The 288,358-nt window shown below is 44.8% G+C and overlaps 1 protein-coding gene across 2 annotated transcripts; it reads right to left on the bottom strand.

Moving 5' to 3' along the window:
- Positions 1–66,667: 66,667 nt before the first annotated feature.
- MIB1 (MIB E3 ubiquitin protein ligase 1) lies at positions 66,668–249,754 on the bottom strand. 2 transcript variants are annotated; one of them, XM_069731178.1, is made up of 22 exons: positions 249,335–249,754; positions 238,135–238,306; positions 230,958–231,087; positions 214,513–214,617; positions 194,315–194,381; positions 193,628–193,832; positions 190,894–191,077; positions 177,873–178,017; positions 173,070–173,203; positions 172,701–172,808; positions 169,768–169,965; positions 153,805–153,956; positions 121,513–121,645; positions 114,785–114,871; positions 104,605–104,766; positions 104,195–104,376; positions 103,279–103,471; positions 102,005–102,083; positions 101,436–101,549; positions 100,543–100,643; positions 70,505–70,638; positions 66,668–70,022 (listed from the first exon to the last, which is right to left on the bottom strand). In XM_069731178.1, exons 1-22 carry the CDS (start codon positions 249,561–249,563, stop codon positions 70,004–70,006), a joined length of 3,033 nt encoding a protein of 1,010 aa, XP_069587279.1. In that variant the 5' UTR covers positions 249,564–249,754; the 3' UTR covers positions 66,668–70,003. The 2 variants fall into 2 exon arrangements, with proteins under 2 accessions (XP_069587279.1, XP_069587280.1); XM_069731179.1 differs by lacking the exon at positions 66,668–70,022 and having other exon boundaries at positions 70,366–70,638; positions 249,335–249,752.
- Between the last annotated feature and the right edge of the window lie 38,604 nt (positions 249,755–288,358).

Genomic DNA, 288,358 nt, shown 5'->3' with positions numbered 1-288,358 from the left:
TATGTTCTAGGCAAGCTGTGCCATGCTATTATAAATATCTGTTTGTGATACCTTTTACAGGTCATACATATGTGTGTATCTTCTTATCTATTACCATATATATTGTTGTTGTATCTTACATAGTGTGCATATTATTTGTATACTTTAGTATATGTTTATTACTCACCATGTCCAGGGGTGGTGGTTCCTTTTTTGGTACCCAGGACTCACTGTAGTTGAGGTTTTAAATGGTTTTATTTGTTGGTGTTTATGTGGTTTGTTGGTTGACTAATAAATTAAACTTTTATTATAAGTGGTGGTCCCCGCTCTATAACTTGACGCTGCTTCTCTTTTCTTCAATTGTACTTAGATTGTCAAGTTTGGGTTGACCCCCTTTTTCCTTGTATTTCTACAAATTATTCGTAAATGGATGGTGCCCTCCACCCCTTTTGTGCTCTGCCTGAACAGTCAGAGCGCAGACGCCGGGAAGATGGAGGCGCCGGCCGGGAAGATGGAGCGGCGCCCGGCGGCTGGAACGAGGACAGGTGAATATGCTATACTTACCTAGTCCTGGCGATCCTCGCGCTGTCCCTCTGCCTGGTCTTCGGTGCCGCAGCTCTTCCTGTCAGCGGTCACCGGCACCGCTGATTAGAGGAATGAATAGGTGGCTCCGCCCCTATGGGAGGTGGAGCCGCTTATTCATATCTCTAATGAGCGGTCCCACGTGACCGCTGAAGAGGGGAAGAAACTGCAGCACAGAAGCCCGTGGGACGGCAGGGACAGCGCGAGGATCGCTGGGACTAGGTAAGTATACCTCAGCGCCCTCACCCCCTCACCCGCCGACCCTGCCACCCACATTGACTCGAGTATAAGCCGAGAGGGGCACTTTCAGCCCAAAAATTTGGGCTGAAAATCTCGGCTTATACTCGAGTATATACGGTATTTGTTTTTTTTTAGGTGTGGAACAAATAACTGCATGACTTGTTAACATGCTGTTTCAAAAAGTTTTCATAATGTGGATGGAACAGTAAAATTTGACATCAAACAGTACATCAATTGTAATTCCACCAATATTGTGTATAAAATTGACTGTAAAAAATGTGACCTATCATATGTGGGACGTACGTCCAGAAAGTTAAAAACATGAATTAGAGAACACTTATATGATATAAAAAATAATCAGAATACAAATAGAAATGTATCAGCAGCGGCTAGGCACTTTATCATGCACCATGCCCGCAGCACAACGTATCTCCAAGTCTAGGGAATAGAACATGTTAATGCATCACCGTGGGGTGGAGACATCAGGCGGTGTCTCCTTACGAGAGAAGCATTTTGGATTTTTCACTTACATACTCGATTCCCCGCAGGACTAAATAAGCGCAACGAAGTAATGCTGCATTATTGCTAAATATGAGATGGATTTTCATGTATTGTCTATATGTTTGCATATATTTTATTGTAGGACCTTTCAATATGTCATGTGACAAGTAGATGGGATCTGATTGGATGATATTCTCTATAACAAAGGTAATTAATCAGATCACAGTATGGCTTTGACAAAGATCGTTTGATCGAAACGCGTCGCCGTGTCTCTGTTGTCTATCGGCATATACAAGAGGGAGAGTGTACACCTTGTACAATATGTTTTTATATGGCACTAATAAATTATCTATTTTAAGGAGCTGGAACTCAACCCCCTTTTTTTTCTTTGGAATACTACGTTTGTCTGCAGCAGAGTTCCGAGCGCCTGCGGTGAAGATTGGTGAGCTGGCTTATGTGTCGTTTTTGCTTCCACCATTACTCCCAAGCAACATGCCCACTGTCTTGGGGTCATACTTGATTCCGAGCTTTCATTCACCCCCCCACATCCAATCACTGGCTCGCTCTTGTTATCTGCACCTCAAAAACATTTCTAGAATTCGCCCTTTTCTTACATTCGACTCTGCAAAAACTCTTACTGTTTATCTTATTTATTCTTGTCTGGACTATTGTAACTCTCTACTAATCAGCCTCCCTCTTACCAAACTCTCCCCACTCCAATCTGTCTTGAATGCTGCAGCCAGGATCATATTCCTCACCAATCGTTATTCCGATGCCTCTACTTTGTGCCAGTCATTACACTGGTTACCCATCCACTCCAGAATCCAGTACAAACTTATTACCCTTATCCACAAAGCGCTTCATGGCTCAACATCACCCTACATCTCCTCCCTGGTCTCAGTCTACCACCCTACCCGTGCCATCCGCTCCGCTAATGACCTCAGGTTAGCATCCTCAATAATCAGAACCTCCCACTCCCGTCTCCAAGACTTTTCACGTGCTGCGCCAATTCTTTGGAATGTACTACCTAAGTTAATACGATTAATCCCCAATCCCCACAGTTTTAAGCGTGCCCTAAAAACGCATTTGTTCAGACTTGGCTACCGTCTCAACGCATTAACCTAACTATCCCTGTGTGGCCCTTTCAAAAAACTTAATCCATAATCAGGTTCCTCGCATCATGTTCTCATACGCTTTATGCATTCAATAGCCCTCTGTGTCTGTAATCTAATATATAATTGCCTAGAATACTACTTCCTGCAATTTGTGCCAACTTCCGTGGCTTTGTCCGGAGCTAATGTCCGGAGCTAATGTCCGGAGATAAGTGACGTCAACAGTGTCCAGTGTCTGATTGGTTGCCGCCTGCTGCGAGCGACCAATCAGAAACGTGCCGTACTGTGACACACTCCGCCCGCCATTTTGGTGTGATTTTTGAATTTTTACCTCACAGCAAGTTTCTACTGCGTGGAGGCGGGCCCAGTGACGTTGCTCTTCAAGCTCCTGTCGAATTTCGTCAAAAAAATGATAATACCATTTACCAAAACTATATATATTTAGTTGTGAAGTGGTTCAGTGACATTTTCACACCAATTTTGAACTTTTGTTTGGTGTTTTCTCCATATACTGCCTATTATTTTTGTTCTTTCTTACTATTATTTATTAATTGTATTATTCTTACATTTGAATAAATAAAGTATATATGGATTCCAGACTCCCGATTCTTTAGAATCGGGCTGCCATCTAGTGTTACATATTTAGGCTGTTAACTGGTTCATGCAGCTTTACATGAACACCCGATTCTTACACTATGGCTGGTCCGAACAACGAAAGCAATTGTTACCATCCACCTCTCGTGTCTCCCCTTTTTCCTCATAGTTTGTAAGCTTGCGAGCAGGGCCTTCATTCCTCTTGGTATCTGTTTTGATCTGTGTTTATTGTTATGCTGTAATGTCTATTGTCTGTACAAGTCCCCTCTATAATGTAAAGTGCTGCGGAATATGTTGGTGCTATATAAATGAAAAATTATTATTATTATGGCTGTGCATCACCAGAAGAAGCAGCACCCTCAACATGTATCTCCACCCTGGACATCGATTATCTCGCAGTGTTATGAGCGCCATCTATTTTCCCTTTTTCCATTTTCTCTAAAAATTATTTACTGTGATAAAAGTGCAAATAATAAAAAATGATTCAAATAAAAACACAAATGAAAAGCAACATCGGTTTCAATGCTGACTTTACTTTCTTTGCTATCATTATCAGAGAAAACAATCTGTTTTACTGTCATATGAAGCAAGGTCAAGAGACATTTATGGAATTATTAAATAAACAATAATGATAAGACAAGGCAGACGAAATATATACGTGAAAACTTGAAGCCATTAACCAGTGTGGGGTTTACGATAAGTAACACTGTAGTTACTTTTTTTCTCGAAAGCAACAGAATTAGAATATATTTTCTATAATGTTCAGCTACTTATTTCTCTGATACAGTATCAAATTGAAACCATGAAGAAGTCTAGTGACATTGTTATCATTCCTCATAAACCTTGATTGACCGCACCGTGATAAGCCCTGTTTAAACTCTCATCCACATTGATAAGGTACACAGTCCAGTCAGCGCTTGCCTGCACAGATGAAGCCTTAGAAGAGCAGGTCCCCACATTAGCAGCATATTGCATAAATAATGTTGACCACTTCCCATATTTACTTCAAAATAAATAACTATTTATAAGGAAAATCATGGAGAAACAATCAGTTTTTTACAAAATTATTGCCAAGTATCTGATGCACATTCCATCACTATTATCCTTGCTGGAAGTATGTTAGAGGGACAACTCTGATGTTCAAATAATACAAAAAAGCTTGGGAGGCTAAAGACCCTTTTACACGGACAAATGCAAACCATATGAGAACAAATGATTAGTGATGTGTGGACCCGCAGAAGTTTGGGTTCTGGTACCTGACCCGAACTTTATTCCAAAGTTCGGGTACCAGGACCCAAACGTTTGAGTCTCTCTTCTCTCCCTCTCTCTCCTCCTAGAACTCTGAACATTGCAAAGTACTTCCGATAGAAGTCTGTGTTTGGCGTTTAACACCAGACACTGTCTAGGATGAACTCGGAACTTGTAAGTTCGAGTTCGCTCATCTCCACAAATGATCATTAATACAATTTTCTCTCCATACAGTCACCATCACCTCCTCTTCTATTTGCAAAATAACCTGTCAATTGAGTTCAATACTAAGCAACATTCTCTGAGCACCACTGATTCTGATGCGCTTTTCCATTTTGTGCTGCATCACTCCATGACAGAGCTATTCACATTTGTTTCTTCTGGAGCACAGTATGTGAAATTTCTGCTTGCAGAGAAAAATGTGAAGAAACTGGAGGTTTCCTCAGTATTCTCTGGGGATCAAGCACTTTTACCCTTCCCTTCATAATGCTGCCACTTACAGCTCAGCTGATCTAGCAGTCTTAGAACTGTAATTTACAGCATGTGAGATGGAGGGGTGAAAGTGCATGACACCCAGAGAAGACTGTGAAGAGACGCTTATTTGGTTTATAAGCAGAGATTTCACATGGTACGTTCCGAAACAAAACCAGATGTGAACATCTCTGCAATGGAGCGAACCAATGCAAAATTGAAAATGGTGGCAGAACCAGATGAGCTTAGGGATTTTTACAAGATTTTTAACTTGCTTTTTTGAGCAAGTTATAGATCCTCTGTAAAGGTACCGTCACACTCAGCGAAGCTGCAGCGATATAGACAACGAGCCGACCTAAACTAGATCGCTGGAGCGTCGCTGTTTAGGTCGCTGTAGAGACGTCAAACACAGCAACTCCAGAACGATGCAGGAGCGATCCAGTGACGTAACAGCGACTCACTTCTCGTTCTCGCTGGTTGTTAGCTCCATGTCAAACAGCCGGAGTGTACCAATCCGACACACATCTAGGGGCCCTATGCTCTTTTCTGGTGTTGTTGCTTTTGATGTCAAACATGACGCTACACGCCGACCTGGCGACGAAATAAAGTTCTGGACTTCTAGCTCCGACCAGCGATGGCACAGCGGGATCCAGTTCGCTGCTGCGTGTCAAACACAACGAGATCGCTATCCAGGACGCTGCAACGTCACGGATTGTTGTCGTTCTCTTTGCAAAGTTGCTGAGTGTGACGGTACCTTAAGTCACACAAAAGATGCAGGTGTGTGGGCACCTGATTACTAGTTTGTTTACACAGGACAATGATTGAATACTTTTAGGCCCAAGGAAAAGGGCAACTAATGAAAAATGAATACAGTGGACTCATTCATAAGTATAGACTCTCCACCTTCATCTGATAGCTGATGCACATACAGTACATGATACCACTCACTCTTCTGCTTGCTTACAATGTAGTTTTCTGGGGTGCTCCACAATATCTAGCCAAACAGAGGATGGGAGCAACCAGGGCTAATTCCCTCTCTTTAAAGGAACCATTACTGTAGTGTGGTCTATCTCTATGATATGTACTGTATGTCTATGCTGCCATCCTGTTTAGGAAACAGACTAAACTAATAAAAGATATTGTGATGTATAAAGGGAAAGAAGTAGTAAATAATGGGCCAACTAGCAAGGAAGGGAGAAAAGACCTAAGAAGGAGAATATTAATTGCTTGAATGTGCTTGTTCATGAAGAGTAGAGTGGATTCTAGTCCAAGTCTTGATTCTTTGCTACGCCACAATTTATTTGGTGTTCCTATATATTTACTTAATGCAGCCATTGGGAACAACAAATGTGTAAAGTGTGCGATGTTTTTGAAGGAATGTTAAACATTAAATCATGCCATAGAACTGGCCTAGGTCTGTTAGGGTTTACTGTCAGTTTAGTTGCAACCTTGAGAAAGGTTTTATGTACAACAGTAACTGGCCTTGTAGAGAGAAGTTAAACTATACTTTACAATAGATTTTCAGGCCTCTGGATCCTCTTTTTGCTTTGTGTGTCTGACACAGCAGTAAAAGAAAACAGGTAAGTACACAAAAGTGTGTTTTGATATTCACACAACCAACACAAGGACAAATTCCAGGATTCTAAGCCAATAATAATAACTAAATAAATATCAGAAACTAAACTATTGGTCAAATCAGCTGTTAATTTTTTTTTCACATTTTTGGTGTTGTTTTCAATTTTTCATTCCACAGTCAGACACTTAGAAAAATCACGAACGTCTGAATAAGGTCTAATAGGTAAAAATACAGTTCATCATTGTTTTGGATCCAAGTTTTTTCAGTGTTTGGTCTGTGCGTCAGCTTTTACCATCTGTGTTTTACTAGTGATTTTCACTGATGAAAAAAAAATTACAACGCTTTTCCTATACATTACAGTGTCAACCATGGACAACACACAAATTGCGCACCAAAGCCATCCATGTTCAGTGCTTGATTTTCACAGACCTGTAGACTGGTAACTTTCATCTGTGACTCGGATCAAAACCAAAATGTCTTGGTGATTTTTTGCTGACCATTCAGTTCACAAAAAAGCACAGTCATGTGAACAGCTAAGTAGACTATAATGGGAGCATGTTTTATGCGATTAAAACATGGATAGAACAGAAAACTGACTGGCAGGTGTCATAATGAGGCCCCATTGTGTTCTATAGAGGTGACTTTTCAGCAGTTGTCTAACATCATCACAGGGTCCACCATTGAGAATGCTTGGTTGTGACAATTTGTGCCCGAAGTAAATTTGTGGAGGAGGCTCTTATTGGTAAATTAGACTGTTTGATACGTTTCACCTGTGTGAGAATGGTGTGTTGTATGGGTGCTAGAAGTGTCCAAATCCAAATAACACTGTGAGCAGAGGTATTGGATGAGCAGAGGTGACCGCCTGCACCCTAATGAACAAATTGGAAGATGCTCACAACTCAAGAACTGCAATTGTATCTCCAGGCAGACTAGACGTCAATAGCCACAGCAAGACCAAAAGAAAGGGGGATTCCAGACTCATCATGGTCACTGTGAGAGACCAAATGATCTCTTAAGGCCTCCATAAACATTAGAGTAATGTGTATGGGGCGCTGAACGACTGATGGTAGGGACAGATGTTGATTGCGCATGTCTGATTTTGGACTACCAATCACATTGTTCAATCTGTGTATAACCACCAGCTGAAGTGTCAGTCAGTGGGAGTGTCAGCTGAGATGGCTGTCAGCCGAACTATTGGCCAAAGCATCTAATGGGATCTAATGTGTATGGCCAGCCTTAGTGTAGTGCTGCTAACTAGTGAGGAGCCTCTTAGTTGTTGTTGAGACGCAGTTGGGGAGATGGTTTTCACAGAAGTTTTGTTAAGTTGCACAGTCTTTCTTTGGCTTGAGTAATATATGGTTTATCAACATAACTGACTTATTTACTACACATTTTAACATTATACATGGAGCAGACATATGGAGATAAATTTAAGAGATACATTTAATCTTAACTTATACTTCCTAGGCATCACCTTTGTCTCTCTGGTGAGGCCCCAATAAAAATCTTACTGTAGTAAGTGCCTGATGTATCAGTTACCATTTTGGCAGTAAAGCCCCCACATATGATAGCTGGTTGTCGGCTGAATGATGGTTTTGGCGAATTGTTCTCTCTCTTAACGCCTCCATATACAAGAGTGCAGTTCTCTGCCGAGCACTCCTGTATTCTCTATCAGAAAACTTCTGTCAAATTTCCATGGCAGTGGGGTATCTTTCTGAGAACAAAAAGATCAGTAATACGAATTCAGCCATGCCGAATGCTTATCAGACCAGATATACACAGACTGTCAGCCAAGTTCACCGATATTGGTGTTTTCAGACCACAGAAATCAATTGTGGCCTCCAATATTACTAAAGCCTGTGGCCATGATTCATTAAAGCTTTTACATTAAAAAACTGACATATCAAAACGTAGAAAAACCCCACTTTTGTGCAATGCGATGCAGTCCAAAATTGTTGTGGCTTTTGGCGTTTTACGCCATTTTAATAACGCTCTGACAAAGTGAGTGGAGCTAGGGCAGGACGGAGACATGACATGGGATGGTGTGACCTCTGCATGTTATCAATTTTATGACTAGTGTACCTCTGATGATCAGTTGGCCCCCGTCCCCATACACAGAGTGTCAGTCGAACTCCTCAATATTGGAAAGTTCGGACGACATAAGTCTTATGTGTATGGGGGTCTTTAGGATTCCAGTAGGACTAAGAGATGCACAATTATGGAAATTGTTACTCGGCTGTCTAGTATGTACAAAGCATGGAGTACCCTAAAACCTAAAAGCATATTTTTGCACTTACGAAACACATAGACTATAAGGTGCTGATGACGAAGATCTCACCCTTATCTTCAGAAATTGCCCATGGAAGAAAGCTCTGGAGGAAGAGGCAAGGAGATACAGTGTCCCTGTTGTGTCCGATGTGAAGGACTCCTGCTCCAAGGCTAGTTTCACACTAGTGTTTTGCTGATCTGCGAAGGGCTGCCTCCGTGAAGCTGTGCCCACAGCCGCACCTCCGCCGCTCAGCTCTGCCTACGTCCGCATGCGGCCTGTGTACCCATCTTTAACATTAGGTATGCAGGTTGTGTGGATGTATGCGGATGCCTCCGCATGCGTCGTTGCGGCGACCCGCGTCGAACGCAGCTGGTTGGAATTTCTTTTTTTCTTTGCATCGTCAAAATGACGCATGCGGAGGCATCCGCATACATCTACATGACCTGCGTACCTAATGTTAAAGATAGGTACGCAGGCCGCATGCAGACGTAGGCGGAGCTGAGCGGTGGAGGTGCGGCCATGGGCGGGGCTTCACAGAGGAAGTCCTCAGCCCACCGCAGATCAGCAAAATGCTAGTGTGAAACTATCCTAATAAGGTCAGTACCCAAATAAAGTCCTAATAATAATTTTGACCGCCAATCATTCCCTATGCGTTTCAACCTTATTCTATAAGCTTCAACTGTGGAATATTTAGCGACAAGTATATATGAGTAAGGAAATTAAATGAATCGTGCAGTGGCACTAGATTCTCATAAGGGCATAGGGTGTTTAGCCTAGAATGTGTCTAATAGCTTCTGAGCCCGTCACCTGTATAGGCATAAGCGCAGGGCAGCACGGTGGCTCAGTTGATAGCCTTGCAGCACTGGAGTCCTGGGTTCTAATCCCACCAAGGACAACATCTGCAAGGAATTTGTATGTTCTCCCCGTATTTGCGTGGGTTTCCTCCAGGTACTCCGGTTTCCTCCCACATTCCAAAGACATCCTGATAGGGAATTTAGATTGTGAGCCCCATCGGAGACAGCGATGATATTGTGTGAAAACTGTAAAGCGCTACAGAATATGTTAGCACTATATAAAAATAAAGATTATTATTATTCTCCTATGGCCGCCTTCCTTTGCTGTAGTCAATGCTAGTTTTCTTGTGTATCTGGCGAACTGCTCTTCTATCATTACCCTAGATGTTTAAAGGCTGTCTCAGGCAGAGGCCAGGTGATTGAGTATTAATTGGCATTGTTTGCTTCTACTTCACTCAGTTCAGCTCTAGCTAGGTGCCTGCTACTCCTGACTTACACCCTACTACACCGTTATTTCCAAGCTCAGTCCAGCATACTAGTTGTGCCCACATTTCCCAACACTCACATTGATACTTGTAGCCTATGCTATAAAGATAATGCATCTCTTTAAGCAAGTCTCTAATTTGCCTATACTTCATTTCTGACCTGTGGTTAACCATTTAATTGCTGCAAGTACCAGTTTGCATACATTGCTAATATTTACCAATTGCCATGCCTGGAAGATAATAGACTGCATTTACGCATTTGTCAATAATGTAATTAACAGCATCCGTGCTGAAAGATATCATGTTGCATACACATCTCTGTATTTCTGCAATTAACTGCATCTCTGATGGAAGACAGCAGCTGCTTATACAGTTACTTCTACCGTATATATATCCACACACCTGGCTAAGCTTTTTCTCATCCACCTTTGCTTCTATGTCTGTCCTCCTAAATCAGTGGTCCCCAACTCCAGGCCTCGAGGGCCGCCAACGGTGCAGGTTTTCAGGATTTCCTTAGTATTGCATCGGTGGTAATGTGATCATCTGCACAGGTGATGATTCCAACCTCTGTGCAATACTAAGGAAATCCTGAAAACCTGCACTGTTGGCGGCCCTCGAGGCCTGGAGTTGGGGACCACTGTCCTAAATACTCTACTGTCCTAGTCCTTGCTAATTTATGTGTTGACCTTTAAGACCCACACCACTGCACCAGCACTTTCTGTCAATGCTGTTTACCCTGACCAGTGTCTCGGAGAGTCCAAGTCACCAGTTGAAGCCCTTAACAGAAACATAACAATTGGAAACCAACCTTATATTGTTTTACTACTTTATTAAAATTAAGAACGATCTTCATATAGATGATGACAATGAGATACAAGTATGCTGTCTGCATCTTTATTCACCAGATGCTTTAAAATAAATGACAGTACCTTAACTCACAGTTGAACTTGGCCAATTCAGCCAAAATTATTCTACTGTGTATGGCAACTAACCAGTTAGCTTGTAAGAGGCAGGTGTGTTCCTGGCTACTGACAATTCCAGTATATTTAGATAGAGTAATTTAATAGTTTTTACATCACCTGCATACGTGTTATTTTTCCTTAGATTTTTATTTACTAGAATACTTCATGACCCATAAACATTTGTGTGACACCTGATCTTCCTTTATAGATCATTAAAATCACTTTTGTCTTCCAGCCTAACAGGTTTCGTAAACATAGCTAACAACTGTAGATATAATATTCTCATTTTCTGCAAGTATAGCATTTGTACAATTGCAAACGCGTTTTATACAATGTAGATTACATTATGTGAGCCATGTTTAACACAGTTGCAATTGCAAATTTCCAGAATGAAGTTATTTTATTTTATCTTTGTTTTCTCTGTGGTTGGTTTTATGTTTCATTCATACTTTTATATTTAAATACAAAGACAATAATGAAACAATATCAACATAATTTAGTGCCTGAGATTTGCCGGTGGTCCTGTGTATGGGCGAGTAGGCAGAGATGGCTGTCGGCTGACCAATTGGCCGAAGCATTGTTAGGCCCACAGCCATCTCATACGTACAGCTCATCGTTATTGGCACCCATGAAGTTTAAGTAATTAATGTGGAATATCTCCTTAAAAAATTAATCAAGTGAAACAGTTTTTTTAGTATAGAGCACTCATGTTAAATACAAAAGAGCAAATGACAAACAATAATTTAAAACAAAAAACAATGGGAGGGAAAAATAGAAAAACCTAAATCTTGCTGACACTGGTATTGGCCCCCTTTTCTTTAAAGTAGTATGGAAACACATTTTAACTCGCTGGGGGTCCTAAAAGAAGGATATTTTGTGGTAAGCTTTTTTTTTGTTTTTTTACAAAGGACACTTCCGTCTAAAGTTCAGCACCCTTGCAAAGGATTTTTCACCACAATCATTTCTGCCAAATTTAAGGGATTGGCTGCTAAATGTTTGATGTGCGGAGGCTTGCTTGCTGGCTCTTATGATGAGTCTCATCTCTTCTAACTAGATTATTCATGTTTGGAGACATAAATGGACATATATGGGCCATATATGCTGTTTGACCTTTAATAGAGCAATATAAACTCAGTAAAACTAATATAGTCATAAATCTGTACATCTAACAAAGGAAGCTTCAAGAACCCTTTACATATTCAATGCTCATATCACATTAATGATATGAGAAAGTCTAAATCAGCTAAGATAAACAGAAAATTAACCTCGATAAGATTAGGGTCAGAAACTAGCAATTCATGTAGTATTGCTGCCGTGTTCTAAGTATACACTAAATTTAGATTAGATTAACACAACAGCGCTTCTACAAGTTGGCAGATTTTGTTCTAATGGTTGGAACTTTGCCCTCATCAATACTTGTATGTTACAGTACTACTAGAGACATGGAGTGCATGGACAGCATTGTCAGCTATTTCTTGTTATAGTTACTGTTGTCGTAATGTAGAGCAATTACATTGGGGATTGGAGCAATTACTTGGGGATGTGAACAGCTCTTCTAGCAGAGGGTTCTAGCACTCCCTGCTGATACTTAAGAGACACAGAGATGCATTTTCAAGAATAGGAGAACTTTTTTTTACCTTTATATCATCTAAACACGACTTTTTCTTCAAAAAACAGTATCTACAGGAAAGCCCATCAATGGTCCATAATATGTTCTTGGTAAATATTGTTTAGTACCTACCAAGAGTAGCTCCAGGAAGGATAATCGTTGAACCCTTACCATGGTATGATGTCTCACAGTGCTGCTCACACAGTATGATACCCCCCTATTACATTCTTTCACACACATTATGATACCTGCAGTGGCACCTCACCCTCCACAGTATGATGCCTCCACACTGCCCTCACACACAATATGATGCTGTACACATAGTTACCCATATAGTATGATGTCTAAACCCCCATACTTACAGAAGTCCCCTCGGCTCTCCACTCGGTATAATAGAACATTTCCCTCCACACAGTATAAAGCACCCCATGTACACATTATGAAGTCCCTACACTGGCCTCAACACAGTATGGTAGCCCAACAGCCCCCCCAAAGAAACACACAATATGATGCCCCACAGTGCCTTCTACACACAGTATGATGACCCACAGTACATTTCCTCAGAGTGTGATCCCCCAGAGTATCTTTTCCAAAACCCATAGTATGAAATATCAGAGTGGCCCCCACACAGTATTAGGATTCCACACACAAGCCCCAATGCCCAATAATGCCCCAAGCCTCAGCACAGTATGATACACCCCACCAAATTTTAACCCCCAGCAGCCCTTCACACACACAATATAATGCCCCTACTGTATATTCCATTTACACATTATGATGCCCCTGAAAAATATAGTTCTTACCGATAACGGTATTTCTCTGAGCCCATGACGGCACCACGGAGAGAGGGGATCCGCCCACCAAGGACAGGAAACCTACGGATAAAAAGGCGGTACCACTCTCCTGCATCAGTTGTTTTACATAGAGAACGATGGGAGACTACTAAGACATTTGTAAATTTTAACTGTTTAGCATAATAAGATACCGCGTGACTTTAAACTATAAATAGACTATGGCACTATTTTAATGTGTGCACCCACAAGTGAAGGGAGGGAATGTACGGGTGCCGTCATGGGCTCAGAGAAATACCGTTATCGGTAAGAACTATATTTTTCTCTGATCGCCCATGATGGCACCACGGAGAGAATTGCATAGATAGTACATTCAGGGAGGGACCACCGCCTCCAGAACCCTTTTACCGAAAGTAAGGTCTGAAGAGGAGATTAGGTCCAATCTATAGTGCCTATAGAATGTGGTCCTTCTACCTGCAGCTCCAGGGCACTGCGATGGGCGCGGCTTGTGCGCCTTCCTATGCTAATTTGTTCCTGGGGCTGTGGGAGAGGGACCTGTTCTCGTCGGATCGGGGGTCGTCGATGGAGCGGGTCATTTTTTGGACCCGCTACATCGATGACATTTTCCTGATCTGGCGGGGTAATTCTTCTGATTTGCAGACATTTTTTTCTGAATTAAATTCTAATGATTTAAATATTCATTTGTCTTACAAATTTGATTTAAATTCAATTGATTTTTTGGATGTCACTGTGAGGAGAGGTGAAAATGGTGTTTTGATTGCCGATGCCTTCCGTAAGGAGACAGCGGTCAATTCTGTGCTGCATGCATCCTCTTCCCACCCTCCCCATGTGATTAATTCTGTTCCTGTTGGCCAGTTTCTCCGCATAAAGAGGATTTGCTCTTCCAATGAGGACTTTGAGGCACAGGCCAAAGAAATGACGAGTCGTTTTTTGGAAAGGGGCTACAGCAGGAGATGCCTTAAGAGAGCTTACAACTGAGCTAGAAATACTGAGAGGCATCAGCTACTATATTCTACGCATTCTAACAAAGAAAACTCTCAGGTAAGATTGGTCACACAATATCACTCCCAATGGGAGAGCATGTATGATATTGTCTCTAAACATTGGCCAATTTTATTGGCTGATCCAGTACTTAAGCAATACTTACCATCTAAACCATCAATTGCGGCTCGTAGGTCCCAAAATTTAGGTGACCACCTTGTCAGGAGTTATCTAGCACCCTGTCTGCCATCCCCAATAATTCCAATAGGCTCAACTCCTCGGACCAATACTTGGGGTTGTCGCCCCTGTGGGAAATGTGTGGCGTGCCCAAACATCGCCACGGCGCATGACTTTTTGTCCTCGGATGGCCGCACTTTTGTGATTACACAGGCTACCACTTGTACAACTACGATGGTGATTTATCATGCTTCATGTCCATGCAATAAAATTTACGTGGGCCTTACTACACGAACATTGAAAATACGTACACGGGAACACGTCCGTAACATCATAGCTGCAGCCAAAGAGGATAATGTTGAGGCATTAAAAACTATCCCGCGACATTTTAAAAAATTCCACTCCTGTGACCCATCTGGGTTTCAGGTTAAAGGTATAGACCGCATTGTTCCCAATCTTCGTGGTGGCAACCTAGGTCGCATGTTAGCGCAAAAGGAAGCGTATTGGTTTTGGAGGCTCCGTACAGTCCACCAGCATGGCCTTTATGAGGTCCTTAGTTTTGCCCCGTTTTTGTAATCCCCCTATGATCTATTCTGTTTGCTCTTTGATTTTATTTGGTATCCTTTTTTTTGTGTTTTTAACATTTCTTTTTTATTCTCTTTTAGTTTTTATCCTACTTTTTGCATCTGTCCACTCAGCCTGACGATATTACTGTATCCAGCCACCTTTTATGAATTCACCGTGGATTTCATCACTTCTCAACAGCACTCTATTTTAATTATATTTATTGGCTGTTTGCACTTATGGTATTTGTGTTTTGTGCCATTTAGTAATTGTCTCACCATATATGCAGCGGTTGTTCTTCCTCTTTTTTCACTTATATATGTATTATTGTACATTAATATGTTTCTATCATGGCTTATATTTGCCTTTTATATTGTAAAATGTGCGCTTGTCTCTGCCTTTTGTTACAGCGATTACTTATGCACTGCACCTATGCACCTTTATGGCAGCTCTGACACTTATTGTCTGTCTCCTTACTGTTGTGCGCATGTGCGCTGGCTCCCGGGGGCTGGCCGCGGGCGACGGCGTCTTCTCCTGGCTTTGGTCGGGTCCGTGCGCTTGTCTCCGCTCACATGATTTCATGTGGGCGGGGCCTTGCGTCCGGGCCGGCCTGCTTGGTGACGCCCTCGCCGGCCGCCGCTTCCGGTTGTGTCGGCGTTCACATGCGCCACACTTAGAACAGTAATCCCCACTGGCTGATTGGGCGGTTTGCTCTATTTAAGACCCCAGCTCTCTAAGGATGCCATCCCCCGGAAGAAGGATTTTAGCGCCGAAACGCACGTTGGGGACGGTGGCACCTCAGAGCTCCAGTGTGCATCCAGGTAATTTACTCATTCTATTAGGTCGTACCTCTGGACTTTCTCTTGCTCTATTTTTTAAGGGTGGCACTTTGCTTTCCTTACACATTTAGCACAACTGTGCCTCACTTGAGTACAATATGTGATAGACACTTAGAGCATTGGTTTTCTACTGTATTCATATACCTGGATGCACCTGTCTCTGTCTGCGGTGCCACTTTTGTCTGGCTTACCATGTCACATCCCTTTGTGTTTACGTTTCTGTTTACAACTTTTAATGTATTTAATAAAATTTGGTATTTTATATTGGGTGTTGATTAGTGCTTCTTTCTTTATATGAGTTCCTGTTGGTTTTGGCACTTACCCTTTATTTTCTGCACCAGCCTTTACTTTGGTATTAGGTGCGGGCCTTGCTTGCTTTGTCGAAAGTAAGGTCTGAAGAGGAGATTAGGTCCAATCTATAGTGCCTATAGAATGTGGATGGTGAGGACCAGGTAGCAGCTCTACATATCTGGTCAATGGAAGCACCGGTCTTCTCCGCCCAGGAAGTTGCTACTGCCCTTGTTGAGTGAGCCTTAACCTCCCCGGGAACGGACATCCCACTTGCCGAGTATGAGAGACTGATGGCGTCTGTGATCCATCTTGCTATGGTGGCTTTAGATGCTTTTTTCCCCTTCCGGGGACCCTGGAAACACACAAACAGAGAGGAATCCTCCCTACTCTCTCTAGTGACTTCTAGGTAATGTAAGAGACATCTTCTTACATCTAGTGTATGTAATGTTTGTTCCTCCTTGTTTTTAGGGTTGGGACAGAAGGAGGGGAGAGATATCTCTTGAGACCTGTGAAATTTTGAAGCCACTTTCGGGAGATAAGCTGGGTCTGTTTTTAAAATGACCCTATCCTCTAGAAATTGTGTGTAAGGAGGGTTGGCTGAGAGAGCCTGTAAGTCGCTAACCCTACGGGCAGAAGTGAGGGCGACTAGTAGAGCTGTTTTGAGAGATAGGGTTTTTATTGTAGATTCGTGTAATGGTTCGAATGGTGGACTAGTCAGGGCTTTAAGGACCAAGTTTAAGTCCCATTGAGGAACCACTTTTACTGGAAGAGGCCTCGATCTTCCTGCCGCCCTGATGAATCTAGAGACCCACCTATTTGAAGCTAAGTCAAAATTGAATAGGGCTCCCAATGCCGCCACGTGAACTTTTAGGGTACTAGTGGCTAAACCCATCTCCAACCCATTTTGTAGGAACTCTAATATGGAATTAAGGGGAATTTCTTTCCCTATTTTTGCACCTGAAGAAGACAGAAACTTTTTCCATATTTTGCCATACTGTTTTGTTGTAACCGGCTTCCTACTTTTTAACAGAGTTGAGATTAACCCCGGAGAGAACCCTCTGCTTTCTAATATTTTCCTCTCAAGAGCCAAGCTGTCAAGTGCAAGTTCTTGACCCGTGGATGACAGACTGGGCCCTGTGACAACAGATCCTGGAGGTCTGGTAATACCCAAGGGTCGGATATTGACATCTTCCTCATCCATGAGAACCAAGGTCTCTTTGGCGAGAACGGGGCAATTAAGATGACCAGCGCCCCGTCCTCCCGAATCTTCCTCAGCACTGCTGGAATCAGAATAAGAGGAGGGAAGGCATAGACCAGATGGTGACCCCAAGAAATCAGGAAAGCGTCCACAGCTACTGGGTTCCCCAGGGGAGATAGGGAGCAAAAGGAGGCTACTTTTTTGTTTAAATGGCTCGCAAAGAGATCTATTTTGGGAACACCCCATTTCTGTGTGATCTGGGTAAATATCACTTGATTTAGTTCCCATTCCCCCTGTTTTAGGCTGGACCGGCTGAGGAAGTCTGCCTTGTAATTGTCTACTCCCTTTATGTGCAGGCTTGTTAGGGATAAGAGGTTGCTCTCGGCTATTTGTAGGATTGAGTTGGTCACTTCCATTAGATTTTTGGAACGGGTACCCCCCTGGTGATTTAGGTAAGATACTACCACCCGATTGTCCGACATCACCCTTACATGGTGAGATTGAAGGACTCCCAAGAATTCCTGAAGGGCAAATTTTACCGCAAGGAGTTCCTTCAAATTGGAGGATTTGTTTGCCAGGGACAGAGACCAAATGCCCTGGGCTACTAGGTCGCCCAGATGAGCCCCCCACCCTGAGGGGCTTGCGTCCGTAGTTAGGACCTTCGAGATCGGGATTACCCATGGGACTCCCTGGGAAAGATTTTCCTGCAACGACCACCAAGTCAGAGAGTGATTGGTGCGAGGAGATAATGTTAACCGCCCGTCTAAATGCCCTCCTAGAAGGATTTGCTCTGACAGTAGCTGCCATTGGAGATCTCTTGAATGTAGTTGGGCCCACTGGACCGCAGGGATGCAAGAGGTCATAGAGCCTAACAGGGACATACCTTGACGGAGTGTTATGGAGGGGAGAGATTGTACTTTTAACACTAAACTTTTTAGCTTTTGTATTTTGCTCTCCGGGAGCCGACATTCCATTTTTTTGGAGTCTAGAGTGAGACCTAGGAACTCCTGAACCTGAGAAGGCACCAGTCTGGATTTTTCTAGGTTTATTAGCCAACCCAGTTCCTTTAGAGAATGAATCACTAAAGCTAGTTGATTCTCGCAATGTTGCGGGGAGGAGCCTATCACCAGGAAATCGTCCAGATATGGTACAATCAGGGTGTTTTCTTCCCTGAGGTGAGCCATTACCTCCACGACCAGCTTTGTAAAAACCCTCGGGGCTATTGCTAGGCCAAATGGTAGAGCTGAGAACTGGAAGTGACTTAGGACTCCCTTGATGTGGACCGCCATTCTGAGGAATCTTTGGTGATCCTTGTGTATTGGGACGTGATAATATGCGTCCTTCAGGTCCAGGACCACCATGAAGCATTGAGGAAACAGCATTTTGATAGATGACTTTATCGTTTCCATCTTGAATGCTTGAACCTCTAGGTGGTCGTTTAGGTTTTTCAAATTGATAATGGTCCTGAAGGAACCGTCTGGCTTCTTTCTCAGGAATAGAGGGGAATAGTACCCTTGCCCTCTTTCTCGAGGGGGAACCTCCAGGAGTACTCCTTTTTTTACTAACCCGACAACCTCGTTTTCTAGCGTCAACTGCTCTTCTGCCGAGGATCTTGTGGATGTTATCGTGAAAGAGGGACGAGGGCATCTCTTGAATGTTAACCTCAGTCCTGATTCTACGATGTTTAGTATCCATTGACTGGAGGTAATCTTTTCCCAGGCTGGAAGAAAGAGAGATAATCTCCCTTCCACCTGGGGCGAACCTTCATTGTGAAGGTTTTTTGTTGTCATTGAGGTTTATGTTGAAGATAAACCCCTTATTTTTGTTCTTCTTATCTTCCCATTTCCCCTGGCCTCTCCCTGGGTTCTTATGGAAAAACCTCTTGTTCCGAAAGGGCTTCCTATAAGAGGGGAGACCCAGAGAGGGGAAGGACTTTTTCTTGTCCCCTGCTTTTTCCAAGATGTCGTCTAAGGTAGAACCGAACAGAAATTCTCCTTCGCAGGGGATGGTACACAGTTTTGTTTTCGTTTGCAGGTTGCCTGGCCAGTTCTTAAGCCAGAGGGCGCGCCTGGCCGCATTAGCAAACACTGCTGCTCTGGCGGCTAGCCTGATGGAGTCGGCTGAGGCGTCAGCTAGGAAAGCCGCGGCCCCCCTCATTACTGGTAATGTATTCAGCATTGAGTCCCGGGAAGTTTTCCCCTTTCCTCCATTCTTTCTTAATTAAGGCTGCAATTGCTTCGTTAAGCGGAAAAGCTCTTCTCTTTTTTTGTTCCAGGCCCCCAAACATGATGTCTTGTACCGATTTTTTAGGGTGGGAGTCAACCAAACCCATGGTACTTCTCACTGCTTTTATGAGGCCATCGGTATCCTCTAGTGGGAAACAGTTATGTCCCCCCGAGGAAGAAGTGGATGATGAGGAGGAGGAGTTGGAGGACACTGAACTCTCACTATCGCTGTCGGATTTTGAGACTGGAGACGGGGACCTGTGTCTGGTCTTTCTCCTTTTTTTTCCACTTTTTAGTGATCTAAAGGTGTCTTCCACTTGCTCCTTAATTAGGTTTTTTAGATCTGTTGCAAACCCAGGAAGGCTTTCAGATACAGTCTGCTGAATGCAAGTATTGCATAGTCTCTTCTCCCAGGTAGGTGGAAGATCCTCTCTACAGATGGCACAAATTTTGTGCTTAGTTTTACCTACGCTTTTCCTCCCCCAAAAGAGACAAATAACAATCTTACTGTCTCTGACTTTCACGAAGATCCACTTACCACCTCCAGGACCCATAAATACCGATTGGGGATTTTCTGCCTCTGGCTTTTTCCCCGACGCCGTGCTGGACTCCTTACTGTGTTGTGACCTTTGGCGTTCTTTGCTGGTGTCCTGGTGCCCTTTCTGCTGTCGCCTTTTTTGCTGCTGCTGCGGCGACGCTACAGGTGGAGGCGATTCGGGCAAGGGTGATGCCGGGTCGCTCATACTGCTGCTGGTCTGCGGATGCTGCCTTGATACTCGAGCTGAGCTGGCGCTGCGGCGACTATTAGCTCTTGAGGCTCCTGCCTATTATTGCAGAGCCACTGGGAGGATGTGGATTCTCCTATTTAAACCCTCCCGCCGCTTTTTTTTTTTTTTTGTTGCGCTTGCGCAGTAGCGCCTGCCGACGGCGAGGAGCGCCGAACGCCGGCGCCTGCGCAATCAAGCCTTAACCGGCACCTGCGCAATCGCTACTGTGAGCGGCAACCCCGCCGGCACCTGCGCAGACCGCACCAAGCGCCCGAGCGGCAACCCCGCCGGCGCCTGCGCAGACCGCACCAAGCGCCCGAGCGGCAACCCCGCCAGCGCCTGCGCAGACCGCACCAAGTGCCCGAGCGGCAGCCCCGCCGGTGCCTGCGCAGACCGCACTAAGCGCCCGAGCGGCAATCCGCCGGTGCCTGCGCAGAAGCTCCGGCAGCCTCGCGAGACCAGCCTAGTTCCCGGGCATGCACCGAACTTTCAAGCTGGTGCCCAGAGAGCAGATATGGCGCTGCTGACCGGCACCCCCGGTCCTATGCAGTCCCTTTAGCGCGTTGCTCTGCACGCCCAATGGCAGTGCAGCATGCAGACTGATGCTTGTTTTAGGGAGGGTCGCGCTGCACCTCCCGCAACCAGAGGGACCCCCTGGATGTTGCCGCTGCTGCATCTTACCTGGGGAGGTGACCGCGAACTCCTTGTCACCTCCCCCGCACACCCTGTAGGCCCACTGGCTCCCAGTGGTGGCGCTTCGGGTCACCACCCTAGCCGAGGCAGAGGGACCCCAGCTGCCTGAGTCGGACTGGTTGGCCCCGGAATTCCAACGTCGATCTGGTAAGTCCGTAGGTCTCCCATCAAGGACAGGAAACCAACTGATGCAGGAGAGTGGTACCGCCTTTTTATCCGTAGGTTTCCTGTCCTTGGTGGGCGGATCCCCTCTCTCCGTGGTGCCGTCATGGGCGATCAGAGAAACACACAATATTATGCCACAACACAAACAACCCACTTTCCTGTGTGTCTGTCACGCTTTTGACAAAGTCGGGTTTCATGAAACCCGATCCGACCCCTGTGCGGGGTCGGCCATGCGGTACGCGACTTTCGCGCCAAAGTCGCGTTTCAATGACGTGAAAAGCGCCATTTCTCAGCCAATGAAGGTAAACGCAGAGTGTGGGCAGCGTGATGACATAGGTCCTGGTCCCCACCATCTTAGAGAAGGGCATTGCAGTGATTGGCTTGCTGTCCGCGGCGTCACAGGGGCTATAAAGGGGCGTTCCCGCCGACCGCCATGTTACTGCTGCTGATCTGAGCCTAGGGAGAGGTTGCTGCCGCTGTGCAAACCAACTGCTTTTTTCAAAGCACAAATCCTCTTGTTCCTTCCTTTCTGCACAGCTATCTTGTTTGTTTGTCCACACTTTTTATTTAATTTGTGCATCAGTCCACTCCTTATTGCTGCCTGCCATACCTGGCTGAGATTACTGCAGGGAGATAGTAATTGAAGGACAGTTCCTTTTTTTTTTTTTTTTTTTTGTGGGAGATTAAGATTGGCATTTCTGCTAGAGTGCCATCCCTGTCTGTGTCATCTCTCACTCAGTGGGCCATAGAAAGCCTATTTATTTTTTTGCTTGATTTGGGTTCTAAAATCTACCTGAAAAAATCACTACATCAATCAGTGGGAGATAAATATTGGCCTCAGGGCTTGTGTGCCACTCCTTACTCCTGTGTGTGCCATCTCTCAGTGGGCCATAGAAAGCCTATTTATTTTTTTGCTTGATTTGGGTTCCAAAATCTACCTGAAAAAATCAATAAATCAATCAGTGGGAGATTAATATTGGCCTTTGGGCTTGTGTGCCAGTCCTAAGCGTGCCATCTCTCTCTCTCAGATAGTGGGCCATAGAAAGCCTATTTATTATTTTTTTTATTGGGTTTATAAATTTTCCCTGGAAAAAAAAAAAAAAAGTGGGAGATTAATATTGGCCTCTGGGCTTGTGTGCCAGTCCTGAGCGTGCCATCTCTCTCACAAATAGTGGGCCATAGAAAGCCTATTTATTTTTTTGGTTGATTTGGGTTCTAAATTCTACCTGAAAAAATCAATAAATCAATCAGTGGGAGATAAATATTGGCCTCTGGGCTTGTGTGCCACTCCTGACTCCTGTGTGCGTCCTCTCTCACTCAGTGGGCCCTAGAAAGCCTATTTTTTGTTTTATTTGTTTTCTAAATTCTCCCTGAAAAAATCATTTTATTTTATTTGGTTTCTAAATTATTCCTGAAAAAAATCATTTTTTTTGTATTTTTTTTTTCTAAAGTCTCCCTGAAAAAAAAAAAAAAATCAAATCAGTGGGAGATTAACCCCTCTGTGACCTTAGACGTACTATCCCGTCGAGGTGCCCTGGGCTTATCTGACCCTGGACGGGATAGTACGTCATAGCCGATCGGCCGCGCTCACGGGGGGAGCGCGGCCGATCGCGGCCGGGTGTCAGCTGCTTATCGCAGCTGACATCCGGCACTATGTGCCAGGAGCGGTCACGGACCGCCCCTGGCACATTAACCCCTGGCACACCGCGATCAAAGATGATCGCGATGTGCCGGCGGTGCAGGGAAGCACCGCGCAGGGAGGGGGCTCCCTGCGGGCTTCCCTGAGACCCCCGGAGCAACGCGATGTGATCGCGTTGCTGCGAGGGTCTCACCTCCCTCCCTGCTCCCTCCAGCCCCGGATCCAAGATGGCCGCGGATCCGGGTCCTGCAGTGAGGGAGGTGGCTTCACAGAGCCTGCTCAGAGCAGGCACTGTGAAGCCTGCAGCGCTGCATATCAGATCAGTGATCTGACAGAGTGCTGTGCAAACTGTCAGATCACTGATCTGTGATGTCCCCCCCTGGGACAAAGTAAAAAAAAATTTTTCCAAATGTGTAAAAAAAATAAAAAAAAATATTCCAAAATAATGAAAAAAAAAAAAAATATTATTCCCATAAATACATTTCTTCATCTAAATAAAAAAAAAACCCAATAAAAGTACACATATTTAGTATCGCCGCATCCGTAACGACCCGACCTATAAAACTGTTCCACTAGTTAACCCCTTCAGTAAACACCGTAAGAAAAAAAAAAAAAACGAGGCAAAAAAACGCTTTATTATCATACCGCCGAACAAAAAGTGGAATAACACGCGATCAAAAGGACAGATATAAATAACCATGGTACCGCTGAAACCGTCATCTTGTCCCGCAAAAAAAGAGCCACCATACAGCATCATCAGCAAAAAAATAAAAAAGTTATAGTCCTGAGAATAAAGCGATGCAAAAATAATTATTTTTTCTGTAAAATAGTTTTTATCGTATAAAAGCGCCAAACCATAAAAAAATGATATAAATGAGGTATCGCTGTAATCGTACTGACCCGAAGAATAAAACTGATTTATCAATTTTACCAAACGCGGAACGGTATAAACGCCTCCCCCAATAGAAATTCATGAATAGCTGGTTTTTGGTCATTCTTCCTCACAAAAATCGGAATAAAAAGCGATCAAAAAATGTCACGTGCCCAAAAATGTTTTCAATAAAAACGTCAACTCGTCCCGCAAAAAACGAGACCTCACATGACTCTGTGGACCAAAATATGGAAAAATTATAGCTCTCAAAATGTGGTATTGCAAAAAATATTTTTTGCAATAAAAAGGGTCTTTCAGTGTGTGACGGCTGCCAATCATAAAAATCCGCTAAAAAACTCGCTATGAAAGTAAATCAAACCCCCCTTCATCACCCCCTTAGTTAGGGAAAAATAAAAAAAAATGTATTTATTTCCATTTTCCCATTAGGGCTAGGGTTAGGGCTAGGGTTAGGGCTAGGGCTAGGGTTAGGGCTAGGGTTAGGGCTAGGGTTAGGGTTAGGGCTAGGGTTAGGGCTAGGGTTAGGGTTAGGGTTAGGGCTAGGGCTAGGGTTAGGGTTAGGGTTAGGGCTAGGGTTAGGGCTAGGGTTAGGGCTAGGGTTAGGGCTAGGGTTAGGGTTAGGGTTGGGGCTACAGTTAGGGTTAGGGTTTAGATTACATTTACAGTTGGGAATAGGGTTGGGATTAGGGTTAGGGGTGTGTCAGGGTTAGAGGTGTGGTTAGGGTTACCGTTGGAATTAGGGTTAGGGGTGTGTTTAGATTAGGGTTTCAGTTATAATTGGGGGGTTTCCACTGTTTCGGCACATCAGGGGCTCTCCAAACACGACATGGCGTCCGATCTCAATTCCAGCCAATTCTGCGTTGAAAAAGTAAAACAGTGCTCCTTCCCTTCCGAGCTCTCCTGTGTGCCCAAACAGGGGTTTACCCCAACATATGGGGTATCAGCATACTCAGGACAAATTGGACAACAACTTTTGTGGACCAATTTCTCCTGTTACCCTTGGGAAAATACAAAACTGGGGGCTAAAAAATAATTTTTGTGGGAAAACAAAAAGATTTTTTATTTTCACGGCTCTGCGTTATAAACTGTAGTGAAACACTTGGGGGTTCAAAGTTCTCACAACACATCTAGATAAGTTCATTGAGGGGTCTAGTTTCCAATATGGGGTCACTTGTGGGGGGTTTCTACTGTTTAGGTACATTAGGGGCTCTGCAAACGCAATGTGACGCCTGCAGACCAATCCATCTAAGTCTGCATTCCAAATGATGCTCCTTCCCTTCCGAGCCCTCCCATGCGCCCAAACGGTGGTTCCCCCCCACATATCGGGTATCAGCGTACTCAGGACAAATTGGACAACAACATTTAGGGTCCAATTTCTCCTGCTAACCTTGGAAAAATACAAAACTGGGGGCTAAAATATAATTTTTGTGGAAAAAAAATATTTTTTATTTGCATGGCTCTGCGTTATAAACTGTAGTGAAATACTTGGGGGTTCAAAGCTTTCACAACACATCAAGATGAGTTCCTTAGGGGGTCTACTTTCCAAAATGGTGTCACTTGTGGGGGGTTTCTACTGTTTAGGTACATTAGCGGCTCTGCAAACGCAATGTGACGCCTGCAGACCATTCCATCTAAGTCTGCATTCCAAATGGCGCTCCTTCCCTTCCGAGCCCTCCCATGCGCCCAAACGGTGGTTCCCCCCCACATATGGGGTATCAGCGTACTCAGGACAAATTGGACAACAACTTTTGGGGTCCAATTTCTCCTGTTACCCTAGGGAAAATACAAAACTGGGGGCTAAAAAATAATTTTTGTGGGAAAAAAATTTTGTTTTATTTTTATGGTTCTGCATTATAAACTTCTGTGAAGCCCTTGGTGGGTCAAAGTGCTCACCACACATCCAGATAAGTTCCTTAGGGGGTCAACTTTCCAAAATGGTGTCACTTGTGGGGGGTTTCAATGTTTAGGCACATCAGTGGCTCTCCAAACGCAACATGGCGTCCCATCTCAATTCCTGTCAATTTTGCATTGAAAAGTCAAACGGCGCTCCTTCCCTTCCGAGCTCTCCCATGCACCCAAACAGTGGTTTACTGCCACATATGGGGTATCAGCGTACTCAGGACAAATTGGACAACAACTTTTGAGGTCCAATTTCTTCTCTTACCCTTGGAAAAATAAAAAATTGGGGGCAAAAATATAATTTTTGTGAAAAAATATGATTTTTTATTTTTACGGTTCTGCATTATAAACTTCTGTGAAGCACTTGGTGGGTCAAAGTGCTCACCACACCTCTAGATAAGTTCCTTAGGGGGTCTACTTTCCAAAATGGTGTCACTTGTGGGGGGTTTCAATGTTTAGGCACATCAGTGGCTCTCCAAACGCAACATGGCGTCCCATCTCAATTTCTGTCAATTTTGCATTGAAAAGTCAAACTGCGCTCCTTCCCTTCCGAGCTCTCCCATGCACCCAAACAGTGGTTTACTGCCACATATGGGGTATCAGCGTACTCAGGACAAATTGGACAACAACTTTTGAGGTCCAATGTCTTCTCTTACCCTTGGAAAAATAAAAAATTGGGGGCAAAAATATAATTTTTGTGAAAAAATATGATTTTTTATTTTTACGGTTCTGCATTATAAACTTCTGTGAAGCACTCGGTGGGTCAAAGTGCTCACCACACATCCAGATAAGTTCCTTAGGGGGTCTACTTTCCAAAATGGTGTCACTTGTGGGGGGTTTCAATGTTTAGGCACATCAGTGGCTCTCCAAACGCAACATGGCGTCCCATCTCAATTCCTGTCAATTTTGCATTGAAAAGTCAAATAGCGCTCCTTCCCTTCCGAGCTCTCCCATGCGCCCAAACAGTGGTTTACTGCCACATATGGGGTATCAGCGTACTCAGGACAAATTGGACAACAACTTTTTGGGTCTAATTTCTCCTGTTACCCTTGGTAAAATAAAACAAACTGGAGCTGAAGTAAATTTTGTGTGTAAAAAAGTTAAATGTTCATTTTTATTTAAACATTCCAAAAATTCCTATTAAACACCTGAAGGGTTAATAAACTTCTTGAATGTGGTTTTGAGCACCTTGAGGGGTGCAGTTTTTAGAATGGTGTCACACTTGGGAATTTTCTATCATATAGACCCCTCAAAATGACTTCAAATGAGACGTGGTCCCTAAAAAAAAATGGTGTTGTAAAAATGAGAAATTGCTGGTCAACTTTTAACCCTTATAACTCCCTAACAAAAAAAAAAATTGGTTCCAAAATTATGTTGATGTAAAGGAGACATGTGGGAAATGTTACTTATTAAGTATTTTGTGTGACATATCTCTGTGATTTAATTGCATAAAAATTCAAAGTTTGAAAATTGCGAAATTTTCAAAATTTTCGCCAAATTTCCGTTTTTTTCACAAATAAACGCAGGTACTATCAAAGAAATTTTACCACTATCATGAAGTACAATATGTCACGAGAAAACAATGTCAGAATCACCAGGATCCGTTGAAGCGTTTCGGAGTTATAACCTCATAAAGGGACAGTGGTCAGAATTGTAAAAATTGGCCCGGTCATTAACGTGCAAACCACCCTTGGGGGTAAAGGGGTTAATATTGCCCTTTCTGCTTGTGTGCCAGTCTTGACTCCTGGGTGTGCCATCTCTCTCTCTCCAATTGTGGGCCATAGAAAGCCTATTAATTTTTTTGCTTGATTTGGGTTCCAAAATCTACCTGACTCCTGTGTGCGTCCTCTCTCACTCAGTGGGCCCTAGAAAGCCTATTTTTTGTTTTATTTGTTTTCTAAATTCTCCCTGAAAAAATCATTTTATTTTATTTGGTTTCTAAATTATTCCTGAAAAAAATTTTTTTTTTTTGTATTTTTTTTTCTAAAGTCTCCCTGAAAGAAAAAAAAAAAAAAAAAACAAATCAGTGGGAGATTAATATTGCCCTTTCTGCTTGTGTGCCAGTCTTGACTCCTGGGTGTGCCATCTCTCTCTCTCCAATTGTGGGCCATAGAAAGCCTATTAATTTTTTTGCTTGATTTGGGTTCCAAAATCTACCTGAAAAAATCACTAAATCAATCAGTGGGAGATAAATATTGGCCTCTGGGCTTGTGTGCCACTCCTGACTCCTGTGTGCGTCCTCTCTCACTCACTGGGCCCTAGAAAGGCTATTTTATGTTTTATTTGTTTTCTAAACTCTCCCTGAAAAAATCATTTCATTTTATTTGGTTTATAAATTCTTCCTTAAAAAATCATTTTTTTTTTTTTTTCTAAAGTCTCCTTTTAAAAAAAAAAAACACAAATCAGTGGGAGATTAATATTTACATTTGCGCTTCAGTGACAGTCCTGCGTGTGTGGCATCTCTCTCATTTGTTGCCACCAACAACAGAGTGTGTAACATTGTGCCTGATTTTCGTTGTGGTCTCACCCACCTGTAAAGGGGTAGCTAAATCATACTGAAGTTATAGCTCACCGTGTAAGTTGTGTGACTGCAACAAATACCGTTAGTTTGGTAACGTTTTTAAAACAATGAGGAAGTCTGGTGGAAGAGGTCGTGGCCGGGGGCGTTCATTGTCAGCTGGTAATGAGGGTAGTGGTAGTGGTGGAGCATCAGGTGGTCGTGGGAAAAAAAATATTGCACCTAAGTCTGGAGCTGTGGAGCCAGGTTCATCGTCTGGCTACACAAGGCCTCGAACGCTCCCTTTTCTGGGAGTAGGAAAACCGCTTTTAAAGCCGGAGCAGCAAGAGCAAGTTTTGGCTTATCTTGCTGACTCAGCCTCTAGCTCTTTTGCCTCCTCTCGTGAAACTGGTAAAAGTAAAAGCAGCGCGTCGTTAGTGGATGTTCACGGTCAGGGACAAGTCGCTTCCTTGTCCTCTTCAGCAAAAACAACAACAGAGAAGAATGCAGCAGGCGACACAACGGGTTACTCCATGGAGCTCTTTACACATACCGTCCCTGGCTTAGAAAGTGAAGCAGTTAACAGTCCATGCCCATTACAAGTTGAATCTGACATGGAGTGCACTGATGCACAGCCACAGCCAGACTACTATGCTGGTCCTTTGACTCAGACCACAACATTGCCCTCGCAGGGTGCTGATCAAGAATCAGACCCTGATGAGACTATGTTGCCCCATCACGAACGCTATACCACTGACCGACAAGGTGACACAGACGAAGTTGCACACGAGCTACAAGAAGAGGTAATAGATGACCCAGTTCTTGACCCCGATTGGCAGCCATTGGGGGAACAGGGTGCAGGCGGCAGCAGTTCTGAAGCGGAGGAGGAGGGGCCGCAGCAGGCATCAACATCGCAACAGGTTCCATCTGCCGGGCCCGTATCTTGCCCAAAACACGTGGCAAAGTCAAAACCTGTTGGAGGACAGCGTGGCCATCCGGTTAAAGCTCAGTCTGCAATGCCTGAAAAGGTATCCGATGCTAGAAAGAGTGCAGTCTGGCATTTTTTTAAACAACATCCAATTGATCAGCGCAAAGTCATCTGTCAAAAATGTTCAACTACCTTAAGCAGAGGGCAGAATCTGAAAAGTCTCAATACAAGTTGCATGCATAGACATTTAACCACCATGCATTTGCAAGCTTGGACTAACTACCAAACGTCCCTTAAGGTTGTAGCACCCTCGGCCAATGAAGCTAGTCATCAACGCAACATCCCTTCCGGCAGTGTAGGGCCACCATTTTCTGCACCACCTGCAGTATCTGTGCAGGTTTCTTTGCCAGGCCAAAGAAGTCAGGGTCAGGGAATCACCAGTTTCGTAGTAGGAAACACTGCATCTAGGGCACCGGCGGCAACAATACCATCTCCCACCGTCTCTCAGTCTGCCATGTCCACCGGCACCCCCGCTAGTTCCACGATCTCCAGCTCTCCAGTCCAGCTCACCCTACATGAGACTATGGTTAGAAAAAGGAAGTACTTAGCCTCGCATCCGCGTACACAGGGTTTGAACGCCCACATAGCTAGACTAATCTCGTTAGAGATGATGCCCTACCGGTTAGTTGAAAGCGAAGCTTTCAAAGCCCTGATGGACTACGCTGTACCACGCTACGAGCTACCCAGTTGACACTTTTTTTCCAGAAAAGCCATCCCAGCCCTCCACCAGCATGTTAAAGAGCGCATCGTCCATGCACTCAGGCAATCTGTGAGCACAAAGGTGCACCTGACAACAGATGCATGGACCAGTAGGCATGGCCAGGGATGTTACGTGTCCATCACGGCACACTGGGTAAATGTGGTGGATGCAGGGTCCACAGGGGACAGCAAGTTTGGGACAGTTCTGCCTAGCCCACGGTCTAGGAAACAGTTGGCTGTAGCCATTCGCACCCCCTCCTCCTCCTCCTCGTCCTCCTGCAGAAGCGAGACCTCGTCCACAGACCGCAGTCGCACAACCACTCCATCCGCAGCTGCCACTGTTGCACACCAGGTCTCCCATTATGGGGCAGCTACTGGCAAACGTCAGCAGGCTGTATTGGCTATGAAGTGTTTGGGCGACAACAGACACACCGCTGAAGTTCTGTCCGAGTTCTTGCAGAAAGAAACGCAGTCGTGGCTGGGCACTGTAGATCTTGAGGCAGGCAAGGTAGTGAGTGATAACGGAAGGAATTTCATGGCTGCCATCTCCATTTCCCAACTGAAACACATTCCTTGCCTGGCTCACACCTTAAACCTGGTGGTGCAGTGCTTCCTGAAAAGTTATCCGGGGTTATCCGACCTGCTCCTCAAAGTGCGTGGACTTTGCTCACATATCCACAGTTCGCCCGTACACTACAGCCGTATGCAGACCTATCAGCCTAATCATAGACGTTGCAACAAGGTGGAACTCAACACTGCACATGCTTCAGAGACTGTGTGAACAGAGGCGGGCTGTTATGTTTTTGTGGGAGGATACACATACACGTGCAGGCAGTAGGATGGCAGACATGGAGTTGTCAGGTGTGCAGTGGTCGAAGATTCAAGACATGTGTCAAGTCCTTCAGTGTTTTGAGGAATGCACACGGCTGGTTAGTGCAGACAACGCCATAATAAGCATGAGCATCCCCCTAATGCGTCTGCTGATGCAAAGTTTGACGCACATAAAGGATCAGGCGTCTGCAGCTGAGGAAGAGGAAAGCCTTGATGATAGTCAGCCATTGTCTGGCCAGGGCAGTGTACAGGACGAGGTAGCGGGCGAAGAGGAGGACGAGGAGGATGATGGGGATGATTATATTTTTAATGAGGAAGCTTTTCCGGGGCCAGTGGAAATTGTTGGCGCGGCAAGGCCGGGTTCTGGTTTTTGGAGGGACACAAGTGACGTGGATTTGCCTGAAACTGCCCCTCAACCAAGCACAACCACAGATTTGAGAACTGGAACTTTGGCCCACATGGCGGATTATGCCTTACGTATCCTCAAAAGGGACACACGCATAACAAAAATGATGAACGATGACGATTACTGGTTGGCCTGCCTCCTTGATCCTCGCTATAAAGGCAAATTGCAAAATATAATGCCACATGAGAACTTGGAACTAATATTAGCAACCAAACAATCAACTCTTGTTGACCGTTTGCTTCCGGCATTCCCTGCACACAGCGCCCGTGATCGTTCTAACACGAGCTGCAGGGGCCAGCAGACCAGAGGTGTTAGAGGGGCAGAAATCAGAAGTGTCGTTGGCCAGAGGGGTTTTCTGACCAGGTTGTGGAGTGATTTTGCTATGACCGCAGACAGGACAGGTACTGCAGCATCAATTCAAAGTGACAGGAGACAACATTTGTCCAGTATGGTTACTAACTATTTTTCATCCCTTATCGACGTTCTCCCTCAACCGTCATTCCCATTTGATTACTGGGCATCAAAATTAGACACCTGGCCAGAATTGGCAGAATATGCATTGCAGGAGCTTGCTTGCCCGGCAGCTAGTGTCCTATCAGAAAGAGTATTCAGTGCTGCAGGTTCAATACTAACAGAAAAAAGGACTCGTCTGGCTACCCAAAATGTAGATGATCTAACCTTCATTAAAATGAACCACAACTGGATTTCGAAATCTTTTGCCCCACCTTGCCCGGCTGACACCTAGCTTTCCTATGTAAAGGTCTTGCCTGTGGACTATTCTGAACGACTTTTCCAATCTCGTAATTTGCAGCACCTGATAGTCCAGCATCCGACATGTTAACACCTCCCTAAATGGCCAAAGTCCCCACACGGGGCCGTGGTATCGCCACTTGGCGCCAGCACCCGTGAGAGTACTGTTTGTCTGAAGAGGTGGGTGTGCCCGCTTTTGGTCGACGGCACTGCCACTAGGTCCCTCATAGTACAATAAAGTGTCTGGCGGTGGTGGTGCGCACCCAACGTCAGACACACCGTTGTAATATGAGGGGCCCTGGGCTTGTACCGCCGGCCACAAGACAGTCCCCCCCCCCCCCCAGGTCAAACAGTGCTCTACCACTTGCAAAATTTTCTCTCACAGCTCCACCAATGTTTAGTCTATGCGCTGACATCCTTCAATGCCTGGCACTGTCAATACCATTGTATTGACATTTTTCTTATGTTAGGCCTTCGAAGCCTGTCTGCGGTCACTCCTTCCACTAGGCCTCCACTGACCTGTCTACTGCTGCCCGGGTTCCCCTGGAACCAATTTTAAATTGCCTACAGCCCGCCCAATTTATTATGTTAGGGCTTCGAAGCCTGTCTGCGGTCCCTCCTTCCACTAGGCCTCCACTGACCTGTCTACTGCTGCCCGGGTTCCCCTGGAACCAATTTTAAATTGCCTACAGCCCGCCCAATTTATTATGTTAGGGCTTCGAAGCCTGTCTGCGGTCCCTCCTTCCACTAGGCCTCCACTGACCTGTCTACTGCTGCCCGGGTTCCCCTGGAACCAATTTTAAATTGCCTACAGCCCGCCCCAATTTATTATGTTAGGGCTTCGAAGCCTGTCTGCGGTCCCTCCTTCCACTAGGCCTCCACTGACCTGTCTACTGCTGCCCGGGTTCCCCTGGAACCAATTTTAAATTGCCTACAGCCAGCCCAATTTATTATGTTAGGGCTTCGAAGCCTGTCTGCGGTCCCTCCTTCCACTAGGCCTCCACTGACCTGTCTACTGCTGCCCGGGTTCCCCTGGAACCAATTTTAAATTGCCTACAGCCCGCCCAATTTATTATGTTAGGGCTTCGAAGCCTGTCTGCGGTCCCTCCTTCCACTAGGCCTCCACTGACCTGTCTACTGCTGCCCGGGTTCCCCTGGAACCAATTTTAAATTGCCTACAGCCAGCCCAATTTATTATGTTAGGGCTTCGAAGCCTGTCTGCGGTCCCTCCTTCCACTAGGCCTCCACTGACCTGTCTACTGCTGCCCGTGTACCCCTTGAACCAACATCAGAAAATATAAAAATAAGTATTTTGCTTATAAAAAAGAAAATACTGGAGAGATATCAAATGCAGACATTTTAACATTAAAAACAAACACATACAACAAAAATCTGGTACAGTACTAAAAATGGCCACCAGCTACAATAACTTTCTCCTGCAAGTAGTTAACTGAAAGTTTTTTTCAATTTAAAACACAGATATGGCATCCACCGAGTGTTGTCCTGTCGCGTCTTCTTTATATTATTGCCAAGAAGATGCAAAACAATGAAAATAATAAAATCATTATTTACCAAAAAAATAGAGTAAGTCAAAACCACATTGCAAATAAACATTCATTACAAATAAAGAAGCAGGGCGCGTCCGAGGGTGAGTATATACCTAATAAGAATATAATCACCCTCGGACGCGCCCTGCTTCTTTCCGACAGCCTTCCTTCCTAAGAATCAGCCCTTCCGTGGTGTAGAGAGAGGGTGTGTTACACTCCAAGGTGTTCCCCAGGTTGCCTTTCCTGAGCTTCGATCTTCATGCTCTCGTTTAGTAGTTGTCGGAAAGTAGGCTGCATTAGGCCTACAAAATGGGTATGGGATGGAGAGAGATGGTGTGTTACACTCCAAGGTGTTCTCCAGGTTTCCTCGCCATTGCTTCGATCTTCCGACTCTCGTTTAGTAGTTGTAGAAAACTACACTGCATTAGGCCTACAAAATGGGTATCGGGTGGAGCGAGATGGTGTGTTACACTCCAAGGTGTTCCCCAGGTTGCCTTGCCATTGCTTCGGTCTTCCGACTCTCGTTTAGTAGTTGTAGAAAACTACACTGCATTAGGCCTACAAAATGGGTATCGGGTGGAGAGAGATGGTGTGTTACACTCCAAGGTGTTCCCCAGGTTGCCTTGCCATTGCTTCGGTCTTCCGACTCTCGTTTAGTAGTTGTAGAAAACTACACTGCATTAGGCCTACAAAATGGGTATCGGGTGGAGAGAGATGGTGTGTTACACTCCAAGGTGTTCCCCAGGTTGCCTTACCATTGCTTCGGTCTTCCGACTCTCGTTTAGTAGTTGTAGAAAACTACACAGCATTAGGCCTACAAAATGGGTATGGGGTGGAGAGAGATGGTGTGTTACACTCCAAGGTGTTCTCCAGGTTTCCTCGCCATTGCTTCGATCTTCCGACTCTCGTTTAGTAGTTGTAGAAAACTAGACTGCATTAGGCCTACAAAATGGGTATCGGGTGGAGAGAGATGGTGTGTTACACTCCAAGGTGTTCCCCAGGTTGCCTTGCCATTGCTTCGGTCTTCCGACTCTCGTTTAGTAGTTGTAGAAAACTACACTGCATTAGGCCTACAAAATGGGTATCGGGTGGAGAGAGATGGTGTGTTACACTCCAAGGTGTTCCCCAGGTTGCCTTGCCATTGCTTCGGTCTTCCGACTCTCGTTTAGTAGTTGTAGAAAACTACACAGCATTAGGCCTACAAAATGGGTATGGGGTGGAGAGAGATGGTGTGTTACACTCCAAGGTGTTCTCCAGGTTTCCTCGCCATTGCTTCGGTCTTCCGACTCTCGTTTAGTAGTTGTAGAAAACTACACTGCATTAGGCCTACAAAATGGGTATTGGGTGGAGAGAGATGGTGTGTTACACTCCAAGGTGTTCCCCAGGTTGCCTTGCCATTGCTTCGGTCTTCCGACTCTCATTTAGTAGTTGTAGAAAACTACACAGCATTAGGCCTACAAAATGGGTATGGGGTGGAGAGAGATGGTGTGTTACACTCCAAGGTGTTCTCCAGGTTGCCTTTCCTGAGCTTCTATCTTCAGGCTCTCGTTAAATTGTGGTTAAATGGAACAACTGCATTTGGCGTACTAGTTGGGTTGGGGCCTACTAACAGTGTCTGCCGCTCCTTGCTGTTCTCCTGGTTTCCTGTCCTGAATTTCCGTTTTCAGGCGCTCGTTAAGTAGTTGTTAATGTTAGACTGCATTTGGCCTACTAGTTGGGTTGGGGCCTACTATCGGTGTCTGCCACTCCTTGCTGTTCTCCTGGTTTCCGGTCCTGAAATTCCATTTTCAGGCTCTCGTTAAGTAGTTGTTAATGTTAGACTGCATTTGGCCTACTAGTTGGGTTGGGGCCTACTATCGGTGTCTGCCACTCCTTGCTGTTCTCCTCCACTGAACAAAGCTGTGCCGCCTGTTTACTACGGTTGCCAATTTTGAACTGCATTTCGACTACTTACTGATTTGGGCCTACTCTCTGTGTCAGCCTCTCATTCCAGTTGTCCTCCACTGCAATGCCCCCTGGTTATTCCTGTGTTACCAATTTTGAACTGCATTTAGCCCACTTTATTATTTGGGCCTATATCTGTGTTTCCTCCTCATCCTGCCCATTGCCCAGCCAGTGATAGATGAGTCTGCTGGTACATTGACCCATAATGCAACATTCCCCGTGCACGCTACACAACAACATTGTGACCCTGCTGAAAGTCAGGTTGCTCTTCCCGCATACCATACCACCTTACACGGAAGGTGCAGATGAAAGTGCAGGTTCCTTCATCAGGTGGGGGGAGGAATACTAGTTGGCGACGTCACTGGCACAGGGCCTCTCATAGTACGCAAAAGTGTTGCTGCCGGTGGGAGGCGCCCCCGCCGTGCAAACACACCGCTGTACTTTGAGGGGCCCTGTGCCAGTGCCAATGCCAACGAGTGGGCCCCCCCTGCTTGCTCAGGTTCACAGCACTTGCAAAGTTGAAATACTTACCTCTCCCTGCTCCACTGCCGTGACGTGGTCCAGATTTCCTGGGCCCACTAATTACTTGAACCAGCCCTACCCACCACAACTTTAGCCAAATGACCCCCAATTTCAAATGCCTTCCAATTATTATAAGGTAAATTACGCTTGACAAGCTTCATTAAGAAGAATGGATGGTTTTGACATTAAAATGGGCACTCTAGGTGTTTTCCTGGCCCCCACTCACTGCCGACTATGCTGCCCCATTGACTTGCATTGGGTTTCGTGTTTCGGTCGATCCCGACTTTACGTCATAATCGGCCGATTTCACTCGACCCGACTTTTGAGATAGTCGGGTTTCGCGAAACCCGGCTCGACTCTAAAAAGGTCAAGGTCGCTCAACTCTATACTGTAGTGTAGAAGGTAGCCACAAATGGCAGAACATAGGGCTGTTTATCGCAAAAGTAATAGAAGCATGGTGGCATCACAAACATTTTGCAGTAACTACAACAGTTCTTGTAAAAAAGAAAACCAACAAAATTGACACATCAACAGACATTTTTGTATTTATACTATCCAGCACTTGTACAATAACTTCAACCCCAAGGTTTTTTACCTTATCTTTGTTGGTTATTCCTTTGTAACAATGTGGCTAAGAGAGTGATCATATAAGAATTTGCTGTTGATTTTCCCTACGGATTTGGAGAAAGAAATTCAGTTGTGAATTTACAACAACAGTAAAGTGAATGAGATTTCAAAAACCTTATTCACATGCTGCAAACGTTGTCGTGTAGAAGTTGACCTGCGCTGAAGATTTGTAAATCCCAAACATGTCAATTATAATGACAGGATATCTAAAGAACACACTGGCAAGTCTTCTACATCCTTCGATGTAGCAGTCCAATGGGCTTGTCATCATGGCACAGGGGCATTGCTTGCAAAATCAAATATTGATTCTGCATTTTCTCTATCATTTTTGTGGATTTTCACTGTGGATTTCATACCTTGAAATATATATTGCGAAATCTGCAACAAATTGGCATATAATACTTACAGATTACAAGTAAGTGGGTCCACAACAAAATCGGCATTCATTTTTTATATCAAGAGTGTAAATATCCGAAGGCCCATGACATGACAGACAACTTGTATTCCCTTCTCTTTTAAATTGCTGTCTTTTTTTCTGGGGGTCTTTTTAACTATGAAGAATTGTGTAGCTAAAAAGGGCCTTCTAAAAAAAACAAAACCTTGCACTCCCCTTGTGATGCAATTCCAATGTGTATTTCCTACTCACACAACACTTTGCTCCTTTATCTTTGGTTAATTCATTTTTTTTCTTTAATTGGAATTAATGGCAGAAATAAGTTAATACATAGTTATATAGTTGTATATGTTTGGTGCATTTGTTGTGCACTGTTACAAAAGTCCTAATAGAAGTAATCTCTCAGCGTGGTGTGGATCTAACCTAAGCGGTTTGTATAGTTTGGGCAGCACGGTGGCTCAGTGGTTAGCACGGTTGCTTTGCACAACTGGGGTCAAATCTCACCAAGGACAACATCTGCAAGATGTTTTTATGTTCTCCCCATGTTTGTGTGGGTTTCCTCCCAAAGACATTCTGATATGGAATTTAGACTATAAGCCTCACTTGGGACAGTGTTGATGAGGTCTGTAAAACGCTGTAGCATATGAAGGTGCTTTGTAAGATAGTAAAATATTAGAGACTGTTCGTGCAGTACAAGTGCTTCTCACAAAATTAGAATAGCATCAAAAAGTTAATTTCAGTTCTTCAATACAGAAAGTGAAACTCATATTATATAGTCATTACAGAGTGATCTATTTCAAGTGCTTATTTCTGTAAATGTTGATTATGGCTTACAGCCAATGAAAACCCAAAAGTCATAGTCTCAGTAAATTAGAATAATTAACAAAAGACAAAGACTTCCTAAACGTTTAAAAAGGTCCCTTAGTCTGTTTCAGTAAACTCCACAATCATGGGGAAGACTGCCAACTTGACAGAAGGCAGTCACTGACACACTCCACAAGGAGGGTAAGCCACAAAAGGTCATTGCTAAAGAAGCTGGCTGTTCAGAGTGCTGTATCCAAGCATATTAATGGAAAGTTGAGTGGAAGGAAAAAGTGACCGTGTCTGCGAATTGAGATACTGATTTGGCTTTTATCCTTAAGGTACCGTCACACTAGACGATATCGCTAGCGATCCGTGACGTTGCAGCATCCTCGCTAGCGATATCGTCCAGTGTGACAGGCAGCAGCGATCAGGCCCCTGCTGTGCTGTCGCTGGTTGGGGAAGAAAGTGCAGAACTTTATTTTGTCGCTGGACTCCCCGTAGACATCGCTGAATCGGCGTGTGTGACACCGATTCAGCGATGTCTTCACTGGTAACCAGGGTAAACATCGGGTAACTAAGCGCAGGGCCGCGCTTAGTAACCCGATGTTTACCCTGGTTACCATCCTAAAAGTAAAAAAAAAACAAACACTACATACTTACCTACAGCCGTCTGTCCTCCAGCGCTGTGCTCTGCTCTCCTCCTGTACTGGCTGTGAGCGTCGGTCAGCCGGAAAGCAGAGCGGTGACGTCACCACTCTGCTTTCCGGCCGCTGTGCTCACACAGACAGTACAGGAGGAGTGCAGAGCACAGCGCTGGAGGACAGACGGCTGTAGGTAAGTATGTAGTGTTTGTTTTTTTTTACTTTTAGGATGGTAACCAGGGTAAACATCGGGTTACTAAGCGCGGCCCTGCGCTTAGTTACCCGATGTTTACCCTGGTTACCGGCATCGTTGGTCGCTGGAGAGCGGTCTGTGTGACAGCTCTCCAGCGACCAAACAGCGACGCTGCAGCGATCCAGATCGTTGTCGGTATCGCTGCAGCGTCGCTAAGTGTGACGGTACCTTAAGTCATATTGCACGACCTGTTAACCCCTTCCCGACCTGTGACACAGCGTATGCGTCATGAAAGTCGGTGCCAATCCGACCTGTGACGCATATGCTGTATCACAGAATGATCGCGTCCCTGCAGATCGGGTGAAAGGGTTAACTCCCATTTCACCCGATCTGCAGGGACAGGGGGAGTGGTAGTTTAGCCCAGGGGGGGGTGGCTTCACCCCCCCGTGGCTACGATCGCTCTGATTGGCACTTTCAACAGCCAATCAAAGAGATTTGTAATATTTCACCTAAAAAACTGGTGAAATATTACAATCCAGCCATGGCCGATGCTGCAATATCATCGGCCATGGCTGGAAACACTTATGTGCACCCACCCCACCGATCGCCCCCCCAGCCCCCCGATCTGTGGTCCGCTCCCCTCCGTCCTGTGCTCCGCTCCCCCGTCCTCCTGTCCGCTCCCCCGTGCTCCAATCACACCCCCCGTGCTCCAATCCAACCCCCCCGCACTCCGATCCCCCCCGCACAGCAATCCCCCCGTGCTCCGATCCAACCCCCTGCACAGCGATCCCCCACCCCGTGCTCCAATCCTCCCCGTGTTCCGATCCACCTCCCATGCTGCGATCCACCCCCCCGTGCTCCAACGCCCCCCCCCCCGTGCTCCAACGCCCCCCCGTGCCCTGATCTCCCCCCCCCTTATACTTACCCGGCCTCCCGGGATCCGTCCGTCTTCTTTCCTGGGCGCCGCCATCTTCCAAAATGGCGGGCGCATGTGCAGTGCGCCCGCCGTATCTGCCGGCCGGCAGATTCGTTCCAAAGTGAGTTTTGATCACTGAGATATAACCTATCTCAGTGATCAAAATAAAAAAAATAGTAAATGCCCCCCCCCCCTTTGTCACCCCCATAGGTAGGGACAATAAAAAAAAAAAAAAAAATTTCCACTAAGGTTGGGGTAAGAACTAGGGTTAGGGGTAGGGCTAGGGTTAGGGTTAGGGGTAGGGTTAGGGTATGTGCACACGTATTCTGTTCCTCTGCGGATTTTTCCGCTGCGGATTTGATAAATCCGCAGTGCTAAACCGCTGTGGATTTATCGCGGATTTACCGCGGTTTTTCTGCGCATTTCACTGCGGTTTTACAACTGTGATTTTCTATTGGAGCAGTTGTAAAACCGCTGCGGAATTCGCAGAAAAAAGTGACATGCTGCGGAATGTAAACCGCTGCGTTTCCGTGCAGTTTTTCCGCAGCATGTGTACAGCGATTTTTGTTTCCCATAGGTTTACATTGAACTGTAAACTCATGGGAAACTGCTGCGGATCCGCAGCGTTTTCCGCAGCATGTGCACATACCTTTAGAATTAGGCTATGTGCACACGGTGCGGATTTGGCTGCAGATCCGCAGCGGATTGGCCGCTGCGGATTCGCAGCAGTGTTCCATCAGGTTTACAGTTCCATGTAAACATATGGAAAACCAAATCCGCTGTGCCCATGGTGCGGAAACGCTGCGTTGTATTTTCCGCAGCATGTCAATTCTTTGTGCGGATTCCGCAGCGTTTTACACCTGTTCCTCAATAGGAATCCGCAGGTGAAATCCGCACAAAAAACACTGGAAATCCGCGGAAAATCCACAGGTAAAACGCAGTGCATTTTACCCGCGGATTTTTCAAAAATGATGCTGAAAAATCTCACACGAATCCGCAACGTGGGCACATAGCCTTAGGGTTAGGGTTGGAATTAGGGGTGTGTTGGGGTTATGGGTGTGATTAGGGTTATGGCTACAGTTGGGATTAGGGTTAGAGGTGTGGGGGGGTTAGTGTTGGAGGTAGAATTGAGGGGTTTCCACTGTTTAGGCACATCAGGGGTCTCCAAACGCAACATGGCGCCACCATTGATTCCAGCCAATCTTGTATTCATAAAGTCAAATGGTGCTCCCTCAATTCCGAGCCCCGACGTGTGCCCAAACAGTGGTTTACCCCCACATATGGGGTACCAGCATACTCAGGACAAACTGCGCAACAATTACTGGGGTCCAATTTCTCCTGTTACCCTTGTGAAAATAAAAAAATGCTTGCTAAAACATCATTTTTGAGGAAAGAAAAATTATTTTTTATTTTCACTGCTCTGCATTGTAAACGTCTGTGAAGCACTTGGGGGTTCAAAGTGCTCACCACATATCTAGATAAGTTCCTTGGGGGGTCTAGTTTCTAAAATGGGGTCACTTGTGGGGGGTTTCTACTGTTTAGGCACACCAGGGGCTCTGCAAACGCAACGTGACATCCGCAGACCATTCCATCAAAGTCTGCATTTCAAAAGTCGCTACTTCCCTTCTGAGCCCCGACGTGTGCCCAAACAGTGGTTTACCCCCACACATGGGGTATCAGCGTACTCAGGAGAAACTGGACAACAACTTTTGGGGTCCAATTTCTCCTGTAACCCTTGGGAAAATAAAAAATTCTGGGCTAAAAAATTATTTTTGAGGAAAGAAAACGTATTTATTATTTTCACGGCTCTGTGTTATAAACTTCTGTAAAGCACTTGGGGGTTGAAAGTGCTCACCACATATCTAGATAAGTTCCTTTGGGAGTCTAGTTTCCAAAATGGGGTCACTTGTGGGGGGTTTCTACTGTTTAGCCACATCAGGGGCTCTGCAAACGCAACGTTACGCCCGCAGAGCATTCCATCAAAGTCTGCATTTCAAAACGTCACTACTTCACTTCCGAGCCCCAGCATGTGCCTAAACAGTGGTTTACCCCCACATATGGGGTATCAGCATACTCAGGAGAAACTGGACAACAACTTTTGGGGTCAAATTTCTCCTGTTACCCTTGGGAAAATAAAAAATTGCGGGCTAAAAAATCATTTTTGAGAAAAGAAATTTTTTTTTAAATTTTCATGGCTCTGCGTTATAAACTTCTGTGAAGCACTTGAGGGTTCAAAGTGCTCACCACACATCTAGATTAGTTCCTTTGGGGGTCTAGTTTCCAAAATGGGGTCACTTGTGGGGGATCTCCAATGTTTAGGCACACAGGGGCTCTCTAAACGCGACATGGTGTCCGCTAATGATTGGAGCTAATTTTCCATTTAAAAAGCCAAATGGCGTGCCTTCCCTTCTGAGCCCTGCCATGCGCCCAAACAGTGGTTTACCCCCACATATGGGGTACCTGCGTACTCAGGACAAACTGGACAACAACATTTGTGGTCGAATTTCTCCTATTACCATTGGCAAAATAGGAAATTCCAGGCAAAAAAATCTTTTTTGAGAAAAGAAAAATTATTTTTTATTTTCATGGCTCTGCATTATAAACTTCTGTGAAGCACCTGGGGGTTTAAAGTGCTCAGTATGCATCTAGATAAGTTCCTTGGGGGGTCTAGTTTCCAAAATGGGGTCACTTGTGGGGGAGCTCCAATGCATAGGCACACAGGGGCTCTCCAAACGCGACATGGTGTCCGCTAACAATTGGAGCTAATTTTCCATTCAAAAAGTCAAAAGCCGCGCCTTCCCTTCCGAGCCCTGCCGTGTGCCCAAACAGTGGTTTACCCCCACATATGAGGTATCGGCGTATTCAGGAGAAATTGCTCAACAAATTTTAGGATCCATTTTATCCTATTGCCCATGTGAAAATGAAAAAATTGAGGCGAAAAGAAATTTTTTGTGAAAAAAAAACACTTTTTCATTTTTACGGATTAATTTGTGAAGTACCTGAGGGTTTAAAGTGCTCACTAGGCATCTAGATAAGTTCCTTGGGGGGTCCAGTTTCCAAAATGAGGTCACTTGTGGGGGAGCTCCAATGTTTAGGCACACAGGGTCTCTCCAAACGCGACATGGTGTTCGCTAACGATGGAGATAATTTTTCATTCAAAAAGTCAAATGGCGCTCCTTCCCTTCCGAGCCTTACCATGTGCCCAAACAGTGGTTTACCCCCACATGTGAGGTATCAGTGTACTCAGGAGAAATTGCCCAACAAATTTTAGGATCCATTTTATCCTGTTGTCCATGTGAAAATGAAAAAATTGAGGCTAAAAGATTTTTTTTGTGAAAAAAAAGTACTTTTTCATTTTTACGGATCAATTTGTGAAGCACCTGGGGGTTTAAAGGGCTCACTATGCATGTAGATAAGTTCCTTGGGGCGTCTAGTTTCCAAAATGGGGTCACTTGTGGGAGAGCTCCAATTTTTAGGCACACGGGGGCTCTCCAAACGTGACTTGGTGTCCGCTAAAGAGTGCAGCCAATTTTTCATTCAAAAAGTCAAATGGCGCTCCTTCCCTTCCAAGCCCTGCCGTGCGCCCAAACAGTGGTTTACCCCCACATATGAGTTATCAGCGTACTCAGGACAAATTGGACAACAACTCTCGTGGTTCAGTTTCTCCTTTTACCATTGGGAAAATAAAAAAATTGTTGCTGAAAAATCATTTTTGTGACTAAAAAGTTAAATGTTCATTTTTTCCTTCCATGTTGCTTCTGCTGCTGTGAAGCACCTGAAGGGTTAATAAACTTCTTGGATGTGGTTTTCTGCACCTTGAGGGGTGCAGTTTTTAGAATGGTGTCACTTTTGGGTATTTTCAGCCATATAGACCCCTCAAACTGACTTCAAATGTGAGGTGGTCCCTAAAAAAAATGGTTTTGTAAATTTCGTTGAGAAATCGCTGGTCAAATTTTAACCCTTATAACTTCCTAGCAAAAAAAAAATTTTGTTTCCAAAATTGTGCTGATGTAAAGTAGACATGTGGGTAATGTTATTTATTAACTATTTTGTGTCACATAACTCTCTGGTTTAACAGAATAAAAATTCAAAATGTGAAAATTGCGAAATTTTCAAAATTTTCGCCAAATTTCCGTTTTTATCACAAATAAACACAGAATTTATTAACCTAAATTTACCACTAACATGAAGCCCAATATGTCATGAAAAAACAATCTCAGAACCGCTAGGATCCATTGAAGCGTTCCTGAGTTATTACCTCATAAAGGGACACTGGTCAGAATTGCAAAAAACGGCAAGGTCTTTAAGGTCAAAATAGGCTGGGTCATGAAGGGGTTAAAGGGTGGATTGTGACTTGTAGGATCGCTACCTCCAACAGGTGGCGCTATAGAGTTTAAGTCCTCTTTTTCTCTGAAGAGGCAATTTTCATATTATATTTCCCAGAGGAGCATTGCACGGCGAATAAGCCTCCTTACCTTGACAAGCCAGTGGGTATGTCACTCTCCATAAGGAGAAACGATACCCCTTAACAGAAATAAAGCACTTGAAATAGATCACTCTGTTTGTAAAGACTCTACGAGTTTCACTTTTTGCATTGAAGAACTGGAATAAACTTTTTGATGATCTTCTAATTTTGTGGGCAGCACCTGTTACATCACAGGGGAGCAGAATAGGGCACAGGTTGCAGTGTATCAGGTGTTTAGCACTTCTGTAGGTTTGCAAGAGCGAATTAAATGCATGCAGTGGATGCTGCCATCTTGTGGCTGAAAGTGATATTACTATAAAGACTAAGAATGCATGAATTGTATCCAAATTAACATTTTAGGTTGTTTTTTTCCAGGATAGCTTATCCAAAAATTAGGTGAAGGGAACATTTTTTACATACACTTTGGAAAATCATAATAACTCATTAAGATTTGAAGAGATGACGGCATTCCACACTATATAGCCCATTAACCTCTTGATAATACGTCTGTTGCGAAACTTGTTAGGGTGGGGAAGAGAATATAGGTTTTAGTTCAGTCCTCATCATTTGATAATTGACTGTGGTGATGAACACTGCAGGCTCACCACCTTAATCCTCTGTATATTTGCTGTTTACTTTGTTAAAACAGTGAGCCGGCCTATAATTAATATATACTCAGGCGGAATCATTATAGACGGACCTATGCTGTTTTGTAAACATGTATTGGTTGCGCATTGAACAGCAGGTACAGTGAAAATTAATTTAGTTCATATGTAATATACAAGTATACATTCAAAAAAAATGTACTACTAGTGAGCAGCATATAGCAGCAATAATAAGAGTTTATATACTTGTGATTAATTGACATTATTTAAAGGGAGTTTGTCAGGTCACTTTAGCATACTATGCTAATAGCATCCTAAAATGGGTCTGTGGCAGTCCATTCAGGATATGTAACGCTTACTGCTGTGTTGCTGTAAGCCCCGGAAAATGTATAGTTGCATTCCAGCTAGTCAAGCGTATGTAAATACAAAATGAATATTCACCTCTTTCTCCGCCCATAATCTCGCTCACCCCTCTGCGCCGTTGTCAGTGATTCAGTCAGACGGGGCTGTATTACGCACTCAACGATCGCACCGCAGTCCTTGGACTGGCTATCTGCTCTTCTGATCTGAGCGTGACAGCATGTATTTCTATGCAAGTCAGAGGCATCTGCTGCCAGTTGAAGGATTGCCTTTTGTTACTGAATAATTTGGAAGTCTAATTTATTTTTATAATTTCCATATAGCATGGTCATTACTAAACTTAATTTTTAATTTATTAACATGAAGTTTTAAAAGTCATTGAGTAGTGAAATATTTCCAATTTTTGTTCCCTGGACATTTTGCATTTTAGCTTTAATGAATTGAACACATTTTTCAAGTATCGTGCATAATCACCAGAAATATATGCTTTTCATTTCTGTCATAATTTATGGCACTTAAGATATAATTAAAATTACATCTAAGTGCCATCCACTTCACAAAAAGTTGGTGCAATTGGCTGGGGCTAGCGTAAGAACGCCCAAATTCTCAACATTTTGCAAAACTTCCGTCACTATTATGCAAAACTTCTGGCAAAAAGTGCTGGATGAATCATCTCCTAAGTGCTTTTAGGCTATGTGCACACATTGCGGATTGGTGTGCGGATTTTTCTGCACTGTTTTTGCAGAATCCACAGGTAAACCGCACTGCGGATTAGCCACGGATTTACTGCGGTTTTTGTGCGGATTCCTATTGAGGAGCAGGTGTAAACCGCTGCGGAAAAAACACAGTTGCGTTTCCGCGCTTTTTTTTCGCAGCATGTGCACTGCGGATTTTGTTTCCCATACGTTTACATGGTACTGTACAATTCATGGAAAACAGCTGCAGATCCACAGCGTCAAATCCGCAGCAAAATCCGCAACGTGTGCACATAGCCTTAATATAATTAATACACCGAGGGGTTAAATTCAAAGAAGATCTGATTAGTTTGCCAAGGTGTTTGGAGCAACCTCCCTGCAGTATTATATCGTGTCCTTGCAGTGGTGGGGTCCTAGGTTCAAATCCCAGTAAGAACAACATATGTAACCACAAATATATACACACAATTACTTTACTATTCAAAAAATCTGGACACCTGCTTGCTTTATTTATTTATTAATTTTTTTTACAACGCCACAAATTTTTGCACAAAAGTTCTTGTTTTGCACAAATTTCATGAACCTACATGGGCCATTTTGAAAATTTGTCGCTAAAAATTACAAGACAAAAAAAAACAGCAAATGATAAATCAGGCTTTACTAATAACGATGCTTACCTTTATAGCACCAAAACATTTTGCAGTGCCTTAAACCTATATATTTTTTCTCATAATGAAGAAACATTTGAATATGGACATACTCAATACTTTCAGGTGCCATTGACTTGTGGAGAAACACACACGGTGCCTATGGCAGCCATGGAGAAACAAAGATGTAGGACTCCATTATAGCTGAATTGATTATCATCTCCATATTCTGCATTGTAAACTAATATGGATATATGGATCACAAAAATGCTTGTGTGGCATGCCTCAGGTGGAGAGTAAATGTGGGACAGCTGTTTTTTCCTTCCATGCTGCAAACGCCAATTTATGTTACACATCAATTTTATTGCAGATCTAATGGATCAGCAGCAGCATTCAGACATTGGTGATTTTTGTTGTACACAAAAGAAAATGTTATGGATCAGATTTTCAACAGTGTTTGGTCAGTGTGTCAGATTTTATCATCAGTGACTCATCAGATTTTCTCGCATGCTGCAAAAAACTGTTGCAGGTTTCCTAGTTTCTCCTATTATTTCCTATTTCCCTCTATGATGGAATCACTGACTGGGTGGATCAGGAAAATGTGGTATAGTACAGCTGTGCTCAAAAGATTACATACCCCGGCAGAATTTTTGCTTTCTTGGCCTTTTTCAGAGAATATAAATGATAACACCAAAACTTTTACTCCACTCATGGTTAGTGGTTGATTGAAGCCATTTATTGTCAAACTACTGTGTTTTCTCTTCTCTTAATCCCTTCAACATCAAGACTGTTTTCATTTTGACAAGGTAAATTTGGACCAGTGTTATTTTATAAGGTAATTACTCTGGAACACTTAAAAATATTCCAGTGATTTGGAGAATGCTTTTTCATGACGTGTTGTACCTCAAGTTAGTAGTAAATTTTGGTTTACATGATTTGGGTTTCACTATTTTCAAAAACACATTTTTAGCAATTTACAAACAAATGTTATACCACACAGAACAGTTATGCCTACTTTACATCAGCATCAATTATTTTTCGTTAGAAGGGTTAAAAGTTGATCAGCAATTTCTAATTTTTCCAACAAATTTTCCCAAAAATTTTTTAGTGGCCACTTCCCATTTGAAGTGACTTTGAGGGGCTTATGTAACAGAAAATATCCAAAAACGACAATTTTAAAAACTGTACCCTTTAAAGTGCTCAAAACCACATTTGAGAATGTTATTAAGCTTTTAGGGTCTTCAAAGGAATACAAGCAATGCAAAAGTATTGCTTTAGCCCCAAATTTAGAATTTTCAAAAGGGTACAGGAGAAAGTGGACCATACATTATTGTACAATTTCTCCTGAGTACATAGATAATTCCATATATGGTGGAAAACTACTGTTTGGCCGAAGGGCAGGGTTCATATTTGACTTTTAAAGCGCAACATTCGCTGGAATAGTGAATGACCTGTCACGTTTGAAGAACCCTTGATGTACCTAAACAGTGTTAACTCCTCTGATGTGACCCTATTTTGGCAACTACACTGAGCACTGTTTGACTCTTGGAGAACAAATTGTTGTAGAATAGTTTTCAAACTCCATATATACTGTAGATCCCCTAAGAGCCAGCAGAATGCTCCCTCCAGTGACCCCATTTTGGAAATTATACCCCTTTGGGAATGTATCTACAGATGTAGTGATGATTTTGACTCCATTGGCATTTTCCAGAAACAAGCAGCAGCGGATGTTGGGAATATTGCAAGATCTGTCATTGTAGTGCCCAGTACATTATACCCAAACATTGTGCCCAGTTCGTGTTTCTGGAGGCATGCACCCATAAATTAAGCGGGCTCTCGTCACTACAGAAATGCCAAGTATGTGGAAGCTAAATGTAGTTTAGGCACACTATGGCTCAGATGCTCTGCATTGCCTGTGTGAACAACGCCACATACAGACTATTATCGCTTATATTTTTGAGCACTAATGCCAAACAGCCAACACTGGATTGAAAGTGGATGTTTCATCGGTATTTTTTGCACCTGTGTGTTTGCCATTATTTATCGGGTCCCCTGCACCCTGCAGTGTATTTGGATGGAGGCTTCAGCAGGTAAACATCTCTGCATTTTTCTCTGTGACTTTTTCAATTTTTTGGAGGATTTTCAACTCCTCTTTTTGTGTCGGTGAGCTCTTAGTCTATGTTTAGCGTTAGGACTGGCAAAATGTAAGGACCCTGTTATGATCTGGTGGTTTAGGAGCAACATGGAACGAGCTCTAAAGGAAGTGGTATCTGTACTGGCCGCAGTCCCTAAGCTCAACACAACACTAGATGTAGCCGTGGGATGCTCCTAACTCTCCCTAGGCACCTCGTCACAGCCTAAGAGCTAACTACCCCTAAAGATAGAAACAGGAAAGCTATCTTGCCCTCAGAGAAAATCCCCAAAGGATAGATTAGCCCCCCACAAATAATGACTGTGAGAGGAGAGGGAAAAGACATACACAGAATGAAACCAGGATGAGCACAGGAGGCCAGTCTAGCTAGACAGAGAGGACAGGATAGAATACTGTGCGGTCAGTATTAAAACACTACAAAAATCCACGCAGAGATTACAAAAATCTCCACACCTGACTAAAGGTGTGGAGGGTAAATCTGCTTCCAAGAGCTTCCAGCAACAGAATTAAATCATACTGACAAGCTGGACAAACATAGCAAGCACAGAACGGATAAGTCCACAACCTGTGGACAGAAAAGAGCAAGCAAGGACTTAGCTTTGCTGAACTGGTCAGGATAACAGGGAAATCCAAAGAGATGTGAATCCAACCAGGAACCATTTTCAAGTGGCACTGGCTGAAGAAAGAGCCAGGCATAAATAGCCGAGCAGAAAAGACAATCAGTGGAAGCAGCTGAAGACAGCTAAATCCAAGGAGCAGCCATACCACTTGAAACCACAAGAGGGAGCCCAAGAACGGAATTCACAACAGACCCTTGACGCAGGTTGCCGGCTTATGTATTGAGGCCCCAATATAAACTACAGTCATGGCCAAAAGTATTGACACCCTTGCAATTCTGTCAGATAACACTCATTTTCTTCCTGAAAATGATTGCAAACACAAATTTGGTATTATCTTCATTTAATTTGTCGTAAATGAAAAAACACAAAAAGAATTGTCCTAAAGCCAAATTGGATATAATTCCACACCAAACATAAAAAAGGGGGTGGACAAATGTATTGGCACTGTTCAAAAAATCATGTGATGCTTCTCTAATTTGTGTAATTAACAGCACCTGTAACTCACCTGTGGCACCTAACAGGTATTGGCAATAACTAAATCACACTTGCAGCCAGTTGACATGGATTAAAGTTGACTCAACCTCTGTCCTGTGTCCTTGTGTGTACCACAATGAGCATGGAGAAAAGAAGACCAAATAACTGTCTGAGGACTTGAGAAACCAAATTGTGAGGAAGCATGAGCAATCTCAAGGCTACAAGTCCATCTCCAAAGACCTGAATGTTCCTGTGTCTACCGTGCGCAGTGTCATCAAGAAGTTTAAAGCTCATGGCACTGTGGCTAACCTCCCTAGATGTGGACGGAAAAGAAAAATTGACAAGAGATTTCAACGCAAGATTGTGCGGATGTTGGATAAAGAACCTCGACTAACATCCAAACAAGTTCAAGCTGCCCTGCAGTCCAAGGGTACAACAGTGTCAACCCGTACAATCCGTCGGCGTCTGAATGAAAAGGGACTGTATGGTAGGAGACCCAGGAAGACCACACTTATTACCCCGAGACATAAAAAAGCCAGGCTGGAGTTTGCCAAAACTTACCTGAAAAAGCCAAAAACGTTTTGGAAGAATGTTCTCTGGTCAGATGAGACAAAAGTAGAGCTTTTTGGGCAAAGGCATCAACATAGAGTTTACAGGAGAAAAAAAGAGGCATTCAAAGAAAAGGACACGGTCCCTACAGTCAAACATGGCGGAGGTTCCCTGATGTTTTGGGGTTGCTTTGCTGCCTATGGCACTGAACTGCTTGATTTTGCAGCATAATGTAGGGCCCAGTGTGAGAAAGCTGGGTCTCCCTCAGAGGTCATGGGTATTCCAGCAGGACAATGACCCAAAACACACTTCAAAAAGCACTAGAAAATGGTTTGAGAGAAAGCACTGGAGACTTCTAAGGTGGCCAGCAATGAGTCCAGACCTGAATCCCATAGAACACCTGTGGAGAGATCTAAAAATGGCAGTTTGGAGAAGGCACCATTCAAATATCAGGGACCTGGAGCAGTTTGCCAAAGAATGGTCTAAAATTCCAGCAGAGCATTGTAAGAAACTCATTGATGGTTACCGGAAGCGGTTGGTCGCAGTTATTTTGGCTAAAGGTTGTGCAACCAAGTATTAGGCTGAGGGTGCCAATACTTTTGTCTGGCCCATTTTTGGAGTTTTGTGTGAAATGATCAATGTTTTGTTTTTTGCCTCATTCGCTTTTGTGTTTTTTCATTTAAGACAAATTAAATGAAGATAATAATACCAAATAATTTGTGTTTGCAATCATTTTCAGGAAGAAACTGAGTATTATCTGACAAAATTGCAGGGGTGTCAATACTTTTGGCCATGACTAATACCTTACATACATTGATGTGTGGTTTTCTTTTCTTGCACTTTATCTTGCAGGGTGCAGTCAGACCAAGATGGCTCTGCAAACTGTTGGCCTCTGTTCGCACAGCATGCATTTTGTAACACTGGGCGGCCCGCATATATGTGCGTTAGTAATAGGCTGTAAACCAGATGCTCTGCATTGCCTGTGTGAACAATGCCACATACAGACTATTATCGCTTATCTTTTTGTGCACTAATGCCAAACAGCCAACATTGGATTGAAAGTGGTTGTTTCATCGGTATTTTTTGCACCTGTGTTTCTGCCATCATTAATCGGGTCCGCTGCACCCTGCAGTGCATTTGATTGGAGGCTTCAGCAGGTAAACATCTCTGCTTTTTTCTCTGTGCCTTTTTTCAATTTTTTGGACGCCTTTCAAGTCCTCTTTTTGTGTTGGAGAGCTCTGAGCCTTGGGAGGGACTGAGCACTATTTGACTCTTGGAGAACAAATTGTTGCAAACTTCATATATACATCCCCTAAGAGCCAGCAGAATGCTCCCTCCAGTGACCCCATTTTGGAAATTATACCCCTTTGGGAATGTATCTACAGATGTAGTGATGATTTGGACTCCATTGGCATTTTCCAGAAACAAGCAGCAGTGGATGTTGGGAAAATTGCAAAATCTGTCATTGTAGTGCCCAGTACATTGTACCCATACATTGTGCCCAGTTCGTGCTTCTGGAGGCATGCACTAATAAATTAAGCGGGCTCTCATCACTACAGAAATGCCAAGTATGTGGAAGCTAAATGTAGTTTAAGCACACTATGGCTCAGAAGGGAGGGGGGCTTTGGGAGTGCAGAATTCAATGCATTAATTTTGGGGTGCGAGGACACATGGCCTTTGTGTTACCAGTAACATGGAAGCCCCATATAGTTCCGTTAACAGATGACGGACCTGAGTGGGGACTTTTATTGGGAACATTTTACATAACATTTTGTATCACATTTATCATGTGCTCTATACTGAGCAATTAGATTGGGGCTTCCATCTAAATCTCTGAGTGACATGATTCTGTTGAAACCCCCAGGGATCCCATTGACTCTAATGCGGCAGCAGAGTTACTCTGGACTCCATCTGGCCTCTTAGGCTATATGCACACGTTGCGGATTTTGCTGCGGATTTGGCCCTGAGGATTTGCAGCAGTATTCTCTGAGTTTACAGTACCATGTAAACGTATGCAAAACGAAATCCGCAGTGCACATGCTGCAGGAAATACTGCGCGGAAACGCTGTGTTATATTTTCAGCAGCATGTCAATTCATTTTGCAGACTCCGCAGCGGTGTACACCTGCTCCTCAATAGGAATCTGCAGGTGTAAAACTGCAGGTGGATTCCGCACAAAAACCACAGGAAATCCGCAGTAAATCTGCAGTGCGTTTTACCTATGGATTTTGCAAAAACAGTGCGGAAAAATCCGCAAACCAATCCGTAACGTGTGCACATAGTCTTATGCTTGCCTAAAAAGACGGACACCACTGAATGATAGGCAAACTGAATCCAGTGTCTCCATCTGCCTCATTAAAGGAAATATTCCATCGGAAGTTCCATTTGAATCACGTATTTTAGAGATTTAGACAAACTCTGGACAGGATAAATGTGTGCCGAGCTTTATTGCAATCTTTGGGAGGCAGAATGAAATCAACAGCAGGTCAAGAACTTGCTCTATTTATGTTTTCTGTCGCCCCACGAGTGGTAGAAGTGATTAGACAATCATTCTTCCAGCTGGTGCGATTACCGCAATATCAGATATTTTTTTTTATGTTTGGCTATTGTCACACACTTAACGTTTTTTATTTTCTTGCATTGCCATACTTTGAGATTTATAATTTTTCTATATTTCTACCGACAGTCACATGAGGGCTTGTTTTTTGCGCATTTAGTGGATGTTTTTAGTGGTATTTTGGGCACATGACATTTTTTGATCGCTTTCTATTCCGATTTTTGTGAGTGAGAATGAACAAAAACCAGCAATTAAGTAATTTTTTTTCTTTATGCCATTCAACGTGTGGTAAAAATGATAAGGCAGCATTATTCTTCGACTCAGTACGATTACAGCGATATAGGGATTTTTGTGTACTCACCGTAAAATCCTTTTCTCCGAGCCATTCATTGGGGGACACAGACCATGGGGTGTATGCTGCTGCCACCAGGAGGCTGACACTAAGTAATACAAAGAAAAAGTTAGCTCCTCCCCTGCAGTATACACCCTCCTGCTGGCTCCCAGCTAACCAGTTCGGTGCAAAAGCAGTAGGAGATCAATAACGACATATAAGCGTAAAGCATGTCACATTATATATAAGAGTATAACATATCAAAAGATAAAAACAAAGCATAAGCTAATAACAGGGTGGGAGCTGTGTCCCCCAATGAATGGCTCGGAGAAAAGGATTTTACGGTGAGTACACAAAAATCCCTATTTCTCCTTCGCCTCATTGGGGGACACAGACCATGGGACGTCCCAAAGCAGTCCCTGGGTGGGGACAACATCACTTCAGGCCGTGTAGCCGCTACTTACAAGTGCGCCACCGCGGCCTGCAAAGTCCACCTGCCCAGACTCACATCTGTGGAAGTGAGTGAATTATAGTGCTTCAAGAATGCATGCGGCCTGGAGGAATTCGCAAGCCTGCTGTCGTGCTTGCCGACGTCTGGCGCCTAGAGCCCTCAGACAGGGAGATAGGCTGGCATCTAGCGCGAAAGGACTCCTGGATGGAGAAAAGAATCCACCAGGCTAACGTGGCCGAAGAAAAACGGCTAAACCCTTCCTGCGACCGTCAGGAAGCCTACTTACCATCGAAAAACCCGAGTAAAATGTCCAACCTTTGGAAGGACGTCGTCCTCGATACGTACCCACTCGGAGCACTCGCTTCTTCCAGATTATGGAGAACCCATTCTGCTTTGTGGACTAGAGCCGAAGGAGATGAGAGGACGATGCCCCTGCAACAGTGGAGATATAATACCCCTTGGCAACGAGGGAAGGGGATGGCTAGAGGGCAACCTTGCCTTGAAGGTAATAAGGAAAAAAGATAAAGAACAGAGCGTCGAGATCTGAAGACTCATCAGGAGGACAAGAACGCAGAGAAAGAAGGGGAGAGACCCTCTCTGATAGAAAAGTCTATCCGGATCAGAAAAGGAGTCCACTGTAAGATGCCCAGGACCATTAAGGTCCCACGGATTTAACGGTACGCGGTAGGGAAGAACTACAGGTTGAGGCCTGCAAGAAAGACCATATTTCCAGCTTGAGACAATAAGCCGGAAAAATACTAGCACCGCAAGCGAGAAAAAAACCTGACATGGTCAGTGCGGGTCTCCCGGGATCACTGGGGCCCTACCCGCTTCCGAAAAGGTTTCAGACGTAGTGGAAGAGGGGTTATGGAAATTGGTACCATGGAAGAATAGATCATGCACTGCAATGGTCTTGGATCGCGAGGCCAAACCATGAACTGGAGTACATTGGCGTTCAGCTTGGACGCCATCCGAACTATCTCTGGAGTACTCCAGTGAAGGCAGGTCCGATGGAAGATTTCCGAGTGAAGTTCCCACTCACTTGAGGAAAAACCCAGACGGCTGAATATGTCTGCCGCCCAGTGTTCTACTCCAGGGAATGTACTGTTGAGATCACCGAAGATAGAACTCGGCCCATCAGAGAGTGCGAGGTACCTTAGCCATGGCGCTTGACTGAGGGTACTTGCTAGATGGCTAACTTGGGGCACAGCCGAGGCATTATCCAACTGAAGACCCGCCAGAAGGCAGAGGGCCTGCTGAAGGAATAGCCGTACCGTTCGGATCTACAGAGAGATGATCGGGAGAAGAAAACTGGCAATGGTATCTCCCAATAGCCCTTGGGCCAGGAGAAGGCTCTGGAAGAGAAAGGAGCTCAGAGACTACCCTTTGAGAGCCTGATTGACTTGCAGAAAACGAGCGCAGCGAAGGAAACTGCTTCCGTAGACGACCTTTCCCTCAGAACCCTCCTAGCGAATTGAAAGAACCGAGGGAATGAGAGATCGAGTGCGCAAGCTCCCTGTAGAAGGGCCACGACCTAGACCCGAGAGAGAATAACCATCCTTCTTGGGCAGGATCATCCTCAAAGAGGATCTGCTGGGCTGAGAATGAGGGAAAAAAACTTGTCTAAGTTTAGCTGCTAGCCCAATAGAGAGGTAATTGCAAGTGATATGGACGACTCAGCGTAGTCCTAGGAGAGCGGCTACAAAGTCGACCAAATAGGGCAGGACGACCATGCTTCTAAGGTGCAAGAAGAACATGACAACCGTCATGACCCTTGCGACCAATCTGGTGTGGTAGCCAGGCAGAAGGGCCAGGTCGTGAAAATACTGTTCGCGAATGGAAAGGCGAAGAGATTATAGTAGAGAGGAGAAATAGGTATGTGAGGGTAAGAATCCCGAATGACGATGGATGCCAGAAAACAACCATGTTTCTCTGTTGAAGTAGTGGCTGAGCGGAGGAACTCCATCCGAAAAAAGAAAGGGCCCTGTCAAAGGTTGTTAGAAGTTTGGGGTCCAGGAATGGAGATACTTTTCATTCCCTCCATTTTGGAACCAAGATCCCTTAGATCTAGACTGTCCTGGCCAATGCTTCCACTGCTGGTTGAGCCTGAAGAAGAGATACGATCCCTTGCTAGTCTCCCGCTCAGAAGATTTGATTGGCCAGCTATACTGTGGAACGAAGTAGATAAGGTCTGGGACCCGGAGACTTTCATTCTCTCCCTTTGGTCAAGCAACCCATGTGGCGGCTAAGGAAGGGTAGAGCGCTGAACCCGAAACCACAAGACGGAACGAACTAGATTTGCTATCCTACCGTCTGTGGAATCTTAATTGATGATACACCGGCCAGGATACTGGTAGGAATACCGCAAGAAATTCTGCCCGGCGAGTCTGCCAAGTGACAGAATGCGGGACTGTAACCAGCAGGTCTCTGCCATCGTCGTGCAGAGAAGAAAATAAGGAAAAACCTCGATCCACCATCTTCTTAACAGGAAAGTGGAGAGGAATCGTCCACTTTCTTGCATCTGATACAAAGGGGGGAAAACCTCCTTGTTGGGACGCCACAAATGTGGACGCCACATCCCCAGAATTGAGGTTTCCGAGTGGACAGGGCAGGTTGTGGCGATAGACCTGGATGCAGAAGAAGATACATGGAGGCGACACTCCGTGTGCTCGTCTGTTGAAGGTGTGGGGGGAAATCGGAGCCCTTTAAGGGACCCGTCGCCCATAAAATTCCGACCAGGTATGGTATCCTACTTAGAGGTCTTCCAGTGCATCACCGTCAAATGTTGGTGAGATTTTCTAGAACCTGTACGTTTTTCTAGAATACTTGCGGCCCCTGCTAGCCGACGGCTCCCATTGTAGGAGAGGGAGCATGTGAGTGCTCCAGAGCTCAGTTAGGGTGACCAGCTTAGGATAGATGATGTGCCCTTAAGACCAGTAAATACTGGTCATGCGCCTTTAAGGCTAGGGGTTACTGGCCATGAGCCTTTAAGACCAGGGAATACTGGTCTTGTGCCTTTTGTAAGATGACATACTGTTCATGTGCCCTTAAAACCAGGGTATGCTGGTCATTTGCGTTTAAGACCAGGGCGTACTGGTCCTGAGCCTTTAAGTCCAGGGCATAATGGTCACGTGCCTTAAAGACCAGGGCATACTGGTCGTGTGCCTTTAAAAGCCAGGGCATACTGGACATGAGCCTTTAAGACCAGGGCATACTGGTCATGTGCCTTGAAAACCAGGACGTACTAGTCATGTGCCTTTAAGACCAGGGCATACTGGTTATTGCGTTTAAGACCAGGGGATACTGGCCACGTGCCTTTAAGACCAGGGCATACTGGTCATGTGCCTTGAAAACCAGGACGTACTAGTCATGTGCCTTTAAGACCAGGGCATACTGGTTATTGCGTTTAAGACCAGGGGATACTGGTCACGTGCCTTTAAGACCAGGGCATACTGGTCATGGCCTTGAAAAACCAGGACGTACTAGTCATGTGCCTTTAAGACCAGGGCATATTGGTTATAGCGTTTAAGACCAGGGCATACTGGTCATGTGCCTTTAAGACCAGGAAATACTGGTCACGTGCCTTTAAGACAAGGGCATACTGGTCATGTGCCTTTAAGACCAGGGTATACTGGACATGTGTCTTTAAGACCAGGGGATACTGGTCACGAGTCTATAAGACCAGGGCATGCTGGTCACGTGCCTTTAAGACCAGGAATACTGGTCATGAAAGGAATGTTGGAACAAGTGCCTTAACCCCTTCATGACCCAGCCTATTTTGACCTTAAAGACCTTGCCGTTTCTTGCAATTCTGACCAGTGTCCCTTCATGAGGTAATAACTCAGGAACGCTTCAATGGATCCTAGCGGTTCTGAGATTGTTTTTTCGTGACATATTGGGCTTCATGTTAGTGGTAAATTTAGGTCAATAAATTCTGTGTTTATTTGTGATAAAAACGGAAATTTGGCGAAAATTTTGAAAATTTCGCAATTTTCACATTTTGAATTTTTATTCTGTTAAACCAGAGAGTTATGTGACACAAAATAGTTAATAAATAACATTTCCCACACGTCTACTTTACATCAGCACAATTTTGGAAACAAAATTTTTTTTTGCTAGGAAGTTATAAGGGTTAAAATTTGACCAGCGATTTCTCATTTTTACAACGAAATTTACAAAACCATTTTTTTTAGGGACCACCTCACATTTGAAGTCAGTTTGAGGGGTCTATATGGCTGAAAATACCCAAAAGTGACACCATTCTAAAAACTGCACCCCTCAAGGTGCACAAAACCACATTCAAGAAGTTTATTAACCCTTCAGGTGCTTCACAGCAGCAGAAGCAACATGGAAGGAAAAAATGAACATTTAACTTTTTAGTCACAAAAATGATTTTTCAGCAACAATTTTTTTATTTTCCCAATGGTAAAAGGAGAAACTGAACCACGTACGTTGTTGTCCAATTTGTCCTGAGTACGCTGATACCTCATATGTGGGGGTAAACCACTGTTTGGGCGCACGGCAGGGCTTGGAAGGGAAGGAGCGCCATTTGACTTTTTGAATGAAAAATTGGCTGCACTCTTTAGCGGACACCATGTCACATTTGGAGAGCCCCCGTGTGCATAAAAATTGGAGCTCCCCCACAAGTGACCCCATTTTGGAAACTAGATGCCCCAAGGAACTTATCTAGATGCATAGTGAGCCCTTTAAACCCCCAGGTGCTTCACAAATTGATCCGTAAAAATGAAAAAGTACTTTTTTTTCACAAAAAAATTCTTTTAGCCTCAATTTTTTCATTTTCACATGGACAACAGGATAAAATGGATCCTAAAATTTGTTTGGCAATTTCTCCTGAGTACACCGATACTTCACATGTGGGGGTAAACCACTGTTTGGGCACATGGTAAGGCTCGGAAGGGAAGGAGCGCCATTTGACTTTTTGAATGAAAAATTATCTCCATCGTTAGCGGACACCATGTCGCGTTTGGAGAGACCCTGTGTGCTTAAACATTGGAGCTCCCCCACAAGTGACCCCATTTTGGAAACTGGACCCCCCAAGGAACTTATCTAGATGCCTAGTGAGCACTTTAAACCCTCAGGTGCTTCACAAATTGATCCGTAAAAATGAAAAAGTACTTTTTTTTCACAAAAAATTTATTTTCGCCTCAATTTTTTCATTTTCACATGGGCAATAGGATAAAATGGATCCTAAAATTTGTTGAGCAATTTCTCCCGAGTACGCCAATACCTCATATGTGGGGGTAAACCACTGTTTGGGCACACGGCAGGGCTCGGAAGGGAAGGCGCGCCTTTTAACTTTTTGAATGGAAAATTAGCTCCAATTGTTAGCGGACACCATGTCGCATTTGGAGAGCCCCTGTGTGCCTATGCAATGGAGCTCCCCCACAAGTGACCCCATTTTGGAAACTAGACCCCCCAAGGAACTTATCTAGATGCATACTGAGCACTTTAAACCCCCAGGTGCTTCACAGAAGTTTATAATGCAGAGCCATGAAAATAAAAAATAATTTTTCTTTTCTCAAAAATGATTTTTTAGCCTGGAATTTCCTATTTTGCCAATGGTAATAGGAGAAATTGGACCACAAATTTTGTTGTCCAGTTTGTCCTGAGTATGCAGATACCCCATATGTGGGGGTAAACCACTGTTTGGGCGCACGGCAGGGCTCAGAAGGGAAGGCACGCCATTTGGCTTTTTAAATGGAAAATTATCTCCAATCATTAGCGGACACCATGTCGCGTTTGGAGAGCCCCTGTGTGCCTAAACATTGGAGATCCCCCACAAATTACCCCATTTTGGAAACTAGACCCCCAAAGGAACTAATCTAGATGTGTAGTGAGCACTTTGAACCCTCAAGTGCTTCACAGAAGTTTATAACGCAGAGCCATGAAAAAAAAAAAAAAAAATTATTTTCTCAAAAATGAATTTTAGCCCGCAATTTTTTATTTTCCCAAGGGTAACAGGAGAAATTTGACCCCAAAAGTTGTTGTCCAGTTTCTCCTGAGTACGCTGATACCCCATATGTGGGGGTAAACCACTGTTTAGGCACATGCTGGGGCTCGGAAGTGAAGTAGTGACGTTTTGAAATGCAGACTTTGATGGAATGCTCTGTGGGTTCACGTTGCGTTTGCAGAGCCCCTGATGTGGCTAAACAGTAGAAACCCCCCACAAGTGACCCCATTTTGGAAACTAGACCCCGAAAGGAACTTAGCTAGATGTGAGGTGAGCACTTTGAACCCCCAAGTGCTTCACAGAAGTTCATAACACAGAGCAGTGAAAATAATAAATACGTTTTCTTTCCTCAAAAATAATTTTTTAGCCCAGAATTTTTTATTTTCCCAAGGGTTACAGGAGAAATTGAACCACAAAAGTTGTTGTCCAGTTTCTCCTGAGTACGCTGATACCCCATGTGTGGGGGTAAACCACTGTTTGGGCACACGTGGGGGCTCAGAAGGGAAGTAGTGACTTTTGAAATGCAGACTTTGATGGAATGGTCTGCGGGCGTCACATTGCGTTTGCAGAGCCCCTGGTGTGCCTAAACAGTAGAAACCCCCCACAAGTGACCCCATTTTGGAAACTAGACCCCCCAAGGAACTTATCTAGATATGTGGTGAGCACTTTGAACCCCCAAGTGCTTCACAGACGTTTACAACGCAGAGCCGTGAAAATAAAAAATCATTTTTCTTTCCTCAAAAATGATGTTTTAGCAAGCAATTTTTTATTTTCTCAAGGGTAACAGGAGAAATTGGACCCCAGTAATTGTTGCGCAGTTTGTCCTGAGTATGCTGGTACCCCATATGTGGGGGTAAACCACTGTTTGGGCACACGTCGGGGTTCGGAAGTGAGGGAGCACCATTTGAATTTTTGAATACAAGATTGGCTGGAATCAATGGTGGCGCCATGTTGCGTTTGGAGACCCCCTGAAGTGCCTAAACAGTGGAAACCCCTCAATTCTACCTCCAACACACCCCTAACCCTTATCCCAACTGTAGCCGTAACCCTAATCACAACCCTAACCCCAACACACCCCTAACCACAACCCTAACCCCAACACACCCCTAACCCTAACCACAACCCTAATTCCAACGCAACTCTAAGGCTATGTGCCAACGTTGCGGATTCGTATGAGATTTTTCAGCATCATTTTTGAAAAATCCGCGGGTAAAAGGCACTGCGTTTTACCTGTGGATTTACCGTGGATTTCCAGTGTTTTTTGTGCGGATTTCACCTGTGGATTCCTATTGAGGAACAGGTGTAAAACGCTGCGGAATCCGCACAAAGAATTGGCATGCTGCGGAAAATACAACGCAGCGTTCCCGCGCGGTATTTTCTGCACCATGGGCACAGCGGATTTGGTTTTCCATATGTTTACATGGTACTGTAAACCTGATGGAACACTGCTGCGGATCCGCAGCGGCCAATCCGCACCGTGTGCACATATACCTTTAGAATTAGGCTGTGCACACGCTGTGGAAAACGCTGCGGATCCGCAGCAGTTTCCCATGAGTTTACAGTTCAATGTGAACCTATGGGAACCAAAAATCGCTGTACACATGCTGCGGAAAAACTGCACGGAAACGCAGCGGTTTACATTCTGCAGCATGTCACTTCTTTCTGCGGATTCCGCAGCGGTTTTACAACTGCTCCAATAGAAAATCGCAGTTGTAAAACCGCAGTGAAATGCGCAGAAAAACCGCGGTAAATCCACGATAAATCGGCAGCGGTTTAGCACTGTGGATTTTTCAAATCCGCTGCGGAAAAATCCGCATAGGACCAGAATACGTGTGCACATACTGAAACCCTAACCCTAGCCCTAACCCTACCCCTAACCCTACCCCTAACCCTAGTTCTTACCCCAACCTTAGTGAAAAAAAAAAAAATTCTTTATTTTTTTATTGTCCCTATCTATGGGGGTGACAAAGGGAGGGGGGTCATTTACTATTTTTTTATTTTGATCACTGAGATATAACCTATCTCAGTGATCAAAATTCACTCTGGAACGAATCTGCCGGCCGGCAGATTCGGCGGGCGCACTGCACATGCGCCCGCCATTTTGGAAGATGGCGGCGCCCAGGAAAGAAGACGGACGGACCTCGGGCGGCCAGGTAAGTATAAGGGGGGGGGAGATCAGGGCACGGGGGGGGGCGTCGGAGCACGGGGGGGTGGATCGGATCATGGGGGGGGTGGATCGGATCATGGGGGGGGGGTGGATCGGAACACGGGAGGGAGGATTGGAGCACGGGGAAGGATTGGAGCACGGGGTGAGGGATCGCTGTGCGGGGGGGGGTGGATCGGAGCACGGGGGGGTCGCTGTGTGCGGGGGGGGGATCGGAGTGCGGGGGGGTTTGATTGGAGCGCGGGGGGTGTGATTGGTGCACGGGGAAGCGGACAGGAGGACGGGGGAGCGGACCACAGATCGGGGGGCTGGGGGGGCGATCGGAGGGGTGGGGTGGGTGCACATAAGTGTTTCCAGCCATGGCCGATGATATTGCAGCATCGGCCATGGCTGGATTGTAATATTTCACCAGTTTTTTAGGTGAAATATTACAAATCGCTCTGATTGGCAGTTTCACTTTCAACAGCCAATCAGAGCGATCGTAGCCACGAGGGGGTGAAGCCACCCCCCCTGGGCTAAACTACCACTCCCCCTGTCCCTGCAGATCGGGTGAAATGGGAGTTAACCCTTTCACCCGGCCTGCAGGGACGCGATCTTTCCATGACGCATATGCTGCGTCATGGGTCGGAATGGCACCGACTTTCATGACGCAGCGTATGCGTCAAAGGTCGGGAAGGGGTTAAAGACCAGCAAAGCTGGTAATGTGCCTTTAAGAACAAGAATGCTGGTCATGCTCCTTTAAGACCAGGGATGCTGGTCATGTGCCTTTAAGACGAGGGCATACTTGCCATGTGCCTTTAAGACCAGTGCCTACTGGCCCTGTGCCTTTAAGACCAGGGCATACTGGCCTGATTAAGTACTAAGGAAAAGGAGACCGGCTTCTGGCAGAGCAGAGAATGCTGGGGATGTGACCCTTTTAAAACTAGGGGACCCTTAAGACCAGGGAATGCTGGTCCTGGGTTTAATAAAAAGGCATGGAAAGCTGGGGATGCACCTATGGGCCCAGCTACTACCGGGCAGAGTATCAAATACCAGGGAATGAGTCACCAGGGAATGAGTCACCAGGGAATGAGTCAAGTCATGAGAGCTTTGTTGCTGGGAACTCACAGCTCTCTGTTTGCAAGCCTGCACACTGTACTATACATTCTGTAGTGTGCAGGAGCACCAGAGATTGCAGCCTTAAGTATATAAAAAAAAACAGGGAAAGCTAGTCCCTTAATGCTGCCGGGATGCGTGCCGGGGGCGGGGGGGGGGGGAGATATTGGGGCAATTCACCTTACTCAGGTTCTGAGTCCCCCGTCTGGAATAGCGCTGACTTCAGCGCTGAAAAACCGCCGGCCGCAGCCCCCTCCAGAAGAAATAGTGACCGCAATGGAGGAGGAAGAAGATGGCCGCCGAGATCTCGTCTGGAACGAGAAGCGCCTGAATAGGGGGGCGGAGCCGCTAGAAGGGAGCAAGCGGTGGGCGGGGCTTCCCGGGATGCGGCCTAAACAGGGCCGAAGCCAGGGACTAAATTTATGGCTTCGGCCGGCGCGCACCCGCAGACTGAGGGGAAAAGTGCCGCGAAGCTCTGTGGGGACCCAGTCGCTATGGAGCCCTCCTCTGACCGCCGGAAAACCCAAATCTCACGGAGCACTTACCCCAATATGGAGGGGGTGGCAGATGCTGCAGGTAGGAGCTGTGCCCGGGTAGATAGGACGGTGCAGGGTTGGGGAGCCTCCATCCACCATCCCTGCAGAAGGGGGGTGGAGAGGAACCGTCTGCCTCCTTCCATCATCCGCTTTTTCAGTGGTGATGCAGTGGGGGCTGCTCGGACGCCACGCTGGAAGGTGCCTCTGTATAGCCGAGGGTAAAACCTGGTGGACAGGGCTGAATGTCCGGCAATAGGCCTGGCTGCAGAAGAGGATACTGAAGGTGAAACTCCAGTGCTCGTCTGATAAGGGAGGGGGGAGATCGGTGCCCTTGAAGGGGCCCGTCGCCCCTAAAATCAGCTCAGGCAGTGGCTTCCCACGTCGCAGGAGAGGATACGGAGAGGTAAAACTCCCGTGCTCGCCTGTTGATGGTTCGAGGAGATCGGAACATGAAAGAATCCGTCGCCCCATTCGACCGTAGTAAAAAGTAAAAAACGGTAAAAAAGAGTTCTTTGGGTCTGAATAGCAGACCCGTCCGTGTGCCTCCTACGGACACTAAGCAAGAACTGGTTAGCTGGGAGCCAGCAGGAGGGTGTATACTGCAGGGGAGGAGCTGACTTTTTCTTTGTATTACTTAGTGTCAGCCTCCTGGTGGCAGCAGCATACACCCCATGGTCTGTGTCCCCCAATGAGGCGAAGGAGAAACTACATTTATATACTTTTACACAAAAACTTTTATAGAAAACAGAATTATTTCTGCATATCTTTATTCTGAGAGTTAAGAGGTTTTTTTTTTATTTCTTTGCTGATTGAACAGCTTGTTTTGGGGGTGACAAGAGCACATTTTCAGCTCTATTACTTTTATTTACATTCAACTTTTTGATAGAGTCTCATTACACCTTTTTTTTGGCGGTACAATGAAACCGATGTAACAGTTTTATAGATCAGGTCCTTCTGAACACAGCTATCCCAGATGTGTACTGTGACAGTGTGCACATCGCGTGGGTACAGCTCTTGTTCCATGTACGATTGCCACGACGTACCTATACATCATTGATCGGGAACCCCTTTCCGACCAATGACATAGTTATGTCAATTATCATGAAGGGATTAAAAACATCTCCCAAATCCAACCTATTCTCGCCTTTGGAACTGCAAAGAAAGGTTTACAGTGGCGTTTATTCATTCTCGTTGTAGCAACCCTGCTGGCATCACTGCATGGCCTCCCATCCCCCACCTGCATTACACTCAAACTCACTCACTTCTCTGGGCCTTGTGGTGACTTCTCTCTGCTGCCAGCTCCATGCTGTGTGCCTCATGTCTGCTGTTTGCTCTGTGCATGCTCTGTCTGTGTGCATAGTGGGGGCGGCGCCGGAAACTCCTGTTTCTTATAGAGACTGTGTGCACCTTGCAAAGTTGTCCCTGGCCCATCGCCATGAGGCTTCCTGTATTTAAGACATCCCCACCCATTGGTGGGGGCCTGTGCAATTTACTCCCTCAGTCAGTTCTTAGCTGCTGAGGTGCCAGGCTATGTCTCTGTGACTCTTGTGTTCTGCCACCCAGGGGGGCGATGTACCCTAGTCTGCTTCCTGTGTAGCCACCCAGTGGGGCTTAGTACCCAGGCCTATGTCCTTGTGTAGCCACCCAGAGGGGCATCGTACCCTGGCTTGTGTCCATGTTTCTGTGCCTTATCCCGTTCCTGACTCTGTCTTAGTCTAGTCCTGTTCCTGTGTTCGTTTATATCCCTGTCTTTATTTCCTTTCCCTCCTGTGTGTTCTCCGTTTCTTGCTTTGCTCCGCTCTCTGCGACCTTGCTTTGCTCCTTGCTCTGCATTCTGTTACCTTGCTCTCCACTCTGACTTTGCTCTGCTCTCAGCTCTGTGGCTTTGCTCTCAGCTCTGCACTCTGTGGCTTAGCTCTATCTCTGCTCTCAGTAACTTTGCTCTGCACTCTGACCTTGCTCTGCGGTTCTACCTGGCTCCGCGGTTCTACCTGGCTCCGCTCTTTGCGGTTCTACTTTTCCTGCTCTTGGCTCCGCCTCCTGCGTTTCTGCACTTGGCTCCAGCTCTTGGCTCCGCTTACTGCGTTTCTGCACTTGGGTCTGCCTCCGGCATCTCTGTTGTTGGCTCTAGCTCCTGTGCTTTTGCTCTGCATCCACTCTTGCGGTCTTCCTCTACCTTTTCTTAAGTCCTCCTGTCTGAACAGGTGTTTTACATACCTGTCTGCAAACCGGTCCCTACCGGTTCTTCCAGTGTACCAGCCTTGTCCGTGCTTGCCTACCAGAGATCCAGCTGTGCCCACCTGTGTCTCTGTTGTACCAGTCTGTCTGCCTGTGTCCCAGCCGTACCCGCCTGTCTGCCAGAGTGCCAGCCGTGCCCGCTTGCCAGTCTATGTTCCGTTCCCCGGTGGGATCAGTAGCCACAGCCAGACACCACCCTGGAGTGGTACCTGGTAGCTTCCTATTGCACAAGTCTGACCTCACCATCAGAGGCTCCAGCGAACACCTAGGAAGCTACTTAGTTACGCCCCTTCCAGGGAAGTTTGGTCTGTGGGTCCAGTGGGGCCACACGCCCGCGCCAACCAGTCTGGGCGCGAGCGTGACACTCGTCTTGACTACTGCAATAATCTACTGATTCATCTCACTCTAACCAAACTTTCTCCAATCCATACTGAACACGGCAGCCAGGGTCATATTTCTGTCCAGCCAATGCACAGATGCCTCCACCTTACACTAGTCAATACACTGGTTTCCCATTCGCTACAGAATACAATATAAACTTATCTCTCTCACCTAAAAAGCTCTCCACAGTTCTGCACCACCCCACATCTCTTCCCTAGTCTCTGTCCAACACCTTACCCATGCTCTCCATTCTGGAACTAATGTAAGACTAACTAATCCAAACCATGCACCTCTGTCTCCAAGAATTCTCTTGTGCTGCACCAGTTTTCTGGAATGCACTACCCCCTTACAATATGACTAATCCCTAGCCCTCACATTTTTAAGTGTGCTCCAAAAGCATCTCTTTAGACAAGCCCATCAACTCACTTGACTATTTTAACTCTTCCCTGTTCCATTTGTCTAAATTTGATATGAATCTGGTCCCTCCTATTCATCTGTCTGCACATCCTCCATGCAGTCAATAGCACTTGGCAAGCGTACTTACACTGGCTGATGACCAGATCATGCAGCTTATTTGAAATACTCTATTTCCATACATTATTATTACTATTATTATTATTTATTGTTATAGCGCCATTTATTCCATGGCGCTTTACATGTGAGGAGGGGTGTACATAATATACATGACTAGCACTTGTTACCTATTGATTCACCCCTTATTTCCTTATAGATTGTAAGCTTGCGAGCAGGGCCCTCACTCCTCCTGTATCTGGTGAACTGGGTTACTTTGTATTATTTTTATCTGTACATATCCCGTGCTTAATTGTTAAATGCTGCAGAATCTGTTGGCGCTATACAAATAAAATTATTAGAATTATTACTGTTCGCTTTCAGAAAACAATGAACTATTTATATAACTTTATTCTGCTTTCAAATAATTTCTATTATTGATAACTTATTTCTTACCGTCCAGAAGTAAATTCTCTTTTCTGACACAAAATAATTTTCACCCACCTATATTTCAACATGAACATTCAGACTCGATGCCACACCTTCCCCAGGTGTAAAATGTTAGTGTTTATTAAAGCTTAAGCCATACTGTAATACAACAAGCAATGAAGATTCTCCAGTAGTGTAGAAAAGGTTTTCAGGTCTTGACAGAAACACAGAATACATAAGCTTAACAGTCTACACTGAATATCTGACAAAGAATAATAAGCAGATTAAAAAAAAAAAATCATTACCGACCGCAGATGTTAAATTCGGTGTCCAGCTATACAGGCAGTTCTCACCAAGCTTTGCTGAAAATGTAACATGTGAATTTTCCAGGGGACTTCAAAGGGAAGTGTGGTCTTCTGCTACCATGTCATCAGGTGGTTAAGAAACATGGCCAGGTAGGTTATTGAGGAATAATCTCTGTAAGCCATAGCGATGGATGGATCTCAAAGGAAAATTATGAAGACCATATTCTTTTTTTCCTACATGCTGTGGTATTAACTGATGACCGTGAAACAAAAAAACAGCTTATGAACTGTTACCTTCATGGGCAAAGTATACACACAAATCTGATACAAACTATACAAAAAACTAATGCCTAGAAAGTTAAACCATTTATTACATACTATGCAATCTGAAAATCAGATGAGCCGCTGAATAGAGAATGCTTTTAAAGGCGCTCTGATAGGAAATAATGGAAACCTAGAGACTGGTCAGTATTAAACCAGAGTCTTGAATGATAAGATGCAACTATTACTCAATTAGAAATGTTTCAGGTTACGTTGAAGCTTTGATTATTATTTTATGATTTTAATTTTTTTGGTAGGTGTTCATTTAATTGAAAAGAATATTCAGAGAAGCATAAATATATATCATCCGTATTAATGGAAACGATCTGTCAGACATAAAGAGGACAGGTCAGTTCTCCTGACTGCTATATTTCTATTCCTTATCAAACAATTCTGGAGCACTTTTTTTTAAACTTAAGACGATGTTATGCTGTTTCTCAGTGATTCTTCCTAGCAATTTATAAAACGGATTGGTAACTTGAGGATAGCAGATGGGGGTACACTCCGACACTGTCCAATCTGTGAAGACCCAATCGGACTGGAGGGCAACACTATTAAAAAGTTATTAAAATGGTAACACAGGGGCAGGTATTTAAAGGGAATCAGTCAGCAGGTTTTTACTTTGTAATCTGAAAATAGAATGCGGAAGGGATTAAAACACAGAATTCCACGATGTGTCAGATGTCAGGCTATGTGCTGTTTGCTTACAACAAATGTTTTATCATCTGGCGATTATCATTGCCATGACTAGCTGGCATGCTGGCTCTCATCCAACTTTGCCCCCTCCTGTGATTAGCAGCTCACTGTCTATAGACAATGGCCAAAGAGCTTAGTGTGGGCGGGGGCAGCTTTCTCAGCTATGCTGCACTCCTAAATCTAAAAACACTGTGTGAGAACTGCTGTACCCAGTAAACTAAGTGATTCATCAACTTCATTGGATTCAGGGTCTCTGCCTACATCAGGCTGCTCTCAGACGAGGTAGCAAAAACCTTCTGACAGATTCCCTTTAATGTATTTATACATTTCTTGGAGGAATAACATAGGAACTGCACAATGAGAAGTGAAAAAAATAATGCTTCAGAACTGTTATTTTATAGGGGTATACAAATATATGCAAGGTCATGAGAGTTGACAAGTCTTTAGCAAATCGGATTTGTTATTTCCAAACTAAAGGGGAAAAAAACCAAGAAAAAATTATCAACTATGCATCACAAATTCCAAATAAATGTAATGTCATTGTGTTACTAGTCTTACATATTTCGAGGGTAATACTGTAAGCTTAAGGCACAAAGCAGAAAGGTATATCAACTGTTATTAATACTGAAGTAGAACCTTACATTATTCCCAATGCATATTTAGCAATTCATTCTTCATTTCCACCCATTATTTTAAGTATTTTTATGGTCTTTTTTGTGAGGTGACTTTTGTGTTGTTTCCAGTAGATTTCTTTTTTGGTGGGGGAAGAAGCATGGGTTTAATGATATGAAACTTCACAAAAATAGTCATTTAGGAAATACAAGTATATACTGAAAGAATGTTCTGATCTGAACAGTTTTGACAGTAATGATTACACCCAAATGCTGTCAATTTCGTGGTAGATAAACTCATAGATAAAATGAGCAAAAATGTAACGGTGCCATGAACTTCAGCAAATAGTGAGGCCTAAGTGTGAGATGTGCTTTCTATAGTGGCCAGAGGAGGGAAGAACGAAAAAAAACGAGCCCTTGAGACCTGATTCATTCCATGAGGGTAATAAGTTATAGGAAATAAGGTAGGGGCTAATGATGCTTCTTCTCTGTAGTTGTGAGGCAGAGGCCACCAACTATAAAGGACTCATACTTCCTTGCCAGACTTCTACAGGATTGCCAAGCCTCTTTATAAGCAGTGGACTGCCTTTTTGTTTTCCATTTGCATTGCTTTAAGTACAGTGTGCAATCTTTGGAGTGTGATCATTTTATGTGCAGGTGATAACTTTATAAACAAATTACTTTCACAACTTTAAATATGTAGGGGGTGAAATGTCTCAAATTCTAGCGAAGATCACTCTAAATTAGTAACAAGAGCACCACGGTGCAGGCTTCATGATGCCTTCACATACACAATTGTAGGCCCATCCAGATGCTTGCCCAGGTATACACCGAGAATGTTGCTGAAATAATAAGTTTTCTTTTCAACCAAATTATTAAAAACAAATGATTTAGTAAGGCTTCCTTTCCCACATCAAGGAAGGTCTCTCTACCACTAAACACAGATGAACGTGCACGAACCATACAATACATACAAAAAAAAAATGTTCATTTTTAAAAGGATTTCCAGATTTCAAAGACATTCGACAGTCCAGTGATTTCTTGTGATGACCAGTACGTAGCAAAGCGAATGCTCAGAGACAAAAGTATGCGGCACCACTAGAGATATGCTTGGCTCTTTGCATAAGGATGTCATCGCCTTTTAAAATCCTGAGAGCGACTGAAGGAATAATCATGAAATACATATAGAAAAATAAATATAAACACGTCGTGGAGGGACATCTCCTTGGTATAACTTTCTTGTCTTCCTGATTATGGAAACCTTAAAGGATCATTTACCATTCTAACATGTATATGAAAAAAGAAAAATCACAAATGGTGGGCAAGATTAAAAAAAAAAAAAAAGTGATAATTGTCCAGTGATCAGAATCCAGCAGACACACTGGTAGTGTAAGGATGGTCAGGGTAGTAAGAACAATGGGCATTGTAGTGTTGGGCACTTGTAAGGTCTACATTCATTATTCAGTATCAGAAAAGACATCAAGTTAGCTTCTTTGTTCTGCCTTTGCGACATTCTGTCTCCTAACATGACATACTGAATCTGTAAATGAATAAAAGAAATTCTATTACTTCTTTTAAAGAAAATAAAGCTCTAATGCAGTAAATACAATCTCCAGTCCAAGGACTACCAGCAGGCCTACTACTAAGCATTTCAGTTCTCGGGCACATGTGGAGCAATGTCCACTAAAATACTTGTGCACACGAGTGACAGTCCCAAAATAAAAACTAAAAAAAAAATAAATGTATAATTATGTATAATTGCTCCTGCCACTGCTTTATCAACCACAGTCTACTAGTGTGATTTATTGATTCTTTCCATTATTACCTGGCACAGAAAAATACAAGTGCTTGGCAGATACTACACAATACAAAGAAAATACTAACATAATGTGGCAAGATCAAGCATACACTTTTGTAGCAAACCAGTTAACAGAGAATGAAGTTTGCACTAATAAAACCGGAGCATTAAAAAATATGTACAGAAAGCAAAGACTACAAAACAAGCAATTGTGAGACTAGTACAATAAGATTCTTCGTTCAATGGCCTTCCGACAAATGGGACATTCACTCATCCGATCACCGCAGAGCTGACAGGTTCCGTGTCCACACATGAAGATCATATTTTTGAGCCGGTCCAGGCAAACAGGACACATGGTCTGTAGTAATGGAAATAAATGATGGGGTCACTCCAAGGTCAGAAATGTTCAAAGGCAATCGATTATGCTTCACATATATACAATATTTTCCGCACAACACAGAAGAAGAGAAACACCTGAACTAGATGATAAGCAAGAAGTATAGGTGTGGAAATTATTCTATATTTTCAAAGTCCTATATGAGGGCTCCAAGTTCACAGTCCTTTCTTGTTGTCTTTGAGACAGTTCAGCAGATGGTGTCTACTATACAGCAGATACAGTACTATGGCTGGGGCTAATAATACAGACGGTGTGTGCTTTACAGCAGATACTATGGCTGGGGCTAATAATACAGATGGTGTGTGCTTTACAGCAGACACTATGGCTGGGGCTAATAATACAGACGGTGTGTACTTTACAGCAGATACAGTACTATGGCTGGGGCTAATAATACAGACGGTGTGTGCTTTACAGCAGATACAGTACTATGGCTGGGGCTAATAATACAGACGGTGTGTGCTTTACAGCAGATACTATGGCTGGGGCTAATAATACAGACGGTGTGTGCTTTACAGCAGATACAGTACTATGGCTGGGGCTAATAATACAGACGGTGTGTGCTTTACAGCAGATACAGTACTATGGCTGGGGCTAATAATACAGACGGTGTGTGCTTTACAGCAGATACAGTACTATGGCTGGGGCTAATAATACAGACGGTGTGTACTTTACAGCAGATACAGTACTATGGCTGGGGCTAATAATACAGATGGTGTGTGCTTTACAGCAGATACAGTACTATGGCTGGGGCTAATAATACAGATGGTGTGTGCTTTACAGCAGATACAGTACTATGGCTGGGGCTAATAATACAGACGGTGTGTGCTTTACAGCAGATACAGTACTATGGCTGGGGCTAATAATACAGACGGTGTGTGCTTTACAGCAGATACTATGGCTGGGGCTAATAATACAGACGGTGTGTGCTTTACAGCAGATACTATGGCTGGGGGCTAATAATACAGATGGTGTGTGCTTTACAGCAGATACTATGGCTGGGGGCTAATAATACAGACGGTGTGTGCTTTACAGCAGATACAGTACTATGGCTGGGGCTAATAATACAGACGGTGTGTGCTTTACAGCAGATACTATGGCTGGGGCTAATAATACAGACGGTGTGTGCTTTACAGCAGATACAGTACTATGGCTGGGGCTAATAATACAGATGGTGTGTGCTTTACAGCAGATACTATGGCTGGGGCTAATAATACAGACGGTGTGTGCTTTACAGCAGATACAGTACTATGGCTGGGGCTAATAATACAGACGGTGTGTGCTTTACAGCAGATACTATGGCTGGGGCTAATAATACAGATGGTGTGTGCTTTACAGCAGATACTATGGCTGGGGCTAATAATACAGACGGTGTGTGCTTTACAGCAGATACAGTACTATGGCTGGGGCTAATAATACAGACGGTGTGTGCTTTACAGCAGATACAGTACTATGGCTGGGGCTAATAATACAGACGGTGTGTACTTTACAGCAGATACAGTACTATGGCTGGGGCTAATAATACAGACGGTGTGTGCTTTACAGCAGATACAGTACTATGGCTGGGGCTAATAATACAGACGGTGTGTACTTTACAGCAGATACAGTACTATGGCTGGGGCTAATAATACAGATGGTGTGTGCTTTACAGCAGATACTATGGCTGGGGCTAATAATACAGACGGTGTGTGCTTTACAGCAGATACAGTACTATGGCTGGGGCTAATAATACAGACGGTGTGTGCTTTACAGCAGATACAGTACTATGGCTGGGGCTAATAATACAGATGGTGTGTGCTTTACAGCAGATACTATGGCTGGGGCTAATAATACAGATGGTGTGTGCTTTACAGCAGATACAGTACTATGGCTGGGGCTAATAATACAGACGGTGTGTGCTTTACAGCAGATACTATGGCTGGGGCTAATAATACAGACGGTGTGTGCTTTACAGCAGATACAGTACTATGGCTGGGGCTAATAATACAGACGGTGTGTGCTTTACAGCAGATACTATGGCTGGGGCTAATAATACAGACGGTGTGTGCTTTACAGCAGATACTATGGCTGGGGCTAATAATACAGACGGTGTGTGCTTTACAGCAGATACAGTACTATGGCTGGGGCTAATAATACAGACGGTGTGTGCTTTACAGCAGATACAGTACTATGGCTGGGGCTAATAATACAGATGGTGTGTGCTTTACAGCAGATACAGTACTATGGCTGGGGCTAATAATACAGACGGTGTGTGCTTTACAGCAGATACAGTACTATGGCTGGGGCTAATAATACAGACGGTGTGTGCTTTACAGCAGATACTATGGCTGGGGCTAATAATACAGACGGTGTGTGCTTTACAGCAGATACTATGGCTGGGGGCTAATAATACAGATGGTGTGTGCTTTACAGCAGATACTATGGCTGGGGGCTAATAATACAGACGGTGTGTGCTTTACAGCAGATACAGTACTATGGCTGGGGCTAATAATACAGACGGTGTGTGCTTTACAGCAGATACTATGGCTGGGGCTAATAATACAGACGGTGTGTGCTTTACAGCAGATACAGTACTATGGCTGGGGCTAATAATACAGACGGTGTGTGCTTTACAGCAGATACTATGGCTGGGGCTAATAATACAGATGGTGTGTGCTTTACAGCAGATACTATGGCTGGGGCTAATAATACAGACGGTGTGTGCTTTACAGCAGATACAGTACTATGGCTGGGGCTAATAATACAGACGGTGTGTGCTTTACAGCAGATACTATGGCTGGGGCTAATAATACAGATGGTGTGTGCTTTACAGCAGATACTATGGCTGGGGCTAATAATACAGACGGTGTGTGCTTTACAGCAGATACAGTACTATGGCTGGGGCTAATAATACAGACGGTGTGTGCTTTACAGCAGATACAGTACTATGGCTGGGGCTAATAATACAGACGGTGTGTACTTTACAGCAGATACAGTACTATGGCTGGGGCTAATAATACAGACGGTGTGTGCTTTACAGCAGATACTATGGCTGGGGCTAATAATACAGACGGTGTGTGCTTTACAGCAGATACAGTACTATGGCTGGGGCTAATAATACAGACGGTGTGTGCTTTACAGCAGATACAGTACTATGGCTGGGGCTAATAATACAGATGGTGTGTGCTTTACAGCAGATACTATGGCTGGGGCTAATAATACAGATGGTGTGTGCTTTACAGCAGATACTATGGCTGGGGCTAATAATACAGACGGTGTGTGCTTTACAGCAGATACAGTACTATGGCTGGGGCTAATAATACAGACGGTGTGTGCTTTACAGCAGATACTATGGCTGGGGCTAATAATACAGACGGTGTGTGCTTTACAGCAGATACAGTACTATGGCTGGGGCTAATAATACAGACGGTGTGTGCTTTACAGCAGATACAGTACTATGGCTGGGGCTAATAATACAGACGGTGTGTGCTTTACAGCAGATACTATGGCTGGGGCTAATAATACAGACGGTGTGTGCTTTACAGCAGATACAGTACTATGGCTGGGGCTAATAATACAGACGGTGTGTGCTTTACAGCAGATACAGTACTATGGCTGGGGCTAATAATACAGACGGTGTGTGCTTTACAGCAGATACTATGGCTGGGGCTAATAATACAGATGGTGTGTGCTTTACAGCAGATACTATGGCTGGGGCTAATAATACAGACGGTGTGTGCTTTACAGCAGATACAGTACTATGGCTGGGGCTAATAATACAGACGGTGTGTGCTTTACAGCAGATACTATGGCTGGGGCTAATAATACAGACGGTGTGTGCTTTACAGCAGATACAGTACTATGGCTGGGGCTAATAATACAGACGGTGTGTGCTTTACAGCAGATACTATGGCTGGGGCTAATAATACAGACGGTGTGTGCTTTACAGCAGATACAGTACTATGGCTGGGGCTAATAATACAGATGGTGTGTGCTTTACAGCAGATACTATGGCTGGGGCTAATAATACAGATGGTGTGTGCTTTACAGCAGATACAGTACTATGGCTGGGGCTAATAATACAGACGGTGTGTGCTTTACAGCAGATACTATGGCTGGGGCTAATAATACAGACGGTGTGTGCTTTACAGCAGATACAGTACTATGGCTGGGGCTAATAATACAGACGGTGTGTGCTTTACAGCAGATACTATGGCTGGGGCTAATAATACAGATCGTGTGTGCTTTACAGCAGATACTATGGCTGGGGGCTAATAATACAGACGGTGTGTGCTTTACAGCAGATACTATGGCTGGGGCTAATAATACAGACGGTGTGTGCTTTACAGCAGATACTATGGCTGGGGCTAATAATACAGATGGTGTGTGCTTTACAGCAGATACTATGGCTGGGGCTAATAATACAGATGGTGTGTGCTTTACAGCAGATACAGTACTATGGCTGGGGCTAATAATACAGACGGTGTGTGCTTTACAGCAGATACAGTACTATGGCTGGGGCTAATAATACAGACGGTGTGTGCTTTACAGCAGATACTATGGCTGGGGCTTATAATACATATGGTGTGTGCTTTACAGCAGATACTATGGCTGGGGCTAATAATACATATGGTGTGTGCTTTACAGCAGATACTATGGCTGGGGCTAATAATACAGACGGTGTGTGCTTTACAGCAGATACTATGGCTGGGGCTAATAATACAGACGGTGTGTGCTTTACAGCAGATACTATGGCTGGGGCTAATAATACAGACGGTGTGTGCTTTACAGCAGATACTATGGCTGGGGCTAATAATACAGACGGTGTGTGCTTTACATCAGATACTATGGCTGGGGCTAATAATACAGATGGTGTGTGCTTTACAGCAGATACTATGGCTGGGGCTAATAATACAGATGGTGTGTGCTTTACAGCAGATACTATGGCTGGGGCTTATAATACAGATGGTGTGTGCTTTACAGCAGATACTATGGCTGGGGCTAATAATACAGACGGTGTGTGCTTTACAGCAGATACTATGGCTGGGGCTTATAATACAGATGGTGTGTGCTTTACAGCAGATACTATGGCTGGGGCTAATAATACAGACGGTGTGTACTTTACAGCAGATACTATGGCTGGGGCTTATAATACAGACGGTGTGTGCTTTACAGCAGATACAGTACTATGGCTGGGGCTAATAATACAGACGGTGTGTGCTTTACAGCAGATACAGTACTATGGCTGGGGCTAATAATACAGACGGTGTGTGCTTTACAGCAGATACTATGGCTGGGGCTTATAATACATATGGTGTGTGCTTTACAGCAGATACTATGGCTGGGGCTAATAATACATATGGTGTGTGCTTTACAGCAGATACTATGGCTGGGGCTAATAATACAGACGGTGTGTGCTTTACAGCAGATACTATGGCTGGGGCTAATAATACAGATGGTGTGTGCTTTACAGCAGATACTATGGCTGGGGCTAATAATACAGATGGTGTGTGCTTTACAGCAGATACTATGGCTGGGGCTTATAATACAGACGGTGTGTGCTTTACAGCAGATACAGTACTATGGCTGGGGCTAATAATACAGACGGTGTGTGCTTTACAGCAGATACTATGGCTGGGGCTAATAATACAGACGGTGTGTGCTTTACAGCAGATACTATGGCTGGGGCTAATAATACAGACGGTGTGTGCTTTACAGCAGATACAGTACTATGGCTGGGGCTAATAATACAGACGGTGTGTGCTTTACAGCAGATACAGTACTATGGCTGGGGCTAATAATACAGACGGTGTGTGCTTTACAGCAGATACTATGGCTGGGGCTAATAATACAGATGGTGTGTGCTTTACAGCAGATACTATGGCTGGGGCTTATAATACAGACGGTGTGTGCTTTACAGCAGATACAGTACTATGGCTGGGGCTAATAATACAGACGGTGTGTGCTTTACAGCAGATACAGTACTATGGCTGGGGCTAATAATACAGACGGTGTGTGCTTTACAGCAGATACTATGGCTGGGGCTTATAATACATATGGTGTGTGCTTTACAGCAGATACTATGGCTGGGGGCTAATAATACAGATGGTGTGTGCTTTACAGCATATACTATGGCTGGGGCTAATAATACATATGGTGTGTGCTTTACAGCAGATACTATGGCTGGGGCTAATAATACAGACGGTGTGTGCTTTACAGCAGATACTATGGCTGGGGCTAATAATACAGATGGTGTGTGCTTTACAGCAGATACTATGGCTGGGGCTAATAATACAGACGGTGTGTGCTTTACAGCAGATACTATGGCTGGGGATAATAATACAGACGGTGTGTGCTTTACAGCAGATACTATGGCTGGGGCTAATAATACAGACGGTGTGTGCTTTACAGCAGATACTATGGCTGGGGCTAATAATACAGACGGTGTGTGCTTTACAGCAGATACTATGGCTGGGGATAATAATACAGACGGTGTGTGCTTTACAGCAGATACTATGGCTGGGGCTAATAATACAGACGGTGTGTGCTTTACAGCAGATACTATGGCTGGGGCTAATAATACAGATGGTGTGTGCTTTACAGCAGATACTATGGCTGGGGCTAATAATACAGACGGTGTGTGCTTTACAGCAGATACTATGGCTGGGGCTAATAATACAGACGGTGTGTGCTTTACAGCAGATACTATGGCTGAGGCTTATAATACATATGGTGTGTGCTTTACAGCAGATACTATGGCTGGGGCTAATAATACAGATGGTGTGTGCTTTACAGCAGATACTATGGCTGGGGCTAATAATACAGACGGTGTGTGCTTTACAGCAGATACAGTACTATGGCTGGGGCTAATAATACAGATGGTGTGTGCTTTACAGCAGATACTATGGCTGGGGCTAATAATACAGATGGTGTGTGCTTTACAGCAGATACAGTACTATGGCTGGGGCTAATAATACAGATGGTGTGTGCTTTACAGCAGATACTATGGCTGGGGCTAATAATACAGACGGTGTGTGCTTTACAGCAGATACTATGGCTGGGGCTAATAATACAGACGGTGTGTGCTTTACAGCAGATACTATGGCTGGGGCTAATAATACAGACGGTGTGTGCTTTACAGCAGATACTATGGCTGGGGCTAATAATACAGACGGTGTGTGCTTTACAGCAGATACTATGGCTGGGGCTAATAATACAGATGGTGTGTGCTTTACAGCAGATACTATGGCTGGGGCTAATAATACAGACGGTGTGTGCTTTACAGCAGATACTATGGCTGGGGCTAATAATACAGACGGTGTGTGCTTTACAGCAGATACTATGGCTGGGGGCTAATAATACAGACGGTGTGTGCTTTACAGCAGATACTATGGCTGGGGGCTAATAATACAGACGGTGTGTGCTTTACAGCAGATACTATGGCTGGGGGCTAATAATACAGATGGTGTGTGCTTTACAGCAGATACTATGGCTGGGGGCTAATAATACAGATGGTGTGTGCTTTACAGCAGATACTATGGCTGGGGCTAATAATACAGACGGTGTGTGCTTTACAGCAGATACTATGGCTGGGGCTAATAATACAGATGGTGTGTGCTTTACAGCAGATACTATGGCTGGGGCTAATAATACAGACGGTGTGTGCTTTACAGCAGATACTATGGCTGGGTCTAATAATACAGACGGTGTGTGCTTTACAGCAGATACTATGGCTGGGGGCTAATAATACAGACGGTGTGTGCTTTACAGCAGATACAGTACTATGGCTGGGGCTAATAATACAGATGGTGTGTGCTTTACAGCAGATACTATGGCTGGGGCTAATAATACAGACAGTGTGTGCTTTACAGCAGATACAGTACTATGGCTGGGGCTAATAATACAGATGGTGTGTGCTTTACAGCAGATACTATGGCTGGGGCTAATAATACAGACGGTGTGTGCTTTACAGCAGATACTATGGCTGGGGCTAATAATACAGATGGTGTGTGCTTTACAGCAGATACTATGGCTGGGGCTAATAATACAGATGGTGTGTGCTTTACAGCAGATACTATGGCTGGGGCTAATAATACAGACGGTGTGTGCTTTACAGCAGATACTATGGCTGGGGCTAATAATACAGACGGTGTGTGCTTTACAGCAGATACTATGGCTGGGGCTAATAATACAGACGGCGTGTGCTTTACAGCAGATACTATGGCTGGGGCTAATAATACAGACGGTGTGTGCTTTACAGCAGATACTATGGCTGGGGCTAATAATACAGATGGTGTGTGCTTTACAGCAGATACTATGGCTGGGGCTAATAATACAGACGGTGTGTGCTTTACAGCAGATACAGTACTATGGCTGGGGCTAATAATACAGACGGTGTGTGCTTTACAGCAGATACTATGGCTGGGGCTTATAATACATATGGTGTGTGCTTTACAGCAGATACTATGGCTGGGGCTAATAATACAGATGGTGTGTGCTTTACAGCAGATACTATGGCTGGGGCTAATAATACAGACGGTGTGTGCTTTACAGCAGATACTATGGCTGGGGCTAATAATACAGACGGTGTGTGCTTTACAGCAGATACTATGGCTGGGGCTAATAATACAGACGGTGTGTGCTTTACAGCAGATACTATGGCTGGGGCTAATAATACAGACGGTGTGTGCTTTACAGCAGATACTATGGCTGGGGCTAATAATACAGACGGTGTGTGCTTTACAGCAGATACTATGGCTGGGGCTAATAATACAGACGGTGTGTGCTTTACAGCAGATACTATGGCTGGGGCTAATAATACAGACGGTGTGTGCTTTACAGCAGATACTATGGCTGGGGCTAATAATACAGACGGTGTGTGCTTTACAGCAGATACTATGGCTGGGGCTAATAATACAGACGGTGTGTGCTTTACAGCAGATACTATGGCTGGGGCTAATAATACAGACGGTGTGTGCTTTACAGCAGATACTATGGCTGGGGCTAATAATACAGACGGTGTGTGCTTTACAGCAGATACTATGGCTGGGGCTAATAATACAGACGGTGTGTGCTTTACAGCAGATACTATGGCTGGGGCTAATAATACAGACGGTGTGTGCTTTACAGCAGATACTATGGCTGGGGCTAATAATACAGACGGTGTGTGCTTTACAGCAGATACTATGGCTGGGGCTTATAATACAGATGGTGTGTGCTTTACAGCAGATACCATGGCTGGGGCTAATAATACAGATGGTGTGTGCTTTACAGCAGATACTATGGCTGGGGGCTAATAATACAGATGGTGTGTGCTTTACAGCAGATACTATGGCTGGGGCTAATAATACTATGGCTGGGGCTAATAATACAGATGGTGTGTGCTTTACAGCAGATACAGTACTATATCTGGGGCTAATAATACAGACGGTGTGTGCTTTACAGCAGATACTATGGCTGAGGGCTAATAATACAGATGGTGTGTGCTTTACAGCAGATACTATGGCTGGGGCTAATAATACAGACGGTGTGTGCTGTACAGCAGATACTATGGCTGGGGCTAATAATACAGACGGTGTGTGCTTTACAGCAGATACTATGGCTGGGGCTAATAATACAGATGGTGTGTGCTTTACAGCAGATACTATGGCTGGGGCTAATAATACAGACGGTGTGTGCTTTACAGCAGATACTATGGCTGGGGCTAATAATACTATGGCTGGGGGCTAATAATACAGATGGTGTGTGCTTTACAGCAGATACAGTACTATATCTGGGGCTAATAATACAGACGGTGTGTGCTTTACAGCAGATACTATGGCTGGGGCTAATAATACTATGGCTGGGGCTAATAATACAGATGGTGTGTGCTTTACAGCAGATACTATGGCTGGGGCTAATAATACAGATGGTGTGTGCTTTACAGCAGATACTATGGCTGGGGCTAATAATACAGACGGTGTGTGCTTTACAGCAGATACTATGGCTGGGGCTAATAATACAGACGGTGTGTGCTTTACAGCAGATACTATGGCTGGGGCTAATAATACAGACGGTGTGTGCTTTACAGCAGATACTATGGCTGGGGGCTAATAATACAGATGGTGTGTGCTTTACAGCAGATACTATGGCTGGGGGCTAATAATACAGACGGTGTGTGCTTTACAGCAGATACTATGGCTGGGGCTAATAATACAGATGGTGTGTGCTTTACAGCAGATACTATGGCTGGGGCTAATAATACAGATGGTGTGTGCTTTACAGCAGATACTATGGCTGGGGCTAATAATACAGACGGTGTGTGCTTTACAGCAGATACTATGGCTGGGGCTAATAATACAGACGGTGTGTGCTTTACAGCAGATACTATGGCTGGGGGCTAATAATACAGACGGTGTGTGCTTTACAGCAGATACTATGGGTGGGGCTAATAATACAGATGGTGTGTGCTATACAGCAGATACTATGGCTGGGGCTAATAATACAGACGGTGTGTGCTTTACAGCAGATACTATAGCTTGGGCTTATAATACAGATGGTGTGTGCTTTACAGCAGATACTACGGCTGGGGCTAATAATACAGACGGTGTGTGCTTTACAGCAGATACTATGGCTGGGGCTAATAATACAGATGGTGTGTGCTTTACAGCAGATACTATGGCTGGGGCTTATAATACAGACGGTGTGTGCTTTACAGCAGATACTATGGCTGGGGCTAATAATACAGATGGTGTGTGCTTTGAAGCAGATACTATGGCTGGGGCTAATAATACAGACGGTGTGTGCTTTACAGCAGATACTATGGCTGGGGCTAATAATACAGACGGTGTGTGCTTTACAGCAGATACTATAGCTTGGGCTTATAATACAGATGGTGTGTGCTTTACAGCAGATACTACGGCTGGGGCTAATAATACAGATGGTGTGTGCTTTACAGCAGATACTACGGCTGGGGCTAATAATACAGATGGTGTGTGCTTTACAGCAGATACTATGGCTGGGGCTAATAATACAGATGGTGTGTGCTTTACAGCAGATACTACGGCTGGGGCTAATAATACAGACGGTGTGTGCTTTACAGCAGATACTACGGCTGGGGCTAATAATACAGATGGTGTGTGCTTTAAAGCAGATACTATGGCTGAGGCTAATAATACAGACGGTGTGTGCTTTACAGCAGATACTATGGCTGGGGCTAATAATACAGATGGTGCGTGCTTTAACCCCTTAGCGACCGCCGATACGCCTTTTAACGGCGGCCGCTAAGGGTACTTAAACCACCGCGCCGTTAATTAACGGCGCTGTGGAAAAAGTCCATAGCGCCCCCCAGAGGCCGATTTTTTCCGGGGTCTCGGCTGCCGAGGGTAGCCGAGACCCCAGAGAACATGATTCGGGGGTTTTTTAACCCACCCCGCATTTGCGATCGCCGGTAATTAACCGTTTACCGGCGATCGCAAAAAAAAAAAAAAAAAAAAAGCGATCTCTTTTTAATTTCTCTGTCCTCCGATGTGATCGCACATCGGAGGACAGAGAAAAGGGGTCCCAGGTGGCCCCCCAATACTCACCTAGCTCCCCCGATGCTCCTCGTGTCTCCCGGTGGGCGCCGCCATCTTCAAAATGGCGGGCGCATGCGCAGTGCGCCCGTCGGCCGGCACCGGGAGAATCTTTGGGGTCTCGGCTGCCGGGGGTAGCCGAGACCCCAAAGAGCATGATCGGGGTCGGTATTACCGACCCCTGTTCTGCGATCGCCGGTAATTAACTGTTTACCGGCGACCGCAAAAAAAAAAAAAAAAGTAAAGTGTAATTCTCTGTCCTCTGATGTGATCGCACATCAGAGGACAGAGAAATAGGGGGATTCGGGGACCCTATCATACTCACCTAGGTCCCTGGATCCTCTTGCTGCTCCTCCTGGCCGCCGGCAGAAGAACATGGCGGACGCATGCCCAGTGCGCCCGCCATCTGTCTACATCTGCCGGCCGGCAGGAGAACAGCAGTTGGGGCTAAAATTAGGGATAGGGGTAGGGTTAGGGGTAGGGTTAGGGGTAGGGTTAGGGGTAGGGTTGGGGCTAGGGTTGGGGCTAAATTTAGGGTTAGGGTTGGGGCTAAATTTAGGGTTAGGGTTGGGGCTAAACTTAGGGTTAGGCTTCTTTCACACTTACGTCGGTACGGGGCCGTCGCAATGCGTCGGCCCGACATACCGACGCACCTTGTGAAAATTGTGCACAACGTGGGCAGCAGCTGTAGTTTTTCAACGCATCCGCTGCCCAATCTATGTCCTGGGGAGGAGGGGGCGGAGTTACGGCCACGCATGCGCGGTCAGAAATGGCGGATGTGACGTACAAAAAACGTTTCATTGAACGTTTTTTTGTGCCGACGCTCCGCCAAAACACAACTGATCCAGTGCACGACGGACGAGACGTGTGGCCATCCGTCACGATCCGTCGGCAATACAAGTCTATGGGCAAAAAACGCATCCTGCGGGCACATTTGCAGGATCCGTTTCTTGTCCAAAACGACGGATTGCGACGGAATGCCAAACGACGCAAGTGTGAAAGTAGCCTTAGGGCTAGGGTTAGGGTTGGGGCTAAAGTTAGGGCTAGGGTTGGGGCTAAAGTTAGGGTTAGAGCTGGGATTAGGGTTAGGGTTTGGATTAGGGTTGGTATTAGGGTTAGGGTTGGCATTAGGGTTACGCTTGGGATTAGGGTTAGGTTTGGGATTAGGGTTAAGGTTAGGGTTGTGATTAGGGGTGTATTGGGATTAGGGTTAGGTTTGAGGTTAGGGTTGAGATTAGGATTAGGGGTGTGTTGGGTTTAGGGTTTTGATTAGGGTTATGGTTAGGGTTGACATTAGGGTTGTTTTGGGGTAAGGGTTGTGATTATGGTTAGGGTTAGTGATTAGGATTATGGATCAGGTTGGGATTAGGGTTAGGGGTGTGTTGGGGTTAGGGTTGGAGCTAGAATTGGGGGGTTTCCACTGTTTAGGTACATCAGGGGGTCTCCAAACACGACAGCCAATTTTGCGCTCAAAAAGTCAAATGGTGCTCCCTCCCTTCTGAGCTCTGCCGTGCGCCCAAACAGTGGGTTACCCCCACATATGGGGCATCAGCGTACTCGGGATAAATTGGACAACAACTTCTGGGGTCCAATTTCTCTTGTTACCCTTGTGAAAATAAAAACTTGGGGGCTACAAAATCTTTTTTGTGAAAAAAAAAAATATTTTTTATTTTCACGACTCTGCATTCTAAACTTCTGTGAAGCACTTGGGCATTCAAAGTTCTCACCACACATCTAGATAAGTTCCTTGGGGGGTCTAGTTTCCAAAATGGGGTCACTTGTGGGGGGTTACTACAGTTTAGGTACATCAGGGGCTCTGCAATCGCAACATAATGCCCACAGACCATTCTATCAAAGTCTGCATTCCAAAAAGGCGCTCCTTCCCTTCCGAGCTCTGCCGTGCGCCCAAACAGTGGTTTACCCCCACATATGGCGCATCAGCGTACTCGGGATAAATTGGACAACAACTATTGCAGTCCAATTTCTCCTGTTACCCTTGTGAAAATAAAAACTTGGGGGCTACAATATCTTTTTTGTGGAAAAAAAAAATATTTTTTATTTTCACGGCTCTGCATTATAAACTTCTGTGAAGCACTTGGGCATTCAAGGTTCTCACCACACATCTAGATAAGTTCCATGGGGGGTCTAGTTTCCAAAATGGGGTCACTTGTGGGGGATTTCTACTGTTTAGGCACATCAGGGGCTCTCCAAACGCGACATGGCGTCCGATCTCAATTCCAGCCAATTCTACATTGAAAAGGTAAAACGGCACTCTTTCTCTTCCAAGCTCTGCGGTGCGCCCAAACAGTGGTTTACCCCCACATATTGGGTATCGACGTACTCAGGAGAAATTGCACAACAACTTTAGTGGTCTAATTTCTCCTGTTACCCTTGTGAAAATAAAAATTTGTGGGCAAAAAGATCATTTCTGTAGAAAAAATGCAATTTTTTTTTTTTCACGGCTCTACGTTATAAACTTCTGTGAAGCACATGGGGGTTCAAAGTGCTCACCACACATCTAGATAAGTTCCTTAAGGGGTCTAGTTTCCAAAATGGTGTCACTTGTGGGGGGTTTCCACTGTTTAGGCACATCAGGGGCTCTCCAAACGCGACATTGGGTCCAATCTCAATTCCAGCCAATTCTACATTGAAAAAGTAAAACGGCACTCCTTCTCTTCCAAGCTCTGCGGTGCGCCCTAACAGTTGTTTACCCCCACATATTGGGTATCAGCGTACTCAGGAGAAATTGCACAACAACTTTTGTGGTCTAATTTCTCCTGTTACCCTTGTGAAAATAAAAATTTGTGGGCAAAAAGATCATTTTTGTAGAAAAAATGCGATTTTTTTTTTTCACGGCTCTACCTTATAAACTTCTGTGAAGCACATGGGGGTTCAAAGTGCTCGCCACACATCTAGATAAGTTCCTTAAGGGGTCTAGTTTCCAAAATGGTGTCACTTGTGGGGGGTTTCCACTGTTTAGGCACATCAGGGGCTCTCCAAACGCGACATGGCGTCCAATCTCAATTCCAGCCAATTCAACATTGAAAAAGTAAAACGGCGCTCCTTCACTTCCAAACTCTGCGGTGCGCCCAAACAGTGGTTTACCCTCACATATGGGGTATCGACGTATTCAGGAGAAATCGCACAACAACTTTTGTGGTCTAATTTCTCCTGTTACCCTTGTGAAAATAAGAATTTTTGGGGGCGAAAAGATCATTTTTGTGTAAACAAAAGCGATTTTTTTTATTTTCACGGCTCTACGTTATAAACTTCTGTGAAGCACTTGGGGGTTCAAAGTGCTCACCACACATCTAGATAAGTTCCTTAAGGGGTCTAGTTTCCAAAATGGTGTCACTTGTGGGGAGTTTCCACTGTTTAGGCACATCAGGGGCTCTCTAAACGTGACATGGCGTCCGATCTCAATTCCAGCCAATTCTGCATTGAAAAAGTCAAACGGCGCTCCTTCACTTCTAAGTTCTGCGGTGCGCCCTAACAGTGGTTTACCCCCACATATGGGGTATTGGCGTATTCAGGAGAAATTGCATAACAAAATTTATGGTTACATTTCTGTTTTTACACTTGTGAAAATAAAAAAAATGGTTCTGAATTAAGATGTTTGCGAAAAAAAGGTAAATGTTCATTTTTTCCTTCCACATTGTTTCAGTTCCTGTGAAGCACGTAAAGGGTTAACCCCTTCCCGACGTTTGACGCCACGTAGGCATCATGAAAGTCGGTGCCAATCCGACCCATGACGCCTATGCGGCGTCATAGAAAGATCGCGTCCCTGCAGGCCGGGTGAAAGGGTTAACTCCCATTTCACCCGATCTGCAGGGACAGGGGGAGTGGTAGTTTAGCCCAGGGGGGGTGGCTTCACCCCCTCGTGGCTACGATCGCTCTGATTGGCTGTTGAAAGTGAAACTGCCAATCAGAGCGATTTGTAATATTTCACCCATTATAACGGGTGAAATATTACAATCCAGCCATGGCCGATGCTGCAATATCATCGGCCATGGCTGGAAATACCAGTGTGCCCCCACCCCACCCCTCCGATCGCCCCCCCCACCCCCCCGATCTGGCCGGTACACTGCTCCGGCTCCCCTCCGTCCAGTGCTCCGCTCCCCCCCGTGCTCCAATCACCCCCCCGTGCTCCAATCACCCCCCCTGCACTCCGATCCACCCCCCCCCCCCCCCCCCCGTGCTCCGTTCCACCCCCCGTGCTCCATTCCAGCCCCCCCGTGCTCCGTTCCACGCCCCCCGCGCTCCGTTCCACCCCTCCCGCGCTCCGATTCCCCCCCCCCCCCCCCCCCCCCGTGGTCCCCCCCCCACCCTATCATACTTACCGATCCAGCCGTGGTCCCGTCCGTCTTCTCCCGGGCGCCGCCATCTTCCAAAATGGCGGGCGCATGCGCAGTGCGCCCGCCGAATCTGCCGGCCGGCAGATTCGTTCCAAAGTGCATTTTGATCACTGAGATATAATCTATCTCAGTGATCAAAATAAAAAAAATAATAAATGACCCCCCCCCCCTTTGTCACCCCCATAGGTAGGGACAATAAAAAAATAAAGAAATTTTTTTTTTTCCACTAATGTTAGAATAGGGTTAGGGTTAGGGGTAGGGTTAGGGGTAGGGTTAGGGGTAGGGTTAGGGGTAGGGCTAGGGTTAGGGGTAGGGTTAGGGGTAGGGGTAGGGTTAGGGGTAGGGTTAGGGGTAGGGTTAGGGGTAGGGGTAGGGTTAGGGGTAGGGTTAGGGGTAGGGTTAGGGGTAGGGTTAGGGTTAGGGGTAGGGTTAGGAATGTGCACACGTATTCTGGTCCTCTGCGGATTTTTCCGCTGCGGATTTGATAAATCCGCAGTGCTAAACCGCTGCGGATTTATGGCGGATTTACCGCGTTTTTTTCTGCGCATTTCACTGCGGTTTTACAATTGCGATTTTCTATTGGAGCAGTTGTAAAACCGCTGCGGAATCCGCACAAAGAAGTGACATGCTGCGGAATATAAACCGCTGCGTTTCCGTGCAGTTTTTCCGCAGCATGTGTACAGCGATTTTTGTTTCCCATAGGTTTACATTGAACTGTACACTCATGGGAAACTGCTGCGGATCCGCAGCGTGTGCACATACCTTTAGAATTAGGCTATGTGCACACGGTGCGGATTTGGCTGCGGATTCGCAGCAGTGTTCCATCAGGTTTACAGTACCATGTAAACATATGAAAAACCAAATCCGCTGTGCCCATGGTGCGGAAAATACCGCGCGGGAACGCTGCGTTGTATTTTCCGCAGCATGTCAATTCTTTGTGCGGATTCCGCGGCGTTTTACACCTGTTCCTCAATAGGAATCCGCAGGTGAAATCCGCACAAAAAACACTGGAAATCCGCGGAAAATCTGCAGGTAAAACAGTGCCTTTTACCCGCAGATTTTTCAAAAATGGTGCGGAAATATCTCACACGAATCCGCAACGTGGGCACATAGCCTTAGGGTTAGGGTTAGGGTTAGGGTTGGAATTAGGGTTGTGGTTAGGGTTAGGGGTGTGTTGGGGTTAGTGTTGTGGTTAGGGGTGTGTTGGGGTTAGGGTTGTGATTAGGATTATGGCTACAGTTGGGATTAGGGTTAGGGGTGTGTTGGGGTTAGTGTTGGAGTTAGAATTGAGGGGTTACCACTGTTTAGGCACATCAGGGGTCTCCAAACGCAACATGGCGCCACCATTGATTCCAGCCAATCTCGTATTCAAAAAGTCAAATGGTGCTCCCTCACTTCCGAGCCCTGACGTGTGCCCAAACAGTGGTTTACCCCCACATATGGGGTACCAGCATACTCAGGACAAACTGCGCAACAATTACTGGGGTCCAATTTCTCCTGTTACCCTTGTGAATCTAAAAAAATGCTTGCTAAAACATAATTTTTGAGGAAAGAAAAATGATTTTTTATTTTCACGGCTCTGCGTTGTAAACGTCTGTGAAGCACTTGGGGGTTCAAAGTGCTCACCACATATCTAGATAAGTTCCTTGGGGGGTCTAGTTTCTAAAATGGGGTCACTTGTGGGGGGTTTCTACTGTTTAGGCACACCAGGGGCTCTGCAAACGCAACGTGACACCCGCAGACCATTCCATCAAAGTCTGCATTTCAAAAGTCACTACTTCCCTTCTGAACCCCGACGTGTGCCCAAACAGTGGTTTACCCCCACATATGGGGTATCAGCGTACTCAGGAGAAACTGGACAACAACTTTTGGGGTCCAATTTCTCCTGTAACCCTTGGGAAAATAAAAAATTCTGGGCTAAATAATTATTTTTGAGGAAAGAAAACGTATTTATTATTTTCACGGCTCTGCATTATAAACTTCTATGAAGCACTTGGGGGTTCAAAGTGCTCACCACACATCTAGATAAGTTCCTTTCAGGGTCTAGTTTCCAAAATGGGGTCACTTGTGGGGGGTTTCTACTGTTTAGGCACATCAGGGGCTCTGCAAACGCAACGTGACGCCCGCAGAGCATTCCATCAAAGTCTGCATTTCAAAACGTCACTACTTCAATTCCAAGCCCCGGCATGTGCCCAAACAGTAGTTTACCCCCACATATGGGGTATCACCGTACTCAGGAGAAACTGGACAACAAATATTGGGGTCAAATTTCTCCTGTTACCCTTGGGAAAATTAAAAAATTCTGGGCTAAATAATTATTTTTGAGGAAAGAAAACGTATTTATTATTTTCACGGCTCTGCATTATAAACTTCTATGAAGCACTTGGGGGTTCAAAGTGCTCACCACACATCTAGATAAGTTCCTTTGGGGGTCTAGTTTCCAAAATGGGGTCACTTGTGGGGGGTTTCTACTGTTAAGCCACATCAGGGGCTCTGCAAACGCAACGTGACGCCCACAGAGCATTCCATCAAAGTCTGCATTTCAAAACGTCACTACTTCACTTCCGAGCCCCGGCATGTGCCCAAACAGTGATTTACCCCCACATATGGGGTATCAGCGTACTCAGGAGAAACTGGACAACAACTTTTGGGGTCAAATTTCTCCTGTTACCCTTGGGAAAATAAAAAATTGCAGGCTAAAAGATCATTTTTGAGAAAATAATTTTTTTTTTTATTTTCATGGCTCTGCGTTATAAACTTCTGTGAAGCACTTGGGGGTTCAAAGTCCTCACCACACATCTAGATTAGTTCCTTTGGGGGTCTAGTTTCTAAAATGGTGTCATTTCTGGGGGATCTCCAATGTTTAGGCACACAGGGGCTCTCCAAACGTGACATGGTGTCCGCTAATGATTGGAGCTAATTTTCCATTTAAAAAGCCAAATGGCGTGCCATCCCTTCCGAGCCCTGCCGTGCGCCCAAACAGTGGTTTACCCCCACATATGGGGTATCAGCGTACTGAGGACAAACTGGACAACAATATTTGGGGTCCAATTTCTCCTATTATCCTTGGCAAAATAGGAAATTCCAGGCTAAAAAATCATTTTTGAGGAAAGAAAAATTATTTTTTATTTTCATGGCTCTGCGTTATAAACTTCTGTGAAGCACCTGGGGGTTTAAAGTGCTCAATATGCATCTAGATAAGTTCCCTGGGGGGTCTAGTTTCCAAAATGGGGTCACTTGTGCGGGAACTCCAATGTTTAGGCACACAGGGGCTCTCCAAACGCGACATGGTGTCCGCTAACAATTGGAGCTAATTTTCCATTCAAAAAGTCAAATGGCGCGCCTTCTCTTCCGAGCCCTGCCGAGTGCCCAAACAGTGGTTTACCCCCACATATGAGGTATCGGCGTACTCGGGAGAAATTGCCCAACAAATTTTATGATCCATTTTATCCTACTGCCCATGTGAAAATGAAAAAATTGAGGCGAAAAGAATTTTTTTGTGAAAAAAAATTACTTTTTCATTTTTACAGATCAATTTGTGAAGCACCTGAGGGTTTAAAGTGCTCACTAGGCATCTAAATTAGTTCCTTGGGGGGTCTAGTTTCCAAAATGGGGTCACTTGTGGGGGAGCGCCAATGTTTAGGCACACAGGAGCTATCCAAACGCGACATGGTGTCCGCTAACGATGGAAATAATTTTTCATTCAAAAAGTCAAATGGCGCTCCTTCCCTTCCGAGCCTTACCATGTGCCCAAACAGTGGTTTACCTCCACATGTGAGGTATTGGTGTACTCAGGAGAAATTGCCCAACACATTTTAGGATCCATTTTATCCTGTTGCCCATGAGAAAATGAAAAAATTGAGGCTAAAAGAATTTTTTTGTGAAAAAAAAGTACTTTTTCATTTTTACGGATCAATTTGTGAAGCACCTGGGGGTTCAAAGTGCTCACTATGCATCTAGATAAGTTCCTTGGGGCGTCTAGTTTCCAAAATGGGGTCACTTGTGGGGGAGCTCCAATTTTTAGGCACACGGGGGCTCTCCAAACGTGACATGGTGTCCGCTAAAGAGTGGAGCCAATTTTTGATTCAAAAAAGTCAAATGGCGCTCCTTCCCTTCCAAGCCCTGCCGTGCGCCAAAACAGTGGTTTACCCCCACATATGAGGTATCAGCGTACTCAGGACAAATTGGACAACAACTTTCGTGGTTCAGTTTCTCCTTTTACCTTTGGGAAAATAAAAAAATTGTTGCTAAAAGATAATTTTTGTGACTAAAAGGTTAAATGTTCATTTTTTCCTTCCATGTTGCTTCTGCTGCTGTGAAGCACCTGAAGGGTTAATAAACTTCTTGAATGTGGTTTTGAGTACCTTGAGGGGTGCAGTTTTTAGAATGGTGTCACTTTTGGGTATTTTCAGCCAAATAGACCCCTCAAACTGACTTCAAATGTGAGGTGGTCCCTAAAAAAAATGGTTTTGTAAATTTCGTTGTAAAAATGACAAATCGCTGGTCGAATTTTAACCCTTATAACTTCCTAACAAAAAAAAATTTTGTTTCCAAAATTGTGCTGATGTAAAGTAAACATGTGGGAAATGTTATTTATTAACTATTTTGTGTCACATATCTCTCTGGTTTAACAGAATAAAAATTCAAAATGTGAAAATTGCGAAATTTTCAAAATTTTCGCCAAATTTCCGTGTTTATCACAAATAAATGCAGAATTTATTGACCTAAATTTACCACTAACATGAAGCCCAATATGTCACGAAAAAACAATCTCAGAACCGCTAGGATCCGTTGAAGCGTTCCTGAGTTATTACCTCATAAAGGGACACTGGTCAGAATTGCAAAAAACGGCAAGGTCTTTAAGGTCAAAATAGGCTGGGTCTTGAAGGGGTTAATAAACTTCTTGAATGTGGTTTTGAGAACCTTGAGGGGTGTAGTTTTTAGAATGGTGTCACACTTCATTATTTTCTATCATATAGACCCCTCAAAATGACTTCAAATGTGATGTGGTCCCTAAAAAAAAATGGTGTTGTAAAAATGAGAAATTGCTGGTCAACTTTTAACCCTTATAACTCCCTAACAAAAAAAAATTTTGTTTCCAAAATTGTGCTGATGTAAAGTAGACATGTGGGAAATGTTATTTATTAACTATTTTTCGTGACATATCTCTCTGATTTAAGGGCATAAAAATACAAAGTTTGAAAATTGCAAAATTTTAAAAATTTTCGCCATATTTCCGTTTTTTTCATAAATAATCGCAAGTAATATCGAAGAAATGTTACCACTAACATGAAGTACAATATGTCATGAAAAAACAATCTCAGAATCAGCGGGATCCGTTGAAGCGTTCCAGAGTTATAACCTCATAAAGTGACAGTGGTCAGAATTGCAAAAATTGGCCTGGTCATTAAGTACCAAATTGGCTCTGTCACTAAGGGGTTAAAGCAGATACTATGGCTGGGGCTTATAATACAGACGGTGTGTGCTTTACAGCAGATACTATGGCTGGGGCTAATAATACAGACGGTGTGTGCTTTACAGCAGATACTATGGCTGGGGGCTAATAATACAGACGGTGTGTGCTTTACAGCAGATACTATGGCTGGGGCTAATAATACAGATGGTGTGTGCTTTACAGCAGATACTATGGCTGGGGCTAATAATACAGATGGTGTGTGCTTTACAGCAGATACTATGGCTGGGGCTAATAATACAGACGGTGTGTGCTTTACAGCAGATACTATGGCTGGGGATAATAATACAGATGGTGTGTGCTTTACAGCATATACTATGGCTGGGGCTAATAATACAGATGGTGTGTGCTTTACAGCATATACTATGGCTGGGGCTAATAATACAGATGGTGTGTGCTTTACAGCATATACTATGGCTGGGGCTAATAATACAGATGGTGTGTGCTTTACAGCATATACTATGGCTGGGGCTTATAATACATATGGTGTGTGCTTTACAGCATATACTATGGCTGGGGCTAATAATACAGATGGTGTGTGCTTTACAGCAAATACTATGGTTGGGGCTAATAATACAGATGGTGTGTGCTTTACAGCAGATACTATGGCTGGGGCTAATAATACAGACGGTGTGTGCTTTACAGCATATACTATGGCTGGGGCTAATAATACAGACGGTGTGTGCTTTACAGCATATACTATGGCTGGGGCTAATAATACAGATGGTGTGTGCTTTACAGCAAATACTATGGTTGGGGCTAATAATACAGATGGTGTGTGCTTTACAGCAGATACTATGGCTGGGGCTAATAATACAGACGGTGTGCGCTTTACAGCAGATACTATGGCTGGGGGCTAATAATACAGATGGTGTGTGCTTTACAGCAGATACTATGGCTGGGGCTAATAATACAGACGGTGTGTGCTTTACAGCAGATACTATGGCTGGGGGCTAATAATACAGATGGTGTGTGCTTTACAGCAGATACTATGGCTGGGGCTAATAATACAGACGGTGTGTGCTTTACAGCAGATACTATGGCTGGGGGCTAATAATACAGATGGTGTGTGCTTTACAGCAGATACTATGGCTGGGGCTAATAATACAGATGGTGTGTGCTTTACAGCAGATACAGTACTATGGCTGGGGCTAATAATACAGATGGTGTGTGCTTTACAGCAGATACTATGGCTGGGGCTAATAATACAGATGGTGTGTGCTTTACAGCAGATACTATGGCTGGGGCTAATAATACAGATGGTGTGTGCTTTACAGCAAATACTATGGTTGGGGCTAATAATACAGATGGTGTGTGCTTTACAGCATATACTATGGCTGGGGCTAATAATACAGATGGTGTGTGCTTTACAGCAAATACTATGGTTGGGGCTAATAATACAGATGGTGTGTGCTTTACAGCAAATACTATGGTTGGGGCTAATAATACAGACGGTGTGTGCTTTACAGCATATACTATGGCTGGGGCTAATAATACAGATGGTGTGTGCTTTACAGCAAATACTATGGTTGGGGCTAATAATACAGACGGTGTGTGCTTTACAGCAGATACTATGGCTGGGGCTAATAATACAGACGGTGTGTGCTTTACAGCAGATACTATGGCTGGGGCTAATAATACAGACGGTGTGTGCTTTACAGCAGATACTATGGCTGGGGCTAATAATACAGACGGTGTGTGCTTTACAGCAGATACTATGGCTGGGGGCTAATAATACAGATGGTGTGTGCTTTACAGCAGATACTATGGCTGGGGCTAATAATACAGACGGTGTGTGCTTTACAGCAGATACTATGGCTGGGGGCTAATAATACAGACGGTGTGTGCTTTACAGCAGATACTATGGCTGGGGGCTAATAATACAGATGGTGTGTGCTTTACAGCAGATACTATGGCTGGGGCTAATAATACAGACGGTGTGTGCTTTACAGCAGATACTATGGCTGGGGGCTAATAATACAGACGGTGTGTGCTTTACAGCAGATACTATGGCTGGGGCTAATAATACAGACGGTGTGTGCTTTACAGCAGATACTATGGCTGGGGGCTAATAATACAGACGGTGTGTGCTTTACAGCAGATACTATGGCTGGGGGCTAATAATACAGATGGTGTGTGCTTTACAGCAGATACTATGGCTGGGGCTAATAATACAGACGGTGTGTGCTTTACAGCAGATACTATGGCTGGGGGCTAATAATACAGATGGTGTGTGCTTTACAGCAGATACTATGGCTGGGGCTAATAATACAGACGGTGTGTGCTTTACAGCAGATACTATGGCTGGGGCTAATAATACAGACGGTGTGTGCTTTACAGCAGATACTATGGCTGGGGGCTAATAATACAGACGGTGTGTGCTTTACAGCAGATACTATGGCTGGGGGCTAATAATACAGATGGTGTGTGCTTTACAGCAGATACTATGGCTGGGGCTAATAATACAGATGGTGTGTGCTTTACAGCAGATACTATGGCTGGGGCTAATAATACAGATGGTGTGTGCTTTACAGCAGATACTATGGCTGGGGCTAATAATACAGACGGTGTGTGCTTTACAGCAGATACTATGGCTGGGGCTAATAATACAGATGGTGTGTGCATTACAGCAGATACTATGGCTGGGGCTAATAATACAGATGGTGTGTGCATTACAGCAGATACTATGGCTGGGGCTAATAATACAGACGGTGTGTGCTTTACAGCAGATACTATGGCTGGGGCTAATAATACAGATGGTGTGTGCTTTACAGCAGATACTATGGCTGGGGCTAATAATACAGACGGTGTGTGCTTTACAGCAGATACTATGGCTGGGGCTAATAATACAGACGGTGTGTGCTTTACAGCAGATACTATGGCTGGGGCTAATAATACAGACGGTGTGTGCTTTACAGCAGATACTATGGCTGGGGCTAATAATACAGACGGTGTGTGCTTTACAGCAGATACTATGGCTGGGGCTAATAATACAGATGGTGTGTGCTTTACAGCAGATACTATGGCTGGGGCTAATAATACAGATGGTGTGTGCTTTACAGCAGATACTATGGCTGGGGGCTAATAATACAGATTGTCTGCTACAGTGACTGGAGGATAATGGTACTAAAGGAGTTTAAGAGGATCGTTAACCCATTTTGTTACATGCTAAACAGCCCACAACATGATAAAGTGGCTGAAAATCTGTATAGAACATTGCTTTTATTTGCTATTTCTCATCGCCATCGTGGAGATGTTGTAAAGTTTACAAGTCAATGCCCTCTTTTCCCACAGGGGCGTTAACAGCAATTTTTCTCTGGAGGCGTTTACTTTTACTACTGCATGATGTTGCTTAGGCTGCTTTCACAATAGCGTCGGCACGGGGCCGACGCTATGCGTCGGACTGACACGCGTTGTGAAAATAATGCACGACTTGGGCAGCGGAAGCAGTCTTACTATGCTTCCGCTGCCCCATTGTAAGGTCCGGGGAGAAGAGGGCAGAGTTTCGGCGAGCGCATTCGCAGCTGAAAATGGCACGACGGTTCGATGTGTGGCGATACGTCGCAATGCGTCGCTAATGTTAGTCTATGGGGAAAAAACGCATCCTGCAGACAACTTTGCAGGATGCGTTTTTTCTCCTAAACGACGCATTGCGACGTGCAGCCAACAACGCTAGTGTGCAAGTAGCCTTAACCTTATGAAGGCAGCATAATACAGGGGGAAAAAAAAAGAAAGCTCCTCCAGTGAATGACAGAACCTGCTTTCTCAGTGATATTTAAGACTGATGTGTCTACCCAAGTCGCACAGACCTCACTGCCAGCACCTACTGGGATTACAAGTGCAGGGAAAGGAGAGCTGTGCATTATTACATACTCTGCACTTAATCTATGGCCACGTTCACATGTTCAGTATTTGTTTAGTATTTTACATAAATATTTGTAAGTCAAAACCTGGAGTGGGCAAAAAAGTGTTCAGAAGTGGTGTGCGTGTTTCTATTTTACTTTTCCCTAATTGTTCCTCTCTTTGTTTTGGCTAATAAATACTGAACAAATGCTGAACTCGTGAACGTGGCCTAACAAAGACACACAGCTCTGCTCTCCCCCCTCGCATTTGCCATCACAGGTAATGTAGAGTGGTGTATTAATGACACACAGCTCTGCTCTCCCCCCTCGCATTTGCCATCACAGGTAATGCATAGTGGTGTATTAATGACACACAGCTCTGCTCTCCCCCCTTGCATTTGTAATCACAGGTAATGTAGAGTGGTGTATTAATGACACACAGCTCTGCTCTTCCCCTTGTATTTGCTATCACAGGTAATGTAGAGTGGTGTATTAATGACACACAGCTCTGCTCTCCTCCTTGTATTTGTAATCACAGGTAATGTAGAGTGGTGTATTAATGACACACAGCTCTGCTCTCCTTGCATTTCTAATCACAGGTAATGCAGAGTGGTGTATTAATGACACACAGCTCTGCTCTCCTTGCATTTGCTATCACAGGTAATGTAGAGTGGTGTATTAATGACACACAGCTCTGCTCTCCCCCTTGCATTTGCTATCACAGGTAATGCAGAGTGGTGTATTAATGACACACAGCTCTGCTCTCCTCCTTGTATTTGTAATCACAGGTAATGTAGAGTGGTGTATTAATGAGACACAGCTCTGCTCTTCTCCTTGCATTTGCTATCACAGGTAATGTAGAGTGGTGTATTAATGACACACAGCTGTGCGCTCCTCCTTGTATTTGTAATCACAGGTAATGCAGAGTGGTGTATTAATGACACACAGCTCTGCTCTCCTTGCATTTGCTATCACAGGTAATGTAGAGTGGTGTATTAATGACACACAGCTCTGCTCTCCCCCTTGCATTTGCTATCACAGGTAATGCAGAGTGGTGTATTAATGACACACAGCTCTGCTCTCTTCCTTGTATTTGTAATCACAGGTAATGTAGAGTGGTGTATTAAGGACACAGCTCTGCTCTCCTCCTTGCATTTGTAATCACAGGTAATGCATAGTGGTGTATTAATGACACACAAATCTGCTCTCCTCCTTGCATTTGCTATCACATGTAATGTAGAGTGGTGTATTAATGACACACAGCTCTGCTCTCCCCCTTGTATTTGCTATCACAGGTAATGCAGAGTGGTGTATTAATGACACACAGCTCTGCTCTCCTCCTTGTATTTGTAATCACAGGTAATGTAGAGTGGTGTATTAATGACACACAGCTCTGCTCTCCTTGCATTTCTAATCACAGGTAATGCAGAGTGGTGTATTAATGACACACAGCTCTGCTCTCCTTGCATTTGTAATCACAGGTAATGCATAGTGATGTATTAATGACACACAAATCTGCTCTCCTCCTTGCATTTGCTATCACAGGTAATGTAGAGTGGTGTATTAATGACACACAGCTCTGCTCTCCCCCTTGTATTTGCTATCACAGGTAATGCAGAGTGGTGTATTAATGACACACAACAGCTCTGCTCTCCTCCTTGTATTTGTAATCACAGGTAATGTAGAGTGGTGTATTAATGACACACAGCTCTGCTCTCCTCCTTGCATTTGCTATCACAAGTAATGTAGAGTGGTGTATTAATGAAACACAGCTCTGCTCTCCTCCTTGTATTTGTAATCACAGGTAATGTAGAGTGGTGTATTAAGGACACACAGCTCTGCTCTCCTTGCATTTGTAATCACAGGTAATGCATAGTGGTGTATTAATGACACACAGCTCTGCTCTCCTCCTTGCATTTGCTATCACAGGTAATGCAGAGTGGTGTATTAATGACACACAACAGCTCTGCTCTCCTCCTTGTATTTGTAATCACAGGTAATGTAGAGTGGTGTATTAATGACACACAGCTCTGCTCTCCTCCTTGTATTTGTAATCACAGGTAATGTAGAGTGGTGTATTAATGACACACAGCTCTGCTCTCCTCCTTGCATTTGCTATCACAAGTAATGTAGAGTGGTGTATTAATGAAACACAGATCTGCTCTCCTCCTTGTATTTGTAATCACAGGTAATGTAGAGTGGTGTATTAAGGACACACAGCTCTGCTCTCCTTGCATTTGTAATCACAGGTAATGCATAGTGGTGTATTACTGACACACAGCTCTGCTCTCCTCCTTGCATTTGCTATCACAGGTAATGTAGAGTGGTGTATTAATGACACACAGCTCTGCTCTCCCCCTTGTATTTGCTATCACAGGTAATGCAGAGTGGTGTATTAATGACACACAACAGCTCTGCTCTCCTCCTTGTATTTGTAATCAGAGGTAATGTAGAGTGGTGTATTAATGACACACAGCTCTGCTCTCCTCCTTGTATTTGTAATCACAGGTAATGTAGAGTGGTGTATTAATGACACACAGCTCTGCTTTCTTCGCACTGAACTTTGAATCATAGTAGGTGCCAGAAGTGAGATTTGTGTTGCTTGGAGAAGAAAGGAGAACTGTGTGTCATTACATACATCACTCAGTGTGTCTGGGATAGATGCAGTGTGGTGTATGCAATGACACACAGCTCTGCTCTACTTCCCCTGCACTTGACTCACAGCAGGTGCTGGCAGTGAGATCTGTGCCACTTTTTTTTTTTAGATACACCAATCTTATTATATCACAAACAAAAAGCTATCTGTGACCTTCTGTGGCGGTAACATTTTTTTATAACTGCACAACACTGTCAGCTTATGATTGGACAACATCATGCAGGAAAAAACGTAAATGTTCCTAGTGGAGAATCTGTTAATGCCCCATTGGTTATAGTAGAAATCAGCATATAAACTTTACAGGCTTACATAGCCACAACAGAGATGAGAAACTAAAAATATAAATGTTTTGTTTTGATCTTCAGCCAGTTTATCACGATGTGGCCAGTTTTGCAGGTACAAAATGATGAGAGGTCCTTTTAAATTCCCCCCAGCAAATACAGGAGGACTGAAAAGTCGATACAAGGGCGTTAAAACGCAGCTTAATATGAGGCTATAAATTACCATTGTCAGCAGTGACGTCCTGCCTATCTAGCTTACAGTGGTTTGGTATAGCTGTTATTTTAACACTGTAACTTCACCCTCTAGTGACTTATAGATAATACTGCAGATAACAATAAGGCAGTTTCATAAAGTGTGCTATTTTGTACACTAGTGTCAATTAACAGAGCAAACGGAGTGCTGTGCGCCTCCACCAGAAATTTTTACTCTAGTCTTGGAACCAGCATACATTTCTTGTGCAACATGCCAAATTATGATGAATTTGTCAAGCACGCTTTGCCACATTATGTCCAACTTCAGTTATGTCCACTTTTTAAAATGTAGGCAGAGCTAGCCAAGACTTGCGTAAAAATGGCAAAAGTAGATAAAATAAGTATGCAATGTCAATTTACGCCTACATTTTGAAATATCACAAAGTTTAGGCCAGAATTCAGGTGTAAACTGCGAGATGAATCAGGTCCTAAGTCTAAACCACAGAAGATTCCTTAAGCAGAAATAGTCAGTTTATATAATTTTTGCATATCTAGTCACAAGAAAAAGGAGGGATCAATGATAAAGAAATGGAGGAATCAATGTATGCTATTTGTAGAAAACATAGTGTATCGATTTCCTGTACAGAAAAAGCTACAGTCACATGTCCGCTTGGCATTCATTGTAAGGGATCCAGTAGGAAAAAAGCAAGACATAAAAAAAACACACTAAGGGTAAGTTCACACAGGGCGTTTTTGCTGTTTTTTTTTTTTTTTCCAGCAAAACCTGATCATCTTCGCGGGAAAGAAGCTGCAGCAAAAACACAGGTTTTTTGTTTGCAGATTTGTAGCAGTTTTTTTCGTCTCTTTGTCCATGCTAATGTCCATTGAATTTCTGCAGTAAAAACGCTGCAAATAATGATACCTGCATTTTTGCAGCGTAGTTTCAACACCCATTCACGCCAGTGGGTGAAAAACGCTGCAAAAACGCTGAAAGAAGTGACATGCTCTATGTCCAAAAAAAGCAGCAAAGCACAAAATCCTGATAACACAAAAAAACAATGTGTGTGCATGAGATTTCTGAAATCTCATAGGCTTTGCCAGTACTGTAAAAAGCAGCTGAAAATTAGCATAAAAAGACGCAGCAAAAACACCCTGTGTGAACTTACCCTTAAACAAGGGTAAGTGAAACGGGAACTTTGGATTCTGTTTTGTATCCTTTCACATCCGTTTTTGCTCTAGTTTCAACATAGCTGTCTTTACTAGAGTTGTCTCTGAACATCTCTAGTGTTCTGGGTATGTACATTGCCAAAAAAAACTGATCCAGTAAATTATATTAATGGATAATATCGTCAACTGCTCTTTGACTGCAGCGGTCACATGACACAACAATGTCAATGTGACTGCCAGGAGGAATGGTGCCAGTTCGGAAATATTTTCTTCACTATAATTATTTTGGACAGTTTAGTTAAGAAGGGATTGTCCAGGAAAGGATGAATATGATTTACTGCATGTGAGTTGAATTTATTTATTTTCTTTACCTGCTCTTTGATGTCCTGTAATTGTTGTTGCAGCTTCTGCACATCGGCATTGACATTGGTATTGTCCTTATCCTTCTGTAAAGCTGGAATGTTCCCTGCGGCTGCAAAAGACAGAAAATAAGGAGCTGCATTCATAACCATCAAAAACATTATTACATGACAATTAGAAGCTAATCAATATTTTGATCGTAATATACAATACATTAATTTAAATTTTACGTTTCACAGCTAATTTTCTAAATACAGCTTACAAGCGCTTGTAAAGTAATTGCATAGCATGACATTAATACTATTGGTGATTTGCCTTGCTAGATGAGGGCCAGACATGGCATAAACACAACCTGTAGCACTCCACTACTACCGCAAAAATATAATTGTGGTCCCTCCTACCGTCCGTTAGATTACATTTAAAGGGAATGCAGTATACAGAGTGTTCAAAAGCAATGCAACAAGAAGCCCCATACAGGTTAGACAGCTGCCAGCCAACCACTCATCAAAGCACTGCTGTGTTCTGTATGAGAGCCCCACTGCCAGACCTCTCTAGTGGCAGCTTATCGCAGATAGAACAAAATGAATGTCAGCCTGAAATCGGGTACGCAGACATTATCTACCCCCGACACGTATCTGTTCTGGGCCCCCATACACATTTAAACACACTGATATTGGCAGGTTCGGCCGACGTTCGTATAAAGTATATGGGGGGGGACTTCACTCCTTTCTGAACTTGAAACTTTGTCTAATTTCACAAAGGGTTAACAACCTGCAGCATCTACGTTTTTCAGTCTGCACTGGCACAACAGCGCCGTTTGGTCACCATTTATCAAAGTTTGGTACTGATCAATTTTTGAATTTTAAAAAGTCGTGTTATTTTTGCATTTTTCAATCCTTCTTACCAATGTCATCTGTGACGTCTTCTGCACCCTTCCCACTACAACATACAACAAAAGGCACTCTTCGTTCCACCAGAGCCCGACACTGCACACACTTCTTCATAAGGCTCGCACAGTCTGGAAAGAAACATCATGTAGTTATCTCAGACAAGGCAAACAAACAAGCACTGAGAACACCACTATGAGAGGCTGCGGTGTGACCGGACGTATCTTTACTAGAGAAACAAAATGCACAATGTTCATGACTGGACAGGAGTTTCCCGGTCATTGGGAAAAGGCTTTATGTTATGCGGTGGGCAGGGTTTTAGTGAGACATTGCCAAGGTCACAGAGAACTTGAACAGTGTGAACACATGTCAGCAACCTAAAATTGGATATGCAACTACATCCACCGCTGGTATAAACATTAGCTTAATACACAGCCATCTTTCAGGAAGGCTGCTATTTATTACACCATATAGACAACTATGTAATGGGACATTTAATGGCAACTAAAATGCATAGGTGATCACATAGGAAGGGTAAGGACGCCGCCAGCATTACTGAGTAATGCTGCAGGGCCATAGCACTTACTTTCACAGGCACACATATGTCCACATGGCTGGAACAGCACAGCTGCTTTCTTGTCTGAGCACACAACACATTCTTCTATCTGCACAATAGAGACAAACCACAGATTATACCCGGCACACAACCACAGGAGCACATTTTATACCATGCTACATACAATAAAAGTAAAATCGGGGGAAATTTATAGCTGCCGAACATGACAGATGGCCAGGAAGAATATTCAGGAGAATTCATTACAATTCAATGACTGCACGTTTCAACATTGGTCAGATCACTTCCTCAGGCCGGGTGTGCATGTTCGCAGCTCACCTGATCATAGACAGATTAAAAAAAGCAGGAAAAGGGCTACTCGATGACATAATAGGGCCAAGGGTCAGTGCAAAAAAAATAGACATTCATAAAAAGTGCATAAATCTAATAAAAATAATATGATATAGATTTGAAATAAAAGCCTTCAACTTTAAAGAGAGAAACTAGAAGGTGGGACTTGTAGTATTTCATCTTAGCACTACATCAACAAACATGATGATTAGCATATTAATCATTAAAAAAACAATACTATAGTGTAAACCTAAAATTCCATTAGCAAAAAATAAATAAATTAAAGGGGCTTTAGAGTACTTTTACATTGATAGAATATCCTTAGGACAGATCATCAATATCAGATTGGTGAAGGTGCAACACCTGGCACTCCCAAGAAATCAGCTGTCCCCATAGAGGCCACGGCCAGGTACTAATGAATACAACGCTGCATGTTGCTCATAAGCATGCTACTATGGCCTGCAGAATCTACACACTTGTCCCTCATGGAGCACATCTGGGATGTTACTAGATGACAATTAAAAAGAGAGCTGCCAGCAGAGAATCTTGATGAATTCTGTGCCCAAGTGAATTCATAGTGGCAGAACATTCCTCAGACAACCATTATTTGTTTTTAATTGATGGCAGCCAAGACGTGTAATTGCATGTGGCACTTATATGGAATGAATCAAGATGTTTAGAAAAGCTTGTGTCCATTTTTCCATCATTGGCTTATCATTAACATGTTTAGCGATGCTGTGGTTTTCATAATTCTAAGAATTTCCGTTCTTGGTGTGGCAATTTCAAACTTGAGGAGTGTAAATAGATCAGTAGGAATATAGACAGATTACAAATAGATTTTCATATCTGAGGTCACCAATGCAATGACACCAGACATTATATGGTTTATATTATATGGGGATCTTGCTTTATAAAGTAAATTAAAGACATTTATAATTGCTTTGTTTTCGATTTACCTTCGTTCTAGACTGTACTTGCTCTTTACAAATCAGACATTTCTTTACGCGTGGAGAACACAATGAACAGGTTGCCACATGGCCGCACGGACCGAATAGTGTATCTCTCTTCAAATCTGAGCACACCATGCATTCTTCTAGAGTCTCAGAGTCATTATTTATCATAGATGGACTGTGAGATCCCACTTGACCACTAGACAAGAGTAAAATATAGGTTAGGAAATAAAAGGTTTCTGAGCAAAAATGCCATTTCTGTACAAGTTAATTAGATCTATCACAGCAAGGTGAAATATAGCACGCCAGACACCATCTGAAAATGCAGAGAAGACGGTGATGGCAGTCATTTGGAATAGTAGAGCTGCTTCTGGGGGAACGCAATAATTGAAGTATTTATCTGTTCGCTTCTGCCTGACCGGACAGTAATGACACAATGTTTCAATGGCGATGTCACTTCAAAAACATCAAAGTCATCATGACTGTATATATGGCTGTATGGTATAACTAAAATGGGGAACAATCACAAAACTTGTGAGAGCTTTAACACCACACATTATATGGTTTATATTATATGGGGATCTTGCATTATTATTATTATTTATTGTTATAGCGCCATTTATTCCATGGCGCTTTACATGTGAGGAGGGGTATACATAATAAAAACAAGTACAATAATCTTGAACAATACAAGTCACGACTGGTACAGGTACTGGAGGAGTGAAGACCCTGCCCGCGAGGGATCACAATCTACAAATTATATAAAGTAAATTAAAGAAACCCTAAACGAACAGTATAACTCCCTGCCACACACCACAGTATGGATGTGAACCCACATGAATATGTTTAGTTTCTATGGGCACTGCAGTTTTTTTTTTTTAATCCTCAATGTTTTTCGTCGCATTATGAAATTGAATTGTACCTTGATTTCTCCTTGTGGCACTTAGCCAGGGCCTTGCACAGGCTGGGGTCAGGACACAGATCCAGGGGAGACTGGCCTTTTTTATTGCGAATGGTGAGATCGGCTCCATTAGCAGCAAGGAAACAAGCTATGGATGCCGCACTCTTCTTCTCTCCACCTTGCGTTCCAAGCCCCATGATAAGCTGAAAGATTGTAAACCTCCTTCATATTAGGTCTTTAGAGGCCAAGAAATAATTAGTGACATACAGCATTTTTTTTCAACAAAGGCCCTGTTGCTATTCCACAACGGCTAGTTGTTCACAGATGCTCAGATAATTGCAGTAACACATTAGATAATATGCATTATCATACATCCATGATAACAAGAACATTGAATATAACTGAAACCTTCGCTTCCCAGAGACACTCACCGTGTTCTTCGATGGTTCCCATGTAGTGTCCACCTTGCCTACATCCTGCATATCTTGCAGCTGGCGCAGCTGAGACAAAGTGTGGTGCCTGAGGGCTTCATGTAGAGGGGTGTCACCGTCTTTGTCTTGTATATCCAGCTTCGCCTCTGCACGGACTAACAACTTAAAAACAGAAATGAAGGAGCAATTTGAAGAACAAATCTAGTCTAACTACATTGATTTTTGACAATAATGGAAGTTGGGTCTCAAGATCAATATAATGCAGAAATTTTAAAATGTGTCAAGCCAATTGTAATGAGGGTAAATAATCTGATATCTGCACATATATAGCAGTCTATGTAGCGTAAAGAGGCATTTATACTGCAAGATATTTGTGAAAGAGTGTAGTTAAAACCGCTCATGGAGACAGTGCCTCGAACAGTGACAGGCCTTTACAGATCGTTCAGTGTGCATCGTTTGCTTTGGTCTGTATGTGTAAATAGGCATTCAAATGACTATCGCCCAGTAAAAGTTTATCACTGGTCGTATCTTGCCGCCGGCCGTACAAAAAAACAAATATAAATGAATATATTATGCACACATACATATTATATGTGTGTGTGTGTGTCAGCCAGATACCTTCATTAATATAACGGTACAAAAGGAGTTAAAAAAAAAGACGCACAAAATTTGTGTGAAACACAAAATCTGTTTAAGAATTGCGTGGACTCCTGTGTAATTTTCAGAACCAGCAGAGGGAAAGCCAACGGCTGATGTTAATATTCTGGGAAGGAGCCAATAGCCATAATGGTTCCCAGACTATTAATATCAGCTCACAGATGTTTGCTTATCAAATCGAACCAGCAAAGGCTAGGCAGAGAGCTGCTGGCTGATATTAATAGCCTGGGAAGGGGCCATGGATATTGGCATCCCCAGGTTTAAAACATCAGCTCTCAGCTGCCCCAGAAATGGCACACCTTATAGATGTGCCAATTCAGGCACTTAGCCTCACTTTTCCCACTTACCCTGTAGTGGTGGCAAGTGGAGTAATATTTGTGGGGTTGATGTCTCCTTTGTACTTTCCAGTGACATCAAACCCACGGCTTAGTAATGGAGAAGCGTCAATAAGACAAATATCCATTACTAATCCTATAGTTATATGGTAAAAGACACAGCCAGAATAAAGACCCTTAATTGAAATAATCACACAGAGTCCTCTATTGAATGTTAATTTACCATACTTACTGCATCGCTTAATCCCCGAACCACTCGATCTCCTGAAACAAAAATAAAATAAACCAACATAAATACTCCCTGTCTGACGTAGTCCATTTACCGAATGCCCCACAACGATCTCAGTGTATCAATGAGCGTTCACTGGAGTTCATACTCTCACTTACGGCACCACTACGTGAGAATTTTCTCACGCAGCGGGGCTGCAAGTGAGAATCGGAGCTGATCAGCTGATGAACTCTGGTGATCTCTCACAGCGGCGCAGTGATACACTGCAGGAGGGATTACCTCCTGTCAGCGCATCACCGAAGGCCAGGTAGAGCGGTCACATCTCCCGATGTGACTGTTCTACATGTGAGATTGTCGTGGGACACTCCTTATAAAATGGACTATGGCGGAAAGGTGAGTATATGTTGGTTTATTATTTTATTTTTGTTGCAGGAGATGAGGGAGTCGGGGATTAGGCATTTGGTGAGTATGAATTTTTTTTGTTTTTTAAATTTTATAATTGAACATAGTCGCCGAATAATGGGACAACATATAATAGAAATAACAGTAGTATGGCATTGTCAGAGAACAGGTATTTGAGGACGACTATGCCTGTGATATCCGTTTGACCAAAGATCTTTTTTTATCTTTATTTTTTTTTTTATATAGAAAGATAAAACATAATACCAAAAAAAGTAACAAGGTGTGTAACAATGGTTGGATGAAGTTGGTTTCTTGTTTTAAAACAGTATGGATGAGAATAAAATGTTTACATCATTCACCACCTGGGAGTAGGAACGACCTATTACTATTTCCCACTGCATTATTATTATATAGTGCATCTGTCATCAGATTTCATGATAAAATCCGCACACATCATTACATAGATCTCTTAAACGTAATGAGGCTAGTGAACTTAAGGTACCGTCACATTTAGCGACGCTCCAGCGATATAGACAACGATCTGACCTAAACTAGATCGCTGGAGCGTCGCTGTTAGGTCGCTGTAGAGATGTCAAACACAGCAACTCCAGAACGATGCAGGAGCGATCCAGTGACGTACTTATCGTTCTCGCTGGTTGTTAGCTCCGTGAAAAAACATTGCAGGCATCGTTGCTTTTGCTGTCAAACATAAAAAATCACGCCGACCTGACGACCAAATAAAGTTCTGGACTTTCAGCTACGACCAGCGATGTCACAGCAGGATCCTGATCGCTGCTGCGTGTCAAACACAACGAGATCGCTATCCAGGACGCTGCAACGACACGGATCGTTGTCATTCTCGTTGAAAAGTTGCTCAGTGTGAAGGTACCTTTACTCTGAAGTGTGTCAGAATGGCTGAATAACCTTGATACTGTGAGTCACAGGCTTTAACTGTGCGCATATTTATTAAACTATTCCTATGGATAATATATTTTCTCTGGTGAGGACTGATGTGTATATTTGAGAACGGTTATCTATGGGGTTACTAATTTACACCCAACTCCGCACTCAGCAGTCCTCTATCTATGTAGAATGTTGACGATGTTGGATATTTCTGTACTTGCATTATTTCTTTCCCGCTAACATTTCTGTGGGCCTCTAAGGCTATGTGCGCACATTGCGGATTTGCTTGGGGAAAATTTCTATGCAGTTTTCTGCTTCTATTGGCAGAAAACGCAGTGGAAATTCGGTGCGTTTTTCATACGGATTTTATGCGGATTTTCATGAGTTTTTTGTAAATCCATATAGCTAAATTAAGAAATTATATACACACACACACACACACACACACACACACACACACACACACACACACACAGTGGGGCAAAAAAGTATTTAGTCAGTCAGCAATAGTGCAAGTTCCACCACTTAAAAAGATGAGAGGTGTCTGTAATTTACATCATAGGTAGACCTCAACTATGGGAGACAAACTGAGAAAAAAAAATCCAGAAAATCACATTGTCTGTTTTTTTAACATTTTATTTGCATATTATGGTGGAAAATAAGTATTTGGTCAGAAACAAACAATCAAGATTTCTGGCTCTCACAGACCTGTAACTTCTTCTTTAAGAGTCTCCTCTTTCCTCCACTCATTACCTGTAGTAATGGCACCTGTTTAAACTTGTTATCAGTATAAAAAGACACCTGTGCACACCCTCAAACAGTCTGACTCCAATCTCCACTATGGTGAAGACCAAAGAGCTGTCAAAGGACACCAGAAACAAAATTGTAGTCCTGCACCAGGCTGGGAAGACTGAATCTGCAATAGCCAACCAGCTTGGAGTGAAGAAATCAACAGTGGGAGCAATAATTAGAAAATGGAAGACATACAAGACCACTGATAATCTCCCTCGAACTGGGGCTCCACGCAAAATCCCACCCCGTGGGGTCAGAATGATCACAAGAACGGTGAGCAAAAATCCCAGAACCACGCGGGGGGACCTAGTGAATGAACTGCAGAGAGCTGGGACTAATGTAACAAGGCCTACCATAAGTAACACACTACGCCACCATGGACTCAGATCCTGCAGTGCCAGACGTGTCCCACTGCTTAAGCCAGTACATGTCCGGGCCCGTCTGAAGTTTGCTAGAGAGCATTTGGATGATCCAGAGGAGTTTTGGGAGAATGTCCTATGGTCTGATGAAACCAAACTGGAACTGTTTGGTAGAAACACAACTTGTCGTGTTTGGAGGAAAAAGAATACTGAGTTGCATCCATCAAACACCATACCTACTGTAAAGCATGGTGGTGGAAACATCATGCTTTGGGGCTGTTTCTCTGCAAAGGGGCCAGGACGACTGATCCGGGTACATGAAAGAATGAATGGGGCCATGTATCGTGAGATTTTGAGTGCAAACCTCCTTCCATCAATAAGGGCATTGAAGATGAAATGTGGCTGGGTCTTTCAACATGACAATGATCCAAAGCACACCGCCAGGGCAACGAAGGAGTGGCTTCGTAAGACGCATTTCAAGGTCCTGGAGTGGCCTAGCCAGTCTCCAGATCTCAACCCTATAGAAAACCTTTGGAGGGAGTTGAAAGTCCGTGTTGCCAAGCGAAAAGCCAAAAACATCACTGCTCTAGAGGAGATCTGCATGGAGGAATGGGCCAACATACCAACAACAGTGTGTGGCAACCTTGTGAAGACTTACAGAAAACGTTTGACCTCTGTCATTGCCAAAAAAGGATATATTACAAAGTATTGAGATGAAATTTTGTTTCTGACCAAATACTTATTTTCCACCATAATATGCAAATAAAATGTTAAAAAAACAGACAATGTGATTTTCTGGATCTTTTTTTTCTCAGTTTGTCTCCCATAGTTGAGGTCTACCTATGATGTAAATTACAGACGCCTCTCATCTTTTTAAGTGGTGGAACTTGCACTATTGCTGACTGACTAAATACTTTTTTGCCCCACTATGTGTGTGTGTGTGTGTGTCTATATATATATATATATATATTGGGATGCAATTTCCTTGTTCAACCTCTTCAGCCAGATGCCCTCAATAATATTAAATAAAGACACACACTCACCAGCCTATGTAGGAGCATTAACATAACTAACTTGTAACAAAAAAAGCAAGTGTCAGAAATCTGCGTGAAATGCAATATTTCTTTAAAAAAAATTTAAAAAAATTGTGTGGGTTCCCGCGTAATTTTAATAACCAACAGAGGGAAAGCCAAAGGCTGAGTGCTGATGTTAACCCCTTTACCCCCAAGGGTGGTTTGCACGTTAATGACCGGGCCAATTTTTATAATTCTGACCACTGTCCCTTTATGAGGTTATAACTCTGGAACGCTTCAACGGATCCTGGTGATTCTGACACTGTTTTCTCATGACATATTGTACTTCATGATAGTGGTAAAATTTCCTTGCTATTACCTGCATTTGTGAAAAAAATCGGAAATTTGGTGAAAATTTTGAAAATTTCGCAATTTTCCAACTTTGAATTTTTATGCAATTAAATCACAGAGATATGTCAAGTAAAGTGTGACATCATTCTAAAAACTGCACCCCTCAAGGTGCTCAAAACCACATTCAAGAAGTTTATTAACCCTTCAGGTGTTTCACAGGAATTTTTGGAATGTTTAAATAAAAATGAACATTTAACTTTTTTTCACAAAAAATTTACTCCAGCTCCAATTTGTTTTATTTTACCATGGGTAACAGGAGAAAGTGGACCCCAAAAGTTGTTGTACAATTTGTCCTGAATACGCCGATACCCCATATGTGGGGGTAAACCACTGTTTGGGCGCATGGCAGAGCTCGGAAACGAAGGAGCGCCATTTGACTTTTCAATGCAAAATTAACTGGAAATCAGATGGGACGTCATGTTGCGTTTGGAGAGCCCCTGATGTGCCTAAACATTGAAACCTCCCACAAGTGACACCATTTTGTTACGTAGACCCCCTAAGGAACTTATCTAGATGTGTGGTGAGCACTTTGACCAACCAAGTGCTTCACAGAAGTTTATAATACAGAGCCGTAAAAATAAAAAATCGTATTTTTTCACAAAAATGATCTTTTCGCCCCCAATTTTTTATTTTCCCAATGGTAAGAGAAGAATTTGGACCCCAAAAGTTGTACAATTTGTCCTGAGTACGCCGATACCCCATATGTGGGGGTAAACCACTGTTTGGGCGCATGGCACAGCTCAGAAGGGAACGAGCGTCATTTGACTTTTCAATGCAAAATTGACTGGAATTGAGATGGGACGCCATGTTGCGTTTGGAGAGCCACTGATGTGCCTAAACATTGAAACCCCCCACAAGTGACACCATTTTGGAAAGTAGACCCCCTAAAGGAACTCATCTAGATTTGTTGTGAGAGCTTTAAACCCCCAAGTGTTTCACTACAGTTTATAACGCAGAGCCGTGCAAATAAAATAACATTTCCCACAAAAATTATTTTTTAGCCCCCAGTTTTGTTTTTTTCCCAAGGGTAACAGTTGAAATTGAACCCCAAAAGTTGTTTTCCAATTTGTCCTGAGTACGCTGATACCCCATATGTGGGGAGGAAGCACTGTTTGGGTGCATGGCAGAGCTCGGAAGGGACGGAGCACCATTTGGAATGCAGACTTAGATGGATTGGTCTGCAGGCGCCACGTTGCATTTGCAGAGCCCCTGATGTAACTAAACAGTAGAAACACCCCACAAGTGACCCCATATTGGAAACTAGACCCCCCAAGGAACTTATCTAGATGTGTTGTGAGAACTTTGAACCCCCAAGTGTTTCACTACAGTTTATAACGCAGAGCCGTGAAAATAAAAAATCCTTTTTTTTCCCACAAAAATTATTTCTTAGCCCCCAGTTTTGTATTTTTCCAAGGGTAACAGGAGAGATTGGACCCCAAAAGTTGTTGTCCAATGTGTCCTGAGTACGCTGATACCCTATATGTTGGGGTAAACCCCTGTTTGGGCGCACGGGAGAGCTCGGAAGGGCTAGGAGCACTGTTTTACTTTTTCAACGCAGAATTGGCTGAAATTGAGATCGGACGCCATGTCTCGTTTGGAGAGCCCCTGATGTGCCTAAACAGTTTAAACCCCCCAATTATAACGGAAACCCTAATCCAAACACATTCCTAACCCTAATCTCAACGGTAACCCTAACCACACCCCTAACCTTGACACACCCCTAACCCTAACTTTAGCCCCAACCCTAACTGTACCCCAAACCCTAACCCTAGCCCTAACGGGAAAATGGAAATATTTTTTTTTTTCCCTAACTAAGGGGGTGATGATGGGGGGTTTGATTTACTATTTATAGTGGGGTTTTTTAACAGATTTTTATGATTTGGGGGGGGGGGGGGGGGGAGAGGGCAATTATACCGTTCCGCGTTTGGTAAAATGGATAAAGCTGTTTTATTCTTCGGGTCAGTAGATTACAGCGATAATTCATATCTTTTTTTTATGTTTGGGCGCTTTTATACGATAAAAACTGCTTTATGGAAAAAATAATTATTTTTGCATCGCTTTATTCTGAGGACTATAACTTTTATTTTTCAGCTGATGATGCTGTTTGGCAGCTCGTTTTTTACGGGACAAGATGACGTTTTCAGCGGTACCATGGATATTTATATCCGTCTTTTTGATCGCGTGTTATTCCACTTTTTGTTCAGCGGTATGATAATAAAGCGTTGTTTTCTGCCTTGTTTTTTTTTTTACGGTGTTCACTGAAGGGGTTAACTAGTGGGACAGTCTTATAGGTCGGGTCGTTACGGACGCAGCGATACTAAATGTGCACTTTTATAATTTTTTTTTAATTTAGATAAAGGAATGTATTTATTGGAACAATATTTTTTTTATTATTTATTTATTTAGTATTTTATTAATTAATTTATTTTTTTACACATGTAAAACAATTTTTTTTACTTTTTTACTTTGCCCCAGGGGGGAACATCACAGTAAAGTGACAGATCGCTGACCTGACACTTTGCTGTGCACTGTGTGAGATCAGCGATCTGACATGCACAGCAGGGAGGCTTCCCGGCGCCTGCTCTGAGCAGGCGCTGGTAAGCCACCTTCCTGCAGGACCCGGATGCAGCCCCGCGGCCATTTTGGATTCGGGCCTGCAGGGAGGAGGAGGTAAGAGACCCTCGGAGCAACGCGATCACATCGCGTTGCTCCGAGGGTTTCAGGGAAGCATGCAGGGTGCCCCCTCCTTGCGCTATGCTTCCCTATACCGCCGGAACACTGCGATCATGTTTGATCGCAATGTGCCAGGGGTTAATGTGGCGGGGGCGGTCCGTGACCGCTCCTGGCACATAGTGTTGGATGTCAGCTGCGATAGTCAGCTGACACCCGGCCGCGATCGGCCGTGCTCCCCCCGTGAGGGCGGCTGATCGCTCTGGACGTACTATTCAGTCCTTGGGAAGTAGGGCCCACCCCACATGGACGGAATAGTACGTCCAATGGTAGAAAGGGGTTAATATTCTGTTAAGGAGCCAATAGCCATAAAGGTTCCCAGCTATTAATATCAACTCACAGCTCTTAGATTAGCTTTTACTGGCTATTTTACAGGGGAACTTCAGAAAAAAATTGACATGGGGTCCCACTATAAAACTGAACCAGCAAAGGCTAGGCAGATAGCTGCCGGCTGATATTAATAGCCTGGGAAGGGGCCATGGATATTGGCACTCCCCAAGCTAAAAACATCAGCTCTCATCGGCCCCAGAAATGGCACATCTTATAGATGCGTCAATTCTGGTACTTTACCATACTTACTGAACGCCTAATCCCAGACACTTTCGTCTCCTGCAACAAAAATAAAATAATAAACCAACATATAATATTATCCTGTCTGACGTAGTCCATTTAATACTGTGTCTCCCACGGTGATCTCATGTGTAGAATAGTCACATCAAAAGATGTGACTGCTCTACCCAGCCAACGGCGATACACTGACAGGAGGTAATCGCTCCTGCAGTGTATCACTGCGCTGCCGTAAGAGTTTACCGAAGTTCATCAGCTCCGCTGCTCTCACTTATGGAACCGCTGTGTGAGAACTTTCCCACACAGCGGTGCCGTGAGAGCACCAGAGATGATCAGCTGATTAACTCAGCACAGCACAGCTGTGAACTTTCAGTGAACTCTTACGGCAGCGCAGTGATACACTGCGGGAGCGATCACATCCTATCAGTGTATTGCCGGCGGCCGGGTGAGATCAACGTGGGACATTCAGTATTAAATGGACTACGGCGGACAGGGAGTATATGTTGGTTTATTATTTTTTATTGTTTGCAGGAGACAAGGTCGTCGGGGATTAGTGTGTATGTATTGTGTATGTAATTATTTACATGTTTATATATCTTTTTTACAAGTGAACACAGGCCCGGATGATGAGACCATTCTCCCATCATCGGCTCATGCTGTCACAGTTATATGTGACAGCAGACATAGCCGGATGGGAGTTGTAGTCCTATCAGACAACGTCTGGGTACACACACACACACACACACACACAGACACCCGTAGACAGACCCACACCGACACTCGCAGACAGACCCACACAGATACCAGCAGACAGACCAACACATACAGACACCCACACACAGACACGCACACAGACACAGGCAGACAGACACGCACACAGACACTGGCAGACAGACACAAACAGAGACACCCGCAGACAGACACACACATTCTCCGCCCACGTGTGACACACACACACACATTCTCCACCCACACACTCTTCCACCTTCTGACATCATTTCCCTTTGACAATTCTGCAGCATTTTTGGCAGCAAATCCGCAAACCTTTTTACACCTGCGTTTATGCTGGGAATTTGACTGACTCAATGGAAGTCAATTGGTTCAGAAACGCTGAAGATCCGCATAAAGAATTGACATGCTGCAGAAAATAAAATGCTGCAAATAAAAACTGAAATTTCCGGATCATGTGCACAACACTTCGGGAATGTCATTGATTAACATTGCTTAAGTAATCCATTGTGTTTTTGGAGCATTTCCAAGTGGAAAAAACGCTGCGGAAAGGCAACAAATCCGCATCATGTCCATATAGCCTTATAGTCTTTTATGCTTTGTATTAATACTGTTGATATTTACCTGGTCTTTATTTTTCGCACATAATGTTTGTTTTAATATCTGGTGGTACATGTGACAATACCGTGTAACAATATAATGGCTGTGACCATATCTGGTGGCATGTGTGGTAATACTGCCTAACAATATAATGGCTGTGATAATATCTGGTGGCATATGTGGTAATACTGTGTGCAATAGGCACCTTGTACTTGTAACCAATAACCTGTACAGTTATGATGGAACCAAACTACTGTACAAATAATTTCTACTAGAGTTGTAGGTTTTTGGATTTTTTTTTTTGTTTCTTTGTTTTACCTTGAGTGGAAACCCAATCACTCAACATCAACTAATCCACAAATTGATTAGCTGTCGTTTACTATTTGAATACACAGAATTGTGTAGCGGTAAAAAAGGGATAATCAACAATTCACTGCAGCAGTATCATCTTACCCTGACAATCTGTGTATGCTGACGTTCCACGGCCAGATGCAGCGCTGTCTGCTGGTTTACATTTTGGATGTCCAAATTTGCACTGCCCTGAAAATAAAGAACAATTTCTTGCTAGAGATCAGTAGGATCTCAAAATTCATTTTCATACCACTGCTCGCAATTTTGTTAGACGACTCATTGCAGGATATTTTTTTTTATTTAAACCTCCTAGAATCAGTGGAGCAGCACCAATTGGAGAACAGTTTTTTTTCTGTGCCCCTACATTCCAAAGTAATGCTTCCATATAATAAAGAAGCAAATGTTTCCTTCAATGCTTCTGTGGTGTATACTACAGAACATCTGTCATATAGCAGAAAAAGCAAATACCCCAGTTCTGTGGTATGTAGCCTGTTGGTTGACTGGAAAGTTTGCTACTTCATTACTGTGGGGGGGGAATAGGTTTGTGGGACATTACTAAGGAACAGAGGGGGAACAGGAGAAAATAGAAAAACTGTTCCAGATTCAGTGGAGCAGCAGAAATAGGAGGACAGACTCAGTTTAATTAAACAAAAAAAATCCAGTGGAAGGTTCTCTTTTACCCCTTCACCCCAAAGCCTGTTTTCACCTAAGTGACAGGACCAATTTTTACAATTCTGACCACTGTCACTTTATGAGGTCATAACTCTGAAACGCTTCAACGGATCCTGGTGATTCTGACACTGTTTTCTCGTGACATTGTACTTCATGATAGTGGTAAAACTTCTTCGATATGACTTGCATTTATTTGTGAAAAAAACTAAAATTTGTCGGAAATTATGAAAATTTAGCAATTTTCATAACTCTTAGTTTTTATGCCCTTAAATTAGAGAGTTATATCACATAATATAGTTAATAAACAACATTTCCCACATGTCTGCTTTACATCAGCACAATTTTGGAAACATAATTTTTTTTTGTTAGGACGTTATAAGGGTTAAAAGTTGACCAGCGATTTCTCATTTTTGCAACAAAATTTGCAAAACCATTTTTTTACGGACCACCTCACACTTGAAGTGACTTTGAGGGGTCTATATGACAGAAAATGCCCAAAAGTGACACCATTCTAAAAACTGCACCCCTCAAGGTACTCAAAACCACATTCAAAAAGTTTATTAACCCTTCAGGTGCTTCACAGGAATTTTTTGAATGTTTAAAAAAATTGAACATTTAACTTTTTTTTCACAAAATTTTTACTTCAGGTCCAATTTGTTTCATTTTACCAAGGGTAACAGGAGAAATTGGACCACAAAAGTCGTTGTACAATTTGTCCTGAGTACGCCGATACCCCATATGTGGGGGTAAACCACTGTTTGGGCACATGGCAGAGCTCGGAAGGGAAGGAGCGCCATTTGAAATGCAGACTTAGATGGATTGGTCTGCAGGCGTCATGTTGCATTTGCAGAGCCCCTGATGTACCTAAACAGTAGAAACCCAACACAAGTGACCCCATATTGGAAACTAGACCTCCAAAGGAACTTATCTAGATGTGTTGTGAGAGCTTTGAACCAACAAGTGTTTCACTACAGTTTACAACGCAGAGCCGTGAAAAAAAAAAATATTTTTTTTCCACGAAAATGATATTTTATCCCCTATGTTTTTATTTTCCCAAGGGTAACAGGACAAATTGGACCCCAAAAGTTGTTGTCCAACTTGTCCTGAGAACGCTGATACCCCATATGTTGGGGGGAACCACTGTTTGGGCACACAGGAGAACTCGGAAGGGAAGGAGCCCTGTTTTACTTTTTCAAAGCAGAATTGGCTGGAATTGAGATCGGACGCCATGTCGCGTTTGGAGAGCCCCTGATGTGCCTAAACAGTGGAAACCCCCAATTAAAACTGAAACCCTAACCCCAACCCTAATGGGAAAATGGAAATAAATACATTTTTTTACATTTTATTATTTTTCCCTAACTAAGGGGGTGATGAAGGGGGGTTTGATTTACTTTTATAGCGTTTTTTTGGCGGATTTTTATGATTGGCAGCTGTCACACACTAAAAGACGCTTTTTATTGCAAAAAATAGTTTTTGCATCACCACATTTTGAGAGCTATAATTTATCCATATTTTGGCCCACAGAGTCATATGAGGCCTTGTTTTTTGCGGGACGAGTTGACGTTTTTATTGGTAACATTTTTGGGCAGATGACATTTTTTGATCGCTTTTTATTCTGATTTTTGGGAGGCGGAATGAACAAAAACCAGCAATTCCTGAATTTCTTTTAGGGGGGGCGTTTATACCGTTCCACGTGTGGTAAAATGGATAAAGCAGTTTTATTCTTCGGGTCAGTACGATTACAGCGATACCTCATTTATGTAATTTTTTTTATGTTTTGGCGCTTTTACACAATAAAAACTATTTTATATAAAAAAAATAATTGTTTTTGCATCGCATTATTCTGAGAGCTATAACTTTTTTATTTTTCTGCTGATGATGCTGTATGGCGGCTTTTTTTTTGCGGGACAAGATGACGTTTTCAGCGGTACCATGGTTATTTATATCCGTCGCTTTGATCGCGTGTTATTCCACTTTTTGTTCGCCTGTATGATGATAAAGCGTTGTTTTTTGCCTTTTTTTTCTCTTTTTTTTTTTTTTTTTTTTTTTGCGGTGTTCACTGAAGGGGTTAACTAGTGGGATAGTTTTATAGAGCGGGTCGTTACGGACGCGGCGATACCAAATATGTGTACATTTATTGTTTGTTTGTTTTTTACATAAATAAATGGATTTATTGGGAAATGTTTTTTTTTTTTTTTTATTTGGGGATTTTTTTTTTATTTTTTTTTTACACATTCTATTTTTTTTTTTTTTTACTTTCTAACATTGTCCCAGGGTGGGACATCTCTGTATTAGATCGATCTGACAGGCAGTTTAGCTGGCTTCCAGCGCCTGCTCTCAGCAGGCGCCGGCTAGCCAGGTCACTTCATGACCCGGAAGGAGTCCGGCGGCCATCTTGGATCCGGGGACTCCTTCCGGGTCACCGGAGCAACGCGATCTCATTGCGTTGCTCCAATGGGAGAGCGCAGGGAGCCCCCGTCCCTGCGCGATCCCCCTCTATGCCGCTTGTCACTACTGACAGCGGCATCAGAGGGGTTAAATGCCCACGATCGGCGATAGCGCCGATCGTGGGCATTGCTGCGGGGTGTCAGCTGTCATATACAGCTGACACCCGCACCCGATCACCGCGGCGCTCAGCGCGAGACCGCGGTGATCGGTGCACCGTACTAGTACTGCTGCTGGCACTAATGCAGTGCCGGCAGCGCAGTACTAGTACGGCGCATGTCACGAAGGGGTTAAGTGACACAGAAATAAGAAACATGAGTTCAGATGAAAAGTGGAAGTGACACAGACAAAAGCGCAACTAAAATAGCGGCGCAAAAACACATTCCCTACACAATTTCACTTCCTCAGCTTTTAGCCACTGCTTGATATCCCCCTTAACCAAACAAATAATAAACGGGGTTGTCTAGATGAATACAACTAGTTTGCATGATTTACAAGTAGAAAATTAATTACAACAATTGAATTTATTTTAACTGAATTTACTTTAGATATGTCACCTGCATAGATATTAACATTTTAGTACCGAGTCCTCACACTTATTTTGACACTGGCAAACCGTTTGCTCAGCTCCCTCTTTGTGTAGATAACTTGCTTGAAGGAGGCTAGCTGTCTAGCTTGGTTCATTAGTTAAACCATCCCCCTTCTCCAACATGGCTGATGTAGACATAATGGGAATTGCCACCTAAAGAAGCCCATATATCTTTAGATTAATGTTGACTGAAACCTCCTTCTGACAATAGCCAGCTCTCCCAAATCCATTAAGTATCAAAGCTTGGCGCAGCAAGATCTGGTCGGTACACTGCACCACTTTACAACGCCCAGACCAAGTGGTCTCCCACACCTCATAGTTAATAACATGAGCACCTGTCCAAAAACTGTTCCTCCAAGTAGGGGAATACGTTGACCATCTTCCACAAGGGGCCAGCCTTCTTTTTCCCCACTCTTAGTACAGTCCACATATATGTAACATGTTTAAGTTTACAATCAAAGGGTTGTTGTTGTTTTTTATACATTAGAAACATCCAAAAGTGGCTTGGGGCAATTTCATATCAGCTGTCTTGGTTTTATAAACATTGCCTTCAATAAAGATTCTTGTTGCCCAGGTTACCAGACAAATGTTTACACTGAAGGGGATTGCGCAGCCTGCAATGCATGAGAATACCTGCAGACTACAGGAAACAGTTAAAAAATAATTAATAAAAATCAATTAAAAACACTATAATGCAATTCAGTTATGTTAAAAAAAAAAAAAAAGGTGTTTCCAAACTAAAGCTAATCCTAGGCGAGAACCTCTCTTGCAGGATGTCATCTTCTGAAAGCCCCTATGAAGCCTCACTGGGAGAACTGATGGATCAGACATGAAGAGTTAAAACCTTTTGATTATCATCTCCCATGTCATCATCTATCAGGATATTTAGATTGTCGGCAGGCTTGCCATCTTTCATCTTATGCGTATTGGCGCACTTATGAACTGAGCCAGACACCTAGTCCCCTTCAAGAAAATCACCGACATAGAGGCAGGAGGATAACCCTCCATGTATCGTGTTGTAAGGGAAAATGGAGTTTCCTGGACCAAGGGACTGAGGCTGAAATCAGGACAACAGTGGAGATTTGATATTTAGCCACTTGAATCACCATCTATCTGCATTGTATTAGCTATTATTTTTTTCACTGATGAGGCTGTATAAGGCCGGATGCCCACAATCCGGGAGTAGCAGAGCTTTGGACACAGCATATGTTCGTGCTGCCTTCTATTGATCGCAGGTAATTCCACATGTGTTCACTGAACCGTGCGGATTTACCACATTCAATACATTGATGTTAATGAAAGTTCCGTTGCAGAGACTAGCGTCTACGCAAAAGAAATTGATATGCTGCGGTCTTTAAAGAAGCGCCACAAGTCAGTCTCAGCGGGTGATCCACAGGTGACTATGTACACATAGTGGACGTGGGTTTTCTAGAAAGAGATTAAGCATCCACCCCTGAGAGATCCTAGACCTCCTTAGATCTACTTGTAGCTGAACCAATAGGGGAGAGTGATCTGATAAAGACCTAAGAGAATATGCAATACTAACAAGCCCCAGGATCATAAAAGGATTGCATAGTACCAAATCAATTCTTGAGAAGGATTAATATGTTGATGAGGCACATAAGTAGAGCTAGGAAACCTCTCTCCCCAGATATCAGCCCGGCCCACCTCCTTAATTTGGTGGCCAAACAGACTGAGAATTTTATCCTGCATGAAATTTGTCTCTAAAAGGATTACATACATTGTTAAAGTCTCCCATAATTATTAAAGGGATATCAGGCCAATCTGCCAGATTCAACAGAGTGTTTTTAGATGAATAAGAGTAAGGAGGGGGAACATGCACTACAACAATGGCACATTCAAAATGAAAAATCAAGCTGCGGATGCCTACAAACTTCCCTTCATAATCTTGGAAGGTGCTTATGCATTTATGGGAATACTTTTATGCACTGTAAGCCTGTCTCCCCTAGAGTAGTTGGAATAGAAAGAGTGCAGGCCAGACCCCACCCAGGACCTGTGCATTAAATTAATAAGATATTTTGTCATGCGAGTCTCCTATAGCCTTATTTTTGCCAGATTGATCTTTTTTACATATTTAAATATTGCGTTTCATTTGGATTCAAACTCGGCCTCAGGAAAATGGCCGCCGCGATGTCCATCTGCGCACGCGCGGCATCCCGCGGCCATTTTCCTGAAGCCCCGGGAAGCAGGAGACTCCATCTGCGCACGCGCGGCCTCAGGAAGATGGCCGCGCCCACCGAGAATCCGCTGAATAGCGGCAAGCGCGCTCTTTTTCTACAGCTGCGCAGTGCATTCGGCACTTGCGCATGCGAGAAGCACTACGCCACCAACGGAAACATAAGCAAGATCTGGGGGAAGAAACAGCGCTGTGACCACGCCCATCCGACCTGACCAGCCTGATTGACAGGCGAAAAAGGACACTTTTGTAAGGTATTTCGGCAGCATAGGTAGGGAATCGGGGGACAAAAAATACCCTATTGTAATGCACAGCTCAGGCCCTATTTAACGGTATTTTTATCTCCTACTGAAAAAACGGGGTGACCGGTTCCCTTTAATTTCCCAGTGGAGCATTGCATACCCACTGTCCGGATTGACGGCACTTTGGACGTAGCGAAAAACCAGCTCCGCCCAAAGCGCCGCCCCCTTCTGTACGCGCGGTGAATCCGGATGTGTTCATTGCACACATCCGGAATCTCCGCACCCCAAACATAGGACCCTGTTATTTACCTTGCAGCGACGGAGCGTCGTCGCAAGGTAAATAGATATGCGGTGTTCTAAAAAGATGCGCCGCATGTCCGAAAACACAGGCCGGACGCGTGTTTGCACGCATAGTGGAGACGGGATTTCATAAAATCCCCTCCACTATGCTGTAACATCTGGACGCTGTGGGTTGAACGCTGCGGTTGTACGCATTGTTCAATCCGCAGCTAATCCGGATGTAATCCGACCTATGGACACCTACCCTAAGTCTTCTTACATTGACATATCTGGCATGTCACTCTGCACTAAATACTGAAAAAGAACTTAAGCAAAATATATCCTACCCGAAAAAAACAAGAGAGAGGTTAACAATAGAACTGATGCAATCATTTTGCGGCCATACCTGATGAACCAGAAGTTCGGCCACTTCGACGTGATTATTGAGTGCTGCCAGGTGCAATGCAGTGTAGCCATCATCCTTCTTCTCATCAACTATCCACGGCCGAGGTAATTTTGAAAGCAAAACACGCATAGCACTAGAAAGAAAACATACGTGTAAGCCTAAAATACACAACAATACTGACATCTCCTACTTCCAAAAAATATTTTATAATACAAGGCTTCTAGAGCCAGGTTACGGCTATAACACAGAGTGCTGCGGCACAAAGGCCAGTACTATCCACAATCCCAATCTACGTGTGAAATTTGGATTTTAAAATCGCTGTCGGATCATGAGAAGCTGTTCACCTGGAGGGGCACAGGACCCTTTAACTCACTGGCCTGAAATTCAGCTTACTTGGCACAGCACGATTTTAAAGTCTGCTATAGGGACCACTATTTTGGAGGTATACCCACAGCCGTCCCGATTTGTACGGTAGTGTGTACTCTGCTCAGTTCTAGAATTATAACCGTTCATGAAAACAGGAGGCGCCTAATGGTCATTCAGAGCTCTGTGGTCACCACCAACCGCAGTCCAGCCCTGATCATACATGTTTTATTATGTACAGCGATTTCCCATTAGATACTCCTGAGCAACAAACGGTAACTACAAAGACAACCATTTCCTTAGTGCCTGACCTGCTGCCCATTTCCTACAGTAATCGATCCTTCTGGGGAGTGAATGTTTCAAAACTATGCTATTTTTCATACACTTTTATAGAAAAAGATGACACAGCATGTGTTTTGCCCATCTTGTGTGGGTGACCTTTATTTTGCATTCATTATTTAATGGACATTAATCCACAAATACAAGATATTCACGTGCAGTTTGCAGCTATATACACACACATCTCTGTATGTAGACAGAAACTAAACGTACATTATAGAATATGACAGATGTTCGGAGTGACACAGGGACCTTGCTAACTAAAGCGCTCACATTACGGCTAGTGAAAAGAGGTGTTCCCTGAAACTTCTATTTATATCCCCCGGTCAGCTCCACCATGGGGGACACTAATGAGCCAGGGACAAATATACAAGTTATCTCACCCGTGTGCACATTAACTCCCTACTTACCAGGGTGCAGGACAGCCTGTTCAGGCAACGTTTGTAGCAAAGCATTATATAGTGAGAGGTTGTGAAGACAGAAAATAAGCCAGAATGTTTGGAAATGCAGCGTGTCAGACTTCATTCACAATATACCAGCCAAACCACAACACTGAACAGAAAGCCACAAAATCTTTATAAACAGATCCCAAACAATCCTGGGAGTTTTTTATGACAAGAAAAGTGGCACAGGCTGCACTATTCTTACTGTCAAAAACAGCAGAAGCCCAAGTAGACCAGCAAAAGAAATGCTGGAATGAAAATAACGGGAGGTTTTAAGCAGAGGCCTCTGACATTTCCTTTTATTTAAGGTTTACAAGAATGATACATTTGTTACATTTTCCTTACTTATGTAGCGCCATTAATTCCACTGCACTTTACATACATATTATCCCTGTCCCCATTGGGGCTCACAATCCAATTCTCAATCAGGATTTGTTTTGGAGTGTGGGAGGAAACTTGAGACCCGGAAGGAAACCCGTACAAACTCGTCGCAAATGTTGTCCTTGGTGGGATCTGAACGCAGGAGCCTAGCGCTGGAGGGCTGCAGAGATGCTTATATCAGTTTTGGTTATCCCGTGTACATTTCTTCCACCCGATACAGGCAGCGATAACATGTTTGTCATTTGAGAAATAAGAAAAGCTTTAGTCCATAAAATTAATTAAAACCCTCCACACTGTAAATGCACAATGGTCATTTGTGAATCATTCATCAAGATGATTAATTCATCTAATATAACGGACCTCACATTTTCATTGTCAGATTTGGTTATTTTCAGTCCTGTTACACAGCTGAAACCAGAAGTTTACATACACTATATAAAAAGACACATATGCATGTTTTTCTCATTATCTGACTGAAATCAGAATAAACCTTTCCCGTTTTAGGCCAATTAGGATTACCATAATTATTAATATTTGCCAAATGCCGGAATAATGAGAGACAGAGAATGTTTTAAGGCATTTTTATTACTTACTGCAAAGTCAAACGTTTCCATACATTTCATTAGTATTTGGTGATATTGCCTTTAACCTGAATGACTTGGGTCAAACGTTAGGGCTATCCTTCTACAAGCTTCTCACAATAGTTGGTCGGAATTTGGGCCCATTCCTCATGACAAAACTGGTGTAACTGATCCAGGTTTGTAGGCTGCCTTGCTCGCACCTGACTTTTCAGCTTTGCCCATAGATTTTCAATAGGATTGAGATCAGGGCTTTGTGATAGCCACTCCAAAACATTGAATTTGTTATCCTTAAGCCACTATGTAACCATTTTGGCAGTATGCTTCGGGTCATTGTCCATTTGGAAGACCAATTTCAGCCCAAGCTTTAACTTCCTGGCTGATGTCTTGAGATGTTGTTTCAGTATTGCCACATAATAATCTTTTCTCAGGATGTAATCTATTTTTTGAAGTGCACCAGTCCCTACTGCAGCAAAACAACCCCACAACATGATGCTGTCTCCCCCATGTTTCTCAGTTGGGATGGTGTTCTTAGGCTTCCAAGCGTCTCCCTTTTTCCTCCAAATGCAACGATGGTCATACCCAAAAAGTTCAATTTTACTTTCATCGGACCATAGGACATGTCTCCGAAAATTAAGGTCTTTGTTCCTATGTGCATTTGCACACATTAATCTGTCTTTTTTATGTTTCTTTTGGAGTAATGGCTTCTTCCTGGCAGAGTGGCCTTTCAGCCCATGTTGATACAGTACTCGTTTCACTGTAGATATGGACACAATCTTACCAGCTTCCACCATCATCTTCAAAAGGTATTTTTCTTTTGTCCTTGGGTTGTTATGCACAGGAACCAAAGCATGTTCATCTCTGGGACACAGAACTTATCTCCTTCCTGAGCGGTATCATGGCTGGACATTCCAATCTTGTTTGTACTCGTGTATAATGGTATGTACAGATGATAAAACGCCTGACTTTGCAGTAAGTAATACAAATACCTTATAACATTCTCTCTCTCCCATTATTCTGGCATGTGGCAAACATTAATATTTATGATAATCCTAATTGGCCTAAAATGGGAAAGGTTTATTCTGATTTCATGTCAGATATTGAGACAATCATGCAGTGTATGTAAACTTCTGATTTCAACTATATATAGTAATTAGCCATCAATGTCCATTAATAGTTATTCTGTCCACAATAAGATGATATATTTTCTTACACATAGAATTAAAGGGAACCTGTCACCCCCAAAATGGAAGTTGAGCTAAGCCCACAGCCATCAGGGGCTTACCTGCAGCATTCTGGAATGCTGTAGATAAGCCCCCGATGTATCCTGAAAGATGAGAAAACGAGGTTAGATTATACTCACCTGGGTGGGCGGTCCGATCCGATGGGCGTTGCGGTCCGGTCTGGGGCCTCCCATCTTCTTACGATGACGTCCAATTCTTGTATTCACGCTGCGGCTCCGGTGCAGGTGTACTTTGTCTGCCCTGTTGAGGGCAGAGCAAAGTACTGCAGTGCGCAGGTGCCGGGAAAGGTGAGAGAGGCCCCGGACAGGACCGCAGCGAGACCGCCCCTGGGTGAGTATAATATAACCTTTTTTTCTCATTTTTCAGGATACATCGGGGGCTTATCTACAGCATTCCAGAATGCTGTAGATAAGCCCCTGATGCCGGTGGCCTTAGCTCACCTTCGATTTTGGGGGTGACGGGTTCCTTTTAAAACTGTCCCAATACTAGAGTAGATAAATCGGAGTAACAATATTACTGTGTCTAAGTTCTTTGATGGACAGGTTCAGGCAATGGTAGTTAACTTGCCACTAAAACTGATAAACATTGTACATGAAGCCATATACAGCAGAGATTTTGAGAAATATGCCTGCACCATCCTCATAGGAACAAGGTTCATAGCAGAATTAGCTATGGGATATGGCGGCTTACCAAAATGGTCTGTTCTGCAGCATGGTGCTCAGTGGTTAGCACTTTAGCCTTGCAGTACTGGGGTCCTGGGTTCACATCCCAGAACCCCAGTACAACCCAGAACAACATCCCAGAACAACATCTGCAAGGAGCATGTATGTTCTCCCCGTATCTGCGTGGGTTTCCTCTGGGTTCTCCAGTTTCCTCCCACATTCCACAGACTGATAGGGAATCTAGATTGTGAGCTCCAAAGGAAACAATGTCGATAATGTCTGTAAAGCGCTATGGAACTAATGGCGCTATATAAGTGAGGAAAATAAATAAAATCTTTGATTCTTCGACCATAAAGAAAAAAAATCTTAATCCTAAGGAGGGGTCTTTTAAAGTGATGATGTGCATCCTGTGCCCCTGCTTAGTGCCAGCTTCCCTCACTTTCCTGCAGGCCTATGTCGCACTCAGAGATGCCAAGGCTGAGGGACACATCTACCCTTTTAGTGCTGTCTGTGCACCAAAAATAACTGAACCCCGGACAGCAGATTCGGAAGTCTGGATCTGTTCTCGGCAGTACATACTAGGGCTTCCTTTTTATCGCAGGCTAATTACATAACACATTCGGCATACATCCAGGCAGGATACAAATATAGTAAGGTTTTCGTTACGTCGGAGGATGCAGAATCAGATACTGAAATATGTTCAAACATTTTCTGATTTTTCACTAATGGGAATAATTACAATAGAAAAATAAATAATAATCACAATAAGTGAAATACTGTGCTGAATATGCTGGTAAACACATTCCATTTTGTGCTCAACTCTGGAAACATGACGGACGCTGAACTACTTTGGAGCCAAGGTAACAAAAAAAAGTGATTAAAGTCACTGTAAGCAGAAACGCATTTTCTTTGCTGCCGCTGACCCTTTAAGTGGTCTCTCCTCTGAAGTATGTAAGGGGACAGAGGAAAACTACCATAGGATTACAAGTTTGCCATCGGCCCTAGGCAGCAGCAAAGTATCAGTCAATGATTAACTAGAAGTTGTAGCGTGGGGGTGTACAGACCGAGCAAGAAAGGGGTTTTTAATACAAGAAATAAAAAAAGGCTCAGTAATATAGGAAAAAAATACAAGTGGTAACGAATCTTCATGTGGCCTAATATTACTGTAATAATAAAGTAATGGATGGATCGGACACGTGTCCCCGGAGGAGAGAAATACACCTGGCTACACAGTGCTATCGGTGACACAGCAGAGCAGACCTGGACTTTTCCCTACAGCACAGCCACAGAGGGTCCAGGAGCAGGAGCGCTCCTTCTGTGAAAATCCGGGTAATATAAGTGGAACATGAGAGACCGCTTTATTAGGCATTGCTATAAATAGCTGAACAAATGGCAGCGCAGTGTTGGGGCCCGCAGGATGAACAATCAATGAGCAGAAAGCATGATAGCAGCTCCCAGGGCTCTTGGATCGACAATCGACAGCTGAGAGACTATTTTTTGCTATGGTTGACTAAATATGGTCAGGGAAGAGAGAGGCACTAGAGGGACCGTTTGCCTGGGACTGCATGTTTCACATGCTTAGCTGCCTATAAAGCTCTTACACTGTAGCGTGTGCCCTTTGAGTGGGGAATATGGCTCGTCTCTCCATTTGCCAGGGGGAGTCCTGACCTGGGATGGGGCTTTATTGACCCTATGGAAGGAGCAGTAGCTTGCCACAGAAGTGTCTGCGGTCCAATCTGGGAACTTCACAAAGGAAAATCCTCAAGGACAGACAGACACATTGTTGCACAAGGAAAGATAGAACTCTTTTTTTTTTCTTTAATATTTCTACCTCCCAGGTATTTTATACATTTTTTTTTCCACGTGGGAAAAGTTGATTTTAAAAGCACACGCAGCTTACACCTGCTCTCATGTCTAATCTATATGTGGCACAGGTGAGTTATTGTGTGATCTGCCATTAACATGCTACTAAACAAGTGACTAATAGGAAGCTCCTGCTCACCGTGGTATAATATACACAATCCTATGGATAAAAACAGGCAAACGCATATATATATATATATAATGCAATAATAACCATACTAACACCATAACGCATGCTTGAATATTAACATTTAGACACTTGTCTATTCTGCTGCAGGTTTTACATGTAATTTGCAAGCCTTGCCATCTATCGCAGGGTTCTGTAGAAAGCTTTTCCACCGTTATGGGCAATTATCTTTTACAAAAAAAAAAATTCCCTTTTACACAATGTAAAGGCATGAGCTAAGTTATGGCAGGAAACGTGAGCGGTGCGGTGTCCGCAGAGCGTGCAGCCCGTGTACTTTGCTAACTATTTAAATCCTGACAGTGCCTGCTGTAATAGTAATGCTGCAATGCTGTTTTTCCTTGTATTACTGTGCTATATCACCAGCTACTCTCTGATTTGCTCTCTATCAGCTGCATGCACTAGCTTTGTCAGGCTCTGCAGGAATTTTACTTTGGCTCATCTTTCCTTTTCTCGGGACACCTAACCAATAGTGCTGCTAATTGCAAGAGTCTTCTGGAAATAGGAGCCAGTTCTCTGCATTGCAAATACACTAATTCTACCCAAGCCAGATGAAAGGAGAGCTCACCAGCAGTGTGACATCATTCCGGTCATTTCATTGCCTCGGAGACTACTGGATGCAAGTCGGGGTCTAGGTGAACCAACGGCAATTGCAGTCATCAATAAAGATGGCAAGGACTGCTGCCTGCTAGGAGGAGGCAGGTAAGTCACAAGGCTAATGAATAATCTAGGCTGGCATCAGCATGTGTGGACCTGACCCGAGCTGACAGTGTGCGGTGTGCTGGCACTAATACATACAAGTGTCCTTGTGGTGTAACACACTAGAGCTTCGAACAATTTTACTTCAATGCTTACTTATTTCAAGTTTTTATAGAATAGATTTTATATTCTTTATTATTTTAAAAGACTGTTTCAACCATTTAATACTTGTACTTGTGTGTAGGCCTTTTTTTTTTTCTTACACCTGATATTAAACAGTAATTAGGCCACATTTAACAGTATTTGCTCTGAATTTAAAGTTGTGCAAAGTTCTTTTTTCCTTTCAGCTTCTCCAGGTGACAGGCCTGTGTAGAGTACATACTTCTTTATGTACCCATATGGACATACAATGCTATGGAATGTAAAGAAGTATGTATTTTCACCAGGTGCAAACGCCTCCTGCAAGAAAGTGACCTCCGTACGCTGCAATATTTACTGCAATTACACCATGGCAGCCAGGTAAACCAGGGGAAGGGGGCTGGCAATGGCCCCTCAGCTGAGCCCCTAGCTGGATTTCCAGGATGGATTATTAATTAAGAAAAAAGTTTGTTATATCTGCAACAGTCTCTCTTACTAATCTGCTATGCATCCTATTGTTCTGTGTTATAATTACCAACTATATAATAATGCTAAATAATCGTATTGTGAGTGAGTAAAATATATATGTTGTTACCGACACAAAATGACACCCATCAGCTACTTCTACTACACAGACATATACACATATCTATCTATATACACACACACTATATACGCTGCATTGTATACACATACACAGATTACACAAGCATCCATATAAATATACTGTATATAGTGATATTATATGCACACAATATATATGTGTGTATATATATATATATATATATATATATATATATATATATATATATATATATATATATATATATACACACACATCTATCCATCTATATCTATCTATCTATCCATCCATCCATCTATATATAGTATACACATACATACATACATACATACACACACGCAGACACTAATCTATATATGAGTAGGCCTGCATGACACAATGTAGCAATCTGAGCTTTCTGCTCCGGAGTACAGAATGAAGCTCCACATTACAGTCCTTGTGCAGACACCAAGACACTGCTGCAGGCCTACACCAGCAGCCACAGAGTTAAACAGACCAAAACAATAGCATTCAGACAAGCAAAACTATAAATGGACATTATGTACCTTTGATGAGACGCAGATGGGCACATCTGACAAAGAATTATTTTGTTAAGCTTAGCGTAAAACAAATTAAACTCAAGTTTCCCTTAAAAGGGGCATAAAGCGTCTCAAAATTCCTTGTCGAGGTTTTTAAAGGAACATGCCCTAAAGTGTAGAGAATAGTGTTTCACCGATGCCTGCGCTTCCTGGAAGCTGGTCTTTACATACACTAGTGCAGCAGACATTTGCCCCAGCGGAGGCAATCCGCTAACACAGGCGGATGTACTGGGCAGTGAGGGGATGAACCAGAATGTCAGATCCATCCCTTAGATCAGCTGTTCCCCTACCCGGCACAGTCTGCACTGGGAGCATGTGCTGACATGGTCGTAACTCAAACATTTCCAACGCCTGACTGACACGGGGAACAGATGCTGACATTATCAAATGCTGCAGTGCTTTTTTTTTTCCATGGCCTTTTCTTGCCCTGATATGGCAAATGGATGAACGTGAATTGCCATCCAAGAGCGCACTGAGCAGCCGGATCTGCGGAAGAGTTCACATAGACCTGGTATAAATAGCCACCAGTTTTAGTGGTGACTTTACTGCTCCGTTCAGGGAGAGGCAGCACCTGCTACCTTCCTATTAGGACGGTGTAAGGAATAGATTTACATTATCATCACCATATGCTGCAGTGTGCAAGTATATTTAGCCCCAGCAGTCAGGACAGGACGGTTCCCTTCAATGTAATGGGCTGCATGAGGATTAAAGTGAGAGGCTGCTGCAAGGGCCACGCCATGTGCTGCAGTCTGCTAAAGTTACTAGTCACCATCTACTGCACTTACATACACTATACCGTATAATCACTACGCTGCGCTGCTAGAGAGGGAGGGGGCTGCTGGCAGCACATACATGTCATGTCTGCATATATACAAGCTGCTGCGACCATCACAGACTCGATGTGGCTGCACGTACCTTCCTGCGGGGGGCGCCCGCACTGCAATGCTTTGCTAAAGCTGGTAAAATGGAACCAAATCACCTCTTCAATGGATTTGGTCCCCTTCAACCAGCTGTAGGATTGCATTGAGGACTACAACTACCAACATTCGCTGGCAGCCAGGAAAATATTGCAGTTCAACGATTACTCATTTTTTTTCTTTTGTTACGAGCTAAAATATAATGTGTGAATTATAAATTGTCTGTGTGAATTATGCAATAAATCAATGTTATGCAGAAGCCACATTTCCAATTATTTATTAATAAATGCATGCTGCACACATGTGATATGTTCTACTCAGGCTCTGAATAAAACAAATAACAAAAAAATATATAAAATATCACATCAGTGTGAAATAGGTCAGAATCCAATGTACAGTGGACTCGTTTGGGGATATTTGACAATAACATTGGGCTATTTTATCTATTCCTACAGACATTACACAACATTTGCATTAACCCTTGATGATGTATATTCCTTTAAGGCTGGGTTGACACATTGCATTTTTTTTTTTTTGTGTTATGGCAAAAATGCACTATTTTGCTGCGATCTTCAAAAAAAAAAAAAAAATGTTGCAAAAAAACGCTGCAGTTTCACCATGATGTGACCGCAACATGTGACCACAGCCTCAAACTGATCACATATATAATGGTCATCATCAATCATATAGCTGTTCATGATCGCGGGGGATCTGGACACTAGTGACAATGGACCTTTTCTAGCTATAAAACGATTCTGGACATTCTCTCTGAACAGCACAGTACGGCGGCATCTATAAAGTGGTCACCGGAGAGATTACCCAAGAACCTGTACAAATGAATATTGCAGGTTAAATCAGTGTACAAAAAGACAAGGTCACTCAAAGACACCAGACATGGGGCTGTAATCCAATATTACTACACATTCTCTGCTCCAATCACAACACAAAATTGTGAAAAAATCCAGACAACAAACACACGGTTCAAGAAAATATAACGTATAATGTAAAAAAAAAAAAAAAACAACAACAACAACTGCAAACAGTACAAGAGCAATGAGTCAGTGATAAATGAGGATGAAAGAACTTCACAAGCACCTCAGTTTACCTCCCCAATTACTGGTGTATGGGCCTAAATCCTCAAAATGAAAGCTGGCAAATAAACACACATCCATGAAGCAGTAACCAAACTAATTACTGGCATAAGTTATTAGACGCTTACTTACAGACAGCAAGAAGGGAAAGTGGCTCCTGTAAGGCTGCCGTCACACTAGCAGTATTTGGTCAGTATTTTACATCAGTATTTGTAGCCAAAACCAGGAGTGGAACAATTAGAGGAAAGTATAATAGAAATATATGCACCACTTCTGTATTTATCACCCACTCCTGGTTTTGGCTGAGAAATACTGATGTAAAATACTGACCAAACACTGATAGTGTGACGGCAGCCTAAGAGCAGGAGACGGATGTGCTGAGAGTAGCACTATATAAATCATTACGAACATTACAGCCATTTCATTAAAAAATTCACATAAAATTTGCACACAAAAAAAGGTACATTGTTCGGGCTTTCCATATCTTTCATACTCAACAGAGGGCTTTCCTCAAAAATAGGGTTTTTCACTGAAATCAAGACAAGACCTACGTCCTGCACAGTGCTCGGCTCAGGAAGACCCCAAGGCTCCACTGGCACGTATGTAGGCCATGTTCACACACAGCTTAAAATACGGCGTTTTTTTCTGCAGATTTTTTATTCTACAGCATGAAACAGTTCAAAGAAGGTTGATCTGATTTTATGGAAACGCCTGCCAACTATGTGTTTAAAGACTAAGGCTTGATGTAAAAAAAACAGCTGTGTTTTTAAGTGCAGAATCACAATTTTTATACAATAAAAAAACAGATTTGTTTGAAATCTGCATAAAAATGCATCAAATAGAAAGAAACCTGCAGCAAAAAATACACACCCAGAAAACATTGTCACTTGCAGAATACATGACTAGTGTTGAGCATTCCGATACCGCAAGTATCGGGTATCGGCCGATATTTGCGGTATCGGAATTCCGATACCGAATTCCGATACTTCCCGCGTATCGGATACCGGAATCGGAAGTTCCCAGAATTCAAACTGAACGCAGCAGCCAATGAGGAATGATTGGAAGTGTGGGCACATCCTGTTTAGCATGGTGGGCATGTAAGTACTGGCAAGGCTTGGATTGGCTGCTGAAATGATGTCACTCTGCACTATAAAAAACGCTGCCGCCATTTTGCGCTCACTCTGCTGTGATTTCAGTTAGGGACAGGACGCTGTGTTCTAACTGAGGGCCAGTCGAGCTAGCTAATTGCTTTATTTTCCTTTCCAAAGGCTAATTTAGCAAAACGCTGTGTGTTCTTCACTGTTCACCTTGCTCTTGCCTTGCAGCGCTGTTTTAACAGCGTTCTGCAAGGTCTCTGTGTGTGTGTGTGTGTGCAGCTCACTCTGTAGTCTGTGTGCAGCCATATACCCGGTTGTATTCAGCTCAGGGGGGGTTCACACTGCCTCACACAGTTGTCCTTTTTTGCTCTTAGTGCAGCTTGCTGCACATTTTTTCTCAAATTTCCTATTAGTGTTTTTCCACCAGTCTCCAGCTCTATTGTGGAAAAACACTACATAGGATAACCTAGAGGGGAGTTTTTGGGCCTTGCAGCGCCGTTTACGGCTGTCTGCACGGTCTCCGTGTGAGCCCAGCTCGCCCTGTAGTCTGTGTGCAGCCATAGCCGGTTGGATTCAGCTCAGGGTTCGTTACTGGCTCATACCTTGAGAAAAATTTTACTTTTTTTCAAATAGTGCAGCCTGTTTAAAATTTGAAAAAAAAAAATTCCTATTAGTGTCTTTCCACTCGTATCCAGCTAAATAGTGGAAAAACACTATATAGGATAACCTAGAGGAGGGTTTTTTGGCCTTGCAGCGCCGTTTACGGCTGTCTGCACGGTCTCCGTGTGAGCCCAGCTCGCCCTGTAGTCTGTGTGCAGCCATAGCCGGTTGGATTCAGCTCAGGGTTCGTTACTGGCTCATACCTAGAGAAAAATTTTACTTTTTTTCAAATAGTGCAGCCTGTTTAAAATTTGAAAAACAAAAATTCCTATTAGTGTCTTTCCACTCGTATCCAGCTAAATAGTGGAAAAACACTATATAGGATAACCTAGAGGAGGGTTTTTTGGCCTTGCAGCGCCGTTTACGGCTGTCTGCACGGTCTCTGTGTGAGCGCAGCTCGCCCTGTAGTCTGTGTGCAGCCATAGCCGGTTGGATTCAGCTCAGGGTGCGTTACTGCCTCATACCTTGAAAAACAATTTCCTTTTTTTCAAATAGTGCAGCCAGTTTAAAATTTGAAAAAAAAAATTCCTATTAGTGTCTTTCCACTCGTATCCAGCTAAATAGTGGAAAAACACTATATAGGATAACCGAGAGGAGGGTTTTTTGGCCTTGCAGCGCCGTTTACGGCTGTCTACACGGTCTCCGTGTGATTTAAACTAGCTCTGTAGCCCGATCTGCACCAAAAAAAAAGTTAAGTTCACCAAACACAACTTAACACTTGTGTAGGCCACATTTGAAAAATAATAAAGTTTAGTCCACAATTTACAACATTAGTGTTTCTTACACCTGTTAGGAGGAGCATTTCAGGAATAAGCACACTAAGGCCTTAGTACTTTTCTGCTTATCTTTATCTGACAACCAAGATGAAGAGGGCAGGGAGTAAGGCACGTGGGCGTGGGCGCGGAGCACGGAGAAGAGCAGGGAGAGGACGTGGTGATTCTGTGCCTGCTGCGGGCGCCGGTGACTCGTCGTCACTCAGTTTCAGCAGGGAACAGTCCTTCATGCGCAGCTTTGTCGGAGAGCGCCGTGCACCGCTGCTACGTGAAGACCAAATTGAAGCCGTTGTCGGGTGGATGGCAGCTAACGCCTCGGCATCGACTTCAGTTAGTGCCACATCCTCTCAGGCACAGAGCACTGGAGAGCAGCCATCTGTCTCTTCACCACCTGCCAAATTGGCCAGGCAGTCAGAGAGCCCAGGACAGGAGCCGTCTCTACTTCTGTTCTCTGAATCTCTTGGCTTGGAAACAGGGGGCCAGCCAAGCAGCATTGGAGAAATGGAAGAAGAGGCAGTGTGCAGTGATGCCCAAAAGCTTTATCTCTCTGACTCTGAAGAGGCAGGTGGGCCAGTGCCTCCGGTGACCACAGCGCAGTACGCATCTGATGATGAAACTCAGGTGCCGCTTTCTGATGCGTACTGTGCTGCCGAGACTACCCAGGAGGAGCAGTTGGTGGCAGAGGGTAGTGGAGATGATGAGGTCCTTGACCCATCGTGGCGTGAGGAACAGGAAGGTGGTGGGAGCAGCTCTGAGGAAGAGCTTCCCCTTACGGGCCAAAGAGGGAGAGGGAGGGGGAAGACTGCGGAGCCTGTAGCCTCCACTTTGGCACCCGTTAGGAGCCTGTCTCTTTCCAAAGCCAAAAAGGGCGCTCCCAAGACTTGCAGTGCCTGGTCCTTTTTTGACACAGTTGCAGATGACATTTGTTTTGTCAAATGCAAGCTGTGTCATCAGAAAGTAAAAAGAGGTAAAAGTGTCAGCAACCTCAATACCACAAATATGTGGAAACATGTGCGGAACAGGCACGCGGTGGAGTTACAGAAACACAGTGAAGACGTAGGCCAACCAACAGCGGCAGCTACCACCTCTTCATCTCGTGTTGCCTCTTCCTCCACTGTTGTCCAGAGACCTAGTGTAATTCCACCCACAGCACCACCTTCCCAGTCATCCTCACACTCCCAGTCTACTCTACAGCCATCGGTAGTCCAGGCATGGGAGAAAAGGCGGGCATTCTCGGTCAACCACCCCCGAGCACAGGCTCTGAATGCAAGCATTGCCAAACTGTTGTCCCTGGAAATGCTCTCGTTCAGGCTGGTGGAGACTGACAGCTTCCGTGACTTGATGGCATTGGCAGTCCCACAGTACAAGGTGCCCAGCCGCTTTTACTTCAGCAGGCAGGCTGTCCCTGCCCTGCACAGGCATGTTGAGGCAAACATAAAACATGCGCTACTGAACGCCGTCAGTAGCAAGGTCCACCTCACCACCGATGCGTGGACCAGTCAGCATGGACAGGGGCGATATGTTTCCCTCACTGCCCATTGGGTTAATGTTGTTGAGCCAGGTACAGATCGTGCGAGTGGCGCAGGACGTGTCCTGCCCACTCCAAGGATTGCAGGAATCCAGTCTGTACGCGTCGACTCCTCCTCTTACACCAGTTCCTCTGATTCCTCTCTGCAGGATCCGTCACAGTCCACCTCCACATGGACCCGTGAACGTTTACCTATGACCGACATGAGCACAGCCGTGGCCAAACGTCAGCAGGCCGTCTTGAAACTAGTTTCATTGGGGCATCGAAGCCACACAGCGCAGGAGCTCTGGAATGCCATCAAGCAGGAGAGCGATGTGTGGTTACTGCCAGCGAATCTCCAGCCAGGCATGGTAGTGTGTGACAGTGGCCGAAATCTGGTGGCAGCTTTGGCCCTTGGCAACCTCACTCACATCCCATGTCTGGCACATGTGCTCAATTTGGTTGTGCAGAGTTTTCTGAGGGACTATCCGGATCTTGATGCCCTGCTGAACAAGGTCCGCCTAGAGTGTGCTCACTTGCGGCGTTCCAGCTTGGCCAGATCCCGCATTGCTGCTCTGCAGCGCCGATTCCGCCTTCCGGAACACCGCATCATATGTGACCTACCTACCCGGTGGAATTCCACGTTACATATGTTGGAGCGGTTGTGTGAGCAGCAGCAAGCAGTTATGGAGTACCAGCTGCATCAGGCGCAAAGAAGTCGCAGTCAGCGCCGATCAGACTTCACAACCACAGAGTGGGCCACTATGAAGGACGTCTGCCAGGTTTTGCGTCCTTTTGATTATTCCACGCGGATGGCAAGTGCAGATGATGCACTAGTCAGCATGACTGTCCCCCTTATCTGCCTGCTTCAGCAAACTTTGCAAGGGTTAAGGGATGATGTGGTGGAAGAGGTGGAGGATGAGGAGTCACCTTTTCCATCAGCTTCTGGAGAGTCAGCGCCACGTGGTTCCTCACAAAGGGGTACGCAGGGGCCAATTTGTGAGGAGGATGAGGAGGAGTCAATGGAGGAGGAAGAGCTCCGTCCAGAGGAGGGAGCGACACAATTGTCCAGTGGTCAGTGTGTACAGCGAGGGTGGGGTGATGACGAGCGGGCAGAGATCATGTCTCAAGCAGGGGACAGCGTTTCTGGGCCAGTTGGCACTCTGCAGCACATGGTGGATTTCATGCTGCAGTGCCTGAGAAACGACCGCCGCATCGACCACATTCTCAACATGCCTGATTATTGGGTGTTCACCCTCCTCGATCCTCGCTACCGGGACAACGTCCAAAACCTCATCCCTGCGTTGACCCGGGAGCGTAAATTGCGGGAGTACCACGACACACTGGTGAATTCCATCATCTTCTCCTGTCCAACTGAGAGGAGTGCTGCTAGTGCTTTACAAAGCAGCTCAGTGCGTCGAGGCAGTGGGGGAGGCTCTGCCCAAAGAGGGAGCAGAAGCAGTGCCCCTGCCCAAGGCAAGCCCAGTATGGCACAACTCTGGCACACTTTTGTGTGCCCGCCCCAAATGTCTACACCATCACCGGCGGCTCCAGTCAGCATGAGGCAACGGTTCCGTCAGATGGTGACAGACTACATGGCTTGCCCTCTTACTGTACTCCCAGACGGCTCTTCCCCGTTCAAGTTTTGGGTCTCTAAGCTGGATACATGGCCAGAGCTAAGCCAGTATGCATTGGAGGTGCTGGCTTGCCCTGCGGCTAGTGTCTTATCGGAACGTGTCTTTAGTGCCGCAGGTGGTGTACTAACAGACCGTCGCATGCGACTATCCTCCGATAACGTTGACCGGCTTACTTTCCTGAAAATGAACCAGGCCTGGATCTCGCAGGAATTTGCCACTCCTCTGCCTGATTAAGTAATTGGGTGTCATCCAGGTCTCCTGCTGTGTTCATCTTTCTACCACCTGAACTGCTATTCCTGGGCTCCAACACTGCCAGTTGCGGCTCAGAAGTGCAGGCTGCACAGTAAAAACATACGACCCAGTGTTATTGGGTTTCAGTAACGTCAGCTGATCCCCAGCTGTGTAGCCGGCAATGTGTCCTGCGACCGCCACGCTGGCACAACAACCTAAATGTAAGGGAACCTGTCCCATCCCCCCCCCCCCCCGTCGTTTGTTACTGAAAGAGCCATCTTGTGCAGCAGTAATGCTGCACAAGGAAAAGGTAGCTCTTTTTTTTTAGCTCTTTGCACACGCAGAACTTAACACTTATAAAATGTGTTCACTGATACCGTTATACCGTCCCGGAGCTGGGACTTTCCTTCGTAATGTGATGCAGCACAGCCGTCATTCCTACCCCCTTGGTGCCATGCGCTGCCTCCTCAGCGTTGTTTTAAGCTGTCACGGAGCCTGCGCTGTTCTGTTATCCCTTGGGCATGCCCTATTTGCGCTGCCTGTCTTCTGACATAATTTGGTGTCAGGCTGGCTGCGCCTGTGCGGCCGCGCTGCCCGAGATCCCGCCTCGCAGTGTCTTCTGATTGAGTCACACTGCGGGCCTGGGATCCATGGGCATGCGCAGTGCATATCTTCCCCTCGGGCTCTCGCTCATTTCCCTCCGCCTTCTTTAGACTGTGCGCCGTCAGCTGATCCCTAGCATGCCACGGCCGTGACACCGCACAGTCTGAAGAAGAGGGAAGGAGGGGAGTGAGAGTCGAGGTTATGCACTGTGCATGCCCATGGTTCCAAGGCCCGCAGTGGGATTACGTTAGACGAGACTGCGAGGTGGGATCTGGAGCAGCGTGGACGCACAGGCACTGACAGCCTGACACCAAATTATGTCAGAAGACAGGCAGCGCTAATTGGGCATGGCCAAGGGCTAACAGAACAGCGCAGGCTCCGTGACAGCTTAAAACAACGCTGAGGAGGCAGCGCACGGCATCAAGGGGATAGGAATGACAGCTGTGCTGTGTCCCATTACGAAGGAAATTCGCACCTCCGGAACGGTTTAACGGTATAAAGGGACACATTTTTAGTGTTTACTTCGGTGTTTGCAAGGAGCATAATTAAAAGAGCAACCTTTTCCTTTTGCATCCTTAGTGCTGCACAAGATGGCTCTTTCAGCTACAAACGTCTTGGGGGGGGGGGGTTAAAGGTTTCCTTTCAACTTGCTCCAATCAGGCTTCAGCCTACACTCTGTTCCTCTGCTCCTCCTGCTGTCCCTGGGCTCTAACACCGCCAGTTGGTGCCTGGAAGTGCTGTGTGCACAGTCAACAGTCGCTCCTCTGTTATTGGGGTTCAGTAACGTCAGCTGATCCCCAGCTGTGTGTGCGGCAATACCTCCAATCTGCTCCTCCTGCTGTCCCTGGGCTCTAACACCGCCAGTTGGTGCCTGGAAGTGCTGTGTGCACAGTCAACAGTCGCTCCTCTGTTATTGGGGTTCAGTAACGTCAGCTGATCCCCAGCTGTGTGTGCGGCAATACCTCCAATCTGCTCCTCCTGCTGTCCCTGGGCTCTAACACCGCCAGTTGGTGCCTGGAAGTGCTGTGTGCACAGTCAACAGTCGCTCCTCTGTTATTGGGGTTCAGTAACGTCAGCTGATCCCCAGCTGTGTATCCGGCAACGTGTCATGCGACCGCCACGCTGGCACAACTAAAATGTAAGGGGACCTGTCCCCCCCCCCCCCCCCCCCCCTAGGCGTTTGTTACTGAAAGAGCCACCATGTGCAGCACTAATACTGCACAAGGGAAAGGTCGCTCTTGAAATTATGCTCCTTGCAAACGCTGAACTACACACTCATGTAATGTGTCCCCTCACACCGTCCAACCGTCCCGGAGGTGGGACTTTCCTTTGTAATGTGACGCAGCACAGCCGTCATTGCTACTCCCTTGGCACCGTGCGCTGCCTCCTTAGCGTTGTTTGATTCCGTCATGGACCCTGCGCTGTTATGTTATCCCTTGGCCATGCACAGTTTGCGCTGCCCGTCCTCTGACATAATTTGTTGTCGTCCTGGCTGCGCCTGTGCGTCCACGCTGCCCGAAATCACACCTCGCAGTGTCGTCTAATGTGATCCCACAGTGGGCCTGGTATCCATGGCCAATGCGCAGTGCATATACTAGCCTCTCACTCCCCATCTTCACACTTCTTCAGACTAGGCGGCGTCAGCTGATCCCTAATAGCATGCCACGGCCGTGACGCCGCACAGTCTGAAGAAGCAGGAAGGAGGTGAGTGAGAGGCGATGATATGCACTGCGCATGCCCATGGATCCCTGGCCCGCAGTGGGACTACATTAGATGACACTGCAAGGTTGGATCTCGGGCAGCTTGGACGCACAGGCACTGCCAGCCTGACACCTACATGATGTCAGAAGACGGGCACCGCTAACTGTGCATGGCCAAGGGATAACATTACAGCGCGGGCTCCGTGACAGAACCAAACAACGTTGAGGAGGTGGCGCCCGGCACCAAGGGGGTTGGAATGACGGCTGTGCTGTGTCACATTACAAAGGAAAGTCCCACTTCCGGGATGGTTTGACGGTGTGAGGGGACACATTATATGAGTGTGTACTTCAGCGTTTGCAAGGAGCATAATTTTCGGAGCCACCATTTTCCATGTGCAGTATTACTGCTGTACAAGATGGCTCTTTCAGCAACAAATGCCTGGGGGGGGGGGGGGGGGGGTTAAAGGTTCCCTTTCAACTTGCTCCACTGCAGGCTTCGGCCTACGTTCTGCTCCTCTTTGATTCCCTGGGTTTCAACACTGTCAGTTGCCACCTGGAAGTGTTGTCTACACAGAAAAAACACTAGGTGATGTGTCAGTGGGGTTCAGCACCGCCAGCTGTTCCCCTGCTGTGTAGTCGGCAACGTGTCCAGCACAAGCCACGCTGGCACAACAGAACAAAAGCTGCCACCAGTGCAGGCTTCGGCCTACACTCTGCTCCTCTCCTCCTCCTGCTGACCCTGGGCTCAAACACCGCTAGTTTTTGCCCGGAAGTGCTAGCTGCACAGAGAAAAACACCAGCCAATGTGTTAGTGGGGTTCAGCAACGCCAGCTGTTCCCCTGCTGTGTAGCCGGCAACGTGACCTGCAAACGCCACGCAGGCACATGAACTGAAATTAAAGGGAACCTGGCCCCACCCCCCCAGGTGTTTCTATGTATAACAGCCACCTAGTACAGCAGTACTGCTGCATTTGTACAAGGTGGCTGACTTTTTCTCCTTGCCCACGTGGAACTCAACACGTACAAAATGTGTCTCATTGAGACCATTCCACTGTCCCTGAGGTGTGACTTTCCTTTCTAATGATACGCAGCACCCCCCTTGGTAGCGTTTCCCGTCTTTTGTCATCATGGTTAGCTGGCTGCGACTGTGCATCCGCCCTGCTAGAAACAACGCCCCTCGTTGTCATATTTATTTTGTCAGCGAGGGTGTGGTTTATGGGCACGAGCAGTGCATATGTTCGCCTGTCTTAACTCATCTCCTTCCGCCTTCTTCAGACTGTGCGGCCTCCTGGCCGTGGTAGGCGATAAGGGATCAGCTGAGGCCGCCCAGTCTGGAGCAGGTGTAAGCGGCAAACCTATTTACTGCACAAGGCCACGAATCCCAGCCACGCAGTGTGATTTTTTTGAAAACACACTGTGGGTCTGGGATTCATGTCCATCGCTAACCGCAACGGCCGAAATGAAATGAGGTCAGAAGACAGGAAGCGCTCACAGCGCATGGCCAAGGGATCACAATAGCGCAGACTCCTGTACAGCAAATAACAACGCTCAGGAATCTGCGCCCAGTACCTAGGTGCAAATTTTGACACCTGTGCTGCGTCTCCTTAAAAAGACAAGTCACGCCTCCACAACTGTTTGACAGTATAATGGGCTAAATAGTGTACGTGTTTTAGTCAGCGTGTGCAAGGAGCAAAACAAATAGAGCAACCTTTTACTTGTGCAGCATTAATGCTGAACAAGGTGTGGCTCTTGTACCTTGCAACACCTGAGGGGGGTTAAAGGTAACCTTTGAAATTGGTTCAACTAGGCTTCGGCCTACACTCTGCTCCTCTCCTGCTGACCCTGGCCTCAAACACCGCTAGTTTTTGCCCGGAACTGCTAGCTGCACAGAGAAAAACACCAGTCAATGTGTTAGTGAGGTTCAGCACCGCCAGCTGTTCCCCTGCTGTGTAGTCGGCATCGTGTCCAGCACAAGCCACGCTGGCACAACTGACCAAAAGCTGCCACCAGTGCAGGCTTCGGCCTACACTCTGCTCCTCTCCTCCTCCTGCTGACCCTGGGCTCAAACACCGCCAGTTTCTGCCCGGAAGTGCTAGCTGCACAGAGAAAAACACCAGCCAATGTGTTAGTGGGGTTCAGCACCGCCAGCTGTTCCCCTGCTGTGTAGTCGGCATCGTGTCCAGCACAAGACACGCTGGCACAACTGACCAAAAGCTGCCACCAGTGCAGGCTTCGGCCTACACTTTGCTCCTCTCCTCCTCCTGCTGACCCTGGGCTCAAACAACGCCAGTTTCTGCCCGGGCATGCTAGCTGCACAGAGAAAAACACCAGCCAATGTGTTAGTGGGGTTCAGCACCGCCAGCTGTTCCCCTGCTGTGTAGCTGGCAACGTGTCCTGCAAACGCCACGCAGGCACATGAACTGAAATTGAAGGGAGCCTGCCCCCCACCCCCCCAGGTGTTTCTATGTATAACAGCCACCTTGTACAGCAGTACTGCTGCATTTGTACAAGGTGGCTGACTTTTTCTCCTTGCACACGTGGAACTCAACAAGTACAAAATGTGTCTCATTGAGACCATTCCACTGTCCCTGAGGTGTGACTTTCCTTTCTAATGATACGCAGCACCACCCTTGTTAGCGCTGCCCGTCTTTTGACATCATTGGTTAGCTGGCTGCGCCTGTGCGTCTGCCCTGCTCGAAACAACGCCCCTCGGTGTCTTATTTTTTTGAACAGCGAGGGTGTGATTGATGGACATGTGCAGTGCATATGTTTGCCTGTGTTCACTCATCTCCTTCCGCCTTCTTCAGACTGGGTGTCCTCATGGCCGCGGCAGGCGATAAGGGATCAGATGAGGCCGCCCAGTCTGAAGCAGGTGTAAGGACATGTGTGAGCGTCAAACATATTTACTGAACAAGGCCACGAATCCCAGCCACGCAGTGTGATTTTTTGAAAACACACTGTGGGTCTGGGATTCATGTCCATCGCTAACCGTAACGGCCGACATTAAATGAGGTCAGAAGACAGGAAGCGCTCACAGCGCATGGCCAAGGGATCCCAATAGCGCAGACTCCTGTACAGCAAATAACAACGCTCAGGAATCTGCGCACAGCAGCTAGGTGTAAATTTTGACACCTGTGCTGCATCTCCTTAAAAAGACTAGTAGTCACGCCTCCACTACTGTTTGACAGTATAATGGGCTAAATAGTGTACGTGTTTTATTCAGCGTGTGCAAGGAGCAAAATTAAATAGAGCAACCTTTGACTTGTGCATCATTAATGCTGTTCAAGGTGTGGCTCTTGTACCTTGCAACACCTGAGGGGGGGTTAAAGGTAACCTTTGAAATTGGTTCAACTAGGCTTCGGCCTACACTCTGCTCCTCTACTCCTCCTGCTGACCCTGGGCTCAAACACCGCTAGTTTCTGCCCGGAACTGCTAGCTGCACAGAGAAAAACACCAGCCAATGTGTTAGTGGGGTTCAGCACCGCCAGCTGTTCCCCTGCTGTGTAGTCGGCATCGTGTCCAGCACAAGACACGCTGGCACAACTGACCAAAAGCTGCCACCAGTGCAGGCTTCGGCCTACACTTTGCTCCTCTCCTCCTCCTGCTGACCCTGGGCTCAAGCAACGCCAGTTTCTGCCCGGGCATGCTAGCTGCACAGAGAAAAACACCAGCCAATGTGTTAGTGGGGTTCAGCACCGCCAGCTGTTCCCCTGCTGTGTAGCTGGCAACGTGTCCTGCAAACACCACGCAGGCACATGAACTGAAATTGAAGGGAGCCTGCCCCCCACCCCCCCCAGGTGTTTCTATGTATAACAGCCACCTTGTACAGCAGTACTGCTGCATTTGTACAAGGTGGCTGACTTTTTCTCCTTGCACACGTGGAACTCAAAACGTACAAAATGTGTCTCATTACAGACCATTACAATGTCCCTGAGGTGTGACTTTCCTTTTTAATGACACGCAGCACCCCCATTGTTAGCGCTGCCCGTCTCCTGACATCATTGGTTGGCTGGCTGTGCCTGTGCGTCCCCCCTGCCCGACACAACGCCCCCCGTTGTCTCATATATTTTGACTGCGAGGGTGTGATTGATGGGCACGAGCAGTGCATATGTTCCCCTGTCTTCACTCCCCTCCTTCCGCCTTCTTTTGACTGTGCGGCCTCATGGCCGCGGCATGCGATAAGGGATCAGCTGAGGCCGCCCAGTCTGAAGCAGGTGTAAGGACATGTGTGAGCGGCGAACATATTTACTGCACAAGGCCACGAATCCCAGCACCGCAGTGTGACTTTAGGAAAAGCCACTGTGGGTCTGGGATTTATGGCCATCGTTAACCGCAACGGCCAACATGAAATGAGGTCATGAGACGGCCTGCACTAACAGGGTATTGCCAAGGGATAACACAAGAGCGCAGTTTCCTGTACTGCAAATAACAACGGTAAGGAATCTGCGCACAGCACCTAGGTGTAAATTTGTACACCTGTGCTGCGTCTCCTTAAAAAGACTAATAGTCACGCCTCCACTACTGTTTGACAGTATAATGGGCTAAATAGTGTACGTGTTTAATTCAGCGTGTGCAAGGAGCAAAATTAAATAGAGCAACCTTTGACTTGTGCATCATTAATGCTGTTCAAGGTGTGGCTCTTGTACCTTGCAACACCTGAGGGGGGGGGTTAAAGGTAACCTTTGAAATTGGTTCAACTAGGCTTCGGCCTACACTCTGCTCCTCTACTCCTCCTGCTGACCCTGGGCTCAAACACCGCTAGTTTCTGCCCGGAACTGCTAGCTGAACAGAGAAAAACACCAGTCAATGTGTTCGTGGGGTTCAGCACCGCCAGCTGTTCCCCTGCTGTGTAGTTGGCATCGTGTCCAGCACAAGCCACGCTGGCACAACCGACCAAAAGCTGCCACCAGTGCAGGCTTCGGCCTACACTCTGCTCCTCTCCTCCTCCTGCTGACCCTGGGCTCAAACACCGCCAGTTTCTGCCCGGACATGCTAGCTGCACAGAGAAAAACACCAGTCAATGTGTTAGTGGGGTTCAGCACCGCCAGCTGTTCCCCTGCTGTGTAGTCGGCATCATGTCCAGCACAAGCCACGCTGGCACAACTGACCAAAAGCTGCCACCAGTGCAGGCTTCGGCCTACACTTTGCTCCTCTCCTCCTCCTGCTGACCCTGGGCTCAAACAACGCCAGTTTCTGCCCGGACATGCTAGCTGCACAGAGAAAAACACCAGCCAATGTGTTAGTGGGGTTCAGCACCGCCAGCTGTTCCCCTGCTGTGTAGCTGGCAACGTGTCCTGCAAACGCCACGCAGGCACATGAACTGAAATTGAAGGGAGCCTGCCCCCCACCCCCAGGTGTTTCTATGTATAACAGCCACCTTGTACAGCAGTACTGCTGCATTTGTACAAGGTGGCTGACTTTTTGTCCTTGCCCACGTGGAACTCAAAACGTACAAAATGTGTCTCATTGAGACCATTCCACTGTCCCTGAGGTGTGACTTTCCTTTCTAATGATACGTAGCACCCCCCTTGGTAGCGCTTCCCGTCTTCTGACATCATTGGTTGGCTTGTTGCGCCTGTGCGTCCGCCCTGCCTGAAACAATGCTCCTCGTTGTCTTATTTTGACTGCGAGGGTGTGATTGATGGGCACGAGCAGTGCATATCTTCACCTGTCTTAACTCATCTCCTTCCGCCTTCTTCAGACTGTGCAGCCTCATGGCCGCGGCATGCGAGAAGGGATCAGCAGAGGCCGCCCAGTCTGAAGCAGGTGTAAGGACGTGTGTGAGCGGCCAAAATATTTACTGCTCAAGGCCACGAATCACAGCACCGCAGTGTGACTTTATGAAAAGGCACTGTGGGTCTGGGATTTATGGCCATCGTTAACCGCACCGGCCAACATGAAATGAGGTCATAAGACGGGCAGCTCTAACAGGGCATTGCCAAGGGATAACACAAGAGCGCAGACTCCTGTACAGCAAATAACAACGCTCAGGAAGCTGCGCTAAGCACCAAGGCGTTATTTGGGACACCTGTGCTGCCTCTCCTTAAAAAGCCAAGTCACACATCCACTACAGTTTGACTGTAGAATGGGCTAAATTGTGTACGTCTTTCATTCAGCGTGTGCAAGTAGACAAATTAATAGAGCAACCTTTCACTTGTGCAGCATTAATACTGCACAAGGTGTGTCTCTTGTACTTTGTAACACCTGAGGGGGGGTTAAAGGTTTCCTTTGAAATTGGTTCAAATAGGCTTCGGCCTACACTCTGCTCCTCTCCTCCTCCTCCTGCTTCAACACGGGCTCTAACATCGCTAGTTTTTGACCGCAAGTGCTAGCTGCACAGAGAAAAACACACGCCATTGTGTTAGTGGGGTTCAGCAACGCCAGCTGTTCCCCCACTGTGTAGCCGGCAAAGTGTTCTGCAAACGCAACGCAGACACAAAGCTGCCTCCAGTGCAGGCTTCGGCCTACACTCTGCTCCCCCTGCTTACCCTTAGCTCCAACACCGCTAGTTGGGGCTCTAGGAAGACAATCTTTAATAGGCAACGCATCTGGGTTCCAGCACCGCCAGCTGGTTCTCGGCAGTGTTCTTGTCACAGGTACTCCCTCGTGCCAAGCCTGGTTTCAGCACCGTCAGCTGTTTCCGGGTTGTGTCAAGCTCACTGAGACGCCTATGCTTGCCCCGTCGTGGTGCGGTCGGGTTAGCCAACTCCAGGGTGCCTCCAGTTTAGGAGCTTCCTATGTGGGCTGCGTGAACTGGTAGTCAAGGCTGGTTCTGTAGTGCCAGTAGGCCCAGCTCCCCCTGTAGGACTGTTGGGGTTCGGTAACTGCGGCTGCCTCGCGGCCAAGCTGTTCTCTCCTCTCCTGTGGGCCTTGGGGTCCACTACCTGGTTCCAGCACCGTCAGCTGGTTCCGGGCCGAGCCTTTGGCTTAGGTGCCTCCTCCTGGGTATCCGAGTTCTGCCAACGTCAGGCGGTCCTTGGTAGTGCTTTTAAGCGCGGGCACCTACAGCTTAGTAACCGGGTTCCAGCACCGCCAGCTGGTCCTCGGTCGTGCCATTGGCTCTTGCACACTGGGGCAACGCATCTGGGTTCCAGCACCGCCAGCTGGTTCTCGGCAGTGTTTTTGTCACAGGTACTCCCTCGTGCCAAGCCTGGTTTCAGCACCGTCAGCTGTTTCCGGGTTGTGTCAAGCTCGCTGAGACGCCTATGCTTGCCCCGTCGTGGTGCGGTCGGGTTAGCCAACTCCAGGGTGCCTCCAGTTTAGGAGCTTCCTATGTGGGCTGCGTGAACTGGTAGTCAAGGCTGGTTCTGTAGTGCCAGTAGGCCCAGCTCCCCCTGTAGGACTGTTGGGGTTCGGTAACTGCGGCTGCCTCGCGGCCTAGCTGTTCTCTCCTCTCCTGTGGGCCTTGGGGTCCACCACCTGGTTCCAGCACCGTCAGCTGGTTCCGGGCCGAGCCTTTGGCTTAGGTGCCTCCTCCTGGGTATCCGAGTTCCGCCAACGTCAGGCGGTCCTTGGTAGTGCTTTTAAGCGCGGGCACCTACAGCTTAGTAACCGTGTTCCAGCACCGCCAGCTGGTCCTCGGTCGTGCCATTGGCTTTTGCACACTGGGGCAACGCATCTGGGTTCCAGCACCGCCAGCTGGTTCTCGGCAGTGATTTTGTCACAGGTACTCCCTCGTGCCAAACCTGGTTTCAGCACCGTCAGCTGTTTCCGGGGTGTGTCAAACTCGCTGAGACGCCTATGTTTGCCCCGTCGTGTTGCAGTCGGGTTAGCCAACTCCAGGGTGCCTCCAGTTTAGGAGCTTCCTATGTGGGCTGCGTGAACTGGTAGTCAAGGCTGGTTCTGTAGTGCCAGTAGGCCCAGCTCCCCCTGTAGGACTGTTGGGGTTCGGTAACTGCGGCTGCCTCGCGGCCTAGCTGTTCTCTCCTCTCCTGTGGACCTTCAGGTCCACCACCTGGTTCCAGCACCGTCAGCTGGTTCTCGGCAGTGTCTTTTGCTCTTGTACCTTCTGCTCCCCATCCTGGTTCCAGTACCGTCAGCTGGTTCCGGGCAGAGCCTTTGGCTTAGGTGCCTCCTTCTGGGTATCCAAGTTCCACCAACGTCAGGTGGTCCTTGGTAGTGCTTTCGGGCACGGGTACCTCCTGCTTAGTAACCGGGTTCCAGTAACGTCAGCTGGTCCTCGGTAGTTCCATTGGCTATTGGACCTTCGGCTACCCATCCGGGTTCCAGTACCGTCAGCTCGTTCTCGGCAGTGTCTTTTGCTCTTGTACCTTCTGCTCCCCATCCTGGTTCCAGTACCGTCAGCTAGTTCCGGGCAGAGCCTTTGGCTTAGGTGCCTCCTTCTGGGTATCCGAGTTCCGCCAACGTCAGGCGGTCCTTGGTAGTGCTTTTTAGCACGGGTACCTCCTGCTTAGTAACCGGGTTCCAGTAACGTCAGCTGGTCCTCGGTAGTTCCATAGGCTCTTGAACCTTCGGGTAGCCATCCGAGTTCCAGTTCCATCAGCTGGTTCTTGGCATTTTCTCAGCCTTCTTGTACCTTCTGCTACATTTCCAAGTTGAAGACCCTAAAGTCGACGACCCGGAAGACCACCCCGATGACGACGACGGCGGAGACGACGACGGCTGAGACGACGACGGCGGAGATGACGACACTGGAGACGACGACATGGAAGACCGAGAAGCAGAAGAACAAGAGGCTGCAGAACAAAGAGCAGAAGAACATTAAGCATAAGACTTAATATCAGAGCAAAAGATATTATCTAAATTATATGCAGAAGAAGACTAAGCAGTGTATGGGGGTGAGTCCGTTCCTCCTCGTGGTGCCCCTGGATAAAGCCTGATGCTGCAGGCCAAACTGAACGCGGACAAATGTAACTTTTGTGACTGGCAGAACGGAAGGTGTAATCTTCCAACTTTTATAGATAACAACTACGGGAATGCCTGTCACAAATGAGAATATGATGAAGAAGTAGAATAGGAAGAATAATAACAGTGGAATAAAAAGAATATGTAGAATAGGAAGAATAATAATAGTTGAATAAAATGAATATGAAGAATGTAATAAAAAAAAAAAATAGGTAGAAGATGAAGAAGAAGATGAATAAGGTGAAGAAGAAGTTGATGTCAAAGATGCTGATGATGATGAAGATGAAAGTGTGGGAAAAGTAAAAAAAAAAAAAAAAGAAAAAAAAAAGAAGGGGAAGGGCGTGGAATAGTGAAACATCAATATCTGACAAAATAAAAAAAAAATTACATACTCAATATCTTTTTCACTCCGAACGTCTTAAAAAAAAAAAAAAACATGCTATTCTATTTGATTGGGCTAAACCTCATTGCCTTTAATGTCTCCGCCACCTCCCACAATACATCCTACATTATTCTTAGTTGTTTTCCTTCATGTAGAATGAACCTACAAGGCAAGAAAGGGTTTATTTTAATTCCGATATTTTGGTCCCATTGACTTGCATTGGGATCGGGTATCGGTATCGGCGATATCCGATATTTTTTGAATATCGGCCGATCCTATCCGATACCGATACTTTCCGATATCGGAAGGTATCGCTCAACACTATACATGACTCTAAAAAGCTGCATAAAAAAGCCATTTTTACACTACCGTGTGAACACAGCCCAATTGTTTTTTTCTAAAAGGTGCCTTGTAAAGGTCCATTCACATATGTTGTATCTGACACAAATTTAGCAGGGAATTCGGATCAAGCATCTACATCAAATCAGGTAAAACACAGGGACAAACAGTGCAATAGTCCATTTGTAGATAAATCATACAAAAGGTTATTCAAATATAAATATTTAGACAAAGAACATGTGCAAAAAGCGTGGGTTAAAAGCGACAACAGGAAACATGGAACAAATCAGGTGACAACCTATTTTCTCTGCATATAACTGGGGTTTCTGCGACCCTGGTCACATGGTGTGCGAAATTAGTGCACAGATTTCTGGCCTGCAGCGAAGATAATTAAGTCATGTAACACATGTAGCATTTCCACCCACAAAAGCTGGGATCAGACAGCTCACACAATTAAATGATGTATATGGCCACTACAAACATGGTGACCTATTCTTTCAAGGGAGAGTATCAGCCGAAAATGGACAACTGCGTAAAGCAAAATTTTTTATGTTAAGCAGTGTTTCATAGATTATGGAGATGGTTTTCTAGTTTTCCATGTTACTATTTATATTTTACAGTAATCCTGAAATCTTGCAGTTTTCACTGCAGTCACTGAGCCAGATACTAAGCTTCTGTTCTGCAGAAATCCTTTTTCAGTACCTGTATCATCATATGTAGAAGTCTCCATACAGACGACAGCACAGATATTAGGTGATAGTAGCAGCTTCCCACCCTCTCCGTACTGTGACCTCTGCACAGCTCAGAGCCATCTAATCAGAAATTCACTGTGGTGTATAGGTCTACAGTAAAGCAGATGTCTGAACTACCAGGCAGAAAACAAAAAGAAAAATCGGACCCCCCCAAAAGACAGAAAAAGTTTCAGTTTTTGACTCGAATTAGTAAATAAAAATCTAGGTGACAGATTACCTTTAAACCCAATGGTGTCTTCTCAAGATACACCATATGTAATGCCTAGAACAACAAGACCCTGGAAAATCGCTGTGGCCTAATCAGCTTGCTTTCCCTAAACCGCACGACTTCCAAGCAAGCTCCATTCACTTGAATAGTCTGCGTCACAGACTCATTAGCTGATCGGTGTCCGGGCTTTATATGAACGCTAAAGCCCCTTAATTAACCCCTTAATGAACAGAGGTATTTCACTTTTTGCCCCCCTTCTTCCCATAGCCATACCTTTTTTATTTTTCCATCAATATGGCCATGTGAGGGCTTGTTTTTTGCGGGATGAGATGTACTTTTGAAAGACATCATTGGTTTTACCATGACATGTAATAGAAAACGGGAAAAAAAATCCAAGTGCGTTGAAATTTAAAAAAAAAAAAAGTGCAATCCCACAACTGTTGTTTTTTGTTTGCCTTTTTTACTAGGTTCACTAAACTGACCTGCCATTATGATTCTCCAGGTCATTACGAGTTCACAGACTTCAAACATGTCTTTTTTATCTAAGTGGTGAAAAAGTCTGTAAAGAAAGAAAAAGTTGCCATTTTACGAGACCCGTAGCATCTCCATTTCTTGGGCTCTGGGGCTGGGTGAGGGCTTAATTTTTGAGCGCCGATCTGACGTTGTTATGGATACCATTTTGGTGCGTATACAATTTTTTGATCACCTGTTATTGCATTTTATTTCAATGTTGCAATGACCAAAAAAAACATAATTCTGGCATTTTGATTTTCTTTCTCGCTACGCAGTTTACCGTTAGGATTAATTCTTTTTTTATATTGATAGATCGGGTGATTCTGACCGAGACAATACCAAATATGTGTAAATTTGATTTTGGGGCAAAAGGGGGCGATTTGAACTTTTATATTTTTTTTTAAAAAAACATTTTTTTTTTACTTGGGAGACTAGCAGCTGCACTTGTCCGATTGCCTCTGCTACATAGAGCATGGCTGCAGTCCTGCTGAATGTAGCAGATATGCTCACTTGCTTTGAGAGTCAACCACCAGCTCTTTAACAGTAGATAAGAGCAGCGTGCTACCCTGCACCAATATGGGCTCACATCCTCCTGTGCTACCCTGCACCAATATGGGCTCACATCCTCCTGTGCTACCCTGCACCAATATGGGCTCACATCCTCCTGTGCTACCCTGCACCAATATGGGCTCACATCCTCCTGTGCTACCCTGCACCAATATGGGCTCACATCCTCCTGTGCTACCCTGCACCAATATGGGCTCACATCCTCCTGTGCTACCCTGCACCAATATGGGCTCACATCCTCCTGTGCTACCCTGCACCAATATGGGCTCACATCCTCCTGTGCTACCCTGCACCAATATGGGCTCACATCCTCCTATGCTACCCTGCACCAATATGGGCTCACATCCTCATGTGCTACCCTGCACCAATATGGGCTCACATCCTCCTGTGCTACCCTGCAGCAATATGGGCTCACATCCTCCTGTGCTACCCTGCACCAATATGGGCTCACATCCTCCTGTGCTACCCTGCACCAATATGGGCTCACATCCTCCTGTGCTACCCTGCACCAATATGGGCTCACATCCTCCTGTGCTACCCTGCAGCAATATGGGCTCACATCCTCCTGTGCTACCCTGCACCAATATGGGCTCACATCCTCCTGTGCTACCCTGCACCAATATGGGCTCACATCCTCATGTGCTACCCTGCACCAATATGGGCTCACATCCTCCTGTGCTACCCTGCACCAATATGGGCTCACATCCTCATGTGCTACCCTGCACCAATATGGGCTCACATCCTCCTGTGCTACCCTGCAGCAATATGGGCTCACATCCTCCTGTGCTACCCTGCACCAATATGGGCTCACATCCTCCTGTGCTACCCTGCACCAATATGGGCTCACATCCTCCTGTGCTACCCTGCACCAATATGGGCTCACATCCTCCTGTGCTACCCTGCAGCAATATGGGCTCACATCCTCCTGTGCTACCCTGCACCAATATGGGCTCACATCCTCCTGTGCTACCCTGCACCAATATGGGCTCACATCCTCATGTGCTACCCTGCACCAATATGGGCTCACATCCTCCTGTGCTACCCTGCAGCAATATGGGCTCACATCCTCCTGTGCCACCCTGCACCAATATGGGCTCACATCCTCCTGTGCTACCCTGCACCAATATGGGCTCACATCCTCCTGTGCTACCCTGCACCAATATGGGCTCACATCCTCCTGTGCTACCCTGCACCAATATGGGCTCACATCCTCATGTGCTACCCTGCACCAATATGGGCTCACATCCTCCTGTGCTACCCTGCAGCAATATGGGCTCACATCCTCCTGTGCTACCCTGCACCAATATGGGCTCACATCCTCCTGTGCTACCCTGCACCAATATGGGCTCACATCCTCCTGTGCTACCCTGCACCAATATGGGCTCACATCCTTCTGTGCTAACCTGCACCAATATGGGCTCACATCCTCCTGTGCTACCCTGCAGCAATATGGGCTCACATCCTCCTGTGCTACCCTGCAGCAATATGGGCTCACATCCTCCTGTGCTACCCTGCACCAATATGGGCTCACATCCTCCTGTGCTACCCTGCACCAATATGGGCTCACATCCTCCTGTGCTACCCTGCACCAATATGGGCTCACATCCTCCTGTGCTACCCTGCACCAATATGGGCTCACATCCTCCTGTGCTACCCTGCACCAATATGGGCTCACATCCTCCTGTGCTACCCTGCACCAATATGGGCTCACATCCTCCTGTGCTACCCTGCACAAATATGGGCTCACATCCTCCTGTGCTACCCTGCACCAATATGGGCTCACATCCTCCTGTGCTACCCTGCACCAATATGGGCTCACATCCTCCTGTGCTACCCTGCACAAATATGGGCTCACATCCTCCTGTGCTACGCTGCACCAATATGGGCTCACATCCTCCTGTGCTACCCTGCACCAATATGGGCTCACATCCTCCTGTGCTATCCTGCACCAATATGGGCTCACATCCTCCTGTGCTATCCTGCACCAATATGGGCTCAAATCCTCCTGTGCTATCCTGCACAATGAGACCAAAACAGGAAACGCCCTGCACTTCATGCCATGGAAATCAGTGACTGCATTTACAATAATACATGATACATGCTGTCTCTGAGAAGAGCAATTGAAATTTGACATTTTTGTTCTCATTTCTAAATTGGACTAAAAGTAATTCACACTCCTATTAGATCTTCTCTGTTAGATTTTACACTAAGCCACAAAAATAAAACAAATGACTATACAGTAGTTCAATTTAATTTTGCAACCAATGAAATAGGTTCATAAATCTATTGCTCTTCTGCTCAGGCCTTGAAACCACAGCCAGTGAGATCAGCACTACAGACATGACACAGGATCAGGTGCAGTAAATGCTATGAAAATAATAATGTCTGGACGTTACCTGGGATTTCCTCTCAGCGCGGCGTGATGAAGGGCATTAAATCCATTGTTATTGGTAATGGTGACATCGGCTGCGGCTTCTAACAACACAGCCAAAATATCGTCCCGCTTTTTGCTGATGGCGTCATGTAGGGGAGTATCACCTTCTGAATCCTATGAACCAAATAACACAATTTTATGAGCTGGACTACTACCTCAACTAGTACAAACTTCTGGTATCTAAAGCGTTTATTTGTGACATGGAAATACAGAACTGTCCAGTGACTAATGCAAAATGGAGGAGAAAAAAAAATAATACTATAACACTAGAACGTCTCTGTTCTGTATATTTTACAATACATGACAGCCATATTGTGCATATCGAGACATTTGTATGAGGGCGATACAAACCAAGAGTTCATGACTACTGGGGTACGCAGGTTTTATCCTACAGTTGCACTTCTAATCCTGAGCGGATCTGCCCACAGGGAAAAACAGCAGATTGTACAACCAAATATTCGGCTGCATTTACAGCAAACGCACAATGAATCAAACATTACAAATTCTCATGAACACAGAAAAAATCTGCAGCCTAAATTGACAAGTGCAGCAAATTTGAGATCCATGACAATTTATGTTGCGGTTGTTAGTGCAATGCTAAATGTATTTACACCATCAATTCTGAAGATTTCACTGCTGCACTTCTGCTGTGGAAATACCATTGTGAACGCACCCGTACCCCTTCATACACGTCGGATTAATGTCGTTGGACCCTGGTGACACTGAAGGGTTCTGCAGACAGCCTAATGTGTATGGCCGGCTTCAGACCTGACAGCATAACGATAGATCTATAGACAGTAAAATACTGACAAATAAAAAACAAAGACTAAATTCACACATCTGCTGCACTATTTCATGTGCTGTGTATTATAGCCCACTGACCCATAGAGTTTCATTGATCCACACACATCACATCAGCTTTAACCCCTTTACCCCCAAGGGTGGTTTGCACGTCAATGACCAGGCCAATTTTTACAATTCTGACCATTGTCCCTTTATGAGGTTATAACTCCGAAACGCTTCAACGGATCCTGGTGATTCTGACATTGTTTTCTCGTGACATATTGTACTTCATGATAGTGGTGAAATTTCTTTGATAGTACCTGCGTTTATTTGTGAAAAAAACGGAAATTTGGCGAAAATTTTGAAAATTTCGCAATTTTCAAACTTTGAATTTTTATGCAATTAAATCACAGAGATATGTCACACAAAATACTTAATAAGTAACATTTCCCACATGTCTCCTTTACATCAGCATAATTTTGGAACCAAATTTTTTTTTTGTTAGGGAGTTATAAGGGTTAAAAGTTGACCAGCAATTTCTCATTTTTACACCACCATTTTTTTTTTAGGGACCACGTCTCATTTGAAGTCATTTTGAGGGGTCTATATGATAGAAAATTCCCAAGTGTGACACCATTCTAAAAACTGCACCCCTCAAGGTGCTCAAAACCACATTCAAGAAGTTTATTAACCCTTCAGGTGTTTAATAGGAATTTTTGGAATGTTTAAATAAAAATGAACATTTAACTTTTTTACACAAAAAATTTACTTCAGCTCCAATTTGTTTTATTTTACCAAGGGTAAGAGGAGAAAATGGACCCCAAAAGTTGTTGTCCAATTTGTCCTGAGTACGCTGATACCCCATATGTGGCAGTAAACCACTGTTTGGGCGCATGGGAGAGCTCGGAAGGGAAGGAGCGCCGTTTGACTTTTCAATGCAAAATTGACAGGAATTGAGATGGGACGCCATGTTGCGTTTGGAGAGCCCCTGATGTGCCTAAACATTGAAACCCCCCACAAGTGACACCATTTTGGAAAGTAGACCCCCTAAGGAACTTATCTGGATGTGTGGTGAGCACTTTGACCCACCAAGTGCTTCACAGAAGTTTATAATGCAGAACCGTAAATATAAAAAATCATATTTTTTCACAAAAATTATATTTTTGCCCCCAATTTTTTATTTTTCCAAGGGTAAGAGAAGAAATTGGACCTCAAAAGTTGTTGTCCAATTTGTCCTGAGTATGCTGATACCCCATATGTGGCAGTAAACCACTGTTTGGGCGCATGGGAGAGCTCGGAAGGGAAGGAGCGCCGTTTGACTTTTCAATGCAAAATTGACAGGAATTGAGATGGGACGCCATGTTGCGTTTGGAGAGCCACTGATGTGCCTAAACATTGAAACCCCCCACAAGTGACACCATTTTGGAAAGTAGACCCCCTAAGGAACTTATCTGGATGTGTGGTGAGCACTTTGACCCACCAAGGGCTTCACAGAAGTTTATAATGCAGAGCCATAAAAATAAAACAAAATTTTTTTCCCACAAAAATTATTTTTTAGCCCCCAGTTTTGTATTTTCCCTAGGGTAACAGGAGAAATTGGACCCCAAAAGTTGTTGTCCAATTTGTCCTGAGTACGCTGATACCCCATATGTGGGGGCGAACCGCCGTTTGGGCGCATGGGAGGGCTCGGAAGGGAAGGAGCGCCATTTGGAATGCAGACTTAGATAGAATGGTCTGCAGGCGTCACATTGCGTTTGCAGAGCCCCTAATGTACCTAAACAGTAGAAACCCCCCACAAGTGACCCCATACTGGAAACTAGACCCCTCAATGAACTTATCTAGATGTGTTGTGAGAACTTTGAACCCCCAAGTGTTTCACTACAGTTTATAACGCAGAGCCGTGAAAATAAAAAATCTTTTTGTTTTCCCACAAAAATTATTTTTTAGCCCCCAGTTTTGTATTTTCCCAAGGGTAACAGGAGAAATTGGTTCACAAAAGTTGTTGTCCAATTTGACCTGAGTACGCTGATACCCCATATGTGAGGGTAAACCCCTGTTTGGGCACACAGGAGAGCTCGGAAGGGAAGGAGCACTGTTTTACTTTTTCAACGCAGAATTGGCTGGAATTGAGATCGGACGCCATGTCGTGTTTGGAGAGACCCTGATGTGCCGAAACAGTGGAAACCCCCCAATTATAACTGAAACCCTAATCTAAACACACCCCTAACCCTAATTCCAACGGTAACCCTAACCACACCTCTAACCCTGACACACCCCTAATCCTAATCCCAACTGTAAATGTAATCTAAACCCTAACCCTAACTTTAGCCCCAACCCTAACTGTAGCCCCAACCCTAACCCTAGCCCTAACCCTAGCCCTAATCCTAGCCCTAATGGGAAAATGGAAATAAATACATTTTTTTTTATTTTTCCCTAACTAAGGGGGTGATGAAGGGGGGTTTGATTTACTTTTATAGCGAGTTTTTTAGCGGATTTTTATGATTGGCAGCCGTCACACACTGAAAGACCCTTTTTATTGCAAAAAAATATTTTTTGCAATACCACATTTTGAGAGCTATAATTTTTCCATATTTTGGTCCACAGAGTCATGTGAGGTCTTGTTTTTTGCGGGACGAGTTGACGTTTTTATTGAAAACATTTTCGGGCACGTGACATTTTTTGATCGCTTTTTATTCCGATTTTTGTGAGGAAGAATGACCAAAAACCAGCTATTCATGAATTTCTATTGGGGGAGGCGTTTATACCGTTCCGCGTTTGGTAAAATTGATAAATCAGTTTTATTCTTCGGGTCAGTACGATTACAGCGATACCTCATTTATATCATTTTTTTATGGTTTGGCGCTTTTATACGATAAAAACTATTTTACAGAAAAAATAATTATTTTTGCATCGCTTTATTCTCAGGACTATAACTTTTTTATTTTTTTGCTAATGATGCTGTATGGCGGCTCGTTTTTTGCGGGACAATATGACGCTTTCAGCGGTACCATGGTTATTTATATCTGTCCTTTTGATCGCGTGTTATTCCACTTTTTGTTCGGCGGTATGATAATAAAGCGTTGTTTTTTGCCTCTTTTTTTTTTTTCTTACGGTGTTTACTGAAGGGGTTAACTAGTGGGACAGTTTTATAGGTCGGGTCGTTACGGACGCGGCGATACTAAATATGTGTACTTTTATTGTTTTTTTTTTTTATTTAGATGAAGAAATGTATTTATGGGAATAATATTTTTTTTTTTTTCATTATTTTGGAATATTTTTTTTTATTTTTTTTACACATTTGGAAAATTTTTTTTTAACTTTTTTACTTTGTCCCAGGGGGGGGGACATCACAGATCAGTGATCTGACAGTTTGCACAGCACTCTGTCAGATCACTGATCTGACATGCAGCGCTGCAGCCTTCACAGTGCCTGCTCGCAGGCTCTGTGAAGTCACCTCCCTCCCTGCAGGACCCGGATCCGCGGCCATCTTGGATCCGGGGCTGGAGGAAGCAGGGAGGGAGGTGAGACCCTCGCAGCAACGCGATCACATCACGTTGCTCCGGGGGTCTCAGGGAAGCCCGCAGGGAGCCCCCTCCCTGCGCGGTGCTTCCCTGCACCGCCGGCACATCGCGATCATCTTTGATCGCGGTGTGCCAGGGGTTAATGTGCCGGGGGCGGTCCGTGGCCGCTCATGGCACATAGTGCCGGATGTCAGCTGCGATAAGCAGCTGACACCCGGCCGCGATCGGCCGCGCTCCCCCCGTGAGCGCGGCCGATCGGCTATGACGTACTATCCCGTCCAGGGTCACATAAGCCCTGGGCACCTCGACGGGATAGTACGTCTAAGGTCACAGAGGGGTTAAAAACAGATCCATGAGTCCAGTCTGTGAGACTCAGGGCAGGTCCTATTCTCATCTATTCTGTGGACCAAACAGATCCATGAGTCTGGTCTGTGAGACTCAGGGCAGGTCCTATTCTCATCTATTCTGTGGACCAAACAGATCCATGAGTCCGGTCTGTGAGACTCAGGGCAGGTCCTCTTCTCATCTATTCTGTGGACCAAACAGATCCATGAGTCTGGTCTGTGAGACTAAGGGCAGGTCCTATTCTCATCTATTCTGTGGACCAAACAGATCCATGAGTCCGGTCTGTGAGACTCAGGGCAGGTCCTCTTCTCATCTATTCTGTGGACCAAACAGATCCATGAGTCCGGTCTGTGAGACTCAGGGCAGGTCCTATTCTCATCTATTCTGTGGACCAAACAGATCCATGAGTCCGGTCTGTGAGACTCAGGGCAGGTCCTCTTCTCATCTATTCTGTGGACCAAACAGATCCATGAGTCCGGTCTGTGAGACTCAGGGCAGGTCCTCTTCTCATCTATTCTGTGGACCAAACAGATCCATGAGTCCGGTCTGTGAGACTCAGGGCAGGTCCTCTTCTTATCTATTCTGTGGACCAAACAGATCCATGAGTCTGGTCTGTGAGACTCAGGGCAGGTCCTCTTCTCATCTATTCTGTGGACCAAACAGACCCATGAGTCTGGTCTGTGAGACTCAGGGCAGGTCCTCTTCTCATCTATTCTGTGGACCAAACAGACCCATGAGTCTGGTCTGTGAGACTCAGGGCAGGTCCTATTCTCATCTATTCTGTGGACCAAACAGATCCATGAGTCTGGTCTGTGAGACTCAGGGCAGGTTCTCTTCTCATCTATTCTGTGGACCAAACAGACCCATGAGTCTAGTCTGTGAGACTCAGGGCAGGTCCCATTCTCATCTATTCTGTGGACCAAACAGACCCATGAGTCTGGTCTGTGAGACTCAGGGCAGGTCCTATTCTCATCTATTCTGCGGACCAGACTCGGCCATTAAAGTCTATGGGGACCATATAAAATGTACGTTGTAGTCCAGTGTTCAATCCGTGTTTTGTCTGTTTTTCATGGATTCATTGTTACAGGGAACCACATGCTGATAAATGCTGCTCGTGGTTTGGGCAGTATCAGCCACTGGATGTAGTATTCCAGCCATGTATGTTTGTCTCAAACGCTGGGGTGTGTAAGAGAAAAGCATACTTTTAATAGCTGCAATTTGAGCGGCATGTACCAGCTGACAGAAAGAGTCAATGGATTAAAAAAAAAGTTTATTCTACTTCCATCAGGCTTTTCAAGACAGATGAGAGAAAAAAAACAGATGAAACAGATACAAAATGGATGACAGAAGAAAAGCTAGCGGTTTCCCCATGAATGTAAATCTAGACATGAATGTGTGAGTGCAGGCGAAGAAGGCGAGTTCAAGCAATAATTAGTACAATTAGTCTCTGCAATCAGTAAATGCTGTGTGCATCATACATGAATCCTATGAGATAAAGCTGCTCACTGCCACCTCCTGAAAGAACTGACAGGAATAAGCCTATCACAAGCAGGAGACAGGCTGAAGCTGCATCACATAGTATACACAGACCGTGTATATTTAGTTTGGTTTTTTTGCAGGCGAGACATGCTGCGAGGCACAGTTAGGCTATGTGCACACATTGCGGATTAGGCTTATGAATTTTTGGTGCGGATTCTGCATCTCTTGGCAGAAAACGCAGCTGCGGATTTGACATGTTTTTTGTGCGGATTTACTGTGGATTTTTCACAGATTAACTGCGTTTTTTACCCCTGCGGATTTCTATAATGGAATGGGTAAAAAAACGCTGCAGATCCGCAAAAAAGTAGTGACATGCTCCTTCTTTTAATCCGCAGCGGATTACTGTATACGCAGCATTTTACTGTAAATCACTTGCGGATCTGCAGCGTTTCCGCACCGCAAAAAACGCTGCGGATCCACAGGAAATCTGCAACGTGTGCACATACCCTTAGGGTATGTGCACATGTAGCAGATATCCTGAAGATCTGCAGCGTGTTTTTCCACGCAGAAATGCTGCAGATCTGCAGGTGATTTACAGTACAATTTAAATCAATGGCAAAAAAAAAATGCTGTGCTAATGGTGCAGAAAATTCTGCACAGAAAACGCAGCAGATTAAAAAAAGGACCATGTCAATTCTTTGTGCAGATCTGCTGCGTTTCTGCTCCGATTCCATAAGGCTATGTGCACACGTTGCGGATAAGGCTTAGAAATTTCTGGTGCGGATTCTGCCTCTCATGGCAGAAAACGCACCTACGGATTTGTCGCGTTTTTGGTGCGGTTCCGCAGCGCTTTTGGTGCGTTTTTCTTGCGGATTTGCTGCGTTTTTTACCCCTGCGGTTTTCTATAATGGAATGGGTACAAAAACTCTGCAGATTCACAAAAAAGTAGTGACATGCTACTTCTTTTAAACCGCAGCGTTTCTGCAGCGGATTTTCCGCAAAGTGTGCACAGCATTTTTTTTTTCTCATTGATTTACATTGTACTGTAAATCAATTGCGGATCTGCAGCGTTTCTGCACTGCAAAAAACGCTGCGGATCCGCAGAGAATCCGCAACGTGTGCACATACCCTAATAGAAATCCGCAGGGGTAAAAAAAGGAAGAAATCTGCACAAAAATCTGCAACGTGTGCACATACCAAAAAAAAGGCACAGATTCTGACCTGCGCTTTCTGCTAAGAAATGCAGAATCTGCACAGAAAATTCCACAGTCCTATCTGCAACGTGTGCACGTAGCCTAAGGGTATATGCACACATTGCAGATTTGACTGTGGAATTTTCTGTGTAGATTCTCCATTTCTTGGCAGAAAACGCAGGTCAGAATCTGCACCTCTTTTTGGTATGTGCACACGTTGCAGATTTTTGTGCAGATTTCTTCCTTTTTTTACCCCTGCAGATTTCTATTATGGAATGGGTGCAGAAACGCAGCAGATCTGCACAAAAGAAGTGACATGCTCCTTTTTTGAATCTGCTGCGTTTTCTGTGCAGATTTTTCTGCACCATTAGCACAGCATTTCTTTTTTGCCATTGATTTACATTGTACTATAAATCACTTGCAGATCTGCAGCGTTTCTGCGCAGAAAAAAAAGCTGCAGTTCTGCAGGAAATCTGCAACGTGTGCACATAGCCTTAAAGTTGTCATCGACTTTTATTTTTAAAACCGCCCAGCATAGTCAAAAAGTAATTGTAAAATAGGGATTTTTGTGTGTACTCACCGTAAAATCCTTTTCTCCGAGCCACTCATTGGGGGACACAGGACCATGGGTGTTATGCTGCTGTCACTAGGAGGCGGACACTAAGCTGAGACAAAAGAAGGTTAGCTCCTCCCCTGCAGTATACACCCTCATGCTGGCTTCCAGAGACCCAGTTCAGTGCAAAAGCAGTAGGATAATAACAAAATATCAAGTAACATTAGAGTATAACATGTCAACAAAACAGTCAAAAACTAAGAAAGGTAACGAGCCGTAAGGCTACCAGGGTGGGTGCTGTGTCCCCCAATGAGTGGCTCGGAGAAAAGGATTTTACAGTGAGTACACACAAAAATCCCTATTTCTCCTTCGCCACATTGGGGGCCACAGGACCATGGGACGTCCCAAAGCAGTCCCTGGGAGGGAAAGAATACAACCAAATAACTCCGTGTACCATCTGACTACAAATGCGCAACGGCCGCCTGCAGAATACGTCTGCCAAGGGCCGCGTCCGCAGAGGAGTGAATGTGGACATTGTAGTGCTTTGTGAAAGTATGCAGGCTGGACCACGTAGCAGCCTTGCACACCTGCTCCGCTGTAGCCTGGTGCCGGATGGCCCAGGAAGCACCCATCGACCGAGTGGAGTGTGCTCTAATCCCCGCCGGGATAGGGCTTCCCCTGACCCGATAGGATTCCTGGATAGCAGATCGAATCCATCTGGCTATCGTGGCTTTAGATGCAGCCAAACCCTTTCTGTGACCCTCCGGGAGCACGAAAAGGGCGTCCGATTTTCTGAAATGAGCCGTTCTGGAAATGTACCTCCTAAGAGCCCGTACCACGTCCAGGGTATGAAGGGCTTTTTCAACCCTGTGTTTTGGCTGCGGGCAAAAAGAGGGAAGAATGATGTCCTCGTTAAGGTGAAAAGATGATACCACCTTAGGGAGAAAGGCCGGAGAAGGACGTAGGACTACCTTGTCCTGATGGAAGGCAAGAAAAGGAGCCCGGCAGGATAAAGCGGCCAATTCTGAGACCCGTCTGATAGAGGTTACGGCTATGAGGAAGGAAACCTTCCAGGAGAGGACAGAAAGCGGAACGTCCTGAAGGGGTTCAAATGGAGGTTCCTGAAGAACCCCCAGGACCAAGTTGAGATCCCAGGTCTCTAACGGCATTCTGTAGGGGGGTACCACATGGGAGACCCCCTGAATGAAAGTCTTGACCTGAAGGTTGGTAGCGATCCTGCGTTGGAACAACACGGATAACGCTGAGATCTGACACTTGAGGGAACTCAGTGCCAAGCCGGAATCCAACCCGGACTGAAGGAAATCCAAGATGCAAGGGATTGAGAAGACTAGTGGAGGGTGACATCGGAGCCTGCACCATGAAAAGAAGGTCTTCCAGGCGCGGTGGTAAATGGAAGCGGAAGACGCCTTGCGAGCGCTTAGCATGGTGGGAATGACCTGCTGAGAGAAACCAGCTCGAGTTAAAATCCAGGTTTCAACAGCCACGCCGTTAAACGTAGGGCCCCTGAGCTCTGGTGGCAGATCGGTCCTTGGCGAAGCAGGTCTGGACGGTCTGGTAACCGCCAGGGAACGTCGGCTACGAGCTGAACGAGCTCCGCGTACCAAGCGCGACGTGGCCAATCTGGGGCGACCAGAATGACCGGAACTCCCTCCGTCTTGATCTTTCGGATCACCTTCGGCAGTAAGGGAAGAGGAGGAAACACATATGGGAGTTGAAACTGAATCCAAGGGAGTATCAGCGCGTCCACTCCGATGGCCTGAGGATCCCGAGAACGCGCATTGAAGTTGTGGACCTTGGCGTTCAATCTGGACGCCATCAGATCCACGTCCGGGGTCCCCCAGCGAAGGCAGATCTGTCGAAAAACCTCTGGATGGAGTTCCCACTCCCCCGAGGCCAGGCCCTGGCGGCTCAGAAAGTCCGCCGCCCAGTTTTCGACTCCCGGAATGTGCACCGCGGAAATGGTGGAATGGTTGGTTTCGGCCAAACGAAGAATGTGGGAGACCTCCTGCATCGCCGCCCTGCTGCGGGTACCCCCCTGGTGGTTGATGTAAGCCACCGCTGTGACGTTGTCCGATTGGACTCGAATCGGGTGACCCGCAAGCAGGGCGTGAAAGCGACTCAGAGCAAGCCTGATCGCACGAATCTCCAGAATGTTGATAGGGAGCCTCGACTCCCGAACAGTCCAACGGCCCTGGGCAGAGTGGTGAAGAAACACCGCACCCCAGCCGAGGAGACTGGCGTCGGTAGTTAGCACTAACCAGCGGATCGGGAGGAAGGACTTCCCCTGGAGAAGAGATGGACCCAGGGTCCACCATACAAGAGATTGTCTGACCCGCGGAGACAACGGGCAAGGACGGTCGAGAGATGAGAGAGTCCTGTCCCAATTGTCCAGCAGAGCCTGCTGCAAGGGACGGAGATGGAGTTGAGCGAAAGGCACCGCTTCGATTGCTGCGACCATTTTTCCCAGGATCTTCATAGCGAACCGAATGGGTCGCGGGCGAGGGTGGCAGAGAGTCCGGGCTCCTTGCTGAAGCGCTTGGGCCTTGGACCAAGGAAGCAAGACTAGACCCCTTGAAGTGTCCAGGATCATTCCCAGAAAAGAGATGCATCGGGCAGGAACGGGGGAGGACTTGCTCAAGTTGATCAACCAGCCCAGGCGTGAAAGTGAATCCAAGGTAATGTGGACGCTTGCCTCGCAGGCCTGAAAAGATGGACCCTTTATGAGGAGGTCGTCCAAGTAAGGTAAGACGACCACTCCTCGCGAATGAAGGATGGCCATGACCTTTGTGAATACCCTGGGTGCCGTGGCAAGACCGAAGGGTAAGGCCGTGAACTGGAAATGGTCCTCTAGAACGGCAAAGCGGAGGAACCTTTGATGTGGCGGGAATATTGGAATGTGAAGATAGGCATTCTTGATGTCTATCGATGCCAAGAATTCCCCTCTTTCCATAGAGGAGATGACCGACCTGAGCGATTCCATCCTGAAGTGTCGTACTTTTACGCACTTGTTCAGGAGCTTCAGATCCAAAATGGGGCGCGTCTTCCCGTCCTTCTTTGGCACGACGAAGAGGTTTGAGTAGAAACCTTTGAACCTCTCGTGTTCCGGAACCGGAACAATGACCCCGCTCTGGCAGAGGGAGTGAATGGCGCAAAGGAGGGCGCGAGACTGAGCTCCCGAACTGGGGAGACGAGAGGGAAAAAACCGAGTTGGAGGGGGAGCGGAGAACTCTATTTTGTAGCCAGACGACACCAGATCCCTGACCCATTCGTCGTGAAAGACGGAGAGCCAGGCTTGCTGAAAAAGAAGCAGGCGTCCGCCTACTCTGGTGGTGTCGACTGGCGCCGTTCCCGAGTCATTGAGAAGGAAATCTGGGAGGTCTAGAACCTCTGGTCCTGAGCTGCCTAGGCTTTCCTCTCCAGGACGGATTCGGCCTGAAAGAGGGACGAACGTCTCTGTCTGAGTGAGCGGATCGGTCCGATCTGGAGAAACCGGCAGGATTGGACCAAGCTGGGCTGGTACGAAAGGGCCGAAAACGAAAAAATGGCTGGCACTGGAAAGCTGCCTTGGGCCTCTGTTGTGGAAGGAACTTGCTCTTTCCCCCTGTAGCGTCGGAAATAAGCTGGTCTAGCTTTTCACCAAAAAGACGCCCGCTCTGAAAAGGGAGAGAAATCAGAGATTTTTTAGAGGAGGAATCTGCGCGCCACTCTCTGAGCCAAATAGCCCTTCGGATAGTGATGGCGTTTGAGGCCGCCGAGGCTGCGCAATTCGCTGCATCGAGAGATGCGTACATCACGTAATCACCAGCCATGGCAATCTGTTTAGCAAGGTCCGCCATTTCAGCCGGGAGATCCTGTTCATGAATGGATTTCGCTAGAGCATCCGCCCAGGAAACCATTGCCTTGGCCACCCAAGCCACGGCGAAGGAGGGAGATAGGGAAGAACCTGAGGCTTCGTACACTGAGCGGGCTAGGGAATCTAGCTGGCGTTCAGTGGGACTCTTAATCGTAGCGCCCTCCGGAACGGATAGGAGCATTTTGGAAGCAAGGCGCGAGACCTGAGGATCTACTAGTGGGGGCTCCGTCCAGTCTTTCACGAGATCTGCTGAAAAAGGATACTTCGAAACCAGATCCTTTTTTCCCGTGAAACGCTTATCCGGACGCTCCCTGTGTCGCCTGACTATCTCAAGAAAATCTGGGTGAGAGGCGAAAGTCTTATGAGAACGTTTGGTTCTGGTAAAAGAGACTGCGTGGTCCGGAGCAGCATTAGAGTCATCGTCCACTTTAAGTGCGTGATTTAAGTGCGTGATTGACTGCTAGAATGAGGGAGTCAACCGTAGATCTAAACTCCGGAGCCTCCGGGTCTAAGGATACATCAGACTCATGTTCAGAGTCGTGCACGCTGCGGGCCCCCAAAGAGGGTGAGCGAGAGGTGGAGCTGCCAGAAGCTGAGTGGCGAGGTGAGCGCTCAGGAGAGGTAGTGCGGATCCGTTTTCTGGATGACCGTGCCGCTGAAGGCCGGGATAAAAGGGGCCCGAAAAAAACGTGTGCCACCACTAAGAGAGAGCCCTCCGGACCGCAGGACCGGCGAAACCCCACCCCCCCCCCCCCCCCCCCACCCACCCCCCGAGACACTTACCCCGATGGAGCAGCTGCTGTGCAAGGGGCCGGAGGTGAGGAGTGCCTGGGGTGAAAGACAGGGACGGTACAGGGGTTGGGAAGCCTCCATCCACCAACCCCAGAAGGGGGGTGGAGAGGAACCGTCCACCACCTGTATCAGCCGCATAGACAGTGGTGATGCAGTGTGGGCTGCACGGACGCCACAGGTAATAGAGCCTCTGTACAGCCGAGGGTGAAACCTGGTGGACAGGGCAGATGTCCGGCAATAAAAAGGCCTGGCTGCAGGAGGAGGATACTGGAGGTAAAACACCAGTGCTCGTCTGTACTTAGAGGGGAGATCTGTGCCCGGGAAAAGGCCCGTCGCCCAAAAGGGTCAGCTCAGGCAGTGGCTCCCACGTCGCAGGAGAGGATACGGAGAGGTAAAACTCCCGTGCTCGCCTGTTGCTGGTTCGGGGGAGATCGGAACATGAAAGAATCCGTCGCCCCCTTCGTCCGGAATAGAAAGATTAAAAATCAGTGTGCCTCCTACGGACACCAAACTGGGTCTCTGGAAGCCAGCATGAGGGTGTATACTGCAGGGGAGGAGCTAACCTTTTTTTGTCTCAGCTTAGTGTCAGCCTCCTAGTGACAGCAGCATAACACCCATGGTCCTGTGTCCCCCAATGTGGCGAAGGAGAAATATATATTCCTTAGAGATTAACTAAAGGGTTTGATTTACCCAAGTCCATCGTGCAAGCTGATCTTCTGTGGCAGCAATTCTCTGCCCTGCATCTTAGGCACCTCAACTGTTCACAATGGCTTCACGTGATGTAAATGACAGAGGCGCACAAGATGCCGGGCAGAAGATTACTGGTGCAGAAGCAAACACTGCCCTGCTATGGCTACCACAGATCACAGAACTTTATGATGGACCAGGGTAGTTTAGCTCTTTTTGCTCATCTCTAATGCTCACTTCAACTAGCTAGATTCCCCACCCTGCTTCCACTTCTAGCAGTGACAGACATGGCCGCTTCCAATGCCTCTGGACCCAGTGATTGGCTGCAGCAGTCACATGTCCATATGACTGGAATACGACACCTAAATTCAGACATGTGAGAGAATATTATATATAACTACCTATATAGATATATATTTTTATATATATCTATATAGTTATATATCATGCTATCCTGTTTTTTTCTTTTTAAATAAAAAAAGTAGTCAGCAATCCCTTTAAGGATACATACACACTGGCAAATTTGTTGCAGAAATGACTGCAGCTGTCCTAAAAGAGACTTAAAAAAAAGTATAAAATTTCAGACATGCTGAACTAATTCTCGGTCACAAAAAAATTCTTCAATTAATATGCTGTTTGTGAACATATTTTAAGAATTTCTTAAAGGGAGTGTGACAATCTTTATTTCACCATTAACAATTTATAGATTGTAAGCTTGAGGGGGGCCCCCATCTCCTCCAGTTGAACTATGTGTTACTTTGTAATGTCTTTATTACCTGCACGTGTCCCCGCTTACTTGTAAAGTTCTGCAGAATATGTTGGTGCTATAAAAATAACATTATTATTGATTATGTAATTATTTTAAAAACAATTTAGAATGTCATGTTTCAAGATTTATTCATTCATTTTTTTCTGCAGCCGTTGGGTACTCTCATTTTTATTTGCTGGTGTATATAATAATCTTTATTTTTTATTTTTATATAGCACTAACATATTCCGCAGAGCTTTACAGTTTTGCACACATTATCATCGCTGTCCCTGTTGGGGCTCACAATCGAATCTAAATTCCCTATCAGTATTTCTTTGGAATGTGGGAGGAAACTGGAGTGCCCGGAGGAAACCCACGCAAACACGGAGAGAACATACAAACTCCTTGCAGATGTTGTCCTTAGTGGGGTTGGAACCCAGGACTCCAGCGCTGCAAGGCTGCAGTGCTATCCACTGCGCCACCGTGCTGCCCTGTGTCGGAGCAAATCTGGCGGCCCCTGGGCATAAGAGACTGTGCTTGGTGTCCTGGCACATCTCCTATACTGTGGCTGCCTTAGCTATACTGGGCATGTCACTTGGGCTGCCAGCTCACAGCGGTGGGGGAGCCAGGTGCAATTGTACCGTAGCACCGAGCTGAGCTCTGAGCGACAGTTTCCCCCTGTCACCGCTCACGCAGTGTTCAGGAGACTGGTGATACAAAGTCAGGGCAGCGGCTGAGCCCAGATCGCAGCCTGACATTGTATGACTAATTCCAGGCACCCAAGCTGTTCTCACCACTGCAAGAAATTACTGCTGCAGCCCTGCTCTCGCCGCTCGGAGCAGGAGTGCAGAGGTGACCTATTCCAGGGGTTAGAACAGCTCGGTAGCCTAGTAATATACTGCAATGCCAGGCTGCCCCAACCAGTCCTCACTACCGCCATCACCGCAGTGTTCCGAGCTCTGCAGTGTAATCATCACGCTAGTGGACTCTGAGCACTGACCGAGTCAGGGTAAAGCCTCATTCAGATGGCTGTGATGCATGGACGGCTAAATGAGGCTTCACTGCTGCATCTAAACCCATGTATGTAAACCCATCATGCGTGATGCAGTCTGCTAAGATGTGTATTTAGTCCACCTTGTATGATGCAGTCCACTGAGCCGTGTATCTAAGCTCACCATGCATGACAGTTTTCTGAGCTGTGAATTTAAGCCAACCATGAGTGATTCAGTCAGCTGAGCTGTGTATCCAAGCCAAATATGTTTGATACAGTCTGCTGAGCTATGTATCTAAGCGTAGTATGTGTGATACAGTCTGCTAAGCCATGTATCTAATCCCATCATGTTTTATACCTTCCATATCTCTAACCCTTATCCTGTGCTAAACAGTAAGCAGTGCAGCACCAACTAACAATCAGGCCAGCCTACCTCAATGACGAGATCCACATGTTGGTATCACTTTGCAGTGACCAGCAAAATGTCTCTGTCCTATGATCCCACTTCACCCTGTCTTATCCTTTAGCAGACCCCCAGAAGGGAGGAGCAATGTCACACACACGAGCAGACCCCGGCCACTTTTACTGAAGGCGTAATGTGAACCAGCTGTATGCTAGGTTTGTATGGCAAATTTCAGCATCTGCTCCCCCTAGTGTTTAAAAGTGGGAAATAACACTAATTACCGTATATTTCATATTGTATACCATTTAAAAAAATTTAAAAAAACAGTTTTTTTCCACAGAGCTTCCTGTTGCAATTTTCTTAAGCGTGGCAAAACCACAGGATTTGTAAAACTGTTTTGTAGCAGTTCTAAACGGCGCGTGGTAGATGAAATTGGTTCAGATGTTGGAATTGACAAATAAACAATTATTCGGGTAACAAAATCCTGAAATTCTGCAAATGTCACATAGTTGTTATTTGAAAAATTACTGGTATAATGTGCCAAGAAACAATTTACCTGTAGGCTTGGATGGCAACCAAAATCAAGAAGCGTTTTTACGACCTGTAAGTGGCCTTTATTCACAGCGATATGCAGTGGTGTCTGTCTGCGCTTATTCCGAGCGTTTAAATCTGCACCTCCTCTATGTAACACCTCGATCACAGCACCTTCATCACCAAAGGCTGCATGATGGACTGCCCGGTCGCCATCTTTATCCTTAAAAAAAAAAAAAACATCGATATCATGTCAATACACAGGTTCACGTCCAGGACACAGTTATATGAAAGAAGCTTCTCTGTGCTGGTTGCGGAATTTTATCATTTACCTCTTTGGCTTTGTAAGGAAAAAATCTAGATTACCCTGGCCAAAAAATTACTTGCCACCACCCTTGGTTTAAGGTTACAACTAATCTGAGGTCACTAGGAAATACCAGTTATTGTTATTTTTTTTACAGTACGCCTTTTCTCAATACAAGTGTCCTCTTGCCATAACATAGGGCTTCCATTGAGGCTTCCAAACTACACTGCTCAGCTGTCTTACTATCATAAAATAGACGGTAACTTGCCGATCGGTGGAGGTTTGACTGTTGGGATCCCAAGCAATCCCCAGGACAGGACTCTGCCGCGCCCTGTCTGAATGAAGTGGCAGTCGGACATGAGCACCACCACATCATTCATTCTCTGTGTGCGAAGATAGAATACAGCACTCAGCTTTTTACAGCACTCCCATAATGAATGGAGTGGGTCCGTTCTAAGCATTGACGGAGTCCCAACAGTTGGACCCCCATCAATCAAAAAGTTATTAACAGTCTTATAAATGGGTGATAACTAGAGACGAGCGAACGTGCTTGGATAAGGTGTTATCTGAGCATGCTCAGGTGTTATCAGAGTATCTTTGGCTTGGGCGAATAATATTTTCGGGTCCCCACGGCTGTTACACAGGCGCCACACATGCAGGGATTGCCTGTTTGTTAGCTGTAATACTTACTGGGATTGCCTAACAGCTGCAGGGCCTAGAACATATTATTCGAGCACGCCCAAGATACTTGAACAACACCCGAGCATGCTCAGATAGCACGTTAGCCGAGCACGTTCGCTCATCACTAGTGATAACATTTAAAGGTGGGAATAACCCTTTAGAGGGGTCGTCACCCCATAAAATTCATTATCCACAGGACTGACGGAGGCAGTCAAGTGCTGAAAGTGCATTCTAGTCTGCAGGCAGCATTATTAAAAACCATTGGGATGGGCGCAAATTGTTGTAATATCGTTTTAAACGTGAAGAATTAACCCCTTAATAATGAAGCCAATTTTCATTTTTGCTTTTTCCAAGAGTCGATAACATTTAGTTTCCTAAAAAACTAGGAAAGGATGAGTGTTCAGGTGAGCACAAATACAGCAATACCAAACATATGTCATTTCATTATTACTTTGACTTTACTAGCTTAAAAAAATTCTGAGCCTGCAAAAAAATAAGTAAAAATCATGTTATGTCACCATTCCCAAATCCGCAATTTTTTGTCTCTGTTGGTGGAGCTGTATGAGGGTCTGTTTTTGGCACACTGAAGCTGTCGTTTTTATTGGTACCATTGCTTTGTATTGCACTTCTGGAGAAGTGATGGCATCCAAATCATGGGAATTCTGTTGTTTAGATTCTTTTTTTCTTTATAGGTAAAGACATTTTAGATCTTGAGATGTTAGACTTTTACAGGTATAGCGATAACGAATATGCTTTATTTTTCAATCAGTAAAAGGTGATGCATACTTATGTTTTTTTATTTTTAATAACTTTTTAGAATCAGCTTTCCATTCATTTTTTGTTGCCCCTGGACCTGAACCTGGGATCGTTTTTCACTTTTTCTATATACAGCATTATGTCATTGCAAATAACGATCTCCTGCAGTAACCCATTGGGTGATTGTGGTCGGGAAGTTGGGACGATGGCTGTCGGTACAAATGTGCCACCAGCATTATGCCACCTACAGGCTTGTGCAGATGACAGTATGAGTGTGAGCCGACCAAACACCGGATTGCAATAGGACCAGTGTAATTCTATGGGGCCATGCACGTGTCTGATTTTTTTTCTCCCAGGACAGAATCGGTCAAAAGAAAAGCATGCCTGAGTTTAAACAGATTATTGTATCACACTTGGCCATGCAAGTCAATGTCCATGGAAAACACAGAACTGCACTTGGATGCCATCTGAATGCAGTCCAATTTTCATGGACTGACAGAATATAGAGAAGATGGAAACACCTTGATCAGCATAATCAGCCTGATTCTCTCAGATGTGAAAAAATACTATCATGTGACTCTAGCCTAAGGGTATGTGCACACGTTGCGGATTCCATTGCGGATTTTTCAGCCTGGATTCCATGCGGGTTTTCTGTGGATTTTGTGCTGATTTTGTGCGGAATTCGCCTGCGGTTTTACACCTGCGGATTCCTATTATGGAATAAGTGTAAAATGTTGCAGAATCTGCACAAAGAATTGACATGCTGCAGAAAATAAACTGCATTGTTTCGGCGTGGAATTTTCCTCAGCATGTGCACTGTGGATTTGGTTTTCCATAGGTTTACATGGTACTGTAGACCGCATGGAAAACTGCTGCGGATCCGCAGGGTCAAATCTGCTGTGGATCCACAGCCAAATCCGCAACGTGTGATCATACCCTACAAGTTGCCTTCATAGACTGACAGCAGCATTTCCAAACAGTGCTGATCAGAGCTAGCTTTAATGCCATCTGTATTACACAGTCAGCATCTGACCTGCAGGAACAGCCTCTGCTCCATACACACACACCTATTACATGCCGAGGAGGGAAGGTGTTATGCATAACTTGTCATTTATAACCATTGTATCACCAACCACCATCCTAAATAAGTCTGATTTTTACTTTTAGGAATTGTATTTCAAGATCAGATCAATAACAAAACTGTTCTGATGCATTACCTCAGCTTCCACATCTACACTGTGCTTCAGAAGTAGCTTCAAAATGTCCACATGTCCATTCTGACTGGCGGCTTGCATAGCTGTGTGTCCAGCACACTGTCCATTCACCTAAACATAAGAATTAAATCGTTACATTCTCATCACTGACAGAAATATCTAACCAAGATGTTGGCTACTGTTATGTACTACAATGTCAACATGAAGCATTCGACAGATACAAATCAGATCTATTATTTAACATAAATGGATGTGATTGCAATAAGCAGCAGCTCAGCCTCACCCAGGTTTCACTAGCATACAGTATTAAAAAAAACATACATATATGTAGGTCTGTTAGATCAATAGAACGTCCAGAATGAGCGCCCTTACATCAACATCTGGCCTCTTCAGCAAGTCTTCTACTTTAGCAACATCGCCATTTGCAGCCGCTTTCACCAGTTCCTCATTAAGATCTCCGGATTCTTGGGTTTCAAACAGTTTCTTTAAAAGTTGTGACAGTCTCTCTATGGAAACAAAGGATTGCCAGAAGTCATAGGTCATCATACTTCTAGGGAACCGGTCGCCAACGATATGCTGCCCCCTTTTACTAGGCACTGCTCCTAATAGCCAGATTCCTACTCCACACTGATAAGGGGCAAAAACCCCGAAACAGCTGTCTGTGGATGGATACCATGCTTGGCATAGGTGGCTTTCCTTCATAGGATGCTGCCCTTCCCGTGGTTGTTCCTTCCCGGGGAAAGGCCTGGCTATTCACTGCTTGCGTCGAGAAACACGTGATGGTGTCTCCGCAGCTTCTTTACATGCACCTTTCTGAAGAGAGCGGGAAGTAATGGCAGGCACCCATTTCAGTGGTATACAACTAATGGACTAAAGTTAAATAGTTTCAGCGACAATTACTCTTTAATCCTTAAAGGGGTATTCCCATCTCCAAGATCCTATCACGATACGTAGTAGGTATAATAATAATATTAATAAAATACCTCCAATTAGAGATGTAGCATAGTTTTTTTAATTCGCTTTCTCGCTCATGTGCAGGCATTGCAGGATCTTGGGTATCCATGGTTACGACCACTAGCTGTCACTATAACAGTGGTCATAACCATGGATACCTAAGGTCCTGCAATGACTGCACATGAGGAAAGACACATAGTGAATCAGAAAAACTACACATTTCTAATTGGAGGTATTTGTTAATATCATTATACCCACTACATATTGGGATAGGATCTTGGAGATGGGAATACCCCTTTAAGTCTTGACAAGTCCCGATGATCCACAAGCTGCTACTGACTGCTAACAACTGTCAATCTTGTCAATCTGCAGCAGGTGGGTGTGCAGCAGCAGCAGCTCATGTACATTTCTGACTCTTGTTGGGTAGTGGCTGCAGGGGTTCTCCAAAACTACTTAGTCTTTTTAACAATTTTTTTTTAAAATGTTGCATAAATCAGTAGTACAAGCATATATAATAAGCTTTGTCATATAAATTAGATAAATATGCCACTTTCTCTACTAATGAGCCACTTCTCATCAAAAATTTAACTTCATCAAAACAAGTCTGACCTCCAGCTTACTGAGTTGTAAGAGAGCAGCTACCTACTTAAGTTTATGTAGAAGGGATGGGAAGGAAGAGCGATGCAGAAACACAGGCAGGTCATGCTGCAGCTTTTTAGTAGTGTTTTACCTCTCCCCAAAGTGTTGGATGCACAGCTACAGTGTACAGTATGGCTATATGATGTCGTTCATGCCGACGCTTATGAACATGCGACACATAGATAGGACAGCAAGGATATCACGTCTGTGTGTGATGTGTATGGGAAACATTGTTGCAGCTAATCTGTACCCAATAGTTTACATACAGTTATATGAAAAAGTTTGGGCACCCCTATTAATCTAAAGCTTAATGTTTTATAAAAATTGTTGTTATTTTTTGCAACAGCTATTTCAGTTTCATATATCTAATAACTGTTGGACACAGTAATGTTTCTGCCTTGAAATGAGGCTTATTGTACTAACAGAAAATGTACAATCTGCATTCAAACAAAATTTGACAGGTGCATAAGTAAAGGCACCCTTATCATTTTCTTGTTTTAAGTACTCCCACCTACTTTTTACTGACTTACTAAAGCACTTTTTTTGGTTTTCTAACCTCATTGAGCTTTGAACTTCATAGCCAGGTGTATGCAATCATGAGAAAAGCTACTTAAAGTGGCCACTTGCACGTTGTTCTCCTGTGTGAAGAGTGGCATCATGGCCTCCTCAAAACAACTGTCTAATGATCTGAAAACAAAGATTATTCAACATAGTTGTTCAGGGGAAGGATACAAAAAGCTGTCTCAGAGATTTAACCTGTCAATTTCCACTGTGAGGAACATAGTAAGGAAATGGAAGAACACAGGTACAGTTCTTGTTAAGGCCAGAAGTGGCAGGCCAAGAAAAACATCAGAAAGGCAGAGAAGAAGAATGGTGAGATCAGTCAAGGACAATCCTCAGACCACCTCCAGAGAGCTGCAGCATCAACTTGCTGCAGATGGTGTCACTGTGCATCGGTCAACTATGCAACGCACTATGCACAAGGAGAAGCTGTATGGGAGAGTGATGCGAAAGAAGCTGTTTCTGCAAGCACGCCACAAACAGAGTCGGCTGAGGTATGCAAAAGCACATTTGGAGAAGCCAATATCTTTTTGGAAGAAGGTCCTGTGGACTGATGAAACCAAGATTGAGTTGTTTGGTCATACAAAAAGGCGTTATGCATGGCGGCCAAAAAAACACAGCATACCAAGAAAACACTTGCTACCCACAGTAAAATTTGGTGGAGGTTCCATCATGCTTTGGGGCTGTGTGGCCAATGCCGGCACCGGGAATCTTGTTAAAGTTGAGGGACGCATGGATTCCTCTCAGTATCAGCAGATTCTTGACAATAATGTTCATGAATCAGTGACAAAGTTGAAGTTACGCAGGGGATGGATCTTTCAGCAAGACAATGATCCAAAACACTGCTCCAAATCTACTCAGGCATTCATGCAGAGGAACAATTACACTGTTCTGGAATGGCCATCCCAGTCCCCAGACCTGAATATCATTGAACATCTGTGGGATCATTTGAAGAGGGCTGTCCATGCTCGGCGACCATCAAACTTAACTGAACTGGAATTGTTTTGTGAAGAGGAATGGTCAAAAATACCTTCATCCAGGATCCAGGAACTCATTAAAAGCTACAGGAAGCGATTAGAGGCTGTTATTTTTGCAAAAGGAGGATCTACTAAATATTAATGTCACTTATCTGGTGGGGTGCCCATACTTATGCACCTGTCAAATTTTGTTTGAATGCAGATTGCACATTTTCTGTTAGTACAATAAACCTCATTTCAAGGCAGAAACATTACTGTGTCCAACAGTTATTAGATATATGAAACTGAAATAGCTGTTGCAAAAAAAAACATTTTTTTATAAAACATTAAGCTTAAGATTAATAGGGGTGCCCAAACTTTTTCATATAACTGTATAACTGACAATTCGTAAAACTGACCAGACCTGGCAATATGATTCTACAGGTCAAAACCATTACAATGGTACCACACTTGTAAAGTTTTCTTAAATGGTAAAAAGAAAAATAAATTGTTTTATATTGCAATTTTCTGACACCTGTAACATTTTCATTCTTCTGTTACGAAAGCGGTGTAATGAATTACTTATTATATGGTGAGATTACATTTTTATTCATACCATTTTGGGGTACATATGATGTTTTGACTGCTTCTTAAAACGGTTGTCCACTACTTTATCACTAATGACCAGTTCTCAGAATAGGTCATCAATGTCTGGTTGGCTGGGGTCCGACAACTGGCACCCGAACAATCAGCTGTTTTCTGTGTCAGTGGCAATGGCTGCAAATGCTCAACTGTGGAGCTCCTCGGTTTTCTGATAGTGGCCGTGGCAAGGTACTAAACATCTAGCTCCTAATCAAATCAATGATTCAACCCATGCCAATGAAGCCCTAGTGCCTGCTATGGTGGAACACAAACTAGGTCCCCTGTGCCTGCCATGGCGGAACACCTATGGGACCTCAATGCATGCCATGGTAGAACACGTGTGAGGCCCCAGTACCTGTCATGGCGGAACACCTGTGGGGCCCCAGTCCCTGTCATGGCGGAACACCTGTGGGGCCCCAGTGCCTGTCATGGCGGAACACCTGTGGGGCCCCAGTGCCTGTCATGGCGGAACACCTGTGGGGCCCCAGTGCCTGTCATGGCGGAACACCTGTGGGGCCCCAGTGCCTGTCATGGCGGAACACCTGTGGGGCCCCAGTGCCTGTCATGGCGGAACACCTGTGGGGCCCCAGTGCCTGTCATGGCGGAACACCTGTGGGGCCCCAGTGCCTGTCATGGCGGAACACCTGTGGGGCCCCAGTGCCTGTCATGGCGGAACACCTGTGGGGCCCCAGTGCCTGTCATGGCAGAACACCTGTGGGGCCCCAGTGCCCATGAGTGGCTGAGCTTCACAGAAGACAGTGATTTTTCTCTATATACTGCAGCACTGTTGAATTGCAGTACATAGAGTAAGTAATCAGACAATTGTAGCTTTAAATACTTCAAGGGTACTAAAAAATAAAAATGAAGATTTTGAAAAACATAGTATGGCAACCTATTGGCAGAATGCAATCAAGCATGCATCAGCACGCTCCTCCGCCCTCACACCAGGACATTTAATGCACCAGATCATCCAATGTCAGAATAGGGATACATTTAGTAAAGATAAATAATAACGATCTGTGAATATTAGATACACTAGAGATTTCAGATAAGAACTAAAGTGTCTCTAATGCTAAACATGCATACAAGAAAATAGTGGAGAAATCTGACATTAGGTTTAGCTGTGTATGAGAGCAGCCTCATGGTCTCTTGGAGTCTACCTGCGGCAGACACAAACCAGGGAGTTAACATTTTAATAAGTCCAGTCCTTAGTTCCAGAATTGGATAAGCAGGTATCTGCAGACAGTTAACTCAGTAAATCAGAGCTGCATATTTATGGGACAGTCAGAAGCCAGCCAAACAAGCATTCAGAAGTTACAGCCACCTGAAGTATAAGGTTATTCTAGAAAATCATCTGATTTTGAAGAATTGGGACACAGTCACATACATGAGAAAAGAAAAACATGGTAAATGCTGGAACTACCTCCGGTTGCACTGCTTATTGCTGATCCTACAGATGCCACCTTGGAGACAGCGGTTGGGTTATATGTCCACGATGTTCCACAAACTTCCACTTTCAAGTCACTGTCTGAATAAATCTGCTGCACTCTTCCAACTTTACCCAAAGTCTTGAAAATGCAAAAGCATAAAATACAATTAAATATCAAGTAAAGAGGAAAAGTAAACTAATCATTCACACAGATTGTTTCACGTAAAAATGTAACTATCAGTTGAAGTGACTAACTCCAATTTCACATGATATCACCGAACTTGTCAGCAATTTTTTTTATTTTTGAAGTACAGGAGCACATAAGGGTATGTGTCCACTGTCCGGATTGACGGCGCTTTGGACGGAGCGGAAAACCCGCTCCACCCAAAGCTCCGCCCCCTTCTGTACGCGCGGTGATTCCGGATTTATTGCACACATCCGGAATCTCCGCACCCCATACATAGGACCCTGTTATTTACCTTGCGGCGATGGAGCGTCAACGCAAGGTAAACAGTCATGCGGCATTCTAAAAAGACGCGCCGCATGCCCGTAAACGCAGGGCTGCCGGATGCATTTTCGCACGAATAGTGGAGACGGGATTTCATAAAATCCCCTCCACTATCCTGTAACATCTGGACGCTGCGGGTTGAACGCTGCGGATGTACACAGCTTCCAATCCGCAGCTAATCCGGATGTAATCCGGCCCGTGGACACATACCCCAATGATAATATTTCAATGTAAGCAAGAAAAACAACCAAACTTCACACTGCTGTTTCTATGGCAACGGCTCAGTGTGCCATTATTTACACTAAATACATTTACACATCATACATGTATGAAAATAATACATGAAATACAGGACAATATTTACGGCACATATTTCATAGCTCGTTAGTCACAATTTGAAATAGCGACCACTTAAAAAGGTAAGCGACCGACCTTACACCACAACAACTTTACAGAGACCCCAGGAAGACCAGATAACTTGGTGAACTAAAGGCTTCTGTTTTGTTTTTATGTTTGTGGGGCTTTCTTTTTAAGCGTAGAAGCAGCCTTTAACCCCTACACGACATGCGCCATACCAGTATTGCACATAACATGTCTCCCCCTTTTATGTGGGCTCTGGCACTGTGCCCACATCTTTTCCAGCACATGTCAGCTATTTTGAACAGCCGCGAGTGGAACGCGAACCACCCGCGGCTGTTAACCCGTTAAATGCCGCTGTCAAACTCTGACAGCAGTATTTAACTCACGGTTCCTCCAATAACGCCTGAAATCCCGCCCATCGGTGACCGCGTCACATGATCACGGGTCACCAATGGGTCAGCCTGACACCCGGGTCACCGATGGGTCAGCCTGACACCCAGAGATCTCCTGGTTGTCACTGCTGGATTGCTATGAGCGCCGCCTCATGGTCGGCGCTCGTAGCAAGTCAATAATTCTGCTACATACAGGCGATCTGATCATCACCTGTATGTAGAAGAGCCGATCGGGTTCTGGCAGCTTCTAGTCTCCCATGGAGACTATTGAAGCATTCAAAAAGTTAAAAAAAAAAAAAACTTTTTAAAAATATTAACCCCATCCCGACACGTAGGCGTCATGAAAGTCGGTGCCAATCCGACCCATGACGCCTATGTGGCGTCATGGAAAGATCGCGTCCCTGCAGATCGGGTGAAAGGGTTAACTCCCATTGCACCCGATCTGCAGGGACAGGGGGAGTGGTAGTTTAGCCCAGGGGGGGTGGCTTCACCAACCCTCCCCCCCCCCCCCCCCCCCGTTGCTACGATCGCTCTGATTGGCTGTTGAAAGTGAAACTGCCAATCAGAGCGATTTGTAATATTTCACCTATTATAACTGGTGAAATATTACAATCCAGCCATGGCCGATGCTGCAATATCATCGGCCATGGCTGGAAACACTAATGTGCCCCCACCCCACCGATCGCCCCCCCAGCCCCCTGATCTGTCCGGTACACTGCTCCGGCTCCCCTCCGTCCTGTGCTCCGCTCCCCCCGTGCTCTTGTCCGCTCACCCCGTGCTCCAATCACCCTCCCCGTGCTCCAATCACCCCCCCTGCACTCCGATCCACTCCCCCCCCACCCCCACCCACCCCCTGTGCTCCCCCCCCCCCACCCCATCATACTTACCGATCCTGCCGGGGTCCGTCCGTCTTCTCCCTGGGCGACGCCATCTTCCAAAATGGCGGGCGCATGCGCAGTGCGCCCGCCGAATCTGCCGGCCAGATTCGTTCCAAAGTGCATTTTGATCACTGAGATATAATCTATCTCAGTGATCAAAATAAAAAAATAATAAATGACCCCCCCCCCTTTGTCACCCCCATAGGTAGGGACAATAAAAAAAATAAAGAATTTTTTTTTTCCACTAATGTTAGAATAGGGTTAGGGTTAGGGGTAGGGTTAGGGCTAGGGTTAGGGGTAGAGTTCGGGGTAGGGTTAGGGCTAGGGTTTCGGTATGTGCACACGTATTCTGGTCCTCTGCGGATTTTTCCGCTGCAGATTTGATAAATCCGCAGTGCTAAACCGCTGCGGATTTATGGCGGATTTACCGCGTTTTTCTGCGCATTTCACTGCGGTTTTACAACTGCGATTTTCTATTGGAGCAGCTGTAAAACCGCTGCGGAATCCGCACAAAGAAGTGACATGCTGCGGAATGTAAACCGCTGCGTTTCCGTGCAGTTTTTCCACAGCATGTGTACAGCGATTTTTGTTTCCCATAGGTTTACATTGAACTGTAAACTCATGGGAAACTGCTGCGGATCCGCAGCGTTTTCCGCAGCGTGTGCACATACCTTTAGAATTAGGCTATGTGCACATCGTGCGGATTTGGCTGCGGATCCGCAGCGGATTGGCCGCTGCGGATTCGCAGCAGTGTTCCATCAGGTTTACAGTACCATGTAAACCTATGGATAACCAAATCCGCTGTGCCCATGGTGCGGAAAATACCGCGCGGAAACGCTGCGTTGTATTTTCCGCAGCATGTCAATTCTTTGTGCGGATTCCGCAGCGTTATACACCTGTTCCTCAATAGGAATCCGCAGGTGAAATCCGCACAAAAAACACTGGAAATCCGCAGAAAATCCGCAGGTAAAACGCAGTGCCTTTTACCTGCGGATTTTTCAAAAATGATGCTGAAAAATCTCACACGAATCCGCAACGTGGGCACATAGCCTTAGGGTTAGGGTTGGAATTAGGGTTGTGGTTAGGGTTAGGGGTGTGTTGGGGTTAGGGTTGTGGTTACGGGTGTGTTGGGGTTAGGGTTGTGATTAGGGTTATGGCTACAGTTGGGATTAGGGTTAGGGGTGTGTTGGGGTTAGTGTTGGAGGTAGAATTGAGGGGTTTCCACTGTTTAGGCACATCAGGGGTCTCCAAACGCAACATGGCGCACCATTGATTCCAGCCAATCTCGTATTCAAAAAGTCAAATGGGGCTCCCTCAATTCCGAGCCCCGACGTGTGCCCAAACAGTGGTTTACCCCCACATATGGGGTACCAGCATACTCAGGATAAACTGCGCAACAATTACTGGGGTCCAATTTCTCCTGTTACCCTTGTGAAAATAAAAAAATGCTTGCTAAAACATCATTTTTGAGGAAAGAAAAATTATTTTTTATTTTCACGGCTCTGTGTTGTAAACGTCTGTGAAGCACTTGGGGGTTCAAAGTGCTCACCACACATCTAGATAAGTTACTTTCGGGGTCTAGTTTCCAAAATGGGGTCACTTGTGGGGGGTTTCTACTGTTAAGCCACATCAGGGGCTCTGCAAACGCAACGTGACGCCCGCAGAGCATTCCATCAAAGTCTGCATTTCAAAACGTCACTACTTCAATTCCGAGCCCTGGCATGTGCCCAAAACAGTAGTTTACCCCCACATATGGGGTATCACCGTACTCAGGAGAAACTGGACAACAAATATTGGGGTCAAATTTCTCCTGTTACCCTTGGGAAAATTAAAAAATTCTGGGCTAAATAATTATTTTTGAGGAAAGAAAACGTATTTATTATTTTCACGGCTCTGCATTATAAACTTCTGTGAAGCACTTGGGGGTTCAAAGTGCTCACCACACATCTAGATAAGTTACTTTCGGGGTCTAGTTTCCAAAATGGGGTCACTTGTGGGGGGTTTCTACTGTTAAGCCACATCAGGGTATCTGTAAACGCAACGTGACGCCCACAGAGCATTCCATTAAAGTCTGCATTTCAAAACGTCACTACTTCACTTCCGAGCCCCGGCATGTGCCCAAACAGTGGTTTACCCCCAGATATGGGGTATCAGCGTACTCAGGAGAAACTGGACAACAACTTTTGGGGTCAAATTTCTCCTGTTACCCTTGGGAAAATAAAAAATTGCAGGCTAAAAGATCATTTTTGAGAAAATAATTTATTTTTTTTATTTTCATGGCTCTGCATTATAAACTTCTGTGAAGCACTTGGGGGTTCAAAGTCCTCACCACACATCTAGATTAGTTCTTTTGGGGGTCTAGTTTCCAAAATGGGGTCATTTCCGGGGGATCTCCAATGTTTAGGCACACAGGGGCTCTCCAAACGTGACATGGTGTCCGCTAATGATTGGAGCTAATTTTCCATTTAAAAAGCCAAATGGCGTGCCTTCCCTTCCGAGCCCTGCCGTGCGCCCAAACAGTGGTTTACCCCCACATATGGGGTATCAGCGTACTCAGGACAAACTGGACAACAACATTTGGGGTCTAATTTCTCCTATTACCCTTGGCAAAATAGGAAATTCCAGGCTAAAAAATCATTTTTGAGGAAAGAAAAATTATTTTTTATTTTCATGGGTCTGCGTTATAAACTTCTGTGAAGCACCTGGGGGTTTAAAGTGCTCAATATGCATCTAGATAAGTTCCTTGGGGGTCTAGTTTCCAAAATGGGGTCACTTGTGGGGGAGCTCCAATGTTTAGGCACACAGGGGCTCTCCAAACGCGCCATGGTGTCCGCTAACAATTGGAGCTAATTTTCCATTCAAAAAGTCAAATGGCGCGCCTTCCCTTCCGAGCCCTGCCGAGTGCCCAAACAGTGGTTTACCCCCACATATGAGGTATCGGCGTACTCGGGAGAAATTGCCCAACAAATTTTAGGATCCATTTTATCCTATTGCCCATGTGAAAATGAAAAAATTGAGGCGAAAAGAATTTTTTTGTGAAAAAAAAGTACTTTTTCATTTTTACAAATCAATTTGTGAAGCACCTGAGGGTTTAAAGTGCTCACTAGGCATCTAGATAAGTTCCTTTGGGGGGGTCTAGTTTCCAAAATGGGGTCACTTGTGGGGGAGCGCCAATGTTTAGGCACACAGGGTCTCTCCAAACGCGACATGGTGACCGCTAACGATGGAGATTTTTCATTCAAAAAGTCAAATGGTGCTCCTTCCCTTCCGAGCCCTGCCGTGCGCCCAAACAGTGGTTTACCCCCACATGTGAGGTATTGGTGTACTCAGGAGAAATTGCCCAACAAATTTTAGGATCCATTTTATCCTGTTGCCCATGTGAAAATGAAAAAATTGAGGCTAAAAGAATTTTTTTGTGAAAAAAAAGTACTTTTTCATTTTTACGGATCAATTTGTGAAGCACCTGGGGGTTCAAAGTGCTCACTATGCATCTATATAAGTTCCCTGGGGCGTCTAGTTTCCAAAATGGGGTCACTTGTGGGGGAGCTCCAATTTTTAGGCACACGGGGGCTCTCCAAACGTGACATGGTGTCCGCTAAAGAGTGGAGCCAATTTTTCATTCAAAAAGTCAAATGGCGCTCCTTCCCTTCCAAGCCCTGCCGTGCGCCCAAACAGTGGTTTACCCCCACATATGAGGTATCAGCGTACTCAGGACAAATTGGACAACAACTTTCGTGGTTCAGTTTCTCCTTTTACCATTGGGAAAATAAAAAAATTGTTGCTAAAAGATAATTTTTGTGACTAAAAAGTTAAATGTTCATTTTTTCCTTCCATGTTCCTTCTGCTGCTGTGAAGCACCTGAAGGGTTAATAAACTTCTTGAATGTGGTTTTGAGTACCTTGAGGGGTGCAGTTTTTAGAATGGTGTCACTTTTGGGTATTTTCAGCCATATAGACCCCTCAAACTGACTTCAAATGTGAGGTGGTCCCTAAAAAAAATGGTTTTGTAAATTTCGTTGTAAAAATGAGAAATTGCTGGTCAAATTTTAACCCTTATAACTTCCTAGCAAAAAAAAATTTTGTTTCCAAAATTGTGCTGATGTAAAGTATACATGTGGGAAATGTTATTTATTAACTATTTTATGTCACATAACTCTCTGGTTTAACAGAATAAAAATTCAAAATGTGAAAATTGCAAAATTTTCAAAATTTTCGCCAAATTTCCGTTTTTATCACAAATAAACGCAGAATTTATTGACCTAAATTTACCACTAACATGAAGCCCAATATGTCACGAAAAAACAATCTCAGAACCGCTAGGATCCGTTGAAGCGTTCCTGAGTTATTACCTCATAAAGGGACACTGGTCAGAATTGCAAAAAACGGCAAGGTCTTTAAGGTCAAAATAGGCTGGGTCATGAAGGGGTTAAAAAGTAATAAAAATATAAAAGTTCAAATCACCCCCTTTCGCCCCATTCAAAATAAAGCAAACAAAAAAAATCAAACATGCACATATTTGGCATTGCCGAATTCAGAATCGCCCGATCTATCAATATAAAAAAAGAATTAACCCGTTCGCTAAACGGCGTAACGAGAAAAAGTCAAAATGCCAGAATTACATTTTTTGGTTGCCACAACATTGCAATAAAATGCAATAACGGGCGATCAAAAGATCATATCTACACCAAAATTTGTACTGCAAACAAAGAAGCCCTCACATGGCCATATTGATGGAAAAATAAAAAGCTATGGCTCTGGGAAGAAGGGGAGTTAAAAACAAAATCGAAAAAGGGCTCCGTCATGAAGAGGTTAGTATGCATGCTTAGATCGCGGCGGCCATTTTCCTGAAGCCGAGTATGCAAACTCGGCTTCAGGAAAATGGCCGCCGCTATCTCTTCTGCGCACGCGCAGCATCCCGCGGCCATTTTCCTGAAGCCCCGTGCAGCAGAGCACTCCATCTGCGCACGCGCGGCCCCAGGAAGATGGCCGCCCCCACCGAAGACAGTAATAGCGCAGATCGTGGCGCTGTTTCTTCACGTGCGCGCAAGTGGATTCGGCACTGGGACATGTGCACACCACTACGCCACCAACGTAAAGCTGGGGAAGAAACAGCGCTGTGACAACGCCCACCCGACCTGACCAGCCTGATTTGACCACGCCCACCCGACCTGACCAGCCTGATTGACAGGCGAAAACGGCGACTTTGGTAATGTATTTCGCAGCATAGGTGGGGAATCAGGATACACTACATACACTGTTGTAACGCACAGCGCAGGCCCTATTTAACCCCTTTACCCCCAAGGGTGGTTTGCACGTTAATGACCGGGCCAATTTTTACAATTCTGACCACTGTCCCTTTATGAGGTTATAACTCTGGAACGCTTCAATGGATCCTGGTGATTCTGACATTGTTTTCTCGTGACATATTGTACTTCATGACAATGGTAAAAATTCTTTGATAGTACCTGCGTTTATTTGTGAAAAAAATGGAAATTTGGCGAAAATTATGAAAATTTCGCAATTTTCCAACTTTGAATTTTTATGCAATTAAATCACAGAGATATGTCACACAAAATACTTAATAAGTAACATTTCCCACATGTCTACTTTACATCAGCACAATTTTGGAACCAACATTTTTTTTTGTTAGGGAGTTATAAGGGTTAAAAGTTGACCAGCAATTTCTCATTTCTACAACACCATTTTATTTTAGGGACCACATCTCATTTGAAGTCATTTTGAGGGGTCTATATGATAGAAAATACCCAAGTGTGACACCATTCTAAAAACTACACCCCTCAAGGTGCTCAAAACCATATTCAAGAAGTTTATTAACCCTTCTGGTGCTTCACAGGAATTTTTGGAATGTTTAAATAAAAATGAACATTTAACTTTTTTTCACAAAAAATTTAATTCAGCTCCAATTTGTTTTATTTTACCAAGGGTAACAGGGGAAAATGGACCCCAAACATTGTTGTACAATTTGTCCTGAGTATGCCAATACCCCACATGTGGGGGTAAACCACTGTTTGGGCGCATGACAGAGCTCGGAAGCGAAGGAGTGCCATTTGACTTTTCAATGCAAAATTGACTGGAATTGAGATGGGACGCCATGTTTCGTTTGGAGAGCCCCTGATGTGCCTAAACAGTGGAAACCCCCACAAGTGACACCATTTTGGAAAGTAGACCCCCTAAGGAACTTATCTAGAGGTGTGGTGAGCACTTTGACCCACCAAGTGCTTCACAGAAGTTTATAATGTAGAACCGTAAAAATAAAAAATCATATTTTTTCACAAAAAATTATCTTTTCGCCCCCAATTTTTTATTTTCCCACGGATAAGAGAAGAAATTGGACCCCAAAAGTTGTTGTACAAATTGTCCTGAGTACGCTGATACCCCATATGTGGGGGTAAACCACTGTTTGGGCGGATGGGAGAGCTCGGAAGGGAAGGAGCGCTGTTTGACTTTTCAATGCAAAATTGACAGGAATTGAGATAGAACGCCATGTTGCTTTTGAAGAGCCACTGATGTGCCTAAACATTGAAACCCCCCACAAATGACACCATTTTGGAAAGTAGACCCCCTAAGGAACTTATCTAGAGGTGTGGTGAGCACTTTGACTCACCAAGTGCTTCACAGAAGTTTATAATGCAGAGCCGTAAAAATAAAACAAATTTTTTTCCCACAAAAATTATTTTTTTAGCCCCCAGTTTTGTATTTTCCTGAGGGTAACAGGAGAAATTGGACCCCAAAATTTGTTGCCCAATTTGTCCTGAGTGCGATGATACACCATATGTGGGGGGAACCACTGTTTGGGCACATGGGAGGGCTCAGAAGGGAAGGAGTGCCATTTGAATGCAGACTTAGATGGAATGGTCTGCAGGTGTCACATTGCGTTTGCAGAGCCCCTAATGTACCTAAACAGTAGAAACCCCCCACAAGTGACACCATTTTGGAAAGTAGACCCCCTTAGGAACTTATCTAGATGTGTGCTGAGCACTTTGACCCACCAAGGGCTTCACAGAAGTTTATAATGGAGAGCCGTAAAAATAAAACAAAAATTTTTTCCCACAAAAATTATTTTTTAGCCCCCAGTTTTGTATTTTCCTGAGGGTAACAGGAGAAATTGGACCCCAAAATTTGTTGTCCAATTTGTCCTGAGTGTGCTGATACCCCATATGTGGGGGGGAACCACTGTTTGGGCGCATGGGAGGGCTCAGAAGGGAAGGAGCTCCATTTGGAATGCAGACTTAGATGGAATGGTCTGCAGACGTCACATTGCGTTTGCAGAACCCCTAATGTACCTAAACAGTAGAAACCCCCCACAAGTGACCGCATATTGGAAACTAGACCCCCCAGGGAACTAATCTAGATGTGTTGTGAGAACTTTGAACCCCCAAGTGTTTCACTACAGTTTATAACGCAGAGCCGTGAAAATAAAAAATCTTTTTTTTTCCCACAAAAAATATGTTTTAGCCCCGAGTTTTGTATTTTCCCAAGGGTAACAGGAGAAATTGGACCCCAAAAATTGTTGTCCTATTTGTCCTGAGTACGCTGATACCCCATATGTTGGGGTAACCCCCTGTTTGGGCACACGGGAGAGCTCGGAAGGGAAGAAGCACTGTTTTACTTTTTAACGCAGAATTGGCTGGAATTGAGATCGGACGCCATGTCGCGTTTGGAGAGCCCCTGATGTGCCTAAACAGTGGAAACCCCACAATTATAATTGAAACCCTAATCCAAACACACCCCTAACCCTAATCCCAACAGTAACCCTAACCACACCTCTAACCCAGACACACCCCTAACCCTAATCCCAACCCCATTCCCAACTGTAAATGTAATCTAAACCCTAACTGTAACTTTAGCCCCAACCCAAACTGTAGCCCTAGCCCTAACCCTAATCCTAACCCTAGCCCTAACCCTAACCCTAGCCCTAACCCTAACCCTAGCCCTAACCCTAGCCCTAACCCTAGCCCTAACCCTAACCCTAACCCTAACCTTAGCCCTAACCCTAGCCCTAGCCCTAACCCTAGCCCTAACCCTAACCCTAGCCCTAACCCTAGCCCTAACTCTAACCCTAGCCCTAATGGGAAAATGGAAATAAATACATTTTTTTAATTTTTCCCTAACTAAGGGGGTGATGAAGGGGGGTTTGATTTACTTTTATAGCGGGTTTTTTAGCGGATTTTTATGATTGGCAGCCGTCACACACTGAAAGACGCTTTTTATTGCAAAAAATATTTTTTGCGTTACCACATTTTGAGAGCTATAATTTTTCCATATTTTGGTCCACAGAGTCCACAGAGTCATGTGAGGTCTTGTTTTTTGCGGGACGAGTTGACGTTTTTATTGGTAACATTTTCGGGCACGTGACATTTTTTGATCGCTTTTTATTCCGATTTTTGTGAGGCAGAATGACCAAAAACCAGCTATTCATGAATTTCTTTTGGGGGAGGCGTTTATACCGTTCCGCGTTTACATAGTAACATAGTAACATAGTAACATAGTTAGTAAGGCCGAAAAAAGACATTTGTCCATCCAGTTCAGCCTATATTCCATCATAATAAATACCCAGATCTACGTCCTTCTACAGAACCTAATAATTGTATGATACAATATTGTTCTGCTCCAGGAAGACATCCATGCCTCTCTTGAACCCCTCGACTGAGTTCGCCATCACCACCTCCTCAGGCAAGCAATTCCAGATTCTCACTGCCCTAACAGTAAAGAATCCTCTTCTATGTTGGTGGAAAAACCTTCTCTCCTCCAGACGCAAAGAATGCCCCCTTGTGCCCGTCACCTTCCTTGGTATAAACAGATCCTCAGCGAGATATTTGTATTGTCCCCTTATATACTTATACATGGTTATTAGATCGCCCCTCAGTCGTCTTTTTTCTAGACTAAATAATCCTAATTTCGCTAATCTATCTGGGTATTGTAGTTCTCCCATCCCCTTTATTAATTTTGTTGCCCTCCTTTGTACTCTCTCTAGTTCCATTATATCCTTCCTGAGCACCGGTGCCCAAAACTGGACACAGTACTCCATGTGCGGTCTAACTAGGGATTTGTACAGAGGCAGTATAATGCTCTCATCATGTGTATCCAGACCTCTTTTAATGCACCCCATGATCCTGTTTGCCTTGGCAGCTGCTGCCTGGCACTGGCTGCTCCAGGTAAGTTTATCATTAACTAGGATCCCCAAGTCCTTCTCCCTGTCAGATTTACCCAGTGGTTTCCCGTTCAGTGTGTAATGGTGATATTGATTCCCTCTTCCCATGTGTATAACCTTACATTTATCATTGTTAAACCTCATCTGCCACCTTTCAGCCCAAGTTTCCAACTTATCCAGATCCATCTGTAGCAGATAAAATTGATAAAGCAGTTTTATTCTTCGGGTCAGTACGATTACAGCGACACCTCATTTATATCATTTTTTTATGTTTTGGCGCTTTTATACGATAAAAACTATTTTATAGAAAAAATAATTATTTTGGCATCGCTTTATTCTCAGGACTATAACTTTTTTATTTTTTTGCTGAGGATGCTGTATGGCGGCTCGTTTTTTGCAGGACAAGATGACGTTTTCAGCTGTACCATGGTTATTTATATCTGTCTTTTTGATCGCGTGTTATTCCACTTTTTGTTCGGCGGTATGATAATAAAGCGTTGTTTTTTGCCTCGTTTTTTTTTTTTTTTTTTCTTACGGTGTTTACTGAAGGGGTTAACTAGTGGGCCAGTTTTATAGGTCGGGTCGTTACGGACGCGGCGATACTAAATATGTGTACTTTTATTGTTTTTTTTTTTTATTTAGATAAAGAAATGTATTTATGGGAATAATATTTTTTTTTTTTTCATTATTTTGGAATATTTTTTTTTATTTTTTTTTACACATTTGAAAAATTTTTTTTACTTTTTTACTTTGTCCCGGGGGGGACATCACAGATCAGTGATCTGACAGTGTGCACAGCACTCTGTCAGATCACCGATCTGAGAGCAGTGCAGGCTGCTTCACAGTGCCTGCTCTGAGCAGGCTCTGTGAAGCCACCTCCCTCCCTGCAGGACCCGGATCCGCGGCCATCTTGGATCCGGGGCTCGAGCAGGGAGAAAGGAGGTAAGACCCTCGCAGCAACGCGATCACATCGCGTTGCTGCGGGGGGCTCAGGGAAGCCCGCAGGGAGCCCCCTCCCTGCGCGGTGCTTCCCTGCACCGCCGGCACATCGCGATCATCTTTGATCGCGGTGTGCCAGGGGTTAACGTGCCGGGGGCGGTCCGTGACCGCTCCTGGCACATAGTGTCGGCTGTCAGCTGCGATAGGCAGCTGACACCCGGCCGCGATCGGCGGTGCTCCCCCCGTGAGCGCCGCCGATCGCGCTGGACGTACTATCCCGTCCATGGTCATAGGGGCCCACCCCACATGGACGGGATAGTACGTCCGATGTCAGAAAGGGGTTAACAGTATTTTTATCTCAATCTGAAAAAACGGGGTGACAGGTTCCCTTTAATATTGAGCATATATGCCAAGGAAATCTCCAGTCATATGCCCTTAAACAATAAGGCATGCAAACGGTGACACGTAAATAAAAGCAACCACTGTGTATAAAAGGATATACTGATCCATACCTGGCAAACGGAATCTCTCAGTATATTTATTTTTTTTCTCATTTCTGATAACAGAAAAAAATATGACTTGAACTCTATCTGTAACTTTTGGAGGATGTCCCTATCAGGTGTCAAGCTTAAAAATAAGAAAACACCTTGGAGAGATGTCACTGTCCATTTGATTCTCAGCAAAAAAAAAAAAAACTAATGGTTTAGTAGACATTTAAAAATATTATTGAGAAAAGTGCAATAAAACAGTTAAATAAGCCAACTTACTGGAAGCATGGCCTCCGCCCATTCTCCATGCCCTCTTTGTAGTAGTTTTATTCTCTCTAGATCATAACATATCTGTACAAGATCGCCCACTTGGAATTGCGATGTTCCTCCTTCAGCCCCTTGTGCAGCATCTCCACTTCGGACGACATTGGCTTTGGTCAGAACAGCGGGATTAAAGGTCCATCTAGGAATGAATTAGAAATTGTACATTACAATTTTGTAACATACTGCTCTCTATTACATCAGGAACCTTACAATATACAATCATTATCAGAAGAGCATTTTTGCAGACAGTACATTGGCTTGTCTTGCATTTATAAAATCTACAGCGGGTGAAATAAGTATTGAACACGGAACCAATTTTCTAAGTAAATATATTTCTAAAGGTGCTACTGACATGAAATTCTCAGCAGAAGTCGGTAACAACTCATCCAATCCACACAGGCAAAGAAATCAAACCATAGATGATCAGAAATTAATTTGTGTGTAATAATGAGAAATGACATCGGGAAAAAGTATTGAACACATGGAGAGAGGTGTGCAAAAAGCCATGGAAAGTCATAACACCAGCTTTCAGTAAATAGAAAGCAATCTTGCCACTTAGTCAAAAATAATATCAGCTGGTTCAACTGATGTCCTACAAAAAGGTGTCTCATTACCAAGGTGCCACCCAAGAAACAGCTCAAGATGGGTAAAACCAGTGACCAGTCTCTCAAAAGCATCGCAACCTTGATGGCATTAATTACAGAAGAATTTCTTAACTGAAGGTTCCCATGAGCATTTTTGGGGCAATAATCCGGAAGTGGAAAGAATATCATTTCACCATAAACCATCCATGACACGTGCTCCCTGCAAGATTTCAGACAGAAGAGTGGGATCTAAGGGGTAAGGTTTCTCCTTTTGGAGAGTGACAAGCCAGGTCAGGCATGCCAGTATGAGGAGACAGAGGACTGAAAAGAATTATCAGAAGAGTGGTCCAAGAGCCAAGGACCACCTGCGGAGAGCTACAGAAAGACCTGGAACCAGCAGGTACATTTGTTTCAAATAAAACTATAAGTAATGCACTCAACCTCCATGGCCTGTATGCACGCTCACCACGTGAGACTTCAATGCGGAGCAAAAAGTACGGTCAAGCGAGTTTAAAGTTTGCTCAACAACATCTAGATAAGCCGGTGAAATACTGGGAGAATATAGTCTGGTCAGATGAGATCAACAGTGAACTCTTTGGATGCCATAATGCACATTACATGTTTGGAGGCCAAAAGGCACTGCATATCACCCCAAAAACACCATACCGACAATGAAGCTTGGAGGTGGGCACATCATGGTGAGGGGCAGTTTTCCAACAGACAGCACTTCATGTGACTGAAGGAAGGATGAATGGACAAATGTACAGAGACATTCTTGATATTAAAAAAAATCTTGCTAGCATCTACCAGGATGATGAAGATGAAATGTGGTTGGACATTTCAGCAAGACAATGATCTCAAAAACACAAACAAAGAAAACAAAAATGGCCCAGCCAATCACCTGACCTGAATCCTATAGGAAATTCAAAGGGAACCTGTTAGCAGGGTTGTGCATAGTAACCTTCAGTGTCAGGTTGGCGCCGTTAGGGTACGTGCACACGTTGTGGATTTGCCTGTGGAATTTTCTGTGCGGATTCTGCATCTCTTGGCAGAAAGCGCAGGTCAAAATCTGCACTTTTTTTACGCGGATTTTGTGCTAATTTCATGCGTTTTTACCCCTGCGGATTTCTATTATGGAATGGGTGCAGAAACGCTGCAGATCCGCACAAAGAATTGAAATGCTCCTTCTTTTAATCCGCTGCCTTTTCTGTGCGGAATTTTCCGCACCATTAGCACAGCATTTTTTTTTCCATTGATTTACATAGTACTGTAAATCACTTGCGGATCTGCAGCGTTTCTGCGTGGAAAAAAAACGCGGATCCGCAGGAAATCTGCAACGTGTGCACATACCCTTATACTGAATAAAATGTTACCTTGGTTGATGAAATCTGCCTTGTGCCTGTTTCTCAATCTTTATTTTCAGTTTTGTGTTAATGATATGCCTGTGCATTCTGTGTTCTGGGAATGGGGCAGCAAAGCCGCAGGTGGGTCAGAATGCTTTACTGACCCTTTCTATCACAGAAAGGACTCACAGTGGGCTTGTGAGCATCAGAACTGGACCAAAGAGCAGCGGGGCACCGTGGCTTGGTCTTATTCATAGTGTTATACATCATGTGTGGGACGGAGATAGCACCAGGATGCACTACAGGAAGATGGCCATCTGGCATAGGCAGTGTAATACTGCCGGCAATGTTCAACAAGGAAACCTTGTATCCTTTCATCTTCATATGGATGAGTACACATCACCAATCTGAGGCTGCCTTTTTCATTTGAGTAGGCAGCCCCACATTGGTGATTTTTCTAAATATCAAGTATAACAAAACCCCTCAGAAGGATTTCTAATGTTCCCCGAAAGGGACCGACTTGTGAAAGCCAGGCCTGAACTTCAGGGTTGTGGCATCCAAGCATGCAGAGCGGGATACAACAATCCTCCATGGCTGCTCTTGCCATGAAATGGTGCAGCGTTTTTCCTGCCAACACACTGTTTTTTGCTGCAGAAATATCTGCTGTGAGTATTCAACATAAATACCTTAAAGCAGCAGCTTTGCATTACAATCTCAGATGGCCGTTACAATTAAAGTAAGGAAGCTTTTCTATTTACTGACCTGTTCCCACTTGGATACTGCACCACAATATCATGATCTTCATCAATGCCGCAGACAGTGCCCGTGGTAGTTAATGTTTCAAACATGCCATCAGTCCATCCACCGTGGCCATGCTGCAACGACTGGACGATTTCCAACTCCAAATCAATATTTACAAGGTCTCCAATAAGCAGGCCTCCAGGGTTACGATTACCGTTTTGCTCACCTAAACATCACAAAAAATAATTACACAATCCTTAGGAGGACAGGATTTATTTCCTCAAGGGCAAAAAGTATTAATAATTCAGTGATGAAATCTGAAATTAAAGCTGTTGATACAAGTGCGGTTATTGAATGGAAATGAAGTGTAAATTGGCCAAGTGTAGCATGAAAACCCAAAGTGTTTGCCGATAATCCTTCCAAAATGGCAAAGATTATTATATCATATTGAATTGTAAGGTCAGAAGTAAATCACTGGCGATCCTTATTGGGCTCTGCATGTGAACAGCTTCTAACTATAGCAACAGTCTGTAATGGAGCCTGCAACTACATGTGGAGGTCCACAGACCAGGAGAAGGAGGTGGTGGGGACAGCCGGCTCTGCAGGCTAGCACATAACGCCGGGGGGAGGACAGCACGCTTATTAATATTTCCCTAACAATAACATTTCAGCAGAACGGACATGACAGCAAATGACCACAAAACTTACCCAGGACAGGACAATGGTCTCTGTAAAACGAACCTCCTTTGGCATCTTGCACACATTTCAGGTCAGACTGAAATAAATATTTCATCCAGTAAGTAAATACATAAACACATCGAAAACACTAATATATAATGGAAAACAGATGCTCTGCTGGAAACTTCTAGAATGCAATTCATACAAGCAATGTTCAAAATACACAACACACATAAAAATACTAATTAAGCCCAAGCAGACTTACAACTAATTCACACAGCAGTATTCTAGTCAGTATTCTGCACCTTGTCAGTTCTACTCCTGTGGTTTTGGCTTACAAATATTGATGTAAAATACTAACCAAATACTGCTGTGTGAATGAAGCCTTAGGTCAGGGGGCCCCAGCCTGTTTGTCTTGGGAGCCATGTGGCTCACAGGCCCTTGATGTGTACTTCTTGGCTATCTGCCAGCTCGGTGCATTAGGACCAGGCCTAGCAAACAGTTCAGAAAGGCAGATCTCCATATGGTGACTTTGCGTGGCCCCCCGCACAGAAAAACATATGGATGAGCCTATAGTGGCCTCAGGGGTGCAGAAAGAATTGGAGATAGGATGATATGGTCAGTCACGGGGTGGCTGACGCTGGGTGCAATAGTGTGTTTGATACAAGAATAGCGAATGGGAGTAAGATGGAGACCCCTGGGTGTAAGTATATGACCTCCGTGTGATTTCTGTGCGAACGCTTCGGCTGTCATTATACCGGTAATGGAGGCTCTGGGTGTCACTACTGTGAAGGACATGGAGAAGCAAGAGCTGGATGTCACTACTCAGGGGACTCGTCAAGTGGCCAGCGACCATCTAACAAAGCTGAATGTGGCCATCAAGGTAAGAAAGGTTTGAGGCAACTGCCTCAGACTGTGACACACCCATAGGCTACCATAGTCCAAAAGCATGCCAAATCAGTCCTGCAGTAAATGGGTTGTCCATTACTCTGAGAAGCCGCTCTCTAGCAATGTCGGCACTTGGCCAGTCAGTGTTCGCTTGGCATAACAAGGTTATGTGAATGACGGCAAAACTAGCACTAACAAACGAGAAACAAAGGATTTCAAGAGATTGTCCACAACCCTACCTCAGTTACTGTATTTGTGACAAATGCTTAACGATAATGCCCCTAAATATCCCCATATTCCTTTTCTGCCAGCTTCATGTTACTTTACACCTTTTTGCTTCACTTCCTGCTCCCTGGCATCAGTTCTGAGGTCACGGGGTTCACTTCCTTCTTGGAATCCTCTGCTCATTCTTACTACATTTCCCATCACTCCTTGTGCTCATACAGGGGAGAGCTGTGTCTGCAGCAGCATGCACAGGAGCAGTGTGAGCCCACTCCCACACATACACCAAGCTATGCCAACCCATCAGTCTCCAGAGCCAGGACTGTGACATCACAGGGAGACAGGGGATTATCATCCAGAGATCATGCTGACCAAGGGAGCAGCTCAGGTTACAAGCAAGGTATTTAGAGAAGCGCTTATCTATGCCAGTTAATTCACATGTAAGAAACTTGTAAAGTAGTGATTAACCCCTCTAAAGTAGTAGTGGTTCAAGTAAGAGACAGCCCCTTTAATTTCACAGATGTTTTTCCTTTTTTTTTTTTTTGCTGTACTGAAACATTTAAGTGTGTATGTTATTTAGTACAAAAGCTGTTACCCTGACTTTAGTATGCATCTATTTACACTGAAAACCAGAATGAAGATATAGTAAGTGTGGCATCTGATGGATATTTGTTAGCAGCACAGAGCCCATATGTCTGACAGGGAGAAGGAAGACATAAATCAACAGTATAAAAAAAAAAAGTGGTGTGAACACAACCTATCTGCGACTGACCTCAATAACTCAACTAGAGCAATCTTCAGTTCCGCTAACAAAAGATTGATTCGGTCTTCTCCACAGAACAAGGCTGTATTGTGGCTGAACAGTAACCACAGTAAGACAATCCACACAGCATGTGGATGACGGCAGAGTCCTGTCTGAAGAGTTCTGTGTGAACGCTGCATGCGAGGCAGAGTCCTGTCTGAAGAGTTCTGTTTGAACGCTGCATGCGAGGCAGAGTCCTGTCTGAAGAGTTCTGTGTGAACGCTGCATGCGAGGCAGAGTCCTGTCTGAAGAGTTCTGTGTGAACGCTACATGGGAGGCAGAATCCTGTCTGAAGAGTTCTGTGTGAACGCTGCATGCGAGGCAGAGTCCTGTCTGAAGAGTTCTGTGTGAACACTGCATGCGAGGCAGAGTCCTGTCTGAAGAGTTCTGTGTGAACGCTGCATGCGAGGCAGAGTCCTGTCTGAAGAGTTCTGTGTGAACGCTGCATGCGAAGCAGAGTCCTGTCTGAAGAGTTCTGTGTGAACGCTGCATGCGAGGCAGAGTCCTGTCTGAAGAGTTCTGTGTGAACGCTGCATGCGAGGCAGAGTCCTGTCTGAAGAGTTCTGTGTGAACGCTGCATGCGAAGCAGAGTCCTGTCTGAAGAGTTCTGTGTGAACGCTGCATGCGAGGCAGAGTCCTGTCTGAAGAGTTCTGTGTGAACGCTGCATGCGAGGCGCTGGTGATAATCTGCATGTGGAATCTAGCTAAGCAGGACACTGGTCTGTCAGTCTGTGGCGCCCGTCTTCCCATCCGTCATTTACAACAAATCGTCCTGTTACTGCATACACACTTTTCAATTAATCCAAAGATCATATTAAGAGGAATAACGCCATATTTATATATAGTAAAACCAGACTACACGTGTCCTGTTTGAAGTAGTAAATTTCACCTTTCAAGTGATTCTGTCAGGTCCCTAATGCTACCAGGAGACAAAACATCAAGAAATATACTAATGGATATTTTTTCCAGCCAGGCTATTCACAGAAATCAGAGTGAGGCTAGACAGAATAAAATGTAAGCTTTAGGGTATGTTTACTCTGGGCGTTTTTGCTGCTTTTTCTGGCTGTGTTGTTCTATGCTAAGCCTATGAGATTTCAGAAATCTCATGCACACACATTGGTTTTTTTGTCATCAGGATTTTGTGCTTTGCTGCTTTTTTTGGACGTAGGGCATGTCACTTTCAGTGTTTTTGCAGCGTTTTTCACCCAATGGGTGTTGAAAACACACTACAAAAAGGCAGCAAAAAAGCAGATATTATTTGCAGCGTTTTTGCTGCAGAAAAGTCATGGACATTAGCATGGACAAAGGACACAAGTTAGCCCAAAAAATGCACCAAAAACACACCTAAACCTTCGCTTTTGCAGCAGCTTCTTTCCTGCCAAGAAATCAAGTTTTGCTGCAGAAAAAAAAAGCAAAAATGCCCAGTGTGAACTTACCCTAACTCAGATCTTTGAAACACACACAATGCCTGTAAAGTCCATGCCTTTCCTTTCTCTCAAGGCAAACCCATGAGTGGCAAAACCAATATTATAATGCAACACTGCTGATCAGGCACTACTGGAATCAATCAGCCATAATCACAAATATTGGCAATCAAAAAAAGTTCACATGAAGGATCCACAATAAACCTGATTGGTCAATTCTGAAATTTAAAAAAGTTCATATTTCATGTCTTGATATCCCAGTTTTTGGGTGGGTCACCATAGAGAGTAGACATTTGTGCAATCCAAAGACCTAATGGTGATATCCAACAACACATCAAAAAGGAAACGGATTAGAAAATATTTCTTCTTTATTTCACATGGCTAAAAACATATTACAAATTAGACTAAAATCTCACCAATGAGTTTTGAACAAAGTTCTTACTCATAAGAAGAAATATTTTCTAATTGTTTTCCTTTTTCACATGCTGTTGGATATCACCATTTGTATTTTGCCGTTTTCAGCTGTTCCCCACAGATCGTGATCACTTTTGTTTGCACCGTCTTGAGATGTGAGGTAGGCGGCTTCTATCCGCTATGGCAGAGCTGGGATTAGATTAATCTTTTTTTATCTTATCCAGTGAATGGCTCATCTCCTCTAGGCCTCTAAGGCCTAGTGGGGGCTAATAGTCACAGGATAGCTCAACCTGTTAGGGTACCGTCACACAGTGGCATTTTGATCGCTACGACGGCACGATTTGCGACGTTCCAGCGATATATCCGTGACGTTCCAGCGATCTCGCTGTGTCTGACACGCTCCTGCGATCAGGGACCCCGCTGAGAATCGTACGTCGTAGCAGATCGTTTGAAACTTTCTTTCGTCGTCTAGTGTCCCGCTGTGGCGGCATGATCGCATGGTGTAACAAAGGTGTGCACGATATTGTATACGATGTGCGCATAGTAACCAACGGCTTCTACATCGCACATACGTCATGAAAGTATCGCTCCAGCGTCGTGCATTGTGAAGTGTGACCGCAGTCTACGACGCTGGAGCGATAATGGAGCGATGCTGGAGCGTCACGGATCGTGCCGTCGTAGCGACCAAAGTGCCACTGTGTGACGGTACCCCTACAGTCACAACTGAAACCTTCCCAGTAGGTGACACCACACCACACTGCAGAGTGATCAGATTTTTCCGTCCCAGACATTATTGGAGATCCCAGCGATCACTGAGCTAACATTATTTCCTATACAGCAAATAAGTGCTAGATATTAAAAGTGGGGAAATCTCTCATCTCCTTGCAAATTTGCCCATTGTCTAACAGTGAACCCATGCTGCCTTGCAGAAAACAAAATCTGGGTGTTCTAGGTCTGCAAAACGTTGAAGGAAGATTTCTTAACCCCTTAATGACCGCCAATACGCCTTTTAACTGACCTGAGATATAAGAGAATAGCCTCCCCATACAGGTGACAATCCAGCATCTGTCGGCTGTACACTATAGCTGACAACTTGCTGCATCAGCCACAATCAGTGTTTGCACCGTCCAAATCTGTTTAACCCCTTAGATGCTGCTGTAAATTGTGACTACATCATTATATATGGTTAACAGAATGTGGGGGCTTCTTCTTTATCCCAATTGGTGCCCTCAGATCATGATTTTGTGGTCCTGATGTTTGCCATGGCAATTCATGACCAAATAGCGGCCTTAGAGTCTGTCGGCTGTTGTAATCTGTTCAGAAGTTAGAGGCATTTAGGTGGTAAAAATACAATTTTTCATTTCTGTCATACCACATTGCATTAATTCCTGTAAAGCACCTGAAGGGTTAATAAACTACCTGACTGCAGTTTTTGATATGTCTGGGGGTGCTGTTTTTAAAATGGTATCACGTTTGGGGGTTTCCCAATATGTGAGACCCCTAAAGTCACTTCAAACCTGGATAGTCCCCTAAAAAAATAAATTTTGTAAATTTTCTTGAAAAAATGAAAAATTGCTGCTACAATTTTAAACCTCCTAAAATACTAACAAAATAAAATAACATTTTATAAATGATGCTGATGTAAAGCAGACATGTGGGAAATGTTATTTCTTAATGGTTTGCTGTGGTATGACCATCTGGATTAAAGGGATAATTATTCAAAGTTTGAAAATTGCTAATTTTTAACATTTTTCTCAAATTTGTGATTTTTTTTATAAATAAACACAAAACATATTGACCTAAATTTACCATTATCATAAAGTATAATGTGTCATGAAAAAACAATCTCAAAATCACTGGTATTTGTTGAAGCGTTGTAGAGTTATTACCACATAAAGTGACACTGGTCAGATTTCAAAAATTTGGCTCCGTCACTAAGGGGTTAAATGTACAAACTGGGGCAAATTTTTTGAAATTACTACATTTTTAGACAGTATAAGCTTAGAATAGATGGTCTTAAAATGCACCAAATTTATCACAGTGGCTAATGCTGTTTAATAAATGTGATGCACCTTCAAGTTGTCTAGTAAACTTCACATCAACTATTATTTGCGGTCTTTGCATCAGAAATATGCGCAATAACAGTGAATGCCAGCATCGCTATGCAAAAAAGAATATCTAACACACAAAGTAATTTAAATGGAATCTGTCAGTAGGATCAACCCTCCTAAACTGTCTGTATGGACATGTAGGTCATAGGAAGCTGAATAAAACATCCCTGTGACATCTGTGATCCGATATCTTATTCCAGAGAAATCAATGTTTTTCTTTTATGTGAATAACCTCTTCCTTCCCGAAAGATAGCTCTGCCTCCAGAGATTATTTTACATGAAGGGGGACTTACCAGTGTGAGACAAGTAACTAACACTGAACAGGAGAAGTGAACTTTGTCTCCTTACAAACACATTTTTTGCAGCTCTTCAAGCTCTGCTGCATTGTAACAATATTACACCTGTCTGCCTGTAAGATGGAAGCCGAGAGGAACCTGCAGAGGTGTCCGGTATAATCACACACAGCTCTGCAGTGAGATCGGGAGGCAGCGATGTCTTCCAGGCAACATCCTCGCCAGAGACTGGAAGAGTTCATTTATATAAAGTGATAAGATGATTTATCTTCAACAAGGCATCTGATATGAGGCATACAGGCATCACTCTCCTAAGAAGTCTATAACCTGTATGCCCATATTAACCCCTTACTGACATCGGACGTACTAATACGCCGATGTCAGTATCCCCAGCTTTGATGTGGGCTTTGAACAGCTGACATGTGCCCTCAATAGGCGCTGGTGGAATCGCGATCCACACGCGCCTATTAACTAGCTAAATGCTGCTGTCAAACTTTGACAGTGGCATTTAAATTGCGCTTCCGGCCATCGGGCAGGAAATACGTGCACCGCTGACCCCCGTCAAGTGATCAGGGGTCATAGGTTAGTCGGCATGACAACCAGAGGTCTACTCGAGACCTCTATGGTTGTCAGTGCCGGACTGCTGTGAGCGCCACCCAGTGGTCGGCGCTCATAGCAAGTCAGGAATTCTCCTACATAGAGCATGACCATCTGACCATCGCCTCTATGTAACAGAGCCAATTGAGTTGTGCCAGCTTCTAGTCTCCTATGGAGACTATTGAAGCATGGCAAAAAGTAAACATGCCATTGAAGCATGGCAGAAGAAAAAAAAAATGTGTTTAAAAATATAAAAATATTGTCACATTCAGAATCGCCAGATCAATTTAAAAAAAAAGCATTAACCTGATCACTAAACGGCGTTGCGAGGAAAAAAAAAAGTCATAACTCCAAAATTACATTTTTTTGGTCGCCGCAACATTGCATTAAAATGCAATAACAGGCAATCAAAAGATCGTATCTGCACCGAAATGGTATCATTAAAAAAATAAAAAAAGACAGCTCAGTGCGCAAAAAATAAGCCCTCACCCAACCCGAGAACACTAAAAATGGAGAAGCTACGGGTATCTGAAAAGTGCACAATTTTTTTAAAATTTTAGAAAAAATTTTAATTTTTTTGTACCACAAGATACAAAATAACCTAGACATGTTTGGTGTCACAGCCACTTAAAAGGTACAGTACTCACTTTTTTCTTTCAGCTTCACTGATTCCTGCATTTATAGAATCCCATATTCTTTTTCATGTCCAACTTTTGACATAATGCAAGCAGCACATGTTGTTAATAGGCTTCAGTTGAGGACTTTTTTCATAGCACTAGCACTTTAATTACACATAGGTGATTATTATTATGTTGTTTGATGATAGGATATATATAACAGTGTTGCTGATGAGCCTATCATGTTGACTACTATACTACATATGGTACACCTTTATTGGAGGTATTTACCCCACGACTTAGGTTTTTTGAACATGTGCTTTCTACCTTTTATTTGATAGTAGCTCTATCCTTATAGATGGGTATTTGCCCTCACTGTTCTGTATCATTTTTTGGTTGTTATTTGTATATTGTTGTCCCCTTGTCAATCATTTTTTTTTATTATTCCCTTTAAAAATGTTATAATATTGTACTAATAAAATTGTCACTATTTTATGGCATATGGCTTCCTGTTCTATATTTTAAATGAATTTTAATTCTGATGACATAGGTAAACAGATATTTTGAGTACCGATTTTTGGATATAGACTTGCAGGTTAATATTATCCTGTTGCATTTACGACCTTATTGTGACGTCCACCAGTGATAATAGGGTCCTTGACATTGACTAATCTGTCCTCAGATGACAGACAAGAAGCATGCTGATGCCTACAAATACTAGCAGCCCCTGTGCTTGCCAATCATTCTCCACCTCAGCTCAGCAATAAGGCCTGCACTGCTATACTGTATAAGCGATTAGACCTGTCAAAGTGAAAGTCCCATAGAGGGACAAAGTGAATAAAAAAAATTGACAAAATCTTTAAAAAAAAAAAAAAAGTCAAAATAAAAAAAAATACAAATATGTTGTACCAATAAATACTTTTATAAAGAAAAAAAAAACAACCAAACAAAAAGTACACATATTTGGTATCGACTCAACATATAAAACTGCCCCACTACTTAACCCATTCTGCGAACACAGTGCAAAAAAAAAAAAAAGATTCTTTATCATTATACTGTTGAACAAAAAGTAGAATTAAACGCGATCAAAACGACGAATGGAAATAGAAATGGTATCACTGAAAACGTCATCTTGTCTTACAAAAAAAAAACAGCTCAGTCAGAGGAAAAATAAAGTTATAGCTCTCAGAATAATATTATGAAAAAATAATCTTTTTTCTATAAAATAGTTTTTATTGTGTAAAAGCGCCAAAACATAAAAAATTATATAAATGTGTAGCGCTGTAATCGTACTGACCTGAAGAATAAAGCTGCCTTATCAATTTTACCACGAGCGGAACGGCATTGAAAGAAAAAAAACAATGCCTGACTTGCTGGTTTCTGTTCATTCTGCCACCCAAATATCAGAAATAGTGATCAAAAAAGGTCACGTGACCGAAAATGGTACCAATGAAAACGTCAGCTCGTTCCCAAAAAACAAGCCATAACATGACTCTGTGGGACAAAATGTTGAAAAATTATATCTCTCAAAATACGGAGATGCAAAAAAAACTAGATTCTGAAATAAGCCAAACTAGGAAAAAAGAAAAAAAAAAACAGTGGGGAAAAAAGTACCGTATTTAGTCAACCACCAATTGTGCAAGTTCTCCCTCTTAAAAAGATGAGAGAGGCCTGTAATTGACATCATAGGTAGACCACAACTATGAGAGTCAAAATGAGAAAAATCAAGAAAATCACCTTGTATGATTTGGCAAGATTTATTTTCAAAATTATGGTGGAAAATAACTATTTGGTCATTAACAAAAGTTCATCTCAATATTTTGTTATATGTCCTTTTTTGGGATGACAGAGGTCAAACGTTTTCTGTAAGTCTTCACAAGGTCGGCACACACTGTTGGTGGTAAGTTGGCCCATTCCTCCATGCAGATCTCCTCTAGAGCAGTGATGTTTTGGGCCTGTCACTGGGCAACACTGACTTAACTCCCTCCAAAGGGTTTCTATGGGGTTGAGATCTGGAGACTGGCTAGGCCACTCCAGGACCTTCATATGCTTCTTATGAAGCCACTCCTTCGTTGCCCTGTTGGTGTGCTTGGGATCATTATCATGCTGAAAAACCCATCCATGCTTCATTTTCAATACCCTTGATGATGGAAGGAGGTTTGCACTCAAAATCTCACAATACATGGCCCCATTTATTCTTTCATGTACACAGATCAGTCGTCCCGGTCCCTTTGCAGATAAACAGCCCCAAAGCATGATGTTGCCACCCCCATGCTTCACAGTAGGTTTAGCGTTCTTTGGATGCAACTCCGCATTCTGTCTCCTCCAAACACAACGAGTTTTGTTTCTACCAACAGTTCTACTTTGGTTTCATCAGACCATATGACATTCTCCCAATACTCTTCTGGATAATCCAAATGCTCTCTAGCAAACTTCAGACATGTACTGGCTTGAGCAGGGGGACAAGTCTGGTACTGCAGGATCTGAGTCCCAGGTGGTGTAGTGTGTTACTGATGGTAGCCTTTGTTACGGTCGTCCCAGCTCTATGTTTGTAATTCACTACAATCCCCCTTGTGGTTCTGGGATTTTTGCTCACCTTTCTTGTGATCATTTTGACTCCACGGGTTGAGATCTTGCGTGGAGCCCCAGATCGAGGGAGATTATCAGCACATTCTTGTATGTCTTCCATTTTCATATCATTGCTACCATAGTTGACTTCTTCACACCAAGCTGCTTGCTTATTGCAGATTCAGTCTTTCGAGCCTGGTGCAAGGCTACACTTATTTGTGGTGCCCTTCGGCAGCTTTTGGTCTTCACCATAGTGGAGCTTGAAGTGTGACTGTTTGTGGTTGTGGACATGTGTCTTTTATACTGATAAGTTCAAACAGGTACCATTACTACAGGTAATGAGTGGAGGACAGATGAGCCTCTTAACCCCTTTCTGACATTAGACATACTATCCCGTCGAGGTGGGGTGGGGCCCTATGACCACCGACGGGATAGTACGTCATATGCGATCGGCAGCGCTCACGGGGGGAGCGCCGCCGATCGCGGCCGGGTGTCAGCTGTTTATCGCAGCTGACATCCGGCACTATGTGCCAGGAGCGGTCACGGACCGCCCCCGGCACATTAACCCCTAGCACACCTGCGGGCTTCCCTGAGCCCCCCGCAGCAACGCGATGAGGTCTTACCTCCCTCCCTGCCTGCTCCAGCCCCGGATCCAAGATGGCCGCGGATCCGGGTCCTGCAGGGAGGGAGGTGGCTTCACAGAGCCTGCTCAGAGCAGGCACTGTGAAGCCTGCAGCACTGTAAGTCAGATCAGTGATCTGACAGAGTGCTGTGCAAACTGTCTTATCATTGATCTGTGATGTCCCCCCCTGGGACAAAATAAAAAAGTTAAAAAAAAAAATTTCCAAATGTGTAAAAAAAAATAAAAAAAATTATTCCTAAATAATGAAAAAAAAAATATTATTCCCATAAATACATTTCTTCATCTAAATAAAAAAAACAAAACAATAAAGGTACACATATTTAGTATTGCCGCGTCCGTAATGACCCAACCCATAAAACTGGCCCACTAGTTAACCCCTTCAGTAAACACCGTAAGAAAAAAAAAAAAAAAAGAGGCAAAAAACAACGCTTTATTATCATACCGCCGAACAAAAAGTGGCATAACACGCGATCAAAAAGACAGATATAAATAACCATGGTACCGCTGAAAACGTCATCTTGTCCCGCAAAAAACGAGCCGCCGCCATACAGCATCATCAGCAAAAAAATAAAAAAGTTATAGTCCTGAGAATAAAACGATGCAAAAATAATTATTTTTTCTGTAAAATAGTTTTTATTGTATAAAAGCGCCAAAACATAAAAAAATGATATAAATGAGGTGACGCTGTAATCGTACTGACCCGACGAATAAAACTGCTTTATCAATTTTACCAAACGGGGAACGGTATAAACGCCTCCCCCAAAAGAATAAAAAGCGATCAAAAAATGTCACGTGCCCGAAAATGTTACCAATAAAAACGTCAACTCGTCTCGCAAAAAACAAGACCTCACATGACTCTGTGGACCAAAATATGGAAAAATTATAGCTCTCAAAATGTGGTAATGCAAAAAATATTTTTTGCACTAAAAAGCGTCTTTCAGTGTGTGACGGCTGCCAATCATAAAAATCCGCTAAAAAACTCGCTATAAAAGTAAATCAAACCACCCTTCATCACCCCCTTAGTTAGGGAAAAATTAAAAAAATGTATTTATTTCCATTTTCCCATTAGGGCTAGGGTTAGGGTTAGGGCTAGGGTTAGGGTTAGGGCTAGGGTTAGGGCTAGGGTTAGGGCTAGGGTTAGGGCTAGGGTTAGGGCTAGGGTTAGGGCTAGGGTTAGGGCTAGGGTTAGGGCTAGGGTTAGGGCTAGGGTTAGGGCTAGGGCTAGGGCTAGGGCTAGGGTTAGGGTTAGGGCTAGGGTTGGGGCTAGGGTTAGGGCTAGGGTTGGGGCTAGGGTTAGGGCTAGGGTTGGGGCTAGGGTTGGGGCTACAGTTAGGGTTGGGGCTAAAGTTAGGGTTAGGGTTTAGATTACATTTACAGCTGGGAATAGGGTTGGGATTAGGGTTAGGGGTGTGTCAGGGTTAGAGGTGTGGTTAGGGTTACTGTTGGAATTAGGGTTAGGGGTGTGTTTGGATTAGGGTTTCAGTTATAATTGGGGGGTTTCCACTGTTTAGGCACATCAGGGGCTCTCCAAACACGACATGGCGTCCGATCTCAATTCCAGCCAATTCTGTATTGAAAAAGTAAAACAGTGCTCCTTCCCTTCTGAGCTCTCCCGTGTGCCCAAACAGGGGTTTACCCCAACATATGGGGTATCAGCGTACTCAGGACAAATAGGACAACAACTTTTGGGGTCCAATTTCTCCTGTTACCTTTGGGAAAATACAAAACTGGGGGCTAAAAAATAATTTTCGTGGGGGAAAAAAAGATTTTTTATTTTCACGGCTCTGCGTTACAAACTGTAGTGAAACACTTGGGGGTTCAAAGCTCTAACAACACATCTAGATGAGTTCCTTAGGGTGTCTAGTTTCCAAAATGGTGTCACTTGTGGGGGGTTTCTACTGTTTAGGTACATTAGGGGCTCTGCAAACGCAATGTGACACCTGCAGACCATTCCATCTAAGTCTGCATTCCAAATGGAGCTCCTTCCCTTCCAAGCCCTCCATCGCCCAAACAGTGGTTCCCCCCCACTTATGGGGTATCAGCGCACTCAGGACAAATTGGACAACAAATTTTGGGGTCCAATTTCTCCTGTTACCCTCGGGAAAATACTAAACTGGGGGCTAAAAAATAATTTTTCTGGGAAAAAATGTTTGTTTTATTTTTCAGGGGCTCTCCAAACGCAACATGGTGTCCATCTCGATTCCAGTCAATTTTGCATTGAAAAGTCAAATGGTGCTCCTTCGCTTCCGAGCTCTGTCATGCGCCCAAACAGTGGTTTACCCCCACATATGGGGTATCTGTGTACTCAGGACAAATTGTACAACAACTTTTGGGGTCCATTTTCTCCTGTTACCCTTGTTAAAATAAAACAAATTGGAGCTGAAGTAAATTTTTTGTGAAAAAAAGTTAAATGTTCATTTTTATTTAAACATTCCAAAAATTCCTGTGAAGCACCAGAAGGGTTAATAAACTTCTTGAATATGGTTTTGAGCACCATGAGGGGTGCAGTTTTTAGAATGGTGTCACACTTGGGTATTTTCTATCATATAGACCCCTCAAAATGACTTCAAATGAGATGTGGTCCCTAAAAAAAAAATGGTGTAAAAATGAGAAATTGCTGGTCAACTTTTAACCCTTATAACTCCCTAACAAAAAAAAATTTTGGTTCTAAAATTGTGCTGATGTAAAGTAGACATGTGGGAAATATTACTTATTAAGTATTTTGTGTGACATATCTCTGTGATTTAATTGCATAAAAATTCAAAGTTGGAAAATTGCGAAATTTTCATAATTTTCGCCAAATTTCCGTTTTTTTCACAAATAAACGCAGTTACTATCAAAGAATTTTTACCACTATCATGAAGTACAATATGTCACTAGAAAACAATGTCAGAATCACTGGGATCCGTTGAAGCGTTCCAGAGTTATAACCTCAAAGGGACAGTGGTCAGAATTGTTAAAATTGGCCCGGTCCATAACGTGCAAACCACCCTTGGGGGTAAAGGGGTTAAAGAAGAAGTTACAGGTCTGTGAGAGCCAGAAATCTTGCATGTTTTTAGGTGACCAAATACTTATTTTTCACCATAATTTGGAAAATTAATCTTGCCAAATCAGACAAGGTGATTTTCTGGATTTGTTTTCTCATTTTGACTCTCATAGTTGTGGTCTACCTATGATGTCAAATTACTGGCCTCTCATCTTTTGAAGTGGGAAAACTTGCACTATTGGTGGCTGACTAAATACTTTTTTTCCCATTGTATATAAATCTGGTATCGCTGTAATTGCACCGACTCGAAGAATAAAGTTGTCTAATCCCTTATACCACATGAAGAACTGCGCAAAAAAATAAATAAAACCAATTCTTAACCTGCTACTGATTTGTTCAATCTGCCTCTTAAAGATCACAGTAAGGCTTGGCTCACATTTATCCTGAGCACTTACACCGTGGTTTCTGGGTAAATCTCTGAAATACGTGATTCAGACGGAACCCCCGGTGGAAGATTCCCTATAAGTAGGCAGATGGCGGCACTGTGGACACTGACAGACCTGTGATCTGGTAGTGTCCATCTCTTTAGGCGTGCATAAAAGCGAGGTCGGCCACAGTTTTGTGTACCTCTGAAAAGAACACCGCTGAACAGAGGCCAGACAGAGTACAATGTACCTCTACTGCCTCATAATAGTGAATGGATTTCTTGGGGTTTCATCTGAATCATGTCAATAAGAGATTTAGATAGAAACCCCAAAAGTAAATTTTCAGTGTAGAGCCCAGGATAAAAGTGATCCAAAACGTTATATAAAATGCTTCCAATACAGGCTTCAAATCAATCCAAAAAAATAATCAAGTCCCCACTAAGGTCCGTCATCTGTTAAAAGAAATATAGGGGGCTTCCACATAAAAAGGCTCTGGAAAAGCTAAATGGCTGCTCGCACCCAAAAGATATTCAGCAATTTCTGTGCTTGCAAATCCAAATTATCCCTCCCTTCTGAGCCCCAGCGTGTCTAAACCAGATTTAGCATCCAAATGTTTGGAATTTCTGTAGTGATGTGAGCCCGCCTAATTTACGGGTGCATGTCTCCAGAGGCATGAGTTGGGCACTACAACGTACTGGGCACTACAACGGCAGTCATTCACTGCTGCTTATTTCTGGAAAAGACCCATGGACTTAATCACTATACCTATAGATATACCCGCATGTGGATTTAATTTCCAAAAAGGGTCACTTGAGGGAGATTCTGCTCTTCTAGAAGTTAGGGGCTCTGTATATGGAGTCTGCAAACTATTATAGGAAAATCTGTGCTCCAGGAGGCAAATAGTGCTGCGTCCCTCCCGAGTCTTGCCATATATCTAAGCAATATTGTACCGCCACATATGGGGTATTTCTACATTCAGCAGAAAACGTGGGACACATTTTGGTGCCATTTCTACCTACGGTATTTCCCAGTGAGAAAACGTTACATCTGGGGCTAAAACAAAATTTTGGTGGTAAAAATGCAAGTATTTTTTCTTCATTGCCTAAGGGTATATACAATTCTGTGACAAACCAGTGGTGTCAATATGATCACTGCACCCCTACGTGAGTTCATTGAAAGGTCTAGTTTGTTCAATCTGGTCACTTATGGTGTTATTCTGGCCTCTCAGTGGCTCTGCCAATGGGACATGGCACCCTCAAACCAGTTCAGCAAAATCTCCAATATGGTGCTCCTTCCCTTCTGAGCTTTGTCCTGTGCCTCAAAAGTAGTTTACGATCATATATGGGATATCGGTGCAATCGGGAGAAATTGCCCAACAAATTCTGGGGCCCACTTTCTCCGGCTATCCTTGTGAAAATGAAAAAAGTTGGGGCTAAAACATTTTTGTGGGAAAAAAAATGTTTATCATTTTCACAGATCAACGTTGTGAAATGTGGGTTCAAGGTGCTCACCACACATCTAGATAAATTCCTTAAGGGGTCTAGTTTCCAAAATGGGGTCACTTATGGGGGCTTCCACTGTTTAGGCACATCAGGAGAACTCCAAACACAACATGACACATGCAGACAGTTCCATCAAAGTCTGCGTTCCAAAACATTACTCGTTCCTTTCAGAGCACTGCCATGAGTCCAAACAGTAGTTTTTCCCCACATATGGGGTATCGGCGTACTCAGGAGAAATTGCACAACAGATTTTAAGGTCCATTTTCTCCTGTTACCCTTGTGAAAAAAAAAAAAAATTGGAGCTAAAAACATTTCTGTAGGAAAAATGTCATCTTCTGTGAAGCATCTGGGGGGTTCAAGATGCTCACCACACATCTAGATAAGTTCCTTGAAGGGTCTAGTTTCCAAAATGGGATCACTTGTGGGGTGTATACACTGTTAAGACACATGGGGCACTCCAAATGGTACATGACGTCTGCTAATGATTCTAGCCAATTTTGACCTCCGAAAGTCAAATGGCGCTCCTTCCCTTCCAAGCCCTGCAGTGCGCACAAACAGTAATTTTGCCTCACAGTTGGGTTTTCAGCGTACTTAAGATAAATTGCACATCAAATTGTATGGTGCAATTTCTCCTTTTACCCTTGAGAAAATGCTAAATTTGGGGCTAAATGAACATTTTGTGGGAAAATTTTGATTTATTTTCACCGTTCCACATTATAAACTTCTGTGAAGCACCTGGGGGTTCAAGGTGTTCACCACCACACATCTAGACAAGTTCCTTGAGGACTCTAGTTTCCAACATAGGGTCACTTGAGGGGGGTTTACATTGTTTAGGCACATCAGAGGCTCTCCAAATGCAACATGGTGTACGCTAATTAAACCAGCAAATTTTGCATTCAAAAATGTCAAATGGGGCTCCATCCTTTCCGAGCTCTGCCGTGCACTCAAACAGTAGTTTCCACCAACATTTGGGGTATTCGCATACTCAGGGCAAATTTCAAAACAAATTTTGGTGTCCATTTTCTCCTGTTACCCTTAAATGTTGATTTTTTCCTTCCACATTCCATTACTTCCTGTGTAGCACCAGAAGAGTTAATAAACTTATCGAATGTGGTTTTGAGTATCTTGAGGGGTGCAGATTTTAGAATGGTGTCACTGTTGGGTATATTCTGTCAAATAGACCCAATAAAATCACTTCAAACGGAATGTGGGTCCCTAAAAAATGGTTAGGTAAATTTTGTTGTAAAAATTAGAAATCGATGGTCAACTTTTAACCCTTCTAACTTCCTAAAAAAAAAATTATGTTTCAAAAATTGTGCTCAAGTAAAATAGAAAAGTGTGAAATGTTATTAACTATTTTGTGTGACATTATTCTCTGATTTAAGGGCATACAAATTTAAAAAGTTTGAAAAGTGTGAAATTTTCACAAAATTTTAATTTTTTTCACAAATAACGCATATTGAACAAATTTTACCAATATCATGAAGTACAATATGTCACGAAGAATCAGTGGGATACGTTGAAGTGTTCCAGAGTTATTACCACACTAGCTGAAGAGCCCGGCGTTGCCTGGGCATAGTAAATATCTGTGGTTAGTTATAGCACGTCACTTCTCTTATTTTCCCATCACGCATCTCATTTTCCCAATCACATCTCTCATTTTCTCCCTCACACCTCTCATTTTCTCCCTCACTCCTCTCATTCCCCCCTAACACTTGTCATTTTGACCTCACATCTGTCATTTTCCGATCACTCCACTATTTTCCCTCACTCCTCTCATTTTGCACTCACACCTTTTCATTTTCACCTCACACCTCTCATTTTCACCTCAGTATATACATGTTTGTCATCTCCCTTATATATAGTATACACCTGTATGTCATCTCCTGTATATAGTATATACCTGTATGTCATCTTCCATGTATATAGTATATACCTGCTGTGTGTCATCTCCCCTGTATATAGTATATACCTGTATGTCATCTCCTCCTATATATAGTATATACCTGTATGTCATCTCCTCCTATATATAGTATATACCTGTATGTCATCTCCTTCTATATATAGTATATACCTGTGTGTCATCTCCCCTGTATATAGTATATATCTGTGTGTCATCTCCTCCTGTATATAGTATATACCTGTATGTCATCTTCTATATATAGCATATACCTGTATGTCATCTCCTCCTGTATATAGTATATACCTGTAGGTAATCTGCTCCTGTATATAGTATATACCTGTGTGTCATCTCCCCTGTATATAGTATATACCTGTGTATCATCTCCTCCTGTATTAGACCTCGTTCACACGTTATTTGCTCAGTATTTTTACCTCAGTATTTGTAAGCTAAATTGGCAGCCTGATAAATCCCCAGCCAACAGGAAGCCCTCTGCCCTGGCAGTATATATTAGCTCACACATACACATAATAGACAGGTCTTGTGACTGACAGCTGCCGTATTTCCTATATGGTACATTTGTTGCTCTTGTAGTTTGTCTGCTTATTAATCAGATTTTTATTTTTGAAGGATAATACCAGACTTGTGTGTGTTTTAGGGCGAGTTTCCTTTGTCAAGTTGTGTGTGTTGAGTTGCGTGTGGCGACATGCATGTAGCGACTTTTGTAAGATGAGTTTTGTGTGGCAACATGCGTGTAGCAACTTTTTGTGTGTCGAGTTGCATGTGACAGGTTAGTGTAGCAAGTTGTGTGCAGCAAGTTTTGCGCATGGCGAGTTTTGCACGTGGCGAGTTTTATGTGTGGTGCCTTTTGAGTATGTGCAAGTTTTGTGTGAGGCAACTTTTGCATGTGTTGCAACTTTTGTGCATGTGGCAACTTTTCCGCGTGTGCAAGTTTTGCGTGTGGCGAGTTTTCCATGAGGTGAGTTTTGCGTGAGCCTAGTTTTTGCACGTGGCGAGTTTTGCGCGTGGCGAGTTTTGAGTGGCGACTTTTGTGTTTCGACTTTTATGTGGCGAGGTTGGTGTATGTGTGATGAAATGTGTGCTGAGGGTGGTATATGTGTTCAAGCATGTGGTAGTGTGTGGCGCATTTTGTGTGTGTGTTCATATCCCCGTGTGTGGTGAGTATCCCATGTCGTGGCCCCAACTTAGCAATTGTACGGTATATACCTCTTTGGCGCCATCGCTCTCATTCTTTAAGTCTCCCTTGTTCACATCTAGCAGCTGTCAATTTGCCTCCAACACTTTTCCTTTCACTTTTCCCCATTATGTAGATAGGGGCAAAATTGTTTGGTGAATTGGATAGCGCAGGGTTAAAATTTCACCTCACAACATAGCCTATGATGCTCTCAGGGTCCAGACGTGTGACTGTGCAAAATTTTGTGGCTGTAGGTGCGACGCCTCCAACACTTTTCCTTTCACTTTTTTCCCCATTATGTAGATAGGGGCAAAATTGTTTGGTGAATTGGAATGCGCGGGGTTAAAATTTCGCCTCACAACATAGCCTATGACGCTCTCGGGGTCCAGACGTGTGACTGTGCAAAATTTTGTGGCTGTAGCTGCGACGGTGCAGATGCCAATCCCGGACATACACACACACATACACACACACACACATACACACATTCAGCTTTATATATTAGATAAAGTGACACTGGTCAGAATTGTAAAATTTGGCCTCGTCATGAAGGTGAAAACAGGCTCGGGGGTTAGCCCCGCCCATCGGCGCCACTGTCACATGATCGTAGGCGTGAGCAATGGATTGTAATGGCAGCCGTGGGTCTGTGGAAGAGTTTTTAAAATATATTAAGAAAAAAAAATACTAAAGTTCAAATCACCTCCCCTTCACCCCATTGAAAATTAAAGAAATTAAAAAAAAGAACACACGCTGGGACCGCTGCATTCAAAAATGTCCAAAACGTCAGCTAAGGGCGCAAAAAATAAGCCATTATCCAGCCCCAAGGCCTGAAAAATGGAAAGCTTGGAAAATGGTGACAAAAGCAACTTAAAAAATAAACTATACATGTTTGGTATCTGTGTACTCGTACTGACATGGGCAATCATACTGCCAGGTCAGTTTTACCATATAATGACCACTGTAAATGCAAAAAACAAATCCAAATTCAACACTTGTTTTTATTATTCCTGTTTTCCAGTACACTGATGACATTCAAAAGTACAATTCGTCCAGCTAAAAACAAGCTCTCACACAGCCATATTGACGAAAATATATATAAAATAAAGTTATGGCTCTTGGAAGAAGGGGAAGAAAAAACAAAAGCAAGTAAAATGAAAATGGCCAGGCGATGAATGGGTTAAATCTTGACATATTTCACCAATGATTGGTAGGGTGTGGGGAGACTTGTCATGAAGCAATTTTGCAACAATATAAAAAAATAGAAGGAAGCAAAGGAACCAGAGTCACAGACAGGCGACAAACTCAAGAGAAAAAAAAACTTATAACAATGACAGAACGGATGGTCAAAGAGTCTAATGTCTGACTGCATTAAAAGGAAGCATGCTTTTTCTCCAAGCAGTAACAATACAGGGCTGTAAATAGATTAAACGTAACACTGGAACAGCTGGAAGGGTCAAAACACAACAATGTGCAGCAATGCCACCCCTATTGCCAATTCATCTCAGTCAAAGATGTATCACAAAGGAGATTCACTACATCACCCAGGCCAGGATGTGCTTTGCAACAAAAGAGTTAAAAAGATACTCTCTGCCCTTGCAACTGCTGAATACTTGCAGGAATTGTCCTTTCTTAATTACTTACCATGCCTTCAAATCCAACTCTGTAAAGGTTTTTAGCTCCATTGTCCCAAAGGACATAAGCAGCACTGTGTGGGCTTGATGCACTCCAGTCCTGGATCTCAGTTACCTAAAATGAGATTAAACAAAATGATGTCAATTGATTAGATGAAATAGTGACAGAAAAGTATCCAGGAGGCTAGGTTACGTAAATATGGAGAGTAATGTTTCCAAGTATTTTCCTGATTTTAAAAGCTTCATAACCAGAGTGGTGGCACCATGCCCTGACCTCATCTGTGTGACCAGCGGCCGAGACACAATATAAAAGAACACCATCTATTATTATGCAAATGTATTAACAATCTATCCAGATGGACACTTTGTGTGGATTTTTAGACTATCGGATGTGAAGGTTGCGAGATCAGGAGGACAATCTACCACCTTCTCACGTAGTTCCTAGATCTTATTAGCACTGGTCAGGGATAAGAAGGAAGATACGAACAGGTCCATGGAGTCCAGCACCCCTCATAAAGTACCTATCACCAATCTTGGGCAACTCATTTTATTTAATAAAATAGTGGGAAGCCCCAGGTTGGTTATATTTCTAAAAAAGTTCTAGTGGCAAAGGTTTTTGGAAGTAGCCCTAATGTTCCCTTAAAAGGAACAACTCTGGCAAAATTGGGACCAGATTTACTGAATCTTCTCCCACAAACCTATATATCACTATTCTCAGTTTCTTCTCTTTACCAGGCTGTCCACAGATCGGACTGACTGTACAACATGACAGCTTCCCTTTAGAGTAAGTTCACACAAGGGATTTTTTTCTCAGCATTTTTTTCCTGCAGCAAACCTTTTTTTTTTTGCGTGCTAGATTTAACTCTATTGCATGCTGATAAAGTTTAGTGTTGAAAAAAAAAAGTCCTATTCTAGGGCTAGCGTTGTGTTATCTCTCACTTCACAATATGGGCACAACCGGGTGAACAGTCAGTAATTGGCAGCGCTTTGGACGTAGCACATGTTTGCTGCATCCATAGCGCTGTTGGCTTTTGAAGGTCGGCGATTCTGCATGTGATCACTGAACTGTGCAGAATCACCGCACCCAATACATTGTGTGGGTGAAATTTATCTTGCGGAGTCTTACGTTTCCGCAAGAAAATTTAACATGCTGCGGTCTGGAAAGATGCGCCGCATGTCCATCTCCGCAGGTGATCCACAGGCATCTGTGCACACATAGTGGACATGGGATTTCTTGAAATCTCATCCACTATGCTGTAACATCTGGACGCTGCGGGTTGGCCTCTGCACACAGTGTCCAATCCGCAGCACCGTGGGAACGTACCCTAAGAACCTGGGGGGGAATGGTGGGGTTTAAATATATCGGCCTTGATCTGATTTCAAGCACAGGTCTACTACATAATACTTATATCTTCTCCACTATTTTCTATTGTCTCTGAGGTTTACATAAGCTCTATGCACTTTATTACCATGGTTAAAATGCCCATGTGATATAATGTGATTGTACATGCTGCCCTCTACCTGATCCTCTCTCTGTATTGTCTCTATTACTGATCCATAAATATGTTTTTGGTACTATGTACTAATACGCTTTTTGTAATCATGTACCGCAATTATTATTATTATTAATTTATATAGCACCATTGATTCCATGGTGCTGTACATGAAAAGGGGTTACATACAAATTACAGATATATCACTTACACTAAGCAAACGAACAATTACAGACTGATACAGAGGGACGAGGACCCTGCCCTTGCGGGCTTACATTCTACAGGATTGTGGGGAAGGAGACAATAGGTTGAGGGTTGCAGGAGCTCCGATGTTGGTGAGGCGGTAGCTCCTGTAGTGATGAGGAGGCAGCGGGGTCAGTGCAGGCTGTAAGCTTTCCTGAAGAGGTGGGTTTTCAGGTGCTGTCTGAAGGATCCGAATGTGGTTGATAGTTGGACGTGTTGGGGCAAAGAATTCCAGAGGATGGGGGATATTCGGGAGAAGTCTTGGAGGCGGTTGGGTGAGGAGCAAATAAGTGTGGAGGAGAGAAGGTGGTCTTGGGAGGACCGGAGATTACGTGAGGGAGGATATCGGGAGATTAGTTCAGAGATATATGGAGGAGACAGGTTATGGATGGCTTTGTAGATCAGTATTAGTAATTTGAACTGGATACGCTGAGGGAATGGGAGCCAGTAAAAAGATTTGCAGGGGAGAGAAACTGAGGAGTAGTGAGGAAAGAGATGAATTAGTCGGGCAGCAGAGTTAAGGATGGACTGGAGAGGTGCAAGGGTGTTAGCAGGGAGGCCACAGAAAAGGATGTTGCAGTAGTCAAGGCGGGAGATGATGAGGGCATGCACAAACATTTTAGTAGATTGGCGGTTTAGGAAAGGACGGATTCTGGAGATATTTTTGAGCTGGAGGTGACAGGATGTGCGGTTTGAAGGACAGGGTAGAGTCAAGAGTTAATCCAAGGCAGCGGACTTCCATTACGGAGGAAAGCGTGATGTTGTTAATTGCGATAGAAAGGTCAGGTATGGAAAATCTATGAGATGGAGGAAAGATGATGAGTTCAGATTTGTCCACATTGAGTTTGCGGAAGCAAGAGGAGAAGAAGGAGGATTTGACTGATAGACACTACGGGATTCTGGACAGCAGAGAGGCGACGTCTGGGCCACAAAGGTAGATCTGAGTTTCATCAGCATAAAGGTGGTACTGGAATTCATGGGACTTTATGAGTTGTCCCAGGCCAAATGTATAGATTGAGAAGAGTAGGGGTCCTAGAACAAAGCCTTAGGGAACAACAGAGAGAGGGTGGAATGAGAAGGTAGTGTGGGAGGGGAGACGCTGAATGCACAGTTGGAAAGGTATGAGGAGATCCAGGATAGGGTGAGGGTGAGGTCTTTGATGCCAAAGGAGGAGAGGATCTGTAGTAGGAGGCAGTGGTCAACTGTGTCGAAAGAAGAGGACAGGTCTAGAAGGAGGAGTACAGAGTATTGTCTGTTAGCTTTGGCTGTACATAGGTCGTTAGTAATTTTGGTCAGGGCTGTCTCAGTTGAGTGATGGGGGCAGAAACCAGATTGTAGATTGTCAAAGAGCAAGTTAGATGAGAAGTGGGAGGAAAGTTCAGCGTGGATGTGCTGCTCCAGGAGCTTGGAAGCGAATTGGTGCAGCGATATTGGGCGATAGCTGGACATAGCAGTTGGATCGAGGGTTGGCTTTCTAAGGACAGGCGTGATTGTGGCATGTTTGAAAACAGAAGGGAAGGTGCCAGAAGTTAGTGATAGGTTGAAGAGGTGGGTTAGGGTGGTGGTGAGGTTGGGGAGGAGGTGAGGTGGGATGGGGTCGAGCGCACAGGTGGGGAGGTGCAATTTGGAGAGGAGACAATTATGCCCCCCTTCAGTGATGTTGGATAGGGAGGTATGAGGTTTGGGCATTGGTCAGGTATACAAAGGGGTTGTGGTGGTTGAATAATAAATAAATCTTTATTTTTATATAGCGCTAACATATTCCGCAGCGCTTTACAGTTTGTTGAACAATGAAGACTCGCCTTGTTTGGTCGATCTTATTTTTAAAGTGTGTGGCAAAGTCCTCAGCAGAGATGAGGGAGCTTGGAGGGGGCAGTGGTGGGCGGAGGAAGGAGTTAAAGGTTTTGAATAACTGTTTGGGGTTGTAGGATAGGGAAGATACAAGGGTTGTGAAGTAGGCCTGTTTAGCAGAGGTGAGAGCAGATTTAAAAGCCAGTGTTGCCTGTTTGAATGCAGTGAAGTCGTCTTGCGAATGTGTTTTCTTCCAATGCCGCTCTGCCACCCTGGACACTTGCGGGAGTTTTTTAGTGGTATTATTGTGCCAGGGTTGTCTATTGATACGTCGGACTCTACCATGAACGAGAGGGGCAACCGTGTCAATTGTAGAAAGCAGTGGCACTGTGTGTCGTGGAGTGAGGATATGGATGTCAGTGGTAGGATAGAGTCAGAGAGTGTGTGGGTGTCTAGGTGTGCAAAGTTTCTGCGGGGGTGCGCATGTTGCTGGACATGGGTGACCGGTGAGAAGGACAGGGAGAAAGTGAGCAGATGGTGGTCGGGAGAGGGGAGGTGGTGAAGTTAGATAGAGAGAAGATACGGGTGAAGACCAGGTCTAGTGTATGTCCGTCTGTGCGGGTGGCTGCGGAGGACCACTGAGTAAGTCCAAAAGATGAAGTAAGGGACAGAAGTTTGGAGGCTGGTGACTGAAGGGTATCAGTGGGGATGTTGAAGTCACCCATGATGATGGTGGGAATGTCAGCAGAGAGAAAGTGAAGAAGCCAGTTGGAGAATTAGTCAATAATGGCAGTGGCCGGGCCCGGAAGTCGGTATATGACGGCCACTTGGAGGGAGAGTAGATGCGGACAGAGTGGACTTCAAAAGAGGGGAGGGATAAGGGAGGGTATAGGTGGGATTGGGTTAAAGGTGCAGTTTGAAGAAAGGAGAAGACCCACTCCTCCACCATGTCTGTTGCCGGGGCGAGGGGTGTGGGTGAAGTGGAGGCCGCCGTAACACAGCGCAGAAGGGGAGGCGGTGTCAGAGGGTGTTAGCCATGTTTCTGTGAGGCTGAGGAAGGCAAGATTGCGAGAGAGAAAAGGGTCATAAATCACATGAAACTTATTGCAATAATAAATAATTGCAATGTAATAAACTTATACCTTTTATATTTACATGTTTGAACGCATTGCTCCATTTGTTTCTCTGTATTGCTCTATAGAATCCGGCTTTGGCGCAAAATAAAAAGGCAAAACCTGATAACTGCGTTTTTGGTGAGTTTTTTCTCCACTCATTCACTCCAATGGGTGAGATCCAAGGGGTAACGGTTTTCCTTCCGGAGAGTGACATGTTAAGCATGCTGAGATGAGGAGACTTAAGTCGCAATGCTCCTTTGGGAAATGCTCAAATTGTCAACACGTCACTCTCCGGATCCCGGTCAGACGCCTCTCACACAGCCAAACCAGATCTCACACTTTGCTTGATAGGGGCAGTACCCCAAAACACAGTGTCTGCAAATTGAGATTCTGGTTTGGGCTTTTATCCTAAGTCATGTGGCAAGGCTCGTTAAATGGTCAACATTGACATGCAAGGCACAAAATCCTGATGACCAAAAACCAATGTGTGTGCATGAGATTTCTGAAATCTCAAGGCTTTGCTGGTACTGGAAAACGCAACTGAAAATTTGCTTAACCCCTTTCTGACCTCGGACGGGATAGTAAGTCCGAGGTCAGAAGCCCCTCTTTGATGCGGGCTCCGGCGGTGAGCCCACATCAAAGCCGGGACATGTCAGCTGTTTTGAACAGCTGACATGTGCCCGTAATAGGCGCGGGCAGAATCGCGATCTGCCCGCACCTATTAACTAGTTAAATGCCGCTGTCAAACGCAGACAGCGGCATTTAACTACCGCATCCGGCCGGGCGGCCGGAAATGACGGCATCGCCGACCCCGTCACATGATCGGAGGTCGGCGATGCTTCTCCATTGTAACCATAGAGTTCCTTGAGACCTCTATGGTTACTGATCGCCGGTAGCTGTGAGCGCCACCCTGTGGTCGGTGCTCACAGCACACCTGATTTTCTGCTACACAGCAGCGAACAGCAGATCGCTGCTATGTAGCAGAGGCGATCGTGCTGTGCCTGCTTCTAGCCTCCCATGGAGGCTATTGAAGCATGGCAAAAGTAAAAAGAAATAGTTAAAAAAAAAATGTGAAAAAAAATAAAAAATATATAAAAGTTTAAATCACCCCCCTTTCGCCCCAATCAAAATAAATCAATTAAAAAAAAAATCAAATCTACACATATTTGGTATCACCGCGTTCAGAATTGCCCGATCAATTAAAAAAAGCATTAACCTGATCGCTAAACGGCGTAGCGAGAAAAAAAATCGAAACGCCAGAATTACGTTTTTTTGGTCGCCGCGACATTGCTTTAAAATGCAATAACGGGCGATCAAAATGATCAAAATGCTATCATTAAAAACGTCATCTCGGCACGCAAAAAATAAGCCCTCAACCGACCCCAGATCATGAAAAATGGAGACGCTACGAGTATCGGAAAATGGCGCAATTTTTTTTTTTTAGCAAAGTTTGGAATTTTTTTTCACTACTTAGGTAAAAAATAACCTAGTCATGTTAGGTGTCTATGAACTCGTAATGACCTGGAGAATCATAATGTCAGGTCAGTTTTTGCATTTAGTGAACCTAGCAAAAAAGCCAAACAAAAAAACAAGTGTGGGACTGCACTTTTTTTGCAATTTCACCGCACTTGGAATTTTTTTCCCGTTTTCTAGTACACGACATGCTAAAACCAATGATGTCATTCAAAAGTACAACTTGTCCCACACATGGCCAAATTGACGGAAAAATAAAAAAGTTATGGCTCTGGGAAGGAGGGGAGTGAAAAACGAACACAGAAAAACGAAAAATCCCAAGGTCATGAAGAGGTTAAAAAAAAGGTAAATGATGTAATGATGTTACCATTCGATAATAGCCTAATGGGAAGCCATCATCAGATGGCTACTACTATTACTACTACTATTATTACTACTATTTAAATCAGGTTTTTGTGTTACATGTATTTCTATTTCATATTACAATATTTATTGGGAAAAATGGTTTTAATACAGATTAGAAGTAAAAAGAAAACAAAGCTTCCAAGTTTTAAGAAAGATTTAACATGAAAACCTTATTTATACAATAAGTCATTTTCTGAGGACATATTTTAAGAAAGTACATGGTAGTGCTGGATTAGTGGAAAGTGCCAAAGCAGCCGTGGAGCTTCGGGCCTGACTTTGCTAAAATGTTGTGCCTTTTCAGGGGACATTAGTGCTGTCAGATAGGGGCTCTTTAGTTAATTGGTAGTCCCCAAAACCATCTTTAGATATATACACACACATACAGATTTCTTTACCCTTGAGACTAGATTGAGCCCTTGTGGATATTGAGTATTCCGCTAGACTATTTTTAGAAGATTGTCTTGTGAGTAATGTACTTTTAAGTGAATGAATTAGGCTATGTGCACACATTGCGTATTTTTTGTGTTTTTTTGGTGTTTTTCCACTGCAAAAACGCTTAAAAACCGCTTACATTAAGCATCCTATCATTTTTAATGCATTCCGCAATTTTTGTGCACATGTTGCCTTTTTTTGAAAGATAAAAATGCATTGCAGAAATAAACGCAGCATGTTCATTAATTTTGTGGATTTTTCGTGGATTTCCATCTATATAGATGCATTGGGAAGCTCTGGGAAAAAAACGCAAAAAAAAACGCACAAAAACATGTGCGGATTTCCTGCGAAAGTAGTCTGGATTTGCTCAGGAAAATTCTGCACACTTTCCTGAACGTGGACACATAGCCTAAAAACAGGATTTTTGGTTGCTTACCGTAAAATCTTTCTCGGAGCCTTCATTGGGGGACACAGGAACCATGGGTGTATGCTGCTGCCACTAGGAGGCTGACACTATGCACAAAAAAGTTAGCTCCTGCTCTGCAGTGTACACCCCACCGACAGGCATTATGCACCTCAGTTAGTGAGAAAGCAGTAGGAGAAAAACAATAAGGTTGAAACAACATAACCACGAACATGAGAACTGTAAACACAAGAACAGTCATAGAACACCGAACAACAGAGACTGAATAACCAGGGAGGGGGCTGTGTCCCCCAATGAAGGCTCCGAGAAACAGATTTTACGGTAAGCAACCAAAAATCCTGCTTTCTCCATCGCCTCTCACTGGGGGACACAGGAACCATGGGACGTCCCAAAGCAGTCCCTGGGGTGGGAAAAAACAGACTTCCACCAGGTCAGAGGACTCGCCACTGCCGCCTGCATCCTTCTACCTAGGCTGGTGTCCGCTGAAGCGTAGGTATGGACCTTGTAAAATTTGGCGAACGTGTGGATGGAAGACCAGGTTGCCGCTTTGCAAAGCTGTAGGGCGGAAGCCCTGTGGTGCACTGCCCAGGAGGCGCCAACTGCCCGGGTAGAGTGAGCCTTAATCCCAGGAGGGGTACTCTGTTCTTGACCCGGTAAGCCTCCAAAATTGCCGCTCTGATCCAGCGAGCAATAGTCGCCTTGGAAGCCGACAGGCCTCTACGCGCGCCATCTGGAATGACGAAAATAGAATCCGTCTTCCGAAAAGCGGCCGTTCTAGCCAGGTAGATCCTCACTGCCCTGACGAGGTCCAGCTTGTTCAATGATCGCTCCAGAGGAGGAGTCGGAGCTGGACAAAAGGAAGGTAGAACAATGTCCTCGTTGAGGTGGAAGGTGGAAACCACCTTAGGGAGGAAGGAAGGCGGAGGCCTGAGGACGACCTTGTCCTGGTGGATAACCAAGAAAAGGGGTCGGCAAGAAAGGGCCGCCAACTCTGAAACGCGGCGGATAGAAGTGATGGCCACAAGAACGGCCACCTTCCAGGAAAGAGCTTACAGGAAAACCTCCCTGAGGGGCTCAAAGGGGGAACCCCTCAGAACGTCCAGCACAAGATTCAAATCCCATGGATCCACAGGGGCCCTGTACGGAGGGGCAGCATGGGCTACTCCTTGAAGGAAGGTCTTAACCTGTGGCCGAGAAGATAACGTCTTCTGAAAAAGGATGGAGAGCGCAGAAACCTGGCCCTTTAGGGAACTAAGAGCAAGGCCCGAATCCAGTCCTGCCTGAAGGAAACCCAGAATGGAAGGCAGGGAAAAGGACATAGGTGAAACGCGGTTGGACTAGCACCAACGGAATTAAGCCTTCCAGGTACGATAGTAGATCCTAGAAGACGAAGGCTTCCTAGCCTGGATCATAGTTCGAATCACTTGATCCGAAAGGCCAGACGCTCTTAGAATCGCGGTCTCAACAGCCACACCGTCAAACTGAGACCGAGAATTCGGGTGGCAGATCGGATCCTGGGACAGTAAATCGGGTCTGTCTGGAAGCCGCCAGGGGGCGTCCGCGAAAAGGTTGACGATCTCAGCAAACCAAGACCTCCTGGGCCAATCCGGACCGATCAGAATGACCGGCACCCATTCCGCCTTGATCTTTTTCAAGAGCTTGGGAAGCAAGGGCAGGGGTGGAAACAGATAGGGAAGCACGAACTGCGACCAAGGAAAGGCCAGAGCGTCGAAGCCCACTGCGAGTGGATCGCAGGACCTGGAGACGAACCGAGGTACCTTCCTGTTCATTCGGGACGCCGTGAGGTCCACATCCGGAGTCGCCCATCGAAGACAAATCTGATGGAAGACCTCCTGATGCAAGGACCATTCCCCTGCCACAAGACCCTCGCGGCTGAGGAAGTCGGCGGCCCAATTGTCAACGCCGGGGGTATGTACCGCGGATATCACGGGAACCGTTGCCTCTGCCCAGAGGACGATCTTGGATACCTCGGCCAAGGAGCTCCGAGTCCCCCTTGATGGTTGACATATGCCATCGCCGTGGCATTTTCCATCTGGATTCGGATAGGTAGACCCCTGAGAATCCCTTCCCAGTGACGAAGGGAGAGAAAAATGGCCCAAATCTCGAGTATGTTGATCGGCCGAGAAGACTCCTGCGCTGACCAACGACCCTGAACAGTCAGGTGGCGAAACACCGCACCCCAGCCGAGCAGGCTGGCGTCTGTTGTCACCACCTGCCAGTGAACTGGAAGGACCTGCCCTGGGAGATGAGAGGTGACGTCAGCCACCAGTTGAGTGACCGTTTGACCCGGGGAGAGAGGCGGATCGGACGATCCAGGGAGAAGACATACCTGTCCCACTGAGACAGGATGGCCTGCTGAAGAGGACGCGAGTGAAATTGGGCGAAGGGAATCGCTTCCAATGTTGCTACCATCCTCCCCAGAACCTTTATGGCCGATCGGAAGGAAGGAAGACGAGGACCCTGAAGCGAGCGTACATCCCGACGAAGGGTGGATTTCTTGTCCTCAGGAAGGAAGACTTTGTTCTGACGAGTGTCGAAGAGCATGCCCAGAAAAACGATGCACTGAGAAGGAATAAGGCAGGACTTCTTCCGGTTGACCAGCCACCCGAAGCGGGCTAGGGTGTCGAGGACGATGGACAGACTTTCGTGAGCCTGAGAAAAGGACGGAGCCTTGATGAGGATGTCGTCGAGGTACGGAAACAGAACCAGGCCTCTGACCCTCAAGATGGCTATCAGAGCCGCCATGATCTTCGTGAAAACCCTGGGAGCGGTTGCAAGACCGAACGGCAGGGCGACGAACTGAAAATGGTCCTGGATCACCGCAAAGCGCAGGAATCGGTGATGTCCGGGGAATATCGGGACATGGAGGTAGGCGTCCTGAATATCTATGGAACACAGAAATTCCGGAGCCTCCATGGAAGCAATTACTGAACGAAGGGATTCCATCCTGAAGTGCTTCAGACGAACTCTCCTGTTCAGCAATTTGAGATCCAGAATGGGACGAACCTTGCCGTCTTTTTTCGGTACCACAAAAAGGTTTGAATAGAAACCTGTGAACCGTTCTTTTCCTGGGACAGGAACGATTACCCCAGGTTGGAGGAGAGAAGCGATGGGCTGCGAAGAAACCGGTAACTAGAACGGGGTCTCTTGGAGGTCTAGCCTGGGGAAGAAGAGAACTTGCGCCCCCGGTGGCGTCCTTAATGATTTGGTCGAGCTTGGAACCAAAGAGACGTGAACCCTGAAAAGGCAGGCTGGTAAGGGACTTCTTACAAGACAAGTCCGCCTGCCAGGCCTTGAGCCAAACGGTCCGACGGATGGCAACAGCGTTGCTGGACGCCTGGGCCGCACAAGACGCGGCATCCAGGGAAGCAGAGACCAGGTATTCGCCCGCATGAGAAATCTGGTTGGCAAGCTCCGCCAGCTGTCCGGGTGGAGCCCCGTCCAGGATGCCCTGACGGAGTTGTTTGGCCCATTTGGATATGGATTTGGAAACCCAAGTGGAAGCAAAGGCCGGCATAGAGAGGCAGCCGCCTCGAAGGCTGCCTTCGCAAAGAACTCTATAACTCTATCATTAGAGTCTTTCAGAGATGCCACGCCGGATAGCGGGAGGACCGTGTTGGTGGACAGCCTGGAAACTGGAGGATCCACCGAGGGAGAAGCCGTCCGATTAGCAGTGAGCTCTCTGAAAGCATCTGGTCAGATTCTCTCTTTCTCTTGTCATGATCTCCTCAAATTCAGGATGAGGAGCGAAAAACTTGGAAGGTGGTTTAGACCGTCTAAACTAAACCGCCTGGTCTGTGGGTTCCGTAGAGGAATCTTTGATGCCACAGGTGTGATTTATCGCTCCAATGAGGTTCTGAACCATAACCTTGATGTTGGAGATTTGGTTCAAATCCAGAGAACGCCTCGCCTGACTCAGGGGAGGAGGACCGGGGGGAAGCCAACCGCAGAGAAGGACCGTGGGGCGAGATGGAACGGGAAGAGGACTCAGACCGGCGTTCCTGTATGGACCTTTTGCGGCCTATGACGGAAGGCTCGGGCGGGGCCTCCTGCGACCAGCTGGCTACCGCGGGGATCTGAAGGGGCAACCTATCAAGCACGGACACAAGAGTTTGAGAAACCCGTGTTAGATCCTCTACGGATTGTGACAGAGAGGAAGCCCAGGCTGGGGTGGAGGCTTCGTTCTCGGGCGGAACAGCAGGGGGGTCCTGGGCGGTGGGCATAATGGGGTTACTGCAGGCCAGAGGGGAGAGGACTGACCTGACGGAAGTTTGCAGTTACAAGTCGAACACGCAAAGTGTTTGACTAAGACAGAGGAAGTAGAGGAAGAAGTAGGAGGACGAGAGCGACCTCCCTTGGAATTAGACATGGCGAACGAACCCCTGAGAAATGCCAGAAGGATAGGGGACGGAAGGGCAGAGGAGAGTGTCAGTCTGCAGAGCAGAGCTACTCATGGCAGGCGATGCGATTTTCGGATGGAAGGCTGCACGGCTTTGAAGATGTGCTTCAGTGTTGATCCCTGAAGCAGGAGTGCAGGCAGATGGAGAAGACCTCTGAAACTCTCCTGTCTGGGACCAGCTGTGGGGCTGAGGCGACCGCAAGTGGGGAGGATGCCAGGATTCGCGCTCTTGGAGGGGGAGGCGTAACAAGGAGTACCTGGGGTGGGCAGAACTAATTGTCTGGCCCGGAGCACCAAGAAGGTGCCGGGGGTGGAGCTCGCAGACAGTCGGGCGGGAGAAAAGCCCGCCCAAGAACGCAGGAAGTGGGCGGAGTTGCGGCCGGAAGTAGGCTCCGGGAGAAGCCGGGACCTAAATTAGAAACTGGCGGCCGCTGGAGAGGGCCGCGGGACCGGAAACGGTATGGCCGCCGGAGGCAAAAGCGCGGCTGTATGTAGGGGGCCGTGCCGCACGGACCCAAGATACGGCCGCAGACCGTGTGGCTGCCTGTAAAAGTGCGGCCGCTGGGCGAACGGATCGGACAGGCGCCGGGAAAGGAGAAAAGTGCGACCGCAGTAACAGCAGCGCGGCTGCCATAGGGCGCCGCGCCGCACCAAGCAAAGATGTAGCCGCAGGCGCACCCTGTAACAGGGAATCCGCAGGGACCCCCCATGAGCTGAGAAAACCGAAGGTTAGGGGACAGAAGGGCAGGTGGGAAGGAAAAAGGGATACTCACCTAAACATCTCACGCCGTCCGTTACTAACCTCAAACCATGGAAGGTATTAGACGTCCGTGGAGCTGTGATGGACGTCCTCGTCTCCTCCAGCCGACAGGCTCTGGTGGGCGGGTGGGTGGGGGACGGAGGCAGGACCGGTCTTCTGAGCACACTTGTGTGCCAGGCTTTCCCATTGAGGAGGTCTTTGGTCCTGCAGTCAGATTTATGAGGATACAGGGTGGCAGTACACGCCATACTCATAGTCCGTATTGTGGGACTACAGACGTGACTGTTCACCCTGTATCCCTCCGGAAACCTGAAAAGAAAACGACGCACATTGAGGTAGATAAGGGTGTAATAAAAGACCCGTGTCCACCTCCTACTGACACTAAGCTAAACTGAGGTGCATAATGCCAGTCGGTGGAGTGTACACTGCAGAGGAGGAGCTAACTTTTTTTGTGCTTAGTGTCAGCCTCCTAGTGGCAGCAGAATACACCCATGGTTCCTGTGTCCCCCAATGAGAGGCGATAGAGAAAGTTATATTTTAGGGGTCTATTCTTTTTGGTTTTCATGTGATTGAGTCTCTGTAGTCCATTTCCTTTTTGGTGCTTTTTGACATTAGGGCTATTTCTGAAGGACTTTGTCACTGGAGTATATTTATAAAAAAAAAAAAAATCAGTAGTCTGGGGTTCCTCACTTATGAAATCCAAAGGGCCACCCCAGATTGGTGGTAGGCATTCATTAACCCCTTATCCCCCGCAGCTTTTTTTTTAGCTTTTTGCTCCCCTTCTTTCCAGAGACATAAGTTTTTTTATTTTTCCGTCAATATGGCCATGTGAGCGCTTATTTTTGGCGGGACGAGTTGTACTAACAATACCATTGGTTTTACCATGTCGTGTAACAGAAAACAGGAAAAAAAATTCAAAGTGCGATGAAATTGCTAAAAAAGTGCAATATCACACTTGTTTTTTGTTTGTTTTTTTGCTAGGTTCACTAAATGCTAAAACTGGCCTGCCATTAGGATTCTCCAGGTCATTACGAGTTCATAATCAACAAAGAACGTGTGCACAGCTCTATATGAACGTGCCCAGGTAGGTTCCAAAACCGTAGTGATACATATAAGAAAAACCTGGCACTCAACTTTATATAGGTGATATTTTATTATTCCAAGCGGAGGTGCAGTAACAGCAAGTAACTGCTGTTACCGCACCTCCGCTTGGAATAATAAAATATCACCTATATAAAGTTGAGTGCCAGGTTTTTCTTATATGTATCATTACGAGTTCATAGACTCTAAACATGTCTAAGTTCTCTTATCTAAATGATAAAAAAAAATTCCAAAATTTGCTTAAAAAAAAAAATGCACAATTTTCAGATACCCGCAGCGTCTCCATTTTTCGTGATCTCGGGTTGGGTGAGGGCTTATTTTTTGCGTGCCGAGCTGATGTTTTTAAATATACCACTTGTCGCGGCGACCAAAAAAAAAAATGTAATTTTGGTGTTTTGACTTTTTTCACATAATGTACAAAACACGGCACTTTGCTGGATGGTGAGATATGGTGCTCAAGTAGGTTCTCCAACCCGTCAATCAATGTATACAATAAACTTGGCACTCAAATTGGTTGTAAGGTGAAGTTAATTGACTTTATTGCACGTCCCAGATACAGTTTCAACAGTTAAACGTTTTCGGTCCCACTGGACCTTCTTCAGAACAATTTCCAATTTATCTGGTTAAGCTGGTTACAACATGTGGAAGGAAAAATCACCTTCAACGAGAAACTGTGGAGCAATGCAATAAATGAGAAAACGAAGGGGCTCTTGGTGAACTAAGCCGCTAATGGAGTCTGTGGCCCATAATCAGGATGAGGAGCTCAGATCTGCGTGGCGCTGGATCGCCAGAGAGGGACGCAGGGCAAATTACTTGATAGTTTTACAGTTTAGGATGTTATTGTCGTGTAGCTTCTTTTTTTTTTAGCTATAAAAATATATTACTGTGAGTTTTTTTCTTTACCTTTACATTGATGGCCTATACTTAGGAAAGCTGATCAATGTCTCATCAGCCTGGGTCTAGCACCCCCGCCGATCAGCTGTTATCGGTGGTGGAACTACTTGCTTGTGGAGCTGGCCATCTACTTATAGTGGCTGCAGCAGGGTACTGCACATCTGCCTCCTATACAAAACAATAGGAGGCGGATGTGCAGGAACAAGCCCCGGCCACTACACGTACAAGACCAGCTCCACAAGTACCGGTCCGGCCTCCACTGACAACAGCTGATTAGCGGGGGTGGAGGGATCCAGGCCAATCACACATTAATGACCTATCCCAATGATAGGCCATCAATGTAAAAAAATAGCGAACAACCTCTTTTTTTGTCCCACTTAGGGACTTTACCATGGGATTGTTTGATCACTTGCATAAGACACCTTTAGGGTACGTTTCCACTGTCAGTAAACACTGAAGGTTGGACGCGGTGTACATCCGCAGTCTCAAACCCAGTGTCCAGATGTTACAGCATAGTGGATGAGATTTCAAGAAATCCCATGCCCACTATGCGTGCACCGACACCAGCAGCTTGCCTGCAGAGACGGACATGCGGCACGTCTTTACAGATCGCAGAATGTCAATTTATCTTGCGGAGCTCCACAAGATAAATCTCACCCATACAATGTATTGGATGTGGAGATTCCGCATGGTTCAATGAACACATAAGGAATCACCTGCGCCCAAAGGGCTACCAATTACTGACTGTGTGCACATACCCCAATACTTCTGTATTGCAGTATATTATTCCTGTCGGTTATATGGCATACCAAAAAATGTTATTGGCGAAAATAAACACCTAAACAATTGGGAAATTGTTACATTTTCTGTGAAGGCCTCTTGAATCTGATTACAAGGTCTTTGCTTCCTGTACTTAAAATGTGTAGAACAATAAAAAGACCTTTATTTTTGGTTCAGACTTAACACCCCTATTTCAGTTATGTGGATACAAAGCAAAAACAGAGATGGTTTCTCCAAGAGCTATTTTGTCACTTAACTGACACATAGCATGCCAGAGAGAAAATGTATACAAGAAAGTATAAGCCTCTGGTTATCAAAAGTGTTACAGCCAGGAGAGGTATGCAATACATATAAAATGTTTAAACAATCAGACAGGCAGATTAATATCTATTAAGATGAAGGCAAAACTGCAAGGTTCATGTGCTGGTTTATCTCAGGGGCAAAAATACCAATCTCTTAGGCTGATTATTTCTAAAGCTAGCCATATAAATTACATAGCTGGTGCAGACACCAACTCTCCCGACTCTTAAAGGGGCTGACCACTATTCAAAAAAGTGATTTAATCCCCAGAAAAGGTTCAAAAGGTCCACAAACACAATTGTCAGCCAGTAGCCATCCCCACGTATACAGGAATTCTGAGCCGAGATCTTGTGTCCTACATCTGGTGCTCGCAGATTACATAGCAAAAACCTGCTGACAGTAGGTTTTGCTGTGTGTAATCTGAGAACAGCATAATGTAGCAGCTGAGACTCAGATTTCATGGATGTGTCACTTATTAGGCGGTGTCCTGTTTCCATAAAATGAAGGTTGCATCACCAGGAGATGATCACTGCTCGGACCACAGAGCACAGGAGCTCTGGTCCGACCACACTCCCTCCTCTGATAATCAGATCACTGTCAGTAGACAATGTACACAGAAAGCTGTGGTTTAGACAGGGGCAGCGTTCTGAGCTCTGCTACATCTAAGAACTCGATTGTCTCACAACTGCTGCACCCACTAAACTAAGTCATACACTGCTGGAATCAGGGTCTATTTTCCTACATTATGCTGCTCTCAGGTGAGGCAGCAAAATCCTGGAGACAAATTCCCTTTAACAGAGCTTTAGAGCATTGTTGTGACTTACCTTGCCCCTCCTGCCATTGCCACCATCTTGGTCCTCCCACTGCCAATCAACTCCTCGCACCACCCGGGCACCAGAAAATATTCCTCTTGCTGTTATTTTCTTCGATTTACGTCGTGACTCCAAAAGGACACTAGGATTTAAAGAACAAGGTGTACTGAAAACTTTACATGAGTCAGGAGCGCTGGACGAGTGTGTGTACCGTGCCACAAATCCTACTCCAGTCCCGGCTAGAGTGAGACTGTCCCGCCCCAATTTCGTCCACTTTGTCAGAACTAGGACAAAATGGAGTGAGAACGACAAAAGTCAGAGTTTTAGAGCAGCCTCTAGTTGTGATAAAATGTGATAAAATAATGCAACTCTTCAAAGCTTTTTACATGTAAAAGTTTTGCTGAAATCAGGCGCGCAGTATCATAACACACATTTGCTTAAGAGAGTTTTCATTAACCTGAATATTGATGGCCCGTCCTTAGGATAAGAAATCAAAATTTAAATTGGAGGCTTCTGACCACCAACAAAGCGCAGGAGCATAATGATGGAACCAGTCAATCCTTAGGGTAATAAGCTACAGGAAGAACCCTCAAAAGGTTTGTGCATACAGCAGGGTTTTTCCTGAAGTATCTCCTGTGCTAGTTTTGGGCAGCTTTGCCTCGGGCGTCTTTTTCGTTTACATATAATAAAGTAGAAGTGAAAGTGGAAGAATTGTCAAGTCACTTTTAGCCAAACCACAGCTTTCAAACACTGAAGCAATAAAAATGTTTAGGCTGTGTGCCCACTATCAGGCAATAGCACCACAAGTAAATCCGCATGTGTTCAGTGACCGTGCGGATTTACCGCATGTAATGAATGACTATGGGTGTAGGTACGTAGCAGATACTGTAATTGATATGCTGCGGCTCGTAAACCCGCACCACGGGGTCAGTTTACGCAGCGTCAAGTAAAAGTACAGTGGGCAGGAGATTCCTATAAATCCCATCCACCGTGCTTCTAACGTAGAACGCAGCGCTTTGGACACAGTGCAGGTGAAATGTTACTCCGGATCGTGAGCACATAGCCTTAAAGACTGAACATATCCACAGCAAACTGCATTACCATTACAGTGCATATGTTAATTCTTTTCAGGGTGGATAAAAATCAATGGTTTTTTTTTTAAAAAAAAATAAAAAAAAATCAGATTTTTTTTATTTAAATCGGATTTTTTTCAAAAAACTGCTTTTTGAGGAAAATATTTTACCATCCAAAGGTTCTTCCATCATGAGCTAAAGCGGAGTTGTTTAACTCAGTAGAATAAAGGCTGTATATGTGTAACATTCACAATGCCATGCTCTTCCAGAGGTTTCTCTAGGATTAGTGGGCAGTTTCTCTCCTATGCTATCACAGACGCTCGCTTTACTTACGCAGTTCTCAAAACTGAATTTGACTCCGCAGAGGTCCCAGCCTCTTCTTCACGTGCAAAATGCAAACGATGCAACAAAGATGAGTCATCTTCATCACCGCACTTCTCATGATGTTGCCTCATTCGCGCCACCAGGCCTTGCATCTCTTTGTTGCATCGTTTGCATTTTGCACGCATGCCTGCCTTACCGATAGGCGAAGGAGCTTCATTAAAATATTCCCAAACTGGGTCTCTTTTACGGCCTGCTGCCATTATAAGGAAAGAATGTAATAAACCTCAGATCGTACACACAAACAGATCCAGACTTGTCTGTCTGTGGTTATGCTGCAGTATTGTGCTCAAAGTTTCACTTTCATTTTCTTGTCTGCTTGCACTTCCTCCTCCTCACACTTAGATTCACATTCTTCTTGTGTTGTGCAGATCTATTCCACTCCAAACAATCAGAAACATATTGTCTAACTTCTTGGACTTGGCACTGAAGGGGTTGATTCTGTATTCATAGGTTTGTAGAACAATAGGATTAAGGTCTTTTTCTCAACTCTGTTCATGTTGTAACATTTTTGCCGTGAAGAAGAGGCTGGGACCTCTGCGGAGTCAAATTCAGTTAGGTAGAAACTTTGATTTAAATCACTGACTTAAATCAAGCCTTACTGATTAGTGATTTAAATCGTGATTTAAATCAGTTAGATTTAAATCAAATCCACCCTGATTCTTTTTATTTTTTTTTTTATAATCGGTTTTTCATGCAGGGTCCAAGAGGAATCCGACTGAAGAAGATGCAGTGTGCACATACCCAAAGTTAAAACCACTAATCTTTATCAGACAGCAATTAAACTCTATAGCCAAAAGTACGGTTTGGAAAAAAAAAAGAGCTTCTGCATTTAAATGTTTCATAGTAACATAGTAAGGCCGAAAAGACATTTGTCCATTCAGTTCAGCCTATATTCCATCATAATAAATCCCCAGATCTATGTCCTTCTACAGAACCTAATAATTGTATGATACAATATTGTTCTGCTCCAGGAAGACATCCAGGCCTCTCTTGAACCCCTCGACTGAGTTTGCCATCACCACCTCCTCAGGCAAGCAATTCCAGATTCTCACCGCCCTAAGGGTATGTTCACACGTTCAGGATTTCCATCCTTTTTTTTTCCTGACTGTTTTTTAAAAAACTGCAGCTCTTGGCAGAAAACGCAGGTCCTTTTTTTGGTCCTTTTTTGGTCCGTTTTTGATGCGTTTTTTGATGCGTTTTTTGATGCGTTTTTTTGATGCAGTTTTCTAGCCAGAGTCTGTGTGTTTTCTAGGAATTTTTTTAGGGTTAAAATGGCTGAAAATACCCTAACCCTACCCCTAACCCTAACCCTACCCCTAACCCTACCCCTAACCCTAACCCTAACCCTAACCCTACCCCTAACCCTACCCCTACCCCTAACCCTACCCCTAACCCTACCCCTAACCCTAACCCTACCCCTAACCCTAACCCTACCCCTAACCCTACCCCTAACCCTACCCCTAACCCTAACCCTACCCCTAACCCTACCCCTAACCCTACCCCTAACCCTAACCCTAACCCTACCCCTACCCCTATTCTAACCTTAGTGAAAAAAAAAAAAAAAAAATCTTTATTTTTTTTATTGTCCCTACCTATGGGGGTGACAAAGGGGGGGGGGTGTCATTTACTATTTTTTTATTTTGATCACTGAGATATAACCTATCTCAGTGATCAAAATGCACTTTGGAACGAATCTGCCGGCCGGCAGATTCGGCGGGCGCACTGCGCATGCGCCCGCCATTTTGCAAGATGGCGGCGCCCAGGGAGAAGACGGCCGGACGGACACCGGGACGCCGGGTGAGTATAAGGGGGGGAGATTAGGGCACGGGGGGGGCATCAGAGCACTGGGGGGGGGCATCGGAGCACTGGGGGGTGGCATCGGAGCACGGGGGGGCGGGATCGGAACACGGGGGGGGCAGCCACACTCCGCCCACGCACTTCCGCCCGCTCCCCCGCACTTCCTGCTGCAGCGGTTCTGCACATCAAACCGCAGTAAAACCCGCAGATATATTTTTGATCTGCGGGTTTTACTGCGGTTTGGACCTCACAATGGAGGTCTATGGGTGCAGAACCGCTGCGGCTCCGGAAAAAGAATTGACATGCTCCTTCTTTTTTCCGGGAGCTATTCAGCGCGTCTTTTTTTTTACAATTTCCGGACCATGTGCACAGTGTGTCCTGTTTTCCATAGGGTACAGTGTACTGTACCCTGCATGGAAAACAGCTGCGGAACCGCAGCGGCAAAACCGCCGCGGTTCCGCGGTAAAAAAACGCACTGTGTGAACATGGCCTTACAGTAAAGAATCCTCTTCTGTGTTGGTGGAAAAACCTTCTCTCCTCCAGACGCAAAGAATGCCCCCTTGTGCCTGTCACCTTACTTGGTATAAACAGATCCTCAGCGAGATATTTGTATTGTCCCCTTATATACTTATACATGGTTATTAGATCGCCCCTCAGTCGTCTTTTTTCTAGACTAAATAATCCTATTTATTGTATTGTACTGTAGTTCTCCCATCCCCTTTATATTTCTTTTGTAGGGTTTGTCTAGTACTTTTATATTTTAATGACCTTTCAACATCACAGTTCCCAGAAGTAACAGTGACTGGATGTGACACACATAGGTCTGTCAATTGTATGGTGGCTGCAGTGGGATAGTGCGTGGGGGCTACAGCGGGATACTGCTCATCCACTCCCATTCATTCAAATAAATGGCGGTTGTGCAAGACCCCGCTATAGAGATGAAGAAGCTCTGCTGTTCTGCCTCACATCCAATCTCATATTCAACCGCCGGCGGCACCAGGAAGAGCTGATCAGTGGTGGTACCAGATGTCAGATCCCCACCAATCTGATATTTATGACCTATCCTGATATTTATGACCTATCCTCTATAAATCCCCTGGTTGGCCCTAGTTTCCTACAGTACAAGTATGAGAAACATTAAAATACCATATTATGCTGTGCGGACTATCACAGATCTAAAAGGCCCCTCAAAAGCATCCAAAATATTAGCACAGATCCTTACTAACATTAATCTCCATCCACTTTATTTTAAAAAAAATATGATACATGGAAAATACTTCTACTGCCCTAAGGCGATGTTCACACATTACGTTTTCTCTGTGTTTTTTTAATGCAAATTTTCACTTCATTTTACCGTACCAGCAAAGTGTATGACATTTCAGAAACCTCATGCACACAGCTTGTTTTTTTTGTCCTCAGTATTTTGTGCAAAACCTTGGTTTTTGCAGAATTTCACTTCTTTCATCATTTTTTAGTCATTGGAAGCAATGGGTGGTGCAAAAAATGCAGGTATCAGATTTTGCTGCATTTCTGTTGCCAAAGGCCGACGAAGTAGAACCAGATTATTTTTTTTATGCACTAAACTTTGTCAGCATGCATAAGAGACAAACGTAGCATAACAAAAACACAGCAAAAAAAAAAAATGCATCAAAAACATAATGTGTGAACATAGCCTAAGGGACACATCCAAAATATCCTTCCATCACTTGTCCTGACTAATGTTCCCCTGATATTTCACGTTTTCTTCAGACGACTATGAGTCAGAGGCCAGTACCGATGTCAATCTGGAATTGCTCAGAAGTGGAGATACAGCTTTATGTGAAAAGGGATGACTTTAAAAAATTCACTTACTTTAAACCAGCATTTCCCAAACCCCACCGTCACGGCTGCCCAACACATCTTATTTTCTGGATTTCCTCAGTACTGCACAGGTGAGAACATGTGGAAGTCTGATGCCTTAATAATAATTTAATCAACTGTGCAATACTGAGGAAATACTGAAAACACGACATGTTGGTGGCCGTGACAGGTTTCTTTAATGCGAACCTCTCTACAGTCGGTGGTATTTGCTATCTACCTGGGTTGCGCTCTATGTGCCAGGCTACTGCTCATCTTGCTTCAGTGCCTGTACAGAACCAGGGAATACGCTTCATAGTTGGTGGATGTGATACTATGATACTACGCAAACTTTCGGTAACGCCTCGTTACAACGTGATCCCTGGGTAGCCCTACTATGTTACAACGTGCCAAACTTCATTCAAGCACTATTCTGACTACTTATGTCTTGTTGCCAAACAGACTATTGCACATTCATGGAATAAATAATCTTCCTCTAAAAGAAGTCGAAACTAGAAGGAAAAGATTTATTACAAAGAAAACAAATTTCAACATTTCAATCTCAGAACACTATATAAATATGCTTACGCACATCCACATACTGTATCTTCCAGGTTGCCCTGGCATGGCATCCATTCACGTATTTGCATCTTATTTGCTGCTCACTGTGAAGCCTCTATCTTTCTTTTATACCTTATTTATTATTATTAATGCACCATTGAGGGCGGCACGGTGGCTCTGTGCAGCCTTGCAGCGCTGGGGTCCTGGGTTCAAATCCCACCAAGGACAATATCTGCAAGGAGTTTATATGTTCTCCACGTGTTTGCGTGGGTTTCCTCCAGGTACTCCGGTTTCCTCCCACAATCCAAAGACATATGGATAGGGAATTTAGATTGTGAGCCCCAACGGGGACAGCAATAATAATATGTGCAAACTGTAAAGCGCTGCGGAATATGTTAGTGCTATATAAAAATAAATATTATTATTGATGCCTTGATAAAAAAGGGTAACATACATAATACATATAAAAATTATATTAAACAAACTGCTACTTTCACACTAGCGTTAACTGCAATCCGTCACAATGCGTCGTTTTGCAGAAAAAACGCATCCTGCAAAAGTGCTTGCAGGATGCGTTTTTTCCCCATAGACTTGAATTGACGACGGATTGCCACACGTCGCATCCGTCGTGCTTTGGCGGACCGTCGGGAGCAAAAAACGCTACATGTAACGTTTTTTGCTCCTGACGGACCGCTTTTTCCGACCGCGCATGTGCGGCCGGAACTCCGCCCCCACCTCCCCACACCTCACAATGGGGCAGCGGATGCGCCGGAGAAATGCATCCGCTGCCTCCGTTGTGCAGTGCGTTAAACGCTAGCGTCGGAATCTCTGCCCGACGCACTGCGACGGGGAGATTCCGACGCTAGTGTGAAAGAAGCTTAACAGTGACAGACTGGGACAGAGGGGAGATGGCCCTGCCCAAGACGATAATAGGTTGGGGTGTTGCAGCAGCTTCGGTGGTGGTGAGGTGGCAGTGCGGACATTGCAGGCTGTAGGCAGAGATGGGTTTTCATGTTCCCTCTGGAGGTTCTGTATGTTGTAGACAATTGGATGTGATGGGGCACAGAACTCCAGAGGATGCGGGGAGCTCAAGAGAAGTCTTGAAGGCAATTGGAGCCTTTTCTACCTCCCATTACAATTTGTTTTAACTAACCAAACTCCTGTACAAAGACCCTCCATGAGCGCAACTTCAGCCCGTTTTGGCTGTATAATGTATAAAGTTATACTCTTGTCATTCCATTTTCTGTTTCTACTGTTGCTTGAGTTACATCAGATAATCTATAAAGGCTGTTATGTTTTTCGCCTATCATCGATGTTATACTACTGTTTACATGTACCATTTATAAAATTAATAAGTTTCTAATAAGGAGTGTAGATGTGCGTGTTATCCAGGGATTTTACAGTTTTCCAGTAGTTTAAAGCATTTAGTAACCCTATGTATCTCCTTATCCTGTATCTGTAGGTTATTCAGACTCTATAAACCACATGCAATGTTTTATTGCTCTCCAAGTTTCAGTAACAATTACCAGACATCTTACCGCTCGCTTCCTGGAGTTGTAATTCTGTAAAACCGATGCCTTAAGTGATGTTTGTCGCCATGATAGCAAACCGTGCACAGGTCGTAGTTTGTGCACTCGGCACACTTCCACCGGATTCCAATAATAGGCTGTTGTCGGCAGGTATCGCACATCGTCCCATCATGTTTGACACCTTAAACAGAAAAAAGGATCCTGTCAACGGGACTAATCAACACATGCATTTGTTGTGACAGTTCTATGAGAAATAAAAAACATACCAGTGGATACAAAATAGAAGTACCCATGTCTCCACTTCTTTCTTTGCCACCTAAAGCAGTCACAAAAATTACATCCATGTAATCTGACAATATTTCCTACTCTGCAAAACCCATCTGCAGAAGAATGGACCTGCAAATAGCAAGCCACATCTGTATATGGACTGCCTGAAGGGCCACGCATAGATGTTAATAAGCGCTGCAACAGGCTTTTCCACAGACCTGAGGGTCTTATATCAGAGCTCAGACTGGTAAATGTAATATTTGTGATTGAAGTTATCCAATATCCTAATATGTCAATGAGTGAGTTTTTGTTTTTACTAATATGTAATTTTTTTCTTTCCATAAAAAGAAAGGGTTTCACTCTGTTAGTCTTCATTTATTTTTTAAATATTTTTTCTATATTCTAAATTCTATAACTCCGCACCTATTTCCCTCGCTTTAGGAGCCACCTTTCCCAAACCGTGCCATGCCAGACAACAGCCGACATGTTTGCTGGAGTCCCTGGCTGCTCACAGATGATTGGTCATTACAATTCAAATTACAGCCATTGTTCGCTATAAAGCAGAGGACAGCTGCTAATATCCACAGCACGGGGAGGGGGGAGAGAGGATAAAGCCAGCAGACTGCAACCCTAAGCAGAGCACATCCATCCTGTAATCCCAAGGATCTATGCAGTGAATCAGAACCATCAGCCTGTACTGTTATAACCCCATCAATGTTTTCTATTATTGACAGCTGTACATTATTACACTAAAAACCACGGCTGTTTAGTCGGGAGTCCATTTTGGTGGAGTTGGTATGAAATGGACCGACTCAGACTCCTAAAATAGATAATAAATTGTGCACAGTAGTACAATGTAATATGTGCTCAATATTTCTTCATAATAATTTGGGAGTTATGAAATGTCTTGTAAATGTCTGTTCTATTCCTGATCTGAGGATCTCGGCTTTTTCGTTGAGATGAATCTGTGCTGCACTTAATGTACATGCTCAGTAGTGAGGTAGGGCTGAGGATACTATATACCACATGCGACCACTGTATATAACGTAAGTATATATCACACACGTATGTATATATCACACACACCGATATATATATACCACATGCGACCACTGTATATAACATACACCGATATATACCACATGCGACCACTGTATATAACACACACACCGATATATACCACATGCGACCACTGTATATAACATACACCGATATATACCACATGCGACCACTGTATATAACATACACCGATATATACCACATGCGACCACTGTATATAACATACACCGATATATACCACATGCGACCACTGTATATAACATACACCGATATATACCACATGCGACCACTGTATATAACATACACCAATATATACCACATGCGACCACTGTATATAACATACACCGATATATACCACATGCGACCACTGTATATAACATACACCGATATATACCACATGCGACCACTGTATATAACATACACCAATATATACCACATGCGACCGCTGTATATAACATACACCGATATATACCACATGCGACCACTGTATATCACACACACCGATATATACCACATGCGACCACTGTATATAACGTAAGTATATATCACACACGTATGTATATATCACACACACCGATATATATATACCACATGCGACCACTGTATATAACATACACCGATATATACCACATGCGACCACTGTATATAACACACACACCGATATATACCACATGCGACCACTGTATATAACATACACCGATATATACCACATGCGACCACTGTATATAACATACACCGATATATACCACATGTGACCACTGTATATAACATACACCGATATATACCACATGCGACAACTGTATATAACATACACCGATATATACCACATGCGACCACTGTATATAACATACACCAATATATACCACATGCGACCGCTGTATATAACATACACCGATATATACCACATGCGACCACTGTATATCACACACACCGATATATACCACATGCGACCACTGTATATAACGTAAGTATATATCACACACGTATGTATATATCACACACACCGATATATATACCACATGCGACCACTGTATATAACATACACCGATATATACCACATGCGACCACTGTATATAACACACACACCGATATATACCACATGCGACCACTGTATATAACATACATCGATATATACCACATGCGACCACTGTATATAACATACACCAATATATACCACATGCGACCGCTGTATATAACATACACCGATATATACCACATGCGACCACTGTATATCACACACACCGATATATACCACATGCGACCGCTGTATATAACATACACCGATATATACCACATGCGACCACTGTATATAACATACACCGATATATACCACATGCGACCGCTGTATATAACGTATGTATATATCACACACGTATGTATATATCACACACACCGATATATATACCACATGCGACCACTGTATATAACATACACCGATATATACCACATGCGACCACTGTATATAACATACACCGATATATACCACATGCGACCACTGTATATAACATACACCGATATATACCACATGCGACCACTGTATATAACATACACCGATATATACCACATGCGACCACTGTATATAACATACACCGATATATACCACATGCGACCACTGTATATAACATACACCGATATATACCACATGCGACCGCTGTATATAACATACACCGATATATACCACATGCGACCACTGTATATAACGTATGTATATATCACACACGTATGTATATATCACACACACCGATATATATACCACATGCGACCACTGTATATAACATACACCGATATATACCACATGCGACCACTGTATATAACATACACCGATATATACCACATGCGACCGCTGTATATAACGTATGTATATATCACACGTATGTATATATCACACACACCGATATATATACCACATGCGACCACTGTATATAACATACACCGATATATACCACATGCGACCACTGTATATAACATACACCGATATATACCACATGTGACCACTGTATATAACATACGCCGATATATACCACATGTGACCACTGTATATAACATACACCGATATATACCACATGCGACCACTGAATATAACATACCCCGATATATACCACATGCGACCACTGTATATAACATACACCGATATATACCACATGTGACCACTGTATATAACACACACCAATATATACCACATGCGACCACTGTATATAACGTATGTATATATCACACACGTATGTATATATCACACACACCGATATATATACCACATGCGACCACTGTATATAACATACAACGATACATACCACATGAAACCGCTGTATATAACGTATGTATATATCACACACGTATGTATATATCACACACACCGATATATATACACCACATGCGACCACTGTACATAACATACACCGATATATACCACATGCGACCACTGTATATAACATACACCGATATATACCACATGTGACCACTGTATATAACATACACCGATATATACCACATGCGACCACTGTATATAACATACACCGATATATACCACATGCGACCACTGTATATAACGTATGTATATATCACACACGTATGTATATATCACACACACCGATATATATACCACATGCGACCACTGTATATAACATACACCGATATATACCACATGTGACCACTGTATATAACATACACCGATATATACCACATGCGACCACTGTATATAACATACACCGATATATACCACATGCGACCACTGTATATAACGTATGTATATATCACACACGTATGTATATATCACACACACCGATATATATACCACATGCGACCACTGTATATAACATACACCGATATATACCACATGCGACCACTGTATATAACATACAACGATACATACCACATGAAACCGCTGTATATAACGTATGTATATATCACACACGTATGTATATATCACACACACCGATATATATACACCACATGCGACCACTGTATATAACATACACCGATATATACCACATGCGACCACTGTATATAACATACACCGATATATACCACATGTGACCACTGTATATAACATACACCGATATATACCACATGCGACCACTGTATATAACGTATGTATATATCACACACGTATGTATATATCACACACACCGATATATATACCACATGCGACCACTGTATATAACATACACCGATATATACCACATGCGACCACTGTATATAACGTATGTATATATCACACACACCAATATATACCACATGCGACCACTGTATATAACATACACCGATATATACCACATGCGACTGCTGTATATAACATACACCGATATATACCACATGCGACCACTGTATATATCACACACACCGATATATACCACATGTGACCACTGTATATAACATACACCAATATATACCACATGTGACCACTGTATATATCACACACACCAATATATACCACATGTGACCACTGTATATAACATACACCAATATATACCATATGCGACCGCTGTATATAACGTATGTATATATCACACACACCGATATATACCACATGTGACCACTGAAGACACAAAAGAGAATAGTAAAACCAAAAACACTCAGTTTGAAAAAATGTTGCAGTAATCCGCAAGTGCTAGTAAAAGATGTAAAAAACAGGGTATTTGGTTGATACGTTTTTTGCAAAAAATGTATACTAAGCTGCTCTACCAATCTTCACGGTATACCCTTATCAGAGCAGTCCTAACTAATGTATGCAATCCCTATCTGATGTATTTAAAAACCTGATCATCTCTATATAACCTGTGTGAACAGGGTTCAGAGAGGAAAAATCCATGTGTGCATACAGGGTAGAACAGCTTTTGTGCAGATAGCCCAAGAGGAGTGGGTGAACATGATCATACAGACTTGTTCACTGTGCAAGTAGCCCATGTGTTCCTGTTTCCACATGTGACCACTGTATATAACATACACCAATATATACCACATGCGACCACTGTATATAACATACACCAATATATACCACATGCGACCGCTGTATATAACATACACCGATATATACCACATGTGACCACTGTATATAACATACACCGATATATACCACATGCGACCACTGTATATAACATACACCAATATATACCACATGCGACCGCTGTATATAACATACACCGATATATACCACATGCGACCACTGTATATAATGTATGTATATATCACACACACCAATATATACCACATGTGACCACTGTATATAACATACACCAATATATACCACATGCGACCGCTGTATATAACACACACACCGATATATACCACATGCGACCGCTGTATATAACATACACCAATATATACCACATGCGACCACTGTATATAACATACACCAATATATACCACATGCGACCACTGTATATAACATACACCGATATATACCACATGCGACCACTGTATATAACATACACCGATATATACCACATGCGACCACTGTATATAACATACACCGATATATACCACATGCGACCGCTGTATATAACATACACCGATATATACCACATGCGACCGCTGTATATAACATACACCAATATATACCACATGCGACCACTGTATATAACATACACCAATATATACCACATGCGACCACTGTATATAACATACACCGATATATACCACATGCGACCACTGTATATAACATACACCGATATATACCACATGCGACCACTGTATATAACATACACCGATATATACCACATGCGACCGCTGTATATAACATACACCGATATATACCACATGCGACCGCTGTATATAACATACACCAATATATACCACATGCGACCACTGTATATAACATACACCAATATATACCACATGCGACCACTGTATATAGCATACACCAATATATACCACATGCGACCACTGTATATAACATACACCGATATATACCACATGCGACCACTGTATATAACATACACCGATATATACCACATGCGACCACTGTATATAACACACACACCGATATATACCACATGCGACCACTGTATATAACATACACCAATATATACCACATGCGACCGCTGTATATAACATACACCAATATATACCACATGCGACCACTGTATATAACATACACCGATATATACCACATGCGACCACTGTATATAACATACACCGATATATACCACATGCGACCACTGTATATAACATACACCAATATATACCACATGCGACCACTGTATATAACATACACCGATATATACCACATGCGACCGCTGTATATAACACACACACCGATATATACCACATGCGACCGCTGTATATAACATACACCGATATATACCACATGCGACCACTGTATATAACATACACCGATATATACCACATGCGACCACTGTATATAACATACACCAATATATACCACATGCGACCGCTGTATATAACATACACCAATATATACCACATGCGACCCCTGTATATAACATACAGCAATATATACCACATGCGACCACTGTATATAACATACACCTATACCACATGCGACCGCTGTATATAACATACACCGATATATACCACATGCGACCACTGTATATAACATACACCAATATATACCACATGCGACCACTGTATATAACATACACCAATATATACCACATGCGACCACTGTATATAACATACACCTATACCACATGCGACCGCTGTATATAACATACACCGATATATACCACATGCGACCACTGTATATAACATACACCAATATATACCACATGCGACCGCTGTATATAACATACACCAATATATACCACATGCGACCCCTGTATATAACATACAGCAATATATACCACATGCGACCACTGAATATAACATACACCGATATATACCTCATGCGACCACTGTATATAACATACACCAATATATACCACATGCGACCACTGTATATAACATACACCAATATATACCACATGCGACCACTGTATATAACATACACCTATACCACATGTGACCACTGTATATAACATACACCAATATATACCACATGCGACCACTGTATATAACATACACCTATACCACATGTGACCACTGTATATAACATACACCAATATATACCACATGCGACCGCTGTATATAACATACACCGATATATACCACATGCGACCACTGTATATAACATACACCAATATATACCAAATGCGACCACTGTATATAACATACACCAATATATACCACATGTGACCACTGTATATAACATACACCAATATATACCACATGTGACCACTGTATATAACATACACCAATATATACCACATAAGACCACTGTATATAACATACACCAATATATACCACATGTGACCACTGTATATAACATACACCAATATATACCACATAAGACCACTGTATATAACACACACACACATCTATATATATATAATTGTCTAAGGGTTTTTCCGTCTGTCTGTCTGTCTGTCTGTCCTGGAAATCCCGGCTCTCTGAGATCGGCACAGCATCGACGTAGAAATCCCGCGTCTCTGATTGGTCGAGGCCGCCAGGCCTCGACCAATCAGCAACGGGCTCAGCGACGATGATGTCATAAAGGACGTAGACATCTCACGTTTCTGATTCAGCGATGGGCACAGTATCGACGTAGATGTCATAATGGTTGCCATGGCGACGATGATGTCATAAAGGTTGCCTCGACCAATCAGCGACGGGCACAGTGTGCCGCGAATTCTGGAATCATCATTGTCCATATACTACGGGGACATGCATATTCTAGAATACCCGATGCGTTAGAATCGGGCCACAATCTAGTCTATATATATAATTGTCTTAAGGGTTTTTCCGTCTGTCTGTCTGTCTGTCCTGGAAATCCCACGTCTCTGATTGGTCGAGGCCACCAGGCCTCGACCAATCAGCGGCGGGCACAGTATCGACGTAGAAATCCCGCGTCTCTGATTGGTCGAGGCCTGGCAGCCTCGACCAATCAGAGACAGGCACAGCGACGATGATGTCATAAAGGATGTAGACATCCCGCGTCTATGATTGGTCGAGGCAGCCAGGCCTCGACCAATCAGCAACGAGCACAGTATCGACGTAGATGTCATAATGGTTGCCATGGCGACGATGATGTCATAAAGGTTGCCTCGACCAATCAGCGACGGGCACAGTCTGCCGCGAATTCTGGAATCATCATTGTCCATATACTATGGGGACATGCATATTCTAGACTACCCGATGCATTAGAATCGGGCCACAATCTAGTCTACTATATAATTGTCTAAGGGCCACTTCCGTCTTTCTGTCTGTCTGTCACGGATATTCATTGGTCGCGGCCTCTGTCTGTCATGGAATCCAAGTCGCTGATTGGTCTCGCCAGCTGCCTGTCATGGCTGCCACGACCAATCAGCGGCGGCCACAGTCCGATTAGTCCCTCCCCTGCAGTCAGCGCCCGACGCCAGCTCCACAGTCACCGCTCACCTAGGGTTAATGCCAGCGGTAACGGACCGCGTTATGCCGCGGGTAACTTACTCCGTTACCGCCGCTATTAACCCTGTGTAACCAAGTTTTTACTATTGATGCTGCCTATGCAGCGTCAATAGTAAAAACATCTAATGTTAAAAATAAAAAATCATTATATACTCACCTTTCGCGACGTTCCGGTGACCGCTCCATGCAAGCGGCAGGTTCCGGTGCCAAGGATGGTATGGGAGAAGGACCTGCCATGACGTCACGGTCATGTGACCGCGATGTCATCACAGGCCCTACGCGAGAAGGACCTGCAATGACGTCACTGACATGTGACCACGACGTCATAACAGGTCCTGCGCGCCTGCGTGAGAAGGACCTGCCATGACGTCACGATCATGTGACCGAACTACAAGGGGCCCTCGGAAGGTGAGTATATGTTTATTTTTTAACCTGTGACATATGTGGCTGGGCAATATACTACGTGACTGTCCAATATACTACGTGGCTGGGCAATATACTACGTGGCTGGGCAATATACTACGTGGCTGGGCAATATACTACGTGACTGTCCAATATACTACGTGGCTGGGCAATATACTACGTGGCTGGGCAATATACTACGTGGCTGGGCAATATACTACGTGGCTGGGCAATATACTACGTGGCTGGGCAATATACTACGTGGCTGGGCAATATACTACGTGGCTGGGCAATATACTACGTGGCTGGGCAATATACTACGTGGCTGGGCAATATACTACGTGGCTGGGCAATATACTACGTGGCTGGGCAATATACTACGTGGCTGGGCAATATACTACGTGGCTGGGCAATATACTACGTGGCTGGGCAATATACTACGTGGCTGGGCAATATACTACGTGACTGGGCAATATACTACGTGACTGGGCAATATACTACGTGACTGGGCAATATACTACGTGACTGGGCAATATACTACGTGACTGGGCAATATACTACGTGGCTGGGCAATATACTACGTGGCTGGGCAATATACTACGTGGCTGGGCAATATACTACGTGGACACACATATTCTAGAATACCCGATGTGTTAGAATCGGGCCACCATCTAGTATATGTATAAACAGCTCTGGCAAAAATTAAGAGACCACTGCAAAATTGTCCGTTTGTCTGATTTCTCTCTTTATAGGTATATTTTTGAGTAAAATGTAAATGGTTCTTTTAGTCTATAAACTTCTTACAACACGTCTCCGAAGTTCCAAGCAATAAATTTTGTATTTATTTTCTGAAAATAAGAAATAGTCAAAATAACAAAAAAAAAAAATGCAGTGCTTGCAGACCTCAAATAATACAAAAAAAAAAACAAGTTCATTATCATTTAGAAACAACAAGACTGTTTTAACTCAGGAAGTATAACACACACACAATGACAGCTTACATGATACAAACATCGTTATTACCAGACATCACACTTTCCTGCAATTACATTGGGCACAGTGTATGATTGCACAGCCCCGGGCACACTGACCGCACAGCCCCGGGCACACTGACTGCACATCAGGGCACAGCCCCGGGCACACTGACCGCACAGTCCTGGGCACACTGACCGCACAGTCCTGGGCACACTGACTGCACAGTCCCGGGCACACTGACCGCACAGTCCCGGGCACAGCCCCTGGCACACTGACCGCACAGCAGGGCACAGCCCCTGGCACACTGACCGCACAGCAGGGCACAGCCCCTGGCACACTGACCGCACAGCAGGGCACAGTCCCGGGCACACTGACCGCACAGCAGGGCACAGCCCCGGGCACACTGACCGCACAGCAGGGCACAGCCCCGGGCACACTGACCGCACAGCAGGGCACAGTCCCGGGCACACTGACCGCACAGCAGGGCACAGTCCCGGGCACACTGACCGCACAGCAGGGCACAGTCCCGGGCACACTGACCGCACAGCAGGGCACAGCCCCGGGCACACTGACCGCACAGCAGGGCACAGCCCCGGGCACACTGACCGCACAGCAGGGCACAGTCCCGGGCACACTGACCGCACAGTCCCGGGCACACTGACCGCACAGTCCCGGGCACACTGACCGCACAGTCCCGGGCACACTGACCGCACAGTCCCGGGCACACTGACCGCACAGTCCCGGGCACACTGACCGCACAGTCCCGGGCACACTGACCGCACAGTCCCGGGCACACTGACCGCACAGTCCCGGGCACACTGACCGCACAGTCCCGGGCACACTGACCGCACAGTCCCGGGCACACTGACCGCACAGTCCCGGGCACACTGACCGCACAGTCCCGGGCACACTGACCGCACAGTCCCGGGCACACTGACCGCACAGTCCCGGGCACACTGACCGCACAGCAGGGCACAGTCCCGGGCACACTGACCGCACAGCAGGGCGCAGTCCCGGGCACACTGGCCGCACAGCAGGGCACAATGACGGCCGCCAGTCTCACCCGTGGGCGCACTGTCCAGGATCCTCAGGTCGTAGGCCCCGGAGCAGCGGTAGTTGGCCGCCGTCCCGTTGTCCCACACCACCACCACCTCTTCAGGGCTCTCGAAGCTGCGCACGGTGCCCACATGCCCCTCTCCGCCGTCCTGCTTTCCCCATTTCCAGTCCGGGCCTCTGGACACACGGGCCCCGACTCCCTCCACCATAACCCGGTTATTGCGAGCGCCACTCATCCCCCGGGAGGGATTCAGACACTCCGGGCCCGGCTGCCTCACTTTCCGTCTGGTCTCTGGCCGAGCCGGCACCGAAGCAGCGAGGGGACAGCGCGTAATCCCGGCAGCGGGGAGTGCGGAGGAAAGTTTCCCTCAGACAGAGTATTGAGATAAGGCCACAGCTCCGACAGCCGCTACACCGACACTACTGCGCCTGCGCGGAGAGGGAGAGGCGAGCAGCAGGGGCGCGGGGAGGGACCGGGGGCGAGCAGCGGGGACGGCGCGGGGAGAGACCGGGGACGAGCTGCGGGTACGGCACGGGGAGGGGCGACTGCCGGAGGCGGGGAGAGGACGGGAGCGCGCCTCACTACAAAGGAGGACCGGTTTGCTAGACTCCTCGCTGCCGGCTTCCCACTTTTATTTTTAGAAACTTTATTAGTTCATAAAAATAAGGCTACTTTCACACTAGCGTTGTTTTCAATACGTCGCAATGCGTCGTTTAGGGGAAAAAACGCATCCTGCAAAGTTGACTGCAGGATGCGTTTTTGCCCCGTAGACTAACATTACCGACGCATTGACACACGTCGCAAACGTCGTGTGACGGTTGTGCCGTGTTGTGGCGGACCGCCGGGAGCATTTTGCTTCCGATGGTCCGCTATTTCCGACCGCGTATGCGCGGCTGGAACTCCTCCCCCACCTCCCCGCACCTCACAATGGGGCAGCGGATGCGCTGGAAGAATGCATCCGCTGCCACCGTTGTGCGGCGCATTCACTGCTAGCGTCGGTACGTCAGCCCGACGCACTGCGACGGGCCAAGTACGATGCTAGTGTGAAAGTAGCCTAATAGGTAGGTAGCTACAAGGTGTGTTCGCAGCCCGGGGTCCACCGTGCAGAGATATCTGCTGCTAAGTAATGGCGGATGGACTCTGAGCTCACACATGGGTTAAGCTTCACCCCGTGTGAACTGGTAGCGAACTCTGTTGCCGCACAGAGTCGCGCTGTACACAAAACTAATACCCTAACTAGGGTTGTGCTTGCTCTGGAACTCTTCTGTGCTAACCGCACACATGAAGGAACCAGATGCTAAGCCAACGGCTAATTGCCCCCACTGACGCTAGCTGCCTGCCTGAGTGTACAGTCCCAATGCTACAGCTTCACACCACATAAGAACGGAGTGGTATTATAGTATCCACTGGCATAAGCCAAAACACATTTGATAGCTGCAGCAAGTAAGGGTATGTTTCCACGGTCAGGAAACGCTGCGTGTCTGACGCTGCATAGAGCCGCAGCGTCAGACACGCAGCGTCCAGATGTTACAGCATAGTGGAGGGGATTTAATGAAATCCCGTCTCCACTATGCGTGGTAACACGCACGCGGCGGCCCTGCGACTCCGGACATGCTGCGCGTCTTTTCAGATCGCAGCATGTCCGTATATCTTGCGGCGACGCTCCGTCGCCGCAAGATATAGCACAGGGCCCTATGGTGGGGAGCGATGATCCCGGATGTGTGCTGTGAACACATCCGGCATCATCGCGTCCCAGAAAGGGGGCGGGGCTTACCGCAGCGCGGCTAAGCCGCTCCGACGATACCGCCGGCCATCCTGAACGTGGACACGCAGCCTACAAGACCTTCCTAGAAGGACCAATGAGAGACTGCCATACCTGAGCATGTGACCCTGTCGGGGTCGTCACGACAATACCCTTCATCCACCAGTCATTCCAAATCAGATTAAAAGCAGTGGTACCGGAGTGAAGAATGAGTCAGACAAAAGCTGGTTCAAACTCAGTGTCTGCTTATGCTTCCACACGTAGTGGTAACCTCACAGTAACTGAACTCTTTATTTCATATACACAACATTATATGGTCCTTTGGGGGAAGGTGTGCAGAGGGCAGGGTTAGGTGGGGTTTAAGCAATGTATCTAGTATTCAGTCCCTCTGGTTGGCCTGACATCATCTGATGAATCTTCCTTTGTCCACATCTTGTTAAGTTTCGATTTCCAGAGAAATGATACTTTAGCTTCAGAAACGAAAGTAGATTCTTGGCAAGAACAAAAAGTAGGGCAAAGGTGAATACTGGCAGCCATCTTAAATACAGTTAAATTTGCATTTGGCAAGCAAAGGGAAAAACTTATTGTTTCACAGCATAAGAATATATAAAAGTACAAAAGTGTGTAAATATATTTTTACCTTGACAATCCCCCCTAAACACTAAGTTTTTCCCTAAAAAGAAAGATCCTTCGAGACTGTCCATGTGATGGGGAAAGGGGAGGTGGATTTCTTCATCCAGACACCTCAGAAGCTCTCCCCTTGCGAGAGGCCACCAGGCAGCTGAACCCTTCACTAGCTTCACATGGAGTTCTCCTACTGTCCCTAAACTAAATCTCTTAGCATCATCTGAGAATTGGGGGTTTTGTCTAACATCTTGAGGGGGACGTACTTAGGGATCTCCCCTGGATCAGTGCCATCGTACTCTGATGGGTCTACTTCTTGGTTGAGGAAGGTGCCAGTCGGAGTTGCCTCAGTGATAACCTTTTTATACAGGGGAATAACACAACAGAGGATTATCGATCCAACTACAAGAAGGGCAATCAGTACTAGACAAGCTTGTTGAAGGAATCCTTTGAGCCCACCCAACCAACCGGAAAAGAAAGATATATCTACTCCAGCATTGGTTTTTAATTCTGCTGCTAATCCATTTAACTTTTTTTTAAGGGCTATCATGGTCTTTCCATTTACCCCAGAGTTTTGAGGGATATAGGTACATCACTCCTCTCCCACCATCCCACAGACTCCTCCTTTCTCAGCTAAGATCATATCAAGGGCTAGTCGGTTTTGGAGGGTCATTCTAGTGTTAGGGCCTAATTCTTCAACTATACCCTGGAAAGCATCACAGGTAAAATTGACAAACCTTTGTTCACTGTAATATATATAATTGATCCAATCAACATTTTTATTAATCTGCACCTGTGGGATTATGGAAGCAAAGCCAGCATAGATCTAGTTCTGGGCTTAAAATTGGTCAGGCACCCCCCTTGGCACTCCAATGTCATCGACATAAACCAATGGATCTTCTTCATAACTCATATGGAGCTGATCGAGACTTCTCTTCTTTCTGGTATGTTCATCAGGTATCTCTGGATCCCAAGGTAAAATCTTGAACTGCACAGCTAGTTTAACAAGGGTGCATTGACCTGTCCAGGCATTAGGCAACCTAGGACGGAGCTTACCATCTCCACATAACCAATAAATGTCGTACATGTACTGTGTATGATTAGCTAGCAAGTCAGTATCTAGGGAACTGTTCCCTTTGCAGAAACCTGTCTCGAAGACCCCTACTGGTGTACCTGTAGTGTCATGGGAATTAAAGCAGGTATAATTATCAGCTAATACGGTTATCCCTCCTGGGACCTTTAGTTTAGGTGCTTCATGAATTAGTGGGACATAATCTGAGCAATCAGTGGGCTTTAGACCCTTCAACAGATTCATAACACAGGCAGTAGTATTGTCATCAGGAAAAAACAATGCATGTGTGTATAGATATATATTCGCTGCAGCACAAGCAATACATCCTACAGAGATACTCTGGACTCTTACATTGTATCTTACCCATTCTAACCATAAATTTTTTCCTTGGGGCTGTTTGTGTTTCTATGGAGAAGACTTCTTGCCAACTAAGACCTGGAATAGGGATTACTTTGTTAACTGCATTTTGCAAACGTTCACCTGGGCCTGTTTTAGGTGTACTGGTAACGGGGGCCTTGGTTGGTCTGAAGCTAATATCCTGGAGCTTTATATGGCCTAAATTCCCATAGTATCCACCATTAAACACATGAAAATATCTTCCCAGTACAATTGTTATCTCTGGTAACACATATATAAAACTGGATAATTCCCTCTACCACCCGCTGAGTCTCGGGGCACTTGACTACATCGCAGAAATCAAATCACCAGATATTTACCGGGGCCGTTAGATTTACCCAGAGAATAGTGGCACCGGAATTCTTATTTACAATAGGGGCCGAGGAGGTAGGGATGAGGATGGCCCCCAGCCTCAGGACTAAAAACAACAGCAACATTTTCCTTCGATCACCACTGTGACTAAGCGCTGGTTCAGTCTCTTTTGCAGTGTGAAGCGTAGATCCAGGTGCTCTTTCCTTCAAGTTTTACTGACATAGCTTTTCACGACCATAAGACCACCAGACTTCAAGTTGTGACAAATATCGGTTTATGCTGAATCTGGAAAGGGAAGAAGAAACTAAAACATGGGTGTTAGCAACATTTTTTACTAAGCTGAATAACATATTGAACAGCACGGTCAATTTCTTCTGACAACTACTGAGACTGAAAATTTGCAACTGAGAACCTAGCACCAAACAATATCTCATATGGGGACAGGCCATATTTTACAATAGGGGTAGTACGAATATGTAAGAGCCCTGGCCATGGAGCCGTAGTCTCCTGCATCAATTTGGTCAATTGTCCCTTCAGTGTGCCGTTCAGCCTCTTAACTTTCCCACTGGATTGTGGAGAGTACGGAGTATGGAAGGCTACAGTGGATCCAAGCATTGTCAGAACCTCCTGATACACATGAGAAGAAAAGTCCGGGCCTTGGTCACTTTCATCGACTTCTGGAACACCATATCTGCATATAACTTCCATCACCAGTTTCTTTGCTGTGGTCTTTGCAGTCACGTTGGTAACGGGGAATGCTTCTGGCCAACTGGAGAACATATCGACAACCACCAGACAATATTCATACCTTAGGTAATATAGATAATAATATATCCGCGCTAGGAACAATACCCTTTCATTAAACAATGGACCAATGAATAGCCTGTCAAGTCTTAATTACCTATCAGCCCCACTTTTATCTATGGTTGTACCTTTCAAGCACCATATAGACCTTCAGTCTTTTTCATTCAGTTTTACCCACTGGGTGTTTTTTAATGTAAATTGCCGTCCCAATATGGATACTATAATATAAAGAATATTTCAATATTATAAGGGCGCACTTGCTAAACGAATCCTACCAAGAGGATATATGAAATCTATATAAAAGAAAAACGCAAGGAACTGTATGTGGAACAATAAAGTTACACCGAAGAAACTAACCCGAACAACGTTACCTCCTGTGATCCGGTTACTTTCTCTCTATTGCGTTGCTTAATGAAGTCCTCCTCCTATGGTCGGACCTTCAAGTGAGTTCGGGAGCTTCGGCGGGCGGTGAACGCTGCTCCGGCCGGAAGCAGCGCTCTAACACGGCCGCTATTTGTGTTTAGGCAGCGTGAAATAGCTGCGCGCTGTGAAAGTTAGCCGCTAGGTATCCCGACAGTGCAGGACCTAGCGTGACGTCACAGTCACGTGAGCACACACGTGACCGGCTACAGATAGCACAATAGACCAAAAGCCGACGCGTTTCGGAATAAACGTATTCCTTCTTCTTCTTAAATACGTTTATTCCGAAACGCGTCGGCTTTTGGTCTATTGTGCTATCCGTAGCCGGTCACGTGTGTGCTCACGTGACTGTGACGTCACGCTAGGTCCTGCACTGTCGGGATACCTAGCGGCTAACTTTCACAGCGCGCAGCTATTTCACGCTGCCTAAACACAAATAGCGGCCGTGTTAGAGCGCTGCTTCCGGCCGGAGCAGCGTTCACCGCCCGCCGAAGCTCCCGAACTCACTTGAAGGTCCGACCATAGGAGGAGGACTTCATTAAGCAACGCAATAGAGAGAAAGTAACCGGATCACAGGAGGTAACGTTGTTCGGGTTAGTTTCTTCGGTGTAACTTTATTGTTCCATATACAGTTCCTTGCGTTTTTCTTTTATATAGATTTCATATATCCTCTTGGTAGGATTCGTTTAGCAAGTGCGCCCTTATAATATTGAAATATTCTTTATATTATAGTATCCATATTGGGACGGCAATTTACATTAAAAAAACACCCAGTGGGTAAAACTGAATGAAAAAGACTGAAGGTCTATATGGTGCTTGAAAGGTACAACCATAGATAAAAGTGGGGCTGATAGGTAATTAAGACTTGACAGGCTATTCATTGGTCCATTGTTTAATGAAAGGGTATTGTTCCTAGCGCGGATATATTATTATCTATATTACCTTTAGTACACGACGCAGTAAAGTGGTACTGTGACAATATCTGCTGCAAGGAAATAGTGTAGCAAGCGCCACCAATTTTCTTTATACTAAATATTCATACCTTCCAGACTTAGGCAACGTGATGAGGTCCACCTGGAGCCTTTGGAAAGGATAGTCGGGCTTAGCAAGGTGCTTCGGGGTTACACGTTGAAGTTGACCGGGATTGCAGGTCTGACAGATACCTCGATGTGTGGGCCCATGCGCCCACGTGGCAATAGCAGGGTACATCCGCTTAGGGAGACACACAAGTTGGTCCTTTTTCCAGCGACCATTGTCCATACATGCTCCATCAGCTTTCCACTGCTTCACTTCTTCCTTTGGAGATATTCTCTGCATCGTCCTTAAGCGGTCTTGCGGGGTCCGACAGAAAACCTCAGTCTGGCATAGATCATCAGGTTCCTGTAGAGTCAATGTTTCTTGTAACTGTTTACGCTGAGAGCGTGTGGTCACCATAGCTGATATGGTCTGTTCAACGGGTAGGAGAGCAGCGGCTTTTGCTTGCATATCCGCAAAGGCGTTACCACCAGTCTGTGGTCTGTTCCATGGTACCGTGCTCCTTAACTTTGATAATGGCCACCTGAGTAGGTAATTTGATTGAGTCCATGAGGGTTTTAACAGCTTCAGCATTCTTCACTGAGTCCCGGCAGTAGTAACAAACCCTCGATTGGCCCATAGGGCTCCGAAATCATGAGCAATACCAAATGCATACTGTGAGTCCGTGTATATATTAGCCCGCCTGTCTTTGTCCAGAACACATGCAATTGACAGATCCTGACGTTCTGCTTCTTGTCCTGACAGGGAGGGAGGGAGTGCAGCTGCGTGCACTACAGTATCTTCCGTAGTAACAGCGTATCCAGTGTGGAGTCTGCCAAAATCATCAGCATATCTTGAACAGTCTTTCAGGGCTTTGTAGAGAGGTAGCATTATGCGGGGTGCGTCCGGTATTCACTGACAACAATAAGTACATAATCCAAGAAAACGCTGGAGCTCAGTCTCATCCTTTGTAGCTGACGGCTATTTTCCTTTCTTCTGTGAGGTGTCTGGCACCCTGAAGGAGACAGTGACCCAAAAATATCACTTGACCAAGGCAGAACCGAAGTTTCGAGGCCGAAACCTGACAGTTCAGATCTGCCAGATACTTGCGAAAACTAACAGTGGCAACAATGGCTTCCTGCTCTGTCTGTGCACACAACAAAAAAAACAAAAAAATTACCCACATACTGAAGCAGCGTGACATAGGAATATTCTAACTGACAGGGTTAAACACACTATCCCCCCTATTTTTTTTTTTTTAACTGATTGGGAAACGGCGTGTAAGATACACATCTCATTATACTCATCTGCATAGGGGTTATATAACGTAAATACCATCTGACCATCATCTTGGCTCACCAACTCTCTAGGTCTGCTCAGGTGCACTTATACGTCCATCATATTATCTTTGTCTGTAAAATGGGAAAGGTTTGTTCTCAGGGTCAGCCAATTATTTTAGCGTAGCTAGCTAGTCAGAGGGCTTCCAGGGATAATACTCCTGTATCTGTCCTACACCACCTGATGTGGTTGGTTCTCTGGTGGTGGGGGTGACTAGATGACCGGTTGGGGGTGACATGACATGCTGGTCTACAGCTCCTTCCCAAAAGGATTACTGTCAGCCTACTCCCAAAATTAATGTCCCCACTACCCACTATCCTGTGTCAGCTTCTTATATCACTACATGTGATCTTATCTGGACAGGAATCAGTGTAATTCACTTAGGTTGGGTTGCAACACAGCTTATTTCTCCAGTCTGGGTTTGTCTGACCGCAATATTTACAAGTCCATCTGTCTTGTCTTGGTCTGAGAATTAACATGGCGAGAGAGATTTCCGGACACAGGGTTAAAATAAATATTGGAGTGTGAGACTGGTTTTGTGTAGGGGAGGGGGCTGGAGCTGGAATCTTCTGCTTGGGCCACTGATAAGGAAGCGAGCTGCGAGTTGTGTCCTTGAAGCTGCGGGGGGAGGGGGACTAGAGAGCGAGTAAAGATCGCTGCAGCTGCTGATACAGACTGGGTTAAGTTCTTCTGAAAACTTTGGCCCCCCTTTCTCTGGCCCGCAGCACAAAGAGAAGAAGTCACAAACAATTCGCGCAGGGGTTCACCCCTCCCATCAGCTACGAACACAGAAGTAAAAATTTACAGCATTCCTCAACACAAAAGAAAACAATAATGCAGCTATTTGACTCCCCCCTCCCATGGGGTGTTTTGGAAAACCACAGTAACGGAATACAGCAATTCTCAGACTCAATTAATTTCTACAAAACCTTCACACAATTCATATACCAAAACACCTTAGAAAAACCAATGATTGAGGTATTTTATAACCAAACACGGGCTCTGCATCCTTTCATCTTTCCTCTCCATCAACCTTTTTCCATTCCTCGTTCTTTAAACCTTGCGCAACTCGCAGATGAGCTTGCGCTTGTTCTAACAGTCCTTTATCTTTCAATATTCTTGACTGCCTTCTTGCCCTCCCGTGACTCTACTATTGTCTTGACTTCCACAGCATCCTCATCTAACTCGTGGGGCACGGACTTCTGCTTTAAGAGACGTAACATGACTCACAGAATACTACGCCCTTCTGCAGTAGGCCGCTGACAGCGACAGCAACACTTGTGTCCTAACACGGAGCCTCGCGCTCCACGTGTTATGAATAAAGAGCCTCGCGCTCAATATTTTTCCCTAACCTGAACACCAGTGATTACAGTCTGCCCTGTCACGATATTCTAAACGTTGGGAGGCTGTCTCCTAGTGAGACCCCTCCACTGTGTTTCTGGTGGTCCCCCTCTTGGGACGTCTTAATTACCGATATGTGCAAGTGTGTGCAAGTGTTTCTGGTGGTCCCCCTCTTGGGACGTCTTAATTACCGATATGTGCAAGTGTGTGCAAGTGTTTCTGGTGGTCCCCCTCTTGGGACGTCTTAATTACCGATGTATGTGCGTGCAATATCACAGAGGCTACGTCTCCTATCCCTTCCTCTAAGCCGCCCCCAATCCACAAACTTCTCAATCTTTCACTCTATCACTACTAGGCAACAGTCACGGGTAGGGTGGTTGAATGGAGTACAGTGACCGGTGGAGGAGGTGTGGTGTACACGAGGACGCGCAGAGTGCGACGTCTCTCAGTTGCTGGTTCGAAGCGTGGCACGGGATCGCGCTCGGTCTCACCACTCGACCGGTCACTCCCCAGACCCAAGGAGACCACAGACTAACCAATAACGGCTGAAACACTGGCAAGCGTGACACATACATAGTATGCGATCTCCACTTACCGTGTTTGGAGGGTGATCAGTCCTCGAGGTCAGCCACTACAGGTGTCGTCCACGGACGTCCAGGCATGGGTCCAGGGGGTCTCGGATCGCGGGCCACGCCCCACGTTGGTTGCGCCAAATTGTCGGGGTCATCACGACAATACCCTTCATCCACCAGTCATTCCAAATCAGATTAAAAGCAGTGGTACCGGAGTGAAGAATGAGTCAGACAAAAGCTGGTTCAAACTCAGTGTCTGCTTATGCTTCCACACGTAGTGGTAACCTCACAGCAACTGAACTCTTTATTTCATATACACAACATTATATGGTCCATTGGGGGAAGGTGTGCAGAGGGCGGGGTTAGGCGGGGTTTAAGCAATGTATCTAGTATTCAGTCCCTCTGGTTGGCCTGACATCATCTGATGAATCTTCCTTTGTCCACATCTTGTTAAGTTTCGATTTCCAGAGAAATGATACTTTAGCTTCAGAAACGAAAGTAGATTCTTGGCAAGAACAAAAAGTAGGGCAAAGGTGAATACTGGCAGCCATCTTAAATACAGTTAAATTTGCATTTGGCAAGCAAAGGGAAAAACTTATTGTTTCACAGCATAAGAATATATAAAAGTACAAAAGTGTGTAAAAATATATTTTTACCTTGACAAACCTAAATCTCCACTGAGAGATATTGCCCTGGGCATGCTCAGTGTGTGCAAAGCAGGACTTAGTCCTAGCACTTAAAGGACCTTTCTGAAAGGACCAATGGACTTAGCTGCAGTATCTGACCATGTGACCCTCGATCTCCACTGAGAGATCTTACTCAGGGCATGCTCAGAACGAGAAAAGCAGGACTTAGTCCCAGAAGCATCTGCTCGCCGCTGCCCAGCACTGACTTCAATGGCAGAAGCAGGAAAAGCAGCAGTAACTCTTTGTACAGAGTGGGACTGAGCAAGACACTGGGACCGACGTCTCCGCTGAGCAGACTCCACTGCGGCAGGAGAAGAATGGGAGACCGCAGCGGAGATGGCCCGAGATTCCCCCTGTGCAGAGGCGGAAACTCGACCCCTAACATTACCCCCACCCCTTGGGCCTCGCTACGCTCGAAGGCGGCAATGAGCTGTGGAGCCCGAATGTGCTCAACAGGCTCCCAGGACCTATCCTCAGGACCGTAACCCTTCCACTCCACCAAATAAATTTTTTTGCCACGTACCACCTTGCACCCCAAAATAGCGTTCACCTCGAAATCGTCCGTAGACGAACCCGATGTCCCGGCAGCTGGCTCAGAAAACCGGGACATGTATACGGGCTTAAGGAGGGACACATGAAAGGTGTCGGTGATACCTAGGCGTGGAGGAAGGGCTAGACAGTAGACCACAGGATTAACCTGTTCGAGGACCTTGAAGGGACCCAAGTAGCGAGGTGCAAACTTAGTGGACTCTACACGCAGCCTGATGTTACAGGCGGAGAGCCACACCAAATCGCCAGGAGCAAAGGTCGGGGCAGGGCGCCGATGTGCATCGGTGGAGGACCTCATTCTCTCCTTGGAGGCACGGATGGCATCCTGAGTGCGGTCCCAAATGTCCCGAGCCTCCACTGCCCAGTCTGCCACCCTGGAGTCAGCAGAGGACACGGGCATAAACACAGAAACCCGCGGATGCTGGCCGTAATTAAGGAGGAAAGGAGTCTGACCGGTGGAGTCGGCTACAGCGTTGTTAAGGGCAAACTCTGCCCACGGTAACAAGGATGCCCAGTCATCCTGCCTGGCAGAAACAAAACGTCGTAAGTATGTGACCAGAGTCTGATTGGCCCTCTCTACCAACCCATTCGTCTCGGGATGATATGCGGAAGAGAGATTTAACTCAATGCTTAGAAGACGACACAGCTCTCTCCAGAACCGAGATGCAAACTGGGGACCCCGGTCACTGACAATTTTGTCCGGTATGCCGTGTAGGCGGGAGATGTGTTTTATGAACAACGCTGCCAAGGCCCGTGCAGAAGGTAACCGTGGAAGCGGCACCAAATTAACCATTTTCGAGAAATGATCGGTAATAACCCAAATGATAGTACAGACACGAGACTTGGGCAAACCTACTATAAAGTCAATCCCGGCCATCTCCCAGGGCCTGTCTGTCACCAGCAAGGGATGGAGCAAGCCAGCTGGCCGTTGTCGAGGAGACTGATTTTTGGCGCAGGAGACACACGCCAGAACATAATCTCTGACATCTTGGAGCATATGCGGCCACCAGTATGTCCTCGCCAACAGCTCAGATGTCCTGTTCGTCCCTAAGTGTCCACCCACCCTGGACGAATGAGCCCAAGAGAGCACCTCCGGTCGCAAATTAGATGGGCACAAAAGTCTTGCCCGGAGGCACAGACTCTAGCGACACCGGAGCTACGGTTCTCAGGCTCTCAGAAGGGACAATAAGCCGAGGCTCTCCTTCCTCCTCCTCAGATGAGACAACAGAGCGAGAAAGGGTTATCAGCACGAATGTTCTTCTCCCCAGCGAGATAATGGAGGGTGAAATGGAACCGAGAGAAGAACAAGGACCATCTGGCCTGGCGAGAATTTAGCCGCTGGGCTGTTTGCAAGTATAGCAAATTTTTGTGATCAGTGAAGACTTGAAAGGGAAAACGAGCCCCCTCCAAGAGATGTCTCCACTCCGAAAAGGCCAACTTCATCGCTAGCAACTCCCTGTCCCCGATGGAATAATTCCTCTCCGCTGGTGTGAAGGTCTTGGAGAAGAAGAAGCACGGATGCTTCCGACCTTGAGCATCCTTTTGGAAGAGGACTGCTCCTGCACCAATGGAAGAGGCATCCACCTCCATTATAAACGGCTTATCCACTTCGGGACGATGTAGAATGGGAGCGCTAGCAAAATGAGACTTAATAGAAGAAAAGGCCCTGGAGACCTCTTCAGACCAGAATTTGGGATTTGCTCCCTTCTTGGTGAGGGCTACCAAGGGAGCTACCAAAGTTGAGAAGTGGGGAATGAACTGGCGGTGATAATTAATGAACCCCATAAAGCGCTGCACCGCCTTGAGAGAATGGGGCTCTTGCCAGTCCATCACAGCCTGTAGTTTGGCAGGATCCATAGCCAATCCCTGGGCGGAGATGATATAGCCCAGGAAAGGTAAAGACTCCTGCTCAAACATACACTTCTCAACCTTTGCATAAAAAGAGTTTGCCCGTAGGAGGTCGAAGACTCTGCCAACATCTCTCCGGTGGGAGTCAATATCTGGAGAAAAGATGAGAATATCATCCAGATAGACTACGACCGAGGTGGAAACCATATCCTGGAAGATGTCGTTGACAAAGTCTTGGAAAACGGCTGGGGCATTACAGAGCCCGAAGGGCATCACCAGATACTCATAGTGCCCATCTCTGGTGTTAAACGCCGTCTTCCATTCGTCCCCCTCACGGATGCGAATCAGGTTATAAGCACCCCGCAGATCTAATTTGGTAAATACCTTTGCTCCCCGTAGCCTATCAAAAAGCTCAGAAATCAGGAGCAGCGATTACTTATTCTTAACGGTGATGGCGTTAAGACCCCTGTAATCTATGCAAGGACGTAATTCTCCATTCTTTTTCTGCACGAAGAAGAACCCTGCCCCTGCTGGTGACACTAACTTCCTAATGAACCCTCTTGCCAAATTCTCCTGGATGTATTGGGACATGGCCTCCGTTTCCGGGAGAGAGAGGGGATAGACACGTCCCCGAGGAGGTTCTGCTCAAGGCAAGAGATCTATAGGACAGTCATAGGGACGGTGAGGCGGAAGGGTCTCCGCAGCCCTTTTGGAGAAGACGTCTGCATAGGACCAATAGTATTTGGGTAGAGAAGAGAGATCTGCGGGTATCTCGGTGGTGGAAACCTGAATGCACTCTTTCACACATCTGCCCTTACAGGATTCACTCCAACCCAATATCCTCCCAGAGGTTCACTCAATATGTGGGGAGTGGAAACGGAGCCAGGGTATTCCCAGCAGAATCTCATCCATTCCCTCGGGAAGGACAAGAAGGGAAATTATCTCCTGGTGGGATGGGGACATGGCTAACGTGAAAGGGACAGTCTGATGTGTGATTTGTAATGGAAGTGTCAACCCATTCACCACTCTAACAGTTACTGGTTTGGCAAGCATTACCGGAGGTATTGCGTGGCGCAGAGCAAAAGCAGAAGACATGGAATTTCCCTCTGCTCCTGAATCCACACAAAGCTCAACTGTAAGAGTGGATGAGCCTAACAGGATTGTCCCCTTAAAGGACAACTTGGAGGAAAATGCCGCTGTGTCCAGTGAATCTCCTCCAATGGTCACTAGACGCGATCGTTTCCCGACCGCCGTGGACATTTATTAGCATAATGTCCCAGTTGTTGGCAATTTTTACACACCACAGGTACTCGAGCGGTCTGAGACCTAGAGCCCGCTCGAGAGACCTCCATGGCCTCATGGCAGTCGGACGCCAGAACAGGAGATTCTAGAGGATTGGCAAAGGTGGGAGCCAACCGAAACCTCTGCCCACAGTCATGGACAAAAATTTTGAGAATGAGACAAATATTAATTTTTCCAAAGTCTACTGCTTCATTTTTTCTAATGGCAATTTCCATATACTCCTGAATGTCAGAGTGATCAGCTTAACAGCAATTACTGTACTTGCAAAGTCAATATTTTCCCAGAAAATGAACTTTAACCCTCAAAACACATTTCAACATCATTGCAGTCCTGCCTTAAAAGGAGCAGCTAACATCGTTTTAGTGATTGATCCATTAACACAGGTGTGGGTGTTGATGAGGGCAGGGCTGGCGATCAATCAGTCATGATTAAGTAAGAATGACATCACTGGACACTTTAAAAGGAGGCTGGTGCTTGGTATCATTGTTTCTCTTCAGTTAACCATGGTTATCTCTAAAGAAACACCTGCAGCCATCATTGCACTGCACAAAAATGGCCTAACAGGGAAGAGTATCGCAGCTACAAAGATTGCACCTCAGTCAACAATCTATCGCATCATCAAGAACTTCAAGGAGAGAGCTTCCATTGTTGTCAAAAAGGCTCCAGGGCGCTCAAGAAAGACCAGCAAGCGCCAGGACCGTATCTTAAAACTGTTTCAGCTGCGGGATCGGACTACCAGCAGTGCTGACCTTGCTCAGAAATGGCAGCAGGCTGGTGTGAGTGCTTCTGCACGCACTGTGAGGCGGAGACTCTTTGAGCAAGGCCTGGTTTCAAGGAGGGCAGTAAAGAAGCCACTTCTCTCCAGAAAAAACATCAGGGACCGACTGATATTCTGCAAAAGGTACAGGGAGTGGACTGCTGAGGACTGGGGCAAAGTCATTTTCTCTGATGAATCCCCTTTTCGATTGTTTGGGACATCTGGAAAACAGCTTATTCGGAGAAGAAGAGGTGAGCGCTACCACCAGTCTTGTCTCATGCCAACTGTAAAGCATCCTGAAACCATTCATGTGTGGGGTTGCTTCTCAGCCAAGGGAATCGGCTCACTCACAGTCTTGCCTAAAAACATAACCATGAATAAAGAATGGTACCAGAATGTCCTCCAAGAGCAACTTCTCCCAGCCGTCCAAGAGCAGTTTGGCGCCCAACAATGCCTTTTCCAGCATGATGGAGCACTTTGCCATAAAGCAAAGGTGATAACTAAATGGCTCATGGAACAAAACATAGAGATTTTGGGTCCATGGCCTGGAAACTCCCCACATCTTAATCCCATTGAGAACTTGTGGTCAATCATCAAAAGACGGGTGGACAAACAAAAACCAACAAATTCTGGCAAAATGCAAGCATTGATTATGCAAGAATGGACTGCTATCAGTCAGGATTTGGTCCAGAAGTTGATTGAGAGCATGCCAGGGAGAATTGCAGAGGTCTTGAAGAACTCATTCTAACTGTCAATATAACCTATTGGTACTCTTAATATGATTGCAATTATATTTCTGTATGTGATATAAACATCAGACAAACACTAACAAAAACCAGAGGGCAGCAGATCATGTGAAAATATAATTTTGGTGTCATTCTCAAAAATTTTGGCCATGACTGTACACTGGGTCCGCTCCAATCTCCGCTCGCTAAAACGGAGATCGATGCGGGTAGATATAGTAATGAGCTCCTCCAGTGTGGCAGGAATCTCCCTGGTGGCCAAGGCGTCCTTTACATAGTAACATAGTAACATAGTTAGTAAGGCCGAAAAAAGACATTTGTCCATCCAGTCCAGGCCTCTCTTGAACCCCTCGACTGAGTTCGCCATCACCACCTCCTCAGGCAAGCAATTCCAGATTCTCACTGCCCTAACAGTAAAGAATCCTCTTCTATGTTGGTGGAAAAACCTTCTCTCCTCCAGACGCAAAGAATGCCCCCTTGTGCCCGTCACCTTCCTTGGTATAAACAGATCCTCAGCGAGATATTTGTATTGTCCCCTTATATACTTATACATGGTTATTAGATCGCCCCTCAGTCGTCTTTTTTCTAGAATAAATAATCCTAATTTCGCTAATCTATCTGGGTATTGTAGTTCTCCCATCCCCTTTATTAATTTTGTTGCCCTCCTTTGTACTCTCTCTAGTTCCATTATATCCTTCCTGAGCACCGGTGCCCAAAACTGGACACAGGACTCCATGTGCGGTCTAACTAGGGATTTGTACAGAGGCAGTATAATGCTCTCATCATGTGTATCCAGACCTCTTTTAATGCACCCCATGATCCTGTTTGCCTTGGCAGCTGCTGCCTGGCACTGGCTGCTCCAGGTAAGTTTATCATTAACTAGGATCCCCAAGTCCTTCTCCCTGTCAGATTTACCCAGTGGTTTCCCATTCAGTGTGTAATGGTGATATTGATTCCTTCTTCCCATGTGTATAACCCTTACATTTATCATTGTTAAACCTCATCTGCCACCTTTCAGCCCAAGTTTCCAACTTATCCAGATCCATCTGTAGCAGAATACTATCTTCTCTTGTATTAACTGCTTTACATAGTTTTGTATCATCTGCAAATATCGATATTTTACTGTGTAAACCTTCTACCAGATCATTAATGAATATGTTGAAGAGAACAGGTCCCAATACTGACCCCTGCGGTACCCCACTGGTCACAGCGACCCAGTTAGAGACTATACCATTTATAGCCACCCTCTGCTTTCTATCACTAAGCCAGTTACTAACCCATTTACACACATTTTCCCCCAGACCATGCATTCTCATTTTGTGTACCAACCTCTTGTGCGGCACGGTATCAAACGCTTTGGAAAAATCGAGATATACCACGTCCAATGACTCACCGTGGTCCAGCCTATAGCTTACCTCTTCATACCTCTTCATGATCAGCCAGTCCTTTCCAGAACACCGGAATAAGGACTTTATCCGGCCATTCTAGCTCAGAGGCTAGAGTCCGGAATTGGATGGCGAACTGGCTGACCATGGACGAACCCTGAGTAATTGCCAACAATTGGAGAGCGGTATCGTGGGTGACACGTGGTCCCAAAAAGACCTGCCTCAGAGCGTCCAAGAAGAGAGGAGCACTCTGTACCACACGATCATCACGCTCCCAAAGCGGCGTTGCCCACTCCAACGCCCTGCCCGACAAAAGAGATAAAATGAATCCCACTTTCGCCCGTTCCGTAGGAAAACGTGCAGCCAGCAGCTCAAGATGTATGGAGCACTGGCTCACGAATCCCCGACATAGCTTACTGTCACCAGCAAACTTGTCTGGAAGTGGGAGACGGGATAAAGTTGGAACAGGAGTGGCAGCGGACAAACTGGCTGCAGCTACACTTGCAGCCTGAACAGCGACAGCAGTGACGTCCACAGCTGAGGTGGCATGCTCTAGAGCCGCCAACCTACCCTCCAGCTGCTGGATGTACCGCTGTAGACGCTGATTGTCCGCCATTTACTAGCCAGACCCTGGCGCTTGTATTATGTTAGGGCTAGCGGAACGCACCAAGTAATAGGTAGGTAGCTACAAGGTGCGTTCGCAGCCCGGGGTCCACCGTGCAGAGATATCTGCTGCTAAGTAATGGCGGATGGACTCTGAGCTCACACGTGGGTTAAGCTTCACCCCGTGTGAACTGGTAGCGAACTCTGTTGCCTCACAGAGTCGCGCTGTACACAAAACTATCACCCTAACTAAGGGTTGTGCTTGCTCTGGAACTCTTCTGTGCTAACCGCACACATGAAGGAACCAGATGCTAAGCCAACGGCTAATTGCCCCCACTGATACTAGCTGCCTGCCTGAGTGTACAGTCCCAATGCTACAGCTTCACACCACATAAGAACGGAGTGGTATAGTATCCACTGGCATAAGCCAAAACACATTTGATACTAGCGCATGGCCATGCGGCCATGCGAGCCTTATATAGCTGCAGCAAGTAAAAGACCTTCCTAGAAGGACCAATGAGAGACTGCCATACCTGAGCATGTGACCCTAAATCTCCACTGAGAGATCTTGCCCTGGGCATGCTCAGTGTGTGCAAAGCAGGACTTAGTCCTAGCACTTAAAGGACCTTCCTGAAAGGACCAATGGACTTAGCTGCAGTATCTGACCATGTGACCCTCGATCTCCACTGAGAGATCTTACTCAGGGCATGCTCAGAACGAGAAAAGCAGGACTTAGTCCCAGAAGCATCTGCTCGCTGCTGCCCAGCACTGACTTCAATGGCAGAAGCAGGAAAAGCAGCAGTAACTTTTTGTACAGAGTGGGACTGAGCAAGACGCTGGGACCGATGTCTCCGCTAAGCAGACTCCACTGCGGCAGGAGAAGAATGGGAGACTGCAGTGGAGATGGCCCGAGATTCCCCCTGGCGTATCGGCAGGGGTTAAGTATTTCTGGTTCAAGTAATAAAAGTCTATGTGTTTAGAACCAGAATTATCTTCTCACATATCTTACCTTACAAACGTAGACCCCCAATAAGATGCTGAAAAATTAAGTAATTCTTCTGTATATCACTCAACGCTGCTGATATGAAGGGGGGTATAATCTGGCATAAGGGGGTATAAATTAGCCCAGGTCATAATATACCCAGGGTAATCAAGCCTAGGCTACTTTAAACCTTGACATAGTGTGGACTTGGGGTATATTATGGCCTGTTACACTGACACTGCACCTTTCTAATCTCAGTTATAAATCTACCCAATACACTGAGGGCTACAGAGAAAATCATGCCGAAAAGGCAGTTACCAAAGTTTTTAGCAAACTATTCTTTGCTAGTGATTTCCAGCTTACCTGGGTTTCTTACACCAGACCAAGTTTTCCTGAATGAGTTACTTCCCGGAGCCTAGTATTCATGAGAAAGAAATCTTGGGGAAAAGTAACAATCCTCAAACACTTATTCTGTCAATACCTCATAGAGAAAACTTCAGGAGAGTCTTGTGCGACAACGTGGAGCAGTCAGGTGACTTCTGTTTCTAGAATTATAATCTTGATAAATAACTTTGGACTTCAGTTCCTGACGCCCGACTGTCAGTTGTTCCAGGTTCTGGTTGATATATGACAGATAGTTGAATGCTGGCTGATTGTGGTGGGATCTGAAATCTATTTTATCTTCTGACCAATATAATATGAGGACAACCTTAGTTCTCCCAAAAGATGACCCTTGTTGGAGCATCTTTCTGGCTGTTTCTTATATTCTTCTCCCCATAGAAACAAACATGTCTGCTAACATGTTTAAAATATGTATGTTTCTGGAAGAGAACAGCATTTTGGTAGAGACCTAAGCAATAGTTCCCCAGCACTAGTGTATTTCTGACTAGTGGTCAGTAGGTGGCACCAATGTATATATATATAAAAAATTATAATTGCATAAGACACATTTTCATGAATAATAAAATTAGGCTGTGGTAACATTAATATTTCTGATAACAAGCTATGAGTATTTAAAGGAGTTGTCCACTACTTTGATAACCCCTTCTTAAATACTTTATTCTCCCTTATGAAATAAAAGCACTATATACTCACCTCCTGTATCAGTGCTGGCATTGCCAAATTTTCACGTGACATGTTATTCCACGTGAGGCCTCCAGCCAATCAATGGCCACTAATGGACTGCAGTTCTCACACCTTCCCCAGACTTCCAAGGTTTGTCCAAAGGAAGTGAGAGCAAAGCAGCTTAATAGCAGCCGCTGATTGGGTGCAGGGTTCACATGGCATAACAATATCACACAAACCCCAGAAGACCCTGAGCCTACATCTCTGAAGAAGTGCTCTTATGGAGGTGAGTTTATTGTGTTGTTATTTTATTCGGAGCGTGGAAGGTTGGCTCACTTAGCTGCGCCTCAAGGTAGACCCAGGCACACATGTGGTTAAAGTCTCAGGGTGGTTTATTGCATCATAAACCAAAACCCAAACTGGTAACAGAAAAACAGCCTGTCCAGCTCAACTGAAAATGAAAAGTTCATATGAAGTCCTGCCCAGTTCCTCTGGGACAACACGTATGGCAGCTCTCGCAGGAGCCAGCAGTCAGCAGGCTTCCTTTCCTCCATATACACACACAAAGAAAAAAAAACTAGCTGGGCGTTTAACTCCCTCCAGCCACACCCTGGAGGTGGAGATATGGTGGGTAGGCGTCCCGTCATCTCTGACCTACCCACCATAAAAGCCATGCCCATATAGCGGCTGGATTGTTCTCAGCACATATCATGCTGGAGAAAACACTTATGGCTTTCACATCACGCAGGAATGCAACCTTTGCAACACACATCTCCCCTCATATAAGGCACCAGTGACCCTGTTACAGGGGTAATAACGTATTTAAAGAAGCCCCCTCCCATGACGTTTTAATTACATCTTTGTATGTGTGCATGTAATAGAACCCAAAAGAAATAAACCAAAGTAAAAACCAAATATGAATGTTATGAATAAACGGATCTGACCTTTATTAACCAAATGATTGTTGTGCAGGAGTAATACAACAAGATCAAAGCCGGCACACATGAAAAATAAAAACAATATGAATGATCTAAAAACCATGAAAATGTATGTCATAAGTAGCTGCTGAATACACAAATTCACTGATACACTGAGCAAAGTTCAAATATGATATCACCAATCCATATGCAAATGTGAAAGTGTAATAGACTTGATTCAAATGAAAAAGTATAAAAGGTAGTGCTAAATGATGTGGGAATGTCCATTGAGAAATTGATATTCATATAGCACTACTGTAATACTGACCCAAGTGAAGTGACCAGCGCACATGCTAATGTATTTTAGAACGACAAAGTGCTGAAGTGCATGCATACATGTGGAATAAATCTCATCGTGCAGGTAGGTATTGCATACAACAGAGTTATATGTAGGTTTTCTGCACACATGCAATTTGCACACTTACGTGCTCACTCATGTGCTGCTCTCTCTAATTCTCTCAATGTTCAGTGAAAAAATGAGAGAAGTAGGAAGAGAAAGTTTTTGTCACGTAACCATAAGATTGAAAATCGCACGAGTGAAGTGGCCATGTCATGTCTGCAAGCAGAGCTGAATCCTGACAGTGAGTATATTACACACTGTTAGGATTGGACCGTGTAAGGAAGGAGGGCACCACCAAACAATGAAACAATGAAAAAGAGGAATCACCTAAAGCATGCTTACTAGTGATGAGCGAGTGTGCTCGTTACTCGAGATTTCCGAGCATGCTCGGGTGTTCTCCAAGTATTTTGGGTGTGCTCGTAGATTATATTTTTGTCTCCACAGCTGAATGACTTTTTGAATGCCCTCTCTTGTTATGTACAGTACCGTCCCATATTGGATTATATAGAGCCGTTTTTTATTACATACCGTCCTGTCTTGTTAGCTGTATAATTCAATGATGGCTGATGGAGCATGGGACAGCTTCTTTTCTAATGAAGGAGCTGATGGACTGCTCATCTGGTCACCAGCTCCTCCACCAGCAGTCATTTTATATCTAAAAAGAGAGGGGACTATGTATTAAAAGAGAGCGCTGTGAATAACAAAATTAACAAGAATAAGCCATGTAAGAGAGAGTACTGTACATAACAGCAGAGGAAGCTATATAATAAGGGATAGCACCATATACAGTGGGGCAAAAAAGTATTTAGTCAGTCAGCAATAGTGCAAGTTCCACCACTTAAAAAGATGAGAGGCGTCTGTAATTTACATCATAGGTAGACCTCAACTATGGGAGACAAACTGAGAAAAAAAATCCAGAAAATCACATTGCCTGTTTTGTTAACAATTTATTTGCATATTATGGTGGAAAATAAGTATTTGGTCAGAAACAAACAATCAAGATTTCTGGCTCTCACAGACCTGTAACTTCTTCTTTAAGAGTCTCCTCTTTCCTCCACTCATTACCTGTAGTAATGGCACCTGTTTAAACTTGTTATCAGTATAAAAAGACACCTGTGCACACCCTCAAACAGTCTGACTCCAAACTCCACTATGGTGAAGACCAAAGAGCTGTCAAAGGACACCAGAAACAAAATTGTAGCCCTGCACCAGGCTGGGAAGACTGAATCTGCAATTGCCAACCAGCTTGGAGTGAAGAAATCAACAGTGGGAGCAATAATTAGAAAATGGAAGACATACAAGACCACTGATAATCTCCCTCGATCTGGGGCTCCACGCAAAATCCCACCCCGTGGGGTCAGAATGATCACAAGAACGGTGAGCAAAAATCCCAGAACCACGCGGGGGGACCTAGTGAATGAACTGCAGAGAGCTGGGACCAATGTAACAAGGCCTACCATAAGTAACACACTACGCCACCATGGACTCAGATCCTGCAGTGCCAGATGTGTCCCACTGCTTAAGCCAGTACATGTCCGGGCCCGTCTGAAGTTTGCTAGAGAGCATTTGGATGATCCAGAGGAGTTTTGGGAGAATGTCCTATGGTCTGATGAAACCAAACTGGAACTGTTTGGTAGAAACACAACTTGTCGTGTTTGGAGGAAAAAGAATACTGAGTTGCATCTATCAAACACCATACCTACTGTAAAGCATGGTGGTGGAAACATCATGCTTTGGGGCTGTTTCTCTGCAAAGGGGCCAGGACGACTGATCCGGGTACATGAAAGAATGAATGGGGCCATGTATCGTGAGATTTTGAGTGCAAACCTCCTTCCATCAGCAAGGGCATTGAAGATGAAACGTGGCTGGGTCTTTCAACATGACAATGATCCAAAGCACACCGCCAGGGCAACGAAGGAGTGGCTTCGTAAGAAGCATTTCAAGGTCCTGGAGTGGCCTAGCCAGTCTCCAGATCTCAACCCTATAGAAAACCTTTGGAGGGAGTTGAAAGTCCGTGTTGCCAAGCGAAAAGCCAAAAACATCACTGCTCTAGAGGAGATCTGCATGGAGGAATGGGCCAACATAACATCAACAGTGTGTGGCAACCTTGTGAAGACTTACAGAAAACGTTTGACCTCTGTCATTGCCAACAAAGGATATATTACAAAGTATTGAGATGAAATTTTGTTTCTGACCAAATACTTATTTTCCACCATAATATGCAAATAAAATGTTAAAAAAAACAGACAATGTGATTTTCTGGATTTTTTTTTCTCAGTTTGTCTCCCATAGTTGAGGTCTACCTATGATGTAAATTACAGACGCCTCTCATCTTTTTAAGTGGTGGAACGTGCACTATTGCTGACTGACTAAATACTTTTTTGCCCCACTGTATAACTAGAGAGGATGGTCCGTAATAAGGGATAATGTTATACATAATAAAAGAGGAAACTATGTAACTAAGGCTCATGTTATATTGAATTAGTGAGTACACTATATACTAAAGGACTGTGTTATACATAATAAGTACGTACACTCTATACTAAGAAACTGTGTTAGACATAATAAGAGATAATAATATCTTCCTCCACCTCCCCCTGTTGCTAAGTCCATTATAAGTACCCATTCCTCCCATCCCAATCCCCCACACCCCTCATTGTCCTCCTCCCCCGCATCCCATTATTATCCTCTCCCTTACCCCATCATTACCCTCTTCACCACCTCCATCATTGCCTTCTCCACCACCACTATCATTGCTTTCTCACCCCACCATCCCATATCATTGCCCATTCCACCACCTCCATCATTTCCTCCTACCCCCACCCCCATCATTGTCTTTTCCCCCACCACTCCCATCATTGCCCATTCCACCACTTCCATCATTTCCTACTCCCCTACCACCCCCATTATTGCCCTTTCCATCCCATCATTTTTCTTTCCACCACCTCCAACATTGCTTTTTCCCCCACCACCCCATCATTGCCCTTTCTACCACGTCAATCATTTCCTGCTTCCCCACCACCCCCATTATTGCCCTTTCCACCACCACCATCATTGCCCTTACCACCACCTCCATCAGTGCCTTCTCCCCACCACCACCATTCCCCATTCCACCACCCCCATAATTTCCTCCTCCCCCACCACCCCCATCATTGCCCATTCCACCACCTCCATCATTTCCTCCTCCCTCACCACCCCATCATTGCCCTTTCCACCACATCTATCATTTCCTCCATCCCCACCATCCCATCCTTGCCCACTCCACCACTTCCATCATTTCCTCCTCCCCCACCATCCCCATCATTGCCCTCTCCATCACCCCACCATTGCCTTCTCCCTATCATTGCCCTCTCCTCCCCCTACACACACAGTCACACACAGCACCATTCACCTATCTGCATATTCCCCCACAGCGCTACACATGGACGCGCACACACACACGCACACACACAGCAACTCTCACCTCTCTGCACGCTCTGCCGCAGCATCACCGTCGCCTTCCTCTCTCTTAGTAAAGGACAAAACGTGCACTCTCGCTAATAGTGGTGCAGACTGAACATGGAGAGATACTCCAGAATATAGTCATGTACAGCAACAGTCGCACTCAAAAAAGAAGTTTTCAGATTTTTTGTTTCAACAAAAAACGTGGTTTTCTTTATTATAGTGAACAAACACCAAAGTAAAGGTATCACCGCAGTGTTTCAAGGTAACGTTTCGAACCACAGGGTCTTTCTCAAACCTTCTAATAGTAGAAACCGAGCGGAGGGCACAAATCCATGGAGGGGTGCAGGAGTCCCGTTAGGGGCTATAATTGGAGAGTCACAGGTGTCTGCGGTGGTGGTGTGTCTTCCTCTCTCTGGCACAGCTGGCCACTGAACGATGACATCAGCCAGCAGCCGGACTCCTGGGGTGCCACAATGGCATTGCCTTCCTCACGGGAAGGGGGGGTGATGTCATGCCTGGAGGTAAGGAGGAATTCCCTTGGCAGGTCACACAAACACGCAACACATTCCTGACTCCAGACCAGATGGTGGAGCTGTAAACCCGGTTTCAGGGAAACTTCCCTATAAGTTCTGGTCTGGATTCGGGGTTAGTGAGTTTAGTGTGATACAGTGAAGGGAAAGGAAGCGTGTGAGGAGAGACTGGGAGTAGAGCTATAACTGAGCTCTTCCCAGGATTAAGCGTACAAGAAACCGCACACTGTAGTCCGTGGTTGGACGGGTACTAAAGGCCCAGCAACTAGAACTGGAGGGCAGGAGATTGCAGGTCTCCTGGCCCATCTAACACCTGGAGACACCACAGCAAGTTAGGAGCCTGGGGCTGCCAGTGAGAAGACAGTGCCCATGAAAGGCTCATACTGTCAACCATACGGGTTAGGAGAAACAGACAATAAGAGGAACTTGTGTAAACCTTCAGGCAGCAAGGGACAGAGAGCACAGCGCAAAAGGAAGGCTAGGTGGATCCCAAGATGCTCCCAGGCTGCCCGGACCCCATCAACACCTGTAACCTGTGCCCCGGACTGCACCTGCAATTTCACCAGTAAAAGGTAAAGGAAACTGCAAAACCTGTGTCCTCCAATTATTTCCCTGCACCTTCAGTCCTGAATGCCACCGTCTATCATCCTTTACCAACTGCACTGGGGACTAAGCTCTACCTGTGGGGAGCTATACTAACTCTGCTGCAACACCATCAGCCCCAATGGTTCCCTGTAAGCAGCGTCGGTCATCCCTGGCCGAGTACCATAGGTGGCATCACGAACATTTCTCCATAGAGTTTAATTGCCACTACACTTCATCCCCTTTAATTGGATGTCCAGGGCCACGGACCGGGTGACCGCTGCCGTAACCTTCCCCTTTAAGTACCGCCAGACCCGGCCCGAGTACCCCACGGTCCTAGCGGGCGCTCCAGAAGTGCGGGCAGGAAGCAGGACAGATTGCTACAGCTCCGCTGCTATTTTCTCTTGTAGGCAGTGGAGCTGCAGGGATCTCTCCCTGCCCGCCGCACATGGGCCAGATTGCCCTCATTATTGGGCACCCTGCAGGGGCCCCCTTCTACCTCCGGGCCCCTGTGCAGCAGCACAGACTGCACATGCGGTATGTCCGCCCATGAGTACTTATGTTCTTGTACATAGGTGACCATTTTATAGTAGTTACAGTGGGGGAAATAAGTATGTCATCCCTTGCTCATTTTGTAAGTTTGCCCAGTGACAAAGACATGGACAGCCTATAATTTTAAGGGTAGATTAATTTTAATATTGAGAGATAGAATATCAAAAATAAAATCCAGAAAATCACATTGTATAAATTATATAAATTTATTTGCATTTTGCAGTGAGAAATAAGTATTTGATCCCCTACCAACCATTAAGAGTTCTGGCTCCTACAGACCAGTTAGATGCTCCTAATCAACTCTTTACCTGCATTAAAGGCAGCTGTCTTACATACTCACCTTTATAAAAGACTCCTGTCCACAGACTCAATTAATCAGTCAGACTCTAACCTTTACAACATGGGCAAGACCAACGAGCTTTAAAAGGATGTCAGGAACAAGTCATAGACCTGCACAAAGCGGAATGTGCTACAAAACCATAAGTAAGACGCTGGGTGAGAATGAGACAACTGTTGGTGCAATAGTAAGAAATTGGAAGAAATACAAAATGACTGTCAATCGACATCGATGTGGGGTGCCATGCAAAATCTCACCTCGTGAGGTATATTTGATCATGAGGAAGGTGAGAGATCAGCCTAAAACTTCACGGGGGAAATTGTTAATGATCTCAAGGCAGCTGGGACCACAGTCACCAAGAAAACCATTGGTAACACATTACACCATAATGGTTTAAAATCCTGCAGTGTCCGCAAGGATCTCCTTCTCAAGAAGCCACATGTGCAGGCTCATTTGAAGTTTGCCAGTGAACACCTGGATGATTCTGTGAGTGATTGGGAGAAGGTGCTGTGGTCAGATGAGACAAAAATTTAGGTCTTTGGCATTAACTCGACTCGCCATGTTTGGAGGAAGAGAAATGCTGCCAATGATCCAAAGAACATCATCCCCACTGTCAAGCATAGAGGTGGAAACATTATGTTTTGGGGGTGTTTCTCTGCTAAGGGCACAGGACTACTTCATCATGTACCGTAAAATCCTGAGTGACAACCTCCTTACCTCCTCCTGATATTAAAAATGGGTCGGGCTGGGTCTTCCAGCAAGTTAATGACCCAAAACATACAGCCAAGGCAACAAAGGAGTGGCTCAAAAAGAAGCACATTAAGGTCATTGAGTGCCCTAGCCAGTCTCCAGACCTTAATCCCATAGAAAAGTTATGGAGGGAGTTGCCAAGCGAAAGCCTCAAAATCCTAATGATTTAGAGATAATCTGCAAAGAGGAGTGGACCAAAATTCCTCCTGACATGTGCACAAACATCATCAACTACAAAAAAACATCTGACTGGGTTTTGCCACCAAGTCTTGTTTGCCAGAGGGATCAAATACTTATTTCTCTGAATATACATCCCAAAACCCGGGGTGGGACTCCAATTATTACAGCCCTACACACACAAAAAATGATAATACCCCTATAGTAGTGTGTCAAATGATAAAGCACAGTCAGAGATACAAAGGGGTACAGTAGGTTATAGAAAAATAAAGGGCACTTATCCGTCTGTCAGATGTACATGATGCCGCATTGTCTCGCCTCAACGCATTTCGCCTGCCAGCTCGTCAGGAGGCCCGATGTAGCAGATGGGTATGATGCTGTAGAAGGGGCTTTGGGATGTATATTTAGAGGCCATATTCTTGGTCTAAAGGGCTAATCAAGCCAGTGATCATTCCCTTATTAGCACACCAAGGACTGTTCTGCTACCTATTGGTCCCGTCTGGTGTATTTTTGTATATTAGATTTTCCTATTGCTACCCATTTGTTTACTTTGCTGTTCCTTCATGGTTGGTAAGATATCTTGCTGCATGTGGGATGCATTGTCATCATTAATTAAGGCCATGTTCACACGTTCCTGATTTCCCTGCTGTTTTTTCTGCACTAAAAACCGCAGCTCTTGGCAGAAAACGCAGGTGCGTTTTTTTGGTGCGTTTTTTGGTGCGTTTTTTGATGCGGTTTTTAGTGCGGTTTTTTATGCAGTTTTCTCTGCAGAGTCTGTGTGTTTTCTAGGAAGTTTTTTTAGGGTTAAAATGGCTGAAAATACCCTAACCCTACCCCTAACCCTACCCCTAACCCTAACCCTACCCCTAACCCTACCCCTAACCCAACCCCAAACCCTACCCCTAACCCTACCCCTAACCCTACCCCTAACCCTAACCCTACTTCTAACTGTAGTGGGGGAAAAAAAAATAAATTCTTTATTTTATTATTGTTACTACCTATGGGGGTGATAAAGGGGGGGTCATTTACTTTTTTTTTATTTTGATCACTGTGAGGTTACCACAGTGATTAAAATGTGCCTGGAACGAATCTGCCGGCCGGTGCGCCCGCCATTTTGGAAGATGGCGGCGCCCAGGGAGAAGACGGACGGACGGACACCTGGAGGCCCGGTAAGTATAAGGGGGGGAGATGAGGGCACGGGGGGGGGGGGCGTCGGAGCACGGGGGGGTGGCATCGGAGCATGGGGGGGTGGGATTGGAGCACGGGGGGGCAGCCACACTCCGCCCACGCACTTCCTGCTGCAGCGGTTCTGCACCACAAACCGCAGAAAACCCGCAGATATTTTTTTCGTCTGTGGGTTTTACTGCGGGTTTGACCCTCACAATGGAGGTCAATGGGTGCAGAACCGCTGCAGTTCCGCACAAAGAAGTGACATGGTCCTTCTTTTTTACCGCAGCTATTCAGCGCGGCTTTTTTAGTTAATTTCCGCATCATGTGCACAGTGGTTCCTGTTTTCCATAGGGTACATTGTACTGTACCCTGCATGGAAAACAACTGCGGACCCGCAGCGGCAAAATCGCGGCGGTTCCGCAGTAAAAAACGCATTGTGTGAACATGGCCTAATATTCCACAAACATTTTTTCATTAATTAATATTTACTAAACATATTTTTTTGCCACCTACTGACCAGACATTACAGTACAGAGTCCTGAAGCTATTAGATAGGGCCTGTTCCAGGACACTAGGGGCAGCAACCGAGGAGCGGGGACGCCACTGACACCTAGGATAGGGTGGCAACCTCCGCTGGTAGGCAGGGTTACATCTTAGGTTGCATGTAGTATTATACTAGCCAGGAACTGCATAAGAGGTATACCTACCTCTTCATATGCTTATTATTAATAGATTACCCTTTATTCAATTACTGCCCCAAAACATTTTCTACCAGGGGTTAATTATTTGATCATTATATCCGTACCTGGTATAGACACAGAAGCTACTTATACGAGGTATACGTGGCCTAGGCTACTATATTTTCACTTCCCTCCCCCATTATTCCCTAAATAGGGTCATAAGGGTTCTAGGGAGAGCCACCGAGAAGCAGGGTCCCCTATCGTGTCCCCTAGGGCAGTGATTTTCAACCTTTTTTGAGCCGCGGCACACTTTTTATACTTAAAAAATCCCGGGGCACACCACCAACCAAAATGGCACAAAATGACACTAAAACAGTACATATTATACATATAGTTAATAATATAGATTCTAAATGTATTTATACTCACTCAGTGTGAAACCTGGGCCTGTTTCGATAAACACAAAAGGGATATCCTAGCAGGAATGGTGGAAAGACACACACGAAGCTCTTCCTCAACAGTTCTCAGTCTCTCCCTGTTTTTAGTTTTTATCGCAGTCAAGCTTGAGAAGCCCAGCTCACAGATATGTGGTCGAAAATGGGAGCAATGTCAAAATAGCTTTGTTGGCCAGAATGGGGAACTCCTTGGCAACAGATAACCAAAAACTGTCCAAAGGAAGATCAGCAAACTTTAGCTTTAAACCGCGATCTTGCTTCAGTTCAATGAGTTCCTCTTGCTCCTTTAAAGTCATGTCCTTTCCAGCAACGGATAATGAGCTGTATGGGTCCCGAACGTTCCCCGCGGCACACCCGACCATGTGTCACGGCACACTAGTGTGCCGCGGAACACTGGTTGAAAATCACTGCCCTAGGGTGCCAATCTCTGCTGGCAGGTAGGCGTAAGTACAGGGCCTAGTGTAGGGTGTCGGTAGCAATATCCTATTTTGTCTATCACTTTTTTCTATTTTTAGTGTGTATGTTGACTGTTTTTATGGAGGACCTTTGTGTCCTTTTAATGCAATAATCTAATAAAAATATTTTGTAGGTCTTTTTTCTATGATACTGGTGATTGCCGACATGTTAATCTCTCGTCTGCACTGCCAGGGATTATAAATGTGGATGTTACATATACACATAGAATATGACACAAACACTGTGTGTTTACACATATGCTGTATATACAAACTGCATGTTACACACATATGTGTATACATATAGCACACACATACGTATAAACCGGGCACATACAATTGTATGCACAGAGCACTTACATACACACATATACAGCGCATGAAATAAGTATAGAAAATGTCATCAATTTTCTAAGTACCGTATATACTCGAGTATAAGCCGACCCGAGTATAAGCCGACCCCTCTAATTTTGCCACAAAAAACTGGGAAAACTTATTGACTCGAGTATAAGCCTAGGGTGGAAATGCAGCATTTACCGGTGAATTTCAAAAATAAAAATAGATCATTATTTCCCCATAGCTGTGCCATACAGTGCTCTGCACCGTTCATATTTCCCCATAGCTGTGCCATATACGGTGCTCTGCACCGTTCATTGTGCCCCATAGATGTGCCATATACGGTGCTCTGCACCGTTCACTGTGCCCCATAGATGTGCCATATACGGTGCTCTGCACCGTTCACTGTGCCCCATAGATGTGCCATATACGGTGCTCCGCACCGTTCACTGTGCCCCATAGATGTGCCATATACGGTGCTCCGCACCGTTCACTGTGCCCCATAGATGTGCCATATACGGTGCTCTGCACCGTTCACTGTGCCCCATAGATGTGCCATATACGGTGCTCTGCACCGTTCACTGTGCCCCATAGATGTGCCATATACGGTGCCCTGCACCGTTCACTGTGCCCCATAGATGTGCCATATACGGTGCTCTGCACCGTTCACTGTGCCCCATAGATGCTCCACATAAATCTCTGCCGCCGCCGCCGCTGCTGCTGCAATAAAAAAAAAAAAAACACATACTCACCTCCCTTGATTGCAGCTCCCGGCGTCTCGTTCCGGCGCCTCCATCTTCCCGGCGTCTCTGCTCTGACTGATCAGGCAGAGGGCGCCGCGCACACTATATGCGTCATCGCGCCCTCTGCCTGAACAGTCAGAGCGCAGACGCCGGGAAGATGGAGGCGCCGGCCGGGAAGATGGAGCGACGCTCGGCGGCTGGAACGAGGACAGGTGAATATGCTATACTTACCTAGTCCTGGCGATCCTCGCGCTGTCCCTCTGCCTGGTCTTCGGTGCCGCAGCTTCTTTCTCTATCAGCGGTCACCGGCACCGCTGATTAGAGGAATGAATAGGCGGCTCCACCCCTATGGGAGGTGGAGCCGCTTATTCATTTCTGTAATGAGCGGTCCCACGTGACTGCTGAAGAGGGGAAGAAGCTGCAGCACAGAAGACCGTGGGACGGCAGGGACAGCGCGAGGATCGCTGGGACTAGGTAAGTATGCCTCAGCGCCCTCTCCCCCTCACCCGCCGACCCTGCCACCCACCTTGACTCGAGTATAAGCCGAGAGGGGCACTTTCAGCCCAAAATTTTGGGCTGAAAATCTCAGCTTATACTCGAGTATATACACTAAATATATTTCTAAAGGTGCTATTGACATGAAATTCTCACCAGATAACAACTCATCCAATCCACACGGGCAAATAAATCAAACCATAGATATCCATAAATTAAGTTATGTGTAATAATCAGAAATGACAAAGTAATGAACACATGAAGAAAGCCGAAATGTATCAGCAATTAGAAAGCAATCCTGCCACATAGTGAAAAATAATATCAGCTGGTTCAACTGATGGCCTATCAAAAGGTGTCTCATTACCAAGGTGCCACACGAGAAACATCTCATGATGGGTAAAACCAGTAGCTTTCTCAAGACCATTGCAACCTTATTGTTGCAAAACATATTGATGGCATTGGTTACAGGAATTTCTACACTACTGAAGGATCCAGTGAACACTGTTGAGGCTATAATCTGGAAGTGGAAAGAACATAATTTCACCATACACCAGCCACGACTAGGTGTTCCCCGCAAGTTTTCAAACAGAGGAGTGAAAATAATTACCAGAAGAATTGTCCAAAAGCCAAGGACCACATGTATAGAGCGAAAAATAAACCAGGAATAAGCAGGTACCACTGTTTCAAAGAAAAATTATAAGTAATGCACTCAACCTCCACACAAGACTCTATTGCTGAACAAACAGCATTTTCAAGAGCATAAAAGTATGCTCAATAACATTTAGACAAGCTTGTGAAATACTGGAAGAGTATAGTCTGGACACTGTCACAACGGCGTCTTACACGCCTTCTCAGCGTCGTCCTACTCTCTGCATTCAGTGTCAGACTATCTCCCTGAGCTGCCTTGTGCTAACTTCCAGATCTGTCCTTAGAGAGTCTCCACCTGGCTATTGGGAGGCGCGGCCAGATCATGCAGAAATTTAATGCTGTGTCATGCAGGGTTTGTCTTCCCCACCCTATCCCTAGGCAGCAGGAGGTTTATTATGCAGCTCCTTCCACCACTCCTTGCCCGATTGTTGGCTCACAGTTGATTGACTCTGGATCCTGTGGGTGCACATGTGTTCTATCTCTCCCAATATTGACTTGGCTTGTATACCCATCCTGCCTGGCCTCTCTTTGCTCCTGAACTGAGCTTCTGATCGTGTGCTTCCTGCCCTGACCACGGATTGTCTGACCACATTTTTGCCTTCATCCTCTTATGTACAGTACTTTGTGCCTGTGTTTATGACTGTCCTGTCAGCTGCTGCAGACCAAGGGACTACTGTGGAGTGGTATCTGGTGACTAGAGACTTTAGTGAATACCAAGTAGTCACTTAGTTATACCCCTCCAAGGTATGCCCAGCCCATGGAGTAGTGAGTTCATACCCATAAGTGCAATGGAGCGCCCCCGTAGGGCAGTGGGGTACTCGGTACCGTGTCCTTCAGTTCTCACGGGGGATGTCACGGTGGCTGACCCGATCCGTGGCCCTAGGGACATTCATTGTAAAAAGGGGAAAGGTCTTTAAAGGTGAAATGTTCGTGACGCCACCTGTGGTATTCGGTCAGGGCAACCGACGCTGCTTAGGGGTCCGCTGAGATGATGTTTTCGCAGCTAGATGGTATACCTTCCCACAGGTGAAGTACAGTTAGGGCCAGAAATATTTGGACAGTGACACAAGTTTTGTTATTTTAGCTGTTTACAAAAACATGTTCAGAAATACAATTATATATATAATATGGGCTGAAAGTGCACACTCCCAGCTGCAATATGATAGTTTCCACATCCAAATCGGAGAAAGGGTTTAGGAATCATAGCTCTGTAATGCATAGCGTCCTCTTTTTCAAGGGACCAAAAGTAATTGGACAATGGACTCTAAGGGCTGCAATTAACTCTGAAGGCGTCTCCCTCGTTAACCTGTAATCAATGAAGTAGTTAAAAGGTCAGGGGTGGATTCCAGGTGTGTGGTTTTGCATTTGGAAGCTGTTGCTGTGAGCAGACAACATGCGGTCAAAGGAACTCTCAATTGAGGTGAAGCAGAACATCCTGAGGCTGAAAAAATCCATCAGAGAGATAGCAGACATGCTTGGAGTAGCAAAATCAACAGTTGGGTACATTCTGAGAAAAAAGGAATTGACTGGTGAGCTTGGGAACTCAAAAAGGCCTGGGCGTCCATGGATGACAACAGTGGTGGATGATCGCCGCATACTTAATTTGGTGAAGAAGAACCCGTTCACAACATCAACTGAAGTCCAGAACACTCTCAGTGAAGTAGGTGTATCTGTCTCTAAGTCAACAGTAAAGAGAAGACTCCATGACAGTAAATACAAAGGGTTCACATCTACATGCAAACCATTCATCAATAACAAAAATAGACAGGCCAGAGTTAAATTTGCAGAAAAACACCTCAAGAAGCCAGCTCAGTTCTGGAAAAGTATTCTATGGACAGATGAGACAAAGATCAACCTGTACCAGAATGATGGGAAGAAAAAAGTTTGGAGAAGAAAGGGAACGGCACATGATCCAAGGCACACCACATCCTCTGTAAAACATGGTGGAGGCAACGTGATGGCATGGGCATGCATGGCTTTCAATGGCACTGGGTCACTTGTGTTTATTGATGACATAAGAGCAGACAAGAGTAGCCGGATGAATTCTGAAGTGTACCAGGATATACTTTCAGCCCAGATTCAGCCAAATGCTGCAAAGTTGATTGGACGGCGCTTCATAGTACAGATGGACAATGACCCCAAGCATACAGCCAAAGCTACCCAGGAGTTCATGAGTGCCAAAAAGTGGAACATTCTGCAATGGCCAAGTCAATCTCCAGATCTAAACCCAATTGAGCATGCATTTCACTTGCTCAAATCCAGACTTAAGACGGAAAGACCCACAAACATGCAAGACCTGAAGGCTGCGGCTGTAAAGGCCTGGCAAAGCATTAAGAAGGAGGAAACCCAGCGTTTGGTGATGTCCATGGGTTCCAGACTTAAGGCAGTGATTGCCTCCAAAGGATTTGCAACAAAATATTGAAAATAAAAATATTTTGTTTGGGTTATGTTTATTTGTCCAATTACTTTTGACCTCCTAAAATGTGGAGTGTTTGTAAAGAAATGTGTACAATTCCTACATTTTCTATCAGATATTTTTGTTCAACCCTTCAAATTAAACGTTACAATCTGCACTTGAATTCTGTTGTAGAGGTTTCATTTCAAATCCAATGTGGTGGCATGCAGAGCCCAACTCGCGAAAATTGTGTCACTGTCCAAATATTTCTGGCCCTAACTGTATGTCCCCAGGGCTTCCCGGTGTGTAGATGGTGGATGATGTGAGGCGCAGTGAAGAATGAGGACAGAAGGTTGCAGTCGCTTTACCTTTTTACTGTAGACTTCAGCATCCACAGTCCCGAGCACCAGATCACAGGGTAGGCAGAGTCCGGCCGGTTTGGAGGCAATTCCAGAGTCCCCTTATCCAGGTGGAAATTAGTAGCCTTCCTCTAGCGCCCGGGTGTTGTAGTACCTTATTGCTGAGCCTCTCATAAGGTCCTCACAACTGTTGTTGGTGTTCTAGATGTTGTGTCTCTCTCTGTCCCCCAGATGGATAGGACAAACCCGTATGACCGGTGGCGTGAGGCTTTTTACAGGAACTCTATCATGCCCCAGCCTCTTGTGGGTGCCACCTTGCCTCCTGGGTATAGGGTGGATCAGTAACATGGAATTAGCTTTCCTGCCAGTCTCTGGAGCAAGGCATAAAGAACTGTTGCTCCCTTGGTGTTCCGGCTACTGGGATCCTGCGCCTCAGAAGGAGGCTGCTTGTGTAGGGCAGAACTCCTTCTGGTTTCCTCTCCTTTTGCTATGATTTCTTCTCACTCTCTACAATACAGTTCGCTGTTCGTGTCTATTTCTGGAAGCTGCCGCACATGGGGCAGGTGCAGCTCCGTGGCCTTCTGTCTAGGCCTCTGACAGGATCCCACCCCTGTCAGGGACCAACTCACTGAGCGGCGCTCAGGCAGCAACTAACTGGGAGAAGCCCAGCCAGCATCTGACTAACTTCCTATCCAGACCACCAGTTTTCCCTAATTGTGAAGAGTGCCCTAATAAATAGGAGCATAGCTCCCCCTGGTGGACTGGAGTGTGAAGTGTGTTGTATGTTTGTGTTACCTGGTAAAGAGATCTCCTTTATTGCCTCCAAAAATAACATCACTCCCCCCTAGAGGAGAACGATATTACTGCAACGACCAGGACCCTGTGGCGCTGCAGCTACATGTACGCCAGGTTTGAGGCCAATACGCACTGAATATCACCCCAAAAACACCACATATGTATATACAAAGCACATACATATGCATACACAGAACACATACAAACATATGTAGGCAAAAAGCAAATATGCACAGAGCACATGCACTCTAGACATGAGCAAATAAATTCTAATGGAATTCAATTCTACTCGAATTTTACAAAAGTCTGAATACTCCAAAATGGAGATTTTTTTAATTCGCCATTTTGTGGATTCAGCAAAAAATTCCATCAACTGGATTCAGCAACATTGAACCATTAAAGGCCATCCAAATTTGAAAAAAAACAAAATATGCTGATACTCACTTCACAGCCAACCTCTCCAGCCCCTCCTTCGCTCTAACGTCACCCATCCAGTCCTCACTGAATCTTCAAATTGTCGTTGTTTGCTCTCAAATCACCAGTCGTCTCATGCTGGACCCACGCTTACCGTTTTGACTAGACTGACGATTGTTTTGTGCATGCTCTTGGAAAGACCACAATAGCATTACGAAAGGTCATGGCATCAAGAAATCACGGTGTGTGCTGTGACCTTTGTGGGCACATGCGCAGAACCCCCCATGGCCCAGTTAAACGCGGAAGTCCAGGCCTAATGCGAGTGGTGGCAATCTGAAGATGTGACGAGGACACGACAGGTGACGGTGAGAATGCGTGCCGCAGCCCCCGCACACACCACTCCAACGCACGTTTCGCAACCGCTTCGTCAGGGAGAGAGTTGTAGAGATGTGTCTGCTGCTAGAACTCTGTGTGGCATTGACCTGGTCTCTAATCTGAGCTGCTGTTAACAAGCGATTTATGAGGCTGGTGACTCGGATAAACTTATCCTCAGAAGCAGAGGTGACTCTTGGTCTTCTTTTCCTAGGCGGTCCTCATGTGAGCCAGTTTCTTTGTAGTGCTTGATGGTTTTTGCAACTGCACTTGGGGACACTTTCAAAGTTTGCCCAATTTTTTGGACTGACTGACCTTCATTTCTTAAAGTAATGATGGCCACTAGTTTTTCTTTACTCAGCTGCTTTTTTCTTGCCATAATACAAATTCTAACAGTCTATTCAGTAGGACTATCAGCTGTGTATCCACCAGACTTCTGCACAACGCAACTGATGGTCCCAACCCCATTTATAAGGCAAGAAATCCCACTTATTAAAACTGATAGGGCACACCTGTGAAGTGAAAACCATTCCCGGTGACTACCTCTTGACGCTCATCAAGAGAATGCCAAGAGTGTGCAAAGCAGTCATCAAAGCAAAGGTGGCTACTTTGAAGAACCTAGAATATAAGACATATTTTCAGTTGTTTTACACTTTTTTTGTTAAGTACGGTATATAATTCCACATGTGTTAATTCATAGTTTTGATGCCTTCAGTGTGAATTTACAATTTTCATAGTCATAAAAATACAGAAAAATCTGTGTGTCCAAACTTTTGGTCTGCACTGTGTATATATATACATATATACACCTATACTATGTGTATATATCTATTCTGTCTATTCTATTCTAACCTATTCTATACTGTACGCGGCAGATCATTTGCCGGCTTTTAATCTATCTATCTATCTATCTATCTATCTATCTATCTATCTATCTATCTATCTATCTATCTATCTATCTATCTAGAAGATTATTTGGTATTAAAACGATGTTTACAGTTGTGTTTTACAATGCGATTTTAACATTAGCTTTTACATAGAGAGAACTGCTGTATGTAAAACCTCATGTTAAAATCGCATTGCATGTGGATGCCATATGGATGTCCCATTGTTACTAGATGCAAAGAAATCACATCCTCGCATTGCAAACGGAATACATACGGATCACTGTTCGTGAACATTATCGGCCGTCAAAATCAGACCGATTTTTTATACAGTAAGTGTGACTCCAGCCTAAGTCATACAATTCCATTTGTAGCCAATAGATTATCTGTTTTGAGGTCTATTGAGGTTGGTCTCACCCATATCCAATCTAGTGTATGGTGCCAACATTGGTTTTGATATTTAATGTGCATGCCATCATCAATTTGTGAAACCCCTAATATTCATATATTAATCTTTGTTGCAGTTTCTTTACATGGTATTACAGACGAGCGTATTGCTTCGCTTCGCACAGCTCCAGACCACGGTCCATCTCACTGCTCTCTAGCCATGGACAGGAACTGTGCAAATTTCCTGACCTTCCAGGTTCCTTGGTGCGGCGTTTGATTTCACAGCCTAGTGTGACGTCATCTGTACACACAGGTGACCACAAACCAGCATAATAAATCACAAGATGAGCCTGGGATGCCTGAGGGGCAGGATAGATATTTGTATAGCTCCTGTGCATGGCCAGAGAGCACTGACCTAGACAGTAGTTGTGTAAAGTGATCTGCACATCTCTACTTAGTATACTATAAACTTTGGTCTTGATATATGTAATTTCATGGAGTTGTTGAGATTAGAACTGAATAACTGAAAAAATAAAATGAACTATCATGAAGTGGCCTTAGTACAGCAGACATAACGTATACGAGTGTTGCTGACAAGCTAAGAAAGTCAACCTATTCTGAATGTTGGCAGCCTGACCAATGGGACCCCAACCAATTTATAGCATTTCATAGAATCACAGAATGATAGGGTTGGAAGGGACCTCCTGGGTCATCTGGTCCAAACCCTGCTCAAAGCAGGATTCACTAAATCATCCCAGACAGATGTCTGTCCAGCCCCTTTTTTGAAGACTCCTAGCACCTTGCTGTGAGCAGGTTATGGGATGCAGTGATGGACAGGAGGCAGAGCAGGGGTTAGCAAGTTTAATAACAGGGGAATACTCCAGGCAGCAAGGTAAAGGGTTAAACAGTATAAAGGGAAAAGGATGTTGGAAGGTAAAGGGTTAAACAGGAGATTCAACAGTTTAGATGGGAAAGGATATTGTAAGTAGAAGAACGAAGGTTCAGATAATGGCAATTCTTGTGAAGCATTTGTGTCAGGAGTTCCGCCAACTGTAACTCCTGCTGAGAATGCAATGGCAGGCGCGGTGTCTTTTCCAGAAAAGTCCTGTGGGCATCGATGCCCCGTCTTCTGGCGGCAGTGGCCGGTCTTCGGTACCTTCCACTGGGCCTAGTCCATA

Source organism: Ranitomeya imitator, chromosome 6, assembly GCF_032444005.1.
Source record: "Ranitomeya imitator isolate aRanImi1 chromosome 6, aRanImi1.pri, whole genome shotgun sequence".
Lineage (NCBI taxonomy): Eukaryota > Metazoa > Chordata > Amphibia > Anura > Dendrobatidae > Ranitomeya > Ranitomeya imitator.
Note: the sequence above shows the minus strand (reverse complement) of the source record. Positions and strands in the feature narration are given on the sequence as shown.

Bases quoted from the DNA above. Each gene is read 5' to 3' on its own strand.
- MIB1 (XM_069731178.1), bottom strand. From the start codon at position 249,563: ATGAGTGGCGCTCGCAATAACCGGGTTATGGTGGAGGGAGTCGGGGCC. The intron at 214,618-230,957 runs GTAAGTCACAAC...ATCTCATTTTAG, and splicing joins GCAATGGCAGGAGGGGCAAG to GTAACTGAGATCCAGGACTG. The intron at 104,767-114,784 runs GTAAGATGATAC...TCTGTTTTTAAG, and splicing joins AGCATACACAGATTGTCAGG to TTGTTAGTCCGTGCAGAGGC.